This window comes from Lithobates pipiens, unplaced genomic scaffold (genome assembly GCF_037356315.1).
Source record: "Lithobates pipiens isolate NorthernLeopardFrog02 unplaced genomic scaffold, aLitPip1_a1.2 Scaffold_16, whole genome shotgun sequence".
In the NCBI taxonomy this organism is placed as follows: domain Eukaryota; kingdom Metazoa; phylum Chordata; class Amphibia; order Anura; family Ranidae; genus Lithobates; species Lithobates pipiens.
The window spans coordinates 431,923,138-432,148,460 of NW_027507748.1; the positions used below are offsets into that span (position 1 = coordinate 431,923,138).

The following is a 225,323-nucleotide window of genomic DNA, read 5'->3' on the forward strand; positions in this document are numbered from 1 at the left end:
TGTTTTCTTCTTTAGAATGACATCACTGATCATGCCAAGATCTCCCCTGAGTTACGGCACACTATGTGCCTGTTATCAGGACTTGCTACGGCACACCACTGATATCCCAGGAGGCTTCACAATCATTCAGAGCTTCCTCCTACAGCCCATGTGACATCACATGCAGTGTAAAGCAGGGCATGGAACAGCATTACTGCAGCCTTATCAGCTGAAGCTGATGGACTCATACAGGCAAACACTAGATAATCAGCACAAGTAAATACTATGAAATAAAACAAGTCAATTATGAACAGGGAAGCAAGGTTGCCATAGAAACGTTGGTTTGAGAAGGAGGCTTGGTTAACAGTACAGGAAGTGCTCAATGTAAGGGCAAAAAATACACTCCACTGGACTCAGAAAACAATACTTAAGATGGCGCTGCCTTACCCCTGGAAACAAGTTTTTTTAAAGTTTCTTTAAACAGCAATATGCGATTTGGGCTGGATTACAGTGGCTATAGTTTGATAATTACTTATTATAATGGACTAAATGAAAAGCAGCATCAGAGTGGGAGAGTTTACTTCCTCTTTAATAAATCGATTTTTAATGCAGCTCTTACATTTTTTCCAGAACACATTTATTGAAGGTTTTACAATTAACTGGTACATACATCAACATTCATTAGAATGAGGTACTATACCTTCAATGGAGTAATGATGAAAGTGTCGCTCCTTATGGCAATCAAAAGTGCATTAAAATGGCTCATCTTTTCTGATAGAGAGCATATGCGCAGCGCTTACATTTTTAAGTAGTAACTTCATACACAGTAAGTCAGATACAGTCACACCCTCTAAAGGCCATCTGAATGTGCAGTTGTGTGTGTGTGTGTGTGTGTGTGTGTGTGTGTGTGTGTGTGTGTGTGTGTGTGTGTGTGTGTGTGTGAAATATGATTAGAAACTGGCAGAAACAGCATCTCATAAACCTTCCCCAGGACCTGCTCTACAAAAAACACTTAAAGCCAACTTCAGGAAGCCTGCCATGTCATTTTTTTTTTTTTTTAATACCAAGTATTATGAAAAGAAATTCTATTGGGTGAACACGACGTTACCTGTTCCATGTCTAAAACATTCAAAAATTATTGGCACAAACATAAGTAGTAACCAAGATGACAGGGAAGAAAAAATAAACAAGATACCTTTTAAGTGCTAGCCTGCTTTCCAGTACATCTCTGGTAGAAAGCGTTACAAGGACAAGGTCTGCAAGTGCAAGCAACAGTTCCTTGTTTATTGTTCTCCAATTGCTTTTAGCTGGAGCGTGAGAGGCCAAATATTCCTGGAACACAAAATCACAAATAAACCAGCTTAAAACCAAATAAGCATCAGTACAGAATCCCATTTCTGGCATCTTGCTTTCCAAAGTCATAGGCTGATACCACTTTCCGAAGCGATGCATTCACTGTGCTTAAACCAACCTCTGGACTCAGCTTTCCACTCCCCTTTGCTGCATTCAGCTGCTGGAAGCAAAGAAATATCCTCAGCTTTTTGGTAGCTATGACACATGTGACAGATTCTCTTGATCTGAGGATGGATTCTGGATAGGCATGGTGGTCTAAGGTGCCCAGTGCTTGTGAGAAAAGGTGTTAAATAGTAAAGGCTTTTTCTCTAAAATAAAAAAAAAACATCTTCTCTGTGTGCTCTCATAGCAAGCCACGTGTGCGGGTGTGCTGAGCCAGGCTGTATGCATCTGCAGATACACACAGCATGGCTCAGCTACATTTCCTCCTCACCAGATTTTACCAACAGCAGCAGGGGCCAACAGCTTCGGCTACTCTGTCTGTCCTGTGAGGGAAGGGAGAGAGACCACCGCTGCATCAAAGGAGGATTTGGGTAAATATTTGGGGGGGCGCAATCAGCTGCAAATGTTGTAGGAGCGCAGGGTCAACCAAGACAGGTCCTGGTCTCTACTCATTTGTCTAGTTAACAAAATCTGACAAATAGACATGGCAGAAATTGATGGCTGCAGGGCTGGACCTGCAAGCAAATAAGACATTTCAGAAGGCTTCAAATACCGATCAGATTCCTTAAAAGAGGGAACATACACATTAGGAACTGAAAACTGAAATGGCAGGATCCACTAAAGGAAAAGCACACTTCATCTTCAAAAAGTTTTTTTTCATAGGATAAATCTTCAACATAAACCCATCATCTTAGTTTACATAAGGGCTTGTTTTGGATGAAGAGTTGGGCATCAGGCAGACTACTTTATGCCGTGTCAACTCATGCGTAAACAAAGTGCATTTGGCACAAATATATAGCTTATAGGTCGCAATCTATGGTCAAAGGAAAGAAAAATCCTTTGCAATCTAAGTAGTGAGACACTTTTAAATGCACACTATCCCATTTGAATGCAAGCCAACATTATACATTGGCTTCCCCATCCCCCCACTGTGTCAATCTCATCCAGGTTTGCCTTCATCCTTCCCTCCCTCAACATGCCCTTGGTAGACAAAAAAGAAGTCCCCTCAGTTGTAAGGTTATTGTGGTGTCTGAGCAGGGGACAGCTCTGTCAGTGCGAGTGAAGCAAGACTGAATGCAGTGCCAGAGCGGGGAGGAGGCAAAGAGGGAAAATTGAAGCCAAGGCTGAATACACTGTTTGCCACCAAATTACTTTTAAAATGGTAGGATTAAACACATCCAGTATGTGAAGCACATAAAAAAAAAAACAAACACACAAAAATATCAAAGAATTAGGAGAGAAAAAGAAAATAAATACCTTTAAAACTTGCACAACACATGAGCACCACTCTAAGTGTGTGCGTAAAACTCTTCTCTCTGGCTTCAGACAGTGGATCACAGCTTCATCTAGTCTCTTACTTGACCGAAATAACTCTACAAGTCTAATATTGACAAAAACATCATTGGGCCTTGCAAAGAGTTCCGACTGAATTAAATCAAACAACTGATTCCAGCCTGCTTCACCTTGGCAGTTTAAGAGCTGCTCCTGGGGGGAAAAAAATAAATAAAATTACAGTCTACATGAGAAGTGAAGACTCCCAAGCGGTATACAACAGATACACTCCACAGACCTGCACTGGAAACATCTAACAAACAGTAATAGATCTCGGGGGGAAGCAACACTTTAAGCAAACATACATTATAATCAAGAATACTGCAGGGATGGAAAACAAATACATCCTGGCCACTTGATAAAACTGGAACAAAAACATTCAAAAGTAAGATCCACAATTTGCATCACGATAGTTGGTTTCTTCCACATACATCTTAAAATATACAAGGGAGATCTATATTGGTTTTTTTTTTTAGACGCATCATAGAAGCCTAGCTTAAAACAGGCCCTACTTGCTAGAAAAATGGCATCTCTAGAATTCATTAGTGAGCACAGTAGCATGGATAAATGCCTTACCTGGAACTTCCACAACCTGAAAAACCGATTGAAATACTTGAGTTCCAGGATAAGAGTACTCTGGCCAGTCAGTTTTTGGAACTCTAAAAAGAGGTTAAGGGTCCTTTCACATGTGGTGGATCAGGGGTGATCCACCCTGTGGATATCCGCTTGCTCAGCAGGGATCGCTCCATCAATCCCCACTGAGCAGGAATAAAAGTGATCCAATTTAAAAAAAAAAAAAAAAAAAAGGAGTGAAAAAAAATAAAAGTCAGCCCGTCCTTCTGAGCTTGTGCACAGAAGCAAACACATACGCAAGTCATGTAGAAATTTTTAAATTTTGCCTAAGTAGATTTTATCACTCCCTCCAAGTGCTCTCCCCGAACACTTGGAGGGAGTAGGAGCCCATCCAGCAGTCCTTTGGGAATGGGAGGAATGGGTTCTGAGGTAAAAGGGTACTGGTGGAGCAGGAAGACTGGACTCTCAGGACAGCACCTGACTCCCTACTTTTTTTCACTTGCCGGAGGAAAACACAAAAACTGATGAGCTGTGGGGGAGAAGCCTTTTAAAGTTCAGTTGAAGTGGCGTTTCCTTTTAGCAAGTGGGAGGAGCCACTCTCAGATGCGGTCCTAAAAGACGTTTAGGGAAAATGGGCTTTGTTACCGTAATATCCCTTTCTCTGGGTTAATTGATGGACACATCTTCCTTAGGCCCCTTTCACACTGGGGCGTTTTTCAGGCGCTACAGCGCTAAAAATAGCGCCTGAAAAAATCTGGCCCCTTTTACTCCGGAAAGCCGGGGGGCTTTCACACTGGAGCGGTGCGCTAACAGGACGGTGAAAAAAGTCCTGCTAGCCGCATATTTGGAGCAGTGTATTTACCGCTCCTACCCATTGAAATCAATGGGGCAGCGCGGCTATGCCGCCTCTGCAGCAGCGCTTTGCGGGCGGTTTTAACCCTTTTTCGGCCACTAGCGGGGCAGTTTTAACCCCCACTAGTGGCACGAAAAAGTGTTAAACCCGCCCGCAAAGCGCCGCTTTGCCGGCAGTATAGCCTCGCTGCCCCATTGATTTCAATGGGTAGGAGAGGTAAATACACCGCTCCTTCACCACTCCAAATATGCGGATAGCAGGACTTTTTTCACCATCCTGCTAGCGCACCGCTTCAGTCTAAAACGACGGTAAAGCTCCGCTAAAAATAGCGGCGCTTTACTGCCAACGCCCGCACCGCCCCAGTGTGAGAGGGGCCTTATTCTCGATCATAGGGTTTATAGAGCCACGTACAGGTGTAGGAGATTGGGCAGTCCTAGCTGTTATAAACCACTTCTCTGCTCTAGGCCAACCAGTTATTAACAAAGCAGTACAAGACAGAGGGGTGGTTGCTGCGTTTGTCAATGAGCTCAGAGAAAGGGATTTTACGGTGAGCAACAAATCTTATTTTCTCTTTCGCTCATTGACTAAAACAGGTTCCTTATTCTCGAACTATAGGGAGATCCCAAAGCAATGCCAAAAAATAAGGGGTGGGAGAAAACAAAGCCAACATCGACTAACAGGAGCTAAAACAGGGAAGGGAAAGGGGGCATCAAGAACCCCAAACACTCGTCTGCAAAACTTTGCAGCCAAAGCGAGAACAAGGCCCTTACTGGTATAAGTTTGAACCATCTACCTAAGCCACCTAGAAATGGTGGCAGAAGATACCACCAGACCAGTTCCACAGCCTGTCTGCTATGGAGATCAGGTTCCCTCTTTGATCAGACACCTGAACTGCCCATACCCCTGAAACACTAGGCAGAAATAACTGGTTAGCCTATAGCGGGGGGGGGGGGGGGGGGGGGTTTACACCAGCTAGGACTGTCCATGGACATTGGCGAGTTTTTCTGCCTAGGGACCTACTCCTGTAGGTTGCACTATAAACCCTATGGTTGAAAATAAGGAAGCGGTGTCCATCAATGAACAAAAAAAAGAGAAATATAGTTATGAAGTGGGTGCAAACCCAATTCATGAAATTTGAGCTGGGCACATATCTGCAGCGTTTTCTTCTCTCTTAAAAGCACGGTCTCCCGTGTGTTTCTTCGGTCCTGTAGCTCGGTTATCAGCCTGATAACTGACAAGTTCTCAGTTTCTGTCGCGGGAGGTTGCTATAAATAGATTAGTACAAAGCTGAACTATTACCAAAGAGCTCAGAGAGTCTCTGCCTATGTGGAGTGGGGGTATGTGCCTTTCCGCCAGTCAGCTGTCTTGGCTGTATGCCCAGGACTTCACACTCAGTGCTAAACAGTAACAGAAAATCTCTATCATAATGTAAACTAAAGAATATATAAAGCTGAAGACAGCAGATATACACATGTAAAACCCATGTAGGGAGATTTGTTTCATCTCTGTCATCTGATGCTGCTCACTTCACTGGGTAAATGCAAGGGTTTACACCCACTTTAAGGACAGAATGTATAGGGAACTACTGAGGAAGCTGCCATGATTACTGCACACTCAGTGGCCATGCTCCCCTTCCTAGCAAAGTCATCCTTCATGAGGTATTGATGAGCAAACATATCCATTAAATAACTTGTCAGGGAGTGTCCAGCCCACTAACAAAACAGAACATAGTTCAGGACAGAATATATGGAGAACTGAGGATCTTCTAGCAGCTGCCATGATTCTAGGGACAGTGCTTTCTGAAAGAAAGCCCTGCAAAACAGCCACTTCTGATCAATACACATTAGTTCTGCAAAACTGCTTCAAAAGGCCTTTTGAATCTACTTTAACTCTGACCCTAGAGATCCTCAGGCACAGAGTCCTTCCCATCATTAGGTACAAAGTTAGGCTAAAGTACACAGTCGTCATCTGCAAGTTCCTCCTCCATTAATCAAGAAGGGAGAGGTAACGTCTACATTTGCGACTCAACGCCCCAAACCAAAAAAGCTGACAACCATCATAGCATTCCCACAGACGACAAAGCCTCTAGTCATGTAGGAATTGGAGATAGGTGCCCCGGGAGGTAGTGAAAGTACTATTTAGAGAGAAAGGAGCCAGAAGGCCTCACTCCACATCCCCTCCTGTCGTCTGAGAAACATATGGCCTGATAACTAGCAAAATGGGACTTGTGATACAATAGCAATTACTAGCCAAGAAGTCACTGTGCTTCTGCACCAGATACCATTGGAGAGGTCCTAAAATGCCAATTCCCTTGCCTCCCCCCAAGGTCTGCTTACTTGGTCCTTGCAACTGCTGCGCCCAGCCGTTAGCAAAGGAATGATTCCAGTCGTTGGAGGTGTCAGCTGCTTCCCAATGCTTCTGAACAGCTGCCTAATGCTGCCGCTGTCCCCAGTGCCACTTTCAACATCGCCACGAAAGGAGCAAGATAGCTGAGAGATACCCCCAACCCTGCTTGCGACAATATCATCCCATACCACATGGGTGCTGGGCCACAGGGAAAGCAGAGGTAAGAGAACAACTCCATCACCAAAACAAACACCAGAATCTCCCCAGCTGCCTCTCATCACTACAGCATAGCGCTCAGGAGCTAGAAGATAGAGCAATACCAAAATACACAAGTGTAGATAAAATCTCTTGTATTGGGGGGGTTATATAAGGGGGGACTTCCTGTCTATTTTGCCAGTATCCAAACACCTGTAGGTGGCTCATAGCAGTGTAATAAAGGAACGATAAAGCTGCTCTGTGTTTTAGCATGTAGGATAAAAGGAAAATAGGGGGGGGGGGGGGGGGGATTTTGACGCTCTTATATAAAGATTTTAAAAACAATTTTCCCATAGCTTACTTTTAGTCTGTAGACAACAGGACTTCCAGGGAAAAGCTTAGCTGCTTTTTCCAACCAGTATTCTGCTCTGCCATCTGTGACATTGCTAGTGCATATCAATTCAGCAATCCTAAGAACGAGATCCTTCTGAGTAGGATTCAGTTCCAAAGAACGCTGAAATTAGAAGAAAAATAATGCATTATATAAAAACATACTTTTTTTAAATAAAATAGTACATTGAACTACTACTGAACAAATAGTATAAATCGCATAGCCCAGCAAACAGAATTTTAGTCATAACATAAAAAAATTTATAAAAAAAAGGCAATAAAAATAAACAGCATTTAAAATTGTACCTGACCACATATTACAGCAATATAGTAGCAGGAGATAAATACATGTCAACTAGGCATGCCTGCACATTTTTCATTGGCTTTCAGAGTATCCTCCCTATAAAGTCGCACTGGTGTGAACCAAGGTCCTGAGACTCCATGGGTGCTCTGGAAGCCATTGTATAGCATGAGAAAACATGGTGCCTTCTTTTCTGACAAACAGCTTTATATTTAATTATACAAGCGTTGTTAAAAAAAGTTTCCAAACTATAAAAAAAAAAAAGTGCAGAAAACTTTTTGAATACTCCTCGTATACACACACAATTATTTAACTATAATGCTTAAGTACCTTGTAGCAGCCAACAGCTTTATCAAAATTTTCTTCACGCTCAAAAAGCTGACCAAGAAACCTGTGTGCTTTTGGATCTCTTGCTTGCACATCAATATACGATGACACACATCTGAAAAATATTGATTAAGATTTTAAATTTTAAAATCTGAAACTTTTTTTTTTTTTAAAGAATACACAATGACCTGTATATATGGCTGTATTAGCATACGAGATAAAAATACAGTTTGGGGAGCAATTATAGCATTAATAACAGCACTAAAGTCAACTATTATGCAATTACATTGACTGACCCCTACCACACATAAGCACAAAGACAAAAAAACACTTTAACAGCCTAGCTATGCAGTCAGGAAGGGACAAAATGATTTAAAGGCAAACAAACACATGCATAACATGATTGGTTTCAAACTTCACTTTTTTGTAAAGTAATTTAAAATACCTCTTGGCGAGATCATACTCATTCGCTTCATAGTACAACTTGGCAAAAAGGAATCCTTTCATGGCTTTCTGGAAACAAAACAAAAAACAAAATCATGGAAGATTTTAAAAGCAAAAACTTATTTTCCCCATAAGAACTGTGGCTACCTGCATATTTTATGCTAATGCTCAATGTATAGGATTATGAAGATTTCAAACTATTTGACAGTTGCAAGATTCTGTCACAAAAGATACCTAGATGTTTACCATCTCCTTACACCCATCACAATTCAAAAACAGACATGCAGGGCTCCGCCCATATGGTGGGGTTGAATGAACTACCAAGTATCATCAGCAACCTTGGCAGAGGGCGCTAATGAGCACGCTTGTAGTTCATTCACCAGAACTGCAAGTTTCAAACTGATAATAGATATAGAAGTACTGGCTGAAAGCTGCAGGGCCTGTCTGCAGAAGAGCGATAATGCACCTTTAACCAGTTGCCGACCGCCGCACGACGATGTACGTCGATAGCATGGCACGGGCAGGCATATTGGCGTACATGTACGTCCCTTGCCTCCCGCGGGTCGGGGGCCCGATCGGGCCCCCGCCCGGTGCCTGCGGCGGTCGGTATTCGTGCGGGAGCGATCCCGGACGAGGGGACGGCCATTCGTTCATGGCCACCCCCTCGCGATCGCTCCCGACGAATAGGAATCCCCCGTGACATCACTTCCTCTCCTGTAATGTAAACACAGGAGAGGAAGTGATGTATTCTCTCCTCCGTGTCGGTATTTTTCGTTCCGACACGGAGGAGAGCGGATCGGTGAGTTGCACCAACACTCTACACACACAGTAGAACATGCCAGGCACACTCACACCCCCCCTTTACCCCCCGATCACCCCCCCAATTACCCCTGCCCCCCAGTCACAGTGACACCAATGTCATTTTTTTTTTTTTTTTTTTTTTTTTTTGCATTGGTGTCATTTGTGACTGTAATAACTGTTAGGGCAGTTAGAGTTAGCCCCCTTTAGTTCTAATGTACCCCCCTAACCCCCCCAATAAAGGTTTAACCCCGTGATCACCCCCCGTCGCCAGTGTCACTAAGGCTGGGTTCACATTGCAGCGGTTTATGAGAACGAATGTGATTCGCACCGCACTGCAGTGCAAATCACATCCGATCTCTGTGCGATTCGAGTTCAGCCATTCGCCGCACCCGCCGCACCCGCCACACCCGCCGCACCCACCGCAAATTCGCACGGGACCCTTTTTTTGGCCCGCAGCAGAATCGGATCGCATGGGTGTTCACACCATGCGATCCGAGTTTGCAGATCGCACTGCGATATGCGAACTGATCTGGGGGTGTCAGTAACATTTCACTGACACTCCCAGCAGTTCGCATAGGGCAGTGTGAACTGCCGCCGGGAGGCATGCGATGCGGGAACCCGCCGCGCATTCGTGGCGTTTCCGCATCGCTCCAGTGTGAACCCAGCCTAATAAGCGATCATTTTTCTGATCGCCGTATTAGTGTCACAGGTGACGCTAGTTAGGCAGGTAGGTATTTAGGTTCGCCGCAGCTTTTTATAGCGCCAGGGACCCCCATATACTACCGCATAAAGCCCCCTGATTGCCCCCTAGTTAACCCTTTCACCAGTGATCACCATATAACTGTTACAGGTGACGCTGGTTGGTTAGTTATTTTTTATAGTTTCAGGGCACCCGCCATTTATTACCTAATAAAGGTTTAACCCCCTGATCACCCGGCGGGTGTCATTTGTGACTAATAACTGTTAGGGCAGTTAGGGTTAGCCCCCTTTAGTTCTAAGGTACCCCCCTAACCCCCCCAATAAAGGTTTAACCCCGTGATCACCCCCCGTCGCCAGTGTCACTAAGGCTGGGTTCACATTGCAGCGGTTTATGAGAACGGATGTGATTCGCACCGCACTGCAGTGCAAATCACATCCGATCTCTGTGCGATTCGAGTTCAGCCATTCGCCGCACCCGCCGCACCCGCCGCACCCGCCGCAAATTCGCACGGGACCCTTTTTTTGGCCCGCAGCAGAATCGGATCGCATGGGTGTTCACACCATGCGATCCGAGTTTGCAGATCGCACTGCGATATGCGAACTGATCTGGGGGTGTCAGTAACATTTCACTGACACTCCCAGCAGTTCGCATAGGGCAGTGTGAACTGCCGCCGGGAGGCATGCGATGCGGGAACCCGCCGCGCATTCGTGGCGTTCCCGCATCGCTCCAGTGTGAACCCAGCCTAATAAGCGATCGTTTTTCTGATCGCTGTATTAGTGTCACAGGTGACGCTAGTTAGGCAGGTAGGTATTTAGGTTCGCCGCAGCTTTTTATAGCGCCAGGGACCCCCATATACTACCGCATAAAGCCCCCTGATTGCCCCCTAGTTAACCCTTTCACCAGTGATCACCATATAACTGTTACAGGTGACGCTGGTTGGTTAGTTATTTTTTTATAGTTTCAGGGCACCCGCCATTTATTACCTAGTCTCACTAGTGTACCCCTAAATTTAGGGGTGTCTACTTTCCAAAATGGGGTCATTTGGGGGGGGTTTGTGCCATCTTGGCATTTTATGGCCTTCAAAACTGTAACGCCCTTAGAAAGCCTGAAGGCGGTGCTTGGTTTTCGGGGCCCCGTACGCGGCTAGGCTCCCAAAAAGTCCCACATATGTGGTATCCCCGTACTCAGGAGAAGCAGCAGAATTTATTTTGGGGTGTCATTTCACATATGCCCATGGCATGTGTGAGCAATATATCATTTAGTGACAACTTTGTGAAAAAAAAAAAAAAAAAAAAAAAGTTTGTAATTTTCCCGCAACTTGTGGCAAAATATAAAATATTCCATGAACTCAACATGCCTCTCAGCAAATAGCTTGGGGTGTCTACTTTCTAAAATGGGGTCATTTGTGGGGGTTTTGTGCCATCTTGGCATTTTATGGCCTTCAAAACTGTAATAGGTAGTGAGAAGTGAACTCAAAAATGTACGCCCTTAGAAAGCCTGAAGGCGGTGCTTGGTTTTCGGGGCCCCGTACGCGGCTAGGCTCCCAAAAAGTCCCACATATGTGGTATCCCCGTACTCAGGAGAAGCAGCAGAATTTATTTTGGGGTGTTATTTCACATACGCCCATAGCATGTGTGAGCAATATATCATTTAGTGACAACTTTGTGTAAAAAAAAAAAAAAATTTTTTTTTTGTCATTATTCAATCGCTTGAGGCAAAAAAATAAAATATTCAATGGGCTCAACATGCCTCTTATCAATTTCCTTAGGGGGTCTACTTTCCAAAATGGGGTCATTTGGGGGGGTTTTGTACTGCCCTGCCATTTTAGCACCTCAAGAAATGAGATAGGCAGTCGTAAACTAAAAGCTGCGTAAATTGCAGAAAACGTACCTTAGTTTGTAGATGTGACAACTTTTGCGCAAACCAATATACAATTATTGACTTTTTTTTTACCAAAGACATGTGGCTGAATACATTTTGGCCTAAATGTATGACTAAAATTGAGTTTATTGGATTTTTCTAATAACAAAAAGTAGAAAATATCATTTTTTTTCAAAATTTGCGGTCTTTTTACGTTTATATCGCAAAAAATAAAAATCGCAGAGGCCATCAAATACCATCAAAAGAAAGCTCTATTTGTGGGAAGAAAAGGACGCAAATTTTGTTTGGGTACAACATTGCATGACCGCGCAATTACCAGTTAAAGCAGCGCAGTGCCAAAGTGTAAAAAGACCTCTGGTCATTTACCAGCAAAATGGTCCGGTCTGAAAGTGGTTAAACCACTGATCACAGGTGCAATGCTTTCCTCGCTCCCACAGGAAAAAATAAATGCACTTTTTTTCAGAAAATATGTGCATTTATTATTTTTTCAAAGAAAAATGGTGAACTTATTCTTTAATACATTTTTTCTAACACGTCTCCCATCATTCCTAAGAATGCTCTTTAACCACTACAATACAGGGCACTTTCACCCCCTTCCTTCCCAGACCAATTTTCAGCTTTCAGCGCTCTAGCGCTTTCAGTGACAATTGCGCGGTCGTGCTACACTGTACCCAAATGAAATTGTTATCATTTTGTTCGCACAAATAGAGCTTTATTTTGGTGTTATTTATTCACGACTCCGTTTTTTTTTTTTTTTGCGATATAAGCGCAAAAATAGCGGAAATTTGGAAAAAAAACAATATTTTCTTTTTTCTATTTGAAAAGAAATCCAATAAAATCAAATTTTATCATAAATTTAAGCCAAAATGTATTCTGCTACATGTTTTTGGTAAAAAAAATTCCGTTAAGTGTATAATAATTGGTTTGTGTGATCACGGACATATGTACGCAAATGATCATGTACATATGTGTGCAGGTGATCACGTACATATGTGTGCAGATAATCATTGGGACATGTGATTTTAGTGGGACATATGTGGGGGACATGTTTTTATTATTAGGGACATGTGTTTTTATTATTTGGGGACATGTATGTTTTGGGGACATGTGTGTTTTGGGGACATGTGTGGGGACTGTGTTTGTACTGTGTGGTGTGTTGTGTGTTTACACTACACTGATGATCAGTGAGTAAAAAGCAGCCCATACTCACTGATCATCAGCCGGCTGCAGCGTTCTGCTCTCCTCTCCTCAGCGGTGACTTCCGTGTGAGGAGAGGAGAGCCGATTGCCTAGCAACCGGCTGTTTGTTTACATCACATGACGGCCGTGATTGGACACGGCCGTCATGTGATCAGGAGGGCCAATCACAGAGCCCTCCTGCCGATCTGAGATGTGCCGTGTCCGGGTGACACGAGCACATCGGGATCGCGCCGCTGCGCGCGCGCACGATCCCGCTACTCCTGAAGGACGTTCCTGAACGGCCTGTCAGGAGTAGACGGCTCCCACCCGGCCGTATATATGCATTGGCCGGGTGGGAAGTGGTTAAGGGCCCTGCCACCATTGGGGCTTAGCAAACACACAGCTGCCACTACTGTGATGCTCTACTGCAATCCTATTTATGCATGGTACTGTACACATTCCCAATGACTTAGACTGTAAACAGAAGCAGATTTTTTTTTTAAATCTGCCATTGGATAAATTAAAAATATCAGCAGCCAACTTATTTGGAGAACTAATTGCACCTGCTCCTTTGGAATCATGCTCGCACACACTGCTTCAGCAGTTTTAAAGTGTCATACAGGGAGCTGCTGATGTCACAGTTTGCTAGGGGTGGTTCTGGTCAGCAGTGAGAAACCAGCATAATTAAAAGGGGTTGTAAAACCTCAAGGTTTTTCACCTTAAAATGCATTCTATGCATTAAGCCATGCCATTAAAAAGTCAGCCAAATGTAGGGAGGATGGAAGATTGGACCTTGCGATACAGGGTCGGTTCTATCCAGAAAGTTCATAGTCATCTGCAGGACATGTTTACTATGTCAGAATATCAAAATTCTCCTAGGCCAAGCCTCTGCAATCAGTAGCCCTAGTATTTCATTCATGTGAATTGCATGAAGCAGACAAGGTAGAAACTGGTGTTGGATAATTCACAGCAAACACTTGAAAATTCCTGGTCCTAGAGAAGACCCTGTCCAGCGTTGCACTGAAACTAGTATGCGAGAAGATCCACAACAGGGGTTCCTCGCCATCAACAGTTCCTTGAACACCACTGGGTGACAGCTGAGAAAATCAGCCTACCAATTTTTCCTTGCTTGGAGTGTTTTTCCACATAGAGCCTTCTTTTGGTGGTATTCAGCCATTTGCCACCCACGCTATAACTGAAAGACTGCTACAGCACAGGCTTAAATTGCCGGGAGGGCGTCCATAGATGTCCTCCCGTTCTCGTACTTCCCCTGGGCTTTTTTTTTTTTTTTTTTTAAAGCCAGCAGCTACAAATACTGCAGCTGCTGACTTTTAAAATAATAACACTTACCCGCCCAGCGCGCCCGCGATGTCGGCACCCGAAGCCGATCTCTCGATCGTCTCTCGGGTGCTGCCGCCGCCATCTTGGGTATGGGAATCAGGAAGTGGTGCCTTGCGGCTTAATTTCCCGGTTCCCTACTGCGCATGCGCGAGTCGCGCTGCGCAATAAGGATGGTCCCCGCTGTCTCTGGGATCCGTGTTTCCCAGCAGGCAGCGGGTGACCTTCGGAAAGGGGCGTAGATTCTGCGGAAAGGGGCGTACCTTCTGCAGAATCTACGCCGGAAGTGGGTGCAGATACCTGTACTGTACAGGTACCTGCACCCCCCTCCCCCCTGAAAGGTGCCAATTGTGACGCCGGGGGGGGGGGGGTTCCAATGAGCGGAAGCTCCACTTTAGGGTGGACCTCCGCTTTAAAATTCTTTCCCCAGCACCAGCAGTTTACAACTCTCAATGATACTGGCTCCAGCCTCTCAGTAGCTATGCATCAGCTGCACAGACTCAACTGCACAGCAGAAAGGTAGGCAGGGATGTAAACAAACAGATTCCCCAGCATGCAGCCAATAAGAATTTATTCACTTATATAGGCTGCCTGGATGCAGCTACAAGCTAGCACAAAAAATAATCCAACAGCCCTTTATACTGTAAAAAAAAAAAAAAATCTGTGCCCATGTGATGGAAGACACTGGCACTTTCACCCACATGTGGCAAACTAAGCCATTTTTACATGCCCGGGAGGCACAGGTGCAGCATCCAGCCCTACTGCCAGTATCCTGACAAAATATACAACAGACTGGAATAGGTGGTGAATGGACATTACCAAGCCCGCATTTATGATCATATGCAATCAGGACAGTATGCCTGGAATGCAAAACCTCTTGGATTTGTACAAGGGACTGACAAGGTTACTTTAACACTCAGTGGTTCCTTCCACTGACATCCACATCTCCACAAAACAGTGTCAAGAGTGCGAGTAACCACTGAGCACAGCAGGGGATAAACTCCAGGAAACCTTCTGAAGAGACTATAGGTTGGATTTACGAACAGCAAATCGGCTGAATACTTTGTAAGTTAAAGTGGCTTGTTTTTTCCCTATAAAAATAATAAACATGTTCTACTTACCTGCTTTGTTGCAGTGGATTTGCACAGAGCAGACTGGATCCTCCTCTTCTCTGATCCTAGCCCTTCCCTCCTGTTCAGGGCCACCAGAGCAAGCAGCTTGCTGCTATGGAGGCACTGATTCGAGTCACAGCTCCCGGTATCTATTCAGATATGGAGCCCCAACCTGGCCCCTCTCTCCCCTGATTGGCTAGCTGACTGACAGCAGCAGAAGCCAATCAGGAAGGAGAATCTCAGACAGCTGAGACACTTATGGACATCGCTGGACAGAGGGGGGCTGCTGCACACAGAAAGATTTTGATCCTAAAGTGTAAATCAATGCCAAAACTAAAATCTCTGTACCTATAGACACCCACGATCTAACAATAACATATCTCGCCCTGTAAAAATAAAATCAGTATACATATCTTTTCTGCAGGTGATCCGATCCCCTGCTGAGCTGTCAGCCATAGCTTTGATGTGGAGGCGGGTGCAGAGGACATGTCCGACAACGGAAGCCCCATAGTAAGTCCACGGGTGACGTCACTCATTCATTTCATAGCCATTGTCGGATGCGTCCTCTGCAGAGCTTCTGCTGCTGAAGATGGGGCCGGATCACCATCAAATAAGGAATGTACACTGATTTTTTCTTTACAGGGCCAGATAGGTTAGTGTTAGATCATGGGTGTCTAACTGCAGGGATTTTAGTTTTAGCATGGACTTCCACTTTAATGCATTAATATAAAAACCCGTCTGCCTTTACAACCCCTTGAAGTTGCAATTTTACAAGGGAAATTTTCCCAGAGCTTAAAGCGGAGCTCCACCCAAAAGGGGGAAGCTTCGCTGGTCTGCCTCCTCCGCTGCCACATTTGGCACCTTTTAGGGGGAGGGGGGGGCAGGTACCTGTTTTTGACAAGTACCCGATCCAGAGCCAGAAGTCTCCCCACCACCTTCTGGGACACTTCACAGGTCTCAGAAGGCTGCGGCCCATTCACAGAGCGCAGCATGCTTCCTGGATGCCCAGTAGGGGGCCGGCAGTAAAGCTGCAAGTATTCAATGCCAGTTTCCCTTAGTCAAGATGGCGATGCCAGCACCCAATCGCCGATTGAAGAATTGGCTCAGGTGAGGACACTGATGGAAGCTTGGACAGGTAAGTGTCCTATATAAAAATAAATAAAAAAGTCAGCAACTATTAGGATTAGGGGGAGCTATTTGGAGAAGTTTCTTTTCAGAGAACACCCAAAATGAATGAAGGGGGTTGGGGGGGGACAGTACTTTATTTGCACAGGACCGGTGTTCTGCTATATAGTGTCCGGGCATCATATAGTGTCCGCGTCATACTGCGCATGCGCAGTACGGAGCAGACGAAGCTTCGGAAAATCTCCGAAGATGAACGGCGCCTGCGCCGTGAGTGGAGGTGGTAGCCCCACCATCCAAGCGGACATAGGGCTGTGAATATTAGAGGGCCGCTCGCTACGCTTCGGGCTTGGCCTCACTGCGCTCGGCTCTTTTATATTCCTACTCTATGTCCACTTGGATAGTGGGGATAGAACCTGGACTCATGGCGCCGGCACCGTTCATCCTCGGCAATTTTCGGAATCTGTGTGTTGCTGTGTACTGCGCATGCGCAGTACGCAGCTGACACTATCGGATGGAGGACCTTATAGGGTAGGACACCGGCTAGAGCTAAACCTCATTCACTAAACTGTTGGGAACATTCCCTGGCAAAGCAAAGCAATCAGCCCACTCCTTTGGGTAAACCAAGCCCTACAATAGGACATTGCAGAGGGGCAGCCGAGGAGCTCTTTTGTGCTTTGGAAGAACACCTTTCATTGGAGCCACAGAGCTTGGATCCTTGTGCTCAGAGGCCGCGCGCGCCCGCGTATAATGACTCCCCTTAGGAGTGAGGGCTCTGAGCCGGCCAGTGTAGCGAAGGCCGGGGTTGTGTGTATGGCTCACCTCCCGAGGAGAGGAGACGGTGCTCTGCGCATTTTCGATGTATTTCTGCAGCTCCGCTTTATTGCGCCTCATTCTGTTCGCTCCGTGTACACACCACGGCCGCGTATAAGCCGCACTCCGCACACACTTCCCGGAAGGCGCTCACGTATATCAGGCGGCTCTCTACGGCTCTGACTTCCGCTTCGTCACTTCCTCCAGTTTGAAGAGACCGGGGCCCGGGGATGTTATGGGCGGTATCTAGCGACCTAAGTGAAGTTGCCGTCTACTGCGCATGCGCGATGCGTTCTGTGGCCGCGATGCATTCCACACATAGTGTGTGATGGATAGCGGCTTTCTGATAGAACATGTGCATCCGATTTTGACCACACTGCGCACCGAACAGAAGATGACATTTTATAGAGGTTTATGAACAGCAGATGACATTTAAAGCGAAGCTCCACCCAAAAATAGAACATCCGCTTTAAGTACTCATGATCCACTGACATGCCACATTTGGCATGTCATTTTCATAGTTGCCAACATTGTAAAAGAAAAATTTCGGGACATTTTTTTGGCTGTAAGCAGAGTGTTATTATAATTAGGGGGCGAGGTAAGCGTTTGTGGGCGTGGTATGTGGAAAATAAAAATGGTTCAAAGGGGGTGTGGTTAGAGTCTGAGATGAATGAGAGATGGAGGGACAGCAGCCCCAGATCAGACACAACAATAGAAATATGTGTATTCTGGAAAGTTTAACAATCAGCAGATAAAGATACTCCAAACACCTAGTGTTAGCACTTCAATCATCCCGGCACCATGTGTTGTTATGGTGTCAAGATGATTGAAGTGCGTTATTTCTATTATTACATTGTAATCTAGAGTGAAATCATTCAACTCACCATAATGTCGAATCAGTGGGATCCCTGAGCGCGTCGCCTGCCACCAGAGTCCGTCCTTGCATCAGGTGTCCCCAGTAGAGTCGCTCCTTAAATCAGGTGTCCCCAGCAGAGTCCCTCCTTACACTAGGTGTCCCCAGCAGAGTCCCTCCTTACACTAGGTGTCCCCGAAGAGTCCCTCCTTACACTAGGTGTCCCCAGCAGAGTCCCCCCTTACATCAGGTGTCCCCAGCAGAGTCCCTCCTTACATCAGGTGCCCCAGCAGAGTCCCTCCTTACATCAGGTGTCCCCAGCAGAGTCCATCCTTACACATGGTGTCCCCAGTAGAGTCCCTCCTTACACATGGTGTCCCCAGTAGAGGCCCTCCTTAAACTAAGTGTCCCCAGTAGAGTCCCTCCTTACACTAAGTGTGCCCAGTAGAGTCCCTCCTTACACCAGGTGTCCCCAGTAGAGTCCCTCCTTACACTAGGTGTCCCCAGCAGAGTCCCTCCTTACACTAGGTGTCCCCAGAAGAGTCACTCCTTACACTAGGTGTCCCCAGAAGAGTCCCTCCTTACACTAGGTGTCCCCAGCAGAGTCCCTCCTTATACCAGGTGTCCCCAGTAGAGTCCCCCTTACATCAGGTGTCCCCAGCAGAGTCCCTCCTTACATCAGGTGCCCCAGCACAGTCCCTCCTTACATCAGGTGTCTCCAGCAGAGTCCCTCCTTACACATGGTGTCCCCAGTAGAGTCCCTCCTTACATCAGGTGTCCCCAGTAGAGGCCCTCCTTAAACTAAGTGTCCCCAGTAGAGTCCCTCCTTACACTAACTGTGCCCAGTAGAGTCCCTCCTTACACCAGGTGTCCCCAGTAGAGTCCCTCCTTACACTAGGTGTCCCCAGCAGAGTCCCTCCTTACACTAGGTGTCCCCGAAGAGTCCCTCCTTACACTAGGTGTCCCAAGTAGAGTCCCCTCTTACATCAGGTGTCCCAGCAGAGTCCCTCCTTACATCAGGTGCCCCAGCACAGTCCCTCCTTACATCAGGTGTCCCCAGCAGAGTCCCTCCTTACACATGGTGTCCCCAGTAGAGTCCCTCCTTACATCAGGTGTCCCCAGTAGAGGCCCTCCTTAAACTAAGTGTCCCCAGTAGAGTCCCTCCTTACACTAACTGTGCCCAGTAGAGTCCCTCCTTACACCAGGTGTCCCCAGTAGAGTCTCTCTTTACACTAGGTGTCCCCAGCAGAGTCCCTCCTTACACTAGGTGTCCTCAGCAGAGTCCCTCCTTACACCAGGTGTCCCCAGTAGAGTCCCTCTTTACACCAGGTGTCCCCAGTAGAGTCCCTCCTTACATGAGGTGTCCCCAGTAGAGTCCCTCCTTACATGAGATGTCCCCAGTAGAGTCCCTCCTTACACTAGGTGTCCCCAGGAGAGTTCCCCCTTACACTAGGTGTCCCCAGTTGAGTCCCTCCTTACACTAGGTGCCCCCAGTAGAGGTCCTCCTTACACTAGGTGTCCCCATTAGTGTCACTCCTTACACTAGGTGTCCCCATTAGAGTCACTCCTTACACTAGGTGTCCCCAGTAGAGTCCCTCCTTACACCAGGTGTCCCCAGTGGAGTCCCTCCTTACACCAGGTGTCCCCAGTGGAGTCCCTCCTTACACCAGGTGTCCCCAGTGGAGTCCCTCCTTACACCAGGTGTCCCCAGTGGAGTCCCTCCTTACACCAGGTGTCCCCAGCAGAGTCCCTCCTTACACCAGGTATGCCCAGTAGAATCCCTCCTTACACTAGGTTTCCCCAGTAGAGTCCCTCCTTACATGAGATGTCCCCAGTAGAGTCCCTCCTTACACTAAGTGTCCACCGGTAGAGTCATTCCTTACACTAGGTGTCCCCAGTAGAGTCCCTCCTTACACCAGGTGTCCCTAGTGGAGTCCCTCCTTACACCAGGTGTCCCCAGTGAAGTCCCTCCTTACACTAGGTATCCCCAGCAGAGTCCCTCCTTACACCAGGTGTCCCCAGTAGAGTCCCTCCTTATCCAGATGTCCCCAGTAGAGTCCCTCTTTACACCAGGTGTCCCCTGTTACGAGTGGCGTCACTAGGGTTGATGTCACCCAGTGTGTAAAAACATGGTGTCACCCCCCCCACACCCACTATCGTCCTCCCTCAGTACGGACCCCCCTCCCGCAGTACAGACCCTCCTCACTAAGTGCAGACCCCCCTCCAGCAGTATAAATCCCCCTCACTAAGTGCAGACCCCCCTCCCATAGTGCAGACCCCCCTCCCTCAGTACCGACCCCCCCGGCAAACAAAGCATTTCCCCGTTCTGGCTAGTGTCATGACAGAGATCACGGCTCCCTCTCATCGGAAGCGGTGATCGCTGTCATGTGACTTGAAGCCCACCGCCCACCCACAGTTAGAATCACTCCCTAGGACACATTTAACCCCTTCATCGCCCCCTAGTGGTTAACCCCTTCACTGCCAGTGTCATTTACACAGTAATCGATGCATTCTTATAGCACTGATCGCTGTATAAATGCCAATGGTCCCAAAAATAGTGTCAAAAGTGTCAGACGTGTCCGCTATAATATCGCAGTCCTGATAAAAATCGAAGATTGCCGCCATTACTAATAAAAAATGTTTTAAATAAAAATGCCATAAAACCATCCCCTATTTTGTAGATGCTATAACTTTTGCGCAAACCAATCAATATACGCTTTTTGCGATTTTTTTTTTACCAAAAATATGTAGAAGAATACGTATCAGCCTAAACTGAGGAAAACATTTTTTTAAATATATTTTTTGGGTGATATTTATTATAGCAAAAAGTAAAAAATAATGTTTTGTTTTTTCCCAAAATGTTTTTTTATTTTTTGTTTATAGCGCAAAAAAGAAAAAACTGAGAGGTGATCAAATACCACCAACAGAAAGCTCTATTTGTGGGAAAAAAAGGACATAAATTTTGTTTGGGTGTAACGTCACACCACTGTACAAATTGTCAGTTAAAATAACGCAGTGCCGAATCGCAAAAAATGCTCTGTTCAGGAAGGGGTAAAATCTCCTGGGGCTGAAGCGGTTAAGAAGGTGTATTTTTTCCATTATCTGTGTCCTTTTCTGATGATCATGTGCTGGTCGGAGCGGAGGGACTATTTTTTCATTTTCGGGCGCATGCCCATTTCGCTCCCGCTTGCATGCTCTCCTGCTAGAGTCAAGTCCCTGCCAGCCGCCTGTTTGCCTACATTGCCTTGCAAAATTATTCACCCCCCCCTTGGCATTTTTCGTGTTTTGTTGCCTTACAACTTGAATTTAACGTGGATTGTTTGAGGATTTGCATCATTTAATTTACAGAACATGCCCACAACTTTGAAGATGTTGGTATGAAACTGTGTGAGTTCAGCTGAACTTGCACAATTTCAATCCTGCTGTCAGTGTGTACCTAGGTTAGCAAATTTAATTGCCACCTCAATTAGCAGAACCTTTGTAAAGAATATGTGTTCGGTTTTTAACCACTTAACCGCCCCATAGCCGAATTACGGCTACAGGGCGGTTGCTTAACTCTGAGAGGCCTTCATATGACGTCCTCCCAGAATTCCGCTCTCACGCACCCCCTGCTCACTCGAGAGCATCCGTGACCGCCAGGTCTACAGGACCCAGCGCATCACGGATCACGGTAAACGGCTGCTCATCGTGGCCGTTTACTACGTGATCGCTCCGTCAAATGACGGAGCGATCACTTGTAACCAAACCGGCATCATGTTATGACGCCGGTTCCTCCCTACCCAATACCCTGCCAATACTCTGCAATACCCAGCAATACTCTGCAATACCCAATACCCTGCCAATACTCTGCAATACCCTGCAATACCCTGCCAATACTCTGCCATACCCAGAAATAATCTGCAGTACTCTGCAATAGCCTGCAATATCCTGCCAATACTCTGCAATACCCAGCAATATTCTGCGATACCCAATACCCTGCAATACTCTGCAATACCCTGCAATACTCTGCAATACCCAATACCCTGCCAATACTCTGCAATACCCTGCAATAATCTGCAGTACTCTGCAATAGCCTGCAATACCCTGCCAATACTCTGCAATACCCAGCAATACTCTGCAATACCCAATACCCTGCAATACTCTGCAATACCCTGCAATACTCTGCAATACCCAATACCCTGCCAATACTCTGCAATACCCTGCAATACTCTCCAATACCCAATACCCTGCCAATACTCTGCAATATCCTGCAATACTCTGCAATACCCTGCCAATACTCTGCAATAATCTGCAGTACTCTGTAATAGCCTGCAATGCCCTGCCAATACTCTGCAATATCCAGCAATACTCTGCAATACCCAATACCCTTCCAATACTCTGCAATACCCTGCCAATACTCTGCAATACCCTGCAATACTCTGCAATACCCTGCCAATACTCAGCAATACCCTGCCAATACTCTGCAACACCCAGCAATAATCTGCAATACTCTGCAATAGCCTGCAATACCCTGCCAATACTCTGCAATACCCTGCCAATACTCTGCAATACCCTGCTAATACTCTGCCATAAATTGCCATACCCAGCCATACTCGGAGATACCCTGCAATACCCAGCCATACTCTGCAATACCCAGCCATACTCGTTGATACCCTGCAATACCCAGCCATAGTCGGTGATACCCTGCAATACCCAGCCATAGTCGTGATACCCTGCAATACCCAGCCATAGTCGGTGATACCCTGCAATACCCAGCCATAGTTGGTGATATCCTGCAATACCCAGCCATACTCGGTGATACCCTGCAATACCCAGCCATACTCGGTGATACTCTGCAATACCCAGCCATACCCGGTGATACTCTGCAATACCCAGCCATACTCGGCCATGCTCAGCCATACTCTGATACCCTGCAATACCCAGCCATACTCGGCCATGCTCAGTCATACTCAGTGATACCTTGCAATACCCAGCCATACTCGGCCATGCTCAGCCATACTCGGTGATACCCTGCCATGCTTGGCCATGCTCGGCCATGCTTGGCTTTACTCGGTCTCTGTATGTGGCCAGGCTGTGGAAGTCTCACACATGTGGTATCGCTGTACTCAGGAGGAGTAGGAGAATCTATTTTGGGGTGTCATTTTTGGTATGTACATGCTATGTGTTAGAAATATTGTATAAATGGACAACTTTGTGTTAAAAAAAAATGCATTTTAACCACTTCCTGTCCGCCGGCCGTCATATGATCTTGACTTTGTGTGGGGATATCTGAATGATGCCTGTAGCTACAGGCATCATTCAGATATCAGCTTTTTCAGCCGGCGATTCCCTACAGCACAAGAACAATCATAGCGGCTGTTCCGCTGCTTGATTGTTCTTACAGGAGGCGAGTGGGGAAGTCCCCCCCTCCCGCCGCCCTCCGATGCTTCTACCGACTCGTCATTTTTACCAAAGATATGTAGTAGTATAAATTTTGGCCAAAATTTATGAAGAAAAATTAAAAATCTTATGAATTTTATAACAGAAACGAAGAAATATTTTTTTACAGAATTTTCGGTCTTTTTTCTTTTATAGCACAAAAAAAAAAACAGTGGTGATTAATTACCACTAAAAGAAAGCTCTATTTGTGTGAAAAAAAGGACAAAAATTTCATATGGGTACAGTGTTGCATGACTGAGTAATTGTCATTCAAAATGTGAGATCACCGAAAGCTGAAAATTGGTCTGGTTATTAAGGGTGTTTAAGTGTCCAGTGGTCAAGTGGTTAAAGGGATGAGGTGGCAACCCTAGTGCTGGCCATCAGTGCCTCCTCATCAGTGCTTGCAGGAAAAGAAGTTTGCTCCTTCTATGGCCAGCCTTAGTGCAGCTCCTCAGCAGATAGATGTGTAGCGGCGGCTCCTGAAGAGCACGCGCTATGCATTTTTCAAAGTTAAAGTTATGCCTGAACTGCAGTTTGGTTTGGGTACAATTGTCTACATTTAGGCTTTAACATCAGTCTGATTGGACTGTGCAACATTCAGCCTGGCCACAGTGGGCACTGTCTCTTCTGGCAGGCATGGAACTATGGTCTGGTTAGGTGGTTAAGTTATTCTCTCTCTGAGCCTGCCCAGTGGGAGTGGCGCTCTCGCTGTGCTTTCTGGGAGAGGGTATTTTAAGATGCGGACGTCACGTGGTTCGGGGTTCCGGTCCAGAACGATGTACTGACTTCATGGTCCTGGTCCTGGTCCTCCTATGGCCTGGGGTGCGGATCCACCCGATCTTGATGTCTCGGGGCTGGCTAGCCCAAGGCAAGGAAACTAAAGGAGGATTCTGAGGTGGTTGGGTGCCGTCTCCGGTTTGGGAGAAACCCAGTGACTTCAAGCATTCCAGGAGAGGACTGTTCAGAAGAAGACCACGTATGGGTTGGTTTCTTAGTAAGAGCCTGGAAGGGCTGAAGTACCCAAGAGAATCCGGTCTTGTGGATATCTCCAAGCTGGCTGAAAGATCTAGGTATCCTACAAGTGTTTTTCAAGTTTAGTTTCCCTACATGTTCTACAACAATGTCTGTGGCAGAGACATTATCTTGTACGTTCTACAACAATGTCTGTGGCAGAGAGTAAGTTTCTGAGTAAGCACCTTGATGGCTGCTAGGCCTTGTGAGAGTCCAACTTGAGTGAACATCCAGTTGCGAATGGCTATTCTCTGGATACAGTCAAAGTAAGCAAGTTCTTCAACATTTTGACTTTGACACTTATACCGCGTACACGCGATCGGACTATCCGGCGGACTTAGTCCGGCGGACAACCCGCCGGATTTTGCAGCTGAGGTCCGCCCGACTTTCCGAACGAGCGGACCTGCCCACACACAACCGGACTTTTGAAATGAACAGACTTGCCCATACAAGGAGAAAAGTCCGTTCATTTTGAACGTGGCTCCAGGTAGCCGGGACTAGCGAAGGAAGTCAATGTCGCCGCCTCCATCGGCGAGATTGACCCCTCGCTGGCCCTATCACCTGGTATGGATTTAAAGGGGAAGCCCTATGCTTAAAAAACAGCATGGGGATCCCCCAAAAGTCCATAGCAGACCCTTATCCGAGCACGCAGCCCGGCCAGTCAGAAAAGGGGGTGGGGGCGAGCGAGCGCCCTCCCCCCTCCTGAGCTGTACTAGGCCGCCTGCCCTCAACATAGGGGGGGTGCCCATGTTGATGAGGACAAAGGCCTCTTCCCGAGAACCTTGGCCTTTGGTTGTCAGGGTCTGCGGGTGGCGGTCTTATCAGAATTCGGGAGCCCCCTTTAATAAGGGGGCCCCCAGATACTGGCCGCCCCACTCTATGTGAATGAGTATGGGGTACGATGAACCCCTACCCAGTCACCTGGTGAAAAAAAGTGTAAATAAAAAAAAAAACACAAGTTTTTAAAATAATTTATTAGACAGCTCCGGTGGTCTTCTTGCATCTTGGGGGGTCTTCTCGCCGGACTCCTCCGCTATCTTCTGCTCTTTTACTAGCTCTTTTACTAGCGGAGGAGCCCGGCTTTCTTCTTCGTCGTCACCGCCGCTGTCCGGGGGTCTTCTTCAGACTTCGGGGTCTCATCCTGATCTTCTGGGGTCTTGTCCCGCTCTTCGGTTCTTCTGCCGGGCCTCCGCTATCTTCTTATAGCTCTTTTACTAGCGTACGGCTGGTACTGATTTTGCTGCGATCATTGTTACATGTACCTACCTGTGCACATCAGTTAAGACTGGCATTGTACTGCATTCTATATTGCCTTTTTGGTTTTACTTGTCCTCTTTCTTTTGTTTCTTCTTGAAAAACAATAAAATTTATATTTGAAAAAAAAAAAAAAAAAAGGCGATCTTTGCCACTTGTTATGTCACATGGTATATTCCAGAGGCCTGAGAAAAAAGTGTTACTGCCTTGAAACAAGTAACCACCCCACCTTCAGGCCCCCCCAGTGTGTGACATCATTGGCCAAGTTCCCACGTTGTCAGATCGGCTCAAGAGCCAGTATATCCTCAGTTATTTGGCGCTTCTGCTCTTTAACATCTTTGCACAGCCAGGGTTTCTGGATGAGAGCAACAGACCTTCTGACATGCAATTTTTATTCTACTACATGTGAGTGGGTTAATTGCTTTTTATCCATAAATGTATCTTATTTACTGCACATACAGTGCCTTGAAAAAGTATTCATACCCCTTGAAAATTTCCACATTTTGCCATGTTACAACCAAAAACGTAAATGTATTTTATTGGGATTTTATGTGATAGACCAACACAAAGTGGCACATAATTGTGAAGTGGAAGGAATATGATAAATGATTTTTATTTTTATTTTTACAAATAAATATGTGAAAAGTATGTGCCTGTGTATTCAGCCCCCTTTACTCTGATACCCCTAACTAAAATCTAGTGGAACCAATTGCCTTCAGAAGTCACCTAATTAGTAAATAGAGTCAGCCTGTGTGTAAGTTAATTTCAGTATAAATACAGCTGTTCTGTGAAGCCCTCAGAGAGTTGTTAGAGAATCTTAGTGAACAAACAGCATCATGAAGACCAAAGTAAACACCAGACAGGTCAGGGATAAAGTTGTGGAGAAGTTTAAAGCAGGATTAGGTTATAAAAAAAATCCCAAGCTTTGAACATCTCATGGAGGACAATCCATCATCCAAAAATGGCACAACTGCAAACCCACCAAGACATGGCTGTCCACCTAAACTGACAAACCAGGCAAGGAGAGTATTAATTAGAGAAGCAGCCAAAAGGCTAGTGGTAACTCTGAAGGAGCTGCAGAGATCCGCAGCTCAGGTAGGTGAATCTGCCAAAGGACAACTATTATGCCCTGTACACACAACCGTTTTTCCCATCAGAATAACCTCTGAAGGTTTTTCCGACGGAATTCCGCTGAAACTGTCTTGTATACACACGATCACCAAAGTCCAACCGTCAAGAACACAGTGACATACAACACTTACAACAGGACTAGAAAAATGAAGTTCAATAGCCAGTAGCCAATAGCTTCCGTCTCGTACTTGCTTCAGAGCAAGCGTTGTTTTTGGTCCGTTGGGACAGCATACAGAAGAGCAATTTTTCCAATAGGAATTGGAACATGTTCTATTTCTAGGTCCGTCAGAATTTTCGGAAAAAAGTCAGATGAGGCATACGCAAGATCTGAATATACAATGAAAAGCTTGCGTCTAACTTTTTCTGTCAAAGATTCCACTCGTGTGTATGCGGCATTAGTCATGTACTCCACAAATCTGGCCTTTATGGAAGCGTGGCAAAAAGAAAGCCATTGTTGAAAGAAAGTCCAGTTTGCAGTTTGCGAGAAGCCATGTGGGGGACACAGCAAACACATGGAAGAAAGTGCTCTTGTCAGATTTGTCCAAAATTAAACTCTTTGGCCAAAACGCTATGTGTGGCGGAAAACTAACACTGCACATCACCCTGAAAACACAATGGGGATGCTTTTCTTCAGCAGTGACAGGGTAGCTGGTCAGAGTTGACTGGAAGATGGATGGAGCCAAATACAGAGCAATCTTAGAAGCAAACCTCTTAGAGTCTGCAAAAGACTTGAGACTGGGTTTGAGTCCTGCCACAGATTCTCAATTGGATTTAAGTCTGGACTTTGACTGGGCCATTCTAACCTCCGCGGTTCATCTTCCAGCTTGACAACAACCTAAAACATACAGCCAGAGCTACAATGGAATGCAATGGAATGGTTTTGATGACAGCATATTCATGTGTTAGAATGGTCCAGTCAAAGTCCAGACCTAAATACAATTGAGAATCTGTGACAAGACTTGAAAATTGCTGTTCACAGATGCTCTCCATCCAATCTGACAGAGCTTGAGCTATTTTGCAAAGAAGAATGGGCAAAAAATTAACTCCCTAGATGTGCAAAGCTGGTAGAGACATGCTTAAAAAGACTTGCAGCTGTAATTGAAGCGAAAGGTGAATATTATATTGTATTACCAGTACTTCTCATATTTATTTTAGTTTTTTTAGACCACTGGTAACTGTTCCTCTTTTTTTGCTTTGTGCTTCCAGGGCCTCCCACAGGCCAGGGGAGAATGTTAGCCTCTTTACAGAGTCATGTTCATACTCTATTTGGGCAAGTATTTTTGACTGAGGGTATGCATGGTTGACTGATTAAGGGCTTTTCTTTTACCTCGTGTATATGGTTTTACAATTTAACTTTGTTTTGTTATTGTCTGAAGAGAATTTTTTAACATATACCCATATTTATCGGCATATAACACGCACAGGCGTATAACACGCACCTTCATTTTAGGAGGGAAGTTTCAGGGAAAAAAAAAAAATTTTAAATGAAGAACTTTGAAGCAAAATAAGGGTTAGTGCCCATCAATGCAGCCTCACCATTGCCCATCTGCAGCCTCACCATTGCCCATCTGTAGCCTGATCAATGCCATCTGCAGCCTCACAATTGCCCATCAATTCAACTTGATCAATGCCCATCTGCAGCCTCAAAATTGCCCATTAATGCAGCCTGATCAATGCCAATCAATGCAGCTTGATCCATGCCCATCTGCAGCCTCACAATTGCACATCATTGCAGCTTGATCAATGCCCATATGCAGCCTCACCTTTGCTATAAATGCAACCTGATCAGTGCCCATTTGCAGCCTCATCTTAGATTACTGCTGCCTTGGAGGGGACAGGGATGGGACGGGACGAGTGCCGTCAGATTACATACAGCACAAATCTGTTTACTCGGCAGCCTCTTTCTATGATAGACTGAACACTGGCCCGATGCCGGGACTTCCTATTAGAGAGGGCGCTGAGTAAACAGGCGATTCTCGCTGTATGTAATCTGACGGCGCTTGTCCTGTCCCCTCCTTGTTCCCTCCCAGGCAGCCCAAATTGCAGTATCGGCGTATAACACGCACATGCCATTTGCACCCGATTTTCAGGGTGAAAAGGTGAGTGTTATACGCCAATAAATACAGTATATTTTTTTGCATAAAATTAGATCTTCATTGTATCTGTTTATCTTCATAGAATACTATCATGGTATACTGAAGATTTACAATGGGTATGGAAAATAATTGCCCCCCCTTTAACCACTTCAGCCCCGGAAGGACTTACACCCTAATGACCAGGCCATTTTTTGCGATATGGCAATTCATTACTTTAACTGACAATTGCGGGGGCGTGCAACTCTTTATCCATATAAGATTGATGCCATTTTTTTACCTTCTTTTGGTGGTATCTGATTACCATTTTGAGATTTTTTTTATTTTTTTTTTTACTTTCTGCTATAATACATATCCAAAAAAAAATAAATGTAAAAATAAAAACTTCTTCAATAATTTAGGCCAGTATGTATTCTTCTACATATTTTTGCAAAAAAAAAATCCCCAACAAGTGTATATTGATTAGTTTGAGCGGGATAGATTTATGAACTTTTTTTTTTTTTACTAGTAATGGCAGCGATTAGCGATTTTTAGCAGGACTGTGACATTGCGACAGACAAATCTGACCCTAAGTGACACTTTTTGGGGACCAGTGACACCAATACAGTGATCTGTGCTAAAAAAAAAAAAATGCACCGATTACAGTATAAATGACACTGGCAGGGAAGGGATTAACACCAGGGGCAATCAAAAGGTTAAATGTGTTCCCTCAGAGTGTTTTCTTACTGTGTGACAGGAACAACACAGAGATCGCTGTTCCTAATCACTAGGAACAGCAGATCTCCATATTGTGCAATGTCAGAAAGGGGATCTGCCTTGATTAGATAGGCAGATCCCCATTCTGCCTCTCTGTAACGCGGTCGCGGGTGTCTGGCGGACATTTGGTCCGCCAGGCACTTGCATCGGCTCCTCCACTGTGCAGCGGGCATGCACATCCACATTATCTATTACATGAAACAATGTAAAGGTACGTCGTTTCGCGCAATAGAGCCACCTTGCCGCAGTATATATGTGGTGGGCAGTCTTTAAGTGGTCAAAACAATCACATTTTGCTGCTTAGCAAACTGAAGCAAAGAAAGACATCATTTTTATTTTATCCAGCTGTATTTACACAGTGCAACGCATAACACCCAAGGGAAAGATCTAACACCAACATGTCAGTAAAAAAATAACACCCAAGGGAAAGATCTAACACCAACATGTCAGTAAAAAATTCAAAAACAGAATCATGAGTTGGAAAAAGGATCACCCCTTGTGGTAGAATTTTGTTGAACCACTTTTTACTTTAATTACAGTCTTTCGTCTGTTGGGATATGTCTCTACTAACGTTGCACATCTATACTTTGCAATATTTGCCCACTCTTCTTTGCAGAACTGCTCAAGTTCAGTTCAATTTGATGGTGACAATTTATGGGCTGCAGTCTTCAAGTCATTCCACAGATTTTTAATGGGGTTTAAGTCTTGGCTCTGACTAGGGAATGAAAAGATATTCACCTTTTCTTCTTCAACCACTGTGTGGTCATGTTTGCTGTGTGCTTTGGGTCATTGTCATGTTGGAAAGTAAACCTTCTTCCCGTTGACAACTTTTTGGCAGAGGGCAGCAGATTTTCCTCAAGAATTTGACAGTATTTTGCTCCATCCATTTTCTCTCTGTCCTGACATGCTTTACTGTAGGAATGGTGTTATTTGGATGGTGACCTGTATTGGATTTCTGCCAGACATATAGTTTGGTGTTGAGGCCAAATAATTACATTTTAGTCTCATCTGACATAACACCTTTTGCCATGTGGCTTCAGAATCTTTAACCACTTTCAGACCGGACCATTTTGCTGGTAAATGACCAGAGGTCTTTTTACACTTTGGCACTGCGCTGCTTTAACTGGTAATTGCGCGGTCATGCAATGTTGTACCCAAACAAAATTTGCGTCCTTTTCTTCCCACAAATAGAGCTTTCTTTTGATGGTATTTGATTGCCTCTGCGATTTTTATTTTTTGCGATATAAACGTAAAAAGACCGCAAATTTTGAAAAAAAATGATATTTTCTACTTTTTGTTATTAGAAAAATCCAATAAACTCAATTTTAGTCATACATTTAGGCCAAAATGTATTCAGCCACATGTCTTTGGTAAAAAAAAAGTCAATAATTGTATATTTATTGGTTTGCGCAAAAGTTGTCACATCTACAAACTAAGGTACGTTTTCTGGAATTTACGCAGCTTTTAGTTTACGACTGCCTATCTCATTTCTTGAGGTGCTAAAATGGCAGGGCAGTACAAAACCCCCCCAAATGACCCCATTTTGGAAAGTAGACCCCCTAAGGAAATTGATAAGAGGCATGTTGAGCCCATTGAATATTTTATTTTTTTGCCTCAAGCGATTGAATAATGACAAAAAAAAAAATTTTTTTTTTTTTTTACACAAAGTTGTCACTAAATGATATATTGCTCACACATGCTATGGGCGTATGTGAAATGACACCCCAAAATAAATTCTGCTGCTTCTCCTGAGTATGGGGATACCACATATGTGGGACTTTTTGGGAGCCTAGCCGCGTACGGGGCCCCGAAAACCAAGCACCGCCTTCAGGCTTTCTAAGGGCGTAAATTTTTGAGTTCACTTCTCACTACCTATTACAGTTTTGAAGGCCATAAAATGCCAAGATGGCACAAAACCCCCACAAATGACCCCATTTTAGAAAGTAGACACCCCAAGCTATTTGCTGAGAGGCATGTTGAGTTCATGGAATATTTTATATTTTGCCACAAGTTGCGGGAAAATTACAAACTTTTTTTTTTTTTTTTTTTTTTTAACAAAGTTGTCACTAAATGATATATTGCTCATGCATGCCATGGGCATATGTGAAATGACACCCCAAAATAAATTCTGCTGCTTCTCCTGAGTACGGGGATACCACATATGTGGGACTTTTTGGGAGCCTAGCCGCGTACGGGGCCCCGAAAACCAAGCACCGCCTTCAGGCTTTCTAAGGGCGTAATTTTTTGATTTCACTCCTCACTACCTATTACAGTTTTGAAGGCCATAAAATGCCAAGATGGCACAAAACCCCCACAAATGACCCCATTTTAGAAAGTAGACACCCCAAGCTATTTGCTGAGAGGCATGTTGAGTCCATGGAATATTTTATATTTTGCCACAAGTTGCGGGAAAATTACAAACTTTTTTTTTTTTTTTTTTTTTTTCACAAAGTTGTCACTAAATGATATATTGCTCACGCATGCCATGGGCATATGTGAAATGACACCCCAAAATAAATTCTGCTGCTTCTCCTGAGTATGGGGATACCACATATGTGGGACTTTTTGGGAGCCTAGCCGCGTACGGGGCCCCGAAAACCAAGCACCGCCTTCAGGCTTTCTAAGGGCGTTACAGTTTTGAAGGCCATAAAATGCCAAGATGGCACAAACCCCCCCCAAATGACCCCATTTTGGAAAGTAGACACCCCTAAATTTAGGGGTACACTAGTGAGACTAGGTAATAAATGGCGGGTGCCCTGAAACTATAAAAAAATAACTAACCAACCAGCGTCACCTGTAACAGTTATATGGTGATCACTGGTGAAAGGGTTAACTAGGGGGCAATCAGGGGGCTTTATGCGGTAGTATATGGGGGTCCCTGGCGCTATAAAAAGCTGCAGCGAACCTAAATACCTACCTGCCTAACTAGCGTCACCTGTGACACTAATACAGCGATCAGAAAAACGATCGCTTATTAGGCTGGGTTCACACTGGAGCGATGCGGGAACGCCACGAATGCGCGGCGGGTTCCCGCATCGCATGCCTCCCGGCGGCAGTTCACACTGCCCTATGCGAACTGCTGGGAGTGTCAGTGAAATGTTACTGACACCCCCAGATCAGTTCGCATATCGCAGTGCGATCTGCAAACTCGGATCGCATGGTGTGAACACCCATGCGATCCGATTCTGCTGCGGGCCAAAAAAAGGGTCCCGTGCGAATTTGCGGCGGGTGCGGCGGGTGCGGCGAATGGCTGAACTCGAATCGCACAGAGATCGGATGTGATTTGCACTGCAGTGCGGTGCGAATCACATCCGTTCTCATAAACCGCTGCAATGTGAACCCAGCCTTAGTGACACTGGCGACGGGGGGTGATCACGGGGTTAAACCTTTATTGGGGGGGTTAGGGGGGTACCTTAGAACTAAAGGGGGCTAACCCTAACTGCCCTAACAGTTATTAGTCACAAATGACACCCGCCGGGTGATCAGGGGGTTAAACCTTTATTAGGTAATAAATGGCGGGTGCCCTGAAACTATAAAAAAATAACTAACCAACCAGCGTCACCTGTAACAGTTATATGGTGATCACTGGTGAAAGGGTTAACTAGGGGGCAATCAGGGGGCTTTATGCGGTAGTATATGGGGGTCCCTGGCGCTATAAAAAGCTGCGGCGAACCTAAATACCTACCTGCCTAACTAGCGTCACCTGTGACACTAATACGGCGATCAGAAAAATGATCGCTTATTAGGCTGGGTTCACACTGGAGCGATGCGGAAACGCCGCGAATCCGCGGCGGGTTCCCGCATCGCATGCCTCCCGGCGGCAGTTCACACTGCCCTATGCGAACTGCTGGGAGTGTCAGTGAAATGTTACTGACACCCCCAGATCAGTTCGCATATCGCAGTGCGATCTGCAAACTCGGATCGCATGGTGTGAACACCCATGCGATCCGATTCTGCTGCGGGCCAAAAAAAGGGTCCCGTGCGAATTTGCGGCGGGTGCGGCGGGTGTGGCGGGTGCGGCGGGTGCGGCGAATGGCTGAACTCGAATCGCACAGAGATCGGATGTGATTTGCACTGCAGTGCGGTGCGAATCACATTCGTTCTCATAAACCGCTGCAATGTGAACCCAGCCTTAGTGACACTGGCGACGGGGGGTGATCACGGGGTTAAACCTTTATTGGGGGGGTTAGGGGGGTACATTAGAACTAAAGGGGGCTAACTCTAACTGCCCTAACAGTTATTACAGTCACAAATGACACCAATGCAAAAAAAAAAAAAAAAAAAAAAAAAAATGACATTGGTGTCACTGTGACTGGGGGGCAGGGGTAATTGGGGGGGTGATCGGGGGGTAAAGGGGGGGTGTGAGTGTGCCTGGCATGTTCTACTGTGTGTGTGAGTGTTGGTGCAACTTACTGATCCGCTCTCCTCCGTGTCGGAACGGAAAATACCGACACGGAGGAGAGAATACATCACTTCCTCTCCTGTGTTTACATTACAGGAGAGGAAGTGATGTCACCGGGGATTTCTATTCGTCGGGAGCGATCGCGAGGGGGTGGCCATGAATGAATGGCCGTCCCCTCGTCCGGGATCGCTCCCGTACGAATTCCGACCGCCGCAGGCACCGGGCGGGGGCCCGATCGGGCCCCCGACCCGCGGGAGGCAAGGGACGTACATGTATGTCCTTATGCCTGCCCGTGCCATTGTACCGACGTACATCGGCGTGCGGCGGTCGGCAACTGGTTAAGGTGTGTTTTGGCCAAGCTCAGTCGTGACTACATGTGGCCTTTCTTGAGGGGTGGCTTTTTTCTTGCAACCCTCCCATACAAGCCACATTTGTGGAGAATTTGTGATATTGTTGTCACATGCAGACAATGACCACTCTGTCATAAATTCCTACAACTGCTTCAGAGTTGCTGTAGGCCTCTTGGTAGCCTCTTTAACCAGTTCCCTCTTGGCTCTTTCATCCAGTTTGGGGTGACGTCCTGATCTAGGAAGGGTCTGTGTTGTACCAGGTACCTTCCACTTAATAATAGACTTCTACTGTGCTTCACTGTGCACTACCAGGAACTGAAATGCTCAAGCAAAGCTCTTCATGCTGATATAATCCAAATGACCACAGTTGATCACAGTTGAAAGTCAAATATCTGTGTGTGCCATTGAGAAGAGAACCTTTTGAGTTTACAAATCTTTTTTTTTTTTTGGGGGGGGGGGGCTCCTTTTTCCAAGTGATTCTGTTTTTGATTTTTTTTTTCTGACATGTTGGTGTTAAATCTTTCACTTGCCTGTTATAGGTTGCACTGAATAAATAAAGCTGGATAAAACCAAACCTGTGTATGCCTTCATTTCAGGCTGCAAACCAAAAAAATTGATTTTAACGCGGGTGATTATTTTCTATACACACTGTATATCAGGCATCCTGATGATGCAGTTTCTGTGAAATGTGTTGGCATGACACAGTTATGTTAGGACCCAGACACTTTACTTTTGCTCTATATGTGTTTCAAATTTAACTATATATTATTATATATTATAAGCTGGTTCGATCCAGCACCTTTCAAGGATAAGTTCACCTTTCTAAACATGTTACATGTTACACCCATATTTAAGGTGTAACAATTAACATGTTCGGCATATGCCTGCAACCCACCCCCTTGTGCAGTAGGTTGGGGATCTTTTCCCTGCAGCCGCTGTCACAAATCAAAAACTGTATTTTTTTTTACCAGTAAAAAAAAAAAGTGCATTTATTTTTTGTAAACGTGAACTTAACTTTTAAATATTACTGTATGATAAAAAAAAATATTTCCTGTTTATACTTTTGGTATTATGCATGATCTCCTAGGTAGCATGTTCAAAGTCCCTTTAATTTATTATTTGCATTAAAGTTTATATTGTTTGCGATGTTGTCCCTAGGACATTATAACACATGTATCCTATAATTCCACCTTTTTCTAATCAAGTGTTTGTCTGCCACCTGGGTTTCTGTTACTACTGCAGCCAGGAGTTCTGGCTGCATTCTGTGAGACTGCAACTACCAGCAGGCTAATGGAGAAGAGCAGATCGCTGGGAGAGACTATAAGAACCACGGCTGGGGTCTGGCACGCTCTCTGGGGATCGGCGTGGATCTGTGTGCAGGGAATCTGCAAAAGCTAAAGCTAAAGCTGTTGCGGCCTACTTTAACAGATTTACCCAGCAGATATTTGGAAGGACACCTACAGATAGTCCCTCTTCACTGTTCGGCAGCAGCCTGGAGGTCGTCTCTGTCCAATCCACCCTGCAGACTTATTAGATTGGAATGAGCCATGCGGCGGAGGCCAGAGGTCGTCCCTTGAGCCATACACTTGAGAGATCATCATCATCCTCATCAACATTCCCATCATCATCTCCTGTTCCAGTGTGGTGAGCAGGCGATTACCCAATTCAACAGACACCATGTATAGACATCTTTGTTCCCTAAATGCTTTGTCATCTTTAAGATTTGCTCCAGTATATCATGGACACTATACATAGACATTCATGCCATTCATCGATCTGGTGTTGCTTGTAGTTCCACAAACCATTAATAATGTGATCAATTACAATTCTGGTTGCACAGGAATATTGTTTATTGCTACACAATCTATTGGAACAGCTACTCTATCTTAGCAAGAAGTATTCTTTGCATGCAATTAAAGGAGTTGTAAAGGCAGAAGTTTTTTTTTATCTTAATGCAATCTATGCATTAATATTAAAAAACCTGTGTGTAGCAGCCCCCCCAGCACCCCCCTTCTCTCTCCAGCCATGTCAACGATCCCCTCAGCCATCCAGTACACTCCTGATTGGCTGAGACAGAGCAGCAGTGCCATTGGCTCCCGTGGTGGCTGTCAATCAAAGTTAGTCAGCCAATCAGGGGAGAGAGGGGGTGGGGCCAGGTCGGGGCTCTGTGTCTGAATGTATGCACAGAGCTCTGACTCAGCTTGGGTGCCCCCTATAGAAAGCTGCTAGCTGAGGGGCACTCAAAGGAGGGAGAAGCTGCACAGAGGAGGTAAGTATTACATGTTTGTTATTTAAAAAAAAAAAAAAAAAAACCTTTACAATCACTTTAAGTACTCGAAAGCTAGCTGAAGATTAGCCAGATTTTCACACAACACTGGACTACTATTATTCACCCCCACATTGTAGGGAATTGTTTGCTGAAATCATCAAAGCTGCATTTCACCAAGAACTCTCTTAAGTTTATCCTTGATTTAACTCATTCTGGTGTATTTCATTATTGTCATTATTATTCTCTAAAGGGAAAAAATGTTTGAAACCAGGGTGTCAGAGGTGACAGAGGACTTTCAAGGTCAGGGTAGCCAGGAGAGTATTGATCTCTCTTGTGACCCTCAAGAGGGCAGTGCTACACTACATTCTCTAAGTTCTACCAGGTGGCTGTTGTGGCCTCATCTGATGCTAGCTTCAGATCTTTTAGGTGACTCCTTGAGCTCCAAGCAATTCCCAGTTGATTTCTTGGGTATTTTGGCATTTGTTTACTGTGTTGCTCACCCCTCAGTTTGACTGCTTTTGGCATTGTGAAAGTGAAAGACCTCCTGTGTTCTCCAGTGGACTCCAAGAAAAGGATTTTATGGTGAGTACCAGAATCCTATTTTTCCTCATGAAACCTCAGCTATCTCCAGCTTGATGACAGCGGTATTTTTTTCTCTCAAATAACAGTTTTATTAGTTATTTCAGCAGAGAAAAGAACAAAAACAGAACACAGTAAATTTCAAGTAATAATAGAACAGGGGTATAGCAAGTACAGACAATTTAGTAGTAAATGGTGCATAACCATTGCTAAGTCATACTATGAACTGTGAGACGGTAAATGGGGTTTGCCATAAGTTAGGTGAGAACCTATGGGATATAAGGGAAGACCTAAAAGATAAAATAGGAGAGAAGAAGTGGAAAAAGAGAGATTTGAGGAAAATAAAAAGAGAAATGGGAAATGAATATAGTAGCTCAACCAACAGCTCAGGACGGGGACAGCAGTATTTTTTAAAGCATGGCATGGCTAGAGGTATTTTGTACTAGGAGATAAGCTTTTATTGCAGAAGAAACTGTCATGTCTGTTCTGCGGTAAAAATTCTGTTCTGCCTGCCAGCAGTTTTCTCCTAGTTGTAACACTGTGTAGTGTATGTGTACCTCAGACCTTAGTGTATAATCTTTTCATGCCATGGGTAAGACTTAGCAATTCCCGTGCGCATGCCCAGAAGTTGTTTCCTCCTGGACTGGCCACTCAATATAGATAAAGGCTCCAGGCCTAGAAGAGAGCATAAGATGTCAGCAGGGAGCCACATGCGCGTAGCTCCCGAGTATGGCCGTGTAATCTCGGAGCTCCATCCCGCTCCAAACAGCCCAGCCCTATTGCCACTAGAAGCCTGAACAGTCACCACCATTTGCTGGGACACCTGGGTTCACCTCCATGTCGTTGGGGTCGGTCCGGAGGGACCTTTTCTGCCAGCTTGGATTCTCCTGCTCCCAGGGCTGCGGGGAATCCAAGATGGCGCTGATCTCACAGCAAGCTCCACAGCACACTTTACAACATGCTGCGGAAGACAGGGAAGAGGAAATGGAGGATGGGGTGAATGGAGCACTGCAGGAGGCTTCTCAAAGTGTCCCCCAGCCTGTGAGTACACCTCTCTCCATATCAAAGTCCCCTGCCTCCCGATGCGCACCTTTATAAAGGATCATATTCCCGATTTATCGGAGGATCATCTAGAGCTGGACAGGGCCCACAGAGCTCTCCAACCACCTTGGTCAGATGGCCTGCCCAGAGACATAGTGGTTAAACTACACTCGTGTGAAAGAGGAAGTCATGCATATTTCAAGAGATGCAGACCAACTGACCAGCCAAGGCCACCTGGTCCAAATATTTGTTGACTTGTCTCCTTATATCATTCAGAAGAAAAGAACCATCAAACTGCTTCTCCAGATCCTTTCCTAGAAGTCATTCCCTTTCCGCCTATCCTTCACATTCAAGAATAAAACAAATGGATTCTCGTTATTCAAAGATGGGGAACATCTAATGCTACAAATGGGCCTGATTACTCTTGATCCGCAATCAATTCCATACCAAAAGAATGTTGGACCCACCAAACGCTACCTCAATTCTATATCTTCCAGTCTGGCAGAAACAACAGAAGAAGAGGTCCAAAGACTCTCACCCCTCTTCATTCCCAGAAAAGCAGAGGGGAATTTTTCTCCATCTCCTTTCTACTTTTTGATTTTGTGGTCGGTTATCACAATACTCTGACTGAATGATTGATCCTTCCATGGGACTGAGAGAGTTGGTGAACTCCAGGCTGAGGACACCCCCCCCCCCCCCGACCACAGGGGAGGATACTCAGGAAGAGGTGATCGGGGAGGGAAGGGACGTAGCATGTTTATTTTATATGATCATGACTCCCAGGGGGAGTGGAAGGTGTTTTTTCCCCATTTCATTGTGATATTTTTCCATTATGCTCTTTATTCACAAGTGAGCTAAAATGGATGCTGGTAAGGTAGTAATGCTCCTCCCTCTGCCTCTCGGATGGAGATGTTCTCTCTTGTGGAGGCAGATGTTTGTCTGCTACTCAAGCGGATATTCAAAACATTGGGTGACATGAGGTGCATCTTCTCAAGGAGACCCACTTCCCTAGGCAATTTAACCTCAAATGTATTTATCCTAAATTCCTTCAATTTTATCTGGCCAATGCAGAAGGTAAAACCAAAAGATGTGTGAATCTTCTTTTCTAAAAACAATACCTTCTCTACGTCACAGGAAATCAGGGATCCTGAGGGAAGATACATTCTTCTATCAGGCTCCCTAGAAGGGGCCCAATACACTTTAATTTCCTATTATGCTTCCAACAGAGGCCAAGCACAATTCTTCGCCTCCATGTTAGATACCCTCTCCTCACACATGGTGGGCAAGGTAGTCATGTGGGGGATTCAAATGTGGCAATGGGTCAGATGCTGGATAAGTCAGGACGAGGCAGTTCTCACCTTCTCCGTCCTCCCCAGAGTCTGAAAATAGCTAAGCTTATTCATTCCCTGGGGGTGGTGGACGTATGGAGGGAAACCAATCTGACCTCTAAAGACTATACCCATTTTTGTGCACCTCACCAAACATTTGCTAGAATAGACCACATCTTTATTGCTGCATTCACCATCCCATTGGTCACGAAGTCCATTATTAGGGATTCCCTGTTGTCAGACCACTAGATGCTTTTTATGCTCTTTTCAAAGGCCCAAGGCTATAAAGGCATGTTTCATTGGCGCCTAAATTAATCTCTTCTAAGCGACCCGGTCCAATGCATGATATTGCATAAAGAAATACGTAACTACTTGTGGGTTAATGACAATGGTGACATCTCCGCTGCAACTCTTTGGGCAGAACACTATCACAACTGAAACTCTGGCCCTGGCCATTAGGAATAATCCGGACATTTGTGGTGTACGATGTGGTAAACGCATCCACAAATGTGCTTTATTCGCAGACAATTTGCTGCTTTTTCTCACTTCCCCTCTTACATCGACCCCTAATGTCCTTAGGCTTTCCGAAGGATCTCAAGTCTACATGTTAACAAGTCCACAGCGCTGAGCATCAATATCCCGACCTCCTTAGTCGAACGATTAAAAAACAAACCATTTACTTGGAGTAACCACTATATCCCTTATTTAGGGGTCAACTTGGCAGCTAGTGTTGGTCAGCTCCATATAGTTAATTACCCTCTCTTATACAGAAAGCTGGGTGCAGATTTGACCACTTGGTCGCATGGAGACATCTCCTGGTTAGGAAGGGTTAAAGCATTTGTTAATCCCAAAAGAATAAAGATCCTGTTCCTTTAACCACTTGCTTACTGGGCAATTAAACCCCCCTCTGGCTCAGACCAATTTTCAGCTTTTAGCGCTGTCACTATTTGCACGACAATTGCGTGGTCATACAACACTGTACCGAAATGAAATTTTTATAATTTTTTTCCCACAAATAGAGCTTTTTTTTGGTGGTATTTGATCACCTCTTGGTTTTTTATTTTTTGTTAAAAAAATTAAAAAAGACAGAATAAAAATTAAAAAAAACTTTTATATTTTGTTATTAAATTTTGCAAACAGGTAATTTTCTCCTTCATTGATGTACGCTGATGAGGCTGCACTGATGGGCACCAACAGGCTGCATTGCTGGGCACTGATAGGTGGCATTGCTGGGCACTGAAGGGCATTGATAGGTGGCACTGATAGGTGGCAGTGATAGGCAGAGATCGGCACTACTGGGTGGCACTGATTAGCACCACTGGTGGACATTGTTAGGTGGCACTCGTAGGCATTGATAGGTGGCACTGATTTCTGGCACTGGTGGGCACTGATTCATGGCACTGGTGGGAACAGGTGAGATGGCTGTGCATCTTCCTCTTCGGGACAGGTGTTCCTTGCACAGAAGCTAGTGATTGGCTTTTTTTTCTCCTTACGCTGTCAGCGCGAGAACAAAAAACGATTGCCGATCTGTTTACATCACGTGATCAGTTGTCATTGGCTGACAGCTGCTCACGTGGTAAGGGGCCGAGCTCATTGACTCCAGGCTCTCTGCTCCTCCCCTCCTCCCTGGCTGATGTCAGCAGGGGAATCTCGGCCCCGCCCCCTAGAGATATCACACAGGGAGAGCTGAGAGCCTGAAGTCATCTTATCACTGAAAGACACAGTTAAAACAGGTAGAAATCTTTTTTTTATAATGCACAGGCACTAGGATACAGCTTTTTATCTGACAGAGGGGATGATATAAAGATGAGATAGTGGCTTAACAACCACTTTAATTCTGTCAAAATGACCCTTCTGCCCAGGTTACTGTACCTCTTTTGTTCCCTCCCGATTCCACTTCAAAACTCCCTTCTTCAAAAATTTTAATCTCAGGTAGTCCGCATTATTTGGGGATCCAGAGGCTATAGATGTCCCAAAAGTGTACGGATTAGAAGCCAAAGCCAAGGAGGGTTGGGGGTCCCTATTCTCTGAAGATATTACCAGGCAGCCGAATTAGCGCAGTTCTTCATAGTTTATTCTCAAGATTATAAACCAGATTTGGCAGATATGGATAGACAAGCTATTCCCAGACTATTTAGTCTGGAATCCCCCTAAAAATAGGCCTCTGATCCTGGCCCCCAACTCTCCTCCATTCTATGGCTCTCTGTGACTCCCTGCACAAATCTCTAACGTTAATTTCCAAACTTCCACCATTAACGCACCTCTACCACAATCCCAAATTTCCACCTGGATAAGATATTCGTGCCTTTCACTGGTGAATGAATAAGAACCTTTTCAGGATTGGACATTTTATGTCCTCATTGGGACCCATAACGGTGGCCCACTGTGTTAGTAATGTGTTGAAATACCCCAATCCGAGGGATTCAGACTACATCAAATTAGACACCATCTCTGCACTCTTTAGAGATCTAAATCTGATCTCTCTAATTTCACAGCCTACGAGCAGTGGCGTTTGCAGATTATGGACCAGGGAGTTGGTATCTCCTGGATTTATGCAGCCTTTGCAGAAAAAGCTAATGCCCCGTACACACGAGCGGACTTAAGTCCGACAGACTTCCAAAGGAGTTCCGTCGGAGTTCTGCTGGAATTCCGACGGAGTTCTGACAGACTTTTCGGCCGAACGGACTTGGCCACACACAATCACACTAAACTCCGACGGATTCGAACGTGATGACGTACGACCCGACTCGAATAAGGAAGTTCATAGCCAGTAGCCAATAGCTGCCCTAGCGTCGGTTTTAGTCCGTCGGAGTAGCATACACACGAGCGGAGTTTTCGAAGGGGATCGGGTCCGGCTGAGTTCCTTCGGGAAAATTTGAAGCATGTTCCATATTCTAAAGTCCGTCAGACTTTGGTGAATCAAAAGTCCGTTGCAGCCCACACACGATCGTATAGTCTGACGGACTCGGTCCTTCGGACTTTGGATGTTGAAAAGTCCGCTCGTGTGTACGCGGCATAAGGCAAACCTTCATATGCACTGAGCTGGGAGCGACTTGCGATTTGAAGATCAACTGGGAGATCGACACTTGGCACAGACTTTTCCAAAGAGCATTTAAAGGAATTGTAAATGTTTCCCTGATCGAGGTAAGTGTTAAAATCATCACTAGATAATATCTGGTACGCTCCAGATTAGCAAAAATCTTCCCTGGCACATCCCTACTTTTTCTAGGATGTGACCACACTCTTCCATACTTGGTGGGCATGTCCATGCATTAGGGGCTTTTGAAATAGGATTTTTGGTTTGCTGCACAGGGTCACCGGTATGGCAATATCTAAACTACCAATATTGCTTTGCTGAATAGCAAGTGAGTTGGATGGTTTAAAAACCTATTAAAACTCATTGACTTTATCCTGCTAGGTGCTAAAATTACTATAACCTCTGCATGGAAACAGCCAAAAGTGTCCTATGCTGCAGCAAAACGAAAGATATCTTGGATAATGGTCCAAGAGAAGATGATTCTCTTTTGGCCTCCTTCAAAGCATATGAAGAAGTATGGGAACCTTGGAGTATATACATACATCAACCCCTATGAACCGGTTTGATAGAATATGTTGTATATTTTTTATGGATGCCTGTACCTTCTCAAAGCGGACTGTCTCTCTACTTCTCCCTTATTTTCTTAAGTTCCCAACTTTTCTTTGCTTTCTTCTTTTCTCAAAAGACATGATCATATAAGTGTTAACACATTTGGAACTGGTCAAGTTAAAAGGGGCTTCTCTTGACAGGAAATGCCTTCTTCATTAGGGGAGAGCAAGGCTTTTCCCCATGCCTCAGAATTATTTATCATCCTGTATTTTCTTTATTTTTTATTTCTTTTACTATGGATGCATATATAATAGGTTCTCTAATTGTTATACCTGTTAAAAGTCACATCCCTTAATAGTAAAATTGTTCTAAATGATCAAATCCTAAATTGTTACCGCTGATGATTATTATGATTGCAATGCTTCTCGTTGTAAATCTTTTTGGTCTTTAGCAATTAAATAAACATTGAAAGTAAAAAAAAAAAAAAAAAAAGTCTGCAGGTGGCAATGGAATTATGAGGGAAAGTGTAGATTTTGGTTCACTGTGAAAGGGTGCTTTTGCAGGCAAGTGTGCTATAATTTATGCATTTATGTGCCTCCTAGACCGACAGATTGTAAGATAGTTCCTTTCGGCAGGAAAAACATCCTGAGTTCTGATTCCAGTGCAGATACTGTTGCAGTGTCCTGTAATGCCCTGTACACACGGTCAGAAATTCAGACGGAAAAGTTCAGATCGGATTTTCCGACAACATAATCCGATGTGAGGTTTTGGTGGGCTCGCTCTATCAGACTTTGTTCGTCAGAAATCCCGATGGAAAAAGTTTGAGAGCTGGATCTAAAATTTTCCGACAGCAAAATCCGATCGTACTTTTTCCGATCATTTGTAGAGAATTCTGACGGACAAAGTGCCACGCATGCTCAGATTAAATTACGAGACCAAAGCTATTGGCTACTAGCCTCTACGTAGTCCCGCCATATGCAATGAACGTCACCTCATTCCGAACAATCGGATTTTCCGACTACTTTGTCTGGCCATGTGTATGCAACACAAGTTTCGGCCAAAATCCGTCTGAAAAAATCTGACAGATTTTGTGGTCGGAATGTCCGACCATGTGTACAGGGCATGAGAGGAATTTCATTCAATCTCCACTGGCAGACCTGGTGAGTGTCAGTACCAAGCACGATATCTAGAATATGAAGCACGAAACCAGCGCTTATCAGAGGCAAAATGATAAAAAGTAGAAATCCACTCACATGTATGATGTAAGAGGAGACAGGAACTTGTTTAAAAGCTGTATAGGCTCATATCTGCAACCATCAGAATGGATGGCAATGGGTAAAATCGAATCCATTGCCATCCATTCTGATGGTTGCAGATGGGAAATTGTTAAAGCTGTTTAGGCTCATGTCTTGTCTTAATACATTTCAGTGGCTTTCTATTTTTATGCTTTAAAAAAAATAAAAATAACAGTGAGCACTGTATACCCTGTTTCCCCGAAAATAAGACCTAGCGTGATGTCGGAGATGGCTGCAATATAAGCCCTACCCCCCAAATAAGCCTTGTAGGTCTTATTTTCAGGGTAGAGCTTATTTTTGGGGAAACAGGGTAGGGCTTATATTGCAGCCATCACCGACAATCACGCTAGGTCTTATTTTCGGGGGGAAAAGGGGTAGTTTCCCATGGTATTTTAACATGTAAACACACACTGAATCATCCATCCATATGAGCTGCTGAGGTTCTCCAAGAGCCAGAGTCCTTGCTGCTTTAGAAGGAAAGGGATTGCATTTAGTGTTGGAGCATATATAGAGCCTTGGTCATGGGGGTCAATACATTGAGGTGAAAGTTTGCCCAAAAGAGATTTCTTCTTGCACATTTTTCCAGCACTTTTCTAGGCGTGATATACGTATATCACAAGTTGTATGGGGCTACTGCATTCACAATTATATGGACTTTTAAGTTTTTTGTGTTCATGATTCATTGATAATTTTTTTCAGATTATTTGATGACTGCTGAAAACACATAGATCATTAGATCACAGACATTGGTTATTACTCATAGATAAACTATTGGTTATAGCTCAGCATTCAGTTTTAATTAACCCACACTTCTTTAATATCAGCTGCTGCACAGAAGTCAGTGCAGCCAATATTACAAGACTACATATCAGATCAGATTTCTATTGCTTGTAATACGCTATGCAATAACATCATCTTTGATTATACCTCATTAGTATACATGGTATTGAAAAGTATGAATCAGGAAGGCTGGCAACTTGGATGCTCTAAAATAAAACTTACACGGGTACTCAGATGGATGGATGATTCAGTGTGTATTTACATCTGTTAAAAGACAATGAGAACCTGCATAGTGCTCACTGTTATTTCGATTTTTTTTAAAAAGCATAAAAATAGAAAGCCACTGAAATGTATTAAGACAAGACATGAGCCTAAACAGCTTATTCAAGAATTATACCTATGGAACCTGAACGCCCTGGGGCTAGAGCACCAGATCACAGTTCATGGACTTTCACATTAGCAGTAGAACTGGGGTAACAATTTGTAAAAAATAAAAAAAATGAATACTGTCTATTGCTTTACTGACACCATCCTGCACATACTACCGACCACCATATACTCCACACTCCTCTCCCTTAACTGATCATTATTTTAGTATCACTGTTGATGTCAGTTAAGAAAGCCATAGAGGATTAGAATCTTGCCTGGTTTAGCAGGGACCGGGTAAGATTCAAAACATCTATTAGGTGCACCCCTGAACTCTGCACTCTTTACATAGCACACCCCTGTGCTTCTTTGGCAAGAATAAAATACAAAATATGCACTGAAAAGTTTTTTTATCTATCTTATCTTAACATTTGGTAGTCATATACACAAAAATTCTAAGAAGTATCTTTATTTTATCTCATGGACAAAATGTGAGCAATAACATATAGATCATACAATAATTTCCTCAAATCAGTTTTAGGAAAATATGATTATAAAATAGTTTACAATTTTCCAATAAAAAATAAATAAATAAAAAAATGTCTCTGGATTTCATTTTAAAAATCTGGTCACTTTACCCTACAAGGCAGGAAAAGTCTGATGTGATGAATGAGATGAAAGCCTGGGTGTGGAGATACACCAGGCTGAGAAACATTCCCAGGGTGACAAGAAGGCACCACTACATCCCTCGTTAACAGCCTGTACGGTAGAGTTCAGGTCTTCTTGATCCAAAGGAATCAATCTTGGCGTCTCACCTTAACCACTTAAGGGCACAGCCTATTTTTGACATGTGTTGTTTACAAGTTAAAATGATTTTTTTTTTTGCTAGAAAATTACGTAGAACCCCAAAAATATTATATATATTTTTTCCAGACGCCCTAGAGAATAAAATGGTGGTCGTTGCAATACTTTGTCACACCGTATTTGTGCAGCGGTCTTACAAACGCAATTTTTTGGGAAAAAATACACTTTTTTGAATTAAAAAAAACAACACAGTAAAGTTAGCCCAACTTTTTTCTATATTGTGAAAGATGATGTTATGCCTAGTAAATTGATACCCAACATGTCATGCTTCAAAGTTGCACCTGCTCGTGGAATGGCAAACTTTGGCACTCGAAAATCTCCATAGGCGTTTAAAAAAAGTCTACAGGTTACCAGTTTCGAGTTAGAGGTCTACTGCTAGAATTATTGCTCTAACGATCGTGGCGATACTTCACGTGTGATTTGAACACTGTTTTCATATGTAGGCGTGACTTATGTATGTGCAAGATTGGAGGGACGGGGCACTTTAAAAAATTTTTTCCTTATTTTACTTCTTATTTGGACACTGCCTTTAAAAAAATAAAAATTAAAATTGGACCACTTTTATTCATATTACAAGGAATATAAACATCCCTTGTAATAGAAAATAAAGCATGACAGGACCTCTTTAATGTGAGAAGACCCCAAAAAAGACCTGAAGACCTGCAAAAAGACCCCAGATCTCACATTTAAACTTCAAAGCAATACAAAAAAAAAAAGAATATGTAATTTAAAAAAAAAATAAAAAATTGTCCCTTTAAGGCCGGAGGGCAGAAGTGACGTTTGAAGTTGCTGCTGTCATCCAATGGTATGGAGTCGAGTGAGGGCCATCATTCCCTCACTCGACTTCCTGCCTATCAGGGGATAGGATGAGATCGTCTCTGCCGCATCCGTTAAGCAGCGGAGACTACCGAGACGTGGCCGGAGGGGGGTGGGCACCTCTCCCGCCACCGATAAAAGTGATCTTGCAGTGAATCCACCGTGGAGACCAATTATCTTAAAGCGGACCACCCACCATTAAAAAAAACAAACAAGGGTTAGAGCAGCTATCTGCTGCCATAACAACGGTATTTACAGTGGTGTGAAAAAGTGTTTGCCCCCTTCCTCATTTCCTGTTCCTTTGCATGTTTGTCACACTTAAGTGTTTCGGAACATCAAACCAATTTAAACAATAGTCAAGGACAACACAAGTAAACACAAAATGCAATTTGTAAATGAAGGTGTTTATTATTAAAGGTGAAAAAAAATCCAAACCATCATGGCCCTGTGTGAAAAAGTGATTGCCCCCTAAACCTAATAACTGGTTGGGCCACCCTTAGCAGCAACAACTGCAACCAAGCGTTTGCGATAACGTGCAATGAGGCTTTTACAGCGTCCTGGAGGAATTTTGGCCCACTCATCTTTGCAGAATTGTCCTAATTCAGTTACATTAGAGGGTTTTCGAGCATGAACGGCCTTTTTAAGGTCATACCACAACATCTCAATAGGATTCAGGTCAGGACTTTGGCTAGGCCACTCCAAAGTCTTCATTTTGTTTTTCTTCAGCCATTCGGTGGTGGACTTGCTGGTGTGTTTAGGATCATTGTCCTGCTGCAGAACCCAAGTTTGTTTCAGCTTGAGTACACGAACAGATGGTCGGACATTCTCCTTCAGGATCTCTTGGTAGACAGCAGAATTCATAGTTCCTTTTATCACGGCAAGTCTTCCAGGTCCTGAAGCAGCAAAACAGCCCCAGACCATCACACTACCACCACCATATTTTACTGTTGGTATAATGTTCTTTTTATGAAATGCAGTGTTCCTTCTACGCCAGATATACTTGGACACACACCTTCCAAAGAGTTCCACTTTTGTCTCATCGGTCCACAGAATGTTGTCCCAAAAGTCTTGGGGATCATCAAGATGTGTTGTGGAGAAATTGAGACGAGCTTTGATGTTCTTTTTGCTCAGCAGTGGTTTTCTCCTTGGAACTCTGCCATGCAGGCCATTTTTGCCCAGTCTTTTCCTGATGGTGGAGGCATGAACGCTGACCTTAACTGAGGCAAGTAAGGCCTGCAGTTCCTTGGACGTTGTTGTGGGGTCTTTTGAGACCTCTTGGATGAGTCGTCGCTGCGCTCTTGGGGTAATTTTGGGCGGCCGGCCACTCCTGGGAAGGTTCACCACTGTTCCATGTCTTCGCCATTTGTGGATAATGGCTCTCACTGTGGTTCGCTGGATTCCCAAAGCTTTGGAAATGGCTTTATAACCCTTTCCAGACTGATAGATCTCAATTACTTTCTTTCTCAATTGTTCCTGAATTTCTTTGGGTCTCGGCATGATGTGTAGCTTTTAAGGATCTTCTGGTGGACCTTACTGTGTCAAGCAGCTCCTATTTAAGTGATGCCTTGATTGTGAACAGGTGTGGCAATAATCAGGCCTGGGTGTGGCTAGAGAAATTGAACTCAGGTGTGGACAACCACAGTTATAGTATGTTTTAACAAGGGGGGCAATCACTTTTTCACACAGGGCCATGATGGTTTGGATTTTTTTTCACCTTTAATAATAAACACCTTCATTTACAAATTGCATTTTGTGTTTACTTGTGTTGTCCTTGACTATTGTTTAAATTGGTTTGATGTTCCGAAACACTTAAGTGTGACAAACATGCAAAGGAACAGGAAATGAGGAAGGGGGCAAACACTTTTTCACACCACTGTAACATCAAAGGACCAACATTTATTAAGGACGGGCGGTCCGGAAGTGGTTAAAGTGTTTGTTACCCCAACATTTCATATTCCTGATGTGTGCCTGCTGTACCATGTACTTGTATGAAACAGTACCCTGCTCTCTCTGTATTGCTTCCTTTGTGTGAAATCCTTAGTGTTCCTGCCAGTCCCTCCGCTTTCCTATTAAAAACTGACCACACTAAGCAGAACACATCATGGTCAGTTCTTTAGCTGTGCTGGGAACCCTGCCTGCTCTCCTCCAATGATCAGACTTGTCCTGACACATCCACCCTGCACAGCCTTTGACTGGGAAGCTCAGTGTGCAGTTGCTTCTCCTCTGGTAGGGAATGTAATAACATATAAAAAAGGGGGAAAAAAAAGGAATTTATAATTTTTTATATCTAGACACAAATGTTTTGTCTTTCATTTCTATAAACTAAATTGGTAGTTTTACAAGGTGATCATTTACAATCACTTTAAGCCCAAACACCCTGAAACTGAAGGGGGATGCTGAAGGTGACTAAGAACCTACACGAGAAAGGAGAACATGGTTGCAGGGAAATTTCTAGAAACCTCGCAATCCCAGAAAGGAGAAATTTCCTTCGCAGGAAACAAGAGAACAGTTCACTGGAAGGGGACTTCTTTAGTGAGGGCTTAAGATGTACTGCTTCCCTGTTGCCAAACAAAAGATACCAGTGTTCAATTCAGGGGAGCCCAACTCCAAGCAAGGCCTGTAAATGAAAGGTCCTACAGAAGTACTTGGGCTGCAAGAGTCCATAAAACAGATCCATCTTGAGAGAGGGTCTCTTGGGTGTTTCGCAAAGGGGAAATTAGAAGGCACTGGGTCGGTCTACTGGTTTGAGCAGATATAGTTGTGCTCATATGTTTACATACCCTGACAGAATTTATGATTTCTTGCCCATTTCTCAGAGAATATGTACAATAACACAAAAGCTTTTCTTTCACTCATGATTAATAAAAGGCTTCAGCCAAACACTATCAATCAAGAGTGTTTACGCTTTTTAAATCATAATGGCAATAGGAACTACCCAGAATGACCCTGATCAAAAGTTTACATACCCCCGTTCTCAATACAGTGTACTGCCCCCTTTAACATCAACGAAAGCTTGAAGTCTTTTGTGGAATTTGTTGTATGAGGCTCTATCTTCTCAGATGGTAAAGCTGCCCATTCCTCTTGGCAAAAAGCCTCCAGTTCCTGGAAATTCTTGGGCTGTCTTGCATGAACTGCACGTTTGCGTTCTCCCCAGAGTGGTTCAAGGATATTGAGGTCAGGAGACTGAGATGGCCACTCCAGAACCTTCACTTTATTCTGCTGTAGCCAATGGCCGATCGACTTGTGTTTTGGATCATTGCCATGTTAAAATGTCCAAGTACGTCCCATGCGCAGCTCCATGGCTGATGAATGCAAATGTTCCTCCAGTATTTTTTGATAACATTCTGCACTCATCTTGCCATTAATTTTGACCAAATTTCCTGTGCCTTTATAGCTCACATATGCCCGAAACATCATCAGTCTATCTCAGTGTTCCACAGTAGGAATGGTGTACCTTTCATCATAAGTCTTGTTGACTCTTCTCCAAACGTAGTGTTTATGATTGTGGCCATAAAGCTCGATTTTGGTCTCATCACTCCAAATGACTTTGCGCCAGGTTTGAGGCTAGTCTCTGTGCTGTTTGACGTATAGTAAGCGGGATAATTTGTGGTATTTGCATAGTAACGGCTTTCTTCTGGCGACTCGACCATGCAGCTCATCTTTCTTCAAATAAGGGCAGCACAGTGGTGTAGTGGTTAGCACTCTCACCTAGCAGTAAGAAGGGTCGCTGGTTCAAATCCCAACCATGACACTACCTGCCTGGAGTTTGCATGGTCTCTCTGTGTGGGTTTCCTCTGGGTACTCCGGTTTCCTCCCACAATCCAAAGACATGCAGGTAGGTTAATTGGCTTCTGTCCAAAATTGGCCCTAGTACATGAATGGGGACCTTGGATTGTGGGCTCCTTGAGGGTAGGGACCAATGTGAGTGTGCAATGTACAGGGATAGGGACAATTGTAGACACTCACTCAGGTTGGACTGGTGTCTTTATTCAACCTAACCAACTATGAAGTGCCTCATGAAACAGCCACACCACATTTTTTTCAGAGAGTTCTGTATTTCACCTGAAGTTGTGTGTTTTTCTTTGCATCCTAAAAAAATTCCTGACAGTTGTGGCTGAAATTTTAGTTGGTCTACTTGACCGTGGTTTGGTTTCAACAGAACCCCTCATTTTCCACTTCTTGATTAGAATTTGAACACTGCTCCACCAGTCCAATATCAGTTTTGACACTTGCAACAAGTTATTAAAACTGAAGCACAAGGCTCTAGACTTTGTTCTAATAGCTCAAAGACCTGAGGGCCCACTCTAGCGATGGAGGGTTCCCCCTTAAGGAGTCTATCCATTTTGAAAGGGTTTGGCAGATTAAGATCACCACCAAAACTGACTCCAGTCAACTCAAACTGGTATCTCAGGAGGGAGTTTAGCTGCCTGTAAAATCCAGAAAGTGAGCACCTGTAACCTGTCTGGTGATGTGCCTGTTAATGCGGATACCTGACGCATTGATTGTGGTTACACTGATTAACGAACTCCCTTTAAAAGGGGGAAGAGCTGTAACACTCTCAAGATGGGCCCAGGACCCTCCCTTCAGGGTGTTTCCAGTCCTCATACAACAGAGGTGTCCAAACTTTTTTCAAAGAGGACCAGATTTGATGAAGTGAACATGTGTGAGGGCCGACCATTTTGTCTGACATTCTTTGAACCATTAAAAGTGTGTTAGTTTGAGCACTAATAAACTCCCCAACAAGAATTTTCTTGCCTTTGTGGCTGTGAATAAAGATGAGCTCGGGCATATTATTTGTATATACTGTATTTATTGGCATGTAATGCGCACCTTCACTTTAAGAGGGAAGTTTCAGGAAAAAAAAAATTTAATAAAGAGCTGTGAAGAAAAATAAGGGTCAGTGCCCATCTGCAGACCCACCATTGCCATGAATGCAGCACCCACCATTGCCAGGAATGCACCCACCATTTGCCAGGAATGCACTCACGAGCACAAAATATTACCTACAGGAGAATCTCCTGTTTATACGGCGTCCTCTTTAATAGAAAGTCCTGATTACTTTGATGGACACAACAGTCGCCCAATGACAGCGCCAGAGACAGGACTTCCTATTACAGAGGCTGCCGTAAACAGGAAATTGTGTGTGTACAGCGTTCATCCCGTCTCCTCTGTCCCCTCCAAGGCATATACATCTTTTGTGGTCCCGGCGCTGGGAGATAGTCAGGGGGCACAAAAGATATATATGTCCAAATAACCAGACGGGCTCTTCAAAACCGGAACGTGGGCCGCGATTGGCACGCAGGCCAGACTTAGGACATGCCTGTCATACAATAACTGAAACTTAAGGTCTTAGCAGCTGCAGGAGCTTTAAGAGACCCTAGGCCTGGAACAGCAGGCTCAATATCAGTCTCTTTCAAAAAGGATTGTTGGGGCTCAGAATCAGAGAATGTGATCGGACCCCAGGCTGTGCTTGATCATGGGGTTTAGGAGGCAGATTCTGACAAAGATGACACTGGAGCACTTCGTGTAGAGCCTCTGGACAGATTGTCCCAGTAACTGACCACAAGCTTGCCTCAAAAGAAAGTCCACAGTAGACAGTCTCTGAACATGAGGGAGGCCTTTCTCACCAGAGCTGCAGGAAACTGCAAGAGGACGACACAACAATCATAGGGGTATCAGGTGCTAGATTACAGGCTTTGCTTTTTCTCTGGCTATACTAGATAAATGCCCACAGAACCATTAAGGGAGCATATGTGGTCACCCTCGGCAGCGAGAATATCCACTGTATGTCTTAGTGACCTAAGCAGTGGCATAACGCTACTGCAACTAGGCCTAAAGTCAAATGTCAAAGCCTCAAATCACAAACCTGGGCAGTAAGTGCTGATGACAGTTTCAGGTGGCCTGATGTAACCAGATCGCTGTATGTGGGCAGTTCAAATTGACTGAAATCCCAAAATTCATGTAGTGCCTTAGGAGCAGCAGCAGGAGGATGATCCTGAATGGCAGGAAAGAGTGCTGAAAACTCCACCCAAAAAAATTAGGCAAGATCTCAATCACCAAGACTCAACACTTATCAAGGTAAACCAGCAAAAGGAGGGAAATTAAAAAAAGTACCCAATGGTGCAACAGAAAAGTAGCTCCCGGTGCATTAGTTCGACCAACCTTACCAAGTCTTCAGAGGTAGGGTTCATACCTGGAGCTGTGCCCCAGTTTTGGACCCTGAATGCACTCCATGGCCAATACAGTACACCAAGGTCTGGAAAAGTGCCCCAATAAAAAGCCCAGTGCCCAAAGATCACATTCAAGGTTAGCCCCACACATCCAGTCAAGTGATGTCAGGGTGGGGGCCTCCAAAGCTGCTGGATAACTGCTACGTAGAGACCAGCTCAGTCATAGGCATAGAAATGAGTCTTGAATTAAGTCACCAGGGTAAAAACCACCAGTAGTGGTATACAAGCTTTTCTGTTTGCCAGTGTCCCAATCTCCTATAGGTGGCAGTAAAACTAATAAAAGTTCTGTGTCACTGAATGGATGATAAAGAAAACCAGTTACTTCAAGGACAATTGCAGTTATGAGGCAGAATCTTTAATGAAATCTAAAAAGTAAATGTCGTTACAGGGATTTGTGCATTTGAGACGCTGCCCTGTACACCCTCCTTGGTGAGTTAACATCTTCCTTTCCGGAGCTTGAAGTTGGATTCTGGTGTTTATTAGAGTGCTCTTCAGTGATGGATTAACCCTGTTATTGCCACTAGAAGCTGTGGCTTTGAGGGGTTTTACACTCAGCAGCTGTAACCAGCGCTCGACTGTCAGATGGAAGTGATCGTGCAACTCTGCAGCCGATTCACTTCCCCATACTCTGGTAACTGTTGGGTCCCCCCTTCCCCCTCAAGCATGCCCCTGCCATGTTACCTGGGACCTGTGAGCCGGGGGACCTAGAACAAGCACTGGTAAGCTCTACAGAGAGGAGGGAGATAAGTGAACACAGATTTACTGATCTTCCCTTCCCATTTCTGACCTGTAAAACTGCACCTCTGTCCTGGTGTCAATGTCCCCACTGTCCTTTTGTCTTTTAGACAGTTGAGGTTTCACTAAAAAAATAAAAAAAAATAAAAAAAAACTCTGTCACCAAAAAATGCATCACATTGGGGACTATTTGGCCGCTATTTGACCAGTATATATTATAGGACTAGTAGGGCTCATGAGCATAATCATTACTTTTTTTTCTTTACAGCAAACCTGTCAAGAAAAGGATACGAGGATTCCTGACCTCCTTCCAAACATGTGAGCTACCTTGGCTGTTTAAGCAAGCATGCATTTCAAGAAAGTCAAAAGAAGCAATAATACAATAAATGAACAAAAATCACACAAGTTTACTTTAATAGTATAGACTTTATTAATTGATTTGTGAAAGAAAAAAAAAAGTCCAGTTGTAATACTAGAACCTGAGGGCATCTTAAAAGGGCAAGATGATAAAAATAGATCTGTCTGTAAGGCAGCCCTTTACAAAATTACCTCAACAACATAAGGCAGTTGCAGAAAAAGTAATTTAATTGTGATTGAAGAAAGCCTGAAACAGTATTTTTGGACGTATTATTGTCTAAAACTTGCAGGTACAGCATGCCACAACTGACTTACACGATCAAACAATGGGGCAACAGCATCTATTGAATGCCAAATTAGGATACTTGTAGCTTAGCTAAAAAAGACACTCATATTACATCAAGCACATGATCTGACCCAGTCTCTTAACAGGTACTTTTGTCTGCTGGAGTGTCTCCCAAGGCCAGCCATACATGGATCAAAGCTGTGATGCATGTAGGGGCAGGCTGGCAGATAGACATCTGTACCAGACAGTCGGAACATTTCCACACAATTAGCGCCGCCAGATATATACCCAGAAACGCTCACTAGTGTATTCTGATTGAAAGAGGAAAAATCCCTGGTGCCACAAAGGAGTCCTATGGTGGTATGAGAGAGACAACCTCAGCCTGGGATCACACCAGGCCACACCCCCAACTCAGTTCACCCTGCCCCCGGAGATTAGCCATGACTAAGCTCTGGGGGGGGCAGAGTAAACAGAGTTGGGGGCATGGCCTGGTGGGAGCCCAGGCTGAAGTTGTCTCTCTCATACCACCATAGGAGTCTGTGGATGTACTGCACTAGGAATCTTTGCTCTCTTCCTTCCAGTGACTACAGGAGCTGGGATCAGCTCCATCCCATGCTGGTTCTCTTGCAGTGGTTGCAGCATCACTCACACTACTCCCCATAGTGACTGAGCCTGAGCGGCACACTAAACAAATCGTGGGTCATGGTATATTCTGATGGCGGGGAAGTTCCTCGGCTGTCAAGATACAAAGGCTCAGCCAGAGCAATTCCCCCATTCACCTCAAATATGTGGATGGGGTAGACTGAGTCTTTCTTTTTTCATTCAACCCACTAGTTGGGGAAAAAAAACCCCACTAATGTATGGGTTGCCTTACCAGGAATATTTGGCTAAGACAATTGTTTGTTCTTGGCCTATAAGTGCCTATGTGGTAGACACCCCAGCTATGGCTTATCTCAAACAATATTGACTAGGCAACTTCCAACCCATGTTTACTCTTGTAAGAAGCCTTAGGAGATAACTAGACAGCAGAACATACATCTCACAGATGATGGTAATCTCATGGACGCTTATTTGTCCAGTAGCAGGTCTAAAAAAAATGAAAATTGTTGCTAAGCTTTTAGCATGACATGGCAGCTCAAAACTGGTAAGACTGGCTTTCTAGTAAAGAATTAGGTTGATTTTTTTTTTTTTATGGGCAACATAGTAACTTGCATACTTTTTTTACATCAATTAATCAGCATATACATTAAAGTACAGATTAAATAATATTTTGCGATTCATGACTAAATGATAAGTAGTATAATTTGCAATAAAAATACTTCATATATTTAAAGTAAAAGCACACTGCCTTGGGAATGAACAGCGTTGTGTTTACTGCATAGCAGGATCCATTATGAAAAGCTCAAGTTCATATATATATGTGTTTAAATACATATGTGATTATATGTCACGTTAGGCTGAAATAAGATTTAAGGCACAAAACAAACATTAAGCAATAAAAGTAAATGACATGTTCTGTAAGAAACTGCTCGCAGAGCACCAGAGGGAAATTCAAGTAGTTCTAGATGCTGCTCTGCATCAGTTACATTCTATGGTTCCCTTTTAAGATATTACTCTTGCTGTGAGCAGAGATGGTTCTACTGTCTACTCACTTGGACAAAGGCACTAATTCTGCATTGGTTGTGCAAGTTAAGTCCAGAATGCAGACGGCATGCATCTTTTATGTGCGCAAACTTTGCAAAATCATTTAAAGAACTCTGATCTAGTTAAAAAAAAAAAAAAAAAAAAATTTAAGCTATTGAAACCAACCACTGAATATGACCATTAGAAATGGTATTGCATTTCCTTTCAATAGGACAGCAGAATGTATCAAATAGAAGCTGTCCAATACTAGGCAACTTGACAGTTTTCCTCTGAAGCCACCCACTTCACCAGCTGCTGGCTGAAACAGAGAAGAGAAGGTTTTTCAGCCATTACACTGGTTTTGTTTATCCGCTCTTCAGACCTATTTAGTTATGACATGCTGAAAAGCGTTTGCAGCCACTTACTTACAGGACAAAGTATTTTCAAACTGCAGATGTAGCTGCCAGTTAGAGGCATGTGGGCAACTTAAAGCTTTTTACCCCAATAAAAAAAAAAAAAGTTTACAGACCATTTAGTAGAAGAAGGGATTGCCCTGGTCAGATCTGTGACCAGTTCCAAATGGGGCAAAGGGCTTACAACTCTGACTTCTACCACAGACTCTTGCCTCTATCCCCTCGCCACCTATACTCACTAGCGCGTGCTCTGTGCATCTGTCTGGTAAGAGGGAGAGATGTCCAGGAAAGGTTGGCAAGAGCCAACAGCAAACCCTGCATCTGAGTCTAAAAGTTATATGCAACATCTCAGGTTAAGGGATTTCTCGAATTATAATAGGATTATTTTAAAGCTCAACTCCAGACAAAAACAAAACAATGACGATTGTTTCACCTGGCAAAAGATGCAATTCAATTCAGCTATATCATGTCTGCAAAGCAGACAGCTGAGGAACACTGCAAAACCAAGCGTGTGACCTCACTTTCCTCCGATTCTCCAATTACAGTTCAACAGTACAACTTGTTCACCTTTCTGTCTCCTAACTGGACAACAAGGGAGCACAATATTGTTTATTAATGTTGTGGCATTCCCTCTCATAAGAGTCCTGGAGTGCAATGTATTATGGGTAAACAAAAAGAACTTTCAGGTGCCAGCATTTTCTTCAATTCTATTTACAGGCTTTTATTGAATATATAGCTTTATTAAAGGTGGTCATATATTTGCCTAGAGTTCAGCTTTAAAGCTGGAATTCGGACACTTTGTAAAATGTGTTGACATACAATGAGGTGCATGCCACAACTCTTTAAAGTGTTTCTAAAGGCAGAAGGTTTCTATGGTGGGACATAAAGCCTGGCTCAAGATCGAGTCCACACAAGGAAGGGGGTGGAGCCAGTAGCACCAGCAGGGGACCCCATAAGGAAGAGGACCGGGCTGCTCTGTGCAAAACTGTTGTACAGAGCTGGTAAGTACAACAGGTTAAAAAAAAAAAAAGGAATGAAAAAAAAAAAAAAAGAAGAATGTCCTTTACCATCACTATTTACATCCTGACAGTTTCACAGAGCTTGGGGAGTGCAGCTATCGCTGCATTTCCAGGGCTCAGACAGGAGAGACGTCGTAGCTCTCTTATACAGCAGCAGTTCTGCCTGTCCCCCCCCTCCGGTGTTCATTCACAGAAGCCTATATGTTCCCTGAATGCATTCAGTTAATACGAACTGCTCTGTGATTGGGCAGGAGGAGGGGAGGGCAACGCAGCTTCGGGGGCTTAGACCAGAGGGTCCAGAATTGGCGCTCTGGAAGCATAGTGATAGTTATGCTCCTGGCACTCAGAAAAAACAAACTGTAAATTAAAGAGATAAGTTCACAAGGTGACATACTGCTAGGTTTAACCCATACTAATCCACCACATTTTACAAATTAAGTGAAGTACTGGAGTTCATCCTTAAGTGACCATTTTAGAGATGGCAACAAATTTTTATTAATTTACTATATGTCCAACAACACCTTTAGATTTCTTGAGCTGTATACTCAAAGAAACAGCATACAGAGGGAGATGAACCTTTTTCTGCAACGTTGGCATAGACCCCCCTCTTTTCACTTTATAAATGTGTATGTATTTGCTCTGAGAGGCAGATAACCTTAGGGGTTTTGAAAGAACTGATGCATGTGTCCTGCTAATACTATAAGGAATAATCCCTCAACCCCCACAGTATGGAGGAAAAGGATGTGCAAGTGCTTACTTCAAACACTGTTTCTAGAGGCTTTTAAAGAACATGAACCAGTCTACAGTTTTTGTCATTACTCTGTTCCAGGACAACTCAGAGAAGAGAGATATGCAGTATTCCTCTGCAGCTGAAGACAGAACGTGCATCTTACTGAATGGCAAATCATTTTGTTTTCAGTTGCTGTGATCTGTTGGCTTGCAGAACAAAGCAAGTTAAGTACCACAAAAGAAACAATGTAGTTTGCTATTTAGAAAATAGGGTGAGGTAATAAACAGCCTATGCAAGGCAACATTAATGCAGCTTTCATGCAGATAAATGTTTGCAGTGAAGGTTAGTGCATGTAACAGCCTCAGTGAATAGAACAATGTCAAGTAGGATGTATGACCAATTCTCCTCGGACTAGCACATCATACGCTGCTCCCTTCTTCGGAAGACTACAGGAACGATGTATTTATTTTCTTGCCAAGGTGTCAGAGAGCTTCTTAAGCCTTTTCTTTAACTCCAGAGGAAACTTCTCGTAGCATTTCTTGCAGACAGGTTTCATGTCAAACTCCACAAACTTGTTCCTGGGAAAGTACAACAGTGAGTTAGTTAAGCAAACACCTACAAGGTACACTGCAGCTATCAGCTTCTCCATCTTCATAGGCAGCAGTATAGTTTAAAATTCCAAACTTCGTAACATCTAAAGAAATTTCCTAATCTAAAACATAACATTTCCCTGAAATATTTATTTACACAAGCATGATTTCACAGTTATTAATGGTGTCAGTGGTGGTGCTGATACATATGAGACTAATTCACATAGCTCTTTGAAATGCTGTCACAAATTTACAGCAAGTTTATTCAAGATAGCATATACACAAAATTGTGTATTTTAAAGCAATACAATTTACTATACTGAAACCAGAAGACAGATTTTTTGCTTTTTTGATTATGCCTCAGTGTGCATAAAATGTGATAAGGTGTGCTGGAATAGGAAGTACCCATGTACAGTATTGCCAAAAAACAGTAACAGAATGAACCATGCCAGATCATTCCATCTTCACTTTCTTCTCCTCTTTCATCTTCCTTGCCCATCTACCCACTGTATCTCTTATTTATCCCCCTCCTCCCGCACATGACTGCCCTAGCTTCTCTTTTATTCCTCCATATTGGCTTGAATATATTTTGACTTTCCAGATTTCCTACCATTATTATCCATACCAAAGTCTTGTCAAATTACCGTACTCGTTTTTTCCATTATGGTTGTGATACATTTATGCTTGGTCTTGCTTTTTTTACATTTTGACCACTTTGTTTTATGACCAATGTTGTACTCCAAAACCTTCCCACAAATACCAATAAAAACAATTAAAACAGTAACATGCCAAATCAGTTAGTAGCACAGTGGCTGGCTGGAAATATTCATTTTATACTACTTTAATTTGACATTCCATGTAAACCCTTGTGAGACATCACACTCCATAAAAACTCTAATTTCCAGCCCATGTATTATTGATTAGTAAGTGATGCGACACCTTGCACACGCAGGCAGGCCACTAACCCATGTGAGAAGGAGAGAGAAGGCTGTTTAGAGACAGGATCCTTTTTTCTTTTTGTCTTTTGCATCTTTTGATAACTTGGACAGGCGGCGTTTAAACTCTTCTGGCATTTTCTCATAGCAGTGCTTGCAAGTGGGCTTTAAATCTATCTCTACAAATTTATGCCTTTGTAATTTCAGGGAAAGAAGAGGAGCAAGTGTGATAGACAAAGCAAGAGAAAGATCAGAAAATATTTTGTCTACAATAGATAATAAAAAACTTGACATTTTCTGTCCTGCATTTGATAAAGATTAAATATAAAACACAGAAACAGGAAATAAACACTTCAACTCACAAGAGAAGGCAAAGCTTAAAAGGGTCTGTAAACCCTTAAAAAAATAAAAATATAATATAATATAATATAATAATCTATATATATATCTATCTATATATCTATATATCTATATATATATATATATATAAAAATTGGGGGAATGCTGGCCATAGACTATTTGATTCCAGCCTGTCAGATTTTTCATGCGGTTGTTGCCAGTGGCTATAGCCATTAGAGAATAATCACTGTGTGATCTATCGGCCGGGACAGCCCCCCCCCCCCCCTTTTCAGGAGAACAAAATAGCTCAGCAGGAGAGATTCCACTATCAACACTACGCTGATGGGGGAATCAAGTGATTTTCTTTCCTGCAAACAAAGGATTACAACAGCTATGGTCGGCTTAAGATTCTAAATGTTTCCTTTCTTAGCTGTAGCTGGGCTTTTAAATTGGATTTTTTTTATATACCTGTAAAACCCATTTCTTGGAGTACAGTATAGGTCAGTGATGGCAAACCATGGCACCCCAGATGTTTTGGAACTACATTTCCCATGATGCACGAGCATCATGGGAAATGTAGTTCCAAAACATCTGGGGTGCCAAGGTTCACCATAACTGGTATAGGTCATCATAATGGGTGGAATACATGTTGCCCCTTCAGTTTATTGGACACTAGCAAAGCTATTTAAAGTTTGAGAGACACTCCCTCGTGTGATCCTCAGTTTTGCAGGAAACAATGAAGGATCAAAAAGGCACAGAGGGGAGAGTCTTGGACTATATTCTAAAAAAAAAATATTTTTACAGTCAAGTAAAAAAATCCAATTTTATCACATAGTACAATATATGGATCTTCAATCATAGTGGATGGGATGTCCCAAATCAGTAGCTGAGGGAAGGGTAACAAATATACAGCCAACAGACCCTCAAGAACAACCCCAAAGCCTAATAAATGCCAAGGAGTTAAAACTACGGTCTGTAAAATTGTGGCCAAAACTGGCTTCAGCTTAAGCCTATGAGAGCTGCAGCTCTTACACAAAAAAGCTGAAGAAAGAAGTCAGAAATTTCCTATACCTAGAAATACTAGGTATATCACATGGTTTGGCAGGGGAATGGAATAACAGGGGAGCAAAGGGAGGGAGTGTACGTGGAGTGGTAAGGGCACGCATTTAACATATTACTTTTCCCTACATATGTAAGGCACAGGTTTACTCTAAATGCTGACATTTTGTGGCCTTAATGTGTTTGAATTTTCAATATAAAAGGTCCCAGACTATGAAAGGAAAGAAAAGTGAATGACAGAAAAGATAGGATTACTAGGAAAGGCTTAGAGAGAAATTGGCCACTGCTGACTTACAACAGAAGTTGCTAGCTCTCTGTCGGTCATGCTGATTTTTCAGCTTAACTACTTAGCAAGTCACTGGCCCAGTGCAGATACACAGGTCTGAAGCTGGTTTCCACAGGCAGCACACTTGCACTGGTTCAGCAATGTTTCACGGTCAGTTCAAAATACAAACAGCAGCAGAAAGTTTGACATACATCATTGTAAAAGCGTAATAAGTGAATCTGATGTAAAATATCAAGATGAGCGGATATTACAGTTACATCATTCATATTAAATCAGATTGTGCAGAAAAATCTGTTTATTAGGGCGAGGTAAAATAGTTATTAATCAATAGAAACTAGTCTTCAGTACACTGTAGTAAGATCAGTGTTCTGGCTAGCCGTTACTGGTTGCTACTTAGTCTCTGTATGGCAAATAAAACTGCCAATGTATAAGTGGCAACATTATTAATGATTAATCAATACTTTGATTCCATAAAATAAGGATTGGTGTCTGCAGACAAGTTTTCAGTTTAGAGTAGCACAATATGTAGAGTGCTTTAGGCACCCCCTCCCCCCAGGAAATACAAATTAAATGCAAAACATTCCACATTCCCTGGAAGGAACCAATGTGTAAGATATGAATATCATATAACATTGTACAAAAACACTCAACATACCCAATTATGCTGATCAAATAAAAAAAATAAAAAAATAAAAATGGAATAGCTACTAAATGGGTTCTAACCAAATAAAGCACATAAAACATTACTAATTAACTAAAACATTATTAATATCACAGACAGCACAGTGGCTAAATTGTTAGCAATTCAGCCAAGCAGCACTAGGGGCATCAGTTCAAATCCCAACCATGATACTACATGCCTGGAGTTTGCATGTTCTCCTTGTGCGGGTTACCTCCGGGTACTCCCGTTTCTTCCCACTCTCCAAAGACATGCTGGTAGGTTAATTGGTTCCTGTCTAAATTGGCCCTACTATGTATGAATGTGACTTAGGGACCTTAGAGTGCCTTAAAGGCAGGAACTGATGTGAATGTACAGTATGTAAGTAAATCACTGCGTAAATTGATGTTGCTATACAAGTACCTGTAATAAAGAAGTAAATAATAAATATCAATCTGGAATGAAGTATCAAAACTAAAGGATAAAGACACCCATTAAACATGCAGTGTGGTAGAGATCCGTTTCTTTGGGAACTGTATACCAGTATAAGATTTAGGTGGATGTTTGTTTGATCTACTATGCAAGCTTAATTTCACCCCAGGGTCCTGCTACAGTTGTGCTCATAAGTTTACATACCCTGGCAGAATTTATGATTTCTTGGCCATTTTTCAGAGAATATGAATGACTTTTCTTTCACTAATGGTTAGTGTTTGGCTGAAGCCATTTATTATCAATCAACTGTTTACTCTTTTTAAATCATAATAGCAACAGAAACTACCCAAATGACCCCGATCAAAAGTTTACATACCCTGGTGATTTTGGCCTGATAACATGCACACAAGTTGACACAAAGGGGTTTGGATGGCTATTAAAGGTAACCATCCACACCTGTTATCAGTTTGCTTGTAATTAGTGTGTGTGTATAAAAGGTCAATGAGTTTCTGGATTCCTGGCAGACCCTTGCATCTTTCATCCAGTGCTGCACTGATGTTTCTGCATTCTGAGTCATGGGGAAAGCAAAATAATTGTCAAAGGATCTGTGGGGAAGGTAGTTGACCTGTATAAAACAGGAAAGATATAAAAAAAGATATCCAAGGAATTGAAAATGCCAATCAGCAGTGTTCAAACTCTAAGAAAGAATAGGAAAATTAGGGGTTCTGTTGAAACCAAATCACGGTCAGGTAGGCCAACTAAAATTTCAGTCACAACTGTCAGGAAAATAGTTTGGGATGCAAAGAAAAACCAACAAATAACTTCAGGTGAAATATAGGACTCTCTGAAAGCATGTGGTGTGGCTGTTTAAAGATGCACAATAAGGAGGCACTTACCCTGCTTACAATACGCCAAACAGCACAGAGACAAGCCTCAAACCTTCTGACACAAAGTCATTTGGAGTGATGAGTGCAAGATTGAGCTTCTTGACCACAACCATAAATGCTACATTTGGAGAGGAGTCAACAAGGCCTATGATAAAAGGTACATCATTCCTACTGTGAAACACGGAGGTGAATCACTGATGTTTTGGGTATGTGAGCTCCAAAAGGCACTAGAAATTTGGTCAAAACTGATGGCAAAATGAATGCTGTACATTATCAAAAAATACTGGAGGAACATTTGCATTCAGCCAAGAAGCTGCACATGGGACTTACTTGGACATTCCAACATGACAATAATCCAAAACGCAAAGCCAAATCGACCTGTCATTGGCTACAGCAGAATAAAGTGAAGGTTCTGGAGTGGCCATCTCAGTCTCCTGACCTCAATATCATTGAGGCACTCTGGGGAGATGTCAAAACGTGCAGTTCATGCAAGACAGCCCAAGAATTTACAGGAGGCTTTTTGCCAAGAGGAATGGGCAGCTTTACCATCTGAGAAGATAAAGAGCCTCATCCACAAATACCACAAAAGACTTTAAGCTGTCATTGATATTAAAGGGGGCAATACACGGTATGAGCACAACTTTATATACCAATGAGCTTTAATGGGCATCGGTGTCCATTTCGTTTTGATACTTCTACAGAGATTGATTTTGTTGGCACGTATTTTAGTTTAATTTAAAATATTATTTTTGTTTGTAATCTGTATACTGATGCTTCATTTTGAGAGGAACCAAATTTTTCTTTTCTGATAATTGGTTGTTCAGCGCAAGTGCCTATTTTGGGTGTTTTTGTACATTATAGGTTAGGATACACATTTAAATACAGTTTGATATAATTTGAGGTTTCCTTTGATCACAATTAGGAGCTTAAAATTCTATACATTGGTTACAATCAGGGGACGTGGCATATGGCAATTGTTAGGGATTTGGGGTACACACACATTATTATATATATATATATATATATATATATATATATATATATATATATATATATATATATATATATATATATATATACACACACACATACATACACACACACATATACACACACACACCTATTTTTAGGATTTATTTAGCATATATCCGAAGGGACACCTAAAGCACTGTGCATAGTGGTATACTCTTTTTCCAAGTATTTTCCCCTTTTTCGCTTTGCTCTTCCCTTTACCCCTTTTTCAGTTGTGGGGTTTTGGGGATACCTTTTCCTTCTGGTTGGGATTGGTTTCTCCCTTTGAACTATGTATCTCCCCATTTATAAGTTTTCAGTTTTGTCTAGTGCACTGCAAGTAACAAACGGTTTTGTAAAAATATGCATTCATAGGCCATTTATACAAGCTTTTTTTAAAAATAGAACAATGACTGTCACATTTGGGGGATGACACCACAGTTACGATTTAATATATAAAATACTTACTTGAGTGTTAACTTGGTGTTGCAAGTAGAACATGCAAAACAGTTCACACACCATGCCTTGTTCAGAGCAGAGACAACTACAACCAAAAAGAGGCACATATCATCACCTTAATGCTTTCTTGCTTAGTAATGTTTCTTACAACAAAAATAATACATATATCCAAAAACATTGTAATAACATTTTACCGTTGTCTTTTTAACCACTTAAGGACCGAGCCTCTTTTTGAGATGGAGATTTTTGAGATTACTTGGAACCCCTCCAAACATTATACATTTGGTTTACTAACACCCTAGAGAATAAAATAGTGGTCGTTGCAATACTTTGTTACACCGTATTTGCGCAGCGGTCTTACAAGAGCACTTTTGTTGGAAAACTACACTTTTTTAAATTAAAAAAATAAAGACAACAGTAACGTTAGCCCAATTTATTGTTATAATGTGAAAGGTAATGTTACGCCGAGTAAATTGATACCCAACATGTCACGCTTCAAAATTGCACCCGCTCGTGGAATGTCGACAAACTTTTACCCTTACAAAATCTCCATAGGCGACATTTAAAAAAATTCTACAGTTTGCATGTTTTGAGTTAGAGGAGCTCTAGGACTAGAATTTTTGCTCTCGCTCTACCGATCGCGGCGATACCTCACATGTCTGCACTGAGGGGGTGTCTGTAATGCTGGGGGGGGGGGGGGGGGCGTCTGTACTGAGGTGGGGGTCTGCACTGAAGGGGTGTCTGTACTGAGGGGGGAGGCTTATACTGAGGGAGGGGGGATCTCTACTGCAGGAGGGGGGTCTGTAGTTAGTGGAGGGGGGTCTTTACTGAGGGGGGACTATAGTTGGTGGGAGGGGTGAAAGCATTTTTTTGCACCGGGTGACACCAACCCTAGTGACACCACTGCCCCATGTATTAGATTCCGCTGATTTAAATATTTAACGTGCCATCAAATGTGTCTCCTCAATCACATCTATCTCTCCAATGCCACTTTTTCTGCTGTAGGTCGGCTCGTTCCTGTGGTTCCACTAGCTTGTGCTCGGCTCTTGCTGCACTCAGCAGTTATCACCGTTCTATTACTAGTTTAAGGCTTGGTTCACACGGCTGAATTCGCATCGCATCCGGCTCAAACTTGTACAGGACCCTTTTTTGGTCTGCAGCAGAATTGGATCGCATGGGTGTTCACACCATGCGATCCGATTCCTGTCCGAGTTTGCAGATCGCACTGCGATATGCAAACTGATTTGGAGGCGTCATTACCTTTTCACTGACACTCCCAGCAGTTTGCATAGGGCAGTGTGAACTGCCGCCGGGAAGCATGCGATGCGGGAACCCGCAGTAGATTCGCAGCGTTCCCGCATCGCAGCAGTGTGAACCCAGCCTAAACGAATGAACTGCTCATATAACGAGAGATTGCAATTTGAATTTATTCACTGTGATGAAAATTTATGGCATATTTGTTTAGTTTTTTTTAGTGTATTGTATTTCATTCAGTTTTATTCTTTCATGTATTTAGAGAGGGGTTAAGATTTATTTGCATTGGAGCGCTGATAGTGCCTTAGTAAATTAACCATTGGTGGCTTCTTCGGCATATTGTTGTGATTTTGAAAGAGTAAGATAGCAGCTGCTATATTTTAGTTTTCACCGTGAGCGCTGAGGGATTGATTTTTGGATGCGTTCGCTTCTGCACACAAGCTTGGCAGGACAGGGCACGTTTAAAAAAAAAAATTCTTCCTTTTATTTTTTCACCGTTTTAAATTATATATAAGAGCTTTAAGAGCTATGGGCGGAAATGTTTTGAAGTCGCTTCTGCCCTGAAATGTTATGGAGACGGGTGGGAGCCATCTTCCCCTCACTCGTCTCCAAGTCAAGCAAGGGGAAACATCCGATCGCCTCTGCTGACGGCTCTGGTAAGCGGCAGAGGGCACCGGAGAGCGGCGGGAGGGGGCCCTTCCCTGATAAAAATGATCTTGTGGCGAATCCGCCGCAGAGACCACTCTTATCGGAAAGCGGACTGCCGGCCAAAGAAGAGGATACCAGGGGTGTGGCAGCTAGTTGCTGCCATAACAATGATACTGCTCTTCAAACTTAGGACGTATAGCGGCGATAATTAGAAGGACAAAGCAAGAGAGTAAATCTCCCTAATGCGGACCAGACAGCAACAAAAACTGACAGATGTTCTAATGAAATTAATTTTATACTGTAATGACAGTTTTTGCCACTTTAACCATTTTTTTCAATATCCTTCATAACAGCACAAAATACTTCACAACAACAGAAGTAAAAAACAACAAACCTACAGAAAGAAAAAATAAAGATCTGCAAGAGGTAAAAAAAAAAAAAAAAAAAAAAAAAAGCCAACAGGCAACTCATTCCACAAGACTAAGATATCTCTTGGGGGTAGAATAATTTTTTTAATACAGTAGTCTCATCTTGTTGCAATCAACCTCAAACATGCATTCATTTGGAATCAGGATTTTTAAACTGATACACTGCACCCATCTTTTAGGAAAAAAAAACTCTAGTGAATATAGTAGCTTTAAGAGCCCTTTCACACTGCCAGTGGGCCGCGGTAGAACGTTGCTAGTTTTAGCGGCGCTTTATGGCCGCTAGTGAGGTGCTTTAACCCCTGCTAGCGGCCAAAGAAAAGGTCAAAAGCACCCGAAAAGTGCCACTGCCAAAAGCGCTTGGCAGGCGCTACAGCAGTGCTGCCTATTCATTTCAATGGGCAGGAGCGGTGTATACACCGCTCCAGCGGGAAAGCACTCGGCTTTCACACTGGGGCTGCAGGGGAGGCATTTTTCAGGGGCTTTACAGGCGCTATTTTTAGCCTTTTAGCACCTGAAAAATGCCTCTAGTATGAAAGGGGTCTAAAGAATTGAGGCATAGTTTATGATCAGATAAATCTAGACTACGATAATCAATATCACCTAGGAAAAGGGGCAAAACTTACCATCTCCTTCAATTACGCGGTTGCAATGGAAACAGACATCTCCAAAAAGCTATAGAAAGACAAAAGCTACCATGAATAATAAAACACACACAGATCCAAAAAGCTTCCTAAAATGATTGTAAAGCTATATTCTTTTAAAAAAATAACAAACATTGTATATTTACCTGCTCTATGCAAATACGCAAGGGTATTTGCACAGAGCGGCCCAGAACCTCCTCTTCTGGAGTCCCTTACATCTGTGTCTGCTCCTCCTCTTCTTTGAATATGCCTCCATAGCAAGCCACTTGCTATGGGGGCACTCAAGGGGATGCCATACAGCATGGGTCAGCCCCAACCCCCAGTCCCCCCCCTCCTGCTGCTTTCAGTAAAGCCTGTTAATGCAGGAAGAGAGGCTGCTGGCTGGGGATTAGGGAGGTAGGCACAAACATTTGACTCTTGAAGGAGCCCGACAACATTACGAGTTAAAAGTTTCTCCTGCAAATAGTGATACATTTTTACATATAAAATGATATACAGAACCACTTTTAAAAGGTGAAAACAGATAAATGCATCCTCATTCATCCGGTAACGGTTTCATCATCACTGACCTGATTGTAGTGAGTCTCGCAGTAAGCCAGCCCCTTTCTCTCATAATGGCGATGGCCAAGGAAAGGCTTTTCACACTTTGCACAAACAAAATGCTGAAATACAAAAATGGCAGCAGCCTTAATACAAAGTCTACATTCTTTATCAAGCTAGAAAAAGGCACATAACTTAATGTAGTACAAAATCAGGCTGAGTGAAGCCCTGAGAAAAGGTCAGACATTGCAAAATCTTAGCCATGAGCAAGCTTGTCTTTGCACTCCCAGCACCACTATTTTTTCTGCATATAAAGTGAAAACAATAAGCCATCACTGAAAAGCTCCATGTTTTTTGCTGCCCGAATTGAAAATAACCTAGCAGTGTCTCATGAACCCCACACACAGCCAATCACCTGGTTCTGCAAGGTTCACATGGCAGATATGCAACTGCTGGCATTTTCACTCACCGGCCACTTTATTAGGTACACTTTGCTAGTACCGGGTTGGACCCTTTTTTGCCTTCAGAACTGCCTTAATTCTTTGTGGCATAGATTGCGCAAGGTGTTGGAAACATTCCTCAGATTTTGGTCCATATTGACATGATAGCATCACACAGCTGCTGCAGATTTATTGGCTGCACATCTACAATGTGAATCGTCCATTCCACCACATCCCAAAGGTGCGCTATTGGATTGCGATCTGGTGACTGTGGAGGTTATTGGAGTACAGTGACCTCATTGTCACATTTAAAAAAACAGTTTGAGATGGTGCATTATCCTGCTGGAAGTAGCCATCAGAAGATGAGTACACTGTAGTCATAAAGGAATGGACATGATCAGCAACAATACTCAGGTAGGCCGTGGCGTTTAAATGATGCTCAGTTGGTACTAAGGGGCCTAAAGTGTGCCAATAAAATATCCTCCACACCATTACACGACCAGTCTGAACTGTTGATACAAGGAAGGATTGATCCATGCTTTCATGTCTTTTACGCAAAGTTCTGACCCAACCATCTGAAATTGAGACCCCATCTTCTATTGCCCAATTTTGGTGAGCCTGTGCAATTTGTAGCCTCAGTTTCCTCTTAGCTGACAAGAGTGGCACCTGGTGTGGTTTTCTGCTGCTGTAGTCCATCTGCTTAAAGGTTCGTTGTGTTCTGCGTTTAGAGATGTATTCTGCATACTTTTGTTGTAACGAGTGGTTATTTGAGTTACTGTTGTCTTTCGATTACCCATTCTCCTCTGACATCAACAAGACATTTTCGTCCACACAACTGCCGCTCACTGGATATTTTCTTTTTCGGACCATTCTCTGTAAACCAGAGAGATGGTTGTGCGTCAAAATCCCACTAGATGAGCAGTTTTTGAAATACTCAGACCAACCTCTGTCTGGCACCAACAACCATGCCACGTTCAAAGTCACTTAAATCCCCTCTCTTCCCCATTCTGGTGCTCAGTTTGAACTTCAGCAAGTCGTCTTGACCACCTCTAGATGCCTAAATGCATTGAGTTGCTGCCATGTGATTGGTTGATTAGCAATTTGTGTTACCAAGCAATTCAACAGGTGTACCTAATAAAGTTGCCGGTGAGTGTACATTGTTCAAGCAAGCCCGCAAAGGTCTGTAAAGCATCAAAAAAAAAAAAAAAAAAGTAGTAGATTTTATTACAAATTCCTTATGGAAGCTTTTTAATGTAATACTTAAAACAAGTCATGAAGGCAGTAAAGTACAAATGATTGTTGATGAATTTATGAAGAAACCCCCCCCCCCCCCCAAAAAAAAAAAAAAAAATTAGATAAGCCCTGCTAGCATTTTTTTCATACCTCCACATGCCATTGCTTTCCCATGGCATTAACCACTCGCCCCTCAATTGGTCTCCTGCATGCTCCACAGATGGGCACACCCATTTTGTCATGGCAGGGTAGGCAGTAGAGCTCCCCTTTCAGCTCACGGGCATCAGCTGTGAGCTCCTTACTGCAGACACAAAAATATATTAAGTTTAGAACATGTTAAATCTGAATTTACAGTTCTGCTTAATTGCTTTTTAAACCAAATGCATTTTTTATGGTTATACTGTGGTCGTCAGTGCCACACGCATAGATAATAAAGTGTTAAAACAAACTGCAATTAACAAGAGAATGCTTGGGGTAAAAAAATAAAAAATAAACAAACCCACACAAGGGTTTTTCACAAAAATTGATGAAAGTGAATTATGTCCCATGTCGAATTACATATAGCAACTATGTTAATTTCCACTAGTCTGATCTTGCTGAAAAAATTTACAGCAAAAAATTTGTAATCCAGACCAGAAAATCCCCTGTTGTATAACTCTCTGATCCTTTATGTCATTACTAAAGAGTTGACATCTGCAACTTCAGGGGTTAGATGTAGGGATGAAGCCCTCTCCATCAGCTGTTCCTGTCCGATGAAAACACCCCAGTGGCCAACAAGGAGTCTCTCATCAAGGGGGAAGGTGGTTGGGTGGGACTTAGCCCTAAGGCAGGGAAGCGGAACCCTTAGTAACAAAGTTAAACCAAGGAGGTGTTTGGTTGTGAAGTTAAATGCAATGCATTATACAGATGTTTGTAAAAGGATTAGGCAGATTCTCAAACATTTTAGTCTATATTAAACATTTCTAAACATTTAATTTTTAGATGACGAGTATACCCCGATTGGCATGCAAAAACATGAGACTTTGTAATGGCCTTTGATTATTGCATTACATACCCACAGTTGGCACAGTTAAAGTGGTCAGGGTGGTACGGATCATTCTTGAATATTAGAGGCTGCTCATCAATAATTGCATGACACTTTTGGCAAATGTACTTCCCCAGTCCCCTGGCCTTCTCTCGATTGTGACATGGACGACACAGGTGTCTAGAAGAAAAATTTCAGGTTATACAAGTGATAAATCACACTATGCTTGAAAATTGTGTTACACTTTTTTTTTTATTATTATTTACAAAAAATTCCCTTGACAAAAGACTAACATGTGCTTCAATGGCTTGAAAAGAGTTTTTTCTTTTTTTTTTTTTTTTTTTAAAGAATCATACTTACCTAGGTGGATGCAGCATTGGTACCATGCTGCATCTGTCCCCTGGCGCCTCCAACACTGAGAAACTAACGATCGAACACCGCCAGGTACCAGTCCAGGCATGTGGGTGGATCCCGACTCCATTATCACGATCCTGCCCGAGCCAGGACCGGCTCTGTGATGTCAGAACGGGTCACAGGAGTGCAGAATGAACTCCAGTCCTGCGATCCATAGGAGAAGTACAGCCAAATGAGCTTTGGCTTTACTTCTCCTTTAACACAGTGCTACACAACTGCTTTGCCATGGCGGACAGATTTTCTTTTGAGAAGGCCCAGTTAATAAACTAAGGCAGACTTCAGTGCTGTTGCTGGCCACCATTTGAAAATCCTAGTTGCTTGGTTGTCATTGACTTCAATACTTTAAAGCTGAACAATCAGCTTTGTTCAATCAAGCTTTGACAATAACTGAACACTTCTCATGTCCAATATTAGCTCTAATTATTTTGCAATAAATGCAGGCAATGCTGAAAAAAGCCATTGTTGTTATTTTACTTTAAAAATGTATTCTTTGCATTAAAATTTTAGCAGGAAAGTAGAATATAATACACTATACAGAGCACTATCACTGACTTCTACACTCACCAATGCCTGCTGCTTTCCTGAATGTGTGTTGAGATCGTTCTGTGTGCAACAGGGAGGCGGGAGAGGGGAGGAGGGTAGCAGCTCTGTGTGTTGTGTTTAGTCTCGGGAAAGAGTAGAGAGACCAGAGCTGATGTCAATCACAGAGAGAAGGAAGGGGGTGGATTTAGACTCCCGCTGTCAGTACGACACTTCAAGAAAGTCCGTACACCCTCCTACAGGTAATTAACTCTATTTTAACAGAAACAGTGAACTTCTCAGAGGGCAGGAAAGATTTGTAGACACTAGTAGCCCATAAGGATTAGGATTTTTTTTTTTTTTTATTAAAAAAAGGAAACCCATACTTCTCTTTTAAGTTAAGGGTCACATCTGAGGCCTCTGGAGTTCACCAGGTAAAGCACAGCTTTGGATTCCCTAACTATCCATAGACTACCATCACCCACCTGCCTGCATTTTTCACAAATCCAATGTCTGCCAGAACTTGCTGACAGATGTCACAACGGAAGCATTCAGGGTGCCAGCTGTTATTCATTGCTTTGATAACACGACCAATGATGAATTCACCTGGAAATAGATTATACATTTTGAATAAGTCAACACAAAAGAATCGTTAGTCTATACTTTGCAAACAAATATAATCTGTGTAAAAAAAAAAAAAAATTGATGTTTGTACATACCATAAAATTCATATCTGGAGTCTATTGGGCGACCCAAGAATTCAGAGACTGACAGGTTATACTGTTACCAACTAGAGCAGTGATATGCAATTAGCGGACCTCCAGCTGTTGCAAGACTACAAGTCCCATGAGGCATAGCAAGACTGACAGCCACAAGCATGGCACCCAGAGGCAGAGGCATGATGGGACTTGTAGTTTTGCAACAGCTGGAGGTCCGCTAATTGCATATCCCTGAACTAGAGGATTGGACAATAGGCAAAAAAAATAATTAACCCCCCTATTCCCAGCATGCCTCAGCTGGCAAAGCAGTATCAAGAACATAATGATCGACACACCCGAATGGACTCCAAGAAATAGATTTTATAGTAAGTACAAAATGTTTTTTTTTTTCTCCTCCATTGAGGGATACAGGAATTCTGAGACAGTCTGGACATCCAAAAACAGTCCAACTGAAGTGTAGGCAATAGCAAACAAAAAACAAACACCAAAAAATGCAACAGAACTGGAGACTGCCTGTAGCTTAAAGAACATTCTGAAAAGCCCAAGAATGCTCACCGATTTAATAGTGTACGCCTTAACAGGAACAGGGTGGAACCTGATTCTTGAGACCATAAGCTTGGATGGGGGTCCATCGGAGTCAATGACTAATGGTGAAACAAGAAACAGGTTCCCCTTTATGGAGACTATTGTGAATGATAAAGAGTCAGACATTCTAATGGATGCGGTAGCTGTAAGAAACCCAAACCACCAGAAGAAGACCTGCAGAGGCAATGCAGGGACATCTTCTGATGAACTGGAGCCAGAAAAAAGGAGAGAGAAAAAAAAACATCCTGCTTTAGGTGAAGGGCTGAAACAACTTTGGAAAGGAAATCCCCATCCCTGTATAAGACCAAAAAGCTGTTAAGTATAAGGTCTTTAAGCTAAGGTGACCAGATTTTTTAAATGAAATCCGGGCACACTAGTACTTTATTACTAGTAATGGCAGCAAATCAGTGACTCCTAGCACAACTGCGATATTGCGGTGGACAAATCGGACACTAATGCCGTGTACACACGACCAGTTTTCCCACCGAAATAAACTCTGAAGGTTTTTCCAATTGAGTTCCGCTGAAACTGTCTTGCCTACACACGATCACACCGTCAAGCACGCGGTGACGTACAACACGTATGATGGGACTAGAAAAAGGAAGTTCAATAGCCAGTAGCCAATAGCATCCATCTCGTACTTTCTTCAGAGCATGCGTTTTTGGTCCGTCTGAACAGCATACAGACGAGCGGCTTTCCCGATAGGAAATGGTTCCGTCGGAAATATTTAAAACGTGCTCTATTTAAGGTCCGTCAGAATTTTAGGGAAAAAAAAAAAAAAAAGTCTGATGAGGCCCACACACGATAGGAACATCCAATGAAAATACTTTTTCCATTGTATATTCCGCTTGAGTACGCGGCATTAGTGACACTTAACACTTTGTGGTAACCAGTGACACTAATACAGTGATCGGTGCTAAAAAATATGCAGTTACTGTACTGACACTGGCTGGGAAGGGGATAACATCTAGGGCAATCAGTGGGTTAAATGTGTGCCTAACAAGTGTTTTCTCACTGTGGGGGAGGTGCTTTCATTAAGGGAAGACAGATCCCTGTACTTGCTTTGCAGGAACACAGGATTAATGCCTTCCATTCTGACAGAATGGCGAACTGCCTTGTTTACATAGGCAGACCACTAGGCGAGTCCGCCACATCCGTCGTTTGGCTCCGATACACGAAATGCAGGCTCACGTATACAAGTGATCCTGCGCAGTGCGACTGCCCAGTAGCAGTAAATCTGCGATTAGACGATCGGCAACTGGTTAAGATCATCAGCATTATGATAACTCACAGGCAGCAGGCACTCCATCATGGCTCTGTCACAGTGTGTCACATAACATGGCTGCTGGGTGCCGATTTTGTTAACTTCTGACCAATAAGTGCCCCCTGCTGCCTGTGAGTTCTGATACCATCCATTATGCCAGAGAGACAGACATAGTGCAATGTAGTCTATTCACAGACACCCTCAAAGCACACCTGTGTTGAAGCCTTGAAGGCACTGGCAGCCCCACATTTGGATTGGTTTCCCCTCTATTCCTGCTGCTGGACATCTTCAGCTGAGCTCAACTGCCTCACTCTGCCGGGGAAGGCAAGGAGATGAGCAGGCAGGCGTCTGGCCGGGATTTAAGCCAAGGCAGAAGAACATGTGAGTGGAAAGGGACGCAGATAATGGAAAAAATAAAATACACCCCCCTAAGCTAGTAGGAGCACTGGGGGGTGTAATTCAGATTTTTTTTTTTTTTTTTTATTCTGCACTGACGGTCTTTGAAAATTGCCTGTTGAACTCAAATCCGGGGACAAAACAGGGGACAGACTTGGTCCGGGGACAGTGTCCTCAATCCAGGGACTGTCCCCTGAAACCAGGGACATCTGGTCACCCTACTTTAAGCTCATACACTAGCTTCACAGAGATGACTGCAATCAGAAATGCAACCTTGCGAGTGAGTGGAAAGGGGACTATCCGTGATTGATTCAAACAGCAGTTTTTACAGTCCAAAGAGAGCTAAATTCAAACCCCACAGAATCAAAGGGGAGTACACAGGGAAACCACATGGGGAGACATGCAAAACACAAAAGAAAGAAGAAGAAGAAAAAAACAAAAACAAACACTCATAGGATATAGTGTAGTAAGTTAAAAACAAAAAAAACGTATTTCTATCCACTTCTTCTGTTCCAGGATCCCTGTACCTGTTGATGTTGAATCTGAAGGCCAGGAGGCACACTTCCTGCACCCCCCCCACAGGTCCTGGCACACCTCCAGAATTAGGGTATATCCCCCAGGTCTATGTCTGCCAATCTATGCCTGGGTTAGATAAGTCTGGAAGGTGTAGGTCTACCCAGGAGAAGACTTTTGGTTCCTCCATAAAAATTGATGTACAGCAGCACTGTGATATTTTCTGACTGAATCTGGATTGAATGACCTAAAAGCAGGATGGTCCAAAGCTGCCGTTACAGCAAAACTGTCCAAAGTTCCAGGTTGTTGATTGGGATATGAGACTGAGGATGACCAAGCACCTACAAGTTGCCCAAGACTTCTCCCAAGCCAGGCAGGCTGGTATCTGTTGTGAACATCTTTGTAAAGACTGGAAGAAAGGGTTTTCAGTCCCAGAGATAGATTCCTGAGCCACCAAGCCTGGGATAACCTGGTCCTTGGTGCTAAACAAAATGGATCTGACCAGGAAATTACCTGTGCCACGACAAAGAATGTTGCATTGTGGAATTTTGGAGTGAAACCGAGAAAATAGAACCACCTCAAAAAGGAAGCTACTATAAGACCTAGGACTCTCATACAAAAGCCTTGGAGTAGCAGAAGTTTCTTCTGTTGAAGAAGCACTCTGGCCTGAACGGTGTCCAGGACTAGATCCAGATTCTCTGAATAAGGAGTCTGTTTCAGCAATGAATTCTGCAGGTTCAGGATCCAACTATACTACTGTATGTCTGGACAGTCATAGCTATGTTGCCAGAAGGAGCCCCCACCAACTGTTCCTTCAACATGAGGTTAAGAATCCCACAATAAGGATGCCACAAGAGAAAAACAGAGCTAATGCTGGTTCCAGGACCTTGGTGAACACTAGAGGTGCAGATCAGGTTTAGGGGCAGATCGGAAGTAAAACACCATGCGTACACCACATTATTTCCTGTTTTTATTGACATGGGCATATTACACAACAATTTATAAAGAAGTGTTCCTATAAATCCCTACCAAAGCAGCTCACAATCTCGCACACATGCACGCTAGAGGTCATTTTGCATTGAAGCCAAGTAACACCAATACTGGTGTCGGTGCCGGTACTAAGTATTAGTACTCGTGCAAATGCTCAGATACCTGAATGCTTGGTTCTTTCAGCTGTCAGTGAGACTCCCCCACTGTCAGCTGAAAAGTAAAAAAAAAAAAAAAAAAAAAAAAGCTGTCAATGATTGATTAGACGTTTACTGTGGCAGGGCAGCCAAGCTGCGCGAAACATACCCGTACGTTGCTTCCTGTTTCCGCCTTGGGGTCTGGGGCATACGTGCCACCAGTGACCCACTCCCACTATGATTGGACACAACGGGAGACAATCAGTGGGTCCGGCTGGAGAGGCTGCACCGCTGTCTGTAAATAAGCCAGACTGCTGTTCTGTTAATCAGGAACACAGATCTCCCTCTTTATCCAGTTAAGCCATTCCCCACAGTGTTAGAAATCACTCCCTTAACCCTTTGATAGCCCCTGATGTTAACCCCCTTCCCTGCAAGTGTCATTTATACAGCTACAGTGCCTTTTTTTATTTTATTTTTTTTAGCACCAATCACTGTATTGGTGTCACTGGTCCCCAAAAAGTGTCACTTAGCGTCCAATTTGTCTGCCGCAATGTCACAGTCCTGCTAAAAATGGCTGATTCCCCACCATTATTAGTAAAAATAAAAAGGTCATAAAAATATCCCATAGTTTGCAGATGCGATAACTTTTGTGCAAACCAATCAATATGCGCTTTTGGAATTGTTTTTACCAAAAATGTAGCAGAATACATAGTGGCCTAAATTGGATGTGTTTTATAGTAAACAGTAAAAAAAAAAAATATTGTTTTTTTTCCCAAAATGGTCGGTCTTTTTGTTGATAGGACATAAAATTTTGTTTGAAAACAGCGCTGCAAGACTGCGCAATTGTCAGTTAAAACAACGCAGTGCCATATCGCAAAAAATGGCCTGGTCAGGAAGGGGCAGAAACCTTTTCAGGGCTGAGGTGGTTAATGTTTCTCTGTTTCGCCCTTAGTAACCCTTAATTTCCTCTAATTAGCCTTAATGAACTCCTTATTCTTCTCTGTTTAATTATTTTCCTGCTGATTTTTTTGTTTAATTCTATTTTATCAACTATTTAAAACTTTTTTTGTTTGCTTTGTTCGTTAATATTTTTACACCTTTAACCACTTAAGGACCGCCTCACGCCGATATACATTGGCAGAATGGCACGGCTGGGCACAAGCAGGTACGTTGCCCTTTAAGTGCCCAGCCGTGGGTCATGCGCGCCGGCACACTCGCGACCCGGTCCTGAGCTCCGTGGCCACGGGACCCGTGGACCCGATTGTCGCTGGTGTCCCACGATCGGGTCACAGAGCTGAAGAACAGGAAGAGGCAAGTGTAAACAAACCTCTCTCCGTGCTTCCTAGTGAGCCTGTCACTGATCATCTGTTCCCTGTCATAGGGAAAGACGATCAGTGACGTCACACGCCAAGCCACGCCCCCTACATTAAAAAACGCACACACATTTAACCCCTACACTGCCCCCTAGTGGTTACATTTTTAATCGCACTCATCGCTGTATTAATGCCAATGGTCCCAAAAAAAAAGAAAAAAAAAAAAAAAGCGATCAACTACCACCAAAAAAAAGCTCTATTTCTGGGGAAAAAAAAAAGGACGCCAATTTTGTTTGGGAGCCACGTCGCATGACCACGCAATTATCAGTTAAAACGACGCAGTGCCTAATCGAAAAATGGGGCTTGGTCCTTTAGCTGCATATTGGTCCGGGGCTTAAGTGGTTAACATATTTACATTTCACATTGAAAAAAGTGCAAAATAAAAAAATAAAATAAAATATGTAATATGTAAATAACTTTTTAATGCTTTGTACCATTACTGACAGCCGAAGTGTAAACAAAACAGTTGCTCGTTAAAAAATTTTTAAAAATTTGGTATCAGTGCAAGTAACCTACCAGTACGTTTTTGGATTGTGTGTGAAAACCAGAGCACAAGAAAACCCATGCAAATATGGGGAAACCGTGCAAACTCATTCAGTGTCCCAAGTTAGATGTCAGCACCCATATCATGCTAGCATTGTTATAAAGCAAAAAATAAATAAAAAATAAACTAAAAGAAGGGTAACATTTACTACTATTTCCATTTTATTTCAGAAAACTGTAAAGACATAGGAATTTTAACTTACCACACTGATGGCAGCAGGGGGCGAATAGCATTTGGAAATCATGTTCACAGTACTTTCTTCCCTCAAACTGTGGAAATATAATTAATCACCACCATCAGCACAACAATGATACCATTATGTACAACCTCAATTCCAAAAACATTGAGACGCTGTGTAAGATCTACATAAAAACTGAATGCAATAATTTGCAAATCTCATAAACCCATGTGTTATTCACAATAGAAAACATATCAAATATTTAATTTAAAAAAATATCTAAAAGTCGGCGCTACACCCAAAAATCAAACTTGAAACTCAAGAATTACTGATTTATATGGACATTCTGTATGGTTTTTGGAGTGCTGCAAACTTTGTGTTTTGAAATATCAAATGTTTAAACTGAGAAAATGTACCATTTTAAAAAGAAAATAAAGTGAAAAATTTATGGCAGCAACACATATCAAAAAAGGGACAGGGCCAGGTTTACCATGGTATAGCATCCCCACATCTTTTAACACTCTAAACATCTGGGAACTGAGGAGATCAGTTGCTGGAGGTTCCAAGTCTTTCCCTATATAGGATTCTAATGGCTCAACCGTCCTGGGTCGTCTTGGTCATTTTCTGCTTCAATTTGTACCAAATAATTTCAGTTGGTGAAAGGTCTGGACTGCAGGCAGGCCAGTTAAAGTGGACCTTCAGTCATTTTTTCAACATTCCAGCTATTAAATCTTCTGCCCTTGTTGTTCCAACTATGGATAGTAAAACGTTATCTGCCATTAAATACCTTATACAGCACGCTTCAGATTTCTTGTCTGGACATTCGCCTAGGCTTATGATATCATATGATAAAGTGTGGGCGAGATGGTTAGCAGACCCTGAAACTGCATCATAAAATTCTCGGGGGATGAAGGATCTGGGGGCACTCAGATGGACCTAGGCCAGTTCTGGGCTGAATGTGGTACCATATGCAAATCTGCATTTTTATTTTCTTGAGTCCTTTACTGCTATCTAATAGTCAAAGTTACTTGGTCACACTATTGCCCTCTTGGTGTTGCTCCCGTTAACAGTTTTAGATACCAGTGACAATGCGTATTTTTAGCACTGATCACTATTAGTGTCACTGGTTCCCACAAAGTGTCAAAAGTGTGAATTTGTGTCCGATTGTCCACCACAATATTGCAGTCCTGCTAGAAGTTGCCGATTGTGGTCATTACTAGTATAATAAACATTCCAGTATAAATATATATCTATATCACACACACGTACTATATTATATATATATATATATATATATATATATATATATATATATATATATATATATATATATATATATATATATATATATATATATACACATACACATACACACATACATATACACATATACACACAGGCCTACATTTATGAAGAAATCAGATTTAAAAAAAAAGATTTTTATTGGATAGGTTTTATAGCAGAAAGTAAAATATATATATTTTTTCAAATGAGTTGGTCTTTTGTTTATAGCGCAAAATGCATAAATAAATTATAAAATCACAGTGGTGATCAAATATCACCAAAAAAAAAGCTCTATTTGTGGGGGGCAGGGGGGCGGGGGGAGACAAACTTTATTTGGGTACAGCATTGCATGACTTTGCGATTGTCAGTTAAAGTAACAGTGCTGTATCGCAAAAAATGGCCTGGTCATGGAGGGGAGTAAAACTTCCGTAGGTCAGGTGGCATGGAGTTGAGTAAACAGATACCAAATATGTCAACACTCAAATCTGCATATGCCCGCTTTACTGCCAGCAGATGTGCATAACTGTAAGTACACCAACATGTAAAAAGAAAACAAAAAGAAAAAATATCTTATGGATGCCATTTTGGCCCGTTGGTGTACATAGTTTACTGTTGTGGTTACTACTTTTATTGGTTTGTGAGAAATAACTTTGTATTGCTAATACAATGTTAAGGTTATAAAATGAACATACATGCTATGGCTGTGGATCTCCTTTAATTCTGATTTTCTTTAGAGGAAGCTTTCAGTTACTTCCTATCCGTTTTTTTACCTGTCATGATCTTCCTGACGTAGTGACCCTAATTTTCCCCCAATTCTCATGACCACAAAGAATTTCCCCCAATAATCAATAGACCGGAATAAAAACTACTATATACAGTTTAACCCTCCATACCTTATTCAAAACTAAAAAAAAAAAAAAAATCGTTGTGCTTGAAGTATCATGCAAGGTCTTACTACTGGTCCATTAGTGGAACTATATTCCCAAGCACAGCAAAACATTCAGGCGATATACTGTTCTTATTCTAATATGAATATTGACCCCTTTTGATACGTCAACACAATTTTACTGATGGGTTGTAGCAGGTGCATAATGCTGTCTCACTATGAAAACCATGGTTTAAGTGTTGTGCCATCCCCAACAGAAAGTAGGACAGCCAGGCCAGGAACATCAGTGCAGACACCTTACCTCATAAAAGAGTCCCTCTGGAAACTGCTGAAAGCACTGGGCACACACAAAGCACTGCTCATGGTACAGCTCTCCATTACTGTTCACAATCTTCTCTGCTGGAGCAAAGCCAGACCGGCAGCGCTCACACATCGCATTTGCCAAAGCGTTTGCCATGTTGCTACAAGAAAACACAAAAAAGGTGGAAGACATGTTAGGAAATACACTTGCGAGCCTTGTACCGAACATTTTTTTTTTAGTTTTTTTCTTTAATTCACACTAACATCTGAAAGTATACTGCAAATATCACCTACACATTTTGAGTTGGGCAGTCATATTGCCTACTACACTGAGCCCCACACATAAAACAATGTTCACATATACATGTGTAGCCTGAAAAAGGGAGGAAATGTGGTAAATGTAATGCTCACTGCCGCTACACAACAAAACCACAACAGCTATAAAACATGCAATTCAAAATGTTCACATTCACACTGAGGCTGGTTGTGAATCCATGTACAATTGGTCTATGTGCATGCATCTTAGTGCACATTAACATATGTGATTAACAACTCAACTCTACATAGATCACTTGTAAAATCCATTGTGTTTACATCAGCAAACTGAAGAATGCAGTAAAATGTCTCCTAATATGGGAAATGTACAACAAAAGTTAAAAATAATCTCACTGTACTTACACAAGTAGTATAAAGTGAATACTATGTGAAAGTAACAGTTCAACATACAAACTAGTAAACATATCAATAGCATGTAGTTAAGTTATAAATAGAGTAAACGGTATCTAACAAGTAGGCTCGTTGCAGCTGTCATTTCCTATTGTCAGAGCCCAAGCAAACATCTTTTACAGACAGACAATGGCACACTTCACTAGTTTCACAATGTGTGTAGATTTATTATACGGCGCAGGCAAAAAAATAAAATGCTACTTATTTTACATGATTGACAGTGTTCTCAAAAGGACAGGTGGCATTACTGCCACTTCTACCCCCTCATGTCTGTGAACCAGAGTTACAATATGGAAAATGCTAGTAAGGAAAGTGGTAAAGCAGGCAGTGAGAATGAACATGCAATGTAACAAAACTTTACAACTTTACCTGAATAGTAATTGTTGCACTGTAAGGCAAGGGCACATTTAAAGCCTCAGATCAATGAAGAGTCTCTATGAACACAGATGTGGCTAGTACCCAGGGTGCAATTTCATACGCTCCATTAGCATACGCACACATTCTACATCCATTATGGATATTTTAAACATAAAAAAAAAAAAATAAAAAAAAAAAATAGTAAAATGTTCCCCTGCAAATTAAAGCAGCGTTCCACCCAAAAGTGGAACCTACACTTATCTGCTCCCCCCCACCCTCCAGTGCCACATAAAGCACCTTTCAGGCAGGGACAGGTACCTGTTTTTTGAGATGTATCCTTCACCACTTCCGGGAGACTCTGCCGCCCCTCTGAAGTTCAGCCCTCCTCCTCCTTCCTCTGCCGCCAGGTCAGTAAGAAAGCGCAGCACGCTTCGCACGTGCACAGTAGGCAACAGGCTTTGAAGCCGAAAGGCTACACTGCCAGGTTCCCTTACTACAAACTGCAGCGGCAGCACCCGATAGCCGATCCTAAAATCGGCTGGGGTGCCGACATCATGGGAAACCTGGACAGGTAAGTGTCCTAATATTAAAAGTTAGCAGCTACACTATTTGTAGCTGCTGACTTTATTTTTTAAGTCAAATAATATGCTAATAGTTGCTGCATACTAGCACATTATGACATTGACGTGTTTCACATTAACTCGTCGTTGATGGTATAATGTGCATATTAGCATATTATAGGACTTACTTGAATATGAAGCCCTCCAGTGGTGGGCTGTCACTAATGACAGGACTTCCATCTTCCTACCAGGTTTCTGCACTCTGACCATTTGAAAGGCCCGAACAGTAATGACATCACCTGCACATGGGAGACATGGCTGTGGCACAGCACAATGAATGAATTAATCTTTTTCTCTCCCCTCCCTTTTTCCATGGAATCTACTAACCAGTATATGGGTAGCTTAGTTGGAAGGTATAAGCAGCACCCCCCTCTTTTTGAACTTGAATATATTGGTTCATAACTAGATGAACAAACAATCATCATTTGTGATGTTATGCAATAGTTCTATCATTCTTCTTTTCACTAGGATCCTGTTTAGGATGTGCCTATGTTATTATTTTACACCATTGTTAATCATCTTATGGCACTCTGTTATTAAAATATTTAAGCAATCTTATTATTGACCACTGTGATGGGGAAAGTTCGGCGTGCGGACGTGACCCCCTCGGGTATGCACCAGCAATGGGAGTATTGACTCTCTTGGGCGGACATGCGCCGTTCCACCCGACAGGTCCCTCTCTTTCCCCTCCCTCGGGATGGTGGGAGGGGCCGACTGGGAGCCTCACCATCCACGCTTCATTCCGTGGTGGTTCAGGCAATTGCGCAGTCAGGATTTGACACATGCGCAATAGGAGCGGCGGTCCCGGTGATGTCATCGGCTGGCGCCGGCCGTATGACGCACCGGGATGGAGGACAAAAGAGCGCCATATCAGACAGCCCGCACACAGCGCTGGATTTTGTCTGATGTGGTCGTGTTCTGGGCAGCCCACAACCCACAGATAACAGGGGACCTTTGCCCCTATGGGGTTTATGAAGCCATATGGCTTCCTACACATTTATACCCTCCTACTTTGTTTACATTTATGGCCTGTAGGTTCTTAAACTATTCTCTTTACCTTCAGGAACCGCTCTTATATAGATCCTGTGCAGGCTATTAGTGCTACATCGTGGGGATATTTCTAACCCTCTAAAACCTTCTACTCATGCAATTTTAAGCTTCCTGTATTTTAATTTTTACTGACTTTACCCTTATGTATTATTGATATTTGAATTGGGGTCTATATAAATGTGCTGGGGCGTTTACACAGGCACATTATGGCCCCCTTATTTACATCCAGCCCATTATTTTGCTAATTATGGCCTTTTTCTAAACTTTTTTACAGTCTAATCTGCCCAGACAACTCTCTGAACCTCCCGTGTCCGCCCCCAAGGGTGGTCAACCCAGCTGACAGCTGGGCACCACCCTAGCTGTACGACTATTGTGGGGTCTCTGACCGGTAAGCCGTACTTCCCTATGTGTCAATGTGTGAAATAAACTCCCTGTAACAAATATATGATTAATATGTTGTCACTGCAATTCTCTCTCTTAATTGGAAATTATTATTTACCCAAAATAGATATGTTCCAAACATCTCCTGAAGAAGCGACTATTGTTCGCGAAACTAGTTGAGAGTAATTAACACCGTCATTGTTTTTGGGCATCAATTTCCACTGTGGAGCATTGGTCTCTCCTGCACAACCAAGATTTGGAGATGCCTTTGTATTTCGGTTGTATATCTACATGAATGTTATAAAGCATTTCTCTAGGCTCTGTAACTTTTAATCTATCTCTATTTGTACATATATAATTTTGTTTATTTGCTATGTAATAAAAAATTAAATTTTATCTGTGGTATCGAGACAGTCCTTCTACATTGGGGCACGGCACATCCAAAACGTTTTTTTGGGGGTTTTCCTGTGCGCATGCCTCCTCTTCTCGAATTTATGCATAATAAGGATGAGGATACCCACCCCTAATGAATACAGCTTTGCACCCCAACATTATTATAATGAATGTACAGCATGCTGTGACACTGGTCACATCAACAGCTGCAGAAATTGCACAACAGTGCATGCTTAAGAGATATTCCTTGTACCCACAGGTAAGCTTTATGTGTTTACAATGCTAGGACTGGTCTGGTCTGGCATGATTACCACAATGTGACAATCTCGGAGCATCGTACTGCTCTATTTTTTTAATGAACTTTATTGAAATGTGAGTGTGACATTTTAATAAAATCAATTGGGGCACACTGGAGACAAGGCATTGTGCCTTGTAATGCGGAGGGACTACTCTGGAATAGCCTCCCAACACAGTCCTACCACATCTGGTGTGAATGTACTCCTAAAGAGGAAGAAAACCCTGATGGGTTTTACTTACTCTGTTCCACTGCAACGTAAAAGCATAATGGGGTAGTATGCATTGCGGTACTTACCTGCAAAGGAAGTCCACAATGTCCTCGCTGGTAGCCGCATCCATCTTTGCCCCTCTTCCTTCCGAGGCCATGGACTCTGGCACTATGACTGGCCAGAGCTGTGTGATGTCACTCCCGCACATGCGCCATCAGTCACTGCATTTGCGAGTGAAGAAACAGCAAGGAGGTCCGTTTCTTCACAGTGCATGCACCAATGACATGATCGGCGCACTACAAGGTAAATATCTCCTACACGGTGCACGTTTAGGAGATATATCAACTACCTATAGGCAAGCTTTATTCTAGGCTTAGCTATAGGTAAAAGTGGCAATCACAGATTTACAGGCGTATCTAAACACAAACTTTTTTTTTTTTTAAAGTGTCTTTTTTCCAATTGGGTAGATTTTACTGTTTGTGTCCCCGCTAGTCAGATTAACCCTCTAATTTACTATGATGACTATTCTCACCAGGGCTGAAAGCAAAGGACATTCCATTACAGTGAGTTACATCCAGAACAGGAATAGAAGGGAAATTCTCCAATGTGGACTCCTGTTCCAGTGACAACGATCTTGGATAGTATTTTTTTCACTATTCAGGGATTTCTGCTAGTGTCCTGTCCTGCATACAAAAGAGGAAACCTCTCAAAACTTTGTAAAATCCTCTCCAAAACTGGGTTCACACAGGAATCGCATCACATTCTTGTGCACATAACATGTGATGTCTGTGTAATTTAAGCCATACATTTTGTATGGCTCAAATCGCATCCGCACCAAAATTCTGGCAACCACACCCGATTCTGGCAATAGCACTGCGTTTTTCGAGTGTTTTTGGGTGTCGTTAATTTAATAGCCACAGCAGATCACATCAATGCCATGCAACTGCAATGCAGTGCGGGGAAAGCGAAGGATTGTGTTCCCTGTATTGCATCAGTGTGACCAGGGCTAAGGGTCAATGCACACCAAGCAGCAGAAAATGCATTCCTGTGGAAAAACTGTACATGCATTTAGGGACATTTGTGTTTATATGCCTTTTCCCCCCAAAACACTAGAAGAAAAAAAATGTACACTTAAAATGCTTGATGCGCCTAAACACCGTGTTTAGGTGCATCAAATGTTTTTTCTGCCCAAAGCGCCTCTCAAAAATGCAACTTGTACACAAACGCTCCTCCACAAATATGCCTGTAAATGCCCAAATGTGCAAAGTGCCTAACAGGGTTTCTTCTACAGACTGGAAAAAAAAGCCAAATGTTTGTATAAGCAGCATTTTTTTATGAATAAAATCTCACGAATGGGGACACATACTGCAACAACCACCATCTACCCTTTTGCAATTTTTGTACTTTACAGCTGAACTCCAGCTTTACTTCAGTCCTGCACAGTTGTACTGGCTATTCTACTGAGCTTGCTCTAAGACCCCTTTCACACTGAGCCACCACTGGCGTCAGCAGTAAAGCGGCGGTAATTTTTAGCAACGCTTTATACTCGTTTTAGCGGCGCTATCTGGCCACTAGTTTTAACCCCCCGCTACCGGCGGAAAAGGGGTTAAATCTGCCCACAAAACTCCGCTGGAGCAGCGTTTTGTCGGCGGTATCACAGCGCTGTCCCATTGATTTCATTGAGCTCCAAAGAAGCTGCTGGCAGGACTTTTTCTGTTGCCCTGCCAGTGCACCGCTCCAGTGTGAAAGCCCTCGGACTTTCACACTGGAGTGAATGCAGCAGTTGTTTTAGGGTGTTTTGCAGGCGCTATTTTTAACGCTATCTTCAAAATGCTCCAGCGTTAAAGGAGTCTAAATTTCATTACACACTAATGCAGCAAGTCAAATAGAGCCTCCCTCATTTCCTGGCTGGACTTCCTCCAGCATCATCTAAGCCCTTTCCTCCCTAGTCTTCGTATACCTGGCCTGCCCCTTTCTTTCATTGGATTTCAGTTCTTGCAATCATGGAGGCTCAGCATCACATATGGGCAATACTTTTCCAAGAAAATGCAACCTGCCTAGGAATGCCCACTCTTCCAGACTGACATCCACCCAGCAAGGCATTTTGGGGTTTGCACAACTCCTTCCAAGAGTCACCCAGGCAAGTTTCTTTAAAGAATACATACACCGCTAAATGTGTTTAACATTCTTTTCAAATCTATGAACAAAAATCCAAATTTTTCCTTTTCAAATTACTGTACACTTGAAGTGTCAATATAAAAAAAAGCACAGTTCATGGTAGAATCGCAAGCAGGAAAACAAAAAGCATATGCTGCACTGTAAGCAAAGGTGCCACACAAAAAATTAGGTGAAAACAAAAACCTTTAAATAAATAAATGGGGGGCTCCGAGCAAAGGGGATGGAAGAAGAGTGAAAACCAGCAAACCTTTGTTTCTCTTCTTTAGGTCTCAAACTATACTTTATAAAAGCACAAAGACATAAAACCACAAGCCATTTAACTAAATCTCCATGGCATGCAATGCATTCTTCCTCAATGACTTCCATAAAGAGTACTTTGAAGCAGTTTACAGAATGCTAAAAATTTCCAAATGCTACGGGATGGACTTTGCTTTGCTTTTTTTTTTATTGGCAAATAAAATTAGACTAGATACTTAGAAAGCTCTTCTCAAACCGAAAACCCCCTTGACCCAAATTCTTCCCACTGCACATGCTCCATTGTCCAACAGTACCCATCATATTGGATAAATACAACAACTATTCCATTTAGCAATCCAGGGAAGAAAAACCTTCACTTACAAACGGGCATAGAAGTCACAAATTTCTTTGTATACTTTGACATCACTGCGTCTCCTCTGCAGATTGGAGACTGGTTTTTCATCCTCTCCCCCACTTTCCTGAGGGACACAATTGCTATTGACTTCCATAGGAGGCAGCTCCCCATTCTCTGGAATATTAGGGTGTAACCTGGGCTGAACTTCCATCATTTTTACAAATCCACCGTTGGATGAAATACAGGGCTCATCCAGGCAAGAACAAGTGTTCTACGCTGTACTCCAGGCTACTCCAATGTCAGACTGACACAGTGACTCATACAAGGATACATTACAGTGCTGCCCACATTCCTCAGCATAGATTCCAACTAAGGCTGTGGAGTAGAAGATACGTCACTAATGAAGGTTGGGACTCAGCTGCTTGCTGTTGATGTTAAAAATTCCATTCCCTCCAAAGGGTGGAAGCAAGGCAGTTAAAAAAAAATGAGCTCAAAATGGTTTATGGCTCTTCCAGGAGATAACCCTGATTCTATGCATTCCTCTTCTGAATGTTAATACAAGCATTCACAAAATCCTGCCAAACCCATCTACGACATTTAAACAACACAGTAAATATTTATAGATGTGTTCAGTTGGCATTGCATGCCCATTTGGTAAAATACCAAGTTCATATTGTACAAAGCCCCCCCCCCCAATATAAACATCAATATAACCAATAATGTCTGTTCACTCCTCACCTATACACCGACTGAGTGCTTGGCACACCCAGAACATACATATTTACGGAAAGACCAGCAAACAGTGGTGCCAAAAGGGGATGGCATCTGTACCAGTTTTAAATTCATGAAGCATGTCTCTCATTGCTGGGAGTTGGGGTACCAAATTCCAACCCTTTATAATGTATACAAATTCATCACTGACCTTTACATTAGGAAGTTTACATTCATAAACCAAATGAACTACAGCTCCCCAACCCAAAAACAACAAACAGAAACAAAAGGATCACCACTCTCACTACACAAAGTATGTCAATAAGGTGAAATGATGTGGATTTGAAGAATTTCAGGTGGAAAACATGGCAACACCACCCCTCCTATCCACTGTATCAAATTAGAATGCTTTGGATTAATTGAGAAAACCCAATAGGTTCTCTGAATGGCACCCATGTAGAAAGGTTGACCTTCTCTGTTCATAATGCAGCAGGTTAACTCAGCACATGATCTGGAAGCAAGTGGATATATATTATATATATATATATATATATATATATATATATATATATAAATAAAAATTTAGCTTGGATACAGTGTTGTATTACGACGCAATTGTCATTCAAAATGCGACAGCACTGAAAGCTTAAGTGCCCAGTATTGAAGTGGTTAAAGAACAGTGTAAAAATAAAAAGGTAAAATAAATAATGTAAAAAATGTACGGTTTAAAAAAAAAAAATGTAAACGTGCCCCGCCAAGCTCATGCACAGAAGCGAACCCATACGCCCTAGGCAGCGCAGTGTGAAAGGGCTCTTATGTTTGCCCAAGCGATGCAGGGAACATTTTGGCTCCAAATGTACTGATAACACCACACATTTTTTTTAGATAGAGATTATATATATATATATATATATATATATATATAATCTTGGCTCAGCTAAAACATTCCCAACATTCCTTCAAAAGGTGTCTGGTCCAACTTCCTCCACCAATTTCACATAAACATGCATGTTCAGTTCAGGTAGTCCAAATGCACATGTTAACGCAAATAGGGATGCAACTAACGATTATTTTCATAATCGATTAGTTGGCCCATTATCGCTTCGATTAATAACCTTAAAAAAAAAAAAAAAGCGGATCAAATAGACGTTTACTTTCAACCACAATGATGGGAAAAATTTGGAAATAATAGAAACCTTCTTAGTCAAAGGAATTTTCAGACAGTATGTGGTTTTTCGTTCAGAAATCACATTCATTTTAAAAACAGAACGTTAAAAACCAAGTGAACATTTCAAACAAAATTCTTTGATTCAGCGAATGTACAAAGATTTTTGGTCTGAATATTCTCATCTGAAAATTGATCTGTGAGGCCAGCATAAGGCTCGGTACACACCTATGCAGTTGGCTTTTGATCTGTTTCTGCAGTGCTTTTTGCTGTACATTTAGATTTTTGCGCACGTGATTTTACTGCAATTTGCATTTTTTTGGGGCAGATTAAAAAACACAAATTTCTGCAGCTTCTCCATTGAAGTATATTGAACCAATAAAGCACCATTTTGCGTTAAAAGTCCCCGACCCTTTCAGATGTGAACGTGTCCCATAGGAAAACCATGCAAATGAACTGTAGTGCATTTCTGAAAAAAGCACCAATAAAACACATAGATGTGAACCAGGTCTAAAGAAGTTTAGTAACATAATGGGGTTAAAAAAACTAAAATTATCCCTTTATAGTAGAAAAAAAAAAAGCAGATAATCATTACTGTAAGGGGTTCATTTTTTTACTGTAAAACAGTGAAAGTAATATTTACAGTAGCAATTATTTGCTCTTTTTGTACTATAAAGGGCTCATTTTATTTTTTTTAACCCCATTATGTTACTGGGCGATTAATCCATTATGAAAATAGTAATCGATTAGTTGTCAATCGATTAGTTGTCAATCGATTAGTTGTCAATCGATTAGTTGTCAATCGATTAGTTGTCAATCGATTAGTTGTCAATCGATTAGTTGTCAATCGATTAGTTGTCAATCGATTAGTTGTCAATCGATTAGTTGTCAATCGATTAGTTGTCAATCGATTAGTTGTCAATCGATTAGTTGTTTCAGTCCTAAACGCAAATAACCGAGGTCTTTGGGTGGTCAGGTCATTGCTGCATTTTTAGACTTGACTGATAGGTACTTTATTCATAAAACCGGAGTTGGACTGAAACCCACAATATAGATTCTCGGCATACAAAATATCACAAATGAATGAGGGATGCATAACTGACTTTTTGCACTGAAAAGGTGAAATAAATATAAAACCTGGCTTGTACACCGACTATTTTTTAACTAAATTTTTTTACTAACGTTGCAATGTTTGAGCTATTGTGTTCTGACAGGGGGATTACCCCCGCCCTGCTAGAATACACAAATCAGCACTCAGCCATTGGCCGTGAGAGCTGACCGGGTGCAGAATGCTGGTTTTCTAGCATGCCCGTTTGGCCGCCTTCTGTTGGACAGACTGCTGTACACATGGGCTGAATGTTGGCTGGATTCTGTTGAACCGGACGATATTCGGCCTGTGTTTGTACCAACCAAAAATAGCACCATGGACTGGTAAAAAAAGCCTCAGGGCTTTTAAAAATGGTTTCTACTAAACCTGAAGAAAAGTATAATTTTAGCCCAATACAGTCCAGTGATCAAATGCAGAAATAAGAAAAGAGGTGAATACTGGACTGTATACAAGTATCCTGATCAACAGTTATCTCAAGAGCAGCCTTTCAAGAGGAACTGCAGTCTGCTCACATAATCTGTAATAAAAATACCTTTGCCATTCTGAAGCTTCCCTCCAACCACTTTGCATATTATTTTATATATACTGTGATTCTGTACTTGCCAAATATGCTGCAGAAACCTCCCTTCAAGTCTGGCTGGTACCATTTTAACTGTGGGCAGCTGAAGCTTCTTGGATTTACACAGATGCACACCACCAGCTCTGCAGCTCTCATTTGCCCTCTTATGACTCATCCCTCCTCCCTTCCTAGAGAGAGCTGTGCACGAGGTCATAAGCCTAGGCTAATGACCAGACAAGAAAGAGGAAGTGGGCTGTATAAGGAATTTACTGGTATAAAAAGAAAAAAATGTTTTACTATCCAAAGTTAAAACAAGGGCAGAAGACTTAAAGTGGAGGGCCACCCTGAAAAAAGAAAATACATAAAAAATTAGAAAAAAAATCATTAATTTTTTTTCTTTACTTACCAGAAATGCCTGTTGCTAGGCACATCATCCTAATCTGCCTCTTCCTCCTCCACGGAGATCTTCTTTCTTCTCTCCTCTGTGCGGCGTCTTCTGGGTAATGGGTTGCGCTGTGTTCTGGGAACTGTGTGTCCCAGAACACAGCGCGCCCCATTCACAAAGCGCTGCGTGACTCGCGCATGCGCAGTAGGAAACGGGCAGTGAAGCCGCAAGGCTCCACTGCCTGTTTGCCTTACCCAAAATGGCAGCGCCGGGACCCAAGACCGAGGGACGGGTCAGCCTCGGGCGGCTGACATCGCGGGTGCCCTGGACAGGCAAGTGTGCTTATTGAAAATTGAAAATATTTTTCAAAACCGGCCCTCTTTAATAGATGGAAAGATGAAAAAAAATTACTGAAGGTCCGTTTTAACTTAGTTATGTGCCATGAGGAAGAAAAACAGAAGCTATTATGGGCAGTTTAGTGAGAAACTGACAGCCAGCGCTGGAAATCCTCTCACGTCTGAAAATCCTTATAGGGCTGTATCCTCTGTCAACACCAGACACTCTAGCATTAACCAGCATACTTATAGCAATGCCTGTATATTTTTCACCTCTATGTCTGACCTTTACAGAAACAAACTAGAGGATGGTGGTGGTTATTTTTGGGTAGTTTATCACTGTAACAACAAATGTATAACTAACGTCGCTAAAAAAACTGAAAATAGGCATCAATGCTAATAATTGCATAAAGAACACAAAAAAAAAAACTAAGAAAGCAAGCACAGTGGAATCTCGGATTGCAAGTAACGCGGATAATGAGCCTTTCGCAATACGAGCTATTTTTTTTTTTTTCAAATCCTGACTCAGTGCTGTCTTGCAAAACAAGCAGGATTCAAGCCCCTGCAGTGTGCAGTACCGCATTTGGCTAGAAGTGTGGGGGCACCGGTGACACTCAGAGCTGCTCAGAAATACTCAGTTCCCGAGCCTGAGTGCACCTGAGTGGTCTCCGAGTGTTTCCCAGTCTCTCCGGCGCCTCCCCACCTCTCTGGCCATATGCGGTATTGTATGCAATAGAAGTCAACGTGGAACAAATTATCTTTGTTTCCATTGACTTCTATGGGGAAACTCGCTTTGATATTAGAGTGCTTTGGATTACAAGCATTCTCCTGGAACGGATTATGCTCGTAATCCAAGGTTCCACTGTAAATTGGAGTCAAATGTTGAATATAAATGTGTATTAGTTGCATTTAAAAGATGCAATAGTGGAACTGTATACAGACTGCTTTGTTACCACCTACTGACCGACCATGTACAGTATATGAATACATTTGATGTACACAGCAGAAAGCAAGAGAATGGGTGTCCCTTTTTCAGGGGGTATGTCAGGGACTACTCTTGTGGTGTGCAGGACAAATTCCCAAGCTAGATATTCATTCTGGAACCTCAGCAGAAAGCTACATCACAGGGCATAAAGAAATTGTTTAAACAAATGACACTTAGGGTCCGTTCACACAGGGGCAACACGACTTTCAACACGACTTTTGGAGGCAACTTGGACACGACCTGAAGACAACTTACAACACGACTTTAAGTCGCCCCAGCCAGGCGACTTTTGCCGTGGCCAATCAGAGAATGAGCTCTCAAGAGGGAACTCCACGCCAAATTATGAAAAAAAATTTGGCATGGGTTCCCCCTCCGAGAGCATACCAGGCCCTTAGGTCTGGTATGGATTCCAAGGGGAACTCCCTACGCCGGAAAAACGGCGTGGGGGTTTCCCCCAGATTCATACCAGACCCTTATCCAAGCACGCTACCCGGCCGGCCAGGAAAGGGGGTGGCGACAAGCGTGCGCCCCCCCCTCCTGAGCCGTACCAGGCCGCGTGCCCTCAACATGGGTGGGGGTGCCTTGGGGAAGGGGGGGCCGTGCGCCCCCCCCACCCCAAAGCACCTTGTCCCCATGTTTATGAGGACAAGGGCCTCTTCCCGACAACCCTGGCCGTTGGTTGTCGGGGTCTGCGGGCGGGGGGCTTATCGGAATCCGGGAGCCCCCTTTAATAAGGGGGCCCCCGGATACCGGCCCCCCACCCTATGTGAATGAGTATGGGGTACAATGTACCCCTACCCATTCACCTGTAAAATAAAAGTACCAAAAAAAACACAACACAGGGCTAAAATATTTTATTGCACAGCTCCGGGGGTCTTCCGTCTTCGGGGGGTCTTCTCGCCGGACTCCTCCGCTATCTTCTTGTAGCTCTTTTGCTAGCGGAGGAGTCCGGCTTTCTTCCTCGCCTCCGCCGGCCTCTTCTCCCGACTTCGGGGGCCTTGTCCCCCTCTTCGGTTCTTCTGCCGGGCCACCGCGCCTTCTTATAGCTCTTTTACAGGCGGTGGCCCGGTCTTCTGTCGCCGCCGCCTTCCGTTCTTCTTCTTCTCCAGGAGATGTTGCCTCAACGCTCTCTCCGGCCGGAATGCCAGGGACGCGCTCCGCTGCCACTTATATAGGGACAATGGGGCAGTGTCACATGGCTTTATGTCACATGGTGACCCCGCCCCCTTACGATGTCATAGTCCCCATTGTCCCTATATAAGTGGCAGCGGAGCGCATCCCTGGAGGAGGGAAGGAAGGAAGGAAGGAAGGAAGGAAGGAAGGAAGGAAGGAAGGAAGGAAGGAAGGAAGGAAGGAAGGAAGGAAGGGAGGAGGAGGAGATTGGCTAAGGTAGGAGTTTTTCATGAAGGCACACACTTGTGCGCCATATTATTTTGTAGAAAAGTAATACAGCTCAAGTTTAACTTTTTTTCTTCTCATGTCTGCAAACTTTCTGACAGCAGGCCTTGAGAAAAATAGCTGCTGTGTATTAAAGCATGGCATGCAGGGGAGGAGACAACATGCCTCAAATACTGATACCCTGAGGCTCAAGAAAAAAACTCAAGCATGTATCGTAGGACACATACTGAGCATCTTCAGTCTTTGATACAGCAGGTCCTGGCCACAGCCAGAATAAAAGTCTGAATACAGTCATGTGACAGGATGCACGAAGAGGAGGTAAGTTTGCCTTGCATTGTCACACGATTATCTGTCAGCATAATCCAGTGTCAACCTTGCAACAGCTTGCTTACTCAACTTTCACCAGGAAATTAGGCAATGACATTATACAGATAGTACTATTGTAAACTCATGGACACATTTCTGAATTGCTGTAAATTTGTAATAGTCAAGGAACAGCTTTAAAAAGAGCACTAAAAATTCTAGTAGTAAAACTTTTCTTTGAATTAAAGGCCCTCCCAAATTGTATCATCAGCATTTCTGAGCCATAACGTTTTTGATGCCTCCTTCTTCCTAGGTCACTCCATCTTCCACCATAAACTTCCAGTCGGTAGTGCATGGCAGTAGGGGCTGGTGGGTGCGCAGTAAGGCTCCATGTACACTACATCAAAAAAATGCCAAAAGCACCTAAACTCAACTGGCCTGTACATGTGCTTTCTTGATTTCAGTCCTTTGTGGCGTTTGTATTACCAATTGTTTTCTTGGTGACTATGGTCCCAGCTGCCTTGAGATCAATGACAAGATTCTTCCTTGTAGTTCTGGGCTGACTTCTCACCGTTCTCATGATCATTGAAATTCCACAAGGTGAGATCTTGCATGAGCCCCAGACCAAGGGGGATTGACAGGTATTTTGTGTTTCTTCCATTTGCGAATAATCTCACCAACTGTTGTCACCCTTTCACCAAGCTGCTTGGTGATGGTCTTGTAGCCCATTCCAGCCTTGTGTAGGTCTACAATCTTGTCCCAGACATCCTTGGACAGCTCTTTGCTCTTGGTCATGGTGGAATCCGTTTGATTCTGTGGACAGGTGTCTTTTATACAGATAACAAGCTGAGATTAGGAGCACTCCCTTTGGCTAGATTCACACTGGTACATCACAACTGTTGTACTACTGTCATCCTACTTTGCCCTGGGACATCGGTCCTACATTTGTCCTACTTTGGTCCTACTTCCATCCAACTTGAATGAACAAGATAAGATTTTGCTCCGACTTTAAGATAGTCCGACTTGCCTTTCACCAACCAAAACAATTCCAGTGTGAAATAAATTCCTTTTACTGCTCCTGTAATCACCATGTCAGATGTCACAAGTCAGATGGTTAGGACAAGGATCCAACTTCAGTGATATTCAATGGGCTGAAGTAGGATCAAAGTTGCACCAGTGGTGCAGGGGGCATTTTCAAAGTCGGACCGACTTGTGTCGGACCAGTTAAAACGGCCATCAGTGGGAAATATGGATTTTCACACGTCATGAGCTCCCAAAGTTGAAGCATTTGTCGTATAAGTGTGAACACACGATGCGATTGTTGGCAGGGGATTGTCTGTTGACAGACTGTTGTCCTAAAATCTGACCGTTAGTATGCTCCTTTTGACAACTGTTGTCAAACTTTCGCCCAACAAATATTGGCTGACATGCTAGTAAATTTTTGGTGGACTACGGTTGGTTGTCAGATTTTCTGATGGTCAGCACACAAAGGTTGAATTACAAAACAGGCATGCTCAGAATCAATGCTCACCAAACACAAAATTAGCAGAAGGGGCCAAAAGGGTGGCACTCAAGGGCTAAACTTCCTTGTAGTACGTCACTACGTTCATGTTTGTTGCACGAAAATTGTGTACCGTTAGTATGCAAGACAAGATTCAGGCACACGCCCTTAAGACAAAAATAGGGGATCAAATACTTATTTCACTCATTAAAATGCAAATCAATTTATAACTTTTTAAAATGTGTTTTTCTGGATATTTTTGTTATTTTCGCTCTCTCACTGTTAAAATAAACCTAGCATTAAAATTAAAGACTGATCATTTGTCGGTGGGTAAATGTACAAAATCAGCAGGGGATAAAATCTTTTTCCCCCCTCACTGTACACATAGGCTTTTTAGGATAATTTAGGAGCTGCTGCGGCTAGGGGAGGTTCAACCACCCTCTCCTGAGCACGAAAGAATCGTGTTCTCGATAGGAACGTTTTGACCGCCGGCCACAAAACACTGCAAAAATCACAGCACATATTGCAGCCAAGTAGCATTTTACTGCAGTGCGCTGGTAGACACCACATTATGCTGCTATGCACAGACCTGAATGAATTGTCATTTTGTGATACTTCAAAAAAGTAAAAAAAAAAAAAAAAAGTTTAAACAGTGCAGCCTTATGAGACACGTATCCCACTGTAGCCTCACTGCTGCTCAGGCCTGAACCCAATTAATCTTTTAAACAGACCCTTATAATACTTATTGACAGCCACTCAAGGCACACCCTGGCTGAGTGTGAAAGTCTACACTTAGAACTGACCCATTTATGGCCAATTGTTGCGCTTGGCACCTCTGCCTGGCAGCACATTGGTTTGGATCCCAACCACGATCTGCATGGAGTTTGCATGTTCTCCTGTGCGCGTTTCCACCAGGTACTCCGGTTGCGTCCCACACTACAAAGACATGCTGGTAGGTTAATTGGCTCCTGTCTAAATTGGTTTTAGTATGTATGTGTATGAATTTATGAATGTGGGTTAGGAATCTTAGATTGTAAGCTCCATGAGGGCAGGGACTGATGTGAATGTACAATATACGTAAAGTGCTGTGTAAATTGTCAAAGATCTATAAGTGCCTCTAATAAAATAAGTTACAAACTGCACACGTCTGCATTTCAGTAACACACATTACCTGTATTGGTGTGGTGCCAGTCAGTCATTCTCACCTCAACGCATCGTGGTGATGGACGGCGTTGCAGCATAGCACACTACATTATATCAATGCGACATGCTGCCAGAAAGGCTACATGCTTGCTCTTCTATGTACTGGTGTGAGGACAGAGCACTGGTAAACCATTGTGGCTCTGCTTGCACACAGCTCCTCACACCCACAACTCTGTCCCTGCACTGTTACCTGAAGATAGTGCAGAAGGAATATTACCATGGTCTGTGAAATGGAACGGTGTTTTAACTTTGTATACAAATCTCTTTTAGTCAGGAGTAAAAAAAATAAAATAAAGTTTTGTATTTCTCTAGGCTGGTAAAAAAAAAAAAAAAAACAAACATTGCACATGCTCATTTAATTAAAGAGAAAGAGTTCGTAAAAAAATAAAAAATAAAATAAAAACTCAAACCATTGGGCCGAAACATACTTTTGCACTTTAGCAACTTCCCCAATACACCTGTGTTGTATTGTGCCACACAGCAGGACAGACAACACATTGTTGAGTGTTGCATTATTAAAAATGGTCGGGTCCGATTTTGGGCAATTTGGGGTTAATTGGCAAATCATTCAAAATGGGAGGGGTATTTTAAACACAATTCATGTTAATTGAATGTTAAATCACACAAATGTAAAATATGCCAGTCATAGACGAACCACAGATTTCAGGAAAGAAAATTGCTCCTGGATGGGAGAACACAGTGATTATTGCTAGCAGCTATAGTCGCTGGCAATAATTGCATGAGAAATCTGACAGACTGGTTGATCGATCAACTTTGGTACAAGCAGCTCGCCTATACATGGTTCAAATCTCGGTAGGTTCAGCAGGGCTGGCTGGCTTTAGACAAAGTAAGGGCCAATTCACACTAGGTCCAGTGACAGACTTTTACGTGTAAACCCTCTGTCACTGCAGGGACACACAGGAAACCATTGCATCCTATTCACGCTGCACCACATCGTGCTGTGATAAAATGCAGACATGCTGCATTTTATCACAGTGCACTGGCCCGAATTGCACTGCAACGTCAATGGCAGTTATTTTTTTCACTGCATGAAGTCTATGTTTTGTGCACTTCACATAAAGATTTTTTTTTTTTAAACAAAGGAAAATAAAATAAAAGGGAAGCCATGTGGTGTGCAGAATTGTGTATCACACAGTCCCCTAGGCAGCAATGCATAGTGACAGTTTTGAAAGTGTGAATTAAACCTTAGAGAATAGCTGACGGATTTCTCTCTGTTGTCCACAGAAAAGAGACAAACGCTTTTCTAATACATATGTTGGGTGTGGGGACTGCTACTTAGAAAATGTAGGAAGGTATGACCAACACTGAATTTTTATAACAATAATAAAAATAAAAAAATCTAATAAATATTATACACACACACACAGTATCTCACAAAAGTGAGTACACCCCTCACATTTTTGTAAATATTTTATTCCATCTTTCATGGGACAACACTTAAGAAATGACACTTTGCTACAATGTAAAGTAGTGAGTGTACAGCTTGTATATCAGTGTAAATTTGTTGTGCCCTCAAAATAACTAAACACAGCCATTATTGTCTAAACCGCTGGCAACAAAAGTGAGTACACCCCTAAGTGAAAAAGTCCAAATTGCCAATATTTTCCAGCACTGCCTTAACCCTCTTGGGCATGGAGTTCACTAGAGCTTCACATGTTGCCACTGGAGTCCTCTTCCACTCCTCCATGATATCACGGAGCTGGTTGATGTTAGAGACCTTGCCCTCCTCCACCATTTCCTTGAAGATGCCTCACAGATGCCCAATAGGGTTTAGGTCTGGAGACATGCTTGGGCAGTCCATCACCTTTGCCCTCAGCTTCTTTAGCAAGGCAGTGGTCATCTTGGAGGTGTGTTTGGGGTCGTTCTGTTGGAATACTGCCCTGCGGCCCAGTCTCCGAAGGGAGGGGATCATGCTCTGCTTCATTATGTCACAGTATATGTTGGCATTCATGGTTCCCTCAATGAACTGTAGGTCCCCAGTGTCGGCAGCACTCATCCAGACCATGACACTCCCACCACCATGCTTGGCTGTAGGCAAGACACACTTGTCTTTGTATTCCTCACCTTGTTTCCGCCACACATGCTTGACACCATCTAAACCAAATAAGTTGATCTTGGCCTTCAGCAAACTGTGGGCTCTCTTGTGCATCATCTTTAGAAGAGGCTTCCTTATGGGACGACAGCCATGCAGACCAATTTGATGCAGTGTTCTGCGTATGGTCTGAGCACTGACAGGCTGACCCCCCCCTCCCCTTCAGCCTCCTCAGCAATGTCCATTTCCCAAAGATAACCTCTGGATACGACCCTGAGCACGTGCACTCAACTTCTTTGGTTGACCATGGGGAGGCTTGTTCTGAGTGGAACCTGTCCTGTTAAACTGCTGTAAGATTTTGGCCACCAAGCTGCAGCTCAGTTTCAGGGTCTTGGCAATCTTCTTATAGCCTAGGCCATCTTCATGTGAAGCAACATTTTTTTTTTTTTTCCAGATGCTCAGAGATTTTTGTCATGAGGTGCCATGTTGACCAGTATGAAAAAGAGAGAGCGATAACACCAAATTTAACACACCTGCTACCAATTCACACCTGAGACCTTGTAACATTAATGAGTCACAGAACACCGGGGAGGGAAAATGGCCAATTGGGCCCAATTTGGACATTTTCACTTAGGTGTGTACTCACTTTTGTTGCCAGAGGTTTAGACATTAATGGCTGTGTGTTGCATTACTTTTAGAGGACAGCAAATGTACACTGTTATACAAGCTGTGCACTCACTACACTGTAGCAAAGTGTTATTGCTTCAGTGTTGTCACATGAAAAAGGTATAATAAAATATTTACAAAAGCATGAGGGGGTACTCACTTTTGTGAGATACTGTATATATAACCTCTCTACAGGGAAAGTCACAAATTATGGTAAATGTTGCAGTGAAGCAATTTTACATAAGCATGACTTTTAAAAAAAAATATGCAACTAGGTTTAAAACTATAGTTTAGCCTTTTATTATCAATATCACCAGATGATACTGCATTAGTGCTTTCATAGCATAACAACTGCATTGAGCTGAATGGCTCAATAAATGGATAACGTTAGCTTTACTTTAAGCTGCATTGCAATTATGGCAGATGAAAATATCTATGTCGACTCTGCAGTCCTTGTAAACTGGTATTACTCCTGCTGGCAGAGAAACTGGCAACGCACCATGGGTACAAGATGCGTGCATGCTTCACAAGCTAGAATACACTGTAAAAAAAAAAAAAAAAAAAAATTATATATATATATATATATATATATATATATATATATATATATATATATATATATATATATATATATATATATATATATATATATATATATATATATATATATATATATAAAGCTTCTTTGATGCATTAGTCTTGCATTTAATTGCCGAAATATGCTAAAAAACAAAACAAAAACTAAAAATGTGCGCCTAGATGTGAGTGCAGCCTGTAAGCGATAGGAAATCCAAATTTCTGAGCTGTCACCAGAACAGGAATACAAGTGAAATGTTCCAAAACCTGTTCCTGTAACAAATGTCTGTCAGCACAAGTCTTGAGCCACTGGACAACAGTAAGGATGTGCTCCCAAAACTGACCATGCAGGGATGGCTGTGCTATGCTTGGCGCGGTCAGTAGAGTGCGGGAGGGGGGGGGGGGGCTGCAGGAACACCAGATACTTCAGGCCTCGTTATGCACTACATGTACATAGAAACTGATGGGAAAAAAAGCCAAGATGTTGTCTTGCATAGGCTTGTTCACACCATGTATAGAGATGTGTACATTTTCTACATACGTCTCTGCAGAGACAAGAAGAAAACATTTGTTTTCTGTGTGTCCTGTCCACATCAGGACACTGGTATCACGTGAAGATTTTTTTTCTGCACAGAGGTATGCAACAAATTTCATGCTCACACCACAATGTTGATGTTGCATCATTTGTTTTCCCCCCATACATCAGATTCATGCGCAGAAAAAAGTTAAAAAAAATAAAATCAGCACATACTAGTTTTATGCTGTCTGCCTTTGCAGAAAAAAAAAAAAAAAAAAAAAACTCCTGTTCTTTGTATTGCTTTGTGTGTGTGAGGCCTTGGTTACACCATGTGCAGAGACATGATAATTTTTCATACAAGTACACGGTATAGCACGCACATATCAGGAATATGAAAGGTTGAGGTAACGCATTATATACAGTTGTGCTCATAAGTTTACATACCCTGGCAGAATGTATGATTTCGTGGCCATTTGTCCGAGAATATGAACAACACAAACTTTTTTCACTTATGGTTAGTGTTGGGCTGAAGCCATTTATAATCAACTGTGTTTACTCTTTTTAAATCATAATGACAACAGAAACTATCCAAATGACCCTGATCAAAAGTTTACATACCCCAATTGACACAAAGGGGTGTGCATACAGGGCACTTACACCCCCTTCCTGCCCAGGCCATTTTCAGCTTTCATGCTCAATTGTGCAGTCATGCTACACTGTAACCATGTGAAATTTTTATCATTTTCTTCACACAAATAGCGCTCTCTTTCAGTGGTATTTAATTACTTCTGGGTTTTTTTTTTTTTTGTTTTTTTTTAATTTAGCAAAAAACTGAATTTTTTTTTGTTTTTTTTCCCCCCTCAAAAACACCTCTTAGTTTCTGTCAGTAAATTTTGTAAATAAATAATTTTTCTCCTTTCCTGATGGGTGCTGATGACTGACGCCGCACTGATGCGCACTAATAGGCTGCACTGATTAGGTGGCAACGGTGAGCACAGATAGGTGGCACTGATAGGTATTGATGGGCAGCACTGACTGTCATTACTAATGGGTACAGATTGCTGGCACTGGTGGGCACACTGCTGGCACTGTGGGCGCTTTATTGTAATCAGGGCATAGATTATCAGTGCCCTGATTACATGCCTAGATGTCTTCTGTTAGGAGATGCCGCTGATTGTCTCTCTTCTCCTCGCACTCTGTCAGTGTGAGGCAAGGAGAGCCGATTACCGGGATCTCTGTGTTTACATGTGACCGGGTGTAATTGGACACAGCCAATCCCATGGTTAACCATTTCAGCCCCGGAAGAATTTACCCCCTTCCTGACCAAAGCACTTTTTGTGATTCGGCACTGCATCGCTTTAACTGACAATTGCGCGGTCGTGCGATGTGGCTCCCAAACAAAATTGAAGTTTTTTTTCCCACAAATAGAGCTTTTTGGTGGTATTTGATCACCCCTGCGGGTTTTTTTTTTTTGCACTATAAAAAGAGCGGCAGTTTTGAAAGAAAAAAAAAAAAAAAGCATTATTTTTTAAATTTTATTATAATAAATATCCCCCCAAAAATATTTAAAAAAAATTTTTTCCCTCAGTTTAGGCCGAAATGTATTCTACATATTTTTGGTAAAATAAAATCGCAATAAGTGTTTGATTGGTTTGCGCAAAAGTTATAGCGTTTACAAAAACTAGGGGATAGTTTTATGGCATTTTTTTTTTTTTTTACTAGTAATGGCGGTGATCAGCGTTTTTTATTGTGACGGCAAAATTATGGCGGACACATCGGACATTTGACACATTTTTGAGACCATTGTCATTTATACAGCAATCAGTGCTATACAAATGCACCGATTTCTGTGTAAATGACACTGGCAGTGAATGGGGTTAACCACTAGAGGATGTGTAGGGGTTAAGTATGTCCTGGGGAGTGATTAACTGTGGTGGGGGGGGTTGGCTACGTGTGACATGTCACCGATCTCTGCTCCAATCACACAGGGAGCAGAGATCAGCGACACTGTCACTAGGCAGAACGGGGAGATGCATACGCCAATTTGCCCAGCCATGCCATTATGCCGACGTACATCGGCGTGCGACGGTTGGGAACTGGTTAAAGAGCAACGGCTCTTTACAGAGATTGGGGTCACGTCATGTCCTAGCAATATGGCGCAGCGCGATCGCCACGCGAGAGTGGCCATTCTCGGTGCCGTCATAGGATGTCCACCGAGAACGAGAGCGCTGTAATTTGGTTACAAGGTAATCATCCTCCCATATGATCTGTTTGCTTGTAATGTGTATGTGTGCGCATGCGCGTGCATAAAAAGGGTCAATGTGTTTCTGGACTCCCGACAGACCCTTGCATCTTTCATCCAGTGCTGCACTGACATTTCTGGATTCTGAGTCATGGGGAAAGCAAAAGAATTGTCAGAGGATCTGTGGGAAAGGGTAGTTGAACTGTATAAAACAGTAAAGGGATATAAAGAGATAGCCAAGGAACTGAATACCAATCAGCAGTGTTCAAACTCTAATCAAGAAGTAGAAAATTAGGGTTTCTATTGAAACCAAATCACGGGCAGGTAGACCAACTAAAATTTTAGCCACAACGGTTAGGAAAATAGTTTGGGATGCAAAGAAATATCCACAAACTTCAGGTGAAATACAGGACTCTCTGAAAACATGTGGTGTGGCAGTTTTCAAGATTCACAATAAGGAGGCACTTGAAGAAAGATGGGCTGCATGGTTGAGTCACCAGAAGAAAGCCATTACTATAAATGCCACAAAGTATCCCGCTTAAAATATGCCAAACAGCACAGAGACAAGCCTCAAACCTTCTGGCACAAAGTCATTTGGAGTGATGAGACCAAAATTGAGCTTTTTGGCCACAATCATAAACTCTACATTTGGAGAGTAATCAACAAGACCTATGATGAAAGGTGCACCATTCCAACTGTGAAACACGGATGTGTGCGCTACAAAGGCACAGGAAATTTGGTCAAAATTGATGGCAAGATGAATGCAGTATGTTATCAAAAAATACTGGAAGAACATTTCCATTCATCAGCCAGGAAGCTGCACATGGGACGTACTTTGACATTCCAATATGATAATCCAAAACACAAGGCCCTGTCGTCCTGTCATTGGCTACAGCAGAATAAATTGAAGGTTCTGGAGTGACCATCTCAGTCTCCTGACCTCAATATCATTGAGCCACTCTGGGGGAGACCTCTAAAACGTGCAGTTCATGCAAGACAGTCCAAGCATTTACAGGAACTGGAGGCTTTTTACCAAGAGGAATGGGCAGCTTTACCATCTGAGAAGATAAAGAGCCTCATCCACAAATACCACAAAAGACTTCAAGCTGCCATTGATGTTAAAGGGGGGTAATACACGGTATTAAGAACTGGGGTATTTAAACTTTCGATCATTTGGGTAGTTTCTGTTGTGATTATGATTTAAAAGGCGTAAACAGTTGAATGATAATAAATGGCTTCAGCCAAACACTAACCATGTGTGAAAGAAAAGATTTTTTGTGTTATTCATATTCTCTGAAAAATGGCCAAAGAAATCATAAATTCTAGCAGGGTATGTAAACTTATGAGCACAACTGTAGGTAAGATCTGCAGTGGTCTCTGACAGGTGCACAAACTGACTAGAAACTACTACATGTGTCACTGTGACTAAGATAAAGAACGCCTCTACTCAGTATGTAAATGACTACCATTTTATCTGTACTGCCAGCATCTCACTATGTAAATTACTATGATTATTCTATTTCATTTGCCATAGTTCTGACTGAAGGAAACCAGACACTGGTATAAAACTTCACAATATGTCAACGGTGATTAAGCACAGACTCACCTACATACAACCTACGCAATATCCTGTTTCCCACATACCCACCCGGTCCCTCTAGCTGTTTTGTGTTATCACAGTCACAGTTTCATCTGATAACCAAGGGTTGCTTGCAACGGCCCTCAAACACCATAAAACACACTCTAAAATGTTATTTTCCCTAAAATCTGCCAGGCATGCTGGTACATGGTTGTGATGAAAGCACTGACAAGGGATATACCCTTTAGGTGCCGTGTATTTATTTCTCGCATGCAAACACAAACCTGACTCCTCAATCACATTTCCTGTACAGGTTGAAGAAAATAAACTGACAAACACTTAAGGGTAGACACACATATTCATTCATTCATGGATTCGTGTTTAGGCCTAAGCCCACATATAAAAAAAAGACTTAGGTCCATATGAAGGGGAATTCACTTTTAGTGTCAGTTCTGATGGAAATGTATGCTGGACAAATGCATGACAATACACATACTACCTCTATATGTTATGAGGAAGGTCAGTCCTTGAGTGCACACAAATGTAGTTCACTGCCCTGAGGGTGAAAAGATTACTGAGCTCTACCCAGTCAGGCACAGTGGTCAGATTAAAAAAAAAAAAAAACAACAGTATGGAGGGCAAAAAGGAAAAGCCCATGATAAATCAGTTATTTTGTGGTAACCGGAAAGATTTTCACTTTTTTTTTTCAATTTTTTGCCCTTTTGTTGTAAAAGGAAAATACATGATAAAACACAATAGTCGGGCAAATCTCTACACAGAAAACACCAAAAGGAATGCAATGGTAGGTTCTTATCGGCTGTATTTTTCAAAAGAAAAAAAAATAACCACTTAAAACTAAAAATAGAGGAGGTGTGTGCATGCATAAAGTAACCAACCATATGTTACTTAACCACTTCAATACCAGGCGTATTCTGGCACTCCTCTCCTACATTTTTTTTGCTAGAATATTAATCAGAACCCCCAAAACACACACACACATATATATACATATATACATATATACATATATATATATATACATATATATACATACACACACACCCTAGGGAATACAATTTGCACAATAATTTTTCAAACACCTTTTTTTTAAAACCGTTTCATGAATTAAAAAAAAAAAAAAAACAGTAAAGTTAGCCCAACTTATTTTTGTATAATGTGAAAGATAATGTTACACCATCTAAATAGACTTGCGTGTGTTCGCTTCTGAGCACGAGCTACTGGGGACAGGGGCATTAACATTTTCTACTTTTTTTCTACTTAATTTTTTATCACTTTTATTCCTATTACAAGGAATGTAAAACATGACAGGACCTGGAGGTCATGGAGAGATGCAGAGTCAACAAGACCCCACATCTCTCCTGCAGATCGGTGACATTTTTTTTTTTTTTTTTTATGACATCATTGTTTACATGCATGGTTCTTATAGGCGTCAGGAGGGGACGTCCTCCCACCCTCATCTGGTGCTTCTCCAGGCTCTCCCGTGCCATCGGGGGACTGGAGAAATAATTGGACACCGCCGGATGACAACTGTAGAGATTTCCGGTGACCAGATGGTCACCAGTCATATCTATGACCAGAGGCCCGGGCGTAACTTTATGATGTCACACCCGGGCCTCCGATTCTTTCTCCAGGCCCCCACTGGCACAGGAAAGCCCGGAGAAGCACCAGATGGCAGTGGGAGGACGACCCCTCCCTTCATCTATAAGGACGATCAAGTAGCAGAACTGCCGCTATGATCATTCTTATCATGCACAGAATAGCTGCCTGCAAATAATGATATCTAAATAATACCTGTAGCTACAGGCATCATTCAGATATCCCTGTACAAATCAAGGACGTCATATGCGTGCGGTATTGAAGTGGTTAAGCTCAGCACACGCGCTATGTTCTGATTGTACAATCTGTTTTTGATATACCAACTATGTAGTACAAGAACTACCTGATTGAACACAAATTTACTGGACAGATTAGGTAAGTCCTCATACAATATTACATAGCTTTGGTAAATCAAAGTTGATTGTACAAAGATTGTATTGTCAGGTTTCAATGTGTATGGTGACACTTAGGCCTTGTAGACTCAGGATTAGCTTAAATAATAAAAAAAAAAAAAAAAAAAAAAAAAAAAAGGAGAAGTTCACCTTTTGTAACATGTTATACCCATATTCAGGGTGTAACCTGTTACAGATGCACTGGCCCCCGCTCCGACCGAACCCCCGCTCCAACAGCCAACAGGGGATCTTCTCCCTCTCACTAGCTGTGATAATTTGTAGAAAAAATAAAAAAATAAAAATAAAAAAAAAGTGCCGTTTGGGGCCCGATCTGCCAGGTCACATCATCCAAGTCGTGTCCAAGTCGTAAAATGGTACTTATTTAAAGTGGTTGGAAACCCTTACAAACCACTTTGACCTACAGGTAAGCCTAGATTAAGGCTTACCTGTAGGTCCAAGAAATATCTCCTAAACCTATACGGTTTAGGAGACATTTGTCCGAAGACGGGCACCGCTGTCTATGGCGCATGCGCCGTATACAGCGCGCAGGCGCACTTAACGTGGCATCCTCGATGACGAAGATGCAGCGCGTCTCGGCTCCCGTGCGCATGCGCGGGAGTGACGTCATTGCGGCTTCGCCGAATGACAGCGGCGGAGCTGCGAGACCCCACCGAGAAGATGGATGCGCCGAACTACAGGGGACAGCGGTGACTTCGCTGGCTCCTGTGTCAGGTAAGTGACACTATGCGATGCATAGTAGCCCATTATGCTTTGCCTTTGCAGGGAATGAAAGAGGAAGTAAACTCATCAGGGTTTACTTCCTCTTTAATGGAGAAGTAAAACCAAAGCTCTTTTGGTCCTACTTCTCCAGTGGATCTCAGAAATACACTTAGTTCTGCACTCCTGTGACCCATCTTTAGCAGACAGTGGGCTACTGTTACTGACATTCTGCCAGCCCAGACTATGGGGGGATTCTGTCTGACATTATGCCTGACTGATACCTGGTTCCACCTCTCAGCTCACTGCTCAGTCTGAGCTATCTGCTCCTGCCCCCTCCACCGCCCACGTGCTCCAATGAGCACTGGAGGGGCAGAGCAGAGAGCCAGTAACTAATAGTCACCAACTTCCTGTTCAGTGAAGCCCAAGAACTGAGCAAACAGTTGTCTGATGGCTCAGTTCTCAGTCTTACAGGTGGTGGGGGACATCAGTACGATGCTGCATAAACCTAGGCAAGTATGGATTTTTTTTTTTTTTTACCACCATACTTCTTTCAAACAAGTTGTTTAAGGCCCCATGCAGATAGGCTGTTTGACTAGTTCTCCTAAACGCCTTTCCTCTGGGACTTGGCAAAAAAAAAATGCTTGAGGCATTTAGGCACATCAAGCTCTTGGGCATTAATACATTTCATTGGCCAGAATAATAATAATGCATTCTGACCTTTGAAATGAATTAACGCTAAGTGCTTAATGCGCCTAGTGCGTTTTTTCTGCCAAAACACTGCCGTTCATGGATGCGCTGGCAGTGTTTTTTTCCTGCCTCTAAACACCTGTGTGTGCATGGACACATAGGCCAACATGAAGGGGCATTAGGAGGCACAGCAAAAAAACAAAAAGCCAGACTCCCCCAAAAGCAACATTTTTAACACTCAGTGTGTATGAGGCTTAAAGGTTTACAGGCTTAGTAATACTAATTATTTAATTAACTAATTATTTAAAGTGGCTTACCACAAGGTCAATTTTACAAACTCACCCTTGAAGCAGTGTTTATACATTTACCTTTCCAGTCACGTGTATTGAAAAAGCCACGATTATATGCTCCCAGCCACTTCAAGCATTTTACATTTCTCTTTCTGGGCAAAGTTTTTTCTAACCAGCTCAAATGTCAGTAAAAACCACAGTGCTGCAATGGGGCAAGTATTCAACTGATCTGTGGTGGATTTTCACTCAACAAGCCCCCAGAAAAAGGTAAATCTATCCTTTTGCAAGGGAGAAATTTTTATAAATATGACCCTTTGCTGGTAAAGTTAAAAGTTGGCGAAAACCTTCTGAAGCCTGCTAGCAGCTTGTTATAAGTGACCCCCATTAAGAGCTGGGTTTAACCTTTCCCTACCTGGAGCCAAAGAGTAAAAGGGTGATAAGGACTTCAAAAAAGTTGTGTAAACACTGTCAAAATTCTTGCTGTACTCCTTAGTCTTTTCAAAACCTGAGCCTAGAAATTGTCCGAAATTCAAACACGTAGATGGCCATTCAACCATCACACAGCTCAATAATTAAAAAAACTAAAATGTATGAAGGAGCCAGTTGGAAAATGAACAGTGGAAGAGTTGACTGCATCAGATAGTCATTGTTCTGCTGATATTTCCATCCAGAATATGATAGTCAGCAATGGGGATTTCTAGAGCCACAAAACAGCCATATATAGCCAGCTTTACTATAATCTGTACAAAGAAAATTAAGCAAGGAAGCCAATAGGTTTGTATTAAACATTTCTACCGTTATTGCTCAAACTTTCATAAAATCAGTCTAGGGAGCCTTATTTACTGACCACAACATCCAGTAGTTATTTTTACCTATATAGTGTCTTATGCATCGCTTATATATATATATATATATATATATATATATATATATATATATATATATATATATATATATATACGTACATTTACATCAGTCCCTTCCCTCAAGGAGCTACAAACCAAGACCCCCAACTCTCTGTTTTGGGGGGTGCTGCTGTTAAGTGTATGTCTTAAAGCTATACCATAAATGAGTAGGACTAAAAGCCTGTAATTAGGCACAGTGGAAGAATAAAACAGAGCAATGGAAATTACTAGTGTAAATAATTATAGGAGATGACCTACAAAAGGATGAGCTCTGCTCTGAAGAATGAATAAAACTCTTGTTTCCTCTAATAGTTGACTCCTAAATGATACCAGAGTAATGTGTGAGGGAAACTTGTACAGAGTGAAAACATGTTAACCACCACTGCAGATGACTTTCTGAAAATACTATTTGTCTGGCTGCTTCTGGAATCAGAACTTTTAGAGTGCGACTTGAACATGCTTGCAGCCAAATAAATCACAACTTCTCACCTGCATACATGTTCTGGATCGGCAGCTAGTGTATTAAAGACAAGGGATCAGCATAGCAGACAGGCAACTAGCATTATCATGAGATCAGTGATGGAAGCTTAGATATTTCTCTTAGTGCAGCTTTTCTTAAAGGGATTGGAAAGGTAATACTGAACTAGGCTGGTGGTGCATGAGCAGCTCTGTTCTTAAGCAAGTAGACAGCTGAGGTGAAAGGTTCAAACCCAGTAAATCAGATCAATTAGGAGTACTGGTGTCGCTGTTTTGTCATGGATGGCTTGGGGTGCATTTTTTAACTGGAACCAGCAGGTTCACTAATCTGTTTCAATAGGAGGCATGTACCATTAAAGCTCTTACATTACCATACATTAGACTCCTCAAGAAAGTTTCAGCAAACAATCATTAGAAAGAAGAGCCCGGACGTCTGCCTGCCCATTGGAGGTCAGAAGTAGTTCTACCACATTCTTCTTTGTAAAGCCCCTTCAATCAACACTGGCAGTACAAGCAGGATCTAACATGTACCAGGATATCAATATACACAGAAGGACAGCCCAAGACACGGTAGTGAGGAGCCAAATTACAGATTTCTACATAAAGATCAGGACCGGACAATGCACATGAGTGTCTGTGTCCAGCACAGGACCTTGCAAGAAGAAAAAGCTTTTTATTTACTAAATCAAAAATGGTGAGAAAACTATATTGAAAGAGCTGCATGGATCAAACACTGTCAAATTATGCTAGAAGTCATAAAGCACCGATTTTACTTCTGGCAACATGAATGGTACATTACAAGGATGCAAGGACCCACACTACAGCATAGGTTTAAATCATATGATCCCCCCAGTGAGAGGAATGCATCTGCAGCACACTCGCTGCTGATAAAAGTGAACACACTCACCTCAGTTTATCTGTATGGATTCCATTCAGTCCTAAGCTGTCTGGACGCTCCTTTCTCCTCCTGTACAGGTCTGACTGGGACAGCTCTTTTAGCTGCAAAGCATTCATCTTTAAACCCCAAAAATGTAATTTATCCAAAGAAACCAAAAGAAAAAAAGTTAAAATAGCCTCCAGAGACAAGCGCGTTGTGTGTATGCACACCTGCAGTGTTACAGGCACAGAGTCTCTTGCCAGAAGCACTCGCAGCCTCTTCCTGTTTCTCACTTGCACACACCCATCTACAGGGCCACTCCGGTATGCTCTCCTTATCATAGACCTACACACCTATGGGATGGTCTAGGAAAGCGATTTGAAAAGCTGGCTGGAGGCGGGCTTGTTTGGGTCATCTTTTGTCCTTTGAAACTGCACACACACAATCTCATTGTTGTGCTAAGTGGACAGGCACCCACACAAAATAATGCTAAGTCTATGCATCAGAAAATACAGTACACAAAGAGCTGCCAGGACTACACACTGTATGCCTGCTTGCACTAATGTGTTATTTTGCTGGACAAACTACAATTGCTCTCAGCACACAATATAAAACTCAAATACTACATTACTAGCTTGCTTTAAATCAGCCAATCTAGGGGAAAAGGCCAGCAGTGACCTTCCTAAAAAAAATCCACTGCATACAAAACAGTTACGATTGTGTTTTCCAAACATTTTTAAGCCCCACTATACAATTTTCTTGTGCAATTTACCAAAACCATATAAACTTAAACACTTTACATTTGTATGCAAATCAGGCAGGTCCTTGCATTACATATAGTTAAAAAGGTAAATCTAAAGGAAATTGAATAAGAGAATTGCATACTGTATAACCGGCTAAAGTCTAATTTTCCAGCATGCTGAATGATTTTCCTAAACAAGACCACCAACCCAAATCACCTTGCCAAGCTTATCCATTGAGTACTCATCTATTGCACAGATCAATAGACATCCCTCACAATAACGGCACAGAGTATGTGTAAATGGAATGTAATAAATGGCATTCCCACTATACATAGAATATAGCTGAAGTGCTGTATGCAAAAGGAATCTCATAGATTACAAATACTTTGTGATAGAACTGCTAAATGCCTGAAGTTATGACCAACAATTAAAGCACTGGTGTAAAAGTATGTTATAGCAAAAATACATGGCCATAAACAAGTATATAATCCTGACTCAATACAATATGTAGATTTCAACTAAAAATTACTTTTGAAATTAAAGATTATAAAATATTTTAGTAATTGGGTTTACATCTACTCTACTGAAAATAGCACTATAGATAATAAAATCTTTTTTTATTTTGTATAGATCAGGGATATGCAATTAGCGGACCTCCAGCTGTTGCAAAACTACAAGTCCCATCATGCCTCTGCCTTTGGGTTTCATGCTTGTGGCTGTCAGTCTTGCTATGCATCATGGGACTTTTAGTTCTGCAATGGCTGGAGGGCCGCTAATTGCATATTCCTGGTATATAGGTAAGGGAGGGTTATAACCTCTGTCAGTTTTTTGCCATCCATGTCCCATGGCAGAGATTTCACCTCACTTCCTGTCCTATAGCCAAACAGGAAATCCCTGTAAAGTAATAGAATCCACTGGGGACCCTCGGGTCACCAGAACTAGTGTCCCCATTGGAAGATTTCCCCCCTCTTACATTTCTGTGGACATCCCAAAATGTGGGATTTTTTTTTACTTTCAATGATAATGGAATAGAGAGAGGATGAATCTCCCAAACGAGGTACAAACCACAATAAAAACTAAACAGGGGTTCTAACCCCATCTCCACCCTGTCCAGATCAAAAAACACACACACACACACACACACACACACACACACACACACACACACTTTCCATTTAGTTATACTTAAATGTGGTGGGTGGGAAACAAATAGTAATATGTATACACTGATGTCCTTGTATACAGATCCCAAATCCAGTAGGCAAATGCAATTATTTCCAAAAATTGTTCATGACTCAGCTTTAATTTGCCAAGTTATAGTTAATCAAGGATCAAGGTTTTTTTAAACCTTCTGGGTTCCACTCACCCCTTATACTTACCTAAACCCCATCTCGATGCAGCGATGTGCACAAAAGCAGTGGTTCTCCCAATCCTCTCTCTTCTCATTGGCTCACACAGCAGTGGTAGCCATTGCCTCCTGCTGCTGTCAATCAGCCAGTGAGAGCAGGGGCGGGGTTGAGCCATGCTTTGGGTGTGAAGAAACACACAGAGCATGGCTCAGGAGAGAGCCTGCTTGAATGCCACTATAGCAAGAGGCTTGCTATTGGAGACATTCGGCAGGGGGGAGAAGAGCCAGGACCTTGGGGCTGCTCTGCGCAAAACCATCTGGGCAGATACCAACAATATTGTTCAGACCAGCACTGTAAAGCCAGTCTACAGCAAACTTTAGCCCACTGTTGGCTGAATCTGGATCACAGGAGTGCACTCCTGTGATGCACAGGAGACGTATAGCCAAAAGAGCTTCAGCCATATATCCCTTTTTAAGGCAAGTACGGGAATGCCTAGTCACACTTATATCTCTCACTTTCCCTGCCTCCATGGAAGAGTAAAAAGGCACCAAGCATTTTTTTCATTTTTTTAAAAAAAAGCATAGCATACTAGCTCATTATGAATAACTTACCTGAGAACGAAGCCCCCGAAGCGGTCCTCCGTCTTCCTCTTCGCCGCTGCCATGGATCCCGGAGCGACTTCCGGGTCTCCCGGAGCCGCGATGATGTCACTCCCACGCATGTGCACGGGAGCCGACACTTGCGGCATATCACCGCGATCTGCGGCCTGACCCAGTGCGCCGCTGTCTACGGCACATGCGCCGTAGACAGCGGTGGCTGTCTTCGGGTAAATATCTCCTAAACCGTATAGGTTTAGGAGATATTTTTGGACCTACAGGTAAGCCTTAATCTAGGCTTACCTGTAGGTTAAAGTTGGTTGTAAGGGTTTACAACCACATTAATGATGTTAATTGGAAGAAGGGGTGTGAGCCGCTTGCTCCTTCATAAGAGTAAGTGCTGGGCATTACCGTACAGTGGCAATGTTAAAACTCACCAGCCCATTAATACAGAAGCCTATTCTCCACCACAGAACCCTAACTGTGAAAAGTATGGGACTGTCTGTTACATGTACAGCTCAACAATTATGCATGTTGCAATATCTTTGGCCTCCCCACAATACTTAAAGAGGTCTTCATTTCAGACTTCAGCTCACAGAGGGAAAGAGGTTAGGCATTCAGAACAAGAACAACATCTATGTTCAATTCAGCACATGACACCATTAAGCACCCACAAATTTTCCCATATTGAAAACTGTTTATAGATCTTACAATAAAACTTATATTTTGTCCATCTCCTATAGAAGTGATTTTTACATCCTCAATCTGAAATGATGCATTCTGGTGCAGGCCAGAGGGAAAGGATCCCCAGCTAGTCTAAGCAGTTTACCTAAAGAGTCTCAAACACAGGGCCGGCGCTCCCACTAGGCGAACTAGGCAGTCGCCTAGGGCGCACTGCCGCCTAGGGGCGCAGCCACAGCCTTGGTCCGCTCCAGAGGATCAGTTCCCCCTTGGCGAGTGGTGCAGACTGTAGCAGGAGGTGGCTCCATATGGCCGGCTGCAGAGTTGCTGGGCGGGGGAGCAGGCAGATCTCACCCTTCGGACTAAGCCAGGGATGACCATGCGGATGTCCAGCAGCCATGGGTGTCAGCTCTCTGGCCGCCCCGCCTCCCTCCCTGGTTGATGTGCAGCCATTGGAGGAGCAGGGCGGGCGGCATGGATCCACCCAGGCCCGGACTAGCTATAGGACAAACGCAGGGCCGAGGCTGCCGGGCCATTTGTCTTGGAGGAGCGAGGACCAAAAAGCAAAGCTTTTCCTGCAGCTCATCCAGCCTCTCCGCGGCCGCCGCTGGAGCGGGGGAGGGGGGGATAGATCAGCTGAACGGGGGTGGAGCTGAAGGAGGTTTCCCTGGACGTGACACGGACTGCCGCCCGCTGCCTGACATGTGGAGGAAGCGAGAAAGAAGTGCACTAAGGTAAGAACTTGTCAGGTGGTGGGGGGAAGCGCTGGGGATGAAGGCTTACAGTCAGAGCTTATCTTTGGTGTGTGATCCCATCCCTCCGCCTGGTACCATCCCTCCGCCTGGCCCCATCCCTCCGCCTGGCCCCATCCCTCCGCCTGGCCCCATCCCTCCGCCTGGCCCCATCCCTCCGCCTGGCCCCATCCCTCCGCCTGGCCCCATCCCTCCGCCTGGCCCCATCCCTCCGCCTGGCCCCATCCCATCGCCTGGCCCCATCCCATCGCCTGGCTCCATCTCTCCACCTGGCTACCCCATCTCCTGTCCACTTTGCTATATCCTCCCTCCACCTGGCTGCACCCCATCTCCTGTCCACCTGGCTCCATCCCTCCACCTCGCTCTATCCCTCCACCTGGCTACCCCCTCCTGTCCACCTGGCTCCATCCCTCCACCTAGCTGCACCCCCTCTCCTGTCCATCTGACTATATCCTCCCTCCACCTGTCTGCACCTCCCCTCTCCTGTCCACCTGGCTGCACCCCTCTCCTTTCCTCCTGGCTGCACCCTATCTACTGTCCACCTGGCTTCATCCTTCCTCCCACCTGGTTGCACCTCCCCTCTCCTGTCCACCTCACTCCATCCCTCCACCTGGCTGCACCCCCCCCTTTCCTGTCCACCTGGCTATATCCCTCCCCCCACCTGGCTGCACCCCCTCTCCTGTCCACCTGGACCAGTTCTGGTGCTAAAGTTATTGACATTTTTTTTTGGGGGGGGGCGCAAGTAGCTGGTCTCGCCTAGGGTGCAAAATAGTCTAGCACCGGCCCTGCTCAAACACCTCTGAAAAAGGTTATTTCACTGGCACTTGCTCTATGGCTTGAATCCCAAAACAATTTTTAGTCACCAACAAACATGACAGAGAAGTGGCTGAATGACCTATGTGTATACGATCTTCCATGTTTAGTGACATTACTCAGAGCTCATGACTTCCCAACTGAACAAATGCATTAGTGTTGCTGGATGAGCTACAGTCACATGAAATTTGCTGTTAGAGGAGGCATGGAATGTCATTTCCCAGGACCAAGCAGAAAGTGCACTTGTCATCTAACATTTTGTACTTGTTTAGAGTAGTTCTAAAGGCTCAAGGGTTTTTTCTATGCATGAAGGAAAAAAAAAAAAAAAAAAAAAATTAAAAAAAAGGACAACCCTTCTGTGTGCAGCGCCCCTAATACATATCTGAGCCCCATCATGATCCAGCAATGTGTACAAGAACCTCGACTCTCTGGTGACTCCCCCTGCTCATTGCCTGAGACAAGCAGCAGGAACCATTGGCCCTCGCTGTCAATCACAGCCAATGAGCCAAATGAGAAGTGAGGCGCTAGGAGTGCCAGTGGGGGACCGGAGAAGAGGAGGATCGAGGCGGCTCTGTGAAAAACTACTGCTAGTTAAAAAAAATCCTTTAAAATCACTTTAAGATGAAATACAATGCTCTTCAGAGAATGAAGTTGTATGGTCTGGGTTGTTGCAGGTTTTTAAATGAGTAAAGTAAACCATGCGGATATCCCAATAAAAAATAAACAGCCAGCACCACAAAGGACAAATTGTGTATAAAAAGGTTAAAGTATATACAGTATCTCACAAAAGTATCCCCTGACATGTTTGTAAATATTTTATTATATCTTTATGTGACAACACTGAAGAAATGACACTTTGCTACAATGTAAAGTAGTGAGTGCACAGCTTGTATAACAGTGTAAATTTGCTGTTCCCTCAAAATATCACACAAAAGTGAGTACACCCCCAAGTGAAAATGTCCAAATTGGGCCCAATTATCCGTTTTCCCTCCCCAATGTCATGTTACAAGGTCTCAGGTGTGGCTCGGTGCCCCAAGACAATGTCAGGTGTGTGACGAAGCATACGTAGGGAGGAGCAACGTGCTGACATCACCACATGTACGCAGATCCCGGAAGCAGCGGGCTGCGATCGAGAGCCGGCCAGTCCTATTTAGAAGAGCACCTTCATCAATCCTATTATAAAGGTCACATACAAAACAAAAATGACCTGAAAAGCATAAAAACAACGCTCAGTGTTAATGCAGTGCACAGTTCTCATGTAAACCTTTTACACTTTGAACATGTAAAAATATGCAAATATAAAAATAGTGAGTACAACGCTCATATAAGAACGTCTACAATAGGTACTCATAACATTCAAAGAAATACATATAAAAATTAAGTGACATTCTTAAACCCGGGAAGTGATTAAACTATATTATCTATTGCATTAAATTTCCTCAGCACATATGGACAATGTCCCATATCAAACCGTAAAGCAAGCGGATGTGCAAGATGGTGTGATATGATAAATCACTGAGGTAATGATCAGCAAAAGGGTGCTTCATTGTTCTTAAAAATCACAAACAGGGATCACCACTGTGAGAGGTATCACCAACTGAAATTGAAGAGGCTTCCAGGAACATATGGACCCAATTGTCATACGCCTAATGGATCTAAACAGGCAGGGGGGGAAACACCTGTTATGATTCTTATCACGACCAGTTTTTTCAGCACTCTCCATACAGCGATTCCAAGGAACATTATTCGACATCCACCATCAGCTCAGATGCCCAATATAGAGCGACTATAGAGCAGTCACACCCCCCCACCCCCCCCCACGTGCCGCTCTTCCCAGGCCTCCCTTCCCACCAGGAGACCCGCTTCCACCATCTGGGCTTAGGCTCGAACAAAGTCGGATTGGTCTTTGACCAAGTCTCCGATGTACAATCCAGGAAGCGATGATTTAAAAGTATTTTTGGCGTTCTGAATACTTTTAAGTGCAAAGGAGGGATTCCCGATCCCTCCATAAAGAGTACCTGTCACCACCTATTACTGTCACAAGGGATGTTTACATCCCTTGTGAAAGCAATAAAAGCGATCAGAATTTTTTTTTTTTTAAAAGGGACAATAAAAAATAAAATAAAAAATTAACCGCTTCCTGACCGGCGCATGATGATGTACATCGGCAGAATGGCATGGACAGGCACATGGGCGTACCTTTAAAATGTGCCGCCATGCCATTGCATGCGCGACATCCGTGAGTCCGACCGCGGGTCCCGCGGACTTGATCACCGCGATTGTCTCACGGGAAGGAAGAACGGGGAGATGCTAAAGTAAACAAGCATCTCCCCGTTCTGCCTAGCAACAGTGACACTGATCTCTGCTCCCTGTGATTGGAGCAGAGATCAGTGATGTGTAAAACACAGCCACGCCCCTCAGTTAGCAACACGCTCCCTAGGACACACTTAACCCCTACACTGCCACCTCCTGGTTAAAGTGGGGGGCCACCCTGAAAATAAATAAAAAAATTCCATAAAAAATTTGAAAAAAAAAAAAAAAACATTTGAATTTTTTTTTTTTTTACACTTACTTACCAGAAATGCCTGTTGCTAGGCACATCATCCTAATCTGCCTCTTCCTCCTCCATGGAGATCTTTCTTCTCTCCTCCGTGCGGCGTCTTCTGGGTAATGGGTGGCACTGTGTTCTGGGAACTGTGTGTCCCAGAACACAGCGCGACCCATTCACAAAGCGCATGCGCAGTAGGAAACGGGCAGTGAAGCCGCAAGGCTCCACTGCCTGTTTCCCTTAGCCAAAATGGCGGCGCCGGGACCCGAGACTGAGGCGGCCGACATCACGGGCACCCTGGACAGGCAAGTGTGCTTATTAAAAGTCAGCAGCTACAGTGTTTGCAGCTGCTGATCGCCGCCATTACTAGTAAAAAAATAAAATAAAATTATTAATAAAAATGCCATAAAAACTATCCCCTATTAGTAAATAAAAAATTAATTAATTAAAAAGCGCCCCGTCACCACACAGCAAAGAAAACGCATACACAAGTCATGCTTGCAAATGTAAACGGTGTTCAAATCGCACATGTAAGGGATCGTCAGAGAGCAATAATTCTAGCAAAAGACCTTCTCCGTAACTCTAACCTGGTAATAGTTCAATTTTTTAAAGCGTCGCCTAGGGAGATTTTTTAGGTACCGTTGTTTGTTGCCATTCCTTGGGTGTGCACAATTTCAAAGTATGACAATGTAAGGTATCTAGCTGCTCAGCGCAACATCAACTTTCATATTATACAGAAACAAAAAAAAAAAATGGGCTAACAGTTTTTTTTTTTTTTAAAGGGATCTCCCCCCCCCCCCCAAAAAAAATTGCGTTTGAAAGACTGCTGTGCAAATACTGTGTGCCAAAAAATATTACAACGATTTTTGGGGGTTCCAAGTAATTTTCTAGCATAAAATACAGATTTTAACTTGTAAGCAACAAGTGTCAGAAGTAGGCTTAGGCATGAATCAGTGGATGTAAACCTGATTCATGAAATCTGACCTGGGCACATATCTGCAGTGTTTTCCTCTCTCTCTTCAAAGCGCCTTAGCTTTTTCCTGCTCCATTCTTCTGTTATCAAATTCAAATATCAAAATCAAATTCAAATTCTTTGTCAACTGTGATAAAACCAGCCTAAAATTTGTGTCAGGGTTAGTGCTATAAATAGATTAGCAGAGAGCTGGTCTATTTACCGCACAGCTCTTTCTTTGTTTACCTATGTAAAGGGGGGGTGCCTTTCCTCCAAATCAACTGTCACACAGTGTATGGCAAGAATCCACACCCACAAGTGAATCGGGAAGAGCACATTCTAACATTCTAAAAAGCTGACAGATACACATAAGCATATGTAGGGAGATTAATTTCCTCTCTGTGTATCATATGAGGCTGTTCATTTCACTGGGCATATGCGAGGGTTTACATCCACTTTAAGGGAGGCATATGGGGGAAAGCTCCTGAGGGGTGTGTACACTGTCTAAACATAGTAAATTGAGTAAGGAAAGGGGGACAAAGCATACATTATAGGGGGCGCACCGAGCATAATGTTTTACAAGACAGGTAAACATTGACTTATAAAAGGAATCCCGGTCATCTAACAAAAAATTAATTGTGTGAAAATCCTCAGATGAAAGCTGCAATTTTGACACTCAGAGCATTGTATTTCTTTTGATTCAGAGAAGCTGAATAGGTTAATGACCGGTGGCAAAGATGTCAAATAATTTGAAAGCAAATGTACAATGTAGTACTGCTTAAAATGTCTAGAAATGAAGTGCAAAGCTGCTAGTCTGCTTGTTGTCTAACTGTTGATTATAAGTTTATGCAGCCAAGTACATAAAAGCAGAATCTGCCTCTTTTGAGCATTCAACGTAAGGTTGTAGCCCTGGACATACTAATGCTTGAACAACAGTGCACTGTGCATCATATTTGTTTATGTAATAAGAAGAGAAGGAAGGGAGGCAACACTACGTGAGGGGAGCCACACTCCGCTGAAAAGGAAGGAGAGGAAAAAGTAAAGGACAAGAAGGTGAAGGGTGAAGTGAGGGGGAAGAGGGAATGGGCTTGGGAACATCAGGGGCATCAGTAAGAGGGAGGATAGGAAGACATACATACACCAACTACGATTTCCAAATCTTGAGACACTTAGCATGGGAGTTGTTACGGATGCTAGACATTTGTTCACCAAGCATCAAAGCCATCATACAGTCTCTCATTCCCTGGAAAGAAACCAAGAGTTTTTTCGACGCTTGGTCACTCATACCCTGAACTAATATAAATAAGAAGCCAACTTTTGCTGATGAGCAAATAAGTCTGGGATGGGGCAGTGTAATAAAGCAAACTTTGCCTCCCTATGGATGGTTGGGTGGAAAAGAGTGTATAAGAGGCCAAATACTCATAACCAGCAGCTGAGTAGTGTGGGGCATGTCCACCAGGTATGCAAAACATTACCGTGATGGCCACAAAGCCAAAAGTAGCAGACACTGGAGAGCATATTAGCATGGGCAATGTGGGCCAGAACCCCATACCACCGTAGGAGCACCTTAAATGCCACCTCCAAGGTGGCAGCATTAAACAAACATTTAGCAACAGAAATTCAAGCCTTGCTCCAGTCTGTCAGATCTATCCCAGACCCCCAAGCCCTTTTCCCACCGAGTCACATAGGAGAGGGGGGGTGGAAGGCAGATGGGTTTTCAGGAAGTGGGAAGGAGGCCGTGGGATCCCAGGGGCTGTTGGCAGGTGTGGATGGTCATCCTTCAACCTGAAGAATGAGGACAACCCGTGGCAGGGAAGAAGTACTTCTGGGAACAGAGATGAAGAGGGGGTGAGTACTGCAACTGAAGCTGCTTTATATTTGTTTTTATTCCTCCTGAGGGACAAAGGCTGTGTATGGTATTTGACAGAATCAATCCAGAGACAGAGTGTATGGTATAGAATAGGCTTTCCAACATGCTGAGCAGCTAGCTTTAGATGCCAAAAGGCTAAATAACAAACATCAAGGTAATCAGAATTTCTCTTCTTTTTAATAGAAACCCTTTTTAATGCAATTGATAGACCTGGCATGAAACAAGTCAAAATTAAACACTTCAAAGCTTGTTAAAACTTTAAAAAATAAAATACTGGGCTAGGTTCCAGAAAAAGTTAAAGTATTAATCACGTATAAGCCATCTGACAGAACGTTTCAGCTAATTATTCTTGATTCAGGAAACACTTTTCAACCACCTGCAATTCATGGGAAGCAGCAGGAGTGTATTTAATAGTGTACTTACTACATTCATAGCTGCTGACTGCTCATTTCACATTTGGTATGTCAAGTATTCCTACAGGTCTACTAACAAGGAAAACACTTAACGTTAGAGTTAGAAAGATTTTAAATAACTACTGTAAAATATCCCTACTTGGCATGAATATGGGCTGCACTTTTAAATAAATGTTTGAAGGTTTCACTTAAAAAAAAAAAAAAAAAAAAATGTATTTAGCAATACCTTCACCTTTCGGGAAGGCTTACTGGCATACTAGAGGAACATTGAAATCTTGGCACTAAAATCATACAAGATGGTTAATGCTAGCAGAACTCTTCCTAGCCTTAGTTACAGACAAATGCCCTGCGGCGACATAACCCTGATAACTAGTTCACCGTTTAGCCTATCCTTAAAGTGTAAGGACAGCTAAAAAGTATCTATATAGTTCCCTAGAGTAAAGCAGGACAAGAACCTCTCCGAAATCTGTCAGATGAAGAGTCACCTTCTCTTTTAGCCCTGGTGACAACTGTCTCCAGGATAGAAAGGGTTGGAAATACATCCCCAAATGCAGTGCATACAGCTACCAAAATCACATTCATTTAGCTTAAACCTCAATATTGTCATGGCAATTGTTTTAATGTAGACGTAAATTCAGGTTCACTTATCCCTTATTCTATATTCCTGTGATCAGAGGGGAGAGCATAAGCCATCAAGGATTCCAGATTTTTTCCCCCATCCAATATAAGTTGTACATTAAAGAATTATTAAACCCAAGAATAAAAATGCAGTATATTGCAGCTTAATGTTCTTGGATGTGACACAAACATTCCCCAGGACCGCACACCAATATAGTGAATCACAAAACCGCTTTAGCCGGCTCTTCACCCATTGGGAAATCCCCTCTAACAAGTCTCACCTGTGTAGGGCTCAATCATGGAGGCCTCTGATTAAGCCCTACACAGGTGAAACATGTCGGCTTTCCTAATTGGTGGAGAGTTAATCACAAAATGACTATTTGTTTTGTGAATTTCTATATTGGTGTGTGGTCCTGGGGAACATTTGAGGCTATATGAAGGGACTTGACATGCTCTTGTCTGTGACCCAGTAGCAGTGTTTGAACTGGCCAGTATATCTGACACGAGCATTTAAGCAGTGCTTTTCTCTTACTTTGATATGGCAGCTGTTTTAGTCTTCTTTTTTTCCCCCAAGCTAAGAACATTTTAAACAAATACAGAAATGACCTGGTAATCTTACCAGAATTGCAGTGTCCTTGTCATTTGTGAGCTGCACTGAAGAATATCTTCCTTCCTAGCTATATACTGTAATACACTGACAGTGGGAGGCCCTGTGAGAATATAGAAAAATGTGACAGGATTCTCTGGATTCTGTAGTTCTGGATCTAAACTTTCAATCCTGTGTCCTCCCTGTGATGCCTGCAACCTGTATGAGTATGAGTATACAGGTGTGCAGGGCTGTTCTATACTCAAGTCTGAGGATAGTTCTTCAGCTGGAAGCTCTTAAGCTATCTCAATGTGGGAGACCGAGGTAAGATGGGCCCCAGCCAGGAGACAGGTCTAGGTCCAGTAGTCAGGATGGCTCCTATTGGGCGTCACAGGCCCAAGCCATAGGCCAGAAGTGGGTCATGCAGCAGGACGCTGCGACTAAAGGCCAAAGTGATCTGCGAGAGCTGTACAACACAGTCAGAGAGACTGGTAAGAGGAACAGCCGTGTTGCCAAAAAGCAAGCCAGGTGGCTCTGCATTTTCATTGTTTAGATTTTGTGTGGAAGAAACCTCTGCGCAAGCAACTAATGTGCATGTGAACACTTTAGAGGAATGCACCAATATTATTTTCAGAGCGAGTATGAATACCAATAATTTTCATCTAGTACTATCCGTTACAAATACCTATTTTTTGTGCAGTGAGATTTGAGCCCATATTAAATAAATGGGCTCAAATCATGTGATTTGAACAGGAATGCTGTGTGATTCCTGTCCAAATCACATGTGCTTTTCTGCACTGCTCCTGTGTGAAACCAGGCTGAAGTCACTATGACAAGCCTGGGCTCACACAGGAGCGGTGCAGGAAACTGAACGTGATTTGGACAGGAATCACAGCATTACAGTGAGATTTGCACCCATTTATTTAGTATGGGCCAAAAATCGCACACACACAAAAAATAAATACATTTTAAAAAAAGGTATCGGGTTTAGGTATTGGAGCATTTGCATGAGTACGTACTATTTATTTAATAAAAGTGGGCTGCCATGCCCTAAAATACAGTTTTGGATTGGTGCAACTCATTGTAAAACATACCTACCGCTTGAGTCTAATCTACTAATGCCACAATACCCATTCTCCTGCCCCCTACTTAATAATGAAGATGATGACCTACAGACACATTTGTAGTGCATGACAGGAGAGCGGGTGACAATCAGGGCTCCCTCAATAGATACAGTGGAGGAGAGACGTTAACTCCCAGGGACAGGAATTTGCAGCATCAGATGGAAATAAAGCAAAATCTTCTTAAAAAAGAAAATGAATGCAGCTACCACACCAACAACTAGTAAGCTACAATATTTTACATTTTTGATTCCTACTGTATTAAAAACTGTATTGTAAATGTACTGACCCTTATGTTGTAAAGCGCTGCATAAACTGTTAGCGCTATACAACTCCTGTATAATAATTGTTGGTTTAGATATGCGTTTGTTACAATTGTGTTGTGTTACTGCATTAATCTGCCTTATGTTAGAGCAGCCCATTCATTTTGAATGCCATTTCAACGCACCCAAATCGGACAAGCCCTTTTTTGCAACACATCACACAAGGACAAATTGTGCATTAAACTTTGCACTGCAGTAATGCGTGGTAAAATACATATTAGGTTGCAAGTTTTACCAGGCATTATAGCAAGGCATAGGCATAAGGCTGGTATAAAGCAGAAATGGAAGTGGAATCTGTCAGGTAAATTCCTATACGTTCCTTGAAAACACCAAAGTTGTGATAAATTTTACTCATACAGCACCCAGACACTTCCCTTTCCTGGCCTTTGAGGTAACAGCCTGACCTAAAACACACAGACGCACACTAGTTTGGTAAACCTTTCAGGCCTTGGCATCGCTGTACTCTGTAATTAAACCTGGTTTCACCATGCCGTGAAAATCACCACCACAAACTTGAGCAAGTGATGATAAAAAAAAAAAAAAAAACCAACACAGCAAGAGGTTAGCTTTTGTGAAAATGCCATTTTCAAACAGATTCAGATATATAGCTAGCTAAATGTATATGCAAATGTTCACTTATCCTATAAAAAGATAAAACTTGTCCAATCCTATTGGTGACAGAAGCCACCCTTCAAAACAGAAAAAAAAAACCCTGTAGGAAGGTGTGGAATGCAGGAGAGGTGAGGTGGAGTGTCCGTCTCTGCTGACCGAATAAAGTTTTGGTATGAAAGGGATCAGTGGTGTGCAGCTTCACTACTTTGGTGCATAAACAATTTTAGGAAGTGAAGGGACGGGGAGGTTGCTGGCACCAGTGGCTGAAGGGAGAGGCACACAGGACCTCAGTGCCATTTCAAAGCTATGTTAGAGAGGAGGTGCAGTTCTACAGTTCAACGTCACCCTCAATCAACATTACTTTTTAATCCTTATACTGCTAGCATTAATAAATAGAAAGGAAAGTATGAATTTACTTGCTTTAGGGCCGGTTCACACAGCGAGGCGCGGCGAGGCGTCTCCGACTTGCCTCGCCGCGACCTGCGGGGACCTCAGCGGCGACTTGCAGAGGACTTCTGTATAGAAGTCAATGCAAGTCGCCCCCGAAGTCGCCCAGAAGTAGTACAGGAACCTTTTTTCTGAGTCGGAGCGACTCGAGTCGCTCCTCTCAGAACGGTTCCATTGTACAGAACGGGGGCGACTTGCGGGAGCGAGGCGAGGCGAGCCGTGTCGCCTCGCATCGCCTCGCTGTGTGAACCGGCCCTTAACCTTTTTTTCTTCTTCAGTCACTTTCCAGGCCTAGGCAAATTATGTCATACATCCCAGGGAGTCTTCAGGAGGAGAGGAGGGGTTTTCTCAGCTAAGCACACCCTCCTGCCTACATGTCTGAGCCAAGGGCAGATGGATTGCAGCAAGTAAACGCTACATTAACCACTTGCCTCACCCGATGTACGTTCCTACTTTGGGGACGTATATCGTTATGGCAGCAGCTAGCTGCCATAACCCCGGTATCCCTGTGTTCGGCCAGCTACAAGATAAAAGTGGTCTCTGCAGCGGCTTCGCCACAAGATCACTTTTATTGGCGGCAGGAGAGCCCCCCATCCCGCCACAATCTGGTGCCCTCTACCACTTATCAGAGCCATCGGTAGCGGTGATCGCATATGTTTTCCTGTCATGTATGGAGATGAGTGAGGGGGAAGATGACCCCCACCCGTCTCCATATCACTGCAGAGCGGAAGTGACGTCAAAAACGTCACTTCTGCCCACATTTCTTAAAGGCACATTTTATGTCATTTTTTTTTAAAATGACTTTTTTTGCATTTAAGTCCAAATATGAGAACTGAGGTCTTTTTTCGACCCCAGTTCTCATATTTAACCACTTGCTTACTGGGCACTTAAACCCCCCTCCTGCCCAGACCAATTTTCAGCTTTCAGCGCTGATGCACTTTGAATGACAATTGCGCGGGCATACAACACTGTACCCAAATGACATTTTTATCATTTTTTTCTCACAAATAGAGCTTTCTTTTGGTGGTATTTTATTACAGCTGGGAGTTTTATTTTTTGCTAAACAAACAAAAAAAAAAAAAAAATCATGTTTGATAGTTTGTTATAAAATTTTGCAAACAGGTAATTTTTCTCCTTCATTGAAGTGCGCTGATGAGGCGGCACTGATAGGCATAGTTAAGGCGGCACTAATAGGCACAGATAAGGTGGCACCGATAGGCACAGATAAGGCAGTACTGATGGGCAAAGATGGGCACAGATAAGATGGCACGGATGGATGGCACTAAGGGGCACTGATAGGTATCACTGATAGATGGGACTGATGGGCACTGATAGGTGGCACTGGGGTGCAGCACCGTTGAGGCAGATTGCCTGGCCACTAAGAGCACAGCATGACTCACGCATGTGCAGTGCGCACCCGGCTGTGAAGCGGCAAGCCATCACAGCCAGGTGCCCACACTTACAATGATGGCACCGCACGAGAGGAGCGAGGCTTCGGGCTGGTGCATTGCTGGACCGTGGGACAGGAGAGTGTCTGTTTATTAAAAAAGTCAGCAGCTACATTTTTTGCATCTGCTGACTTAATAAACTTACAAATTAGTGCAACGCCAATTTGGGCAGCTGCGAACAGAGGGAATGTGATCACAAAAAAATAAAATAAAAAGATAATAAAATAGTTTTTATAGCTATACAAAAAAAAAAAAAAAAAAAAAAAAAAAAACTGTATTGCCTTTCATTTCTATTTTAAACTGAATGGCTTGTTTTGACAGGTGATTTACAAATCACTGTAATGTGCAACAAACTACAAGTCCCCTTTTCCCCCCCTAAACACGCCATACCACAGGGCACTGATGGTTCAAATCAGTGTGTTTTGCGTACCTGAATCGTGTGATAAAGTGTACTGATAAAAGTGCTTAGAAGTACCTTACAAAATAATTGACACCACAACACAGTGCATTACCGTAATTCATCAGTATGACTTGGACCTTGAATGAGAGGTACAGTAATTTAATTCAGCTACATATAACTAAAGTTGGGTGCGAGTGGTTACTTATGTGATTAAAGGGAGAAGTCCAGCCAACGCTCATTTGACCGAAACTTCTACGGATCACAGGAGTGAAATTTGTTTTGCACTCCTGTGACCCATTTTCTGAAGTCCACTCCCTGCTGACGTTACAGAAATCAGTTCAGGCACCGCATCATCCCACCAATGGGAGTCTGGATCCACCAGGTGCCTGGACTGATACCCATCTCAGCCTCTCAGCGAGCCTTTTAAAGCCTGAGACGGCCGCTCCCCACCCCTCCACAGCTCAGCACTCCAGTGAGCGTGGAGGAGCAGAGAAGAGAGCTGCTGATGGACAGTCTGCAGCTCTCTGCTCAGGGAGCTGTGAGAACCGAATGCTCAATGGTGTTCGATCGCTCGGTTCTCAGTGTAGAGGCGCTGGGGGACAGATGTAGCATTGGAACAAAGCTGCATCCACCTAGGTAAGTATGAATCTAAAAAAATAAAAATACCATACCTCTTTTAAGTGGCAGTAAACTTGTTTACTTACTTTCACACTGTGGAATTTTTCAGGTGTTTTAGCGTTTAAAAAAGCGCCTGAAAAGAAGTCTTATCTGCAACCCCAATATGAAAGCCCGAGTGCTTTCACACTGAGGCTCTAGGCTGGCAGGGCGTCAAAAAGTCCTGCAAGCAGCTTCTTTGCAGTGCTTTCACATTGGAATTGTAGGTGAGGCTTCTTTCAGGATTTTTACAGATCTGATCCAACGATGTGCATGAACGCAGCTCCAGATGATGTCTCTCCTCATTGGACAGAATGATAGTAGCGGGAGCCTTCGGGGAGCAGGGGGCGAGGGAGTCAGCACACAGGGGTGCCTCATGAATAGTGGTTTTCCGTGGGGAGACCTGATGAGGAGGAGGAGCCTGGAGCACCCTCGGGGACCCCAGAAAAGGATCAGGGCTGCTCTGTGCAAAAGCATAACCGTTTTTTTTGGGGGGGGGTTTTTGGATTAAAACACCACAACACACACACCACATATTTAGAACCACTTTAAGGCTATAAAAAACTGCAGTTTTGTGATGCTGGCTGTCTTGAAAGGAGAGTTGTGCCCAACCAAAAGTGTTTAAGTTCATACTCCTCTTGAGTCCTATAAGGGTGCATGGAACTAGGCAAGGTTGCCTTCCTGCACTCGCATTATACTGGGCTGGAGCACACTAAACCAGGGCTCGACAAACCCCAGGCGCCAGGTCGCCAATGCGCCCAAAAATCACAACCTGGCGCCTAAGCTGCCACCAGCCCACTCACTATTGATGCCCCAGACATGCAGCAGCATTAACACTGACTGCCGTCCTCCTCCCTCCTCCACACTCAGCGGCGCCGCGCTAAGTAGGTGAAACTGACAAGCAACGGAGAGAGGATCTGTCAGATTTCAACTTGATGTCGGGGTGGGTGGGACCTGGCCGCTATCAAACACCAGCCAATGGGATCTGGGCAGGCCGCTACGTGTATGTGGCCACACCCCTTTTCTTAAGCAGCTCAATAGTTGGCTGGTGTTTGATAGCTGCTGAGTCCCGCCCACCGACCATGCCCTGCCCACCCTGGCCGGGTCCCGCCCACCCTGACATCAAGCTCAAATCTGACAGATCCGCCTCTCTTACTTGTAAGTTTCAAACCCCGGCTGGGTCCCGCCCATTCCGACATTAAGCTCAATTCTGACAGCTCCTCTGTTACATTTCAGTAACAGAGTGCTCTGTGTGAAACCTGCCAGTGCCATCTGCCAGTGCCAATCAGTGCCACCGCCAATCAGTGCCACGTGTCAGTGCCACCACCAATCAGTGCCGCCTGCTAGTGCCACCACCATCAATACCACCTGCAACCACCAACCAGTGCCAACACCAATCAGTGCCACCGCCAATCAGTGCCATCTGCCAGCGACAACTAGTGCCACCGCCAATCAGTGCCATCTGCCAGCGACAACTAGTGCCACCGCCAACCAGGGCCACCTGCCAGTTCCAAACCAGTGTCACCTGCCAATGCCATCTGGCAGTTCCACCTGCCACCACCAATCAGTGCCACTTGCCACCACCTACCAGGGCCACCGCCAATCAGTGTCATCTGCCAGTGACTAGTGCCATCGCCAACCAGGGCCACCTGCCATCGCCAACCAGGGCCACCTGCCATCGCCAACCAGGGCCACCTGCCATCGCCAACCAGGGCCACCTGCCAGTTCCAACCAGTGTCACTTGCCAATGCCATCTGGCATTTCCACGTGCCTGCCAGTGCCACCACCAATCGGTGCCACCTGCCAGTGCCACCACCAATCAGTGCCATCGCCAAACAGGGCCACCTGCCATCACAAACCACGGCCAATGCCAACCAGTGTCACCTGCCAATGCCATCTGGCAGTTCCACGTGCCTGGTAGTGCCAGCCTTACTCTTTCTGGTCAGCCCAAAACCCTGATGTAACAGCGTTTCATTGGAGTTATTGACTGGTTATTGACTGGGTGCTCCATTGTGAGTTAGGGATAGGGGGTGAAAATGAGTGGCGTTACCACGGGAGCTGACAATCCATACCACTCTAAAAAACAAAACAAAAAAACTGGCTCCTAAATTCAAAGCAATTTGTCAGCCTCTACCCTAAACCAAAAATGTAATATACATTGATGCTGCATCCACCTAGGCGAGTATCTTTTTTTGGGTAAACCTATACTTCTTTTAGGCCCTTTTCTCACTTGAACAACTTGTCACATGAAAAGTAAGACCCAATGATTTCTAATGGGTACCCTTCATATCTGAGTGACTTCAAAGTAGTACCTGCACTACTCTGGTCTGCCTTTGATGAGACTTGAGGTCCATAGGCCTCAAGATTACACAGGCACTGCCTCAAGTCATGACAAAAATCGCACAACTTTCAGGTCGTACAAGTGTGAAAGGGCCTTTAAGGAGATATGAGAAGGGATGTCTTATAGTCACGTATATGGTTCTCAAATTCCTTCACAGCACAGACTTCAGTTTATATTTACAGCTGGTAGCACAAAAACATGAAAATACTTGTAGCTCTTGAAAACATTTACAGATGAAACTCACTAATTCCATGTAGTGCCAAGACCTAGTACCAATTCTGTACTGCCCAAACAATATAATTCTTAAACTTGAAATCCATAATTTTCCTTGAGCGCCTTAGCTGATGCCCTTTTCATAAGCTTCAGGTCGAAATGTTCATTTAGAAGAAAGCGTCCAGCAGTGTTGGCTGTCTTATCTATTTATACAAAACAAGCTTACACATGTCCTTATATGGCAGTGTACACCCTATACGCCAACAGGATGTACTGCCAGATATCGTGGAACAAAATAAGGGGATATTGAGTCAATTTTTTTTAAATTAATAAAAAAAAAAAAAAAAATGAAGTACCAACTCATTAAATGAAAGCAGAGGTAAGAAGCACAAGCAGCACCTTCTAAATTAGTAGGCTTCTTGGGAGAAAATAGAGCACAAAAAAAAGGGATGATAAGCTTGTGGCCTATATGGCCAAGTATCATTTTGCTGAAGAGAAGAATAAAAATCTACAAAATCGAGGATCAGTTCACAGTGTGCAAGCATTACAGCATCTGTGCTGAGATGTGTTAAAGTGGCATTAAACCCAGAAATTTTAATACATGGCAGCTTACCAATTATTAGCTGTGATGGCTGCATCAGTTTTGTCTTTTCCCCCCTCTGTTTTCACCTGGTGATCTGGCCAGTTACAACTCCTGTATTAATGAGACACAACTCTGGAGCATAGACAACTGTATTGTCAGGCTGGTGGGGAGGGTAGTGTTAAATGTATTAGCAGATTTAAATACAATAACAAATTGAAGCCAAACTCCAGCTCCCTCTTCATATTCAGTTACTGCAAACCAATTTTTTTTCCTTTTGGGATAAAGTTTTTGCATAAATAAAAACTGATCATTTTAAATCACCCCTGTGTTAAGTGGTTTGTCGCATCCATGTAAACTGATACATTCTGCTGGAGAGCTTGTACTTTTCAAGAACAGACTTACTGGAAGAAAAGAGAAGAAGGCCCTAAAAGAAAATGAATGCAGTCATAACAAAGAATTGGCAAGCTGCAGTTGGTATTAAATGTTTGCTTTTGGGTTCTGTACCACTTTAAAGAGCATTATTGTAATTGCTGATGCACATGAAACTTTACATCATGTAGCCTCAAAGAGGACACCAGGAAAGAGAAACACCAACAAAAATGTTTATTAGTAAGTGCTTTTGAAAACAATTTGTACTGTGCAATCACATGCAGACGCATGGTGTTGCAGTGGGATGAACTGTATACCATTGCACAAAAAAATAAAAAAAAAAAATAAAAAAAAAAGTTGCATGCATTATTTTAGTACAAAACCAAGCAATGCAGTGGCAGTGCATAGGTGTGACCAACACCGACGATTTAAGGCCAATTTTTTTTCTTTTGCAATGTGGTTGCATTGAACACTAGTCAACGCACCACAGTGGCTCAGATGTGAACCGGGCCCGATTAGTAGTACTCATGTGTAAGTATGCTTTATCTGGAGTTGAGTTTTCAAAATGGATTAATAACATATACTATTTTGTAGCCTTTAGATTCACAAAGCTACTAAATTTTATAGATTTTAACAAATGTAATTGAAAGCCACATATCAGTACTAACCTGCACCCATCACTGTAGTTTTGCTGTACATCAGGGCTGCTCAACTAATATATTTCTAAAGCAGGGAATGTGACTGTCACCAAACATTCCCTGGTGATGGGCTTGGGCGTGTTTGGGATCCCATCTGCCTGATCCCTCCAGGAAGCTGACACAGCACACCACAAATTACAGGCAGTGAGACCTTTCTCGGTCCACAGCAGAAAAGATCAGGAAATGTCTCACTGCCTGGTAATTAGCCATGTGCAGTGTTGGCTTCCTGGCGGGATTGGGTAGGTGGGTTGAGACCAAGATCCCAAACCCATCTCTAGTGATGAATCACTGTCATTTCAAATGTTGTTGTAGGTTTTAGTGTGTTATATTCCTGTGTCATTTGCCTTACCTTGTAATGATGGGCCAATATGTTGTGGCTGCAGTGTCATGGCTGATCGATTTACCTATGTTCATGTATTCATTCATCTAGCTTGTTCATTTTTGCCAAAAGGGCACCCCATGTCTCATTTTCTCTGTGTTTGCATCTCAAAATGTGGGATGTTAATGTTGCAAAAATACAACCTTTTCCTTCATTGCTCAGCCTGCACATGCCAGATCTAATCACTGTGTAGTTTTCATCCGAAAAACACTAGACTGAGACCCTGGGATTGTGGGATATATCTTGTTTCTTCACAGGAAGTGTCAGTTCTTAGACTACGGACAGAAGCCCTGCATTAACCTGTGCAGTGCCATGCGGCATGCCTGACATGTGAACACAAACAGAAAATTTCTGACAAAAAGCAATTTAAAGATTTACTCTACTAAAGGCTGTGTGTACAAAGCAACAAATGGAACCACATGATCAATTCTCATCTCATAAAAAGGTAGGAAGGATTATAATCATGAAGAGATAATCCACAATTCCTTGCTTACACTTTAAAATCTAGAAAATGTATTAATTCTCTGTAAGCGACAATATCCAGGCAGCAGATGTTAACGTGCTTGAAAACCAGGCTGAAATCCGTTAACATCTGCTGTGTGGATATTGTGTCTTTTATAGAGAAAAAATACATTTTGAAGATTTTTAAAAGCAAGCAAGGGGTTGCAGATATTCCCTTCATGATTGTAATTGCAGATGTGCAACTGCCTTTCCACACCTGGCAGCTCTGGAAGATCTTATTATTCCATTGGGTTGTAGCACCTTAGCTGTACTTTATTTTAAGGTTGATAATGCCTTTAAAAATGCATGCATCCAGAAGTTTCACCTGCAGTAAAAAAAAATTTATTGGAGCCAGATTGAATGCTTTATAATGGCTTGTGCACACAGCCACAAAGCATGTAGGAGCATGTGTAACCACTCTACCAGGACCTCCCACTACTGTGTACAGCTGGCCCATTGAAATGAGTGAAGATGCAGTGCTACATGGTTATGCCAGGGAGGTGCATAAAGCACACACACACACACGCTCTGAAGGCACATTATCTGCGTTAGGTAGAAAAGTTCATGCACACGCGGCTGCTTTACGTAACCTCCGGCGCACAACCACATGCAGACGCATCTTCGAATTCTTCTCAATGGGAACATTACACAACAGGTAACAAGTTCCGGGACAGCGATTATACAGGCTCTGCATGCTGTACAGGCCCCCACATATGGCCATGTGCAATAACCTAAATAGCTTTCCAATTGTCGTAATGACCTGGGACAGGTTTATTTATAATTGTTTGCAAGTAAGATTCGTCCAAAGTGAACACATTTAAATTGCATTCTACTGGGAAAATGTGCACGATCCATGTATTAAAAAAAGTGTAAATAGAACCCCAAATGTAACTTTGCCATGGTTTGAAACTGGCGTGTCAGAACAGAATATTTACAACAGGGTTTTCTTGTGCGCTTTTGTGCGACAGCATAGGGCAGCCAATTCAGGTGAATAAGCTTCTCTACACGTGCCAAAATCCCTGCACGTTTTTTGTTCTGCATTTTGCCACATGACAAAAACACAAGACCACTACCCACACTTAAGAAATAACGGCACCACAAGTGCATTGCACTTTTAGAGCGCAACCAAAAAAAAATAAAAAATGCAGGCAGAACTGAGTGTTCCTGCACACATTCTCAAAATGCTTAGGTGTGAATGTGGCCTTTGAAGTTATTTGATTCCAAGCAAACTGGGGAACCTGTTTTCATTACCCTATGAACAGCAACTGCTAGGATTTATCCCACTGTGTTGATGGCAGCCAAACAAACACAGATGGGGCTTGGGTACAGTAGTGTTCTCTATGCTTCTGCTAAAAAAAAAAAAAAAAAAAAAAAAAAACACCAACATGTGACCACTTACCTTTATTGCATTTGTTAAACAGACAGAATTACAGAATTCTTCCTTGAGGGCCTGAGCATCAAATATCCTTCTGCAGCATACACATGACTAACACAGATCAAAAGCAACTCCCAGCCTAAGTTTACTAAATATTGACACACACAAACCAGCTTCCTGGGCAGTACTTCCTCTTTTTTAACCACAAAAGCATACAAGGTCAAACACAGTGGTATTAGTCTCTTATTGCACTATATGTATGATTATTTTGCCGTTTGTAAACCTTTAGATTTCAATAAAACTGAGTTAAAAAGCAGTAGTATGACTACAAAGCAATAAATATACACATAGGTGTTCAGGATGAACAAATCCCAGAACTAGATGACCAGGGCTCCTAAAAATTACAGCTAGCTTTTCTATTTCTGCAGTAGAGGCACATTCTTCCCAACCAGCGAACAATAAAATATTACACAGCGGGAGAAAGAGGATGTGCCCACTCTCCCATAAAGCTGGATATTGTGGTGTTTTCAGAGGGCGGGACTTTGCACTAAAGCAGCAGGTAACCATGAGCAAATTATAGTAAGTACTATACATCAGTGCCAAGTTGCCAGCTTGATTGGTCTGCTTCATTCTGAAAACACCAGTTTCTACGAGGTCTGTCAATTCCATCTTGGGCAAAAAACAAAATGGATCCCATTAGCAGCTTTCAAGCATTTCTATGCTCACTGTCAACATTTAAAATGATATATGAATAACATTTAAACACCCAGCTGCCAGTGGACCTAGCTGGATCCTTCTCCACTCCGCATATGTCAGTGTAGTCTCGCATATCTGTGGGAGCAATATTTCTGTATTACTGCATTTGTGCATCTGCCTGTTAGTAGGCCTGCACTAACAGATTGTGTTATGCAGGAGCCCCTATTCAACAAATATGCACAGAGGTCCACTGACAGCTGTCAATGTTGGCAGATGATTATAGGCATGGAGCCAACAGTGTCCCACGGCCTTATAAAGCACATATACATGTGCCAATAGGAGCCTCAGTGCAGTCAATCAAGTATCATCAAGTATAAGTTATATGTATACCAGAAAAGTGCATAGAACTATGACCCTATAAAAGTAAACTCAAAAAGATGTAGGAGGGGGAAAAAAAAAAAAAAAAAAAAAAAAAAAAACCAAACACACACACACACACACACACACACTTTTTTTATCCAACAACTAGTTCTTGTTTCCAGCTAACAGCATAAAAATGCCTGTTCGCCAACTGATGAAGCAGATCTGCCCCCTACAGGACACACAGGGACATGTCAAAACGTACCAGTATCCATAAAAGGAAATCTTACAACCTGTCATAGAAGGAACCTGAAATTCAGCCCATCAGGCCAAAATATATACATGTTACATTTTACTAACTGCTCTACCTGCTCGGACATTTTTTACAAAGTTTTGCAAACTTATGGATATGGCAACAGTTGTGGGGAAAAGAAAGAAGGTTTCAGAACATGCATAGTAAATATAATTCTAGGAACAAGTGTGAAAAATGGAAACATTTAAATGCCAATTGCTGGAGACACACTGTGCAGTTGCAGTTTGTTCATACAGATCAAAGTTCTTTGCTCCAAGTGCACATCAGTGAGGGTCCCAGAAAGGGGGAGAAAAAAAAAAAAAAAAAAAAAAAAAACACCGCAAAAAAATGTAGGGATTGCTAACTGGCAGCAAGGTCTCAAAGTGGAACCCTCCTATGGAACCATTTTTATTATGCAGTCCCTGAAGTAAAATAAATGCTTTAACCACTTCAGCCCTGGAAGGTAAACCCCCTTAACCACTTGCCGACCAGCCCATCATACTGCAGCAGGTCGGCACGATCCCGTGAACCATGGTAGCTGCACGTCTGTCCCTTTAAGTGGGATAGCAGGCGCTCGCTCACACGCCCGCTGCACTGCGGGGGTGCCAATGCGCATGGCCGGCGGTCACAATGACCGGCAGCCACGAGAGCCAGAACAGGAACGTACGTGTGTATATATTTATTATATACACACACATCCCTGTTCTGAGGGGAGGAGAGACAGATCGCAAGTTCCTACTAGCTAGGAACAACGATGGCAACATCTGTCATTTCCTCCAGTCACTCCCATCCCCCCTACAGTTAGAACAGAAACTAGGGAACACATTTAACCCCTTGATCACCCCTTAGAGTTAACCCCTTCCCTGCCAGTGACATTTACACAGCAATCAGTGCATTTTTATAGCACTGATCGTTGTATAATTGTCAATGGTCCCAAAAAAAAGTGTTAAAAAAATAAATAAAATAAAAAAAGTGTCCCATCTATCCACCATAATGTCACAGTCCCATTATAAAAATGACATAAAAACGTTCCCCTATTTTGTAGACGCTACAACTTTTGTGCAAACCATACACTTGTTGCGATTTTTATTACCAAAAATATTAGAATACATATCGACCTAAACCGAGGAAAAAGTTTGCGTTAAAAAAAAAAATTATATATAAATAAATAGGGGAAATTATAGCAAAAAGTACAAATATTTTTCCAAAATTGCTCTTGTTTATAGAACAAAAAAAAAATAAAAAAAAAACACACAGAGGTGATCAAATACCACCAAAAGAAAGCTTGTTTGGGTACAGTGTCTCACGACCACGCAATTGTCTGCTAAAGCGACGCAGTGTCACATCGCAAAAAATGGCCTGTTTATTGGCAGCCAATTTTTCCGGGGGTGAAGTGGTTAATGACCAGGCCATTTTTTGCGGTACGGCACTGCATTACTTTAGCTGACAATTGTGCGGTCGTGCAAAGCTGTACCCAAGTAAAATTGGGTAAAAATTTTTTTATTTTATGCACTAAGAAAAAAAAAAAAAAGGGGAGGAAGAAGGAAGCAAGAAAGAAGGAAGCAAGAAAGAAGAAGAAAGAAGAAAGGAAGGAGCGACTATTTTGAAAAAACAATTTTTTATTTTCTGCAATAAGGTCTTCATTAATTTACGCAAATATGTATATGCTATTTTTTGGTAACCCCCCCCCCCCCCCCTCAAGCATATATCGATTGGTTTGCACAAAAGATATACTACAAAATTTAGGGATAGATTTATGGCATTTTTATTATTACATTTTTTACTAGTAATGGCGGTGATCAGTGATTTTTTTTTTTTTTTTTTTTTTTTTTAGAGGGACTGCAACATTGCGGCTGACAGATCGGACACCTGACATTGAGAACCAGTGACATGATTACAGTGATCAGTGCTAAAAAAATATGCACTGACATTGTATTAATGACACTGGCAGGAAAGGGGTTAACATCAGGGGCGATCAAGGGGTTAACTGTGTTCCCTGGGTGTGTTTAACTGTATTGGGGGGGGGGGGGGGGGAGAATCAGCTGCCTGGGATAACACAAACACAGATCAGTCTTTCTAAATTTTATGCCTGTCTTCACACTGGTCCATTGCAGGTCTGTTGTGGTGTTAAAAATCTTGCATGCTGCATTTTTTGTTAGCTAAAAAAAAAAAAAAAAAAAGAAGAAGACGCACCTCCCCTTTGAAATGCACTGAAAACACAGCAAGAAACATCACATCACTAACACACCCATGTTTCATCTTTGATGCGGTTTTTTGAGTCACAGCCCTATGAAAAGAGTTTTCGGTGCCATGAATCGCCACCTTTTTCCTCTATTAGCAAAATGCTGAAAACATTTTCGGCAGCTCTGTTTTGGCTGCTGAAATTTTTGTGCATCTCTAAACTATAAAATTCAATTTCAACACAATAGAAGTTTTTTTTTTTTTTTTTATCATTATGCATATATAAAACATCCAATCCAGCATGTTAGATATCAGTAGGTTAATGTCACACAATGTTTTTTCCTATTAGTAATACCAGGAGGAGTGGGGGCATCGAGTATTGGAGGATACAGATTGTGTTTTTGCCCCTTCATGAAAAACCTATAATTTTGGGTTCTGCCAGAAATAACTTTTCTCCACAGTTAGGGCTCATTTGTGGTTGTGCAGTGTGTTACGGCGAGTTGTGTCAAATGTTGAATTTGGGCAGTCCATTCATTTTGAATGGGTTGCTAATGCACCCCAGCATTTCCAAAATCGGACCTGACCCCCCCCCCTTTTTTTGGGTAATGTAAAGCACTACTGTGAAACAAATGCCACTGCAACACACCATTGCACATTACCACAACAGCAGCATATGTTGTCAAAAAAGACAGCCCTATTTTTGCCACAAAATGCATGTGGTTACTTTAGGCTAAATTTGATAAGCTACGTGGTGAATCTTTTTCAGAGTTTAGGTCACGGTTACGGTGTGGACCCCACTGATCGAATTGACGAGTTTTACTTTTTTTTTTTTTTTTCTAAGTAACAAATGATGAAGAAGTTGTTCTGCAGCAATACCATAAGGCTGAAATGTCAAATTTTGAGCCAAATTTGCACAAAAACCTTGTATAGAAATTAAATAACCTGGTATAGAAAGCTGTGGAATTCCAGAAGACTGGTAGGTTTTAAAAGACAAAACGACACTCCAAAAAAAAAAACACGTTACCATGAAAAAAGCAACCATATAAAAAAACGGTTTGAACCAGGTTACCATTTTACAACTGAATCGCAAAGCAGCATAGCCAGGTCTGTGACCTCACGGCATTTAAAGAATGTTGATTAAGCTAGGTACAGATGCACCAAAACTCAGCCAGTTTTGGTGCATCTGAAACCGCCCCAAAGATGCTGCTTGTAGGACTTTTTCTAATAACCTGCAAGCGCATCGCCCAGGTTTGAACACACCTCAGTCTTTTACATTCAGGCACCATGGGAGGCAGCTTTCAGGCTCCATTTCTAGCGCTAAAACGCCTGAAAACTGCCTCAGTGTGAAAGGGGTTTTACATCTGCAATTCATTTTGAGCATGTCTCTACCAGCTTTGCACATCTAGAGTGACATTTTTTGCCCATTCTTTGCAAAATAGCTTAAGCTCTGTCTTGCCAAAGATTCTCAAATGGATTTAGGTCTGAACTTTGACTGGGCCATGCGAACACATGAATATGCTTTGATCTAAACCATTCCATTGTAGCTCTAGCAGTACGTTTAGTGTCGTTGTGCTGCTGGAAGATGAACCTCCGCCCCAGTCTCAAGTCTTCTGCAGACTCTGAACAGGTTTTCTTCTAAGATTGCCCTGTATTTGGCTTCATCCACCTTCCCATCAACTCTGACCAGCTTCCCAGTCCCTGCTGAAGAAATGCATCCCCACAACATGACGCTGCCACCATCATGTTTCACAGTGGGGATGGTGTGTTCAGGGTGATGTGCAGTGTTAGTTTTCCGCCACACATAGCATTTTTCTTTTAGGCCAAAGAGTAAAATTTTGGTCTCATCTGACCAGAGCACCTTCTTTCATATGTTTGTTGTGTCCCCCACATGGCTTCTCACAAACTGCAAATGGGACTTCTTACAGCTTTCTTCTCCCACCTGAGCTGTGGATCTCTGCAGCTCCTCCAGAGTTACCATGGGCCTCTTGGCCGCTTCTCTGATGAATGCTCTCCTTGTCCGGCCTGCCAATTTGGGTGGACGGCCATGTCTTGGTAGGTTTGCAGTTGTTCCATACTCTTTCCATTTTTGGATGATGGATTTAACAGTGCTCCGTGAGATGTTCAAAGCTTGAGATTTTTTTTATTATTTTTTTAAAATAACCTAACCCTTCTTAAAACTTCTCTACAACTTTATTCCTGACCTGTCTAGTGCGTTTCCTGCCCTTAATGATGCGGTTTGTTCACCAAGGTTCTCCAACAAGCCTCTGAGGGCTTCACAGAACAGCTGTATTTATACTGAGATTACGTTAAACACAGCTGGACTCCATTTTCTAATTAGGCGACTTCTGTAGGCAATTGGTTCCCTTAGACCAGGGGTAGGCAACCCGGGGCCCTCCAGCTGTTATGGAACTACATTTCCTATGAAGCATTGCAAGGCTGGCAGTTACAATTACTCCAAGAGTCCTGATGGGACTTGTAGTTCTGCAACAGCTGGAGGGCCCGTGTTGCCTACCCCTTTAGTTAGGGGCATGAGCATAAAGAGGGCTGAATACAAATGTACACCACACTTTTCAGAGATTTGTAAAAAAAAAAAAAAAAAAAAAAAAAAAAAAAAAATTTGATAACCATTTATAATCTTCCTTCCACTTCATGTTGGTCCATCACATAAAATCCCAATAAAATACGGGGGGGCGCATGCGCGCGATCGCGGGAGATGGCTGCCTAATCCCCGTGCTCCGCGCCACTGGCCGCTTCACCTTCGGCTAATCGAGCACTACTGCTGAGCTACCGCAGACCACATAGCTCCTGGAACAGCGGACATGCACCGTTCGCAGAAGCATAAGGCTAAATTCCCTAAACAGCTTAAACTAGCTGCCGCCACAGGGAAGGGCAAGATGGTGCCCGAACCTCCGGAGCTAGACGACACCACCAGGCTCTCTGCAGCTCCCCCAGCTTCCCCACGGACAGCCTGTTGCAATATCCTTCGGACCTGGTAAGCCCTGATAATCAGGATGATGATATGTTGGCTAAATTTCGCTCAATAGTGTGGGATGAAATTACCAAGGCCTCACGCAAACTCTCCTCAGACCTCATGCGGGGCCTTAAAGAGCTAGGCCACCACACAAACCAGCTAGAACAGCGCATGGACTTAATTACTACAGTCCTAGAGGGTCATGAGGAAGAGGTTGACAAACTACATGCCGAACTGGAAACGCTGCGTGATAAATTAGAAGATTCAGAAAACAGGGCCTGCAGGGATAATCTGAGGATCCGAGGACTCCCTGAAGTTATCACTGATTTGCAAGGCACAGCCACGGCTCTTTTTCAGGAGTTGGCCCCAGAGATTCCGCTTGAACGTCTTGAATTCAGTCGTATTCACAGATCCCTAGCACCCAAACCCATGGATGGTCCCCCCAGGGATGTTATTATAAAGCTTCACTTCTATCGCACTAAAGAAAGACTTTTGCAGGCAGCAAGAGACCACCCGGAGATCTTTCCAAAACCATTCTCTGCAACTGATTGCTGTTCTCTCTCCAGTTACAATTGCTAAGACGAGAACCCTGAAACCTTACCTCTGAGTATTGCAATCTAATGGCATCAAATACAGATGGGGGTTTTCCTTTTAAACTTTCCTTTTTTTACCAAGGCCGCCACGTTCAAGCCTCCTCTGTGTCGGATTTGAAACGCCACTTCCAAGAACTTCACCTGGATCTCAAGACAGGCCCTCTACTCTACGCCCACAGATGTCTCAGCCTCTCCGCGGTTCCTCACAAGCTTCCAAGCAGGGCTCCCAGGCCCTTTGTTCACTTCAAGCCCAGCGCTTCCAGAACGCTTCTAACAGTTGAGAAACTCAACTCTTTTTGATTGGAATTACTGTTTCCCTCAGGCCCTGAGTCTGCGGAGGCTCCTTAGAGCCGCACCGATGGTATCACACCTCTACCAGTTAATTTCCCCCCCTTTTTTTTACCCGTCACCGGGTCCATTGTTAAATACTAGTGCAGGACCGGTCTGCCCACTCACGGGACTGCCACCCCAGGTCGCTCAAACAGTTGATGGCGGCCGGGGTGGTCCGTGCTGGGCGGTTAGCGACCCGGCTGTTGTTCCAGAGGCCACTTGGTTTATATGCATATTAGGTATGGTGGGCCCACGCTCGGGGATTGCGTAGTGCCCCCGGGCGTGTCTGCCTCCCACCACTTTATTCCTTGGCCCTTTGGCCTCTGGGGAAGATCCCAATTGTATAGTTGACTTTATGTTTCAATGATGGAATCCCCCCCCCCTTTTTTTCCCCCCTACTGGTAATGGACTATGCGGTTTCTCATTGGGTGGGGCCTCCCGGGGCCCTTGCCGGTATCCCCGGCGGGATCCCATCAATTTCAGAAGTAAAAATATTTAAATACCTTAAAAAACAGCGCATACATGTGGCATGCTTGCAAGAAACTCATTTCTCCTCTTCTTCTAGCCCTAGGTACTTTGACGCCCAATATCCCCAGGTATTTTTAGCTAATGGACCGACCAAACAGATGGGAGTATTGATAGCTTTTCACAAGTCTGCCCCCCTTAATTGCACTAAACAGATAGCCGACCCCGATGGCAGGTATCTTTTGTTAGTAGGATCAATCCAGGATGTTGAGGTGACTGATGACATATTATGCTCCTAACTCTAACCCGGGCCCTTTTTTTTTCACGTTTGTTCCCTTTTGCTATCTCACCAAACGGGGACCTTGCTTCTGGCCGGGGATACAAAAGTTGCCCTTGACCCAGTACTGGATAAATACCCATCGGAACGCGCAGCTGCGACATCTGCTGCTAAAACCTTTTCCCGCTCCCTACGTTCCCAAGATTTAGTGGACTTATGGAGGGAATTCCATCCAACGAATAAAGATTATACGTACTATTAGTACTTTTTTCGAGTGTTACCTGTACCGGTAGCTTCCCATATCCTACGACTTCATCAACGGAGGTTACTAAAATTTATCTAGGGTTCCTCCAGGCCTCGAATCCATAAGCGAATAATGTACGCTCGTCGAGTTAATGGGGGTTTTTCAGCCCCCAACTTTCAAGCCTATTACGTTGCGGCGACTATAGCTCCCTTGGCCCACCTTCACGATACTTACCAAATGCCTCTATGGGCCACCATGGATCTTATCGATTCTCATCCTATCCCTATCTCCTCAATACCATGGTTGCCTCCACCGACCTCCTAGCTGTGAAAACCCTAGGCAATTCTCCTGGTGGGTGGATAATGGCTTTATGGATGTCCACTCTCTGCTCACCCCAATGAGAGTGAATACATTTGAGTCCCCGAGATCTTCCCACGATATCCCCCTTAGAGAGCATTATAGTTACCTCCAACTCCAACATTTCATACAACAACTTCTTAAAGCCCTTCCTACTCCGTACGCGTTGACCCCCTCTGGACATATTTGCAGGACTCGACCTCATTCCTCGGGACTAATGTCTCTGATTAATTCCTTCATTACTACTTTTAATAAAACGACCAGTTAGAAAATACCACCTTTAATGGGAGACGGACTTGGGTAGGAGGTTGGATATGGAGGACTGGCAGACCATGACAACATCCCTTATGAAAAGCTCCAGGAATGTGTCCATCCTCGAGAATGCATACAAGGTTTTTTACTGGTGGTACTATACGCCATCCAGGATAGCTCGCTTTATCCCCTCCTACTCACCCAACTGCTTTCGGGCGTGTGCAAGTGTGGGCACAATGGCCCATATCTGGTGGATATGCCCTAAGGTCTGCAGATTATGGATTAGATCATACCCTACTGCGTAATATGCTCCACTCTAACCATAGAAGGGATCCCTTTGAAGCTCTCTTATGTAAACCCATCCTTGAACTTCTTTGCCCGGAGCGGCAGTTAGCTCAGCACCTCTTTAGCGCCACTAAGATTACCATTGCGAGAGCATGGAAAACCCCAATACTTAGCTTTGTAACGGTTAAAAAAAAAATCAATAAAAAAAAAAAAAAAAAAAAAAAAAAAAAAAAATCGCATGAATGACATAATGGTTAATGAAAAGCTGACGTCATTTACTTCTGACACCCATGACAAATACCTCAGAGTGTGGCAACCATGGATAACTTACATTCGGCCTTCTAGGTTTAACGACCAACTTCTTTCAATTTAAGGGCGTGTGGGCGTGGCTCCTAAGGACCCTTTTTTTTTCCTTCCCCTCTTTCCCTTCCTCTTGCTTTTCACCTTTTTCTGTATTCCCTCCCTGTGGGCACTCTTACTCACGGTCTGTACTTTATTCCTTTTCTATCTGTCCTTTCTGGTGTCTCCCGTTTTGTGGAGTTGACGTGTGGATGACGGTTACAACGATATGAGATACTTCGAAGTCGCGGTGACACATCTTGGGGAGGAAAATTTCACGTATTTTCTATCTTTATTTTTTTTCTTTTGCTTCTTATATATGTCCAATTAGCAGCAAAGTCCGGAACGTATGTGTCTTTATATCAGCATCCCTGATGATACCTGAGCTAGGCTGCACTCCATATGGCCTGTTTTGTGGTGCAATCGCATCAACGTTGTAATTATTTATTTGTTTATACTAGGCTTTTTGCCATCTTTATTGCCCTGTGGAATATTATAAGACCTGTACTCTCCCTCTCACCAGACACCCCCTTTTCTTTCTCTCTCCCTTCTGTTCGATGTTTCCGTCACATGACTCTACTAATATGTTATGACTAATTTTCAATAAAAACATTTGTAAAAGAAAATCCCAATAAAATACAATTTAGGTTTGTCAAAATGTCAAGGTGTGTGTGTGTGTGTGTGTATTATAATGTATGTGTATATATATATTACATACATACACACACACACACACACACACACACACACTAGGTGTAATGTACGAAAGATCCAACAGATGGCAATACATCCCTCTGAAACCAACATGCCATCCCTGCAATTTGATGTTTTTTCAGAGCAAATTCATCAATACAGTATAATTTAATTAAGTTTTCAGTGACCTTGTATGCTTGCTTACACAGCTTGCCTACGGTATAGCTAGGTACATATATTACTGGCTGCCACTGTGCCATTTCAAACAATACCTCCTTTACTATTGCGATCCATTGTCTATAAAAGTACATTGCTTCTTAAGGGCAAACCAAACTTGGTAATTAAAAGCTGCTATAGATCCAAACAATATGCCCAAACTAAGAATGTGCTGCAAAGCAATTTAATATGTTCAGCGAAGACTGCACAAAAGATCTATTTGTTAGTACTATGCTAGTAAAGGCTATAATCTCACAGGAAGTGTGAACCATAAACAATTGTACTCTATAATCGGAATGAGTAGATATTGTTAACTGTTTCTGGGAAAGAGGCCATATCAGTCAGACACAATATAGGCTTTTATGCATGGCATTTTGCTACAGCTATACTTGAATTCCTAAATAAGGGCAGTAAGGCGAAGAGCACCATCAATGTCTAGATACCCCCATTATGAGGTAAGCTGCTTGGTAAAAAATACTGTGGGGGAAAATGTAAATGCAGATAATGGAGCCAAAAAAAAGCGGTGGGGGCCGCCCCGCCGGGTGCAGCACATCTGTCATCATGGCGCATTCCTGTCAGAAGTCCCCCCTTCTCTCCTTATGAGTGTCATGAGATGCAGCCTCACCAGCACGATCTCACGCTGTGTCACAGAGCTGGAACTGACTCGCCATGCAGCCGCTCTAACGATTTCCTGCCTCCTAGACCGCACACTGATCTAATGCCAGGAATCATTGTGCTGTGTGTCATAGAAGGCGGGACATAGTTACAGCAGCTGCACAGCAATTCAGATCCAGCTCTGACACAGTGCAAGATCGCACTACCAGGCACTGGCAGGCATCTCATGGGCACCGATGAGGCTGCACTGATCTCCTGTACTAGGTCTGCAGTCTCTTACCATCTCCTGTGCCAGGTCTTCTAGAGGTGCATCAAAATGGAATACTATTAGCATTGTGTTTAAGTAAGATTGCAGACATGATAAAAGAGATGGTCGGAGACTACATTTTTCTTGAGCTTTTCTTGCACTAAAAAAGGTGCCAATCATGGCCAACAATTAATGCATATTAATTTAAATTAAGCATATTAAATAAAAGTAGAATACAATACATTTATATATAAAAGATTACAATTTTTTTTTTTTTTAAACTGTCATTTTCGGTACCAAAATTTCCATTCAGTGCACCCCTACTTTAAGGTTTCTTGGCAACTCGAAGTTTCAGCTCCCTCCATAAATTTTCTTTAGGCTTAAGGTCTGGAGAACGGCTAGGCAACTCCATGACCCTAATGTGTTTCTTCCTGAGCCACTCCTTTGTTGCCTTTGCAGTATGTTTTGGGTCATTTTCATGCTTAAGACCCATCCACGACCCATCTTCAGTGTTCTGGCGGAGGGAAGAAGGTTCTTATCCAAGATTTTATAATACATGGCCCCATCCATTGCCCCTTCAATGCAGCAAAAATCGGTCTGTACCTTTAGCAGAGAAACGGCCCCAAAGCATAAGGTTTCTGCCTCCATCTGCTTGACTGTAGGGATGGTGTACTTGGGGTCATAGTCAGCATTTTTTTTCCTCCTCCAAACACAGCGAGTCGAGTTAATGCTAAAGAGCTCAATTTTGGTCTCGTCCGACTGGTTACAGTACTATTTTGTATTTCTTTCATTTGCAAATAATCGATCCAACAGTTACAATTCATCCCTGACATCCTTTGAAAGCTCTTTGGTCTTGCCCATGATGGTGAGGTTTGAATGGAAGAAATTCTGTGGACAGGTGTCTTTTATACAAAGGAGTCGAAAAGGAGCACCTTAAATTGACATGACTAATCTCTGTACCACATGAACACATACTGTAGCCAGTCTGTGAGAGACAGAATTGTTGGTTGGTAGGGGATCAAATACTTATTTTACTCACTGAACTGCAACTCAAATTATAACATTTGTATCGTGTTTTTTCTGGATTTTTGGTCGATATTCTGTCTCTATCATATAAAAACACACCTATGATAACAATTGGAGACCCTCCATTTCTTCGTAATGGGCAAACTTTCAAAATCTGCAGGGGATCAAGAAAGTGATTTCCCCCACTGTATTTGGCCCACAAAATGTGCCTGGCCAAGCTAATTAACTTATGCAGCATACACACAATGAAAATCTCAAACAAATGATTGTCTTTTTTCCCCTCCCTTTTCCTTTTTGCATGCTAGCTTTATATTGAAAACAAAAAGGTTACTAAAGTTCTGAAAAAAAATTTGTAAGACAGAATACAACTTAACCACTTAAGGACCAGGCCTCATTTTTCAGATTTTGTGTTTACACGTTTAAAAGTTTTTTTTTGCTAGAAAATTACTTAGAACCCCCAAACATTTTATATTGTTTTCTAACACCCTAGAGAATAGAATGAAATACTTTTTTTCACACCGGATTTGCGAAGCGATCTTACAAGCGCACTTTTTTTGGAAAAAATTCCCTTTTTTGAATAAAAAAATAAAATAAAAAATGAGACAACAGTAAAATTAGCCCAATTTTTTTTTATATTGTGAAAGATAATGGTACGCCGAGTAAATTGATACCCAACATGTCACGCTTCAAAATTGAGCCCACTCGTGGAATGGCATCAAACTTTTAGCCTCAAAAATCTCCATAAGCGTCATTTAAAAAATTCTACAGGTTGCATTTTTTACGTTACAGAGGAGGTCTAGGGCTTGAATTATTGCTCTCGCTCTACCAATCGCGGCGATACCTCACATGTGTGGTTTGACCACCGTTTTAATAGGCAGGCGCTACTCACGTATGCGCTCGCTTCTGCGCGCAAGCTCGTCGTGACGGGGTGTTTTTAAAAACTTTTTTTTTCTGATTTATTTTAATTGATTTTATTTATTTTTACACTGTTTAAAGAAAAAAAAAAAAAATGGATCACTTTTATTCCTATTACAAGGAACGTAAACATCCCTTGTAATAGAAAAAAAGCATGACAGGTCCTCTTAAATATGAGATCTGGGGTCAAAAAGTCCTCAGGATCTCATATTTGGACTAAAATGCAAAAAAAATAAAAAAAAATAAAATAAATAAATAAACCTTTAAGAGGTATGGGTGGAAGTGATGTTTTGACATCGCTTCCGCCTTCCTATGGTATAGAGACGAGTGGGGGCCATCTTAGCCTCACTCGTCTCCATACCCAGCTAGCAGAAGGACCCGATCGCCTCCGCCGCTACCGACGGCTCCGGTAAGCGGTGGAAGGTGCGGGAGGGGGAGTGGCACCTCTCCCGCCACCGATAGCAGTGATCTCGCGGCGAATCTGCCGGAGACCACCTTTATCGTACAGATGACCGGCGCCTGAAGAGATGGATATCTTGGTTGTGGCAGCAGCTGCTGCCATTACCGAGATATCACTCTTCAAAAATAGGACGTACATGGGCGTGCTCTGGTCGGTAAGTGGTTAATGTGTATTGTATTCTTTAATTTCTGAGCAAGCGTGCTCTTGGTTACACAATTTTCTTCATAAAAATACTAAACTAATTACACAAAAATTGTTCATTCTGTTATCTTATGGAAAAAATAAATGTGTGCTTGTCCCTTCGCATATATTTGCATGAACTGCCCTGATCGGATCTCGAAAGCAGTTTACTATCGAATAGATGGCTCCGAATGCAATTTTTTTTTCCATGCAATATGGTCATCGTTAGGGTTGCCTCAATACCAGGCATTTGTGCGAGTACTTGTACTCACACAAATGCTCCCAATAACTGCAACTGTAAGTCGGTCTGGCAGCATGGGAACTAGGGGTAAGCTGGCTGGGGCAGGGATGTGGGGCGCTGCATATTCAGTCCAAAACAGTGACCGGAGCCATTACATTTGGTACAGGAAGTCACGTTCCGTGTCTCCGGAGGGTAAACATCACGACACCCATCTCGGTGTACCCTGTTGCAGTAAGCCAGCAGCGGACATCTTGTTACACCCAGCTTGAACTATAAGGAGGATGAATGGATGAAGATGAATGGAGGAGGGAGGAGGTCACCTGTCTAAGGATTGGACGGGTGATCTGAATATCAAAGTGCCGGGACAAGGGGGAGGGGCCGTATGTGACAGCATGCAGCGGGGAACACACAGCTATTGAAATGAAAGCTGCGATATTCCCAGCACTCTAATCAAACAGGTGGCGGCTCTCCTCTCCCTTCACAGGCTGCAATGGGGACACTGGATGGCTGTATCTGACGTGCACTGGTGAGGCTGCATTGATCTCCTGTACCATGTCCCCAGTCGCTGACCATCTCCTGTACAAAAATATTTTTAAAAACAAACAGTCACTTTCGGTATCAGTGTTTCGGTATTGGTTTTTGGGATCAAGGAAGCATTTATTTTCGGTATCGGTTTTCGGCACCAAAAAACCCATTCGGGGCATCCCTATATGTCAGTATTTCATTGTAGATCCCTGTATGTTGTGGTAGTACAGGTGCTTATCTAATAGTTTCTTGATACTATCGATGCCCCCCGCTGAGACCGCCTGTGAAAGGGAATTCCACATCTACGTAGTTAAAGGTTAAACCTCTTTTCTTCTAATTTTAATGAGCGGCCACGAGTCTTGTTAAACTCCCTTCTGCGAAAAAGTTTTATCCCTATTGTGGGGTCACCAGTATGGTATTTGTGTAATGAAATCATATCCCCTCTCATGCGTCTCTTCTCCAGAGAGAACAAGTTCAGTGCTCACAACCTTTCCTAATAAACTAATATCCTCCAGATCCTTTATTAGCTTTGTTGCCCTTCTTTGTACTCGCTCCATTTCCAGTACATCCTTCCTGAGGACCGGTGCCCAGAACTGGACAGCATAGTCCAGGTGAGGCCGGACCAGAGTCTTGTAAAGTGGGAGAATTATCACTTTATCCCTGGAGTTAATCCCCTTTTTAATGCATGCCAATACTCTGTTTGCTTTGTTAGCAGCAGCTTGGCATTGCATACCATTGCCAAGTCTATCATCTACTAGGACCCCCAGGTCCTTTTCCATCCTAGATTCCCCCAGAGTTTCTCCCCCCAGTGTATAGATTGAATTCACATTCTTGCCACCCAAATGCATTATTTTAAATTTTTCTACATTGAACCTCATTTGCCATGTAGTTGCCCACCCCATTCATTTGTTCAGATCTTCTTGCAAGGTTTCCACATCCTGCAGAGAAGTTATTGCCCCGCTTAGCTTAGTATTGTCAAATACAGAGATTACACCGTTTACCCCATCCTCCAGGTCGTTTATGAATAAGTTAAATAGGATTGGTCCCAGCACAGAACCCTGGGGGATCCCACTACCCACCCCTGACCATTCTGAGTACTCCCCATTTATCACCACCCTCTGAACTTGTAGCCAGTTTTTGAAAAATCCAGATACACAACATCTACCGGCCTTCATCTAGATGGCAACTCACCTCCTCATAGAAGGTTAATGGATTGGTTTGGCAAGAACAATTCTTCATGAATCCATGCTGATTACTGCTAATGATACCATTCTCATTACTAAAATCTTTTATATACTCCCTTATTATCCCCTCCAAGAGTTTACATACTATCGATGTTAGGCTAACTGGTCTGCAATTCCTAGGGATGTATTTTGGGACCTTTTTAAATACTGGTGCTACATTGGCTTTTCTCCAATCAGCTGGTACCATTCCAGTCAGTGAAAATGAGGAATAATGGTCTGGCAATTACTTGACTGAGTTCCCCAAGTACCCTCAGGTGCAAGCCATCTGGTCCTGGTGATTAATGTTAAGTTTCCCAAATCTAATTTTAATTTTGTCCCGTTAACCATGAGGGTGCTTCCTATGATGTTTCATGAGGATAAACACTGCAGTTTTGGTTACCGAAGCCCCCCCCCCCCCCCCCCCCCCCAATTCCCTTGTGAAGACTGAGGAGAAGAATAAATTCAATACCTTTGCCATCTCCCCATCCTTTGTAACCAGATGTTCTTCCTCATTCTTTATGGGGCCAATATGATCTGTCCTTTTTTTTACTATTTACATACTTAAAGAATTTCTTGGGATTTTTTTTTGCTCTCCTCTGCGTCTTTCATGTTCCATCTTAGCCGTCCTTATTGCACCCTTACATTTCTTGTTGCATTCCAATGATGATCCCTCAACCTTGTATTTTTTGAAGGCCTTCTCCTTTGCTTTTATATGTTGCAATACATTCTTTAATTTAGAGCATAAAAATAGCTCTTGATACCTGGAAAATAAATCTATAAATATGGCACCCAAAACTACATACTCTAACATGGATTACAAATATTAACAGATTTTTAAGCAGGACATTTATCTCCATCACAAAAGCAGTTTATTTAATATGTATTAACCACTACAATACAGGGCACTTTCGCCCCCTTCCTTCCCAGCCCAATTTTCAGCTTTCAGCGCTCTAGCGCTTTCAGTGACAATTGCGCAGTCATGCTACACTGTACCCAAATTAAATTGTTATCATTTTGTTCGCACAAATAGAGCTTTATTTTGGTGGTATTTATTCACGACTCAGTTTTTTATTTTTTGCGATATAAGAGCAAAAAAGCGGAAATTTGAAAAAAAAAAAAAACAATATTTTCTTTTTTCTATTTTAAAAGAAATCCAATAAAATCAAATTTTGTCATAAATTTAAGCCAAAATGTATTCTGCTACATGTTTTTGGTAAAAAAAATTCCGTTAAGTGTATAATAATTGGTTTGTGTGATCACGGACATATGTACGCAAATGATCATGTACATATGTGTGCACATAATCATTGGGACAAGTGATTTTAGTGGGACATATGTGGGGGACATGTTTTTATTATTAGGGACATGTGTGGGGACTGTGTTTACACTGTGTGGTGTGTTGTGTGTTTACACTGGACTGAAGATCAGTGAGTAAAAAGCAGCTCATACTCACTGATCATCAGCCGGCTGCAGCAATCTGCTCTCCTCAGCGATGACTTCTGTGTGAGGAGAGGAGGAGCCGATTGCCTAGCAACCGGCTGTTTGTTTACATCACATGACGGCCGTGATTGGACACTGCCATCATGTGATCAGGAGGGCCAATCACAGAGCCCTCCTGCCAATCTGAGATGCGCCGTGTCCGGGTGACACGGGTGCATCGGGGCTGCGCGCGCGCGATGCCGATCCTCCTGATGGACGTTCCTGAACGTCCTATCAGGAGTAGACGGCTCCCAACCGGCCGTATATGTGCATTGGCCGGGTGGGAAGTGGTTAAGCACGCACAAACGATTGGCATAAACAGCACAAAGATAGAGAAGTAAACACATAACAGCGGGAAAGTATATAATCAACATCTTCTAAAGAAAGTTTGCAGCCGAATGTAGCAGCACAAACTTGATCACAGTGGTCCAAGTATACAAGAAGTAGCAGAAACACACTGATGAGATCATTACTTTGAACTTTCATTTTGTTTTGATGTTTCCTGTTCACAAAAGCAGAAGCTTGTTTAACCCTTAGTGCTGACCCTTTCTGTCCCTGTCTGAGCCCCGCTGTTCGAAACAATTTTTGTTGGCAATACTCCCCAACTAGTTGAGAAGTTCATGCATACACCCAGTGCCACCATCATGGGCTGTGTTCAACAATCTGCCAAGTGGTGCAGCATGGGATAAGATCAAAAGGAAAAAATATTTTTGGACAGAGAAGGATCTAGCCTTCCACTGTGGTCATCACCCTTCAGGCATTGCGAGACCATTTTCTGAAGCATCACACAGTGATCAATGCGTTGGATTGTCAGTGGTCTTTAGTCGTGAGGTGCAGACCCCTTTTTCAGGTTGAAAAAGGCAAGTTGTGGCCCAATTTAATGTTAGCAGTTGAGATGCATAGTTTTCTAATGAGGCATCTGTGAGCGCAAAGCTGCAGCCAGCATGCCACACACACAGAAAAACCATTTCTGTAGCTGTAATAGCGCAACAAGAACAGTATGTGTAGCTGCTGACATTTAATTTTTAAAGGGGCAGGCGGACCTCCTCCAAGTACAATTCGTGATACTTCATTTGTACTGAAATCCAAATTTTTAGATCAAGCTTTCAGGGTGTACCACCTTCTTTAACCACTTGCTTACTGGGCACTTAAAGTGGTTGTATACCCACATTTTTAACTTTTACCTACAGGAAAGCCTATAATAAGGCTTACCTGTAGGTAAAAAAAATATCTCCTAAACCTGTACGGTTTAGGAGATATTCCCCTCGGTATGCGCCGCTGACTGCAGCGGCGCATGCGCACAAGGGGTTTCTCGCGGTCAAAATCCGGCAGCAGCCGAGCGGGCGGACTGAAATCTCCCGCGCGCATGCGCGGGAGTGACGATATTGCGGCTCCGGCCACTCACAGCGCCGGAGCCTCGATACCCGGAAGAAACGCCGAGGGAGCATGTCAGCTACTTGGCGTGGATCGGGCCAGATGTCGGGGCCTCGTTCTAAGGTAAGTATTTCATAATGAGCTAGTATGCGGTGCATACCAGCTCATTATGCCTTTTGCTTTGCAGATTTAAAAAAAAAAAAAAAAAAAAAGTGCGGGTTTACTACCGCTTTAAACACCCTTCCTGCCCAGACCAATTTTCAGCTTTTGGTGCTCTCACACTTTGAATGACAATTACTCAGTCATGCAACACTGTACCTAAATGAATTTTGTGTCCTTTTTTTCCCCACAAATAGAGCTTTCTTTTGGTGGTATTCGATCACCTCTGGGGTTTTTATTTTTTGCGCTATAAATGAAAAAAGACCGAAAAAAAAACGCATTTTTCATTGTTTCTGTGATAAAATTTTGCAAATTATAATTTTTTTTTCATAAATTTTGGCCACAATTTATACTGCTACATATCTTTGGTAAAAATAACCCAAATTAGTGGATATTATTTGGTCTTTTTTGAAAGTAGGCATTCCAAGGTATTTAGTAAGATGCATGGTGAGGTTTTTGATGTTGTCATCTTTTTCCCACAATTCTTTGCAAAATGAAGATTTTTTTTTTTTCCCCTCAGTAAATTTTCAATGTAATAGGTTATTTCTCTCACATGGCATGTGTATACCACAAATGACACCCCAAAATACGTTCTGCTACTCCTCCTGAGTATTATGATACCAAATGTGTGAGACTTTTACACAGCCTGGCCACATACAGAGGCCCAATATTGAAATAGCACCATCAGGCATTATAGGAGCATAAATTACACATCTTATTTCTCAACCACCTATTACAGTTTTGAAGGCCCTGGAGCACCAGGACAATGGAAATGCCCACAAAGTGACCCCATTTTGGAAAGCTAACACCCCAACGTATAATCTATGAGGCATATTGAGTCGTTTGAATGGTTCATTTTTTTCCCAGAAGTTTTGGGAAAATGTGGAAAAAAAAAAATGAAAAAACGCATTTTTTTTTTTTTTTTTTTTATTTTTTTTTTTACGCAAAGTTGTCTATTTATAAGATATTTCCAACACATAGCATTTGCATAGCAAAAATGACACCCCAAAATACGTTCTACTACTCCTCCTGAGTATAACGATACCAAATGTGTGAGACTTACACAGCTTGGCCACATACAGAGGCCCAACATGCAAGGAACACCATCAGGTGTTCCAGGGACAGATAGCATGCACATACCAAGAATTACACCCCAAAATACATTCTGCCGAGAAAAGAGTAAACAAAAGATTACCTGTGGTTTTAGCAGCGCAGTTGTCCACAGGATGATAGCACTGGTCCAGGCAGCAGGCAGGGACTTGGTCAGCAAAAGTCAACACAATTTTCCAGGCAACAGGCAGGTATACTGTCCATAGTCAATATTGGCAGCAGGCAGGGATACTGTCCATATACAGTCCAAGGTCAGTGCAGGCAGAGATCGTCAGCATTGCCAAAATATTGGTCCTGGTAGTAGGCAGGAACATGGTCCATCCATGTGGTGTGGTCAGTTCATGCGACAGGCAGAGGCATGATGGTATAGGTCCTACAGGCGGCAGGCAGAAGTAGGGCCTTGTTCAGGACAGAATGGGGATAGGGGTAGAGGCTTCTCCCACCCAAATCTCTTTGAAGCCTCCGAGTCTCCAGACCCTAATCTAGGAATGAGAAAACAAAGGAAATTGTCTTCTTCATCCAAAAAAACTATTCTGGAGCCCCTCACATATGTGAGACCCCTGTTATGAATCCCACTAGTCCACTGAGAGGGTACAAGATCAGTCCAAGAGGCAGGCAAAAGGCATGGTCAAACAGTCCAGGGTCAGTTCCAGATCAGGCAGAGGTATGTACAGAATCAGTAGGCAGAAGCGTGGTCGAATAACAGTCCAGGGTCAGTTCCAGATCAGGCAGAGGCATAAACAGAATCAGTAGGCAGAAGCGTGGTGGAATAACAAGCCAGGGTCAGTTCCAGATCAGGCAGAGGTATGTACAAAATCAGTAGGCAGAAGCATGTTCGAATAACAAGCCAGGGTCAGTTACAGAGCAAGCAGAGGCATAAGGGGTTTGAAGGTAAATGGCAGGAAGTGAGGGTTATGGTTACCATACTTCACTAATAATTCACTGAAGTATGGTAACGGCGGAAACAGTCACCTATGCAGAGGCCTGGTTGGGAAGGGCATTGGGCACAATGATAATTGGTGTCTCTTCTCACTCGTTTGCTGCACACCCGACATTTTTTCTGATGTCTTCGGCCTGTTTGTCTGGGAGGGATTTTATCAGGAAAGTGGCGTTCAGAGAGTCTGCTAATTACATCGGATCGAATGTTTTGTGGTGGGCCGTTGGGGTATATAAGGGCAGTGGTGATTTCCTCCTGGTAGCCAAGGAAGGGTATGGGTCTTTCTGTGGACTTACGATAAATTACATACGTGTTGTATATGGCCAAATTAAAGAAATAAAATTGAAATTTTTTTTTTTATACCACTTGTATGTTCTTCTCGTGGCAAGATAGGGTTCGAGCATCTGGTCGTTCAAGTCGACACCCCCCATAAACATGTACTCATGGATACAAGTGGGTTTTTGTATTGGGCCATCCCTCCTGGTGATCTCAACAAAAGTGTTGTTGTGCATCGAAGAAAGCATGTAGACATCCCTTCTGTCCCTCCACTTCACAGCCAAAATTTCCTCGTTCCGTAAACTCGCCGCTTCGCCTTTTCTTAGCCTTTTGTTGACGAGGCTTTGAGGAAAGCCCTTCCGGTTCGTTCTTACGGTGCCACATGCTGGAGTTTGCTTTCTATGGAGGTTGCGGAACAGGGGTAAACTGGTATAAAAATTGTCCACATACAGATGGTAGCCTTTCTCCAGGAGTGGGTTTATGAGTTCCCAAACAACTTTCCCACTCGATCCGATGTATTCGGGGCAATTAGGGGGGTGTAGCTGGGTGTCCTTCCCTTCGTATACCATGAAGGAATATGTATACCCTGTGGCTCGGTCACACAACTTATACATCTTCACTCCATAGCGGGCCCTTTTGGAGGGAATAAATTGCTTTAGGCCCAGCCTACCAGAAAATTTTATCAGGGACTCATCCACACATATGTGTTGGTCTGGGGTAAACAACTGGGGGAAAATCTGAGAAAAATTATTTATTAGCGGCCGAATTTTGTAAAGTTTATCAAAATTTGGGTCATTCCGGGGAAGGCACTGGGTATTGTCATTAAAGTGTAGGAATCTCATTATCATTAGATATCTGGTCCGGGGCATTATTGAGGAAAAGATGGGCATGTGATAGATGGGGCGGGATGACCAATATGCACGTATTTAATTTTTATTGTTTAGTCCCATACAAAATGTGAGGCCCAAAAATTTTTTAAACTCCTCCACTGTTAGGGCTCTCCACTCGTAGGGACGGGCATAAGAGGACGTTGGGTTGCTTTCAATAAATTGTTGGGCATATAGGTTGGACTGGACCACAATGGATTCAAGCAAGTCCTCTGTAAAAATTAGGTGGAAAAAGTCCATCAGGGAAAAATTGTGTGTGTCCACCTGGACTCCTGGGTTGGCAGTGAAAGGGGGAACGTTCGCTTCTCCTGAGTTAGGAGGAAGCCACAAGGGGTTCTGGAGGGAATAGGGAAGGCTGGCATGGGACCTAACCCTTTGGGGCCGAGTTGACACCCCACTGGTACGTGGCCTTTGCCGAGGTACTGTGGTGCCGGTGGATGGCACTGGGTTGCCGGTGGATGGTACCGCCTCCTCACCAGTGCGCCTTCGTCTGACGGGCGGACCATCATCTTCCTCCTCTGAGGCTGTCATGGTACCGCTGCTGAGGACAGGCTCGTAGTCCACGTCAGAGTCACAATCTGAATATGAGGAGGAATCCGAAGCGGAAACCTCCCCGTTGCTCTCGTCGGCTGCAAGGATATCATATGCCTCCTCAGCTGAATACAAATCTTTGTGACATTTTTATTGGTCACAAATGGCACTGACAGGTGACGCTGATCTGGCAGATGACACTGACAGGTGACGCTGATCTGGCAGATGACACTGACAGGTGACGCTGATCTGGCAGATGACACTGACAGGTGACGCTGATCTGGCAGATGACACTGACAGGTGACGCTGATCTGGCAGATGACACTGACAGCACTGATCACAGGTGACACTGACGTGGCAGGTGACACTGACGGCAGGTGGCTGGCAGATGGCACTGGCAGATGGCACTGGCAGGTGGCACTGGGCTGACAGATGGCACTGGCACTGACAGATGTTAGTCACAGTATTGAATACACAGTATAACACTCACAGATCCTCTCTCTCTCCTCACACGCTGTCTCTGTGTGAGGAGAGAGAGACACGGCAATGGGAGATGATCTCATATGTTTACATTTGAGATCATCTCCTATTGGCAGCTGCGATCGCGCTGTGAACGGCCGCTTTGATTGCCCGTTCACAGCGATCTGTATTTGCCTGTCTCCGGGAGACACGGCGAATACAAAACTTCCGCGAAGTAAACAAAAGGACGTCCAGGGACGACCGCCCGGACGAACCCGCCTGCTCTACGGCCGTCATTCGGCTATAGGGCGGGCGGGAGGTGGTTAACCACATGCCGACCGGGCCATAGCCGAAAGACAGCTACAGCATGGTCGGCTCATTCTGGGAGGGTGTCCTCACAGAATCGTGCTCCTGCATGCCCCCTGGGGCGCGCACTCGGGAACATCCATGACCAGACCTGGCCATTTAACATGTGATCACTCCATCAAATAACAGAGCGATCACGTGTAAACAAAGCGGTGTCATGTCATGACGCCAGTTCCTCCCTTCTCTCTCTGTACAGTGCGAGGGGAGAGGGTGGAGAGAGCAGATGGCAACAGCACTGTGGGCTGGATCTGTAGTGCCCACAGCGCTGCTCTGTGACAATTGAAGTCACAACCATCCCTCCATACTCGGCAATACCCAGCCATACCGGGCCTCTGTATGTGGCCAGGCTGTGGAAGTCTCACACATGTGGTATCGCCGTACTCAGGAGTAGGAGAATCTATTTTGGGGTGTCATTTTTTGGTATGTACATGCTATGTGTTAGAAATAATGTATACAATTTTTGTTTGTTTGTTTTTTTTAAACACAAAGCGGTTTAACCACTTCCTGCCCACCGGCCATCATCTGACAGCCTTTAATTTGTGCAGGGATATCTGAATGATGCCTGTAGCTACAAGCATCTTTCAGATACCAGCTTTTTCAGCTGGCGATTCCCTACACCATAAAAGGTCATATCGGCTGATCCGCCACTTGTTCCCCTCCCCTCCTGCCACCCTCCGATGCTTCTACTGACTCACCGCTACGATCAAAGACAAGATCATTTTTAAATTTTTTTTATTTCAGGCTTCCCAGCCTAGACGTCTTCTTGACCCCCCCAGATCTTACTGTAGAGGACCTGTCATGCCAGATTCCCATTACAAGGAATGTTTACATTCCTTGTAAAAGGAATAAAAGTGATCAAAAAATTAATTTTTTGGTTGGGGGGGGGGGGGGATTTAGTGTCAAACTAAAAATCGCCCCGTCCCCATGTGCTCGCATTGCAGAAGTGAACGCATATGCAAGTCCCGCCCACATATGAAAATGCTGTGAACTTTAGAGCAAGAGCAATAATATTGGCCCTAGACCTCCTCTAACTCAAAAGATGTAGCCAGTAAAACATTTTAAAGTGTCGCTTATGGGGATTTTTAAGTAGCACGAGCGTAACTTCATCTTTCACATTATGCAAAAACATTGGACTAACTTTACCTTTTTAAATTTTTTTTTAAAAGCACAAAACCCCCCCCCAAAAATGCGTTTGAAAAATGTATGCGCAAATACCGTGCAAGATAAAAAGTTGCAACAACTGCCATTGTATTCTCTAGGGTCTTTGCTAAAAAAAAAAAATGCTCCCTGCATGTCTCTCTATGTGAACACGCTGTGTAAAAGTCTCACACATGTGGTATCGCCATACTCAGGAGTAATAGCAGAATGTGTTTTGGGGTGTAATTTCTGGTATGCATATGCTAGGTGTGTGAGAAATAACCTGCCAACATGACAAATTTGTGAAGAAAAAAAATAAAACTGAAAAAAATAAAAATATCTTGATTTTACAAAGAATTGTGGGGAAAAATTACAACTTAAAAAAACTCACCATTCATCTTTCTAAATACCTTGGAATGTCTTCTTTTCAAAAAGGGGTCATTTGGGGGGGTATTTGTACTTATCTGGTATGTTAGGGTCTCGAGAAATTAGATAGGCCGTCAATTTTCAGATATTGGCACCATAGCTTGTGGACTCTTCAACTTTCACAAACAATATACACCAATTTGTACTAATTTTTACCAAAGATCTGTAGCAGTATAATTTTTGGCCAAAATGTATGAAGAAAAATTACTAATTTGCTAAATTTTATAACAGAAAGGAAGAAGAAATACAGAATTTTCAGTCTTTCTTTTATAGTGCAAAAAATAAAAACCCCAATGGTGATAAATACCACCAAAAGAAAGCTCCATTTGTGAGGGGAGAAAAAAAAAAAAAAAAAAAGACAAAAATTTATATCGGTACAGTATTGTATGACAGTAACTGAGTAATTGTCATTTAAAATGTGCCCAGTGGTCAAGTGGTTAAGGTCCAAGCAATACCAATAAGTACTGCTTAGACCTCAAGACGGCTTTTACACTGCCCATAGCGTCGGTGGTAAAACACCACAATTTTTAGTGGCGTTTTACCGTCAGATTTGCGGTGCATTAAAAGGGTTAAAAACAGCCCGCAATAGTGGCGTTTTGCTGGCGGTTCTAGACGCGCTGCCCCATTGATTTCAATGGGGAGCAGCGGTAAACACACCGCTCCAAAGAAGCTTCTGGCAGGACTTTTCCTGCCGCCCTGCCAGCGCAACGCTCCAGTGTGAAAGCCCAAGGGCTTTCACACTGGAGACAATGGTGCAGCAGTTTGAGAGCGGATTGCAGGCACCATTTCTAATGCTATATAGCGCCTGCAAAACGCCCTCGGTGTGAAAGGGGGTCTAAAGAAGAGGGTACATCCAGAAAGCTGGTCCTGAAAATTTGCATGCAATGACTTATTCAAATCGCAAATTTAAAGTGGTTGTAAACCCTTACAAACCACTTTGACCTACAAGTCTAGATTAAGGCTTACCTGTATGTCCAAGAAATATCTCCTAAACCTATATGGTTTAGGAGACATTTACCTGAAGACAGCCACCGCTGTCTACGGCGCATGTGGGTAAGCGATATGCCGCGAGTGTCTGCTCCTGTGCGCGTGCCCGGGAGTGTCATCATAGCTGCTCCGGCGAATCACAGCACCGGAGCAGCGAGACCCACCAAGAAGATGGACGCTCTGAACTACAGGGGACAGCAGTGACTTCGCTGGCTCCTGTGTCAGGTAAGTGACACTTAATGGACTACTATGCGATGCATAGTAGTCCATTATGCTTTACCTTCGCAGGGAATCAAAGAGGAAGTAAACCCATCAGGGTTTACTTCCTCTTTAACACTTCTAGTTTACTTCTAGAGTGGCAAAATACAAAGTAGCTATCTTAGGTCAATATCATCTCATGAATTACAAAAAGTAAACACATTCTTCAAATACATTCATTTGAAGACTGTACATAAAATGTTGAAGTGTAAAGCTGTCAATGCTGTACAAACACTCCCACGCTTCGAGCACTGTGGTGCGGGACAGGTTTAGAAATGTAAAGCCTACTATAAAAAGTAGTTGCACCAAGATGCCGATTTTAATAGTCTTGTATCTGCGCAAGAAAAAAAAAAAAAAAAAAAAACAAACACACACACACACACACACACACACACACACACAAAATGGGAAAGTAGAGAAATCAAGTATGTTAAAGATGGATTGTAAAGCCTGGTTTATAAATATCATCCTCTACTCTCTTTGTAAGCAATGGTAAAACTTTTTTTTTTTTTTTTTTTTTTTTAAATACTGTGTATATACTCTTGCATACTTAAAGCTGAGACTAAGGCAAACTGCTACATACATATTTAAAATGTTTTTTTTAAAAAGACCCACACACCACACAAAACATACAGAACCGTTTTACCAGTGTTCTGCCAAAAATTGGCCCCCCATCGGACAGTGTCCGCCCGTACTGCGCAGGCACAGCGTTTGCGCAGCATGGAGGACAAGGAGACTCCGAAAGTCTCAGAGGATGAACGGCGCCTGCGCACTTAATAGTACCTTCTGCCCCGAGTCCAGGTTCAAGCCCCACCATGCAAGTGGACATACGGTAACACATAGTAACAGGGCCCCTCGCGGGCTCGCTTCGCTCGCCACACTTCAGGCGTAGCCTCACTTCACTTGGCTATTTTTTATTCTAACTCTATGTCCACTTGGATGGTGGGGCTTGAATCTAGACTCAGTGTGCAGGCGGCGTTCATCTTCGGAGACCTTCGGCATCTCCTTGTCCTCCGTACTGCGCAAGCACCGTACAGGGTGGACACTATCCGACACAACACCAGACAATAATTTGTATTTCTGTCCATCTATTCATGGGATTTACACAGCGCTATCACACAGCTCAGTCCTTAATGGCAGTGGACCTGATCTTTCTCTGCTACAAATGGTCATTCACGTACAGGTCTCGTGCCAACCCTGTGGGCTGGACAGTAAAAAGGAGAAGCAGCACACTGATGAGCTCATCACTCGGTCACTCACTGCTCTCCTCCTGTCAGCATGCCTCTCACTACAACACACTTGATTTGGCTCATTCCCCTTTCTGTGCTCTGCTGTACAGTAGGCTTAAGAGGCTGATGCCAAGCCAAATTCAGGTACTTTCACTGATTATTATTTTTTTGATGTATTAATGAATACAGAGCTGCATTAAAGGGGTTTGTATATCTTACTGGAGTACAACTTCAAAATATATATCTACATCACCATATCGCCTAAATTTTAGGCAGATTAAAAAAAAATTACACATATTAGCATAGCTCTGTATTTATTAATACATATTAATTGTATACAGCAAGGCTCAGAGTGGAAGAACATGAAGCAGCATAAGGAGCCAATCAGTTGTACTGCAGCGATTTGTCAAAGAAGCTGCTGCTTCTCTTTTCACTGTTCTGCCACCTGTAAGTGTTACTGAACTGTAATAAAAGTGCAGAGGTCTAGCAGAGCTGTGCACATCTCAGTCCTGGATGGACAAATACACCAGTGTTGCGTCAGTTAAAACAGCTCTCTTAGGCATTCACCCATACACACATGGAAGCCTAAATGGGGTGCAGGCAGTTGGGATGGACACTGCACCTGTCCCCCTCGGGCACACAAACTTCGGGGGAGGGCAAAGATACAAGGGGTCTCAGTGGCAGATTCGCTTACCGGAGCAGTTGGTAATGACGGATATGACCAGGTCCTTTCCCCTCACTGAATGGATGCTGAGTGAGGGAAAGATGGCCCCCCCACTCGGCTCCATTGCATTAGAGGGTGGAAGAGATGTCAAACCTCACTTCCACCCAATGCTCTTAAAAAAAAAAAAAAAAAAAAAATTTTTTTTTTTTTAAATTTAATTTTAATTTTAGTTTAAATATGAGATCTGAGGCCTTTTTGACCCCAGATCTCATAATTTAAGAGGTCCTGTCATGTTTATATTCCTTGTAATAGGAATATAAGTGACCCAAACTAAAAAATAAATAAATAAAAATAAAAAACAACATTTTTTTTTTAAAGCGCCCCGCTGCCCTGAGCTTGCATGCAGAAGCGAACACATACAAAAGTTGCGCCCACATATGTTCAAATCACACAAGTGAAGTATCGTCACGATTGTTGGAGCGAGAGCGAAATTCTGGCACTAGACCTCCTCTGTAAATTCTAAAACATGTAACCTGCAGACATTTTTTAAATGTTGGCTATGGAGATTAAAAGGTAAAACTTTGTAGCCGTTCCACGAACTGGGGGGCAATTTTGAAGCGCGACATGTTGGGCATAATATTATCTTTCAATAAAATATATATTATATATATATATATATATATATATATATATATATATATATATATATATATATATATATATATATATATATATATATATAGCTAATTTTTATTTATTTATTTTTTTACTTAAATAAAGTGCTTGTAAGACCGTTGTGCAAATACGGCGTGACAAAGTATTGCAACGACCGCCATTTTATTCTCTAGGGTGTTAGAAAAAAATATATATAACGTTTGGGGGTTCTAAGTAATTTTCTAGCCAAAAAAAAGATTTTACCTTGTAAACACAGAGTCTGAAAAATAGACCCAGTCTTAAAGTTAAACGATGAATCATGCAGCTCTACAGTGCATTTAACTGTAAACCTGGAGTTCAGCTTTAATACTAGACCCATAGAAAGTCATGAGAACTTGTTGCCAATTTCCAGTCTATCTTGAAACCCAAAACTTCAGTGACAAAATAAATCTTCAATAAACATTTGCAAAGAGTAGCAATATAAATGTAACCAAGCCATCCCTGAGTTACTTTTGTTGGCGTATTATAACATATGTAATAAGCATTGGATGAAGTTCTTTGATTCCCACTTGCACGGCATTAGAAATGGATCACACCCTGCTAAGAGCAAAATACTTTAGTGGCATTTAAGCAAAAAGCAAGAATTAAAAGACTTGTAATCTTTCTTTTCACATTTCATCTATTCTGGGTATGTGATGTGGACATGTGTAACTTGTCTGAAGGAGTGAGTCACAATGCCAGCATGGCAGCCAAAGATATTTCAGCTTAACCCTTGCTTTTGTTGGCAAGTTTCATTTGTAGTCAGCAGTCCATCGTAATGTGGGTAAATGCTGCAGATCTTTACATTTAAAAGTCTCCATGAATGAACACTCAGAAAAACAGCATAGAAACAAATACTACTGGTATAACAAACATACAAACTTTATCAAACAGGAAGAATTATTTATCTCCCAATGCAATCAATAGGAATTCTTACATTCAGGAGATGTGCACATGAGGAAAGTAGGTTGTGCAGTATAAAAACGACTAAACGACTGGCTCAAGACCTCTTCTGAAAGCCACACTTAATTTGGAAAAACAGAAAGCCTAGGTTACCCAAACCAGCAATATTTTCTACATAGTCTTCCTAAGTTAGCCCACCAAGATAGGCTCAAACTACAGAGTGTGGGGGATAAAGGCAACAAGCTATTGCTGACATCTAAAAATGCTGGCTGCCTGGCTATCATAAAGAAACAGCATAAATACTTAAGCAGCTGACCGAAAACGGGTGGGGCAAGCAGGGTTGTGTACAGGGTGGATACAAATCAATGATAAAAAAAAAAAAAAAGGAATTTTGATTTACCGTATATACTCGAGTATAGGCCGACCCGAGTATAAGCCGAGGCCCCCAATTTACCCCCAAAAAACTGGAAAACTTATTGACTCGTGTATAAGCCGAGGGTGAGACATGGCTGTCCATCCCTGTGTGTCCGTCCATCCCTGTGTGTGTGTCCGTCCATCCATCCCTGTGTGTGTGTCCATCCATCCATCCATCCCTGTGTGTGTATCCATCCATCCATCCATCCCTGTGTGTGTGTGTGTGTGTATCCATCCATCCATCCATCCCTGTGTGTGTGTGTGTGTGTATCCATCCATCCATCCATCCATCCCTGTGTGTGTGTGTGTGTGTGTGTGTATCCATCCATCCATCCCTGTGTGTGTGTGTGTGTGTGTGTGTGTGTGTGTGTGTGTGTGTGTGTGTGTGTGTGTGTGTGTGTGTGTGTGTGTGTGTGTGTGTGTGTGTGTGTGTGTGTGTGTCCGTGCAGCCTTGTGTGTGTGTCCAGCCTACCTGTGTCCCAAGCCTCCGTCCCGAGCCGCCGTCGTCCCGAGCCTCCTCCGTCCTGTGCCGTGCCTCCTCCGTCCCGTGCCTCCTCCGTCCCGTGCCGTGCCTCCCCCGTGCCGTGCCTCCTCCGTCCCGTGTCTCCTCCGTCCCGTGTCTCCTCCGTCCCGTGTCTCCTCCGTCCCGTGTCTCCTCCGTCCCGTGTCTCCTCCGTCCCGTGCCGCTCTTCTCGGCGGCCATTCTACAATTCAAAATTCCGCCTCCGCCTGTGATAGGCGGTACACTCAATTTCCCAGCAGCCTGTGTTCCGCCTATCACAGACATCCTCTCATACTCGTCCGTAGTATGAGAATGAGCGGATGTCCGTGATAGGCGGAACACTGACTGCTGGGAAATTCAGTGTTCCGCCTATCACAGGCGGAGGCGGAGAAGGAGGCGCGGCTTTTGAAAATTAATGTCCGCCGTCTGTCTGCTCGATACGCTGATCGAGCAGTCAGACAGCGGCGACTCGAGTATAAGCCGAGGGGGCACTTTCAGCCTCAAAAAAGAGGCTGAAAATCTCGGCTTATACTCGAGTATATACGGTAAGTAAGATTTTTTTTTTGTTTTCATCAAAATTTGAAATAACATGCTTTTGGAGTAAAATAATCAAAAGACATTTTTCTATTTTTTTTTTTTTTTAACAAAGTGAACTTTATTTGAACAAAGAAACATACAGGTCAGCTCAAGACATGCATTCCATCAATAAATTAACCATGTACATATAGCAAACAGGACATTATTACTAGGTAAAGAGCATACCACAAATCTGTGCATATAATTAATCACTGTACACCGAAGTGAGCGGCGTCTGGTAGAGGAAAAAAATAAGAGGGGGGGAGAAAGGAGGATACGCCATGTTCCGGAGGCGTAGGGGGGGACAGTAGTGGAAGAGTGGGAGAAGGGAAAAGCAAGGGGGGGCCAGGAAATCAGGGGGGGGGCCAGGTTAAGCCACAAGCCCACCCAATGTGACAGAGGGAGAGGGGGGGGGGGGGGGAGGAAAGGGAGGATCAAAACGGGCCATCCGGGGAACAGGTAACAGTCACCAGACGCACATCCCACGCTCCCCGCCGGTGGATCCTCACTCCCCCTCTGGAACAGGAGGAGGAGTCACCACCGACAGAGAGCCCCACGAGTCTATCCAAGAGGACCAGACCTTGTCAAATTTGTGTGGGCAGTTTCTATTGATATATGTAATTTTGTACAGCGGCAAAACAGCATTCAAGGTATTTCTCCAGGCAGTGACAGTGGGCAGGAGCTCAGACCTCCATTTCAGCAACACCTCCCGTCTAGCGTAGTAAGCGGCAAAAGCCACAAATAGTCTTCCATATTTCCCCACAGTCTGGTCATCCACCACATTCAGAAGCATGAGTTCTGGCTTCAACTGCAGAGAGCCCTCAACCGCCTGATTAATGTCAGTCAAAATCTGAGCCCAAAATGTTTGTAGCTCTGGGCAGGACCACACCATATGCATAAATGTGGCCTCTTCGTTACCGCATCTAGCACATACTGGGGATCTATCCTTATATATAAACGCCAATCTCTGCGGCGTATAATAAGTCCGATGCAGAAACTTTAGCTGAATAAAACGGTCCCTAGCCGATATCAAGGTTGATACATAGGAGGAGACACAAGACTCCCAGTCTTCTTCCCTCAGGGACGGAATATCCCTCTTCCATTTAGCGTAAAGCCGGGGCAGACTAGGCTTCCTAGAGGCAGTCAGGTGAAAGTAGATTGTGGATAGGGGGGCCATTAGAAATTTAGCAGTTAACAACGTTTCCACCGGGTCTTTCCCAAGCGTCACCCCGTCCGGGAACTGGTGCTGAAAGGCGTGCCTCAGCTGTAGAAACCGGAAAAACATCCAGTTCGGTAGTTCAAATTTAGCTTTGAGTTCGGGGAACGTACCCAACCTACCCCCTATCACCACATGCTTTAAAGTGACTATCCCCTTTCTAGCCCACACCTGGGGGTCCGGAATACTCCGAAAGTGAGACAGACTCGGATTACCCCACAGGGGCATGTGGGGGGAGACTACCCCAGAAATCCGATGGGCCTTCCCCACCCGACTCCACACCCGGACTGTCGTACGCATCAGGGAGGTAATGCGAGGATGCGCTCCCACCCCCCGGTAGGGCAAGTTGCTTAGAGCTGCGTAAGACCCCAGAATCGCAGCCTCCAGAGTCACCGCTGGGTTGTCCCTCGGCTGCGAGAACCACCACCGGGCAGTAACCAACACCGCTGCCCAGTAGTAGCGCTGGAAGTCAGGAAGGGCGAGCCCGCCCTGCCCAACCGCCAGTTGCAGGGTGGACAGTGCCAAACGCGGCACTTTGCCCAGCCACACAAAGGAGGTGATAATAGATCTTAGCTTGTTGAAGTAAGTCACCGGGATCTCGATCGGGGTGTTTCTAAAGAGGTAAAGAAACTTCGGCAGGTAGACCATCTTAATGAGGTTCACTCTCCCCACCGGGGACAGGGGCAGCGCCCTCCAGTCCATACAGCACCTAGAGAATTGGGCCAATAGCGGTTTCAGGTTAAGCTCCATATACCGAGCCGTTGGGCCACCCATCCATATCCCTAAGTATTTAAAGCTTTCCACCCAGACTAGCGAGTTCTGCAGAGTGGGCCTAGGCCCGGACGGGCTCAAAGGGTAGATTAAGGACTTCCCCCAGTTGACTTTAACACCAGAGTATGTCCCAAAGTCGTCGACCAACTGCAAAGCCGCAGGGAGTGAAGAGGAGACCTCCGTTAGATACAGAATAGTGTCATCCGCATATAAGGATATCTTCTCCTCCAACACTCCCACCCGAATGCCCCGCACCTCGGACGCATCCCGGATTTTAGTGGCCAGCGGCTCCACCGCCAGGGCGAAAAGCCCGGGCGACAGCGGGCATCCCTGTCGGGTGCCCCTTCCCAGGGGGAAGGCCCGCGAGAGGGAGTTGTTCGTACGTATACGAGCAGTCGGGGAAGCGTACATCAACTGCAGCCACTGAATAAACACAGGACCAAACCCAAATTTGCGAAGGACAGCCCAGAGGTAATCCCATTCTACTGAATCAAAAGCCTTTTCGGCATCCAGGGACACCACCACCCCCGGGCTGTCCTCCCGTGCTCCATCCAAGTGTGTCAGCAATCTACGTATGTTGATGTCAGTCCCTCTGCCCGGCATGAAACCGGACTGGTCCGGGTGTACTAAAGCTGTGATCACCGTGTTCAGGCGCGCCGCCAGAACCTTCGCCAGGATTTTCAGATCCACATTCAAGAGAGATATGAGCCTGTACGAGGAACACAGTTCAGGATTCTTGCCAGGCTTAGGGAGGACTATAATAACCGCCTCTGACATGGACCCAGGGAGCACCCCGTCGTCTCGCGCCCGCAACAGAACCTCTCTAAAGACAGGTAGAACGTCGTCCGCATAATATTTAAAAAACTCCGCAGGGAACCCGTCCGGGCCAGGCGTCTTCCCCCCCTGCAACGATTTAACTGCCCGTTGGACTTCCGACAATGTTAGGGGGCTATCCAAAGTTTCCCTGGCCGTGTCAGTGAGACACGGCAGGTCTACTTGCGCCAGGTAGGAACTCAGTTCCTCCCCCGTATACCGAACCCTAGAGCTATAAAGCTCTTGATAGTAAGAGGCAAATCTAGCATTAATCAGAGACGGATCAGTTAGAATTTCCCCATCAGACGCCTGTATGCGCGAGATCGTTACCGGAGAAGAATGCTCCCGAGACAGCCAGGCCAACAGCCTGCCACTGCGCTCACCCTGCTCAAAAATTCTCTGGCTCTGGTGGAGCAAGCGGACTTTTGTAGCGGAGGCCCGTAAAAGTTCGACATCCCTCAGAGCTTCCCTGAAACAGGCGTAGGTCTGAGGCGATCGGTCCCGAACATAGCTAGACTCCAATAGGAGGACTCTGTCCTCAGCTTCCTGAAGGTCCCTCCCGATTGCCCTGCGAACCCCACCAATGCGAGCCTGCAAGTGCCCACGCATACACACTTTGAAGGCATCCCACGTATCCGGAATGGGCACCTCCCTATCTCGCGTGCTCCAGAAGTCAGCAATATCTGGAGAGGCGCCAAAGGCTCTCTGAGGGGGGACAAGACAATTCCAGCGTCAGGGAGACCGGGGCATGGTCCGAGATCCCCCTGGGTAAGATGGAGATCCCCCGCACCCTGGATAGGACAGGACCCCCCGAGTACACCAGGTCTATCCTGGAGAAAGTCTTGTAGGTCGCTGAGTGACAGGTGTAAGCCCTCAGCTGGGGATGTCGCCAACGCCAAACGTCAGTGAGGTTAAACACCTCGGCCCACGCCCCCAGCGCCGAGGCGGCGCTCGAGGCCTGCGACATTCTGTCCACTGCGGGGTCCGGGACCATGTTGAAGTCCCCCATCAGCAGGATATTGTCCGTGCCATATTGCGTTAGTTTCGTCACAATCTGGTACAGCAATGACACCGAGGCCGGTGGAGGCAGGTATAGCCCCACCAACACCACCTCCAGGGACATAATACTGGCATGGACAATGACAAACCTCCCCATGGGGTCTACCTCCAGGGCCAATAGTTGGAAAGAAAGAGATTTGCGGATAAGTATACTCACTCCCCTCGCTAGATTCGAGTAGGTTGAATGATAGGAGTGCCCTACCCAATTTCTGCGCAAACTCAGAACTCTGCTGCCTATTAGGTGTGTCTCTTGCAAAATACAGACGTGGGGAGAGTGCTTCTGCAAAAACTGGAACACCAGCGACCTCTTAACCTTAGAGTTCAGTCCCCTGGTGTTCCAGGATATAATTTTACAGGAAGACATAAAGCACTACATACCACTTCACAAGGTCAGGCCGAGCTCCCGCCACACCGCCATCTCGTGGCCGCACCAGTACAGTATCAATGGAAGACAGAAAACAATAATGACATTTAACAAGCTGACTCATACAAACTTCAACATGTTGGAATAAAACAATAACCCCAACCCCAATCCCCCCTCCCCCCACCCCGCCACCCCCCACCCAACCCGGAGGGGGCTTCACTCCCAAACCAAAAAGGGACAACAGGCCCCCGTGGGGACGTGCACTGCAAGAGGGCACCAGAGACCCGTCCTCTGGAGAACAGTACATGGAGCGGGTATCGGAGTCCGGCAAGTCATTACAAACTAATCTCCCGGCCAAGGCCGGGGGCACGTAACTTAGAGGCCAAACCTGACAGGGGAGGTGGGATGGCAAGAGGGCCGCCCGCCCCCAACACAGTCAACTCGGGCAGAACCCACGGATCCGAGAGGCCGGGGGCACCCCAACATTACAGGGGCCCCAGGGACCCTCCGGCTCAACCCAGCAGGGGTCCAATGTCAGAGATCCAGCAAGCCCCTTCAGGATCTAACCAAGGCCAGGCTACCCCACACCCCGGGACAATCAGCACAGTTCCCAACCCACCAGAACCCCCAGAGAAGCAGGATAACCGGGGATGCCCACGCAACCGACAGGGCGGCCAGCAGACACTACGTGCCGGCTACACAAAAATGGGGGGGGGGGGGGGGGAAGCAGCCGGGCGAGGGCGGTAAGGCGGCCCAGTTGGGATCACCGTACTTCAGGATACCGGCCATGTCCAGTTCCAAAGTCCAACGGGGCCGGAGTCAAAAGTCAGCCGAGCCGGGGGGGCCTACTCCGACAGGGAGGGGGGGAGGGAGGTGATCCACCATAGAGTACTGGCCCGATCGGGCCGCCGGTCCATAGGATCCTAGCGATCGGCCCCCCCGCCCCCCCCCCCCAAAAAACCCACCCCCCAAACAAGTAAAAAAGAAAAACAGGATAAGGTCAAGTGGCCAATTGAGTGGCAGCAAGGTCAGGTCACTGGTAAATTAATGCCGCTGCACCGTTTCAATCCAGGAGGAGGCCTCCTCCGGGGAAGTAAAGAATCTCACCCGCTCCCCATCCTCCACCCGCAGTCGGGCCGGGAAAAGCATGCTGTATTTCAAGCCCTTGGAACGCAGCTTGGCTCGGACCCCATCGAAGGACTTGCGCTGACGTTGCGTTTGCACGGTGTCGTCCGGGAAGATCATTAGCCGTGCGTTTTCAAACTTCAGCTCCTGGACCCCTCTAGCCTCCCGCAGCACCACATCCCGATCTTTATAATGCAGAAGTTTAAAAATAAAGGTGCGAGGGGGAGCGCCCGGTGGGCCTCTGGTAGCCGGCATACGGTGGGCTCTCTCCACTGTAAAGAAGGGGGAGAACTGGGCCCTTGGTAGCAGTTCTTTCAGCAGCCTTTCTATGAATGAAACAGGGTCAGTACCTTCAGAACCCTCCGGGAGGCCAACGACGCGCAGATTGTTGCGCCGGTTCCGGTTCTCGGCATCCTCCGCACGGGACTCCAGGGCCTTGACTCTGATTTTCAGGGTATGGATGTCACCGGCATGGTCCCGTACCGCATCCTCCGTTGCGGACACCCGCTGTTCCACCTCCGCAACTCTGCCGCGGAAGGAGTGCAAATCGCGGCGAATAAAGTCCACGTTGGTCTGCAGGTGATCCATTTTGTCCATCAGTGCTGCCTGACCCGTGGCTATGGTTTGTAGAGCTGCAGCGATGTCCGCCGCGGCCGCAGGAGGAGCGTCCGCGGCCTCCGTCTGAGACGCCATGTGACTCGAGGATTCGGCCCGGCCGCCCGCCGGGGCCCTGTCTCGTACGGCGGTAGGCCGCGAAAATCTCCGTGAGCGGCCGCCGGGCATGACCCGGGAGTCCCTGCTGCCGTCGGAACACACACCGCCACTCAGGGCCACACCAATGCCGCCTAACAAGCAGGATAAGCGGCCGGACTCCGGGAGCTCTGTTACTGAGCGTCCTCTCCCAGCGCCATCTTGGACACGCCCCCGACATTTTTCTATTTAAGACAAACTAATAATTTTATTTATTCAGCATGAAATGGAGCCTAATTATGTAGCACGAGGCTGTATATCCTGCAGTATTTACATTTTTGGTAAACTCATTCAATGAATCCAAGCTCTGCAAGCTGAGATAACATGCACTGCACTGATGCATTCACACAATTTCAAAGTAACCATGAGATAAAAACAAATTCAGGAATATTCCTTTATCCCATCGTTTTTCAAATCTATGTACACTACAAACTATGATTATTGGAAGAGAAATGCATCTGCACCAAGCTGTAAGTTTGAGTAGGAAGGGCAAGCAGTCTTTTGGTGGTATTTGATCACCTCTGCGGTTTTTAATTTTTGCTCTATAAATAAATAAAAAAAATAAAAATAAAAAATAAATAAAAAGGGAACAGCAACTAATTTAAAAATAAATAAAAAAAGCCAACACACACCATCTTACTTTTTGCTATAATAAGTATCCCACTTTTTTTTTCCCCAAAAAATAAATTTTCCTCAGTTTAGGCCGATATGTATTCTACATATTTTTGGTAAAAATTGCAATAAAAGCGCATACTGATTGCTTTGCGCAAAAGTTATAACATCTACAAAATAGGGGATAGATTTATGCCATTTTATTTTATTACTAGTAATGGCAGCGATCTGCGCTTTTTATCAGGACTGCAATATTGCAGCGGACAAACTGGACACTTTTGAAACATTTTTGAAACCATTGACAACGTCGATTTGTCTAGCCGAGTAAAACTGCGGCGGCTGATCTGGAAGTGGTTCACCCCTTCCGGACTGGCTCACAAGGATATATACGTTGGCACTTTGAAGAGGGATCGTTGTTATGACAGCAGCTTCAGTGAGTGGTCTAGATTTAGATAAGTAATCTCACTGCTAATCTGTCGCAGAGACCACCTTTATCAGCAGTGGGGGGGGAGGCCCTCCCGCTGCTTTCCGGAGCCATCGGTAATGATTGGGTTTCGTCTCCCATTAGGTATGGAGACGAGCGATGGGAAAATCATCATTTGGCTAACTTTACTGTTGTCCTATTTTTTCATGCAAAAATTTTTTTCCAAAAAAAAGTGTGCTTGCAAGACCGCTGCGCAAATACGGTGTGACAGAAAGCATTGCAACAACCGCAAATTTATTCTCTAGGGTGTTAGAAAAAAAAAAATATTATATAATATAACGTTTGGGGGTTCTAAGTAATTATCTAGCAAAATAAAAATGTTTAACTTGTAAACACCAAATCTCAGAAAAAGGCTCAGTCCTTACAGCGGAGTTCCACCCAAAAGTGTAACTTCCGCTCATCTGCTTCATGGCTAGGGCTCCCTCCTCCTTCCCCTGTCGCCGGGCCAGTAGGAGAGAGAAGCGGGCCTCACACATACGCAGTAGGGTTCCCGGCATGAAGCCGAAAGGCTACACTGCCTGGTACCCTTACCCGCAATGGCTGAGGCAGCACCAGACAACTACTGATGGAGACATCAGCTTCTCTTCTCTAATTACAATGATTTACAACATAGTTACATATAGTTGGTAAGGTTGAATATAGAAAACAGTTCAACCTGTGTGGGTGTATATAAAAAAAAAGAAAAAATACTATCAGTTCCCATATCCCCATGTTGTTTTTGCTAGGATGCCTGTCCAAGAGTCTTTTACAACCATCCATACTTCTATGCCATTCGGTAGCTGTTGGTTTCTGGGAAAACTTAGAAAGTAAAGATGTAAAAGCAGCAAGAAATACAGGATTGATGGCCAATTACTACTGGACAGGGGTTTGGAGTATTATCCAAAAAATAATAATTTAACAATCATGTCGTACTGGAGGAGCCACCTAATCATGTATTCTTCTTACCTGGAAAAACATAAAACCACCGTCCACTGGACTTTGGCTCTAGAAGGTTGAGGAATTGTATCTGATGGAGGATTCGATAACCTCTTAAAAACGAAAAGTGTATTGAAAACTTGGACTTAGGAACATATTTACGTATTCCTAGGAGGGCAGGGCCTTCTTTGATGTGAGCTCCACTGGATGTTAGAGGCCTCTGCCACCTTCCCTGGGTCATACCAATCTTATTCTCCCACCCCGTCCTCTTTCCATCGTTCCCTTCTGGGAGACACACGTCCCAAAAAGACTGCAGGACCATTCACAAAGCACAGCACAACTCACGCATGTGCAGTAGGAAACCGGATGTCAAGCTGGAAGGCTTCACTGACAGTTTCCTCTTACCCAAAAGCCGATTGGCTCAGCTGTGGGCCTCCTGCACTAGGTTGGTTATCATGGACCCGTTTGTGTCATTCTGTGTTTGTCCCTTGTGAGAAGCATTTTATAAATAAATTGAATGAAAAAAAAAAAAAAAAAAAATAATGAATTCAGACATTGTGTGTATGTTATGTGCTTGCTAGCACATGCACTATGGTGTGAACAAGTCCTAACATTGATATATAGGACTGACAGCAGGAATTTCTATGGTAAAGAGAGAAGAGATACAGATTACAGCCAGCCCTGTCCAGTGGGCTTTGTGTTCACTCTGTATGGGAATTGATAAAAGTTGGCAAAAAAAAAAAAAAAAAAAAAAAAAAAAAAAAGGGAAGTGTTCAAGATGCTGACTAATAGTCATCTTGTCAGAAAAAAAATAAATAAATCAATACGAGGGTTTAAAGCATATATGTTGACCTCCAGCAAAAAAAATAGAATTCCTTCATAAATCATGCCTAACATTAATTGTAAAAAATTACTCACCCCAGTTCTGCATATCCCATTTTTGTTAGATATAAAAAAAAATATATTATAATATATATATATATATATATATATATAATAAATAAAAAAAAAAAAAAAAAAATAAAAAAAAACCACGTATCTTCCGCTTCCTACTTCCTTCTGGAAATGCCTTTTGGGATTGTAGTTCACTGAGCTAATAAGAAACTACAAGTCCCATGAATCATTGCCTTTTGCCTGGCACATGCACTAGCATTTAACTCTGCTCAGCTTTCTCCTCCCCTGTGAGGCTCCACACTGCTGTGACTGGAAGAAGAGAACCCGAGGAGATGCAGATATTCTGTCTCACAAAGCTCTGATTATAACAAGAATAAGAATGGGGAGTTGCATGAAATTTAGAAAAAAAATTGGAAAGTCACAGCATACATGTGATATATATATATATATATATATATATATATATTATACACACATACAGGGAAACTCAAATCTCTGCTCCTTACGGGGGAGTGGCTGTCAGCGAGGAGTGCAGAGCGTCTGTGAGAAGGTACGTTTAAGGGTAATCCAAATACATCTTTTGAAATACCTACAACCGGAAGCAAGAGCTTTGCAGGGACTAAAGATAATGAAAGGAGCTGCTTTTTTTTTTTTAATCTGCAAAGTGCTTATTGTTCATAGGGGCCCCCTTATCTGAAACATAGTAAGCTTTTTAAAGGTGAACTAACCCTTTCAAGAACTTGTTAGAAGCTGGAACTGGGATAGGGGTGTCAGTGCACAGAGGGCTGGTGATAGATGCTCATGTGTGACAAAGCAGCACATATTCACAGGATTTAAAGCGATTCTAAAAAAGACAAAATAACAAAAGATGTCATACTTGCTTAGGGCTTTATCTCACCGACTACAGGCCAAATTTAGTGACCTGGAGGGTCAGTTTAATTTTGAGATATATAATGTTAGCATTTACAATGGGTAAGCCCAGGCCCTTTCAGAGATCAGAGAAAAGCTTTGAAGACTCACCAGACTAAAGAATTTCTGGTTTTCAGAGTACAAATACTAGCACAGTATTTGTGCACTTTCAGAATACTGGAAGCCAAGCCCTCGTCCAAGACTCCTTGTATGAAATTCAGCATCACTGCCACTTAGACTGAGCAGCTACCACTGGCCAGATCAAGTAGTACATGGTCCCAGTAACAGGCTTCCTGCTTTGTAGGGTTGCACCGATACCACTTTTTAAGACCGAGTACAAGTACCGATACTTTTAAATGTCAAGTGACAGTTTTCAAAGCATAATACAGACTAACAATATCTTCTTTATAATTATGAAGAACTGTAACTGGCATTGGCACTGATAAGGAGGCCCTAATATGCAGCAGTGCTGATATGTGGCACTGACTGATGGGCACTGATTTGCAGCACTAAATGGCTGGCACCGATATGCAGGACTGAAGGGCACTGATGGCCGACACGTCACACTGATAATTGGAACTGTTTGGTAGGCTGTGGCACTGAAAAAAATTGCAGCACCAAAATAAAAATTGATAAAAAAGAGTGAGCTGTACACTAACACCCATCTTGATACACCCTACACTCGGCCTCAGTAAACCTAGTCAGAATGCAGCAGTGGACATCTTGTTACACCCAGCCCATACAGTATATGGGCTGGGTGTAACAAGATGTCTGCTATCACCTTGTGACCGCAGGCTACTTAGGCCGAGCGCAGGGTGTACCAAGATGGGCGTTGCAGTGTACATCCTCTGTCAGAGACTCAGGCCGTCACTTCCTTAATGATTCTGATGGCCTGGGTCACCGATGCTGATGGATCGCTGCAGCTGCGACTCACACCCCTGCCCCATAAGCTTTTCTTCCTCCACTGCAGCCTGCAAGAACTCACACTGTGCTCCGCCTTCTCCCACCCACTGACTTCCGGGAATCAGGTATCGGATGGAGCATCGGCTACTCAGAATTGGCACGGATACTAGTAGCGGTGCAACCCTACTGCTTTGGGAGCAGAGAATTAATCACTTTGTCAGACAGGTCTTAGTTCTGGTACCAGGAGTGTTTAAAAGGCAAAAAAAATAAATAAATAAATAAAATAAAATAAAAAAAAGGGGGGGGGGGGGGTAAAGAAGAACTGAAGGTGATGGCTCTTGTGAGCCTTTTAAGCCCTCGGATCTGGTTGTTTTTTGCAGGGTTTAACTTTAAACCATCTCCCTCTAGTAAACTGTGCTGAAAAGGATTTGGAAATAAAGTATTTTTCCTTAAAAGGATAGAGGAGATTTCAAAAGTTATCTCTGAAAAGGAGAGCAGGAGCCAAACTTAAAATTTCAATTACACATAGCATCTCACAAGAGTACAACACTAACATTCTTGTAAATATTTTATTATATCTTTTCATGTGACAACACTGAAGAAATGACATTTTGTTACAATGTAAAGTAGTGAGTGTACAGCTTGTATAACAGTGTAAATTTGCTGTCCCCTCAAAATAACTCAACACACAGCCATTAATGTCTAAACAGCTTGCAAAAGTGAGTACACCCCTAAGTGAAAATGTCCAAATTGGGCCCAATTAGCCATTTTCCTGCCCCAGTGTCAAGTGACTTGTTAGTGTTACAAGGTCTCAGGTGTGAATGGGGAGCACGTGTGTTAAATTTGGTGTTATCGCTCTCACACTGGTCATTGGAAGTTCAACATGTCACCTCATGGCAAAGAAATCTCTGAAGATCTGAAAAAAATAATTGTTTCTACATAAAGATGGCCTAGGCTATAAGAAAATTGCCAAGACCCTGAAACTGAGCTGTCAGTGCTCAGACCATACGCTGCACACTGCATCAAATTGGTCTGCATGGCTGTTGTCCCAGAAGGACGTCTCTTCTAATGATGCACAAGAAAGCCTGAAAACTGTTTTCTGAAGACAAGCATACTAAAGACATTGATTACTGGAACCAGGTCATGTGGTCTGATAAGACCAAGATAAATGTATTTGGTTCAGATGGTGTCAAGCGTGTGTGGCAGCAACCAGGTGAGGAGTAAAAAGACAAAAGTGTCTTGTCTACAGTCATGCATGGTAGTGGGAGTCTCATAATCTGGGGCTGCATGAGTGCTGCCGACACTAGGGAGCTACAGTTCATTGAGGGAACCATGAATGCCAACATGTACGGTGATATAATGAAGCAGAGCATGATCCTCTCCCTTTGAAGACTGAACCACAAGGCATTATTCCAACATGATAACGACCCCAAACACCTCCAAGAGGATCACTGAATTGCTAAAGAAGCTGAGGGTAAAGATGATGGACTGTCCAAGCATGTCTCCAGACCCAAATCCTATTGGAGTATCTGTGGGGCATCCTCAAACAGGAGGCGGAGGAGCGCAGGGTCTCTAACATCCACCAGCTCTGTGATGCCGTCATGGAGGAGTGGAAAAGGACTCCAGTGAAACCTGTGAAGCTCTAGTGAACTTCATGCCCAAGAGGGTTGAGGCAGTGCTGGAAAATAATGGCAGCCACACAAAATATTTTTGTCCAAATTTGGACATTTTCACTTAGAGGTGTACTCACTTTTGTTGCCAGTGGTTTAGACATTAATGGCTGTGTGTTGAGTTATTTTGAGGGGACAGCAAACTTACACTGTTATACAAGATGCACACTCACTACATTACATCGTGTGTAAGGGCCATTAGTCTTTTGTAAATGGCAGCCCCACAGATGTCCATTGCTGCTACTCATTTAAATAAAAATATAGGACTGAGCTATTGGTATTCCTGCATTGCAGTCACAGTTTTAGTGGCAGGTTATATTTATGCACACACACAGACGAGCCATTAATATGTTAAAATGTCAACAAAACAAAGTCATTTCACTTTTCCTTAAAAAGCATTAAAAATATTTTATTTAAAAAAAGGAGCCTATTTATAAAACGTATTCACCTAAGATTCACATACATCTTTCACCCAAAATTCACACATTTACTAACTGCATTTAATTGAATAAATGTACGAATCCGGGGGGGGGGGGGGTGTAATATATCTCAATACAACAAACCCCTTTTGCTCCTAGCAGCCATGTTGGGCTCTGATGAAGACTCTGACCCAAGTCCCTGATGTAAAGGGGCCTCTGATGTAGGCAGAACTGTAATTGGGGCCACAAAGGACCTCTGCTCTCCAATTTGGGTTCCCCCAGCATTTATGTGGGGGGGGGGGGGGGGGGGGGGGGGAGGGCAAAGCACTTACTCTGTCCAAAAATGCTGTGCTTATGCCTGCTACTACAGCCACACCCCTGGCTATCAGCCATGCTGTTATGGTCTGTGGTAAAAGTGTACTCTGATGGGGACTCTGACGATAGCCCTGATGGAAGGAGTGGCTCTGATGTAAGTGATACTCTGACTTTTTAGTCTCAAGTTTATTTGGAATTTCCTTGCTTTGAGGCTGGGTTCACACCGCTGCGGGGGGAGAACCGGATGTGATTCGCACAGCAAATCACATCCGATCTCCGTAGCACTGCGAGTTCAGCCATACAGATAGTATGGCTGAACTCGCAGCTGTCCCGCAGCAAACTCGCACAGGACCCTTTTTTGGGTCCGCAACGGAATCGGATCGCATGGGGGTTCACACCATGCGATCCGATTCCTGTGCGAGTCGGCAGATCGCACTGCGATATGCCGACGGATCTGGGGGTGTCATTAACATAACATTGACACCCCCAGCCGTCCGCATAGGGCAGTGTGAACTGCCGGCGGGAGGTATGCGATGCGGGAAAACGCCACGGATTCGCGGCGTTCCCGCATCGCAATAGTGTGAACCTAGCCTAACTGTTCTTTCTCTGTTCTTAGGGCCAGTTGATTTCAATGGGCTGCCAAAAACACAAGAGGTCACAAAAAAATAAATAAATAAAAAAAAAAAAAAAAAGGTAGAGCAAGCACTATTTTTGCAAATCATGCCCCACCGGACCACATAGTAGTACTACAGTACAACACAATCTGGGGGGCACAAATGCACAGCATTGGCAAGATGCGCTTGGGGTGCCATTAACAATGAATGGCTTCCAGATGCCTCTTGCAAGGGCAGCATGTTTGCATACAGGAAATGCACACAGAAAATGCCTTTCCTGCACCACGTTCCAGTGTAAATCAGCCCTTAATTATATCATATTATCTCAAAGTGAAATTATTTAAACATACATTTATAAAACATTTGTTTAGCCCACCAAGATTTGTAAAATATACAATGTGGCTCTTGTACTGAAAAGTTTGGAGACCCTTGATTTACGTGAGGTTACCTCATTGTTGAAAATATAAATGCACTAAAAGAAACACAAGCCAACTAATTACATTGGAACAAAGTCAGTAAAACACTCCCTACAACACATCTGCTGTAAATACCATAATATTGCACTTAATCAGCTGTCTGGAAAGCAATCTCAGGACAGCTTGCTCTAGCACAATTACTTGGCCGCTAGATGCGAGTTTAATATAGAGAATCATGAATCAATCTTATGATCAGAGTTTTCCAGTCAGAAAACATAAAAGAAAAGCTGTGACCAATGAAGAAACAGACAAAAAAAAAAAAAAAAAAAAAAAGTATATATATATATATATATATATATATATATATATATATATATATATATATATATATATATATATACACACACACACACACATATTAGTAAATAGATAGGAACAGTATAACATATTTGTTTTACTTTTTTTTTTTTTTTCACATTTCTTCAGTTACTTGCTGAATTCCAGGCCTAGGAAAAATGTCCTACATCCCGAGTGCCTTTAGGAGAGGCTTTCTCAGCTAAGCACACCCTCCCGTCTGCATGCAGGAACCAAGGGCAGATGAATTCCAGGAAGTAAATGCTACATGAATCATTTGCTCTTACTGATGGCCACGGACAGGAATGTTAGCGGAGGTTTTTCAAAGTGATTTCTGAGCAAAATAAAGCATGGAGATTTTGCTTTCAACATTAAAATTTTTGGTTTGTTTTGTTCAGATACAATGTACCGTATATACTCGAGTATAGGCCGACCCGAATATAAGCCGAGGCCCCCAATTTACCCCCAAAAAACTGGAAAACTTATTGACTCGTGTATAAGCCGAGGGTGAGACATGGCTGTCCATCCCTGTGTGTGTGTCCGTCCATCCCTGTGTGTCCATCCATCCCTGTGTGTGTATCCATCCATCCATCCATCCATCCCTGTGTGTGTGTGTGTGTGTGTGTGTGTGTGTGTGTGTGTGTGTGTGTGTGTGTATTCATCCATCCATCCCTGTGTGTGTGTGTGTGTGTGTATCCATCCATCCATCCATCCCTGTGTGTGTGTGTGTGTGTGTATCCATCCATCCATCCATCCCTGTGTGTGTGTGTGTGTGTGTGTGTGTGTGTGTCCGTGCAGCCTTGTGTGTGTGTGTGTGTGTGTGTGTGTGTGTGTGTGTGTCCGTGCAGCCTTGTGTGTGTGTCCAGCCTACCTGTGTCCCAAGCCTCCGTCCCGAGCCGCCGTCGTCCCGAGCCTCCTCCGACCCGTGCCGTGCCTCCTCCGTCCCGTGCCTCCTCCGTCCCGTGCCGTGCCTCCTCCTTCCCGTGCCTCCTCCGTCCCGTGCCGTGCCGATGGATCGCCGCTCTTCTCGGCGGCCATTCTACAATTCAAAATTCCGCCTCCGCCTGTGATAGGCGGAACACTCAATTTCCCAGCAGCCTGTGTTCCGCCTATCACGGACATCCTCTCATACTCGTCCGTAGTATGAGAATGAGCGGATGTCCGTGATAGGTGGAACACTGACTGCTGGGAAATTCAGTGTTCCGCCTATCACAGGCGGAGGCGGAGAAGGAGGCGCGGCTTTTAAATTTTAATGTCCGCCGTCTGTCTGCTCGATACGCTGATCGAGCAGTCAGACAGCGGTGACTCGAGTATAAGCCGAGGGGGCACTTTCAGCCTCAAAAAAGAGGCTGAAAATCTCGGCTTATACTCGAGTATATACGGTAGTTCCACTTTAAGAACCTGATCTGAAGAGTTGGGAATATGACGATTTATTTTGGTCTTAAACAGATCTAACAAAACCTCTTCAATTGTATAAGTGCAAAAATATTCCCAAATTATTCTGACAGAAGTACATTGGACTTGTAATTTCAAGTGAGCTTCGTCTGTGCGTGAGTGTCGACACCCTAGGGCAGGAAGTGTTACCGGCAGGATCATCCAGTGAAATAAGAAACCTAATGCAGCCACCACCTGTCTAAGGTAAGCTACAATATTTACCAATGTTGTTCTTGGTGTTAGAAAACGCTCTAAAGAGGTAGTAAACCTGCAGGGCTAAGTTATAATGTGTTAATATGCATCGCAAACTTACCTTAAAACAAAGCCCTCCAGAAGCGCATTGTCACTGCTGACAGGGCTTCCATCTTCACCTGGTATTTCTTCTGGGTTGGCGAGTTCCGGTACTTTGATTGGATGAGCCACAATGACATTGCTCTCAGCATAGTATGCACCTTCCCCAGTGGCTTCACAAGTAAATATCTCCTAAATGGGGCATGTTTGGAAGAGATTTACTGTATCTAAAAAAGTTATGCCTTACTATAGATAAAAAACATCCATGGGAGTTTACTCCCACTTTAAAAGTTTTTGGGATACGGAAAATACGGTCACAAAAACGAATCATTTTTTCCTTTTACACATTTTCCTTTGCCACTTTGCCTCAGTGCTGAAAAGTCTTGACTTGGCTCTGACTCAAGCGAAAAATGACACACCAGGGAATGAATAGGGCACAGGCACTTTCCTTATCAGACAGGTTGGTCTTGGCTTCAATCAGAGCAAGCTTTAAGATAGATGACAGCTGCTGTTTTGTCTCTAGCCAACTTATAGTACTCTCAGGCATTATTCCATATTAAATCTGAACCCCGGGATGCAAAATAAAGGGTAACACGTAAACAAAACTTTCTAAAACATAAAATGTCACATATCGTGCATGCAGGTATGTAAACTCAGCCTAAAATTTTGAATTAGGGTGGGGCTGGGAATCCAAACTTCATATTGCGATTTTCATTTTTACATCAAGTTTACAATGTCACAGAACGCAAGGATTCTGCAATGGGTGTGTTACTGCTCTCAATCTTAAATCAGGGGTTCTCAGATCACTAGCATTGATTGGTGCACTAAAACAAGGCTTGGGATTCTTACTACAGTCTGTGTTAGAAACATTATTAGAGTTGCCATAAAGGCAACAATTTGATTGTACAATCTCATTTGAATTTACCAAATCCATTTAATAGGAGGACAAACCAACACAACTTAATTTATATCCAATCACACAGGCTTATACTACATAGTTGTTTGTACAATCTCCTTTAGATTTACTAACAGAACGTATAGTGTATTGCCTGCTTTGGTGAGGGAAATTATGGGACATCTGACAGGGGGGTCAAGTCCTTCCCGAACTCTACTAAACACACTTACATTAACATTCTTATTGCTCTATGCTGCCGCTGCAGAGTTCCCCTATCTTTCTATCTGGAGGAAACATGGTCAGGACAGGAAGTGAGGGAAAATCTCAGAGAAAACAGAAAAAAAAAAAAAAAAAAAAAACGCATCAGGGGTTCTAACCTTTCCTCCTGTCTAGAGAGAAAAAAAAAAAAAACACCAAAGAAATATTTTGGCTGCACACATACTTTAACGCGGACCTTCAGTCACTGTTTTTATCTTTCCATCTAATAAACCTCCTGCCCCTGTTTTAACTTTGGATAGTAAAACGTTTATTTTCTGCTAGTAATTACCTTATACAGCCCACTTCCTATTTCTTGTCTGGTCATTAGCCTAGGCTTATGACATTGTGCACAGCTCTCTCTCGGGAGAGAGTTTGCTAGGTGGGGCGGTGAGTCATAAGAGGGCCAATGAGAGCTGCAGAGCTGGAGCTGTGCTTCTGTGTAAATCCAGGAAGTGAACAGGAAGCAGCTTCAGCGGCCCACAGTTAAAATGGATGCAGCCAGACTCAGTGGAAGGAGATTTCTGCAGCATATTTGGCAAGTACAGAATCTCACTATATATATATATATATATATATATATATATATATATATATATATATATATATATATATAGAGGGAAGCTTCAGAATGGCAAAGAGGTTTTTATTACAAATTATGTGAGCAGACCGCAGTTCTTCTTTAAATAAAACAGAATTAAAAGTGGTAGTAAACAATTTTATTTTTATTAAATACAGGTAAGCTTATAATAAAGCTTACCAGAAGGTAAAATGAATATCTTCTAAAGGTGTACTGATTAGGAGATATTCTAGCAAGCAGCAGTCGTTGACATCACCGCCACATGTGCTCTGAGGGAAAGGCATACCTGTGCTGTTCCACCAGAGCTGTGTGCCATCGCCAACACCCCTGCATGGAAGTGACATCATTGGGGAGCAGCCATTTAAGCGGCTGCAGCCCGAAAACATGAATGAAGACAGGATGGACATGAAGCCGTGTCAGCGGTGACAACATGCCACACGGGGGGGACTTTGTTTCTCCAAGAGTTTGCTAGCGCTTGAATGATCTGCCTAAAACCACACTAGAAATGTAATAATTGCACACAAAATACACCAAGTAGTTATATAAAACGAATTAAAGAGCCAGTAAAGGTTTTATGACTCGTTCACAGATGGCGTATAGAACTGACAGCAATGGGATTCCCTGCACAGGGATGCATAAACACCTCTGTATTCCCGAACGGGTAAACACTACCTTTAAGGCCGTACGATTATGTGTGCACCGTGTGAATGAGACCTTACAGTCCGGATGTATACTAAATACTCATTTTTGCAGACATCCTACTGCACTTTTCAAGAACAACAGTTGGTCAGACTACTCAAAGGTCACTGAAGAGGTTAGTATAAAACACAACACAACCCTGCTGTTTGAAGACATTTGCCGTATCAGCCATATGGTACTGCAATTACTCTTCTCAATTCCTGTGGGTGATAGGACACACATTGCACAACAAAGTAAAAGAATCAGACATTCCACACATTCATTGAATCTTCCTGTTTGGGACATTTGCCTATACCTTGTATGGATAAAATTCAGTCAGAGACTAAACTGGGTAGATTTATATAATTTCCCATCTGGAAAGTTAAATGCCCAGCAGACGTGCCTTTTTTATATTATTACAGGGAATTTGCATCAACCCTGACTTCATCTCTAAGCACATCTGGGCAGACTTGAAGCCCAAACGAACCTTTCGTTTTAAATATACAACTTCAATTCCAAAAATAGAATGCAATGCTTTGTAAATCTCATAAACCCAGTTTATTCACAATATAAAATAAAAATAATATCAAAATGTTTAGAGTGAGAAACTGTAACCTTTTTAAAAGAAAAAAAATAATAATTTTGAAATGACAGGAACGAGTCTCAAAAAAGTTGCAGCAGAGCAACAAAAAGCTGCCAAGTAAGTGGTGCTGACAAGAAAGAGCTGGAAGATTTTGCAACTAATTAAGTTAATTAGTAACAGCCAAAACATTGCTTAGTACTTGGTGGCAAAACCCTCATTGGAAATCACAGAGGTCAGACGTTTCCTGTAGTTGGCCACCAGGTTTGCACACATCTCGGGAGGGATTTTGTCCCACTCCTCTTTGAGTCATTAAAGTGGTTCTGCACTCAAAATACAACATTTGCCCATTCTGTTGCCTATAGTTAATATATCTCATAATGCCACCTGTTTTTTTTTTTTGATTCACCTACCTTTTGTAATCTTCAGTACTTTATTTCAAACCCCTGCGGCGATGGGCGGTCTCTTGCGGCGATGGGCGGTCTCTTGCGGGGATCAGCGTAATTTCCTGTTGGAGATCACAGGAGACAGTGCGGCTAATGCACCCGACATCTCGCGAGATTTCGGGTGCTACAGCCGACATCTCGCGAGATTTCGGGTGCTACAGCCAACATCTCGCGTGATTTTGGTAATTACAGCCGAGATCTCGCGAGATCTCGGCTGTAATTACCAAAATCACGCGAGATGTTGGCTGTAGCACCCGAAATCTCGCGAGATGTCGGCTGTAGCACCCGAAATCTCGCGAGATGTCGGGTGCATTAGCCGCACTGTCTCCTGTGATCTCCAACAGGAAATTACGCTGATCCCCGCAAGAGACCGCCCATCGCCGCAAGAGACCGCCCATCGCCGCAGGGGTTTGAAATAAAGTACTGAAGATTACAAAAGGTAGGTGAATCAAAAAAAAAAAACAGGTGGCATTATGAGATATATTAACTATAGGCAACAGAATGGGCAAATGTTGTATTTTGAGTGCAGAACCACTTTAAGGTTGAGGCTGACGTTTGATAACTCAAATCTTCAGCTCCCTCCACATATTTTCTATGAGGTTAAGGTCTGGAGACTGGCTAGGCCACTCCAGGACCTTAAAACAGTTTATTTTTTTTACCACCTTCTCTGCACTGAGAACCAAGAAATCAAACATCGCCGATTGCTTGGTTGCCACAGCTCCCCAAGCAGAGAGCCACTGGCCGTCAATCAGCAGCTCTCTGCAGAGAGCCAAAAGGCTGAGATGGGTATCAATCCAGGCACCTGGCAGATCCAGACTTTGTCATGACGATGCGGTGCCTGGACTGATTCCTGCGACATCAGAGAGCGGACTTCAGCCCGGTCTCTGCTGAAAACAGGTCACAGGAGTGCAAAACAAACTGCCTTGGCCATGTCTTTTGGGTCATCGTCTTGCTGGAATACCCATTCATGAACCATTTTTAATGTCCTGCCTGATGGAAGGTTTTCACTCAAAATTTAACGGTACATGGCCCCGTCCATTGTCCCTTTGATGTGGTGAAGATGTCCTGTCCCCTTAGCAGAAACACACCCCAAAGCATAATGTTTCCACCTCCATGTTTGACGGTGGTCTTGAGGTCCTATGAAGCATTGCTCCTCCTCCAAACATGGCAAGCCTAGTTGATGCAAAAGAGCTCAATTTTGGTCTCATCTGACCACAACACTTTCACCCAGTTCACCTCTAAATCATTCAGACGTTAATTAGAAAACATCACACGGGCCTGTACATGTGCTTTCTTGAGCAGGGTGACCCTACGGGTGCTGCAGGATTTCAGTCCTTCGCGGCATAATGTGTTCCCAATTGTTTTCTTGGCGACTATGGTCCCAGCTGCCTTGAGATCATTGACACGTTTCTCCCGTATAGTCCTGGGCCGATTCCTCACCTTTCTCATGATCATTGAAACTCCATGAGGTGAGATCTTGCCTAGAACCTCAGACTGGGGGGAGACTGACAGTTATTTCGTGTTTTTTCCCCATTTGCGAATAATCGTACCAACTGTTGTCACCCTCTCACCAAGCTGCTTGGCAAAGGTCTTGTAGCCCATTCCAGCCTTGTGTAGGTCTGCAATCTTGTCCCTGACATTCTTAGAAAACTTTTTTCTTGGCCACGGTGGAGAGATTGGAATCTGATTGATTGTTTCTGTGGACAGGTGTCTTTTATACAGGTGACAAGCTGAGATTGGGAAATTTGAATTTTCCTTTAGGAGTGCTCCTAATCTCAGCTTGTTACCTGTATAGAAGACACTTTGGAGCCAGAAATCTTGCTGACTGATAGGGGATCAAATACTTATTTCACTCATTAAAATGCAAATCAATTTATAACTTTTTTGAAATGCATTTTTCTGGATATTTTTGTTGTTATTCTGTCTCTCACTGTTAAAATAAGACTACCATTAAAATTATAGACTGATAATTTCTTTGTCAGTGAGGAAATATACAAAAATCAGCAGGGGATCAAATACTTTTTTCCCTCATGGTAAAATTGAAAAGACTTTAAAAATATCATCATCTACAGTACATCATATCAAATGATTCACAGAATCTGGAGAAACCTCTGAGTGCAAGAAACAAGGCCAAAATGCAATATTGGATGCCTGTGATCATTGGCCCTCAGATGGCACTGCATTAAAAACAGACATGATTCTGTGATTGACATCATTGCATGGGCTTAGGAATACTTCCAAAAATCACTTTCTGTGAATGCTGTTTGTCGTGCCACTCAAAAATGCAAGGTAAAAAGTTCTATCATGCAAACAAGAAACTATATCTGAACATGATCCAGAAACACTGCTGTCTTTTCTGGCCCTAAGCTCATTTAAAATGGTCTGTTGCAAAGTGGAAAACTGTTCTGTGGTCAGAAAAATCTAAAATTTGACATTTTTTAAGAACCATGGGCACCATGTCCCCTGGACTAAAAGGAGAAGGACCTTGTTATCAGCGTTCAGTTCAAGACCTGCATCTCTGATAATATAGGGTGCATTAGTGAATATGCAATGGGTATCTTGCACATCTGGAAAGGCACCATCAGTGCCGACAGATATATCCCAGGTTTTAGAGCAACATATGCTCCCATCTAGACAACATCCTTTTCAAGCATATTTGCAGGTCAAAGTATAAAGCCTCATGTACACGGAACACTAAAATAAAGTTATAAAGACGCCAGAAGCAATGCAGTGAGTTTTTCAATGTTTTTGCAATAGCGTTAATCAGTGTTTTTCCACGTTAGCTTTCTTTTTTTCCTTTTTTTTTTTTAAATGGATCAAAAACATTTTAAAAAACGCTGGTGAGCCACATTTGAGTGCTTATCTGCATTTGACCCACTCTTTTTTTTCCCCAGCCAAAAACAGTTGCTAACAGCCTATGTGTGCATGGACACAGGATAACATGCTGGAGAGTTTGACTGTAGAAAAAAATGCCATAAGCCAAAAACTGCTGTAAAAACGTCAAAAAATGTCCAGTGTGCATGAGGCCTAAGTGTCCGGGTGCTTAACGTGCCTGCCTGCAGCCCAGACCTTTCACCAACAGAAAATATTTGGTGCATCTTGAAAAGAAAAATACAGCAAAGACGACCCAGGAATGTTGAGCAGTTAAGAGTCCTACATCAGGCAAGAATTGGACAACATTCCTCCCCCAAAACTCCAGAAACTGGTCTCCTTAGGTCCCAGATGTTTACAGTGTTTAGAGAAGAGGGAATGCTACACCATGGTAGATACAGGTTAATGAGATTTGCAAAAAAAAAATCTGTTTTTATGTAAATTTTAAACAGTGGCCCAACTTTTTTTTTTTCTTTTAATTGGGGGTTGTACTAAATAAATTCCAGGTGTGTTAAAACAAAGCGTGTTACCATTTTATTTTTAACCACTTCAATACCAGGCAATTACCCCACTCCCTGCCCAAGCCAATTTTCAGCTTTCTGCTTTGTTTAAATGACAATTGCGGGGTTAGGGCCGGTTCACACAGCGAGGCGAGGCGACACGGCTCGCCTCGCTCCCGCAAGTCGCCCCCGTTCTGTACAATGGAACCGTTCTGAGAGGAGCGACTCGAGTCGCTCCGACTCAGGAAAAAAGGTTCCTGTACTACTTCGGGGCGACTTCGGGGGCGACTTGCATTGACTTCTATACAGAAGTCCTCTGCAAGTCGCCGCTGAGCTCCCCGCAGGTCGCGGCGAGGTAAGTCGGAGACGCCTCGCCGCGCCTCGCTGTGTGAACCGGCCCTTACGCTACACTGTACCCAAACAGAATTGTTATCATTTTGTTCCCACAAATAGAGCTTTCTTTTGGTGATATTTGATCACCACTGCGGTTTTTATTTTTTGCTAAACAAATTAAAAAAAAAAAAAGACCAAAAATTTTGAAATAATAAAAAAAAAAGTTTCACTTTTGTTTCCGTTATAAAATTTTGTAAATATGTTTTCTCCTTCACTGATAAGGCAACACCAATGAGCGGGCACTGACAGGCACTCATGGCCACTGAAAGGCTAAAACGATGGGTACTTATGGGTGGCACTGATAAGCATTGATGGCAATCCCTAGTGGCACTGGTAGGCATTGTGAGTGGGCACTGACTGACATTTCCCTGTTGGTCGGGGGGTGGGGCATACCTGGTGGTCCTGGGTGGCATCCGAGGGGGGGCTGCACTGATAAACCCCCTGTCAGGAGAGCCAATCAGCTCTCCTTTACTCGCATCTGTCAGACGTCAGTGAGTGAGGAAAAGCCGATCAACGGTCCTGCAGCAACTGTTATCCTGCAGGACATCATATGATGCCCAGTCAGGCCTTGCAATCAGCAAAGTTCATACATCCCACTAAATGAAAAGCGCTGGCTAAGACAAAGCAGGAAGTGTTTGGACCTCTGCAAAGAGATCAGCGCCTCCCCATATATAGCAGCATGGTGGCAGGATAAAGGCTTTTCCATTCAGTCTATGGCTGTTTGCACAACAAACTATAAGACTTTGCAGACCCTTTTGTTTCGATGCACCTGGAATACATTTAGCAAATTTAAGGCTCATTCACATAATTACTTATCCCTGTGCAGCAGCCAAAGCGGTTTACTTTTTTTGTACTAGCTCTGACATGCCTGCAAACAGCCCATAGAAAGCAAATGGGTATGCATTGGATGTAAGGACTCACTTACAAACAGAACCTGTTCCATTTGCCAGAATCTGCGTACTCATACCTACAAACAATGTTAACCAAACTGGATCAGAAGCCCTATTTGCATGTTAGCACTAGTATGAATGGTTACATGTGAACAGTAACAGAGCCTGGTTACAAAGCTAACCCCACAGCTGTGTGCATGGGACTCATTTCTCAGCCCATCAGAATGACTTAGGCCTCTTTCACACCGACGTCCCGTTCAGGCCCGCCTGTCAGTTTTTTAGGCGGACCTGAACGGGTGCTCCATAGAGGTCTATGGAGCGTCGGATGTCAGCGGTGACATGTCCGCTGACATCCGACCCGCTCCGATCCGAAAAAGTGTAACGGAGGAAAAAGCTATTTTTCCATCCGTCTGCGGATCGGATCGGGTGACGACGGGCACTGCGGTCCGTCGTCATCCGATCTCCCATAGGGGAGAGCGGCGCTGTGACAGATCCGTCCCTGCGCAGTGTGCAGAGACAGACCTGTCATCTCCCTGCTCAGCGGGGATCGGCGGAGTGATCCCCGCTGAGCAAAGGGACATCCACGGGGCGGATCAGAACTGATCCGCCCCGTGTGAAAGGACCCTAAAGCGTTTGTTCCCCCAACATTTCATAGTCCTGATATGTGCCTGCTGTATCATGTACCAGTATGAGAAAGTATCCTGTTCTTTTCGTATTGCTTTCTTTATGTGAAACCCCTGGGGTTCCTGCCAGTCCCTCTACTTTCCTATTACAGTGGGAGTAAACGCCCATGCGTGAATTTTACCTATAGGGAACCCTATAATAAGGCTTAACTATATGTACTGTAAATATCTCCTAAACATGCGCCAGTTAGGAGATATTTACTTTAGATGCAGCCAGTGACGTCACCGTTGCATGCACTCTGAAGGAACAGCCACCCAGGACCTCAGAGTCATGTGCTGTGAACGACAGCGCCAACATGCTCTCACTCACAAGGTATGCGTTGCATACTAGCACATTAAGACATCGCCTTTCAGGTTTAAAAAAAAAAAAAAAAAAAAAACAGTTTACTACAGCTTTAAAAGCCGACCACACTAAGCAGAAGAGTACATTGTGGTCAGTTCTCTAGCTGTGCTGAGAAGTCTACCCGCTCTCCTCTAATGATCAGACTTGTCCTGACACGCCCCTCCTGCACAGCCATTTGCTGGAAAGCTCAGTGTGCTGCTGCTTCTCCTCCCCCAGCTCTTGTGCAGCTGAGAACAGAGAGAATGCTATCACTTGCGAAAAAAAAAAAGGGAATTAGAATATATTTTTTTAAATGTATACACAAATATGTTTTGCCTTTCATTTCTATTTTTTACAAGGTGATTGTTTACAAGCACAATTGCCAGAATAGCACATCTTATCTGATAATGCCTCCAATGATCTGCGTAACGTCACTCCAGAAGATATGTTGATCAGCTAGCGTGACGTCAACACTGCGCATGCGCAGATCATCAAGGCATTATCTCTTGATAAGAAAAAAGTGTGGAGGGAGAATTGAATTGTCAGATTCGTGTAAGACTTGACACCGTCCTGCAACACACCAAAAATCAATAGCCTTCTGCCTGTGATTCCGCCTATGATGTCACTCAAGTCTCATGCATGTGCAGAGAAAGAGGCAGAATCTGACAATTTGATTCTCCCTCTGCGCTTTGCAGATGCCTCAGACGATCTGCGCATGTGCAGTTTTGACCTCACGCCAGCTGATCAACATATCAGCTAGAGTGCCGTTACGTCCTGCCCAAATCAGAGGCATTATCCGAATATCTGATGAGATTCACTATTTGACAGAACCCCGGTTCACACTGGTGTGCCGCATCAAAAAACAAAATCGCACCCCATTCATGAGTACCGCTGGGGGTGGGCGCATGTTATGTTAACAGCACCCTGAAATCAGTTTTGCAAAACGCAGTGCGATTTGCAAAGTCAGATCACTTGGATGCATACAACTATGCGATACGATTCTGGTGCAGCCAAAAAAAAAACGCAGGATCCTTCACGATTTTGGTACATACAGAATAATGGCTCAAATCACACGGCTGAAGAATTGCATGTGATTTGAACAGGAATCGCACCGCGCCAGGAAACATAAAACACTGGGACTGCAGATAAAAACGCACCAGTGTGAACCCAGCCTAATAATGGTCATGTGATTGGGCAATGCTTCTAGAGACCCTGGTAAAGGGGCGCCAGGGCTGGGCAGGAAGGGGCTTAGTATTCCCCTGGTGACTACACCTTTGTGTGTCTGCACAGACAGTAAAGTACTGCAGCCCAGAAGTTTATAAATAAGAGAAGAAGAGGGTGAATGGCATGCACAGATGGAATAGAAGGCTGCATTGATGAGTTATAGGCCAGATGGAAGGGCTGTATTGGCAGGACTATGAGGAGAAGGGCAGTTCCCACACACACAGGGCTATGTGACAGATGTCCCAGCTCCCAGCTCGGGAACGAGGACACATTCCATGGCATGGCCCCTCATCAATCACCCCATTCACAGTCCTTACTGGGTGTACACACGTGACTCACACCGAGTCCCCCTCCACCCCCCGGGAAGCCAGCACCCACTCACTCATACAGTACACAGCGCAAAGTACAACTCGGAGCACACCGCCGCCCCAGCCCCACCGTGTGATCGGAGCAGGCCGCCCACTCTTACCTGTTCGTCATTCCCACGACTCCCAACATTGGGACTGCTCGGGGGGACTCCGAGGTGCAGAGAATCTCCTCAGCGGGACTCCAGAGACAGAAATCCTGGGAGAGCGGGATGGGCTGAACCCCGGGAGCGCGCAAAACCCCTCCCACTCCACACTGTCCCACGCCCGCCACTGACTCATCTCCGCCCACCAGAGGCTGCCAATCATCGGCGGAGGAGGGGTTGCCATAGTGACAGGAGGAGGAAGGATGTAGAGTACGCCCCAGGTTGCTCTAAGCCAGTCCCTTACATCCGGGAATCCGGAGATCCACGCCCACTAGGCTGTCACTCGGCTTTTTTCCCTGTTTTCAGGAGTGATGTCATTACTAGCATTTCCGTGCTGTGAGCTCATGTGTAACCCGCTATATGCCGGGGCCCCTAGGAGGAGAGCAGCTAGAGGGAAGGAAAGAGGTTACACAACTCCCAGCTGTCCCTAATTCCGAGGGACTGTCCCTGATTTGGAAGCCCCTCTTCTCTAATTTGTTCCTCATTTTGGGCTGATCTATATAGTTATATAAAACTTTCAAAAAGTATTTTCCAGTGCTAAAACTTTCATTTAAAAATCACACCTCCCAACTTTCTGAGATGGGAAGAGCGACACCTAATATCAAAAGTATGTAGGCATAAGACACGCCCCCTGTCACACCCCTAGGCTACTTTCACACTGTAGCTGTGGCTGCTTTAGCGCTAAAGCGCCGTTAGTTTTAGCGGTGCTTTAGCACTGTTTAAGCTGCGCTTTTCACAGGCGCTTATAACCCACGCTAGCGGGCTAAGAAGGGGTTACAAGCGCCCATGTTTTAGTTTTAGCAGCGCTTTTCACAGGCGCTTATAACCCCCGCTAGCGGGCTAAGAAGTGGTTACAAGCGCCCATGTTTCAGTTTTAGCTGTGCTTTTCGGACGCTTTTCACGGGCACTTGTAACCCACGCTAGCGGCCAAAGAAGGGGTTACAAGCGCTCGTGTTTTCGTTTTAGTGGTGCTTTAGCATTGTTTAAGTGGCGCTTTTCGGACGCTTTTTATGGGTGCTTACCCCCCTCCGCCCTGCCCTTAGCCCCACCTATGCGGGACTCCACTGTGGGGGGGAGGGGGGGGGTTGAGAGGTACCAGTCCAGTGCTGATCCTCAGCCATGGTGGGCCGAGTTCTCCACATCCTGCGCTGGCAATGCCTGCTGAATGGCTTCTGCTGCTATCTCCTTCACTGACATAAAGAACACTGACACCGCACTGAGATAGAAAGCACTGATACCAGCACTGAGATAGAGAGCACTGACACCAGCACCGAGATAGAGAGCACTGACACCAGCACCAAGATAGAGAACACTGACACCAGCACCGAGATAGAGAACACTGACACCAGCACCGAGATAGAGAACACTGACAACCAGCACTGACATAGAGAGCACTGACACCAGCACCGAGATAGAGAACACTGACACCAGCACAGAGATAGAGAACACCGACACTAGCACCGAGATAGAGAACACTGACACCAGCACTGACATAGAGAACACTGACACCCACACCGAGATAGAGAGCACTGACACCAGCACCGAGATAGAGAGCACTGACACCAGCACCGAGATAGAGAGCACTAACACCAGCATCGAGATAGAGAACACTGACACCAGCACCGACATAGAGAACACTGACTCCAGCATCGAGATAGAGAACGCTGATACCAGCACCGAGATAGAGAACAATGACAACCAGCACCGACATAGAGAGCACTGACACCAGCACCGAGATAGAGAACACTGACACCAGCACCCAGATAGAGAACACTGACACCAGCACTGAGATAGAGAGTACTGACACCAGTACCGAGATAGAGAACACTGACACCGGCACTGACATAGAGAGCACTGACACCAGCACCGACATAGAGAACACTGACACCAGCACCAAGATAGAGAGTACTGACACCAGCACTTTAATGCCTGCTTAATGCCTTCCACTGCTATCTCCTTCACTGACACCAGCACTGACATAGAGAACACTGACACCCACACCGAGATAGAGAGCACTGTGTCAGGAAATGTTCCATCCGCTGATAATATCTGTCTCTTGGCGTGCAGTACTGAGGTCCACCAGGTGTCTCCTGTCAGTTTTGAGCTGTCAGGAGAGCTTTTCCCTGCTGATGCTATATCATCTTTGGGCCGCAGTACTGGCGTCCACCAGCGGATGGATCCTGGCAATATGGAGCAGGCAGCACCTCCTGCAATCAGGTGTCACTTGAGGCCAATCACAGGCCTATAAATAGCTGGCAAGCAGTCATATGTTTGCCTCGGTATTGTTCCTTGTGCCCTGACCTGCTGCTTGCGATCCTGTTCCTGTTCCTGTTCCTGTTCCTGTTCCTGTTCCTGTTCCTGTTCCTGTTCCTGTTCCCTGAACCTGTGACCCGTGGCTCTGATCCTGTTTCCCTGTCCTGGTCCCAACCCTGTCCCACCTGTTACCATCATCCCTGTCCTGCAGTCTGATCCATCCATCCTCTCCCTGTCCTGTGTTCCTTACCCCATTTGCTGATCTCCCCGTGTATGACCTTGGCCTGGCTTGTGACTCTGATTCTGGACTGCCCTTGTTATTTGCTGATCCTCTGTGTATGACCCTGGCCTGCCTATCGTTTACGGTACTTGCATTTCCCATTTATTGTACATATCTGTCTGTTGTTGTTTGGGGGTCTTTGTTGGTTGGTTTATTGCACTGTGTGGTTGTATTCATATTATTCACTTTCTTTAATAAATCATATTTCACTTATACACGTTTGGGTTTCCTCTGTTGCAGTCCACACAGTTCTGGTCTTATCTGGTACGTGACAGAATACCGGAGGCCATCCCTGACCAGAAGTGGCTACACAGAGGAACCATCTTGGTTCAGGTTGCTTACTGAAATGAATTTAGAGGTAATCCGTTATTATGCTTTGTTGGCGTCTGAGAGTGGTGACTATCTCCGCCAGACACTGAAAGGGTGGACCAGTGATCAGCTGTTGGAAACCATTCGTTTAGCTCACTCCTGGGTTGATCAGGGCTGTATGTTGTTTGGGGATGTTCAGCCGTTAATTCAAATCTGCACAGAGCTGGCCCTGCCCTGCATCCCAGAGGGCCAGGATGATTTTTCTCCCCCCTTCAGTATTAATCAAGTCGCATCACTGGTATGGCTTCTGGAAGATGATTCCCCTTACTTTTTTGAGCATTACACAGCCTGTTCCCAACAGATGATAATAGAATGTGTTGATTCCGTACAATCCCTTGTTAGACAGGCAGTCTGTAACCCGCAGTTTTTACAACCACTACTTTTAGCATGGTCTGGTATTTTGCAATCAGCCACAGCCAGCCCACAACTAACCCTCTCTGCTACCAAACACCTGCCTGCCCAAGAGTCTCTTCCTCCATCACCTATGGCAACCTCAGTTTCAGCCCAATATACTCTACTTCCCACCAAATATCAATACCCTGTTTCTTCCTGCTGCACATATCCTGCCTTTAATCCAACGGCCTCTTTACTACGGCCCACTATCCCTCAAGAACTTCCCCCAGCCACTGTTACCTCTTCCCTGCCATATTCCAACCCTTCTCTCCAGTCTGCTTCATCCCCTACCTATAGATCTGCAGCTACCTACAGGCCTTCAGTAGCTAAATCTAAAAAGAGACGGAAGTTCTTTCCTACCCATTTGATCCTGCCAGTAACGCAACCTGCCTCCGCACCAACCAACCTGCTCCAGTCTGCCTGCATGCCAGCCGAACCTGATCACCCTCCTGATTCTGCCAATCATCTGCCTGCTATCCAGCCTGATGTCCCGGCCTTCCAGCCTGATGCCTTCCAGCCTGACGCCTTCCAGCCTGATGCCTTGCAGTCTGATGTCCCGGCCTTCCAGTCTGATGCCTTGCAGTCTGATGTCCCGGCCTTCCAGTCTGATGCCTTGCAGTCTGATGTCCCGGCCTTCCAGCCTGACGACTTCCAGTCTGATGTCCCGGCCTTCCAGCCTGACGACTTCCAGTCTGATGTCCCGGCCTTCCAGCCTGACGACTTCCAGCCTGATGTCCCGGCCTTCCAGCCTGACGACTTCCAGCCTGATGTCCCGGCCTTCCAGCCTGACGACTTCCAGCCTGATGTCCCGGCCTTCCAGCCTGACGACTTCCAGCCTGATGTCCCGGCCTTCCAGCCTGACGACTTCCAGCCTGATGTCCCGGCCTTCCAGCCTGACGACTTCCAGCCTGATGTCCCGGCCTTCCAGCCTGACGACTTCCAGCCTGATGTCCCGGCCTTCCAGCCTGACGACTTCCAGCCTGATGTCCCGGCCTTCCAGCCTGACGACTTCCAGCCTGATGTCCCGGCCTTCCAGCCTGACGACTTCCAGCCTGATGTCCCGGCCTTCCAGCCTGACGACTTCCAGCCTGATGTCCCGGCCTTCCAGCCTGATGCCTTCCAGCCTGACGCCTTCCAGCCTGACGCCTTCCAGCCTGATGCCTTGCAGTCTGATGTCCCGGCCTTCCAGTCTGATGTCTTGCAGTCTGATGTCCCGGCCTTCCAGTCTGATGTCTTGCAGTCTGATGTCCCGGCCTTCCAGTCCGATGCCTTCCAGTCTGATGTCCCGGCCTTCCAGTCTGATGCCTTCCAGTCTGATGTCCCGGCCTTCCAGCCTGACGCCTTCCAGCCTGATGCCTTGCAGTCTGATGTCCCGGCCTTCCAGCCTGATGCCTTGCAGTCTGATGTCCCGGCCTTCCAGTCTGATGCCTTGCAGTCTGATGTCCCGGCCTTCCAGTCCGATGCCTTGCAGTCTGATGTCCCGGCCTTCCAGTCCGATGCCTTGCCAGTCTGATGCCCCGGCCTGCCAGTCTGATGCCCCGGCCTGCCAGTCTGATGCCCCGGCCTGCCAGTCTGATGTCCCGGCCTGCCAGTCTGATGCCTTCCAGTCTGATGTCCCGGCCTGCCAGTCTGATGCCTTCCAGTCTGATGTCCCGGCCTGCCAGTCTGATGCCTTCCAGTCTGATGTCCCGGCCTGCCAGTCTGATGCCTTCCAGTCTGATGTCCCGGCCTGCCAGTCTGATGCCTTCCAGTCTGATGTCCCGGCCTGCCAGTCTGATGCCTTCCAGTCTGATGTCCCGGCCTGCCAGTCTGATGCCTTCCAGTCTGATGTCCCGGCCTGCCAGTCTGATGCCTTCCAGTCTGATGTCCCGGCCTGCCAGTCTGATGCCTTCCAGTCTGATGTCCCGGCCTGCCAGTCCGATGCCTTCCAGTCTGATGTCCCGGCCTGCCAGTCCGATGCCTTCCAGCCTGATGTCCCGGCCTGCCAGTCCGATGCCTTCCAGCCTGATGTCCCGGCCTGCCAGTCCGATGCCTTCCAGCCTGATGTCCCGGCCTGCCAGTCCGATGCCTTCCAGCCTGATGTCCCGGCCTGCCAGTCCGATGCCTTCCAGCCTGATGTCCCGGCCTGCCAGTCCGATGCCTTCCAGCCTGATGTCCCGGCCTGCCAGTCCGATGCCTTCCAGCCTGATGTCCCGGCCTGCCAGTCCGATGCCTTCCAGCCTGATGTCCCGGCCTGCCAGTCCGATGCCTTCCAGCCTGATGTCCCGGCCTGCCAGTCCGATGCCTTCCAGCCTGATGTCCCGGCCTGCCAGTCCGATGCCTTCCAGCCTGATGTCCCGGCCTGCCAGTCCGATGCCTTCCAGCCTGATGTCCCGGCCTGCCAGTCCGATGCCTTCCAGCCTGATGTCCCGGCCTGCCAGTCCGATGCCTTCCAGCCTGATGTCCCGGCCTGCCAGTCCGATGCCTTCCAGCCTGATGTCCCGGCCTGCCAGTCCGATGCCTTCCAGCCTGATGTCCCGGCCTGCCAGTCCGATGCCTTCCAGCCTGATGTCCCGGCCTGCCAGTCCGATGCCTTCCAGTCTGATGTCCCGGCCTGCCAGTCCGATGCCTTCCAGTCTGATGTCCCGGACTGCCAGTCCGATGCCTTCCAGTCTGATGTCCCGGCCTGCCAGTCCGATGCCTTCCAGCCTGCCGTCCCGGTGCCTGCCCTGCAGCCTCCCGGTCTGATGTGCCTGCCTCCCGGCCTGAGGTGTTCCTGCCCGCTGTCCAGCCTGAAGTGCCGGTGCCCGCTGTCCAGCCTGAAGTGCCGGTGCCCACTGTCCAGCCTGCGGTGCCCATTGCACCAGCTTGGAGTGCCTGTGCCCTCTGCCCAGCTTGATGTACCCGCTGCCTCGCTTGATGTGCCTGCTGCTAAACCTGTTATGACTCTGCCTGTTGCCCAGCTTGATGCCATGGACTTGTCCCAGCAGCAGCTAGTTGGAGCGTCCGGAGGCCGCTCCTTTGAGGGGGGGTACTGTCAGGAAATGTTCCATCCGCTGATAATATCTGTCTCTTGGCGTGCAGTACTGAGGTCCACCAGCAGGTGTCTCCTGTCAGTTTTGAGCTGTCAGGAGAGCTTTTCCCTGCTGATGCTATATCATCTTTGGGCCGCAGTACTGGCGTCCACCAGCGGATGGATCCTGGCAGTATGGAGCAGGCAGCACCTCCTGCAATCAGGTGTCACTTGAGGCCAATCACAGGCCTATAAATAGCTGGCAAGCAGTCATATGTTTGCCTCGGTATTGTTCCTTGTGCCCTGACCTGCTGCTTGCTGCTGTACCCTGTACCCTGTACCCTGTACCCTGTACCCTGTACTGTACCTGTACCCTGTACCTGTGACCCGTGGCTCTGATCCTGTTTCCCTGTCCTGGTCCCAACCCTGTCCCACCTGTTACCATCATCCCTGTCCTGCAGTCTGATCCATCCATCCTCTCCCTGTCCTGTGTTCCTTACCCCATTTGCTGATCTCCCCGTGTATGACCTTGGCCTGGCTTGTGACTCTGATTCTGGACTGCCCTTGTTATTTACTGATCCTCTGTGTATGACCCTGGCCTGCCTATCGTTTACGGTACTTGCATTTCCCATTTATTGTACATATCTGTCTGTTGTTGTTTGGGGGTCTTTGTTGGTTGGTTTATTGCACTGTGTGGTTGTATTCATATTATTCACTTTCTTTAATAAATCATATTTCACTTATACACGTTTGGGTTTCCTCTGTTGCAGTCCACACAGTTCTGGTCTTATCTGGTACGTGACACACTGACACCAGCACCGAGATAGAGAGCACTGACACCAGCACTGAGATAGAGAGCACTGACACCAGCACTGAGATAGAGAGCACTGACACCAGCACTGAGATAGAGAGCACTGACACCAGCACTGAGATAGAGAGCACTGACACCAGCACCGAGATAGAGAGCACTTACACCAGCACTCTAATGCTCTTAATATATGTAATTCATACAGTTAATTTTTTTGTCGCTTGAATTATTTTTCCCATTATGGGCTTGAGTGGGGCCTCATGTCTAGGTTTTGCCTATGGCCTCACAAAACCTAGAGGGCTGGTAAGGAAGGGGTTTAACCACTTAAGCCCCAGACCATTTGGCTGGCCAAAGACCAGAGCACTTTTTGCGATTCGGCACTGCGTCGCTTTAACTGACCATTGCATGGTCGTGCGACGTGGCTCTCAAACAAAATTAACATCTTTTTTTCCCCACAAATAGAGCTTTCTTTTGGTGGTATTTTTATCATCTCTGCAGTTTTTATTGTTTGCTCTATAAACAAGTCAAGAGCGACAATTTGGGGAAAAACACAATATTTTTAAATTTTTGCTATAATAAATATCCCCCCAAAAAATATAAAAAAAACATATTTTTCCTCAGTTTAGGCCGATATGTATTCTTCTACATATTTTTGATTTAAAAAAAAAATCGCAATAAGCGATTATTGATTGGTTTGCACAAAAGTTATAGCGTCTAAAAAATAGGGGATAGTTTTATGGCATTTTTATTTATATATATATTTTTTTTACTAGTAATGGCGGCGATCAGCGATTTTTATCGTGATTGGGACATTATGGCAGACAGATTGGACACTTCTGGCGCTATTTTGGGACCATTCACATTTATACAGCGATCAGTGCGTTTAAAAATGCATTGATTACTGTGTAAATGTGGCTGGCAGTGAAGGGGTTAACTGGGAGGGGGCACTGAAGGGATTAGGTATGTCCGAGGGATGTGTTCTAACTGTAGGCGGGGGTGGGCTACGTGTGTCACGACATTGATCACCGCTCCCGATCACAGGGAGCTGCGATCAGTGTCCTGTCACTAGGAAGAATGGGGAAATGCTTGTTTACATCAGCATTTCCCTGTTCTTCCTCTCTGTGAGACCATCATACTCATGGAGCTCGCAGCGGCGCGCGTGCGCTCACAATGCCGCGTCTTAAAGGGCAACGTACAAGTACGTTAATGTGCTGTCCATGCCATTCTGCCGACGTATGTCGGCGTGAGCTGGTCGGCAAGTGGTTAACTCTAAATAACCTCAAAAACATTGACATGTAATGTTTATAATGAAAAAGTATCCAAAGAGAACCCGCAGTTGGATTGGAGGAATACCCAAGCAATCTCAAAAACGGCAGAAGGGAAGCCTCCACTTAGCCCGAAATGTCTGCCATCTCCCTATCTGTCAATGTGGGCAGTCCGGACCACAGCAAAGTTCCTTCTGACATTTTTGGGATTGCTTGGTTATTCCTCCATTCTAACTGCAGGTTCACTTTGGCTATTTTTTCATTATAAACACTACGTCAGGTTTTAGGAGGTTATTTAGAGTTAAACCCCTTCCCTACCCGCTCTGTAGTCTTTGTATTTTTTGGCCTCACCCGGAAGCACATTTGTGAGGTAAGGTACTGATATGGATTAAAAAGCCTGGCTTGTAAGGGCTGGCTTACTGTAATTTATCCAAAAGGTGTTCCATCACTTTGAAGTCAGGACTCTGTGCAGGCCAATCAAGTTCCTCCACCCCAAACTCGCTCATACATGTCTTTATGGACCTTGATTTGTGCACTGGTGCGCAGTTATGTTGGAACATGAAGGGGCCATCCTCCAACTGTTCCTACAAATTTGGGAGCATAAAATTGATCAAAATGTCTTGGTATTCTCAGGCCTTAAGTGTTCCCTTCACTGGAACTAGGGGGCCAAGCCCAACCCCTGAAGAACAACCCCACACTATAATCCCCCCTCCACCAAATGATTTGGACCAGTGCACAAAGCAAGGCCCATAAAGACATGGATGAGTGAGTTTGGGGTGGAGGAACTTGACTGGCCTGCACAGAGTCCTGACTTCAACCCAATAGAACACATTTGGGATGAATGGAAAAAACATTCCCATAGGCACATTCCTAAACCTTGTGGACAGCCTTCCCAGAAGAGCTGAAGCTGTTATAGGTTAAAGGTTGGGCCATTAAAGTTCATGTGCGTGTAAAGGCAGGCGTCCCAATACTTTTGGTAATATAGTGTATGTTAACCACTTACCCCTGGGGAAGAAAACAAAAATGAATACACTATGAAGCGGGTTAGGTATTTTTGCCTTCATGACGCAATTGTTGACAGATTTGTGTAGTTTTCTTGTGTAAACATGTTGAGCATGTCACATAACCACATTGGTGCACTTTTTAAATCATAATACCTTTTTATTATCTAAAAATAAAGTTTATATAGGTGTATACTTCTATGCCCTTTAAAGTCCCACTCAGAGGGTTCAGTTTGGTATATGTGAAACTTTATACCAAAAGGATAAGAAAAAACTTTGCTGTAACTTCTTAAGACCCCTTTCACACCACACCGCACCTTGCGTTGGCGGTAAAACGCCGCTATTTTTAGCGGCGTTTTACCGCCGGATTTGCGGCGCATTTCGGCCGCTAGCGGGGCGCTTTTACCCCCGCTAGCGGCCGCGAAAGGGTTAAAACCGCCGGCAATAGGCCGCAATAGTGGCGTTTTGCCGGCAGCATTACAGCGCTGCCCCATTGATTTCAATGGGCAGCAGCGGTGGAGGAGCGGTAAACACACCGCTCCTTCACCGCTCCAAAGAAGCTGCTGGCAGGACTTTTTTCTGACGTCCTGCCAGTGCACCGCTGTAGTGTGAAAGCCCTCGGGGCTTTCACACTACACACAATGGTGCAGCTTCATTAGGGCGTTTTGCAGGCGCTATTTCTAACGCTATAGCGCCTGCAAAACGCCCTGGTGTGAAAGGGGTCTAAGTGTTAGCGGGAGTCTAATAAAGAAAATGAATGCAGCCACCACAACTAATGATTGGTAAGTTGCAAAATATAACTTTTTTGGTTTTAATACAGCTTTAAGGATGTCAGTAAGTAACACAATGCTCTCCCACTTGTCAGCATAGTTTGTGATATGAATGTTTGAACTATTCCTATTACCAATATTTGGATAAGTCCATCACATTGCTGGCAAGTAAAGTAGTTACTTTTGCAATAAGAAGCCTCTGTATGATATTCTATTGAGTGATGTATTAAGTACAATCAATGCCCACGGTGAAAAGTTATGTGATTTACTGGTGCAAACCTGGTTGGTTTCTGGAAAGGGTGGTGACAGAGGAAACACAGCCCCCCCCTCCCCTGGTGGTGAGAGAAAACTCCTTCATGTATCATGCATCAGGTGGCCCGGGCCCCCGTCTCACATGGGTCCTGGGTAGTCGGTTGGACTTCTTGAGCTTCTATCTGGACCATGGTAAAAGTACTCCGGACGTGAAGGGATTAAAATGTACTGTGACCAGGGGGGTTGTAATAAGGAGGTCTAGGACCTACATCCATGCATATAAAGTGAATGGGTTTGGGTGGAGAACACGCTTGATGACCCTGTATATAGGTGTGGCCTAGCTGCGTGTGTGTCAGCCTCGTCAAAAGTTTGGGTACCCTGCCCTACTGTCAGGGCTGGCTTAGCCCTTCCTTCTCTGGGCTGGCTGCTCAGCTGTCGGCTAATTGCCAGCTCTCATCTCTCTTACCCAGCTGTTCCTGATCCTGCTCGTCTGACCTGCCTACTTAATACTATCCAGCTCACTTCATCTCTGCCTTCGCCTTGGTCACATCACAAGAAACCATCTCCTGCGTACCTGTTTAAAGACTGGCTTGCTGACATCCCTTCTGGCTCCTTATCCTGTTTGCTGTTCCTCCACTTGGATGCCTGACTTCTGGCCTGGCTGATTACCCGATCTGGTTATTGAACTCTGGCCTGGCTGACTACTCGATACGATTACTCTACTCTGGCTATACTTTGACTACTCTTACTCTATTTACCTTTTTATTTAATAAACAAGTGTGATTTAATTGTACTTCTGTCTCGGTCTGATTCATGGTTTCTGACACCTACGCACTGTCGGTGGCGGACACATGGTTCATACTTTTGGCCACCAGGACTAGGACAAGGTGTGGGCAGGAATGGCAGCTGCCCTGGTGCAATGGTTTACTGTAGGGATGGGTACAGGAGTAGTGATAGAGGCATTGATTGTCACAAGTGACTGACTGCTGGGGGTAGGATGCCTTAAGCTTACACATTATAAATGGGGGGGGGGGGGGCTTAGTTTGGCATCTTTGCCCTGGGCACTGGATAACTTTCTCGCAGCACGACCGCCCACATGTACTGCTGCTTTGGCTGTCCATTCTTTCTTCCATGCCATGAGTATCACAGGAGAATTGTACAAAAGAGAGGAGGAAAAGGACTGGAAAGCCCAGAATCTAGGTCAGGCCAGATTCTGCTGTTGGTGGAGAGACTGCGAAATAGAGGGATCCAGTGAGCTGCGGAAGAGACTTCTGCACCCAGAATGGCTGTAGATTCACTCTAGCTGCAACAGTGATGAGAGCCGCTACCATCACACTTAAGAGACTGCAAGAGGCAACCTAAATGTGCATCCAGTGCTTCAGATACCCCCAAGAGGGAGGATCTCTATGACCTTCTGAGTGGCTAAAGGCTGCTGGCCACCATTTTTGCTGCACTTCTACTTAAAGAGACAATTTCACCCCTTTTAGAAGCCAGGGATTTGTTTGAAGATTTTTTCCCTTTGAATTACAAAAACCCTGTTTAAGAACACCCCCATGCAGTTTTGGGCTCAACCAGGTATACCATTGGCCAGTGTTAATAAGGAAGGACTGTGACTTTTAGACCACAAATATACTGTATATAACACATACATATACAGTATATATACTGTATGTAGAGCTCCACCAAATATCAAGGCCTACGAGGTGTGGACTTTGCCCCTTTGAGACAGATTTTGGTTACCCTGTGAGATTACATTTGATAATATCTTTCTTGTGAATTATCATTGCAACTGCTATTTGCTGTTATTGTCACTGTTGTTTACTCTGCCAGGCGTGCCGCCCAAATACATTTTTTTTATTTCTCCAGTCTTGGTGTGTGAAAGGGTATGGTATTGCCTGGAAGGACCTTATCACTAAGAGACAGAGAACCCAACCATACAGCAGATCCTTTGGGATTGCACTACAATGGAAAAACATAACACTCCCACCACCATGTTTGACTGTAGGCAAGACACAGTTGTCTTTGTACTCTTCACTTGGTTGCCGACACACACGCTTGACACCATCTGAACCAAATAAGTTTATCTTGGTCCCATCAGGCCACAGGACATGGTTCCAGTAATCCATGTACTTAGTCTGCTTGTCTTCAGCAAACTGTGGTCTTTCTTGTGCATAATCTTTAGAAGAGTCTTCCTTCTGGGACAGACAACAGCCATGCAGACCAAATTAATGCAGTGTGCAGCGTATGGTGTGAGCACTGACAAGCTGACCCCCCCCCCCCCCCCTTCAACCTCTGCAGCAATGCTGGCAGCACTCATCTATTTCCCAAAGACAACCTCTAGATATGATGCTGAGCACGTGCACTCAACTTCATTGGTCGACCATGGCGAGGCCTGTTCTGAGTGGAATCTCTCCTGTCAAACCACTGTATGGTCTTGGCCACTGTCGTGCAGCTCAGTTTCAGGGTATTGGCAATCTTCTTATAGCCCAGGCTATCTTTATGTAGAGCAACAATTCTTTTTTTCAGATCCTCAGAGTTCTCTGCTATGAGGTGCCATGTTGAACTTCCAGTGACCAGTATGAGAGAGTGAGAGCGATAACACCAAATTTAACACACCCGAGACTTTGTAACGCTAACGAGTCACATGACATTGAGGAGGGGAAATGGCTAATTGGGCCCAATTTTCACTTAGGAGTGTACTCACTTTTGTTGCCAGCGGTTTAGATATTAATGGCTATGTGTTGAGTTATTTTGAGGGGACAGAAAATGTACAGTTATATAAGCTGTACACTCACTACTTTACATTCTAGCAAAGTGTAATTTCTTCAGTGTTGTCACATTATAAGATATAATAGAATATTTACAAAAATAGGAGGGGTGTACTCACTTTTGTGAGATACTGTATATGGCAGAACCAGATCCTTGGGGGAACTGAAGGCCAGATGCTAGTCCAGACCAGACTGATGACAGGAAAAAATACGAACAAGAATATTCCCTGGGACTCAGTGGTTTGTCCTAGCATCGGGCAAAATAAGCCTGTTGTGTGCTACATCAGATTTTTCAGGAGATAGCCTTTCTCACTCTGATTAGGGTGGGGATAACAGAGCATATACCCTTATCTTTTAGCACCTGGGTTTCAACAGTCATGCTCTTAAAGCCAGAAACTGAGAAGTAGGGTGGAATAGTGGGCATTGCACCTGTAAGTCTGGTCTGTTTGAGAGAGGCCAATGTATGACAGAATTCAGAGAATGTCTGTGTGCCACATCCTTCTGGGCCAATTTGGTGCAATTAGGACCCTTTCTACCTCTTGTGAACCAGTTTTGGGGGCGTATTTTTGGAGGAAAGGCACAGCTAAATCTGAAATCCAAGGAATCCTGGCCATGCAACGGTTCTGCTTGTTGTTGAACCCGGAGGCTAGGATGTCCACATCTGGTTTTTCCCACCTTTGACTGCGATTCTGGAAGATCTCATGGTGTAGAGGACACTTCCCTGGGTGTAGGTGCTATTGGCAGCTTAGGACACCTGCCTGCCAGTTGTCTGCAAAAGGGATGAAGACAGCAGAGAGAACCAGAATGTGAATTTCCACTCAGGACGACATAAAATGTGTTACTTTTAGGGAAACTTGACTTCTGGTGCCTCATTGATGGTTTACACAGTCCATTGCTGTGGCATTGTCTGATTGCACCCTGACTGGGTAACCCTGCAGAAGAGGGCCCAATGTTAACAGCTCTAATTTTCAGAATGTTGATGGAGATTCTCAACTCCTCCAAGGACCATTTGGTCCTGGACATTTAAGCAGTTAACCCCCCCCCCCCCCACTACTAGATTGTAAGGCTGGCATCTGTTGTCACCACTTTTCAGGTCTTGGGAAAGAATGGCTTTCCCAACTCCAGGTCAGAGAGTTGGCGATCCACAATGCCAGTAAGAGAATTTTACATTTTTAATTCTTTGTGGTTGAGGATACAATTATATTTTGTTTTTTTTAATGTGTGGATTAATTTTTCTTATAAAATTTTATCTATGTTTGATATATACCACTGTTCCTTTTTGGACATTGTCCCTTTGTCTATATGTCAGTAAGAGATTTATCTGGCTGGACAGATGCAAAGGATGATGCACAGAGTTGAGTTAAAGGAACCTAAAACTGGGCCAAGGGGACTGCCTCGAAGGAGGCTACCATTAGATATAGAACCCTCAAAGAGAAGCAAACTGAGGATTGCCATTTGGATTTCTGTCCACGTGTGGGACAACTGTGTCTTGTCCTTATCTTTTAGCACCTGGTTAGCGTTACAAAGTCTCGGGTGTGTTAAATTTGGTGTTATCGCTCTCACTCTCTCATACTGGTCACTGGAAGTTCAACATGGCACCTCATAGCAGAGAACTCTGAGGATCTGAAAAAAAGAACTGTTGCTCTACATAAAGATAGCCTGGGCTATAAGAAGATTGCCAATACCCTGAAACTGAGCTGCACGACAGTGGCCAAGACTATACAGCGGTTTGACAGGAGAGATTCCACTCAGAACAGGCCTCGCCATGGTCGACCAATGAAGTTGAGTGCACGTGCTCAGCATCATATCTAGAGGTTGTCTTTGGGAAATAGATGAGTGCTGCCAGCATTGCTGCAGAGGTTGAAGGGGGGGGGGGGGGTCAGCCTGTCAGTGCTCACACCATACGCTGCACACTGCATTAATTTGGTCTGCATGGCTGTTGTCTGTCCCAGAAGGAAGACTCTTCTAAAGATTATGCAAAAGAAAGACCACAGTTTGCTGAAGACAAGCAGACTAAGTACATGGATTACTGGAACCATGTCCTGTGGCCTGATGGGACCAAGATAAACTTATTTGGTTCAGATGGTGTCAAGCGTGTGTGTCGGCAACCAAGTGAAGAGTACAGAGACAACTGTGTCTTGCCTACAGTCAAACATGGTGGTGGGAGTGTTATGTTTTTCCATTGTAGTGCAATCCCAAAGGATCTGCTGTATGGTTGGGTTCTCTGTCTCTTAGTGATAAGGTCCTTAAAGAGGAGACTTAAAAGACGGTTTAGAGAAACGGAATAAGTCCTTTGGATGGTGGTAGATAAGGTTGTGGTTGAGAAGGCCGTCAGAAGAAGGTCGTCCAAATATCTTGTGACATGAACGCCTTGGGTTTGCAAATGAGTTGGTCTCCCATAGCAAAATGCAGAAAGTGTTGATGTGAGGGGAAGATGACTTGTCTAAAAGAAGAAACTATAAATATTTCTTATTCCATATAGAATTCTGGCACACAAAGAATCTGTTTAGCTATTTTGAGTCCATTATTGGATAAATGCCTCCCTTCGGTTTTAGGACTGAATAATTTTGATTAAAAATCTTAAAACCTTTCCTCTGAAGTTACTGGTACAGCCACTCGTCGTGGCTAAAGTTAGTGCAAGGCAGTCAGTAATCTGCTTTTCTTTTTTGAGTCAGCACTGGAAGATTGGCTTGTAGGAAGTGAGAAGAGGCAGACATAGAAATTCTATTTTGCACCTCTTTGAAATTATAGATTGCATTTGCACCAGTCTGTAACTGAGATACAGACTTCCCCCCCACTCTGAGGAGTGTGGGTGCCACTTCATTGTGAGGTAGGTTTGGTAGACTTAAGAGTCTAGGGCTTGTGATGAAAAGAAGTACTAAGCCTTGAGTTTGAGGTTGACACCTAGGGTGAGCAAACAGATCATTTTCTCTGAGCACAGGTAGTAGTTGTAGGAGTAGGAGACTTAAAAGTGGAAGTAAACTCCCCTATCGTTTTCAGCCAAGGAAGCTGCCATCTTTGCCTCTGTTTAATCTTCAACTGCTATGGTGCTGCACATGTGATTTGTTATGACACCAGCCATTGGATGGTTTGATAGTTTGGCTGAGAGCACAGCCAATGTGCAGTTAGCATTCCCGGCATGTCTTTTTTTTAACTGTTTAAATCTACGAGTTTACTTCCACTTTAAAAGGGGTTGTAAACCCTTGTGTTTTTTCACCTTAATGCACGCTATGGACTCGGGAGCGCACCCACAGGGTAACCCCCAGGGAAAGTGCTTCTCCCAAGGGGTTTACCGATGCGAGGAAGAGCCGCGAGCATTGCCAGGGGACCCCAGATGATGAGGATAGGGGCCACACTATGCAAAACAAATTGCATAGTCGAGGTAAGTATATTTTTGTTATTTAAAAAAAATACAAACAACAAACAAGGGTTTACAACCCCTTTAAGCTTCTTCTATAGGGCGCCTCTTAAAACATACAGGTTAAGCAGACCAAGTTTTTAATCACAAGATACTGTGCATATGCACAGATTAGAGACATTCTAGATCCTTATCAAATTGAATTATCTTCAAGTGCCTTCTTATTGTGCATCTTGAAACAGCCACACCACATGTTTTCAGATAGTCCTGTATTTCACCTGAAGTTAATTTTCCTGGCAGTTGTGGCTGAAATTTTAGTCAGTCTACCTGACCGTGGTTTGGTTTCAACAGAACCCCTCATTTTCCACTTCTTGATTAGAGTTTGAACACTGCTGATTGGCACTCAATTCCTTGGATATCTTTTATATCCCTTTCCTGTTTTATGCAGTTCAGCTACCTTTTCCCGCAGATCATTTGACAATTGTTTTTCTTTCCCCATGAATCAGAATCCAGAAACGTCAGTGCAACACTGGATGAAAGATGCAAGGATCCGTCAGGAGTCCAGAAATGGATTGACCTTTTACACACACACTAATTACAAGCAAACAGATCACAGGTAAGGATGGTTACCTTTAATAGCCATTCAAACCCCTTTGTGTCAATTGTGTGCATGTTATTAAGCCAAAATCACAAGGGTATGTAAACTTTTGATCAGGGTCATTTAGGTTGTTTCTGTTGTCATTATGATTTAAAAAGAGAAAACGCAGTTGATTGATAATAAATGGCTTCAACCAAACACTAACCATGAGTGAAAGTTTTTTGTGTTATTCATATTCTCTGAAAAATGGCCAAGAAATCATAAATTCTGCCAGGGTATGTAAACTTATGAGCACTTATGAGTACTGACACTCTCAACCTGGTTTAGGCATGTAGTGGATAAGGGGGCTTTAAATTAAACTGATTAGTAGCTAGGATTAATGTAATGGAGAGTGCATGAACTTCTACCTTAAAGTAAAATGGTAGTGCCTTTTTAATGTCCAAATGTGGGCAAACTAACTTCCAGTAAGCTTTACTTGAATGCCACTTCCCAGCTTTGCTCCCATTTGCATGGATGCCGATACCATCACTTCTGGAGCCAGCTTCCTCCTTGCTGATCTCTGCCCAGCATCAATGCACTAGTCAGAGATACCTGTTCGGGACGACTGAATTTTCTGATGAACGCCAGCATAAGTAACTACATCACAATGCCATCCATATTTAGTGATCTTGGCACTTCAGTATACTAGAAAGACAGGACAGTCTGTAGAAAGTTTTTTTTTTGTGTTGTAGTACTTATCTGTCTAGTATTGAAAAGAAAAGGGATCACAGCGCAGGGACAGCCTTGTTTCTGTTTCTAATAAACATCTGATCACAGAGAGATTTGTCTACTATGGGCAAACAATATTCCTTATGTGAAAGTGGCGCTCAAACAAATCAAATGTGAATCTGCACAGTGCAAAATCCTAAACGAATGTGTAAATAAACACAATAAATAAAAAAAAAAAATGAATACAACAATAAGTACACCCAGGGATTAAGGTGACAAATTATCACAGTTCGGTGTAATGTATGCCTCTTCTGCCTCAGTCAAACGATCACCAAGTAGCCACCCCCTGAGTGAGGCAGAGGACACTGTTTGATACATTACACGGAACGGTGCTTAACAGGGGACGAGGAGTGGTGAGATAAGAACGTATATGCTCGCACACCCTTGGTCTGCCGTGACCATCCTACACCCAGTCACAGATGCATGGAGTCTTGTGGTTTTTATAGCTTGTGGTGTGTTTTTGAGTTTTCACATGTGAGTGCAATGCAGTGAGATTTGTGATTAAAGATTTGTTACTTTATTACACTATCGGAAGCATTTTCTTTTATTTGCATATGGAACTCATTATATGGATTGCCTAAGAGATGTGCATCTGTCTTTAACTGGAAATCCTGAGGTCCCCAGTTAACCCCCATGAAAAGAGGGTCAAAGTGATTGTAGCCAAACACAAAAGTGTAAGGCATATGAAGCTGGTGAGTGTGAGATCATAAGGGAAGTGGAGTCACAGACATTGTGGTGTGGTGGAAGAGTTTTTGTTTCAAAGAATTTGAGACTCACTGGCCCTTATCCTATCAATTTTTCACTGCTATGAACTGTATATATAGTTTTCAAATCACTAAGTGAATGACACATTGTTAATTTATTGGACTCATTTGATTCACTCTTGAGTTAGTGATAATTTGTCACCTTAATCACTGGGTGTGCTTATTATTGTATTAATTTATTGTATTAACTTATTGTATTTTACACATTCGTTTAGGATTTTGCACTGTACAGATTCACATTGATTTGTTTGAGCGCCACTTTTTACATTTTTTCACATAAGGACTATTGTTTGAACAATAGTGGCAGCTGAAGAGATTTATTTAGTGTTATTATTTGTTTATTCACATTTAGCGCAAGTGGTGATGCACAGGCGGGCGAGTGTTTGTGTATCATTGATTTATAAAAGATTGTCTACTATGAAGATCTCAGCGTCCAAAAAGGAGTTATGTCATTCAGGATCCTACATAGATTGTCTCCAACCTGATTGTCTCAAATAATGTAAAAATTGGGAACCTTGCTGGAAAAAAAAAATCTGTATGAGTAAGCATGCATTAACATAAATCAATGATCAGCACCGAGAGGGCCATTTTAGATCTCGTCATTAATGTGACCTTCATTGCTGGTGTATTTTCAGTAAGTAAACAACTACAAAGGATGACAGTATTATTAAGATGCATATATGTAGTATGTATGCATGTAGTCCTGCTGTCTAGAGAGTGTCCGGATATTTTAAAGTCTCTCCATAATCCCCACCCTGTACTGTATAACCATGTTCAACTTTGGCATCTATTTTTCTATTTTTTTTTTCTATTTTTCTTTTCACATTTCAAGAATAAATTTGAGCTGCCCACATAGGCATAGAAGATAAATATGGTAAAAGAAAAGTACTGTCAAAAGGGAAATAGGCCAAATGTTACAGTGACCGGGATTTTATGCTCGGCTAAATACAATCTGATCCTCCCTTCTAGCAAGTTAACTTTTAGGGTGCTGTATGTTAGGACTACTACTACTTCTTCAAAATAGTAGTAGTGCAATTCAGGACACAGGAATCGATTTATAGATCATGAGTCATATGCCACTACCTTCAGGTGATTGGACACTGGTAAAAGCTTTGCTGGGTCCAGCCCCTAGTGTTCCCATATAACCTCACAAACTATGAGACTTCAATTTTGTTAGCAATAAAGAGATCACAAAGAGAAGGGATAGACCAGTATTCTGTACACCAGGAAAGATATGGATTTTACAGTTATGTCAAAATTACTATTTTTATCCTACAGTACAGGACAATACATTTAAAAAAGCAGCAACATGCACACAGGCAAAAAAAACAAAAAAAAAACAAGAGGGCCACAGAACTTAAAGCAAACTGTTAACAGTAAACACCTCGCTGACGGAGCAATAGCAGAGGCCCACCAGCCGCCTAGCAACTTATGCTTTGGGAGAAAAAATAAAAAAAAACTTGGGCTGTGACTGTGTCCAAAGGAGGAGTGCAAACTCCAGGTGCTGTACAGGCCCCAGAACCTGATTTCAACAGGAGCATGGGCTCAGGAAGGAGGGCCACATTATTGAACTGTAGAAGCTCCATGAAAAGAAAATTCAGATTCAGAATACTTTATTAATACCAAAGAGAAATTATTAAAAGGGGGCAAAATGAAGTGGAAGTGGGGGCAGGAACCTCATGGGGGAACAGTCCAGTGAGGATATAGCAAGAAAATGTAGGAGGTTTTCAAGGGACAGGAAAAAACATTATGGAGGTAAAGAGAACACTCTATTCCAAAGTGGAAGAGCAGTCCAAGGTAGAGGTTACTGCTGCTGGGAGAGAAGGAGAAGAACTGGATGTTACAAGGGTCCCCCAAAAAAGGGAACAACTCTTATTTAAAAAAAAAAAAGAGCACTCAGGATGGTCATATGTCAAGGAGAATCCACTATAGCACTATATTTAGTCCACTAAAGCATAAGCAGTGCAACGTGTCAAGAGAGCGTGTATAAGGTCTACCTACAGTGCTCTAATTGAAATTCTATAATATATGACCAGGTCAAGGTGTACAGTACACATTCATAAAGTATTCAGACCCCCTTCACTTATTTCAATTTGGTTATGTTGAAGCCCGATAATACAGTTGTTTAAATTCTTTTTCTCATCAAATGTATTAAAAAGAAAAAAACGGAAATATCACATCTATTCAGACCCTTTACTCAGTACTTTGTTGAAGCACCTTTGAGAGCAATTACAGCCTTGAGTCTTGTTGGGTATGACGCAACAAGCTTTCCACAGCTGGATTGAGGGATATTCGGTCATTCTTATTTGCAAATACTCTCAAGCTCAGTCAGGTTGGATGGTGACCATTGGTGGACAGTCAATTTCACTTCTCTCCAGAGATATTCAATAGAGTTCAAGTGAGGGCTCTGACTGGACCACTCTAGGACATTCACAGAGTTGTTCCTAAACCATTTCTGTGTTGTCTTGGCTGTGTACTTAGGATCGTTATGTTGGAAGGTGAACCTTTGGCCCAGTCTAAGGTCCTAAGTGCTGTGGAACAGGTTTTCATTGAGGATATCTCTGTACTTTGCTCCATTCAGCTTTCACTCAACCCTAACCAGTCTCCCAGTCCCTGCTGCTGAACCCCCCCCCCCCCATAGCATAATGCTGCCACTCCCCTGCTTCAATGTTGGGATGTATTGTGCAGGTGATGAGTGTTGCCTGGTTTTCTCCAGACATAACATTAAGAATTGAGGCCAAACAGTTAAATTTTAGTTTATTTTAACCAGATAATCTTGTTCCTCACCAGTTCAAGAGCCCTTCAGATGCTTTTTTGCAAACTCCAAGTGGGCTTTCATGTGTTTTGCACTAAGCAAAGCTAACCACTCTGCCATAAAGCTCAAATTGATGCAGTGCTGCAGTGATGGACTAGAATCCTAGTTGTGCCAAACTTCTTCTATTCAAGAATTATGGAGGCCACTGTGCTCTTGGGAACCTTCAGTGCAGCAGGATTTTTTTTTTTGTAGCCTTCCCCAGATCTGTGCCTTGCAATAATTCTGTTTCTAAGTTCTACAGGCAGTTCCTTTGACCTCAAATTCTGTTGCTCTGATAGAGTATGCACTGTCAGAGGTTAGCGAGGTTTATGCCTTTCCAAATCACATCCAATCAATTTATGTTACGATCAAGAGAAATGGGAGGCCCCGTGAGGTAAAATTTCAAGTTTTGTTTCAAAGTGTCTGAAAACATATGCCAATGTGATATTTTCGGTTTTCCTTATTCATACATTTGCAAAGATTTTTTAAATTCTTTGTTATGGGGTACTTCATTTAGATTAACAAGAAAAAAAAAAGACTTTAAACAACTGTAGTATCAGGCTGCAACATAACAAAATGTAAAAAAGTGAAGGGGGCCTGAAAACTTTATGAAGGCACTATATATAGAATGAGGGATGAGTAGGAAACTTAGGATGAAGCCAAGTGAAGCTGTTTAACCAAATATTACCAAGCAGGGCAATCAATCCGCCTGAATGGGGATATAAGGGAAGGATCCAAATAATGATGAATCAAAGTAGATACCCCTAGGGTGGACTTTTAGGCACTTACACTAATTAGATGTAAGAGTATATATAATGTTTTAGAAAAAAAATGTATTTATTAAACATGTATAAAAACAGTTGCACATATATAGAAATGGAATTAGTACAGATCTGTGTCCAGAAGCACCATATTCAAAACATTACAAACATGATTCTCCTCCAGCAGACGCTTTTTTTTTTTTTTTTTTATACAATTTGGCAATAAGTACTCGTGAAGACCTATGAAAGGGAGGGTAGACTAAATTCCTTAGCCTAGAACAGGCAAATTTTGCAAACTGCAGTCATGGAGATGATAGAAGGAAGGGTACTTCAAGCTCAGGACATGGTCTGAAGGCTAAGCCAGATCAGTAGTTCTATGGCAGTAGCTGAAAAGGAACATCCGGTTGGAAAGTGGTTAAAAAAAAAAAAAAAAAAAAAAAAAGACAAAAGTTTACTAGGTAAGCACTACAATAACGCAATGTATTAGGCAAAATAATGAAACAATACGGTTAGGGGACTTGCACTCCAAGTGGTTTTTTCCCCAACACCTGTGTCCTAAGAGCCACTTGTGTGCATAGGACTGTGGTACATCTTGTAGGATAATGATGCAGTTTACAGAGCCATCAAAGACATGTAAGCCAGGAATCGGTATTTAAAAGAAGTACAGGGAAAACATCTCTGGTTTCATCCATGGTCCAGGCTTCACCCATCATGGTTAGAGCATACCCTCAAAGGGGTCCTTTAGTGTCTGTATGCCATAGGGATGGACCAAAGCCCTGGACCTGTATAGCACCATGTGGCTAACTAGACTTGTTGCACCACGTGCCCATTAGTGGCCCTGAGGCAATAAGCAGACAGATCTTGACAGAAGTGTCAGTTGAAGTAGACTTTTTTCTAAACCAAAGTAGACTAACAAAAAGTGCAGTCCCATGGAGTGGGTGGGGTTATTCGAGGGTGCACTGGGGGCATTTCAAACAAAGCTATTGTCAGTGTCCAATCACCTGAGGAAAGCGGCAAATAACCCACGGCCTATAATTTCCTGTTCTGTGTCTGTACTGTATAATTAAGATATATACGGTTATCTGATTATTAGGTTTTAAGATTCATATTTTATTGGTGTTCAGAGATTTGCCGATAAAGGCATTCCCCAGCAAAAGGCACCCTCAAGAAATGTTTTTTGTGCTCAAGCTCCAGACCAACATTTAAGCCAAGGGGTACTCCACATATCAACCGAAAGGAAGGCATAGGGCCACAGGTAGCAGCTACAGATTTTGGAGAACAGAAAGATCATGCATTGCAAAACCAGGACCCTGACGCATGGCCTTGGACCAGAGAAACACATTTTGTCAGATGAACTCTTAATTGTGTTGGTCTTTTCTTCTAATGCTTTATTTCTTCATTGCTAATCCTCAAAAGGCAAATGCTGCCACAGTCATGGCCATAGACCAGAGGACCAAAATCTGGCAGATGGCCATTGGCCGCAACAGCAGGTTGCACGGAGAACAAGACTTTAAATAGGACTTCTAGATGTTTTTTCCACAGGGTCATTGGCCATCGGGATATCCTCAACAGGGACAGTTAGGTCTTGTGAAAGGCAGTCTTCCTAATATGCCTCTTCCTATTGCGTGGCGCTTCCTCCTCATCAGCGAGCTGCCCCTTTGTGTTCTGGGACATGTGTGTGTCTCAGAAAACAACAGGGCCATTCACAAAGCGCCGCACAACTCGCACATGTGCAGTAGGCAATGGGCAGAGAAGCTGCAAGGCTCCACTGCCTGTTTAACTTTGTTAAGATGGCAGTGCAGGCAGCCGATCAGATTTACGGGTCGGCCTCGGGGGGTGGGTGACACGACATTGTGGGCTTGCTGGACAGGTAAGTGTCCTTATTAAAAGTCAGCAGCTACAGTGTTTGTAGCTGCTGACTTAAAAACAAAAAAAAATAAAAAAACTTTAGACTTTGACAATGATATGCCCACCTCCTGGAGAGTGTCCTTCACTTGTCTGGATGTTGTGAATGGGTTTTTCTTTACCATAGAAGAGGATCCTGCGATCATTCACCACTGTTGTCTTCCATGGACGTCCAGGCCTTTTTTATGTTACTGAGCTCACAAGTGTGTTCTTCTTTCTTAGAATGTACCAAACTGTTGATTTGACCACTCCTAATGTTGCTGCTCTCTCTCGGATAGATTTGTTTAATTTTTGAAGCCTGATATAGGTTCACAGCAATAGATTCCAAATTCAAATACTAGACTTAGAATCAATTCCTGACCTTTTACCTGCTTAATTGATGAAGAAATAATGAAGGAGTAGCCCACACCTGACCTGACCATGAAACAGCTTTTGATTCAATTGTCCAATTACTTTTAGTCACTTATAAAAGGGGAATGGCTATTCTTAAGAGCTGTCATTCCTAAAACCTTCCTCTGATTTGGATGTACATACCCTCAAATTAAACCCGAGAGAGTGCACTTTCACCCTATATCTGTTATATAACAATAGCTTGAATATATTTTATTAAATACCCCAAAAAAGTCAAAAATTGTGCCTCTGTCCAATATGCAATGAAGAGGGACCTGAGAAGAGGAGGATCTGGGCTGCTCTGTGCAAATCCACTGCACAGGGCGGGTAAGTAGAACAGGTTTGTTTTTTATATATACACACACATAGATTGTGTGTATATATATATATATATATATATATATATATATATATATATATATATATATATATATATATATATATATATATATATATATATATATATATATACATATACATATACATACACACACACACACACATACATACATACATACATACTATATTTTTTATTTCTTTTAAACACAAAACTTCCCAATCACTAGGTATTACTAAATTAGAGTAGATTCTTGCCTAAACTGATGACTAGACAGCCATTGTCTGACTAGATTGTTCAATATTAATATGCTACTAGTAAAATTACATGGAAGAAAAAACAAAAAACAAAACAAGCACATTTTAACAAATAAAACCAAAAACACATTGTCAAGGCAACCATTTTTATTTCAGCAGGTATATTGTAACAGTGGGAAGACATTGAAATCTTTATTCACAGTTTAGAAAAAAAAAAAGCCTCACTGGAAAAAGAGTTCCTAACTGTAAACCTATGAGTTTGCTATCATTCTTGAACTTCAAGCATCAGTTTGTCATGGTTTTCCATAAGAGGTATCTTTCTTAGAGAATATATAGGATGATGAAAATCTAGAGGTCCTGAAAAGCATTCTTAAATCAAAAGATTCTAAAATCATACAGGGACCCTAGAGAAGGTATACATTTCTTTAAAACACTTACAAAAAAAGTGTTTATGAAAATATGATAAAACTTAAACCAGTGCCGACTTCTTTAAAATAAAAACTGCTTTTATACCTTTATATTATAACTTACAATAAGAAACAATCACATTATTTCTACGAGTACATTCTGCTCCCTATCCTTCTCTAATGCAGTATCTAGACTACAAAGACATCCCCTTCCTGGCATCGGGTAACCCAGTCTACAACAGATCTGGTTCAAGTGAGAGAGTCAGCTGTCCATATTATTCTAGAAATAACAAAAATGATTGCTTGAGAGCAACACTCACATATACAGCCCTTAAAGAGGAAGTAAACCCTGATGAGTTTACTTCCTCTTTCATTCCCTGCAAAGGCAAAGCATAATGGACTACTATGCATCGCATAGTAGCCCATTATGTGTCACTTACCTGACACAGGAGCCAGCGAAGTCACTGCTGTCCCCTGTAGTTCAGTGCATCCATCTTCTCGGTGGGGTCTCGCAGCTCCGCCACTGTCATTCGGCGAAGCCGTCACTCCCGCGCATGCGCACGGGAGCCGAGACACGCGGCATTGCGCGGCATCTTCGTCATCGAGGATGCCATGCTCAGTGCGCCTGCGCGCCGCTGTCATGCTCCGTAGACAGCGGTGCCTGTCTTCGGGCAAATATCTCCTAACCCGTATAGGTTTGGGAGATATTTCTTGGACCTACAGGTAAGCCTTAATCTAGGTTTACCTGTAGGTCAAAGTGGTTTGTAAGGGTTTACAACCGCTTTAAACCACAACATCTTCTGTCCTGGCCGTCCCAGCAGATATCTAATTTAGGTGGTCCATACACAGGCTAATTGTGGGAAGAGACAGTCTCAAATTGTATTCTTTTGCAAGTAATTTGTACTGACATTTTATCGCAAAGGGCAGGTTTATGAAAAAGAAAAAAAAAAAGTTAGAAAGCCTACAGAAACAAAAATATAAAATTTGACTTTCCTAATAAAGGTTCCAAAGCTAACCTCTTAACCACCAGGGAATCTACATTCGTTTAGGCAGGATTCACATATATGTGGTTGCGGGTTCCTGCCTGGGGTCAGGCCTGGGAATTTTTGCCTGAACTAGACCCAAACAAGCACAGGACCCTTTTGCAATCCGCTTCATCCACCCACCCCCGGACCTGTGTGAACTGGCTCCATTGAGAGCCAGTCACACTCGCATATCATGCCAATTGGATGCGGGAAAATCCGCATCCAATTCGCACATATGTGAACCCAGCCTTAATCTATTGATCCGGCAATTTTATTAATAAAAAAATAAATAAAATGTAGATACTTTTTTTAGCATTCAAGGTTAATTTTTACACTACAAATCATCAGGTAATTACAATATTAGGACCATAAACAAATATCTGCCCTTGTATAGTAAATGGGATACTGCAATTAACTTGTTTACACAACGGTTTAATCTCTAGTAACATTTGCTTAAATTAAGCATGTACTTAAGTTAAAATGTCCACCTAAACGCAAAACACAAAGAGATGCATGTCATTACCTTTATGTGGCCCCCTCTAAATTTTGTTTGACTTTACTTTCTCCAAGTTTCAAAAAGTAAATGCTGCCCTTATGGGCCACTGCAGCACTCTCAGACAGTAGAATAGCTGCTGGCAGGCATTAGCCATGAAGTCAGGGAATGTCAGTCCCCTGTAGAAAAGTGTAATTAAATAGGAGACTAGCACAGAAGAGACTATTCTGGCTATAAAAAAAAAAAAAAAAGAAAAGGTAATAGCAATAATGACTGATAATGGGAATGACGCCTGCTATCAGCCAGCAAGCTTTGACAACTTTACCATATTGTACAGACTCATGTAAGATTCAGCAGATTACAGCATTCTTACTTATCACGGCTGCATATTTTCTGGGGCACAGTTATATGGTCTACCAAATTTTCTCTAAGCAGACAAGTAGCCACGCATAGTACTTGTCTAAAAATTGTTTTCCTTCATATGCAAATTAGAAAGACAGTTATTGAAATGGTTATTGTTAAAAAAAATAAAAAAAATTGCTATTTCTGCAATGACACCAGACCCTGGTATCGATTCTTTAATATCCAGCTTATATTACAGATAGCAATTATGGAAATTAAAACAGAATATAGTATTTGCTGCCTAGGTAACACAAACATAGATCTAGAAAAAAACAGTACCCATAAGCAAATGAAGTAATAAACCAGTCTATGATTAAGACTCTACTTGTGATATAACCACCAATATACTGGTCTATAAAATTTCAGACAGGGTATCAATGCAGTTTATGTCTGTAGCAAACAATTCTACTTATTTACAATAGTAAGCAAGAAATTTAAGCCAACTCAAATTTTCCCCCCTTATTGACAAAAGTAAGAAATCGAAGCCAACTCAAATTTTTTTCCCCCTGTAAAATCTAAAACATTTTGTTCGGCTACAGCAGTGTTGAATTTTTGGGTATCTGATGTGATAGTTCTCATACTGTTTCGGGTTGCTAAATTGAGAGAGACTAATACTAGTTTAAAAGAGTGCTGTTCTGTCTATATTTATATAGGACAATTTATCAGCCTACCTGTGTCCCTTAGTAACCTGTACTAATCTATATGTAAAAAAAAAAAAAGGAATACTCAAAAAATCCATTTTGTGCTGAAGTTTATGGAGCGAAAAAAATATGTGATTTTATTTGTTGAACCTTTCAGCCCGCTGACTGAAAGAAAAAGATAATTAACAATATATGTCCAGCTTTAAACCAATCTTCACATTTTCTAGGAAAAGGGAGGTATTTAGTGCTGGTCTATGCTGAGGCATAGACCAGAGAAATTACATGCAGAATACTGAACAGTCCCCAAACACATAAGTAAACAATATTTTTTGTACTGTCGATTCCTTTCCAATTAACATTTTCATCAACATTGACAAGCACACAAAACATACATAACTAAGCTCCATAAGCCTACATGCCAAAAGGGCCAAAGTGCTTCACTGTGTTAATTACATTAACCAGTAAGGTAAACAGACAGTACAAGTCAATAAAAATATCCTTAAAATGCTTCTAAATAAACCACTTTGTACAAACAGAAAACTTGTGTTACACACACACACGCACACAAAATTAAAGCTGAACATTACATGGTTTTAAATGCATCGGGTGCAGGTACCTAAAGCTGTCTTGATATCTGTGTTCTGTAAACTTCTGACACAGCAGAACTGTTCCTGGAAGACGAAAGGCCCCCCATTCAGGATTGTACTAATAGGGATTGCGTAGCGGGATAATCCCATCACTATTGCTGCTTCTTGTTTAATGTCCAATCAGCTAATGGATGGCAGAAGTAACTGAAAAACTAGAGAACTACTAATCCAGGGTAAAATGTTGTCCATATATGTATTTCAGCTGTATAATTAGCTAAATGCCCAGAGTTCATCTTTAATGCAATCTATACATCCGACAAACTGGTTGGAGCGATTAACACATGATAAAAGAAAAAAAAAAAAAAAAAACAAGTAATATATACGTAAAAGCCTAACAATGCACTTTTCCCTTTTACTTTTTCTTAGTCTACTAAATATACCATCGACATTTTCGGTTATATCCGTTTGGTTAGTACAAAAAAAAAAAAACCCTGCTCGATTTTGTCAGAAATCTTTGTGAGCCAATAGCTTCCTGTGCTCTGTGCAAATGGAAAAAAGTATGGGTTATGGAGACGAAGAGGGGGTGGTGGGTGGGAAGAGGAGAGGGCTTTGACCTTTGTAGTGCATCAGAAATTACCAGGGTCGCCAACCATTCATAAATTTATGAATAGTTTGTAAATATCGGCCAATTTACAAACTGTCCATAAAGGTCAGTTACGGGCGACAGCTGCCATAAAAGAAATGGTTTCCGGCCAACTTTGGAACTGCGCATTTCCTTAGCTGGCTGGGCGCGCTGTGAAATCATGATGTTGCTTGGCACCTTTGATGGATCACACAGTAGGACTGGAGGGGGAGCTGGTACTCTGGAGTGGGAGAGCTGCCGGGAGTCGGAACTGTGTCACTGCAGTGGAAAACTCTAAAGGAGACGAGGACAGAGGTGGTGATAAAGAGCCGCCTGGATTGGACCGTGTATGACTGCCTGCAATGGAGGAGCATGGAGGTCAGGTCAGTGACTCACAGCTTACAGCTAGCCAGGCCTTGCAAAGTCTGTTGGGGGGGGGGGGTCATTGGTGTAAGGGAGGAGTGAATAATACACTAAAGGGAGGGGGGCATGGATATATAGGTTCCCCCTTATTTCAATAACCCTCCTCACCTTTACACCTCTACAGAAGGTGGTCTGGTCACCAGAGTTCACCAACATCAGTGTTCTCCCTTAAATTGGAGCCCTCAGGAGTTACCCTTTACATTACAGTTTGCAGTTTTCCCCTTTTAATATAACTTAAAGTGGTTGTATACTCTTACATATACCCAGTGAATTGATTGGCCTCAGGTGATACAGAGATGACAAATCCTCCTACATAAGTTGTAGCTGTCCATTTGTAGTCTTCTCTACATTTGCTCAAAGTGCTGAATATACTTGAAGCTTGTCAGAGTTTAGAAAAAAGGGGGTGGAAAGCTGCAATCACACTCTGAGGAGCTCAATGAGAAGAGTTTTGAGAGCTCATTGGAGAAGAGGGGCACACCTCCTTCAGACAGCACAGGGGACAAGAACTGAGGCATCTGCTGGAGCTCTGTCCCCTGCCACCATTTTTTTTTCTTGGTGGTGTCAGAAGTGAATTATGCAGATAACGGAGGAACAAAGCAGCAGAAATGACACTTAATACTCCTACTCGAGACACGTAGACACTATAGAGGGATATACTTTTTTCCCCATTTCATGCCTGAGGTTTACAACCACGTTAAGAACATTGTGAATAGCACTAGCTACGTTTGTAGCTTAAATAATGATATTTGCACTGAAAACAGTCATGCTGGCAAATGTTTTGCGCCTGCAAAAAAAAAAAATAGAAAAAAAAAAAAAGAGTTTCTGTCAGTAAGTTTTTTGTGTTATGTCAGTAAATATCACTTCAGGAATTCGGCAACCCTGGGAATTACATGTGAGGCTGACAACACGTGCTTTGGAATTCGCAGCAAGCAGTACACCGTGTTGTCACATCAAAGAGGAAGTTAGAAGGGCAATATAATTCTGGCACATCAGCCATTTTTTTCTGTACTTGTAGAAAGTTTACTGGGCATATATCTTTGAGAAATGTGCATGTATAGCAAAACTGTACAAAATATGCTTTTTTTTTTCAATATTTCTAAGTCATGACACTAACCTCTTACACATTGTCTACATTACTGTGTGTAATGTTATGCAATACAGATTGTTTTGTAAGGACCCCTTTACAAATAAAGCAATATCAAACCCTCTGTATAAAAATGACAAACACAGCACAGGTACAAATACCTACTTGGTTTGATATTTGAATTGTTTTCCAATCTGTGATTACTATGAAAACACAATTTAAATTATCCACATACTCAGTTTCCATTCTTAAGGTTGTTTCCTTGACCTTGGACGGAAGACACAGGTAGCATGGAACCCCACCTTTTCCCCAGTTAGCCAACTCCCTAGTCCTTCTGAGGCCGCGTACACACGCGGGGACTGTTCGCTCAACTTTGTCCGCTGAACAGTGTTTCGGCGGACAGTCCGCTCGTGTGTGGGCTTTCAGCGGACAGTTTCAGCGGACAGTCTGCTGAACAAAGTTTTTCGGAAATTCCGAAAAACTGTCCGCTGAAACTTTGTTTCAGCGAACAGTCCCCTCGTGTGTAGGCTTGTTCGTCAAACTAAGTTCCGCGCATGCTCAGAAAGGATTTACACGCCGAAGTTTGCATTGCAGTTTATAGGACGTCGTTTTCTAGTCCCGTCGTACGTGCCGTTCACGTCATCGCGCACGGTTTCAGCGGACTGTTCGTTCGTCGTGTGTGGGCAAGTCCGTCCATGCCAATTTTGAGCGGACTGTCCGCTGAAACTGTTTGACGGACAAAGTTGGGCGAACAGTCCCCGCGTGTGTACGCGGCCTGACAGAGAAAGATTAACAGCTGTGGGCACGCATGGAATGTGTGCCAATGGCTCTAATGCCTTGTACACACGGTCGGAAATTCAGAC

At 43.6% G+C, this 225,323-nt stretch overlaps 2 protein-coding genes across 7 annotated transcripts in view; both read right to left on the minus strand.

The window, feature by feature from the left end:
* Positions 1 to 17,390, minus strand: part of LOC143983192 (E3 SUMO-protein ligase RanBP2-like) — a 183,796-nt gene extending 166,406 nt beyond the window's left edge. Inside the window, exons 1-6 of the mRNA XM_077482612.1 lie at positions 17,210 to 17,390; positions 8,257 to 8,324; positions 7,815 to 7,926; positions 7,155 to 7,307; positions 2,752 to 2,979; positions 1,175 to 1,311 (exon numbers count right to left, since the gene is read on the minus strand). Coding sequence (XP_077338738.1) covers positions 1,175 to 1,311; positions 2,752 to 2,979; positions 7,155 to 7,307; positions 7,815 to 7,926; positions 8,257 to 8,324; positions 17,210 to 17,281 — 770 coding nt within the window. The 5' untranslated portion in view covers positions 17,282 to 17,390. The remainder of the gene's footprint in view (positions 1 to 1,174; positions 1,312 to 2,751; positions 2,980 to 7,154; positions 7,308 to 7,814; positions 7,927 to 8,256; positions 8,325 to 17,209) is intronic.
* Positions 17,391 to 54,763: 37,373 nt separating this feature from the next.
* Positions 54,764 to 193,812, minus strand: LIMS1 (LIM zinc finger domain containing 1). Of its 6 annotated transcripts, none has more exons than XM_077482617.1 (11): positions 193,652 to 193,812; positions 81,750 to 81,909; positions 79,303 to 79,369; positions 73,068 to 73,188; positions 71,680 to 71,829; positions 70,776 to 70,926; positions 68,982 to 69,074; positions 68,395 to 68,443; positions 65,451 to 65,526; positions 60,341 to 60,503; positions 54,764 to 59,363 (listed from the first exon to the last, which is right to left on the minus strand). In XM_077482617.1, exons 1-10 carry the CDS (start codon positions 193,678 to 193,680, stop codon positions 60,368 to 60,370), a joined length of 1,032 nt encoding a protein of 343 aa, XP_077338743.1. In that variant the 5' UTR covers positions 193,681 to 193,812; the 3' UTR covers positions 54,764 to 59,363; positions 60,341 to 60,367. The 6 variants fall into 6 exon arrangements, with proteins under 6 accessions (XP_077338743.1, XP_077338744.1, XP_077338741.1 ...); XM_077482618.1 differs by lacking the exon at positions 193,652 to 193,812 and adding an exon at positions 135,212 to 135,291; XM_077482615.1 differs by lacking the exon at positions 193,652 to 193,812 and adding an exon at positions 111,833 to 112,058.
* Between the last annotated feature and the right edge of the window lie 31,511 nt (positions 193,813 to 225,323).

What these genes read in the sequence shown, in the direction of transcription:
- LIMS1 (XM_077482613.1), bottom strand. Translation starts at nt 88,765, where the DNA reads ATGATGGAAGTTCAGCCCAGGTTACACCCTAATATTCCAGAGAATGGG. An exon ending in CAGAGGGACTCTTTTATGAG is followed by an intron (nt 79,370 to 81,749) that starts GTAAGGTGTCTG and finishes ATATTTCCACAG; the next exon opens with TTTGAGGGAAGAAAGTACTG. An exon ending in AACACCAAGTTAACACTCAA is followed by an intron (nt 60,504 to 65,450) that starts GTAAGTATTTTA and finishes GAAATTACAAAG; the next exon opens with GCATAAATTTGTAGAGATAG.